We start from the raw sequence: 230,744 nt of genomic DNA, 5'->3' as shown, positions 1-230,744 counted from the left end.
TCTGTGTAAAGAATGACAATAACCTATGAACATGCGTAAGAGAGGCAAACCTACAATATCTACTCTGAGGTAATTTTATAGATGTAAATGTTTGTAAATTTGCTATTTGTCTATTGAAAACTGCCATTGAATGAAGCAAATCAGTATTTTCCAGATATTGTCTGTTTGGATCCACAAGGACGGCAACACAGTGTAATGAGCCAATGCATATGTGCCTTTGGTTGCTATGTCTCTATCTAACTTGTTATGCTCTGGTCTGTGTTTAAACTTTATATGTGTTTACTTTTTATTTTTTTCCATTACTGAAACTTGTAGTATTATTGGTCAAAAAGACTAGAAACCTGTGTCTTCCATACATGTATTACCAGTACCTGACACCGCAATTTGTTTTCCTCCATCAAAACGTCTGCTGAGAGCCAAAAGGGCATTATTTCATTTTATTGCTCTCGGCAGAATAAATATATCATTACATATGTAACGTTATCTTGTGACCTGTATAGAAGGTCCACCTGTCCTTGAGAGGCAGGTGATAGTCAATCCACAATCACTTATCATGCAGTTGGCTCTGTGTAGTGAGGCCTTCAGTATGTTTCTTTATTTTCATTTTTTTCATGAACAATTTAAATATATGTGTATATATATATATATATATATATCTATCCTTCTTTTATTCATATGATGAAAGATTACTACCAAACTGGGCTGCACTAACTTTTGGTACCTTTTGCCTATTCTGTATTTCTTTTTTTTTATATTTGTTTTCCAACAGTTGAAATGTAGAAATGCGATTATAGACAGTAGAGCTATAATTATCTTAGGAGTCGGAGAGAGAGAGAAGACGCTTATATATCAGGAAGTTAGATATCATCAGGGTGTTGACTTCTATACCTTAAACACCTGGAGGGTGTTTCACAAAGATCCTAAGTTGAACTTATCTCTAAGTTGGACTTAAAAATTATGGAAAGCCGTTAGCATCTTTGAAATTATTTTGTAAAAGCTTTTTTAAGAGGCATAAAATGTTGATTCAAATCATTCATAATTTTCTATTATCAAGGAGAATTCATGTTCTTGATGTGGAATTTATAAGAAGTGTAAAATACTTGAATTTTCGCTTTGAACATATTTTATTTTAAGGCTACAAATGGCTCTCCATAATATTTAAGTCTAACTTAGAGTTAAGTTTGATTTAGGATCTTTGTGAAACACCCCCTGTAGAATTAAAACCCTTTTGGTTCTGAACAGATATGTCTACTTAGAGCCAGGGGTGATAACTGATACCAACATATACATAGCTACTTCCAGAGATCTTGCAACTTTTTTAAAAGTCATGTCATATAGACTAAAGGCATCACCATTAGCACCGGCATACAAACTGTATTTGGAACCCAGGACCTTCTAGTTTGGAGACCACTCATGGTCCATCCTCTGAGCCATTAGACCCACTAACACCATCCTCTAGCTAAGATGCTGATAATGATTTAAGTGATATAATATTATTCACTTTATTATCTCTCCTTTTTTTCTTCGATTGGCTACCATCTTACATTCAATATTGCATAATTATTTTTTGTACTATACTATGTCATGAGTTTATACCTGAAGATTTTGATATGGATGATGTTGATATGAAGACAAATATGATCTTGGTGATGATGATGAAAAGTAATGATATACAAGGTCATAGAACATTATGAAGAGATTGTACTGAGGAAGAATTGGTTTAGATATTTGAAGTTTAATCTGCATTTCCAACAGCCTCCTTATGTACTTTCAGTACTAGTGAATGTGTGTTATTAACAAATGTCTTTAATTCTGCTCTTTAAGAAGAGGACAATTATTAGAATAAATGCTCTAATTCTGCGGCTGAAACTCCTTTCTTCAGCAGTTTGGCAAAAGGGTTAAACAAAGATTGTTTGTGCTATTTGATATTGGTACTTTTTAAAAGCAATGCATGATTTTGTCCGACATTTTGTAAGACCGTCGAAGGAAACTCGATTTAGCCAAGATGTAAATATGTTTGCTAAATGAGAAGCCTTTGTGTTTATCAAGCGAGTTTTGTTTTTGCACTGTTTGTAAATATGTTACAATTTTCAAATGAATTGATTATTTTGATCTTTTTGAATAAAGGACAATCGACCCTTTTCAAACTATTAGTTGGTTGTTGCCTTCTCGCTGTTATTTCATTTATTTCTGTGGCTGCGAACTTCTGTAAAGATTAGTCGTACGTGGAGGCTGGTTGAAGACAATCTACTGTATCAAGTTATTTTAAAGTGATACTTATTTTTATTCCACTATATTCATGGTCAACTTGCCAACAGTGCGTAACACAATACCTAATTTCGACTTCGCACACAGAAGACTCGATGCGAGAATCAACAGCGCAGCGAGTTACGGGACCATACTGCTACAGCTGACCTTAGATCCCGGCCCACACTCAGTGTTATTTAGGGTACGCATATGCGTGTTCCCTCCTTTTGAAAACACCCCCTATGTCCGGGGTGTAAAGTCAATTTTGTGTATGTACGAACCGGACTTTGGTGCGTGAAAAGTACCCCTTTACCGGACATTTTGGTAACACGCATGCGGTCATTCCGACCCCAGAGTGGGGGGGGGGGGGGGGGGGGGGGGGGGGGGGGGGCTTAGATCGCGCTAATTTTAAAACAATTACAAAATAAGGGGTTTTGAGCCATAAAAAGTTTTTTTTTTTTGGGGGGGGGGGGGGGGGGAGGAGGATATTCCCGCCACCCCGGTTCCTACGCCAGTGTTGTGGACGAAAAACTGTAAGGCAGTATAGAGAAAGACGTAATTTAGACGGGTATTTAAAACACAATGGTATAATTAGGAAATTTGTATACATATACATTAGCACCAATACATAGATTCACCTGGTTAAAATGCGTATTTGTCAAATTAGTGAGCAAGGCACCGTAGAAAAAAAAACATCAAGTGTATGGATATAGCCAGAAAAGAAATGAGATTGACAATCTGAGAGAGAATAACGGGCAAGTTTAGGCGACTTTACTGCATTGTTAAAAATATTGTGGAAATTGTTACTGCTTCAGATGGATTATAAAAAGTTCATCAGTAGAATGGTATAGTAAATATTCGTTTAGCTTAGCTTTAAACACGTTAACTAGCCCTTCGAATACTCCATGATAACCGCCTTAAGACTACTACTCCATGATGATATCCCGGGATGAAATTATTTGCAAACTGCGACGTGTGGTTCTCGTGTGGTTCTCGTTGTCTATTGGCTCATTTCATGTCACATGATCAAAACTTTTAACCAACCGTTCGAACGGCGGGAATTCTATATTTTTATTAACCAAGGGCACCAAACCACGGCATTTTGCGCGTTTGTATGTGTGTGTGTGTGTGTGACTTTTTGAGTTTAGATGAAATTAAAGATTTAGAATGGCGAGATATAGGTTGACAGGTAGTTCTTATAGAATACAAATCTGTATTACTTTAATTTTCATGGTGAAGTATGTTATATTTATGTCAAGATCGGGGGGGGGGGGGCAGGTACCAACTTTAGAAAAGGTGAAGAAACTATTTCACTTATAAGGATGAGGAAAAGAAAATAGCCATTAGAATGGGAAAGCTGGATTACGTTTTTTAAATTGGGAGCAGCTTAGTATTAATTCAGATTTGTTTTCCTCTCCATCATGAGCTTGTTAGAATGTAACTGTGTTTTGCAGCCCGGTTAATTACTTACTTATTTAGTATATTTTTCTTGAGTTGAGAATGTTAGCAGACATCCACTGAGTGAGTAGTATGTGTGTGTGTGCGTGTGTGTGTGTGTGTGTATTTGTGTGAGGAAAGGGGGAGCTTGGGGTACCAGTAAAATAACCTTCAGTTTTGTCATATTTTTGTTTATATAAGTGATTAATATGTAAAATTTATTTATAAGTTATGTTTATGTACTTTTAGTTTACTTCAATTATTGTTACTCAGTTTTATATACTGAAAATGAGTTTGTTTTTGATTATGTTTACGTATGAGCAATTTAAATTGAAAACGTTTATTTATTTCATTCAATTGTATGTTTGTACATGTATTACACATTTGGAGGAATAAAACAAAATTACTATAAAAAAAAAACTTTTAAAAAAAGTGACTGACCCAGAGTGACTCTGCGTGTGCTTTGATACATGTGGCATGATTAATTTTGTTAAGGATATTATTTGGATCTGCAAAGCAGGCACGTAGCCAGAGTTTGACGTGTTTTTTTTTTGGGGGGGGCACATACATGTAATCGATCGAGGTAAAAAAAAAAGGGGTCTAAAAAAGTTCAACCGATCTTGGAATTTTTTTTTTATTTTTTTTTAATTTTTTTTAATTTTTTTTTTTGGGGGGGGGGGGGCACGTGCCCCCGTGCCCCCCCCCCGTGGCTACGTGCCTGCAGTGCAAAGACCGAATTAATACCAAAATCCCAAATGTATTGTTCAAACATCACACAGGCATTACGATTTTTGCACTCTCTTAAACACTAGTGTCTCCCGTTCATCCAAGCGTGGCCACAAACCACACTAAATTTTACGAAATGATACGGGATAAAACACTCTTTCGAAAGATGTATAATAATTTACTTTTCATAAATGATTTTAGAATAATTAGCAATTTTCTAGGTGTAAACTTTCTTTGGACTCACACATGTATACCACTGAGACTATAGGCACCTAGCGGAGCGGGTAGCTAGCTACATGTATAGTAGTTCAGATTCTGCCCTATCTTTTTTTACAAATTTGTTATTCTTCAATCATCTATGTCCTCCTCCCTTACACACATCCCACACAGGGGGGTAGTGAGTACTAATTTTTTTGGCCCTCGAAAATTTGAAAAATCGCACCCCCCCTGTTGTCAAACACGTTAATTTTACCTCGAAAATTTAAAAAATCGCACCCCTCCCCCCCTTGACAACAGGGGGGGGGGGGGGGTGCGATTTTTTTCAAATTTTCGAGGTAAAATTAACGTGTTTTTCCACATTTTTTCCCCAGCGCGGAGCCCTCAGAAGCTCAGGGGTTTTATACATCAAATTATTGTCGGATGAGCATAATTTTATACCTTATTTGTGACACAGGCAGGTCACGAATCGGTGTGGGGTGAAGGGGGCAGAGCCCCAGGAAGATCAGGGGTTTTGGGCAATAAATAACGGTCAGATGAGCATATTTTTATACCTTATCTGTACTGGCAGGTCACGAATCGGCGTTGGATCGAGGGGGCGGAGCCCCCAAAAGCTCAGGGATTTTATACATTAAATTATCGTCATATGAGCAAAATTTCATACCTTATCTGTACTGGCAGGTCATGAAATGGCGTGGGGTCCAGGGGGCGGCGCCCCGAAAGCTCAGGGGTTTTGGGCAATTAAGAGTCAAATTAGCATATTCTATATCGTATTTGTGACACTGGCAGGTCACGAATTGGCGTGGGGTTCCAGGGGGCGGAGCCCCCGGAGTCTTATGGGTTATGGGCAATATATAACGGGGTGTCATACATTAAATTATCTGTGATACTGGCAGGGCACAAAAGGTGTTCGGTCCAGGGGGCGGAGCCCTCAGAAGCTCAGGATCTTTATACATTAAATTATCGTCATATGAGCATATTTTATACCCTATTTGTGACACTGGCAGGTCACGAATTGGCGTGGGGTTCCAGGGGGCGGAGCCCCCGGAGGCTCAGGGGTTATGGGCAATATATAACGGGGTGTCATACATTAAATTATCGTCAGATGATTTTGATACCTTATTTGTGACACTGGCAGGACACAAATTGGTGTTGGGTCCAGGGGGCCGAGACCCCAGAAGCTCAGGGGTTTTAAGCATTACATTACGGTCAGATTAGCACCCAGCCGTCCGCCTTAAGGCCCTAGGTGGGGTCCAGGGGGCAGAGCCACTGGAAGGCAACGGGTTTTAGGCATTTAATTTCGATCAGATGAGCATATTTTGATACCTTCGATATCTTTCCCCTTTTTATTTCCTTTTTTTTCCCCCTTTTTTTTCCTTCTTTTTTTCCCTTCTTTTTTCCCTTCTTTCTCCCCTGCTTTTTTTCCTTTTTTTTAGGCCAGGAGGGGGGGGGGTCGGACCCCCAGGCACCCCCCCCCTCTGTATCCGCCACTGGCACTACCCCCGAGAATACACCCGCCGTAGAAAGGGCGAGAATGAAGGTAGCCTCTAACTTGGCACATTTTAGCTTCCTAAGATTCACACATATCAATTCAACTTCTTTTCAGTCATTTTCTTTGGAGTATACGTGTTTTCCGTGTTTTACGTGTTCAAAACATCACCTCCCTTTATACTCCAAAGAAAATTCACCGAAAAGAAGTTGAATTGATATGTGTGAATCTTAGGAAGCTAAAATGTGCCAAGTTAGAGGCTACCTTCATTCTCGCCCTTTCTACGGCGGGTGTATTCTCGGGGGTAGTGCCATATTTGTGAAACTAAGTTGTATATTATGAAACTTTATTTCATCTTTTACATCTAGGATATTCAATATACAAACACTAGCCGTGTGGCTAATTGCACTCCTTTCTCCTCGGGCACATGTATAAGTCCCGTATAAGTACATGTACCAGTGGCGGATCCAGGGGGGGGGGGGGGTTGGGGGGGTTGCAACCCCCCCCTTGGGCGACCCCAAAAAAAAAAAAAAAAAAAAAAAAAGGAAAAAAAAATAAAAAAAAAAATAAAAAAAAGAAAGAAAAAAGAACGCACGCCGGAGAGAAACCCTTTCAAGTGCAAATATTGTGAGAAGATATTCAACTCATCTGGTAACTTAACCAAACACATGATAACTCTGGATATAACTATGTATTAAACTGTTACTTGATTTAAAAAGACGTTATCATGCACTGCTTTTTATGGTCTCCATTGTGTTAATAGATGCCAGGAAAACATCACTTACGGGGTTCAAATAAACACCCCCCAAAAAATCGGATCGCCGCTTTGCGGCTCGTGGACGATGCTCCGCATCGTCATTATTTTGGTCAACCCCCCCCTTAGCAAAAAGCTAGATCCGCCCCTGCATGTACGTGGGCATGCATATTCACGACTTCCTCGTAGATGTGCCGAGAAAGGCAAGGGCAGTCTCTGATTTAGCGTTGAGGGTGTGTTATTTTCTCAGCTGAATGGGCGCGCGACACGAAAACAGTCAAGGCATGCAGTGGACTAGTATATAGAGAGAGCGAGAGATCAAGATCGCTTAATATTAATATTATATCGCTATACAATTTGCAAAGAACAACTTCGCGACGACCATGGCGAGCTCATCGCCAACTGTGTACGTTTTCGACCGTCGCAAAGGCTCTGATCCAGCACGGGAAATCACTCTTGATGATGTCTGCAGTTTTGCTGATTTCAAAGAGTTAATCAAGAAAGTAAGCACGTCAATAAGTAGCATGTATTTAAACATTTATGTGCGTACGTATAATGATATTCAGTGGGTGTTTTATAAAGCCTTTAAATTGATATGACGAAACGGCTCACAAGTATCAATTGTAGGCTAAAACTGATTCGGCCTTAACACTTTTTTTTTTTTTTTTTTTAAATCGAAATCAATTTTAGTTCATGAAACACCCCCTGGAAATGTTTGGTCGATGTGTGTTTGTTGTGTGCAGGCGCGTACACAGGGGGGGGGGGGGGGTGGGGGGTTAACCCCCTTTGGTATTTTTCTGTGTGTAAACCCCCGTCAAAACCCCCTAAACCCCCCCCCCCCCCTTTGGATTTTTTTTTTTTTTTTAATTTATTTCAAAATGTCAAATTTTCAAATTTCGAGACCAAAAAAAAAAAAAAAGTGTCCTCTTACCCCCCCTCCCGCTTATCCAGCGGCTGGCTGAGTCGTTGCGAAATTTTCGGCCCGATTTATAAATGTTAACCCCCCCCCCCCTTGAAAAAATCCTGCGTACGCGCCTGGTTGTGTGTACGTGTGCATGTTCACGTTAGCTGCGCTGATTTCTACTCTCATATTCAAATGCAAGAGCAAATTAAATAATAAATATCTCTTTAATATCTAAATACTAACTACTCGGAATCATAAGTTCTGTACAAATATTTTCAAATATTTACGATAAAGTAGAAGTCAGTCGTATGGGTTTAATCAAAGCTAATTCAAATAAAAGGTTTATCGAAATGCTCCATATTTTTGAATGAATCCTAATATTGTCTCCTTTTATTTGGAAGATCATACTGCCGTCTCTGTAATTTATGTAATTCCTTTTTTTTCTGTATCCACTTTTTTGGGGGTCAGAGATAGAGAAAATATAGAAGTAATGCATATTTCTCAGCATTTCCAATGCAGTCTGATATGCCTACAATAATAATTTATCACGGGTGGCCAACCCACGGCCCGCGGGCCGCATGCGGCCCGCGAGCTCTTCTGGTGCGGCCCGCGGAGCAGTGAAAAAATACTTCATAAATGAAATGCAGCCACATATAGCAGCGATGAAGTAGGGTGAAACATTTACACGCAGCTATCTCTAATATTTCCATAATTTGATTTCATCTTTCACAACGCATTGACTCGTTACTTGGTGATACACTGACTCCTCAAATTCCCTCTCATTACATTATATTAACGACATTAATACCCGCATTAATATCACTCGCCGTGTAAATTTCAGTTTGTAATTTCCGCACGCAGTAACAACTGTTGTGATACACTGACTCCTCAAATTCCCTCTCATTATATTATATTAATGACATTTATACCCGCATTAATATCACTCACCGTGTAAATTTCAGTTTGTAATTTCCGCACGCAGTAACAACTGTTGTGAATCGAGAAATAATGTTTGAAATGCCATACTTGTTTTCAAACTTACAACTCTTTTCTCCCGCCGTACAATTTTCTCATGAATCTTAATCGTAAACTTTATAGTCAGTCCCCTTCCCTCTACACCGCGTTCAATTAGATGTACAGTGTACAAGTAATACATTTAGGATATTCTTTCTGCTGTGTCCTTGATTTTGATTGAAATAACAACCAACATGGCAACGACCTCGAGACCTGCGAAGAAAAGGAGAGTTTCTGATGAAGGCAGAAACTTTAAATCAGATTGGTCTCTAAAGTATTTCTTCATAGAAGAGAAAGGTGGAACACTTTACCTCATTTTCACCAGAGTATGTAATGGAGGTTAACAACATAGTAGAAAAGTGCAAGCCACAGAAATCACACTAAATATAAGCCTGATTTGTTTTTCTCACTGATCTTGTTGTTTGCTTGTTTGTTTTTGCAGAATTTCAGGTGTGTACACGTATTGCATGAGTGTGTGTGTGGGGGAGGGGGGAGACTAGCTACGGCCCGCCAAGTTATGCCAATCGTTAGCTGTGGCCCGCGAGCTTTAAAAGGTTGGCCATCCGTGGCCTACATGACAACATGACACGGGAGAGAAGAGTGCAATGAGAAAAAAGCAAAGGAGGGGGGGGGGGGGGGGGGGGGGGGGAGAGAAGAGAAAAAAAGTAGATGTAGTCATAATAAAGTATTTTAGATATTCCCCTTTATCGCAGTACTCGAATTTTCACCATTGATTTTGTGATACAAAGTAATGACTATCTTTTCTTTAACATTATATAATCATAAATAATACATGTAAAGCTCTCGTTAACATGGTGAAAATCTAGAACTACCCCACGTAATGAGCTTGGATGGCACTGTTGCTAATAAATATAGTCTGCTTAATCTTACAACCGCATAACAGTTCATTTGCCTGTTTATGGATAGGTAATTACTTGAAGTAAAACACTATTTTTTTTAAACATGAAGCGAATGTTCATTTGTAAGCAAGCGTCGGCATTTTAAGTGAGAAATTGGGCTGGGACAAACAACTGATTGTGGTTGACATGCATCAAGACGTAAATCCCTAACAAGTGTAATGAGAAAACAATTGTTTGAAACAGTAAGGAAACTAATTGAGAAAAAAAAGAATATATATCCTTAAAGTTTATATGTACGACGTGTGTGTTTATGAGTACACATGTTGATTTATATGCATAGGCCTATATATATATATATATATATATATATATATATATATATATAAACATTTGTGTGTGTGAGATATATACACTGTTGGTCATAATGGTGGAATAATTATTTCCCCCCAATTTATGGAATGATTTTGACAATGATTTATTCCTAATAGATCTAGATAATAGTATACATTCTCAGATTTTACTGAATAATAATTTTGATTGTTTGTTTTGGGTGACTGCTAAAGCATGTGTGTGCTACTATGCTCATCCACTAGGGGACCTACGTCCTTAAATCATAATTGACAGTGATAAGGATTAATGCCTCATAAAAGGGCACTAATATAGCACATCGACACGGTTTTGATCCTGGGGGGGGGGGGGCTCAAATTAACGAGGCCATTGCTTAGCCAATGAATCATGACTGTACGCAAAGGGGGCTAGAGTACGTCGCCTTCCCCACAAATACAAAAAAAGCAAAGAAAGTGCAATAAATTATTAATAATTCATTGCGTTTCGCCCCGATCCCCAAAATTAAAAAAAAATCTTCTACGTGGGCCTGCCTTTACCAATATTGCATGGCCCTAAAGAGGAATTTTTCCTTTGGGGGACCGGGGGATTATGCAATGAATTATTGACAATTTATTGCATTTTCTTTGTCTTTTTTTATTTGTGGGGGCGGCGACGTACCCTAGCCCCCGCGGTGTACAGCCATGATTCGGTGGCTTAGCAATGGCCTCGTTACTGTGAGCCCCCAGGATCAAAACCGTGTCGATGTGCTATATTAGTGCCCTTTTATGAGGCATAAATCCTCATTACTAATAGCTTACTTGATGACAAGCCCTCCTAACTCCGAGCCCCCCCCCCGACAGGCACATAGCCAGGGTTTGATGTTGGGGGGGGGGGGGGGCACATACATGTAAACGATCGAGGTAAAAAAAAGGGGTCTAAAAAGTTCAACCGATCTTGGAAATTTGTTTGGGGCACGTGCCCCCCTCCCCCCATGCCCACCCGTGGCTACGTGCATGATTAAGAGTCGAGAACGGTACGACGAATCGTCTTCTTTCCCTAATAATTAAAATAAACGTCTGAGCTTCCGCGCTTCGCGCGGGAGGGTGGAGGAATTGAATTTAGATAAGGATTAAGAGTCGAGAACACTACAACGAATCGTCTGCTTTCTCTCATAATTTAATGAAACTTCAAAGCTTCCGCGCTTCTTGCGGGAGGGGGAAACTAAATTTAGACAATTAGGGTTAAGAGTCGAGAACAGTACAACAAATCATCTTTTTTCTATAATAATTTAATTAAACGTCAAAGCTGTCGCGCTTCGCGCGGGAGTGGGGTGGGGGGAGGGGGCTGAATGCAGACAGTTAGGGCTAAGAGTCAAGAACGGAATACGACGAATCGTCTTCTTTCCTCATTTTAAGGTCTAAGCTTCGCGCGGGAAGCCCTTCGCGCGCTCTTTAGGTGATTCGCTCCTCATTACCGCCCCCCTAGAATAGGATCCTAGCTACACGCTTGCATTTAAATATATAGCTATGATACTGACGAAGTTGACGAAATAATTCTTATATTTATGTCATCGAGGAAAATGACCATTTGCACATACGCAAGTACAATAGATAGTTCATAGGAAAAACAATTTAGCCTTCGGGGTTTATAGGGTTACATTTGTAGACACTGGGACATTAAATTTTGTCGGTAATTGGTGGCTAGTTTTGTCGATAATCGGTGGCCTCTACACCCCACTGAAAAAGGTCTAGCGACGCCCCTGCTTGACAGCCCAACAATCGGACATAAAAGAGCCTGTGAGGTATACAACACTTGTGGAAATCCCCAGTTTTTTGAAATAAGCGAGTTTTCGCAACCGACGACGCGGCCTTCTACAACGCTAATCTTAGCCGGAGGTCGCACTAAGAGCGAAAATTTCCGCGTAGCGTCCAAACCCACCACGGTATTCAGCCGTATTGTCGTCGGAGTCGAGCTAGTACGGGGTGGCGAGCTCATTTAAATATCCCGTAGTCAACACTTGCGTCGCCGTGCGAAAACTAGCTTATGATGCACGTCATCTGAAATATTACAAACAAGGATCCAAATGTGTGTATATAGTGGTGTATATGTATGTGTGTGGGTGTGCGTACACAACCATGTCTATTTGTATTTTTTCCGGCTGATATGCCTAATAGATAACATGACACGAGCGTGTGAGAGAGAAAGGGGCAGAGAGAGAGAGATTGTTTTACACATCTTCACGTGGAAATCCCCAGTTTTCTTGAAATGCATACCCGTCGTCTGAAATAGAACAATCAAGGTGCCCAAATCATTGTTCACCTATCGAGTTTCAAGATCACCTAAGGTGAAACATGTAACCGTACTTTGCACCGAGACCATATTAGGATGGCAACGGATTACGTTTTGTAGTTTGAAGAAGAAAAAAAATCAATTCATTCAAAGACTGTGATTTCAAACTTGAACTTCCTAGATAGTGGTGTATATATGAAGAGCTTGATTCCAGAAGGAGCTAAATCCAATTTTGATGAAAATTGAGTCATTGATATCAGAACATTGTTCACCTTAGTACCCGACTTTCAACAAAATTATTTAACTAAATTTTGTGAGCAATTATGAAAAAATGCACCTTCTAATATCACTTTTCCGTAGACGCCTGTACAAAATCTGGTAAATAATTTGTTTTTCTCTGAAGTTACAAAAATGGATTTAGCTCCTTTTGGAATCAAACTCTTCATAGTGTGTTTTTGTGAGTACACATGTCTGTTTGTATTTTTTCCCGGCTGATATGCCTAAAAGATAACATCACACGAGGGGGGAGTGTGTTCGAGAGAAAAGGATAGAGAGAGATATAATATTATTTCACACATTTTCTAACTTCCTGCTGCGAGGTACACTACGCCGCCTACGCATGTGGGAATTCCCAGTTTTCTTGAAATACATAGCATACACGTCGTCTGAAATAGAACAATCAAGGTGCCCAAATCATTGTTGACGTAGCGAGTTTCATTATCATTTAAAGTGAACTTGTAACCGTACTTTGCCCCAAGACCATAAGGCCGTTAAAAAAAAATCATGTTTAGCGTCCGCGCCCGCTCCCTTTAAATTAAAAAAAAAAAATTAAATTAAAAAAAAAAAAAAAAAAAAAAAAAATCTTTTTTTAGTTGTATTTTTTGTAAAGAAATAACACATGAAAAACAGACTGCTAAAAATAATGATCTATTTCTGATTCGGAAAAAATTCCGGCGGCCATCTTAAAAAATAGCCCGACTACCAGGGAAAATGTACCGAGCGGCCATTTTGAAGAAAAAAAGAAGAAGAAAAAAGGGCCCCCTCCTTCCTATTTTTCAAAAAGGCAAGACGCTAAACATGTTTTTTTTATTTGCCTAGAGATGGCAACGGTTTACGTTTTGTAGTTTGAAAAAAAAAATCAATTAATTCAGAGACTGTGATTTCAAACTTGAACTCGCTACATAGTGGTGTATATATATATATATATTTTGTGAGTACACATGTCTGTTCGAATTTTCCCGGCTGATATGCCTAAAAGATAACATGACACGAAGGGGGAGTGTGTGAGAGAGAAAAGGACATGGGGAGAGAGAGAGAGAGAGAGAGAGAAAGGGGGGGGGGGGGAATAATATATGTTATTTTACACATCTTCTAACTCCACAACGCCTACGCATGTGGAAATTCCCAGTTTTCTTGAAATACATAACCGTCGTCTGAAATAGAACAATCAAGGTGCCCAAATCATTGTTGACGTAGCGAGTTTCATTATCATCCACAGTGAACTTGTAACTGTACTTTGCCCCGAAACCATATATTTGGATGGCAACGGATTAGGTTTTGTAGTTTGAAGAAACAAAATCAATTAATTCAGAGACTGTGATTTCAAACTTGAACTTGCTATATAGTGTGTATATGTATGTGTGTGTTTGTGAGTACGCATGTCTATTTGTATTTTCCCGGCTGATATGCCTGAAAGATAACATGACACGAGGGTGAGTGAGAGAGAGAGAGAGAGAAAGAGACAGAGAGATAATATATATTATTTTACACATCTTCTAACTCCCTGCTGCGAGGTAGACTACAACGTCTACATATGTGGAAATCCCCAGTTTTTCTTGAAATACATAAACGCTAGAAAAAGCTAGTGTCAACGTACGTCGGGATGGATGTGCTTTTCGTTTAAACAAAACAAAATGAGTATTTAACGATTTTTTGGGGTAAAAGTCAGAAGGCTAACATGTTAGGCTGCTGGACTCTGACGATAGGGGGCGTTGTCCAATGAGACTATTCGGAGCCATATGTGATTTTCTGTCTGATCTAAATAAAATAATTTGTTCTGTATTTAGTCAAGAATATTCCTTGATAATTGGAGGAGACTTCAATGTTATTATGAATCATAATTTGGATTACATGGGTGCAAGTAATATTTCGAAAAGCAAATATAGGGACTCATTATTAGACTTTCTTGATAAGCTTGATTTAATTGATGTGTGGCGTAAGCGTCATCCTAATCAGAAAGAATTCACTTTCAGACAGAAGCAGCCATTAGTTCAGAGTAGATTGGATTATATCTTCATTTCTTCGAAAGTAGACAAGTTGATAAGAAAGTCTGAAATTTTGCCTTCTATTACACCTGACCATGCTGGAGTTAGAATAGAATTTAACAATTTAGTCGATAGTTTTGTTTATGGGAAATCCTATTGGAAGTTTAATAGTAGTCTATGTAATGAAAAAGATTTTGTAGATGGGGTAAAAAAGAAGATTTCTGAAATAGAGGAAACTTGGCGGAATCAAATAACGAGCAAAATTAAATTTTGGGATTTTATGAAAATGAAATTAAGAGAATATATAATGAAATTCTCCCGTGAAAGAGCAAAACTCAGAAGAGTCCACATTGCAAAATTGGAAAAAGAAATTAAAGACCTGGAATATCGATTGACGATCAATATTGATTGTCATAAAAGTATTCAGGATGAAATTGACATGAAAAAAATGGAATTAGAGAAGCTTTTCGACTATTCACGTCAAGGGTTAAAAGTCCGTTCAAGGACAGAATGGTCTGAAGAAGGAGAAAAAAATTCAACGTTTTTTGAACAATTACTAAAGTCAAATAAAAGGAAAAGTGTGATTATGGAGATATATAATGAAAATAAGGAAACTGTGAGGGATGGCAAAGGGATTTTGAAGATTATCAGGGAGTTTTACGAGAATTTATATGCATGTAAAAATGGTGAAATTACAGAGGATATTGAAAATATGTTCTTAAATGAATTACCCAAATTAAGTAAAGAAAATAAAGAGTATTGTGAAGGCAAGATAACATTGGCAGAATGCTATCAGGCAGTAAAGGAAATGAAATGGAACAAATCACCAGGCAATGACGGCTTCTCGACAGAGTTTTATTTCACGTTCTGGCCCACTTTAGGGAAAACAATAGTGGAGGCTTTTAATGAAAGTTTTGAAACAAAAATGTTATCAAACTCACAGAGACAGGGGGTAATTACACTAATTGAGAAAGAAGGCAAAGACCCTTTGTACATGAAAAACTATAGGCCAATTACTCTCTTAAATGTAGATTATAAAATATTGTCGAAAGTATTAGCTACAAGGGTAAAGGAGGTATTGGAGGATATTATTCATTACGATCAGGTGGGCTATGTTAAAGATCGGAATATTGGGGAAGCGGTTCGGTTAATTGATGATACATTCTTTCAGTCCTTGTATCAGCCTGTAGGCTTTTTAATTGCCGTAGATTTTGAAAAGGCTTTCGATTGCATTTCCCATAAACTTTTATTTAAAGCTTTGGAACAGTTCGGGTTTGGTAAAGTTTTGTGTTCTTGGGTTAAAACCCTCTACACTAATGTTAGCAGTTGCGTGATGAACGGGGGACACTCAACAGGATATTTTGGAATTAATAGAGGGGTAAGACAAGGTGACCCCCTATCTCCATATTTATTTGTAATAGTTATCGAATTACTAGCTCGTTATATTAGGAAAGATGAGAGCATTAAAGGGGTAGGATTCGGGAATAAAGAAATAAAGCAAGTTTTGTATGCCGATGATATTACATTGTTTTTAAAAGATATGGATTCAATTAATAAAGTGAAGAAAGTTTTCAAAAACTTTGAAAAATTAAGTGGGTTGAAGATAAATATGGATAAGACAAATTTTATGTGGTTAGGAGAGGAAAGTGATAGGCCGGGTTTACCTTTTTTTGGACATAGGGTACAACATATAAAGATCCTAGGGGTATATTTCGCACGTCATTCCAAAATAAAAGATGATTTGAACTATAAGGAAATTTTGAGCAAAATCAAAAGACTAATCGGTTGGTGGAAGCAACGAGATTTAACGATGTTTGGCAAAATTAAATTGTTGAAGATATATGTATTTTCAAAACTAAATTATGTTTCGTCTCTTATGACAGTCCCACAAAACATTTTTGAAGAAATCGAAAAGATTTCTTTTAATTTTATTTGGGGAGGGAGAGACAGAATAAAACGGAAAATATTATATCAAGATTATTGCGCTGGGGGACTCAGAGTAACGAATTTTAAGATATTTATCAAGACTCAGAGAATAATGTGGATCAAACGGTTGCTCTATGGAGAAAAGTATTCAGGTTGGAAAGTAACCTTTGACCACTTTTTCAGATCACTGGGGGGTCGAATTATATTTCTTTGTAATTATGATATAAATAAAATGGACTTGAAGGGTATACCATCTTTTTATAAAGACATGTTGAAGGCATGGCAAGAATTAGATAAATGCAGACACTTTGGAGAAAATAAGAATAATCCGATTATATTTAGCAACAAGTTTATTTGTCTCAGCAATAAAACATTTTTGATGTCGAACTATTTCAGAAAGGTATACTTCAAGCATCAGATATAATTGTCAGAGGTCATTTAAAACCGATCTTACATTTTTTAAATTTGGGTTTTGAAACTAAAAGCTTGCTTAGAATTCAAAAGATCTTTTCAGCAATTAGAAACGATTGGATACAAAGTGATTTTATGGAAGTGGACACTGAAAATTTTGAAATAGAATTGATGATATTTGGACGTTTACAGAAACTATGTGATATAAAATCCAGGCGGTTATATGATTACTTCATTGAAGACCTTCAAAAAGAGTATACATTACATGTTACAGATGGCAACTGTCAATTTGATCTTGGAATGACGGAGTTGAAAGAAACATTCACAAGGATGAAATGTGCAATGCTTTGTAATAAACATAGAGAGTTTCAATACAAACAATTACAAGGGGCTGTATATACGAAAAGAGAGCTCTTTAAATTTGGTTTTGAGTCAGACCATTTTTGTTCCTTTTGTAGACTAGAAGTAGAGACATACCAACATTTATTTTTAGATTGTCTTAAAGTTAAAAGATTATGGCAGGAGGTAATTCAAAAGTTACATTTAATCGAAATTGACATTGATGATTGGAAACCCATTTTTATGGGAATATCCGGCAATACTGCGAGAATATTTGTAATAAATTGTATCATATTTTTAGTAAAGTATATCATTTTATTTCTAGAAAAGTAGGAACTTTGCCATCTGTACAGAAAACAGTACATATGCTTAAAAATTACAGAGACGAGGAATACAAAATAGCCTTCAAAAAGGGGAAACTGGGGATGCACTTACAGAAATGGGAACAAATCGATGCATTTTTACTTTAATGGATGTGGGTATTATTATTATTATTAGTATTATTAATTCTCTCTCGTGTACAGGTGGACAAACCGGAACAGGTTGCATGCAGTGTGTGTGTCGGCGTGAAGGGGGTATGATGAGATGGGTGGGCTAGGGGGGGGGGGGGGGGGGTTAAGAGTTTGTGTGGTGTGAGTTGAGGGAACAGGTTGCATGCAGTGTGTGTTTGTGTTTGTATGTGTGTTTATGTGTGTGAAAGGTGGTGTGGGTGGGCTAGAGGGGAGGGGGGGGGGGGAGTGTGAGAGTGTTGTGATAGGATGGTAATATGTAATTTTAAACCTTCCTCTACTGTTATTTTGATTATTCACTGTTACATGCAAGACTTTTTTTTTCCTTTTTTTTTCTCTATGTTCATTGATTGATGTAACTTATGAAATGTCTTGTATCAAAGATCTTGTTTTATATTGCTTATCTTGATAATTTCTTGTTATGTGAATTTCTTGTTATGTGAAATTGTGAGGAAGGAAATAAAATATCATTTAAAAAAAAAAAAAAAAAAAAATATGAGGGCATCGCTCGGTCGCCGCTAAAGTTTTAGCCAGGAGTTAAAATTCGGGAGGCGCCTGCTCACTTTTCACTCGCCGCCCCAAATACACTGGGTGCCCGGGCGGTCACCACCCGGGCACCGACCTGATCGAGCGTTCGCCGTCGAGCGATTTAGGTCGAAAATCGGAACCGCTTAGTCAAAGGCTGCCGAGCGGTCACCGCCCGGTCGCCGCTGGGAGATCAGGTGGTCACTGGGCGGGAGTTCAAAATCGGTCGACGTCTGGGCAACGCCAGCTCGGCAGCCTTTGAACTAACGGCTTTGATTTTTGACCTAAATCGCTCGACGGCGAACGTTTGATTAGGTCGGTGCCCGGGCGGCGATCGTCCGGGCTCTGAGCGTTTTTTGGCCTACGAGACACCCGCAGATGCCCCGCCGATCACCGGCCGGCCGCCGGGCAATTTCTTTAAAATTAGTCGGTGGCCGGTGGGAGACTGCCGGGAATCGGTGGGTCATCAGTAATTGGTCACTGCCGGGACGCCGCGCGGAGAAACTCCCCGATGTTGCCTATTTTTGAACTAAAATCGACCGGCGACCGACGGGAAATCGACAGGGCACAGCCCAGGCATCGCTGGGGCTCTACAGCCTGCTCGACTTCTCAAAAAATCATTGGGCGATGCGTAAATTCCAGCGGCGACCGAGCAGGCTACAAATCGGTCGATCGCCGCTCTGAGTTATGACCATAGCTTTACTGTACTCTGACCCAAGACCATAACGATGGCCAGGCGCGGATCCAGGATTTCTTACGGGTGGGGGCCCGAATTTAAAATCAATTTGAAATTTAGTGTGCTGAATTTGAAAATCGTGCAGCTCAGGGGTTTTGGGCAATAAATTACTATCAGATGAGCATATTTTGATACTTTATTTGTGAAACTGGCAGGACACAAATTGGTGTTGGGTCCAGGGGGCGGAGCCCCAAGAAGCTCAGGGGTTTTATACATTAAATTATCGTCAGATGAGCATATTTTTATACTTTATTTGTGACACTGGCAGGACACAAATTGGCGTTGGGTCCAGGGGGCGGAGCCTTTAGAAACTCAGAAGTTTATACATCAATTTATCGTCAGATGAGCATCATTTTATACCTTATTTGTGACACTTGCAGGTCACGAATTTGCGTGGGGTCCAGGGGCGGAGCTCCCGGAAGCTCAGGGGTTTGGGGCAATAAATTACGGTCAGATGAGCATCCAGGGCCCCGCCTTAGGGCCATCGTTTGGGTTCGGGGGCAGAGCCCCGGGAGCGTAGGGCTTTAGGCATTTAATTATGTCAGATGAGCATAATTATACATTATTTGTAACACTGGCAGGTAACTAATTGACGTGGCGTCCAGGGGGCGGAGCCCCCAGAAGTTTAGGGGTTTTAGGAATTTTATAACGGTCAGACAAGCATGCAGGAGCCCGCCTTGGCTGGTTCGAGGGGGTGGAGCCCCGGAAACTTAGGGGTTTTAGGCATTTAATTACGGTCAGATAAACATATTTTGATACCGTATTTGCGCCACTGGCAGGACACTAATTGGCGTGAGGTCAAGGGGGCCGAGACCCCAGAAGCTCAGGGGTTTTAAGCATTAAATTACCGTCAAATTAGCATCCAGCCGTCCGCCTTAGGGCCCTAGGTGGGGTCCAGGGGGCAGAGCCAACGGAAGTAAAGGGATTTTAAGCATTTGGTTACGGTCAGATGAGCATATTTTGATACCTTTGATATCTTTCTCCTTTTATTTCCTTCTTTTTTTCCCTTCTTTTTTTTCTCATTTTTTTCATTTTTTTCTAGGGTGGGGGGGGGGGGGGGCGGGCCCCCCGGCTCTCTCCCCCTGGATCTGCCACTGACGATGGCAACGGTTAACGTTTTGTAGTTTGAAAAAAAAAATCAATTAACTCATCAGAGACTGTGATTTCAACATCCAATTCTGAATTCCCAGCTATACAGTGGTCAGTGCTAATTTTGGGAGCTTCTAATTAAAAAGTTAAAACTTATGTGAACTTGAATCATTCACCATGGTAAAGAGTAGCTTACAGGTACTTATATGCCATTAAGTTACCTCTTTACTCGTCTACTTTGTATAACTTTGCCGAACTGATTTGTACAGTCATAATGGGAAGCCAATGCCTTTGTATGATGTGTATTAATATTTAAATTAGGTCTATAAGTTGTGATTATTTTCTTTTATCATGTGTTTTTTCTTCACCCTCTACTCTTTTTGGTCTTGAAACTTTATTATAAATGATTGGTCAATATCCAAGTGTATTATGTAAAAATAAAGGTGTTATAGAACAAATCAATAAGTATTTTGTGCACGTCATGTAATAATTGGGTTCAAACATATTGTGCTAGTGTACCATTATAATTATACAATGATGTATCCTACCTAGGGGCGGCGATCCCGGGGGACGGGGGGGGGGGGGGGGACACGTCCCCCCTCAATTCATTGTCCCCCCTGAAAATTTGAAAAAGTGTAAACAAAAAATTCATAGGAAATACTAAAGGCTGCAACTTTTAAGCTCTGGAGGGCCCAAGAGTGCAGCGTTTAGACAAATAAAAACGCAAAAATTTTCTCACCCGGTAGCTACGCTGCCTCGCATAATATCCTTCAAAATTCAAACGTACTTTATATCTAATTCGATACCAGTGAATGATTTACATATATTGCTGAAATGGCATGATATTTCCTTGAGCATCCGGGGGTTTTGCCCCCTGGCTGCTCATCTGACCGTTATTAAATGCCTAAAACCTCTGAGCTTTTCGTCCGGGACACTCTACTTTTACGGCATTGATTAAAGTCACGGCTGAATTGTTGAAGGCTATTGATGAGGGAAATTAACCGATGCAGTTTCTGACAAACTAACAAGAATCGGGATCAACGGGACCTTTCTCACATGGTTCATAAACTACCTTTCAGATCGGAGAATTGTAACTTGTATAGGCACCTGTATTTCCGAAGAATTATTTATTGAGCTTGGGGCACCCAAATTATTTATTTTGGTTCCATTGTTATTCATAATTTTCATCAACGATTTAACCTCAGTTTTTCATTCATGCAAACTTCATTTGTACGCAGATGGCACCGTGACTTACTTTCCCCATGGTTCTGTACGGATTCAGGGCACTTTAATCTTGAATCATCTTTTCATTCCATTTGTAATTATAGGAGTTTGGAATCCCATATGATGGAGAGTTTGTCATTGCTACCACCAACAGAGATGAGATCAATACAGATGAGACTTATGGTAAGCTATTTCACGCAACCTACAATTCTTCAATACCCCCCTTTTAGTTAGGTACACTGACGGCTCCAACATGGAAGAGCCTGGAATGTGATGCTAAAACGATACCAACGTCTATTTTTTATAAAATTGGTGTCCAAATTGCCCACATTTTATGTTTTAGGGGCCCACCAGTGTTTTGATGTATTTCAGAACAAATATTTCAGCTGAAAATGTTCCTTGGTGTAAAAAAAAACAAAACTCTATCAACAATGCAGTGCAATATGTTATGGGTACAGAAGACTACATGGGCACTGGAGTTGCTCCAAAAATGGCCCAAAGGACCATCAACTCTAGACAGTCAAGTAAATTGCTTTAAACTGCCTTGGGGGGGGGGGGGGGGGGGGTAATTGGGTCACATTAAATTTTCTTTTTCGGTATCAAAATACAATGTTGGGTTCACAGATCTAATTTTATGAACCAAAATGGAACATTAGTGATTTAAGAACATCAAATTATAGTTAGATGAATTTTCTATTTACATACATCTTTAACTGTGTTATGATAAAGGTACTTGTTAATTTAAGTAATATATTATTATTTTCGGGGCACCTGAGCGGGCCCCGGGAGACCTGAAGCTATTCATCGCAACCCAATTGGAAATGCGAGAAAACTCATATATTAGTTTACTGACTAGATAATTAAACATATGTTATATGACTGGGTCGGTAGAATGTCGTTTTAACTTAATCGTGGCAAGTTGGTCCGAGTAAGAGTGTATGGACATCTAATGGTGTAACTCTTTTTAAGGTAAAAAGGGGCGTGCGCCTCCACGCCACCCGGATCCGCCCCTGAAATAGATGACGCCCGCACTAGTTCATGTCAACCTACACTGTAAAAAAGAGTTTGTTCATTGGTAATTTTTACGTATTTTTTCCATGTAGAATTTACTTGAAAACATTAGTTTTGCCACTTACGCACTAAATTTAAGTCTTGCTAACTCAAACTTTCAATTTAGTAGAACATACGTGGAATATTTAAGTAAAATCAAATACATAAGAACTTTAAGTAATTTCAGCTTGTATTAATTTAGTAATTTTAGCTCAAAATCAGAAATTATACGTATTACTCAAACAATTTATGTTGATTATTCTTATCTTTTTAAAGTAAGGACCGATGCAGTGCGTAATAGAAATATTTACATAATTTATGAATATTCATTAAGACCAAATTAAACTCTTTTTTTAATTAAAACAATTCTTTTTTGTGGTTGAATGAAAATTTAAGGACTTTAAAACATTTACTAATTCATTTAACATGGCTAAGCAAAGACAAGACAATTTTTAATTGTTACCCAGTTCAAAACAAATCAAAACTTGATATTTCAGGAAATTGTCAACCAACTTTCCTTTTAAGATGCTACGATCAAGTATATATAAAATTTGGAGCCTTTCAATATGTGTCGAATTGAAGCGTATGTAATAGTTTGTGATGGTGGTAGATATAAATATATATATATATACGGTTAAATCTTAAATGGAAGTAGTGTTAGGGATTAGTGATTAATCTTAAATAGAAGTAGTGAATGATTAGTGGATGTACTTGTTAGATTAGATGGGTACCAAATCGTGCAATATGTAATCCTACCATAGTTTTTTTTTAATTATCTAAAATGATTACAATACTTAAATTATTTACGTTAATGTAACTCGATTTAACTGAGTACAAATTTATTCAGCAAAATAAGTAAATTCTACTTAATATGCAGTAGGTAATATTTACTTAATAAAAATAAGGCAATTCTTTTCCTCAATTTTATTGAGTTATTTCGACTATTATTTTTTTTACAGTGTACCTTCTGCATCTTAACTCCGCGAAATTTAATTTTTATATTATAGTGTAAACAAACAACCTTACGCTGACCGAAATTGCATCGTGTAGACACGGCTACTGAAAATACACATGTGGTATACTTTTTTAAATTTCTTTTGTTCTTGCTGTTTTTTTTCCTATTTTCATGCATAAAGGATTGCCGTCCTTCAAGAAGCTCAAGCAACAATGGATTCCTACACAGCTGGGTGTTTTTGATGGAAAAGATATCAATGACTATTCAATTTTGATCGAAATGTGGGGATAAACAAAAATATGTACCCATTTTTGTAAGCGACACTTAATACAAAAGTGGTTTGATTTGTTATTATTTCTATTTTCTTGCTGTGTTTTTTTTCCCATGTTTATGAACAAAGGATACCCACCCAGATGGGTGTTTTCCACTATTTAACGTGTGAAGATGGGCGTGGTTATTAAATTGGTTCCATATAGTGATATGACGCAAACCCTCAGATAGTCTTTAACCCTAGTTTGACCGATGGGAATTTTTAACCCCCCTTACCCCGCACTGTAAAAAAAACCCACAACTGCCGCGAACTTGCTTCAGATCGTGACTTGCCTTTTCGTGACGTTTTCCTTTCAAGTATCTCGCAACTTTTGAGACCAAGTTTGCAAAATTGGACAATCCTTTGCGAGGTCACCGTCAATTCATAGTCACATGTCGGCCTAAGAATTGAATAGAATTGAACCTGGCAAATGGGCTAACTATACTTTGCAGCCACGCCCTATGCAGGTACATATATCAGTGCCGATCATACTCCCCTCTCATTGTAAACATATACTCATTACTATGAATCTTTCCGACTATGAAAATTTGCTTGTGGTATCGATGCCATGTATGCTGCAAAGTAGGTTTAATTGAGCTTACAGTAAGCTCACAAATGCCATTCCCATTCACCAGAGAGGTGATTTTAGCATTTGGAATTTGTCCTTTATTTCTTCCACATCTAGGGAAATTTTCTTTGATCAACATTCTTTTTCTGTTTACAAATAATCTCGCCATTTTAGTATTTTGGTTTTGAATCAGCATTAATGTTTTGTAATCGAAAAATGTCCACATTATTCAGAAGAAACCAAATCAAAGGCTTTATTTTCTTAGACAACGTAGGAAACTACACAAAGACTAGACACTTCTCGTTCTGTTCTATAAATTAATCATTCAGTCTATCTTGACATTCAATCTTATTTGTTACTTTGGTAATGGAACACGTGCTAGCAAAAAGAAAACTGATAGAAAAAGGAAAATTGCTCAGCGCACCATCGGTTTGGAATTGCCCAGTTTAGAAAATATATATGTTGACCGTACATTGCTGAAGGTAACACGTATTAATATTGGAGACCCAACACATCATTTGTTCCATGATTATAATTTAAACGAGCAGGAATTCGCCTCTGCGTTCCCCGCACTAGGCGGGAGCGCTTCAGACGTTAATTTGTGCCGGATTCGATTCATGTTTACAACAGAAGGGTAAAACGAGGGCAAGTATTGTACTATTGTATTGCTTTGCTCCATTTCCTAGGCAAGCAATCACATTGTACATATCATGCTTACCCAGGGGCGTACGCAGGATTTTTTCAAGGGGGGGGGGGGGGGGGGTAAGCGGACACTTTTTTTTCTTCTTTTTGGTAGTCCAAAAAACAATCGCAAACGACTCAGCCAACCAAAGAGTCGCTCAGTGGGGGGGGGGGGGGGGGGGGGGGGGGGGGGGGGGGGGGGGGGGGGGGTAAGCGGACACTTTTTTTTTTTTTTTTGGTCTCGAAATTTGAAAATTTGACATTTTTTTTCGTTGGGGGGGGGGGGGGTAAGGTCACTTTAAAAAAAAGGCGGGGGGGGGGGGTTTTAGTTTTTTTTTAGGGGGGTTTACACACATAAAAATACCAAAGGGGGGGTTTGAACCCCCAACCCCCCCCCCCTGCGTACGCCCCTGTGCTTACCTGATACAGACTACTTCCGTGTTCCCTATTTACGTTTGAATTTTGAGGTGCCTGGATGTGGGACGTCGCTCGTATTGTTGGATGTAACGCCATTGATGTTATTAGGTGGTCTGTTGTCAACAGACCACCTATTGTTTTCGTCAGAATTTTCTTTCTTTATTTATTTATTTATTTATTTATTTATTCTTTATTAGGTGGTCTGTCGTTTTCGACAGATCACCTATTGTTTTCGTCAGAATTTCTTTCTTTATTTATTTATTATTATTATTTATTTTTATTTCTTCCCGTTTTTTGTTTATCGGTTAACTCAAGATCGGTTGTTTTAATTTCTTTCAATTTTGACACAGTCATAGGTCATTGTCATGAGACGTGACAGGAACATTTTCAAGGTCATCAGGTTATCGTGACGTCATCCAGGCGCCATTTTGTGAAATCACGTTATCCATCATATCTTCGTGATGCATAAGCAAAGGTCATTCATATTCATATCACATATACTTCAGGTCAAGGGTCAACAGGTCATGTCATCAAAGGTCACATAAAGGTCACGACGCGCGCGTACGCGTGCGTCAAAATATCAAAATGCTCAAAATCACTTAACTATCAAAGGAGAGTACGAATCAAGTCATTTTAAGCATTTCAACATTTTCCGTCCGTAAGTGTCCCCGCGCGCGTTGCGCGCGCTCACAACGCGCGGAAAAGGTCAAATTCATTTGTTTTACATGATTTATATTCCTCTTACCGTAAATGACAATTTACATTAATTTCAGTCACTCTTGACCTTTCATAAGGCCGTGAGCGCGCGTCAAAGTTCAAAATCCGCGCGTGCTGCTATGGGCACTATAATGCAAATTTGATCAAAAACATCCCATTTTATAAAACAAAATAGCTCTTCAGATAGTCAATTGACCCCAACTTTATATCATGGTTGGAAAAAACATGAGTTGGAGATATGATTTCATGTGTCATTTGACCCTCAATTAACTCATGACGCCATCATAATGGCCTCCGAACTCAAAATTTCAATTTGCATATTATGACGTCAACATATTTTTATAAAATTGATTGTATCTCTGTAAATATTAATTCATTTTCTTTCAAATTTTGATATGTTCTACCTGAGAATATTGTCTACAAATGCAGTCCCCACGATATTTCATTTTGACAAGGGCATCATGGCGTATTTTTTGCGATTAAAGCAGGCATGTCAATTTTTCACATTTTGCGTGTATTCTCTATGAGACATGACTTTTTCTCAAAACTGGATTCTACATTCTCGTCTTTCGCGAGCAATATCTCCATCGTTTTATCTTTGTTTATGCTGAGCTTTGAGTATGATGTAGCTGAGAGAATGAGCTATCACGAGTGTGCCCTTTATTTTTCGATTAGATGCCGGGATCATGCTCATATTTCACTTATAAAGTGGGATTTGTGAATTCTATTTTCCGTTTACGTGTAATCTCTATGGGAAATGTTTTGGCATATCGGTAACGCACTTGACTTCCGACCTCGAGGTCCCTGGTTCGAGTCCGGGAGTCTCCAACAATTTTTTTCTTTTCTTTTTTTTCTTCTTTTTGACTTTTCAATGATCATAAAATTGAAAACAGACCACCTAATTCGTCCCCATGACGAATTAAATTTCTAGTTATTATTATTATTATTTATTTTTATTTATTTTCACACTTTTTTGTTAACAGGATAACTCAAGATCAGTTTAGTCAATTTCGTTCAGTTTTGGCACAGTCATAGGTCATTGTCATGAGACGTTAGAGTAACATTTTCAAGGTCATCAAGTTTTCATGACGTCATCCAGGCGCCATTTTGTGTTTTTGTTGGTACTTTTTACTCATGATCATATCTTCATAACGGAAAGGCATTTCTCATTCATATTTATCACGATTAAGGTCAATATCCGTCCGGTCAATTTCAGGTCAGAAAACGCGCGCGCATGCGTACGTCCGCGCGTCACCGCGCGCGCAAAAAATAAAAATGCTCCAAATCGTCTCAAATTAATTTGCATACGTTTTAGGCCATTTCAAGCATTTTGCAAAAAAACGCGCACACGCGGATGGGCGCGCGTTTTCGCGCGTACTGATATTTTGCAACATAGAATCGCTGAATTTTTTCTGTCATCATGTTTGACACATTTTTCCAAGCATTTTGATACCTTGTTCACCTTTTTCTGACCAGTAATAACGGAATGAGCGTCCGTTTAAGATAATGTCCGTGCGTGCGAGCTCTTGTAATACATAGCATACATGGGCAAAAACATGCCTATACAAAATCCATTGTAGCGCTTTAGGATGCAAAGTGAACCCAATTTTTTTCTCCATATTTTGATAGAGTATGAATTGGAAATATGATTTCATGTCTCATTTGACCCTCAATTAACTCATGACGTCATCATAATGGCCTCCCAACTCAAAATTTAAATTTGCATATTATGACGTCAGTATTTTTCTGGAAAATTGACTGTATCTCTGTAAATATTGATTGATTTTCTTCCAAATTTTGATATGATCTAGCTGAGACAATTTTCTACAAATGCAGTTGCCACAATATTTCATTTTGACAAAGGCATCACGGCGTATTTTTGCGATTAAAGGAGGCATGTCAATTTTTCACATTTTGCGTGTATTCTCTATGGGACATGACTTTTTCTCAAAACTGGATTCTACATCCTGTCTTTTGCGAGCAATATCTCCGTCGTTTTAGCTTTGTTTACGCTGAACTTTGAGTATGTTGTAGCTGAGACAATAAGCTATCACAAGTGTGCCCTTTATTTTTCGATCAGATGCCGGGATCATGCTCATATTTCAATTACAAAGTGGGATTTGTGCATTCCATTTTCCGTTTACGTGTAATCTCTATGGGAAATGTTTTGGTATATCGGTAACGCACTTGACTTCCGACCTCGAGGTCCCTGGTTCGAGTCCGGGCGTCTCCAACAATTTTTTTTTCTTCACTTTTTTTTCTTTTTGACCATTCACTCTACCATCTCCTTTGAATATTAAAACAAGTACAATCGCAAATAATGTAATAAACAACCATATTTACTTTATTATTACCCTATTATCACTAGATCCATTACTTTTTGCGTGTAATCCTTATGGGAGATGACTTTTCTCAAATCTGGATTCTACATTCTTGTCTTTTGCGAGCAATATCGCCGTTATTTCGGCTTGATTTTTGTTGATTTTTTAGTATGTTGTAGCTGAGACTATATACTATCTAAATGTTCTCTCATTTTTTTCAGTCTGATGTCATCGTGGTCTGTTAATGATAATCATCAACATCATCATGATCATCATCATCATCATCGTCATCCCCATTACTATCAAGATCATCATCATCATCATCATAATCATCATTGTTTACATGTCTATATAACTTCTCCCTTTCTCAATATAGTAAATATTATAATACATCATAAGACTTGAAGACAGACCACCTAATTCGTCCCCATGACGAATTAAATTTCTAGTTTTTATTTCTTCCCGTTTTTTGTTTATCGATTAACTCAAGATCGGTTGTGTTAATTTCTTTCAATTTTGACACAGTCATAGGTCATTGTCATGATACGTGACAGGAACATTTTCAAGGTCATCAGGTCATCGTGACGTCATCCAGGCGCCATTTTGTGAAATCACGTTATCCATCATATCTTCGTGATGCATAAGCAAAGGTCATTCATATTCATATCACATATACTTCAGGTCAAGGGTCAACAGGTCATGTCATCAAAGGTCACATAAAGGTCACGACGCGCACGTACGCGTGCGTCAAAATTTACAAATGCTCAAAATCACTTAACTATTAAAGGAGAGTACGAATCAGGTCATTTAAGCATTTCAAAATTTTCCGTCCGTAAGTGTCCCCGCGCGCGTTGCGCGCGCTCATAGCGCGCGGAAAAGGTCAAATTCAAAATTTTTACATGATTTAGATTCCTCTTACCGTAAATGACAATTTACATTTTTTTTCAGTCACCCTTGACCTTTCATAAGGCCGTGAGCGCGCGTCAAAGTTCAAAATCCGCGCGTGCTGCTATGGGCAATATAATGCAAATTTGATCAAAAACATGCCATTTTAAAAATCATAATAGCTCTTCAGATAGTCCATTGACCCCAACTTTTATATCATGGTTAGAAAAAGCATGAGTTGGAGATATGATTCCATGTCTCATTTGACCCTCAATTGACTCATGACGTCATCATAATGGCCTCCGAACTCAAAATTTCAATTTGCATATTATGACGTCATCATATTTTGGAAAATTGATTGTATCTTTGTAAATATTGATTAATTTTCTTCCAAATTTTGATATGTTCTACCTGAGAATATTGTCTACAAATGCAGTCACCACGATATTTCATTTTGACAAGGGCATCATGGCGTATTTTCGCGATTAAAGGAGGCATGTCAATTTTTCACATTTTGCGTGTATTCTCTATGGGACATGACTTTTTCTCAAAACTGGATTCTACATTCTCGTCTGTCGCGAGCAATATCTCTGTCGTTTTATCTTTGTTTACGCTGAGCTTTGAGTATGTTGTAGCTGAGACAATAAGCTATCACAAGTGTGCCATTTATTTCTCGATTAGATGACGGGATCATGCTCATATTTCACTTGCAAAGTGGGATTTGAGAATTTCATTTTCCGTTTACGTGTATTCTCTATGGGAAATGTTTTGGTATATCGGTAACGCGCTTGATTTCCGACCTCGAGGTCCCTGGTTCGAGTCCGGGCGTCTCCAACAATTTTTTTTTTTTTTTTTTTTTTGACTTTTCAATGATCATAAAATTGAAAACAGACCACCTAATTCGTCACCATGACGAATTCAATTTCTAGTGTTGTTATTATGTTTTATAATTTGTATAATTGTGTACATTGTTTGTAATACACCTGTACCAATGAGGAATGAATTTCAATTTTTTTGGACAAATAAATCAATTTAATTAAGATGCAGTGCATGCAGAAAACACATGAGCGTAGTTGTAGCATTTTTATCAAACTTATTTAATACCAAAGTTTCTTTTCATAGTGCCTACTGAAAAGTATGGATGGAGATTAAAGCTTCAAGATAAATAATTTCAATGCAACCAGCCATTAATGGTAAAGGCGGTATATTTCTCCTTTGCTATTATGGAAATACATTCAAAATATTGTCAATAATTACAGCAAAAAGTACAATTTTATTACAACTGTGTTTCATTATTTTTTAAAAATTGTCATTTTGAAGCTTTCATCTAAATAGCTTTCATTCATATTCAGATAAAGGAAATGCCAATTAACCATGAGAAAAAGAATTTAAAAAATACAGTGTTCAATTTTTTTGTATGTTTAATCAATGGATTCACCATTTATTTACTGACAAAAGCTTACTAAAAGTCATGTGACTCCACAAATAAGGTGTAAACTTTCAAGAAGGCTGAACATTCTCTTGAGGCAGATAGTTATTGAAAGTAATTTTTTGTAATTGTTTTACCCTGTACATGAATACCTGTCCTTTAGGACTTTAATACTATTTCATTTTTTTTTACCGTTTCAGAGGAGCTTGTGGAGGATGGAGACACTCTCTTACTGCTTGTGCACCTTAAACAGGACTTGCTGGCCCCTACCCAGGAGAGGGTGGATTACCAACCCCACTATGACACCATCATCAGGAGTGGCATGTATGAGTACTATGCCAGCGAAGGACAGAATCCACTACGTAAGCTTTGCAATCTTTCATTATGTGATCAGTGGTACTAGTATTTAATTCTTTACTTTTATCTATTAAGCTTCATCACTACTACTTCCAAACAACTTGCTCAGATTCACCGTTCTTACACTTACAGAGCCATGTTTTTCCTTCTGTTTAGCTTTAGGTGTCAGTAATGAATACATTATTATTTATTATATATCAAAATACAGACGCAGTGTTAAGGCCAATAAAGGTTTCTGTGTGATACTGACATAACGTGATGGCATTAACGATATTGTTAATGGTATTCTATTTCATATCTAAACATATCATTGGAAATTTCAATTTATAATTAACATAATTTCTACAAGAATAAATGTTTAACGTCGTCTCATGATGACACCAGTTAGTAATATTTGTTACTATACCCAACAGCATTTGCAATTGCAGAACTGATAGACAACTCACTTTCAGCCACGGTGAAAAACGTTGGACCAAGAAACATAGAAATCAGATTGGTATGTGCCTAAAGTTATCCAAATATCTTCAAAAATGCTAAGTGTTAATTTCTGATTGGAATTTGGGTGGTAAATGAAAATAGTCTTGGAAGTTATTGATACTGTCATGTCTCTATTATGACAAATGTGACAGGCACATAACTTTTGTTAGAAACTCAAATGTACACGGTTTGTATCCTGATGTAATGCTTGTACAGGTGCTGGGAAAGACTACACTTTTGATGGAATACTGAAAAGTCAATATCTTGTAGTCTAAAGTGGTTCTTAAGTTCTTTAACATCATGTCTTTAATTCATATTTCTTTTCAGTTATATCTTGTATTAAAAAAGAACAATATTGCTTCACCTGATAGTATTATCCAGTGGCGGATCCAGTGCTCACTACCCCCCCCCACTGAGCAAAATATTGGCCGGCATGATTTTCATATTTCAGCACACTAAATTTCAAATTGATTTCAAATTTGAGCCCCCACCCTAAGAAATCCTGGATCCGCGCCTGGTATTATCAGTGGTTAGACTTAATGACTGTTATTTGTAACATTCAGGTCTAACAGTTCCATTCATTTTTGGCAGCGATGAGTTTCTAACTGATGAGGTGGCCTTCTGCATGCAGCCTTGTTCACACTTGATTCATTTAGACTGGTCACTATTACATGTATATCCGTCCTCCATTTATTACCACAAATACTTTACTGGGGCCTACAGCTTGCTTGCTTTCATGTAGGTCCCATCATATTTCTCTTAGTTAAATCAGTAATTCATATTGACCACTTATCTTTGTTATTATTATGTATTATTGAAGAAAAAAAATTATACTTTATTTGAAATGTATATGTATATGTATGTTTATGAGAAATATGAAAATAAATGAAATGAAATCAAATCAAATCAACAGCTATGCTGACAAAACCATGTCGCATTTGCTTTACGGCAGCGGATTTTTACTTTACTTTAGGAAGTCAATAGCTTTATAATTATGGCAGTGTAATTTTCATAATAATATCTATAATGTTCTTTCGGTAACTGTGTAAATTTATTATGGGCGTTCCCAACTCAAGCTACGCTTTCCGGGTTTGCTTCCTTCCGTATCTGAATTAATTACTGTATACTCTATGTTGAAATAATTGTTACATATATCATGTATATATACATTGTGTTTTATATTGTGCTGTTGAGAAGGAAATAAATGTTAATAAATACAATAATAAATACAAATATGGCTGAACAGCCCATTAAGTATCCTGCTTTTTGTTTCACTTTCAAACAGTACCTGGAAGAAACAGGAGATAAGAACATGGTCTGTATTCTTGACAATGGCAAAGGCATGACCACCAGGGAACTCAACAACTGGGCCATCTTTCGACTCTCTAAATTCAATCGCAAGAGACAGAGACTAGAACAAGGGAACAATAGGTAACATCACTTTATTTAAAACAAAATGATTCACAAGGAAAACCAAATATGTATAGAGTAGTCATCTTAAAACTGCATTTAGCTGTATGAAACCAAGTCAAGGATCTTTGCACAAAGCCCCTGACATAGACCTTAAAGTTAGATGTCTACTGGGTGTATATCCACCTGAATTTTGAAGTCCTTTAAACGGTAAATCCATGATGCCGTCTCAGGCGGTAGATTCAGTGTCAGACCAATTTAGTAGCACTGAAAAAGAAACTGAATAGGATGAAAAGACAAAACAATATAAACAGTTTAGAACATTGTAATATCAGTTGCCAGAAAGGGGAAGAGATTATAAACTTGGGCAATGATTTAGTTCTTCATTAATTGCGTTTAAAAGACCATCCAAGTAAGAGCAATTGCATGATAATAACATACACTTCTATGGTATACTAACACAGCAGATGACTATGAATTCATGAACTTTTAAGCCCCCATCACACCAAACTAGTTCTCACTACGTTTTGGTACCGTCCTATAAAATAGTAAAACGGGTTATGGTGGGAGTAGAATGTGTAAATAATGTCTATTATACGACCCTTGTTCGTTCATAAACAGTCCTCAATACGTCCATCTTGTCTGTACCCCGTCCACAGTAAGTTCATATCAAGTTTAGATCGGGTAAATTTGCCATGTCCAGGCAGTTCAAGCCAGTCCGTAGTCAGATTATACCCATTATTAACTAGTTCTACCTCGTTCCCAATACGACCAAACCCATTCTAACAAGTCCAGAGACAGTTCAGCTTGTCCTCATCTCGTTTTTAGTGCGTTCGAACGAGCTCCTAGAGCGTGTGGAATTACATCCTGGCTCATGGGTTATAAAACCCCAGTGCGTTCGTGCTATTCCTTATTCCCGTTCATCTTCAACGATTAAAGCTGAGCTAATCAAGACATTCAATTGAAGCCCCCATCACAAAAACTAGTTCTCACTACGTTTTGTAAAATATTGCCAAACGTGCTCAAACTGTGTGCGAACGAAGTGAACGTAGAAGAAACTGTTTACGATCTGTTTAATAACTTTATGAACGGGCTAGGATTGGCTTGGACGGGAAGGGTGCTCTGAAACTTTGAGCCTGTTCAAAATTATCCCCGTCCTGCAATTAGACGGACTGACAACGTACTTAAAACGAGATGGACGTGCTACGAACGGAATTGCCGTACTTCGGTTCTACTAGGAACGTGTAACGAAAGTGTTACGAACTAGTTAGAATGCTTTGGACGTATTGGGAACGAGGTAGAACTAGTTAAAAAGTCTGATCACGGACGGGCTTGGACTACCTGGAAATGGCAAATTAACCCGATCTGAACTTTATATAAACTGACTGTGGACGGGGTACAGACGATATGGACGTCTTGAGTACTGTTTATAAACGATCTGGGATCGTATTATAGACATTATTTACACATTCTACCCCAACCATTACCCGTTTTTAACGAATTTCTAGGACAGTTCCGGAACGTAGTGAGAACTAGTTTGATGTGATGGGGGCTTAGCTGCTGCTAATTGATGTTTTACCATAGTACGTTGTAACACTTTCTAGTAGGTTCGGAGTAGGGCGATCCCGTTCATAGTACAGCAATCATTCCGTTTGTAGTACGTCCTCCTCGTTTTAAGTACGTTGTCACTCCGTGTAATTGCAGGACGGGGACAATTTTGAGCAGGCTCAAAGTTCTAGAGCACTCTCCCGTATAGCCAGTCCGAGCCCGTCCATGAAGTTCTTAAACAGATCGTAAACAGTTGCTACTACATTCAACTTCGTTCACAGTTTCAGCCCGCTTGGCAACATTTTCCAGAATGTATTGAGAACTAGTTCGGTGTGTTGGGGGCTTACAAAAACAAAAATTAGGTGTTGTAAACTAAATTTTTCATTCTTTTTTTTTGGATCAACTATTGTTCTGACAGTGATGGAGACAGAGACATTCCCAAATCGTTAAACAGTGACATCTCATTCTTTGGAGTAGGAGGAAAGCAAGCAGTGTTTTTCATTGGTGATTCAGCCAGGGTGAGTTATAAACTTTTTGCCTGTATCCTTGGACATTGCCTAATAACACTTCGATTGCTTTCTTCGCATCTCTGCACGGTCGGTTGTTTGCCACAAGTGCAATTTCGCCCACCACAGTAGGCACCCATCGACAGAATAATTGCTTTGTGTAACATAATGGCCGTGCAAGATTACCCATTTCTAGTCATCATTAACTTCATGCCAACTTCTGTATCACTTTTACAGATGAATCTTACTATTGAATAAGCTAAATACTCTTGAACCCTTGATAAATCTTTCCCATGATGAATACACTCATGGTACAGAGAGATTACTTGTTTGGCGTATAAAGAGTTAATCGGCAGAAGTTAAATGTGGTGCAAGATAATAGTGTAATGTAACGGGTCTTTCATTGTAGAAGTTATTTCAAAACGAGTGAGGTGAGTTACAATTTACTATCTATCAGATGTCATGCGATCTTCTAAAGATGTTCTAGATCAACTTTGTAAGCTTTTGGTAAGAGTTCCATGAACACAATGAGTCTATAGAATACTAAAACTCTGCATGATTGACTGATAAATAAGATCAAGATCATTAAGTCATCATTAATTTTATTTATCCTTTGTCCTCTACCATTCAATATACAAATACAAACTGGCTTGAAGAATCAATCATGAACGTATTTATTTAGTATATTGATTTTTCGAAAAGTTTTCTATGTCATAATCTGTGGCAGTATAAGGATGTAACAGGCAGATTAACCCGTTCTTTGCAATGTATTTCATACCCAGTGCATAGTGTTAGACTCGGTGCAAATTGCCCATGTTATACATGTTTTCTGACAGATGATCAGTAAACCCAAAGGTTCTAGGGATGTTCATGAGATGACGGTATCAAAGGAAGAGTTTGAAAGGAGAGAGAAGAACAAAGAAGACATCTACGGAGGCATCATCCAAAACAGACAGGTGGGTGTTTAATTACACAATATAACGCTCGTTTCTTTCATTATTAACATGCCTCTTCGCTCTTCGCGAGGACAGTTATCTATCGATATACAGTGCGTATAAAAACTCTGGTAGCCCTTAGATAAACGTCATTACCAATATGACTTAGAAAGCGATTTCATGATGAAGAGTAACTTATTTCTGTCTAATGATAAACCATTCATAATATTTCTGCCACGGGTGAATGAGCAGCAGGGTCTTTAAAAAGACTATTTAAGACTGTTCAGATGAGAGAAAATGGTGATAAGGTATTAACCTCAATGCTTGACGAAAATTAAATATACTACTGAAAGTTTGTGTAGAAACGAACCATTATTAATGATAATAATTTGGAAAACTGATCTGATCGATTCCTTAATTCTCCCAACTATATTATTATGATTAAATGACATTTTAGGTGAATGTAAATCGTCACAAAGTAATTAATTTGCTCTTTAAACCATTCCAAACATTTTATTGTTGAAAGATTTGTAAAAGCCTGTTTTATATTTTATTTTCATGGGAAAACGGTTGGGAAAATTCAAAAATTGGTTGGGAGAATTTACTGTTAGAAGATGTTGCACAGTAGCGCCCTCAATGAAAACAATAAATATCTTTGTGGTTTGATAATTTTTTCAGGATTGTTTGCATGTTAGAGGGTTGGTACAGTAGAAGCAATTATAATAAGTAACATTTCTTACACAAATCACACATTTTTTCATCTACCTTCAACAATGTTACCGGTTCACTTTAAAAAGTATTGTCAAATTGGCCTTGTTCCAAGTTTGAGCTTAAGGAACCAATGTGGGTCAGGCCATATGTATATGCTTCTTCGGTATTAAATTATTTTTAAAGTTGAATTATGCCACGTGATTCAATGTTTTGAATGATGCAATGGATCTATAGGCTTTCATAGAACCTTGTTACGATCCACAGGATAAACTTCGACTATTTTAAAAGCCTACTAAATTCTTGTCTCATGATATCTACGTTCTTTCTGCTCACTTGTCCACTGTACAATTTCACACGCATAAGGTTACTAAAACCAAGTGCAAGAAAGATCACATATAATGTTAAATATCAAACTGACAGCAGAATTTCATTAAAAAAATCTATTTTGTATCACTCAATGAGTAGGTTATTTTGAACAAGGGATGCGAATGAACTCTAGATTGCAATCATCATAACGGAGAGAACGTCTTGAATTTTGCTTGTTAATAAACATTTCGTTGAGTATGAGATGATATTCACACCTTTCTTTTCAACTTAATTGCCTAATAGTCAATATAAATAAATGAGCAATTGTGCTTTTTTTTAATGAAATGAAATACATAATGGCTTTTGACCCACATTCGTTACTTAGGCCCAAACTTGGTACAAGAGGATTTTGACAATATTTTTTGAAAGGCCTGTTGTTAAGTCATGCGTGGCAGCACAATTATGAAAATGGTATCATAGACAGGGTATAATTTTTTATGTACAAACGAATATTCAAGGTCAACTTTTAACTAGAAGCTACCAAAGTTGGGTACACTTTTTTGGTTACGCAATGTTTATGAAGTATCAACAGAAGATGAGAGGTGTTGTGGTCGAGTGGATACGTCACCGGACTGTCGATCACAAGGTCCGCGGTTCGAGTCTCGCCGCCGCACTAATGTCCTTTGGCAAGACATTGATCTACATTTGCCACACTCCACCCAGGTGAAGTGAATGAATACCTGGTAGGAATTTATTCCTTGAAACGCAGCGCGCGTAACAGTTGCACTGCTAAAGCCAGGGTAATTATGCTTCATTATTGTAGAGCGCTTAGAAACTTCTGACAAAGTAAGTGTTAGGCGCTATATAAGCAAGGATAATTATTATTATTATCATGAGATATGAGATAAAGCAGTGGTACTAATTTCAGTAACGTTTCTTTTCTCTTTCTTTTTTGATTTAATTCACACTTAAAGCCTGGCGAGGGCAGCCACGTATCACCAGGAAATGAGAACCTGCAAAAACTGATCGAAGAAGAAAAAGGCCAGGAGAACTTCACCCACGTTGTCATCACCAGTATCAAGTCACAACACATCAAGTTCATCAAAGCAGACTTCAACAGATGGAGCAGACAGCTGGCGTAAGTCTCTCACGTATTGTGTTCTTGATTCCAATGTCGGTACCAACCCCAAATTTCATTTTAAAACCCCAGCCCCTCCCGCCATTCCCTTCAATTCTTTGTTAAAGTGTTAAGAGGGAGTGAGTGTTTCCAAACAGACATTGGAAATTTTATAAACCTGGGATTAGATGTCTGTGAAAAATTACTTTGGAGCCCTTTTGTACATTTTCTATTTACACGTAAAAGGGTACAGAACACTATGTTTTAGTAAAGAAATTCCAGCTATAGGTTGTGGTATAAAATCGTGGCTAAGTAAAGGTTCATATAAGGGGCATTTGACTCCATTTCATATAGCTCTTTAATATGTCTTCGGTATGTCTTCCCTGATTGTCATTACAGACACATCTACCACTACTACATCCATGGACCACAAGGCAACCAGTCCCACCTATCCAACTCCATGTACCGTACGCCAAGCCCCTACGAGAACCTTAACATCAGCATTACAATGTACAAGAAGGGCCAACTGCATCAGCAGCTCAACCTCAGAGACATTAATGACGACCTCCAATCCAACTTCATCAGGTCTGCCAAGGACACGTTTGATTTCCGTGTTTTGGTAGAAGGAACTGGATTGGTAGAGGGCGTGCTTCGATATCATCCATTCCTCTTCGACAAGGAGTCATATCCAGTTGACGATGGCTCAGGTGGGGGACAGTTTTTAATATTTTGTTGGTTTGTGATGTTCAATTTGACTCAATGATTTTTAAAGGAATTGGAGATCTAAGAAAAAAAAACTTTTCAAAGAGTTATAAAAAAACCGGATTATTATTATTATCATAACATTTCAACTTAACACTGAAAACGACTCCAATTTGTGTTTGTTGACATTTGCATTGTCCTTGGCATCATTTTTATAAAGCACATGTTAAATTCTGGTATACTAGTGAGAAGGAGAGAGAGAGAAAGAAAGAAAGAGAGAGAGAAAGAGAAAGAGAGAGAGAGAGAGAAAGAGAGAGAGAAAGAGGAGGGGAGAGAGAGAAAGAAAGAAAAAACATTTTCAATCATTGGTCGAAATAGTGATTTCTGGAAAGTTATCAGATTACTATATCAAAGCTGGACATTGACTTCTATATGATATTTTTATGCTTTATTTATGCAGTACCTGAGGAAGTCGATGACGAAAGTGATTACAACAAAGATAGACCTGCGAGGGGTAGCAAAGCCATATTTGAGTGCTACTGGAATGGAAGGCTTATTCCCTATACTCTGGTCCAAGAGTGAGTAGTAGTTTCAAGTTTCAAGTTTATTTATTTATTTCCACGTATCTCAAACAATCTTAATACAATACGGTAAGTGCAAAACAAAATAAAATTGAAAACACAACTTTAAATGTCACAGATTATAACATCTTAATAACTATTACACAATACAGCCTGTATCATCAAGTGATAAAAGAGAACAAAAATATTCTTGTTTGTTTCAAGCTGAAGAGAGAGTGTGGGGGTAGGGCATAAGAGAATCGAAGTGTGCAATACTATATGCCCCCTTAAATAACTTAGATACAAATATACAAGAAAATGTGACGTAAAAAGAAAGAGAGGAGGAAAGAGTGAGATGAAGATAATGTGCTGTTAGAAAAAAAGGGGGTCTAACTAAGATTATAGTTGGAAAAAGAGATAGGAGAAAAAAATGGAGAGGGTACTAAGAGAGAAGAATAGTAAAGAAGGGAAAGAGAGAGCAGCAGAAACTATTACTTCAATGAAAACCATTTCGGGTTAAATAAGCTACATCATATTATGTGAATGTCACAAAAAATACTGAAGCAACATAAAAATAGCATTTTCAACGTTAGGTCACTTGATATTGTAATAAAAGAAACTTTTTCAAGTGAAGTCTATATGAATACAATGTAGAAGCATTTTTCAGAGTAGGTTCAGGTGAATTAAAATGTTAAGGTCCATTATGCATAAAGGTATCTATTGCCGATACTGTTCTTACAAGCGGTAAATGAAAGAGGTTTGACTGTGTTGTAGGACATGTATGATATCGTTCAATTTTGGAAAACATAGTATAGAGATATCGACTGCTTTGAGAGGTCTGGCTGTTTAAAGTGGAGGCGCGATAGCTCAGTCGGTAGAGCAGTGGTCTCGTAATCCGGTGACCCGGGATCGAAACCAAGTCGATGCGCTAGTGCCTTTTTGGTAAGGCATTAATACTCATTACCAGGTCCCTCGGAGAGGACCTAAAGCCATCGACCGTCCGGTTTCTTACTTACAAGCATTTATGCTTTCTTAGCAGTCAGGTAAAATAACCACCACCACAAAAGAGAACACGCGCACATCTTGCCATGACCCAGAGGCGCGCCTGGGTGGGCGGCGCCCCGAGGGGTCATGGCAAGATGTGCAATTAGTTCTCGAGAGCCTATATATCAGCCAGACCTGGAATATTAAAGCAGTCGATATCTCTTTTATATGCCGAACTGAAACAAAATTCTACCAAGAATTCTTACCTTATCCTTTTATTGAGTAAACATTGGTTAAAACATCACGGAAAATCTGACGAAACTCTCTGTTTATTTTCACTTGAGAAATGACTGAAACTTCAATCATTTTGGGTATTGCAGACAAAAAGCACTGTATGGTATCCGCGCCCTCAAAAATATTTGTTTAACACGTAAACCAATGGGGATCTGAGCACAATTGATTTATGCGGCATGTTACCCGGGACAACGGATATCACTCATGAACTATTGACTATGTGTTCGTCGTTTTGCGGGAATATCCAAAATCACGACTGCAATTCTGACCAATCAGATGGCTAGATTTCTAAAGAGAGGTATATAATACTAAATATTCGTGGTAATTCTTTTGTATCAAGTTGAAACATAAATTGACCAAGTTGAAGTAAATATGAATAAAAAAAACCTTCAGAATATTATTTTCATTAACAAATTTGTCGCTATGAGCAATCCAGCGTTGTTTATAATTCAAAGTGCCCTTTTTTGGCAATAAAAGAATGCAATAATTCCTGACTTCATATAAGGGAGTACAAGTGTATAGAGTAAAGCATTTTCAGAACGTTCGATGGAAATAATATACCATTTTATTGATTATTCCAATATTTCTAGAGAAATCAATTTACTCAAATTGTAAATATGAAAAATAAACAGTTGCAAGTCTAATTTGAATGTTTGTGGGAGTCATTTTCTTTTGAGTGTTAATTTGTTAAAGAAAAGCACTTGAGGCACATTTCCAGATAACATTTTATTTTATTTGAAAACATTTTGTTAAAGTTTTCCCCTTGAACTGATCCATTGTGTTTTGTCCATCAGATTTGACTGGTGTGCCGTGCCAAAGAAACTGGTCGACATTCCTGTCGAGTGCTACAACAGGGTATCTGGTACCCTCTTTGCTAACAGGAAGTTTGAGGTCAGCACGAACAAACTTACTTTTATTGACCTTGAGATGAAGCTGAAGGATAGATCGAACGCAGTCTTTGAGAGAGTTGTTGGGGGTAAGGTAAGAAACAATTAAAAAAAAAAAAATATGTTTCTTATCTAGAGACTGCATGCTCAAATATATGAACCTAATTGGTTGTACTGCCTACGTTCAAAATGTAAAAAGTCGTAATTTCAATACATTGTGCTTCCAAGGAATGTCCAGTATCCATGGGGTAGAAAACAAAGAGGATTTCAGCTGTTTCAATTATTCAGATTGGAAAATTAATGTTTTGTTTCCTAGTCATATTTTTTTAAAGTGATTATTGAGGAGAATGTTTCTATGTTTAGGGTCATATCATTCCAAAATTTATTCAATCGTATTACAAGCCTAAATTTGAGGAACTTACTCCAGAATCCAACAGTATCTTTTACATGTTTTAAAAGAAAATTGGTATAATTTTTGGCCTTTATAATTGTATAATGAAACCAAGAAAAACACTTTCTCAGATAACTTATGACGTCACTCAATACATGAGAAATGATGATAGACAAGGGACATTGAAAGCTCAGCATTGAGTTATGCCTTACATGAGGATCCGTGGTTTGAGTCCTGGCGTGGGACCCATTGTAACATGGAGAAGATAAATCAAGGTCAAAATGATATTATAATAATGTATGAATAATAGTGGTAACATCTTTGTCTCGTTTTCAGTCTCTCAGAGTGAATATTGACGAAGCGTTCTACGGTTGGCTGGACCACTGTCACGAGACCCATGACAAACAGGTCTGGTTCCGAGACTACGTGGGTAACATCACGAGGCAAGGTCTACCCAAGACAAAACAAGGACCCTGGGCTGTGTTTAAGACTGTGGTATGGGATGGGAAGGTGTATACCACAGGTCAACAGGTATGATATCACAAGTGATATTGTGATGAAGAGAACACTATGAATGAAAAAGTGGACACTATCCATCTTTTGAACTGATGGATAATGATTATTTTCTATACATTGCGTCCTAGGAAAACGAAACCGAGAATTATCGATGTTTTATCATTACTTAATCACAATTATAATCAATAAATGTCACATATTTGTAAAGCTTAAATCCTCCTATTTAATTTAATGCAACTAATATGGTGCATATTTCACACATGAGTGATTCAAAACAATTTGAAGAAAGGGTACCAAAAATCATTTGGCGGACGGTATCTGAAATTCAAAGAGAAAATCACATTTCTAGAAAGTTCATTTTCTGCCTCTTGATATGACACCTCAATCAGGAAAAAAAGGTTGTTACCGTCAGTGAAAATGATGCAACTGTTGTGGAAGAAAAATTAACTGTTGCATTAAACAAAGTCATGGCATGGATTAAGGAAAATCGTCTTGTTCTTAACACTGAAAAAACTTGTGTCATGTTAATAGGCTCTCCTGCTAATCTCAAGAAAATTGAATCTTTCACCATTTCATTAAACGGCAATTTGATCAAAAGAGTTCAATTCACCAAATGCTTAGGACTTTTGATAGATGAAGAATTGAAATGGTCTAAACAAATCGAAAACGTAAGTAAACTTGCCCAGAAAAACATTAGCATGATAAAGAGAGCAAAGAGTTTTTTGCCTCAAAAATCCTTAAAGTTACTTTATAACAGTCTAGTGTTGCCACGATTAGATTACTGCTCTGTTGTATGGTCGAACAGATTTCAATCTCATACAACTAAGCTGCAAAAAATTCAAAAGAGGGCCGCAAGAATAATATTGAACAAGACATATGACACACCGTCCGCTGATTTGTTCACAAGTCTGAAATGGATGACACTAGACAAGCGGTTTGAGTTAAGTCGCGTTATGATGATATATAAATGCGTTCATAACTTAGCACCTTCTTACCTTCAGGTAGGCTTAATCAATCCTAATGATGTGCATGAGCATCATACAAGGCAAATAGACAGTGGATGTTTACGTGTGCCTAGACTTCACACTGATTGTTATAAGTGTAGCCCAATTGTTTCTTCCATATTTGAATGGAATAAGCTAGATAATTCGTTGAGAACGGCTTCCTCTGTCAATTCATTTAAGAGATTGTTTAAACAAAGTTGTAATTTGTGAATGGCTCAGCCGAACATACACTACGTGCATGTTCTGTAATATTAACATGACTTATTCGCATAACTGCGACTTAATCAATATTTTCCTATTGACATTACTGTTTACTAGGTTAATGATATATGTTTATTTTGCAAACGAGTATTTCTTTTGTAACTGTTCTGTATAAATGTTATGAACGATATAAATATGTTCATTCAGGGCCCCATGGAAGACCACTACTTGTTGGTGAATGGGCTACCCTGTCAAAAGATTAGAAATAAAAAAAATAAATAAAAAAAAGGAATGCTTGCATTTCCATAATTTTAATGAATGGATACGTTTTCCTGCCGTAGCAACAAATAGAGTTGACAATAGACTTAATTCCGTTTCGTTAACGATCAGCCATAGCCGAAAGACTCCATGTATGGCTGATTTTGCACTGTATAAATGAGATGAGAAGTAAAAAAAAAAAAAAAAAAAACATAGCCATACAAATTTAATTGTTTTCTCAAAAAAGGAGTGAGATAAGAAGTTAGAGAAAAGCCAGTGGGAAGGGGGTGGATGGAAGTCACTACAAGAATTTTACATAATCACAGTTTCTTATGAGGAGTAACGTAACATGAAAAGATAAACATATATATATATATATATAGAAAGAGAAGAAAATCAAGAGAAAGAGATTTGTTCATGTCAGAAATATTCCGTTTACGATGTAAGATGTCATATGGGATAAAAGTGAGTTCATGAGTAATATGTGTTATTCATTCATTTACTTTATAATTTTCATTGAACATGAATGTACATAGTAGGTTATATACCAATAATATGTATAACAAAGTAATAATTTGGTGCCAGACAATACCTTACTCGATATATTCTTATCTTATTCCTTGTTAGGTTCGAATCTTGCGGACAAATCCAGTTGTTTATGGGTCAGTAAAACGGTTCTTGTTGTTCGGAGACTTTGGGAATGAGATTCAGAATAGGTCGCTGTTTGCAACGGGAGGAGAGTTCGAAATTGAGCAGGTATGACAAACTCAGTTACATCATTTATACATTTTCTCTGCATTCATCGTGCCATAACTAAAGCTATGGTCATAAATCAGAGCAGCGACCGACCGATCAGTAGCATGCTCGGTCGCTGCTGGAATTTAGGCATCGCCTAGCGATTAGGTCGGTGCCCGGGCGGCGACTGCCCAGGCACCGAGCGTATTTTGGGCGGCGAGTGAAAAGTGAGCAGGCGCCGCCCAAATTTTAACTCCGCGCTAAAACTTCAGCGGCGACCGAGCGATGCCCTAAAAACGAGCGGTGCCTTGGCGGCCGCCGCTCGGTGGTCGGACAGCTGCCGGGCAGAATTGGTTAAAAACTCGCCGCTCGGCCGCCGAGCAGGCTACTTTTGGGTAATGTGACCATAGCATTAGGGAACAAAATAATTGGTCTACTAAAGATTGGCATCTGTGCTGCAGGAATGTTCGGTACGATATGATTTTGATGTAACCTTCAATTTTCCATAGACCTCAACTTGACTCATGTGAGGCTTAGTATTTGGTGGGTCAATTTAAGATTATTTGTAGTCAGTCGTTAGATAACCAATACCTCAATATCTGTGAGATGCATTTAAGCAGCACTAAATGCGCATAGTGATCTAAATCTGCCCTAACGGGTTACTTCTGCAGTAAGTACATTGGCATTAAATGTAGACAGGTCAGCAAACCGTGTAACTATTCAAAACCATTGGTGACATTGGACCAGTTGATGTTATCTGCTGCGTAAATCTATCTAGATCCAAATGTTAAACAGTGCCAAAATGATCAGATACAACTTTGCCCTTATTTTCGAAAGCATTCAAAGCTAAGCCTGGTACTATTTTGCTGATTGATGGGAAGTCAAGTGTCAACCTCTCAATTTTTTTATAAATTACTATAACTATTTAACAAAATACAGGATCATTTCTTTCTTCAGGAAATGATAGAGAGAAATCAATTTCATAAAGAAAAGTTTTTGTTATACTTTATTTTAGTTACAGCATGATGGTGAGTTGTACAGGACGGAGAAGTTGCTGTTTTGCACTCTATAATCAGCAAACTAACTCTCAAGCACTAAACAATTGAGGATAAGGACCTTTGCTTCTTTGAACTTATTTTCATTTCTCCTCTCTACTTGGTAGGAGCCTAGATTGTTGTACAACGAGACAAAGAGCTACCATCTCAGGAGGCTGGACAGGTTAGCTGATGAGGGCCAGATAAAGAAGGCCATCGATGATGAAGAAGGAAAGTAAGTACTAATGACTTGATGAGGACCATTCACGTTTCCATCTTTCTATTTGCTTAATGTATTTCAAGGTATTCTCTATGTTTATTCAGTTATAATGGAGATAAAATATTTCTCTTCTCTTGCACAAATAATTTAAGTCTTTCATTTAACTTCTTAGTCGGATTTAAATACAAAAACAAATAACCTAACCCCAAAAACATTGCAACAAAAGGTTTTTCAACGGTCTACGTAAGATAGTGTTTGACATCAGAAACAACATAATAAAATTCTAAGAAAATCGGACACCCGGAAAGAGGTGATTCTCAAAATGACGTCCAAGATGACCACCAATACGTTAAAGGGATACTTAACTTCTGTTTTCAGACCTTCAAAGTGCATAGTTATTGCTCTTATTCTTATCTATGACATTTCTAGTGCCCTTTGAGGACCTACAATTGCTATGAAGGTAATTTTAGACCCCAAAATGTGTGAAATTTAGCCCATATAGCTCAGTTTAGTCTCATTTGACAACGCCCCCTATGTCAGCAGCCTAACATGTTAGCCTATGGACTTTTACCCCAAAATCGTTAAAAATTCTTTTTTTTTTGTTTAAACGAAAAGCACATCCACCTCGACGTACGTTATTACTAGCTCTTTCATTGGAACCCTCATGTCTCATTGACTTTTGAAAGTTCACCCACCGTAATTTCATCAAAATAGGTCGCAAGCTCGCCATTGCCTAAATAACACATGTACAACAGGTCGAACTTTGGACTCAATTAACCACGCGATTGTAAGGTTATAAGTCAAACACACGAAGGATAAGATGCATGAATTATCATAGATCAGTTCTGATTTGTTCATTGTGTCCATTTCATCCAACCCCCACCGTAATTTTTCCATTTAGTAGAGGCAAGCATTTTGCCGACGGGGGGGGGGGGGGGGGGGCTGGGTAGTAGTATCTTGGTTTGTATAATTTCATTTTTCTTTGTATATTTATGTTCTTGTTTTTGATTTTTTGTTTTTTTAATATTTCATATGTTATGATAATATGTGTTATCTTATAATTGTACATGTAATTTTTATATTGCGCACGGACCAACAGAAGAACAGCCTTTGGCTGAAGTTGGTGCCGTGCAAAAATAAAATAAACTGAACTGAACTGAACTGATATTCTACTGCGCTGCAATAGCTCGTAAATGCTGTGCTATACATACTTTATGAACAAGTGAGTTTTCAGTTTTGATTTAAAATTATCTAGTGATGGGGCTTTCCTTATTTCTAGTGATAATTTATTCCATAATCTAGGGGCAGCACAAAGAAATGTCCGGTCCCCGAGGGTTACTTTGGTTTTACATGGGGGTATTTGCAACATAATGTGTCTTGTGTACTACGAAGGTTACGACCATGAGTTTGAGACTTGATATGCAAGAATTTAGTAACGAAACTAGGAGTTTGACCATTTAGAGCTTTGTAGACTATCATTAATATTTTAAATGTAATTCCAAATTCTCATCCAAAAAATGGAATATAGGTGTTTAACAGGTGTTAAATATGACCAGATGCTAAATATTTATCCCTTTCTTTGCTATTCTATTTAAGGATCAGTATAATGCTATGTTCTTTCATTGTTCTCAAAATCGAGGGTATACTTAATATGGTTATCTCCATCTCGTTTGAAAGAAAAAAAGTCTGGTTATGGAGATGTTTATGATGATGAAAATGTAAATGTACTACACGAGTTTGTTTTTAACAGAATGGGATCCATGATGGTAAATTGACCAGTGACCCAAACAGAAGATCTACTAGGACCCAAAACTTCTTCTTCTAGTCACCTATTTAGGAAAACGAAAGCCATCTTGAATGCTAACATAATTTACCAAAGTTATAAATTGCATTTATATATATATATATATATATATATACTAAACTCACATTTTCAAGAAATAACGTAAGACATTTGTTATGTGATTATATGGAAACTTTTTTTGGAGATTTTAGGGATTATACTTTTATTTTTGACGCCATCTTGGATTTGAATGATTCTTGTCTGCTGCGAGACAACGAAACTTGTATCTGCCCCCAAAGGGGGGATATACACCAATGACATATACTGCGGCTGATATAATGATTCGATACTGTTTTCAAATGCCGCAGGCCATCTTGGACGGCAAAGTGGTGGAAAATGTAAATCACTTTTCATCTAAGTTACCATGTCCTATGTTTTGTATTCATACAGTGCCAGCAACCAAATTAGTGAGCACAGTAGCAACGATATCACAAAACTTTTCTGCATAAAGCTACAAGATTTTTTTGTATAGGTCTGTCAATGAAAATCCATACCTGTATGTACCGGTTATTTTGGACACCTTCATGGAATTTTCATCACCCCAAAAACTGGTATCGAGGCCGAAATTACACTTCTTAGATAGATTTATCACAATAATCGATTTATGGCTACTTTTAGTTTCGATTTTTGGATTACATAATGGTGGCCCTCATAAGGCTACTCTAAACTTTAATGAACATCCTGACCTCTACAACCCATTTTAATCTTGCTAATCATAGCTTGAGGCCATATAGTGGACGACATCTTGGATTTCTCGGTTTCCTGGTGGCCATAACCCATTAAAAGTAGTACGAATGGAGTCTACAACCCTCTAAACCTAGATTAAGACACCAACATTATAGCCCTAAGATGGATATATCATGATGTATGCCCAATTTAAGGTATTGGCGGCCATCTTGGACGCCATTTGGAAAATCACCACTTTTCGGGGGCCGGTTTTCTTACATTTTCAGTATGTTGTTTCTGATATCACACACTACCGGAAACCATTGAAAAACCTTAGTTTCTGTTAACCTGATTTTATTTTCTTTCAGCAAGATTTTGTACAGCACTTCAAAGCAGCAATACAGTAAACAAATGTTACAGTAAACTGTGGGCACTAACATAGACAGAAAAGTAGAGATTATGAAAGCGTATTCTTAAGCGAGTCTGTCATAGGAATTGAAAAAAACATTTTGTGTGCTCTTCTCCTTACCAGACTTCCAGAGGTTCTTGTCATATCTTGGCCTAAGGCAAATGAGGTCCATGCAGGAGAGAAACGACCAGCTGGGAAACTCATAGGTCAGTGCATAATGTCATGGCATTGCCAGAGACTGCCAAGAATTGCAAGATGTATTTTGTGCAAAATCACTTAATGGTGGACAAAAATGATGATAACAGTATTCCATTCTTAATTGGTGCTGACATGCACGTTTTTTCTTTCAATGATGCATGACAAGTTATATAGAGAGGAAATAATCAAATTTCTCAGGACTTAAACATTTAAAGCAGGATACGAAGATTTAGGACATTTAGAACAGTTTTTCTAAATTTTCTTTAAAATGTGCTTTTATAGAATTAATACATTCTTCAGGGGATGGCCTTGAAATCATGGAATTAACACATATGTTTTACGGGGATGTTTTCAGAACCATACCCAGTTACAGGAACGAGGTTCATAAGAGGCTCAACAATAAAAATCAGCCATGGCTTTATCAGTCTTTGGTCAGTTTGGAGTTGTTACTTGGTTTGGCCGTGAGACTGGGATATAAGACTCCTGGAAACTGGCCCCTGGTTCGTTTGTACCTTTCATACCATATTGCCCATTTTGTTTGTGTACAGGTGAAATCAAAGCTGAGATCCACAACAGGAAAGGTCAGTCCATGTCAAGGCTTCCTGGAGTTCAGCATAACTCTAAGAAACTCATGGTGGAGTTGAAGATCATTTGGCATTGTGAGTAAACACAATCAAAAATGCAATCGACATCCAATAAATTACCTTTATTCTACATATGATTGCAGGGCCCTTAGTGAGAACAATATCAATACACTCTACATCTCCTGCCATCACCGAGTTTATACCTAAGGTTACAAATGCCTGTGATAATAAAGAAACAATTATTAGCCTGTTTTCAGATCTTAGCAAAGCAATTGATTATCTTGATCACACAGTGTTATTAAACAAATTGGAATCTTATGGTTATAGAGAAATTACATTGAAGGTCTAAAAACTTTGTTAGTAATCGGAAAATATATTTACTGGGTGTAAGCCACAAATATGTTTAAATAATTAAAATTTCTCCCAGGAAGCATTACATTTATTAAAACAATTGTTGTACTCGAAAAATATGAGTCACAGACAATGGAAGTAAGAAGTGGAGTGCCCCAAGGCTCAATTATAGGACCATTATGATTTCTTTTATATGTAAATGATATTTGCAATGTTTCAAAAGTGCTAGAACTGATTTTAATTGCAGATGTGGTTTTGTCTCATCAAGATATTGTATTCCTTCAAGATATGGTAAATGCAGAATTTGATAAACTGGTTGAGTGGTTATATATATATTTAAATTTGCAATCAATATTTCTTTTTAAAAAATGCACCCCCAAAATCAATTGTTACTCAAATAAAAGTTAAAGGTGAGTTCTGGTAATGCGATTGCATTGTGAAAGAAAAGGTATGAAATGGATAAAAAAAATGTTGATCATGTAGCATGTAAGTATTGGTGTGCACTGCAAGCTTCTGGAGTTATCAAAATCATAATAAATTTGGCCCAGTCTTGGTAAAGTAACAAGCACATGTATATGGGACTACACAAATGGTGTCGGGGCTACCTACCTTGATTTCCTTATCTTTCTATGCTCATTACTCAGCCATTATACATTTTCTTCCAAAATTGTTTGGCACATGACATTTATTTGTAATCTTGAAAATTCAGTGTAAGTTTCGTTGATTCTATGACAATTTATTTTCATTTTTTTTACCAGAACTTAAGTTTATCTTTAAGGAATCTTTTATTGTACAAGTCAAACATTTAATATTTTTAGGAGTCACAATTGGTGATAATTAGATTGGAAAGAACACACTGTAGTAATCTGCAATATATGAGCTGAACATGTTGGTGTATTTTATAAATTGATTTTTTTCCCTAAAGAAATATTGATGATTTTATATAACATATTGATATCGCACCACTTGTATGGACAATTATAATAATTACATCGCACAGCCAATACCTTGTCCCTCTTTTTTTACAACCTTAAACTTTTAAGAGTATGCGATATCTATATATATCTATGTGCAATTTGTATGTATTTATGCTTTAAATTTGTTTTACCACATACTACTTTTAAACTATTTTGAACTCAATACAAATATTCATGGCTGCCAGACCAGGTATTTAAATAATTGTCATATTCCAGGGGTAAGGACATTAGTTTCCCAAAATACAATTTTCTTAAGGGGCCCAAACATTTGGAATGATATACCTGTAGAAATTAGACTGAGCCCATCGCTGAATAGTTTTAACAGATTATGTAAATTATATTTATAACAACAAAACTCAAAATTGCATTAACCTATAACTTTAATTTTTCATCAGAAAGATCAATAAGTGCGTGTTTGTGTGTATGGGAAAGAGTGCATGTGTGGACATAATGTCCCTTTTTCCCTTTCTATTAAAGAAATAATTATTTAAATAATGTACATAGTTATTTTGATACAAAGCATGGCTTTCCTGCCTTGTCTCCAAATACCGTCAGAAATGTACATAACCCCCTTGTTCTTCTCCACTAAGTGTTATTAGACACGCCGGCCGAGACATCTGGAACTCTCTGCCCATTGAAATAAGAAATAAGTATTGATCCTGTCGTGTGTAATTCTACTGTATTAAAGATAAACTCCAGTTCTGGTAAAAAAAAAAAATAATAATAATTCTCACAGAATCAAACGAAACTTACACTGAATGTTCAAGATTACAAATAAATGACATGTGTTACATAATTTTCGAAGAAAATGTATACTGGCTGAGTAATGAGCATAGAAAGACAAGGAAATCAAGGTAGTAATAGCCCCGACACCATGTGTGTTGTCCCATATAAAGCTCTCTGTGTACAGTGCTTGTTACTTTACCAAGACTCGGTCAAATTTATTATGATTTTGATGACTCCAGAACCTTGCAGCGCACACCAATACTTACATGCTACATGATCAACTGTTTCTGATCCTTTCCACACCTTTTCTTTTACAATGCAATCGCATTACCAGTACTAAAGTTTATCTTTAATGTTCGTGTGTACAGTGACTGTACATTCAACAATGATGTGTAATCGTCCATGACCTAGCATCGTTTATCCATCCATGAATGAACCTGCATTGAATCAGCAGATGAATTAGATTTATTGTATTATTACCAACGCTCCTTCTCTCCCCTTTCCTTTTCTTCTTTGCAAGTCATTTTTTAAAAATTGTTATTGTTGTATCTAAGTTGAGGGCAGCGGGCACGTCAAGCTACTTTGCTTATTTCTGTAGCCCTCCTGCATCAAATGTATGTTAATTATGTATTCAATACATTTGTTTAATTTCTTTTATTATCTGTATAAAATTATATACACTTAAAAAATTGAATCAACCAATATTATGTTTATGAAAATGTATGATGAAAAAAAAGAAAAATGATGTAGACACAAATAAATCAAATCAAATCAAATCAAAGTATAGAATAAATCTTTTGAGGCTCCCCTACGTAAACAAGACTTATTATTATTATCATTAATATCATATTTTGTTTTATCAATTCTCTGAAAGGGATCAGTAAGGTTTTGGTTATTCATTTTGAGTGACAGTGTGCATATATATTACACTTTATGGCAGATTTATTTCTCATATAATAAAAACTGAAAAATTAAAGTTTAATAGCAAAATTATACTAATTTATTAAGAAATTCTTTATCATTGTTTTCATCCTTGCAGCCGATTGCGGTGACAAGGTGATAGTAACCCACATGGGTCAACATCACAAGACATGGGCATACTCCTTCAAACAGATGGGTAAGAAAGTCATATAGATACATACCTGCAGAGGAACAGTGATAACAGATAACAAACATAATGTTAGATAACAAACATAATTCTCATCCTCCAATGAGATGACTGGTTTCACAGTCCAAGTTTATAATTATACAATAACTTTCATACCTCAGTTCCACCACCAAACTGACTCCACACCGACCCACCGATCTTTGGCCTTTCAGGGTGACATAATTTCTGTTTGGCAGGTGTCAGTCTTTAATCGGTCTCATTGATTTGACTGCGATATTACAAAGTTTATATTATACAATAAATTTCATACCTCAGTTCCACCACCAAACTGACTCCACACCGACCCACCGATTTTGGGCCTTTCAGGGTGACATCATTTCTGTTTGGCAGGTGTCAGTCTTTTATCGGTCTCATTGATTTGACTGGGATATTACAAAGAGGGTCACGGGCCCGTTTCATAAAACTTGTTATTAATAGCAAATTACAATAACTGTTATTAGCTACTGAAATTGTGGCATCTCGTTGGCTGAGAGTTAATGTGTCAGAGTATTTTAGCATTTCTTATTGATAACATTAAGTTTTATGAAACAGGACCCAGGTTGAAAATGTTAAGAGTCTATAGGCAAATGGGTTTTTGGGGGGTCTTGACTTAAAATTGTGGGGCTCATATACACAGGGACCTTACATTTTTAACCTTGAACACATATACCCTTCTTTACATTGAAGCAAATGAGTGAAGTTTCAAAGATTAAACTGCACCTCTGTTTTTATTGGATTAGACATTGTCGGGAACATAGGTCCCCATACCCTGATCCTGCAGGCAGTACTCAGGGATGAAGGAGCTACTGACCTCGGAGGACGCCCTCTGCCATGTCACAAGATCAAGTTCACAAGTACAGGTGAGTCTGAAGTTGTTTTTTTGTCCTATTATACTTTCATTTCATGTGCTGACTTCCAGGAAGGGTGTTAAGTCCAAGCTATTCTGTCACATACGTTACCTTCCACATCTAAGATTTTGGTATAACCTATGTCTGTATCAAGCCGATAGCTTTACGAGAGCTTGAATCAGACAACACATCAAATAAAGATGCTTATTTTTGTGTCAATTAGTGTTCACGATTCCATAATATATTTCAATAATACTTGGTTATGTTTTCGGACAAACCTTTCACTTGCCCTTATACAGACCTAGCATAACACCCTTTTCACTTTCAGTAGGTGATTTTTTTTCTTAGATCAAAATTTGAAGCACCCTTAATTCTTGAAAATACTATCCATTTTTCATGAAACTGAAGATGCTGTAAACAATAGAAGGTGCTTCAATTTTGTTCAGTAATATTCTAATCCGGACCTCAAATGTCATATTTTGTGAGGAAAATGTCGGAAATGCATCCAAAGTGACAGAGGATGGAAACAAAGGACAAGTCTGTGGGGGGGGGGGGGGGGAGTAAATATTGGCCTGAAATATCTGGAACTTGCTATTCTATGATATCAAGAATCTTGATGGTAATCATTTTTTGAATTAAATCAGTATTGGTACACAAAACAAATCAAATTATAGTATACTGTATTTGCAACAGGTTAGGCATCAAGTATTTGGATTGATATCAATGCTTGTTCATTGTGCTTTTTTTTTTATAGAGGGCCCATCAAGCAAGTTTAGCATTGATATCCTGGATCCGCCGTTCAGGGTAGACGTCCCATTCAACATCCCTCTTCTGCTACAAGACGAGTTCAATAATCCCACCAAGCCAACGCCTAACCTCAAACCAGTACTCGAAGCGAGGTATACAATTTTAGATAGATTTCTTCGTCAGCATTTAGGATTTAGTATTGTAATTATCTAATCTAATTATTATTCACAATGTCATCACCCGATCTCAAAGCAATGTAAACTGATCAGGTTTGTCTACCAAAATTTTAAAAATCTGAATTGTCATTATGCAATCAAATACGCTGTCAGATTCTCAAACAAAATTTAAGTACATGCGCTAGCCTTATGAGTGAAATCTATTTTGGGGGAATTGCCATTGTTTAATTAACTCTAGTACTTAATAATCAACAGTTCATAATTTAGAGAAACAAGATTAAGATACAGGGGTTAAGAATATGCCACATGAAAATGGTGGAATATAGAATAAAGAGGAAATTGGGAAGATAATAAGGGGAGGAAAAGAAGGAAGGGCAGCATAAAAATTGAAAGAGTAATGAAATGCTAATAGATTCGGACATTACATATGTAGTAGGCAAACAGAGAAGAAATGGAGGCTATTTAAGAATCGTAAGAAGACCTATTTGTAGAAGTTTTAAAAGGAAGTGTAGTATCAGATTATGAAGAAATACGGAGGGAAGCTAAAAGATTTCTCTTTTCTTTCTGTAGTGGCCTTGTCATGAGCTATGAGAAGGTGGAAATCGAGGGCAACTCTCTTATAGTGAAAGAAGTGAAGGCATCCGGGGTCGTTGGATCGGCTCAAGGAAAGAAGTTCAACATGACCGTGACGATACCTGGACTGGAGATCCCCACTCAACAACTAAAGATCAGAATCTTGCCCGGTAAGCAATGGCAGGTCACTTGTTCAGGTGTGAACTTGTTAGGAGAGAGAGTTTAGCTGGCAGACGATAGACTGCTGGTGATGTTTGATTCGGGTGATGACGCAATTAGAATGATAATGATGATGATGTTGAGGATGGTGATGATGATGATGATGATGTTGAGGATGGTGATGATGATGATGATGATGATGCTGGTGATGATGATGATGACGGTGATGCCAATTATGTTGTTCATGATGAGGATGATACAGATGAGAATTATGATGGTACTGAATCCGATGTTCTTTGGCAAGATATTGAACTTAATTTGCTAAATATATAATAAATGAGATGATAATGAAAATAATAGTCACATTTGTATAGCGCTTAAAGTAGCTGTGCGAAGATATATCACAACATGGGCAAATTACACAGGCAAGGAAAGCTTATATCATTGAGAACACGAACCATTTGTTTCAAAGTTGTGCAAAGTTCAATTAAACACTTCAATTGCTTTTTCCAAGACCCTTCTCACAACTTCAAATCATGGCCTGAAATTGAAATATACGGTTACTGAATCATGACTTCACAATTGGGTCAGGGAGCCGGAGCCTGCGCTATCAAGTACACATACATAGATTTTACACGTGCAAGGTTGCATAGTGAAACTGGACTAACAGTCTTTCAAATTCAAGTAATTAAACTTAAAAATTGCCTATTTAATATGCCATACGTATAATGTAAGAATGAGTAATGCATTCCGATTTTTCGAAATATCTTTTTATTTTTTATGTTATTTGTTGAGACGTCATCGTAAAATGCGGATGATTATGAAGATGATATTCTATGCAGTTCAATCTCTGCTATCAATCCTGAGACTGAAAATCATTATTGATTGATTGATTGATACATTTTATTTCAAAATCAGTAAAAAAACACTAAAAAACAGGTTATAAACATTTACAATGTACATATAAAATTAACTTAAATATGTGAAACAGAGTAATTACATTTAAATACAAATAGTTGGAAAATGAAATAGGGTGTATCAGTAAAAGCCTATGTGGCTTGACAAGTTGATACACCCATTACAAAGAATGAAAAACATTTATATAAATTTCAGGTAGCTGACGGTTACATACTAAATTACATTTAACTTAAACATACTGAGACAGTAAATAGCGCTTGTACTTATTTTTAAAAGAATTTCCAAATTGAGTATTACGTATTAAGGGGGATAATATATTCCATATAATGGGACCAACGAACCGAATAGACTTAAAAAGAGAGTGAGATGTGACCTTTGATTGATGGAATAACTAGTTGTGTCTAGTATTATAATTGTGGACATGGACATTTAAAGAAAACATATTCATCAAGTATTCCGGTAATGTATCTAAAAAGTAACGATGCATAAGTATACCCATTTTTAATCTATTAATATCAAAAACGTTCAACGTTTTAAATTTGTAAAAAAATGGTTGTGATGGGGCCAGATAATCTGCATTTCAGCAAATGCGTATTATGCCTTTTTTTTTTAAGACGGTGTAATATAATTAATTTTGAAGGATAAGGATTAGCCCGGACAATAATACAATACATAACATGGGGTAAAATAAAGGCATTATACATCAAAAATAAAATTCGTAAAGGAATAAAGTGTCTCATGTGACAAAGTAAACCAATATTGCGAGAAATTTTCGAACAAGTATAATTAATGTGAGGATCCCATGATAAATGTTCGTCTAACACTATTCCTAAATATGTAATTGTTGAACAATTCTCTATTTTAGTAGTATTAATAAAAATGGATATATCATTATAAACGTCTGACTTATTTTGGGGATTACGGAACATAACATATTTAGTTTTCAGAACATTCAATGATAATTTATTACATAAAAGCCAAGAATGCACAAATTTTAAATGAATATTAATTGCATTAATCAAGAAAGAAAAGTCTGAGTGTGAAGCTACAAGAGTAGTATCGTCTGCAAATAATACATAATGAAAGAAAGGTGTACATTTTATTATATCATTAATATAGATTAAGAACAGAAGGGGGCCGAGTATCGTCAGGATCTAATTGTTCTTTTACCAACTCTGGCACACAAATTATAGGGAGGGCGGAGTACCAGATTTGAAAAATTGTTTGATGCACTATTCCGAATACAATCCCCATATTAAGTTTATAATTTACACTGACATTTTGCCGGAAATTTAATATTTTTTTAATAAATGTGAAACTGGTGCCTGGCCTCCGAAATTCCCCGCAGTAGAAGGGCGGCTCGGAGCATGGAACTTCAAAGCCAAGTGGAATGTTACAAATCCCATCGTTACGCTTTAGCACTCACGAATGTATTTGAATAAATTACAAGAGTTTCCACTCCTTTCTTACACCTCCCTGGTTTGGTCTCCCCTTTGCATTGTTACAAGAATGTTTGAGTTTGGAAAGAGTTTAAATCCTTCGCACAGCTACTTCAATACTAGTTTTCTAAGAAATTTACATTATAATTATTAATACCCGTATTCAATTGCTAATCTGCACCTGATAGTGTACATGTTCCGAGTAGTACTTTACTCTTTGGAGGCGCCTTTAGCATGATATGTGCACTTTATTAAGCTAGAGCTCTCTTATGTCTGTGCTGTTGTTGATGTTGTTGGGAGTGGTCGATAATGATGCTGTTGCTGCTTTTGTTGGCAATGTTATTATTATTTACATTTTAGAGCAATACATTTTTTGTCTACAGGTGAGCCACACAAGATCATTGTGCCAACGTTTGAAGGAACTGGTGACCTCTGCATAGAGAATGGCAAAGAGTTTCCTATATCTGTGGAGATCAGAGACAGAGCAGGGAACTTCTCTGTGCACCAAAATATTGAAGTCCAGTGCGAGGTATGAGATATTATTTATTTCCATCACAATCTAGCAGGTGCGGTTGCACAGGGAGGGGTGACACTCCCCTCTTAAAACAGCTAAGCAAGGAAAGGAAAGTAAAATGAGTAGAAAGAAGGGCTAAAAACAGAAGTTAGAAGTGGACCCAGGGCATTCGCTTATCCGTATATCCGGTCCAGGCCATGCTCCGAGATTTGGTTTGTTTTCAGGTCAGAATTAGCCCTAATTCGTTTTGATTTAAACAAAAGGCCGATGATCGCTTTACACTAGGATATACAAGTTGCAACGTTCAAAAGTACGTCAGAACTCAGCTTCAGGTCCATCTGTTAAATCATCATGCTGGCCGTTGCACAATATAAAGTGTTTAAAGCTGTTGATTTAAACTGAAGCCCGACGCCAGTGATTGCTGTCGCCTGTCGGCCCATCCCAACTACTGTACTAGTCTTGTATTGACTGATTGTGACAATCAAGTGTTACCTGAGGTACTAGGAATGACATACCAGAATCCGGGACCCTTCTTCAAGAATAGCCACCGGGTCTTTACCTGAGCCATCGAGGGTTTTCATGTGGCGTCAGTACCCCAGAGGCGCCCCCCAAATGATACAATACATAAGTTAAAAAACAAAGAAAAAAAAAATTATCAAAAGTTCAAAACATAAGATAACATAAGGACTAACCTGGCTCTTTCAATTGTTGATGTTGTATGATTATCCCAAATGGTCTAAAGAATATATGTAGTGAAAACTAATGTTTTAATATGAAGAATATATGATTTATGGGTAAAAATCTCAATTTGATTTTCTTTTTTGCATAAATTACTATAAATATGCAAATGAGTGGACTAAAAAAAAAAAACTTCACTTGACATGCATGCGAATTTTCGCGGCGATCGGCCTTTTCACGGCCGAGATCATAGGTGCAGGGTTCTTTAGAAGCCCACCCCCCCCCCCCCCAAGCAATGCAGTTTCAAAATAGCCGAGGCTAGATAGGGTTAAGTGGCAATTATAAAACCTGTACAAATCCATAATCGTCCAACCCTTATTTCTTATTTCATTAGTTTCATGGTGCGGATGGGTTGCCTTCATACAGAGCAGACTGCAGTAACTCAGGAAAGGTTACTCTTACTGGAAACCCTATCTTCATCAAGAACATCTCCAAGAAATCTCACGAGATCACTGCCAAAATTGAACTACCGGTAAGTTGGAAACTTCATAACCGATACTTTGAATGCAACAACTTTTTTCAAAATGATTTCAACCTCATTATTCTCCAATGCATTACAGTTAAGAATTCCTGTCCATGAATGGATTCATTCCTCCTAACATGTGTTATAAGATAGTGATTATTAAAAATATTGAGATTGATTAAAATAATTGATTGATGAAAAAGCAAGTTATCCTTTTAAGGAGTTTCAGTGGACATATAGCTGTACCTCACATTTGAAGGACTACTTGCAGGTCATTTAAAATGTATGTTTGTTGAAGAGTGTTGTTCACCTATATTTTGTTAGAATCGTAGTTATCCTGCCCTGTTATCTGAGCCATTTTACCTCTTATTAATGCATATCAAAACATATATGAACAGAGTTTTTGCTTAATCGAAAAAAGAGCCAAACTGTACTACCGTAGTCAATTTCAATATGGATGAAACATTTACAATGCACATTTCAACATAAAGTCAGAAACTCTTGCGATTTTTTTTTTGCAAATTGTTGATAAGGGCAGACTGAACGTCAATATATTGCAACACCAACAACAAATGGTGTTTTGATTCATTTAGTTAGCGGCATGAACCTATCGCAAATCTGGACCACTTCCAATCTCTGACAAAGTCTCTTGACACGTGGAAATGGTCATCTCTGATTTGATCTTCCCTTAGCACATGAAAGGAGTCAGCTCTGTAGAGAAAGTCATTACCGTCAAACCCAGCTCCAGCGCCTGTAAGATCAAGGTATTCTTCTGTAAAGATGACCCAGTCGAGATAAAACCCCAAGAAGACATTGAGTGGACGGCCGGACAGAATACATCACACATGCGTGAGTAGAGAACAGTTATATTTCAAGGGATATATTATATAGATTATATTATCAATTAGAAACGCTGTTAAAACGATTGATATAGAGCTGATAATATTTAAACATTATATCTGAACAAATTGTAATGATATTGTTTCCAAAGATACGATTTACAAAGAAGATTTCGTTTGTGTTGATTAAAGGGATTGGGTAACTTTGTCTCAGATTTTGAAACAAAATCCTGGATTTAGCTCATGCTGCAACGATAATTATAATCCTTTAGGTCAGACAGGAACCTCAAGACTTTTACAAGCCGATCGCCTGTCTGATCATCAAGATAAATATGATTGGAAATCGAAATTTCATTTTTCGTTTTCCTAACGGTTTTTATGCCACTACAGCCTATTAAGGAAATGGGTATGGTAAAACTGGTCATTCAAAGATTTTTACTTTTTTGAGGCACTTTATGATCATTTTGAAGCGCAATTCGTTTAGGGCTTCAATATAAAACGTATCCGACAGACACTGATAACACGTAGGGCCATGCATCGCAGACTCAAGTTTGTTAAACGATGCCTTTAAAGGGCAATTAAACCCTTGTAATAAGTCGATTTGTACATGTATGTACGCAGAAAAATGACAGAAAAAGAATGACAACATTTTGAAATTAATTGGACCAATAATAATGAAGTTATGAATAAGTCTATGCGAATCTCAAATTGGTAGTTCGGTCAGTTGATTGTGACGTAGGACGTGGATTTACTCTCCCATTTGCCGTGTATACAAATATCATTAATTTCCGTTTTTCTCGTACCCATGGGGCACTACTCAAAATATATTGTATAGCATATTAGTATAGGTCCTCTTAAAAGAATAGACCTCTTGAGCAATGCACTTTTGAAAAAATTAAATTTTAGTAATTTGGTGTGTTGGAACAGATGGGAAAGAACTAGTCCGGCACATAACATCCCATTGACATTACTGCTTCAGCAAATTTGAAGTGCTAATTGCAACTTTCAAAAATCATAATTTTTCTAATCTAATCGGATTAAATTGAAACTTTCATCAGTTTGCTTCTCTGATTTTCTGCTTTCTTTAAGAGTAGTCTATTTGTGTTGGATTTCCCTTCAATCCCAATTTATTCAAAAATCAGGAATTGCCAAATGAAGACAGTATACCGACAGGGAAACGCAGATTTTCCTAGTTCGACCGATTACCCAATCCTATGTTGTAGTTCTCAAAGCTAAATTAAGATAATACGTTACTGATCCGCTATTGTACATCGAGTTGATGGATGCATTAAAAAGATATGTTTACAAACTCGTCCTCGACTATTGAACACTTTAACACAGATAATCATCAAGTATACTAATTAGATAATGTGACGTTATGTGTTTAAAAGTGGCAAATGGGAGGTGGAAAAAAGGGTATCTGTGTAACTAACGCCTCTATTAAAGCATACTCACGTATCTGTGTATGAGACTTGTAAAGTATCCCCATCAGAAATGTGAGACTTGCTGTGGTGGATTTAAAAAAGGTAGTTTACCACATGTTGATTCAAGGCTATACCGTTATCTAATGAGAGCCTTCTGCAGAAACTTGATTAGTTTGGGTAATCCACCAGCAGTTTATGGATTCTTTTCTTTGTTATCTTATATTTTAGTTGTCCTCTTTTGTATGTATTCTTTGTTATTGTTATACTCCTTTTGGAAAGGTTATACAATTTTAAAAAGAATAAAATTAAAAAGTACATTTTATTCTTTGTCTGTTAGGTTTTACTCTGTATGACGAGGGTGAAAACCAGATGAAGATCACCAAGGAACAGGCAAGCAAATTCAAGTTCACCTGGTTACGCACCTTCGACACCTCCACCGTCATGGAGGGGAACTTGCCCCCTATCAAGGTCCCAAAATCGGTGGGAGATATCAAGTTCTGTCAGCTGAGACTCACAGATGGATCGGGCCTGGAGTTTTCCTTCAACATCAAGTGAGTATTGAGTAAAACAGATGCATTTACTTCAACGACGTGAAGATATGACAATCAGGATTGCACTCTGTATTACAAAAGCTTTAAGTGATGACCTACATTAACAAAATACTATTATTTCAGCTGCTTATAGAATATTTATGTGGGCAATCAACAACAAAAGACCTAAAGCCACTGCTATAACTACCCTGTATTTTTTTTAACACATCCTAAGTGAATAAAACTCCACCTAACTAAATTAACAATACAATCAAAACAAGTTTGTATAATATCCGGGAACATTGTTGGTGGGTTTTTAATGGTTAGCAAGGACGCATGATGAGTCAACGGAAGAACATTGACCAAGAAACCAGGAAGTCTAGGGTTCGAAGCCAAGTCGATTCTCTAGTGCCCTTTTTATGCCTCCGCAACGAAGTAGTCAGAGTCATTGTGTTTTGGGGGTTGTCCGTCCGTCCCGTTCTCGAGATAGTCTTCAATTACCAACTCCCTCTGAGAAGACTTAAATTCGTTGTTCCACTGGTTGCTTACCTTCAAGCATGTACGTGCTCTTAGTAGTCGGGTCAAACAAACCAAAAATGAATGTTTAAAATCTTAACAACTGTTATATTTGCGCTTAGTGCCTAGTACCCTTTGGTAGGGCATAAATCCTCGAAACCGAGTCAATCGGAGAAGACCGTCGGTCCCCTGTTTGCTTCCTTACAATCATGCAAATGCTTTCCAAGCAGTCAGGTAAAACAAACAACCATAAATGTTTGAAATCCTTACAATTGTTATTTTTTCAGGCCAATCCCTGGCGAGGCCAAGCACATCAAGTGTCAAAGCAAAAAAAGTGTAAAGGTGAAGCTTGGAGAGATCTTGGATGGTGATATTGTCGTCCATGTCACTGATGAACATGGGAACATTATAAAGAAGGTAAGAGAATAAAGACGAATAAGTCCTAAGAACATGTTCAATTCATAAAGTTTGTACCATATTGCATTATACATAAGCTGTAGAGCCACTTGAAACATGGATGCTATGCCCGGCTCCAAAGTCAAAGGTACCTTTTTTCAAAGAAATTCTGTAGCATCGTCACTTTACTCATCAAAATTATGTGCCCCATAATTTATTTTGCCGGATAGCTTTTTTTTTTCTTTCAAAAGTTATTTTCAAAATTGAGATAATGCCTTCGATGACAATCAACAGTTCTAAATCGACATGCAGCAATATCATATCACTAAGAATCTCATGTTCCTTCTACAGCTCCCTCATGATTCCCTGAGCAACCTCAGTGTGAAGGCAGAAGATCTAGACACCAAAGTCCTGCAGAAAACCCTTCTACCTAATGTGGGCTTCAGTCTTGGGGATATCAAGTTTGACGGTTCAATAGTAGGGGACAGGCCGGTCTTGGTGAAATACAACGACTTCACAGATCTCATCAGTTTAGAGGTGCTTCCTGGCCAACCGGCGCAGCTGCTTGTGATGGGCTGGATGCCAGAGGAGGTATGGTGGCTAGGGGTTAGATAACACATGCTCCAGTCAGTATTACGACACTTGCTCCAGCCACAATTGCTTTGTGTCAATGTTGTGCAATAACAAAAAATCAACCTAAACCCTAACCCTAAATCTTTGATGAAATAAGTCCAGAAGCAATTGTCACTAGAGAATATGTCGGAGCACCACGCCTCTGGTGACAACTGCTCAGTAGGCCATATCCTACACTTACCTAATTTCTAACGTCATCCCTGGACTAAGCACTATACCTAAGCCTAAACCTAAACCTTACCTAAAACCAAATTGTAACTCTTACCATACATCTTTGATGAAATAAAGCCTGGAACAATGTCTGTCAGATCACCTGGTAGGGGAAGGTTTGGCTGCTGCCTTGGAACTTGGGTATGAGTAATTGTTTGTACGGGGAGTTGAAGGCGCTAAGAAATATGTTTTGGACAATGGAAGGGATGTAGATATTTGTACGCGGTGATTGTAGTGGATGCAGAGACGAATGATTGTTAGATGGTGGTGGCGGAGTAGATGATTACGTTAATAATGTTTGTCATGGTGATCATGTAGTCTGAGGTCATTGAGAATGCTGAGAAAGATAACAATGATGACAAAGAATCCATAAAGTATCAAATATATATATTTGTTCATCTTCCCTTTCAAGACACTGATAGCATATGACGGCGCCAAGATCAACAATCCATTGGGCTTTCAAGTTTGTGATAAATCTGGCAATCCTATCTCCGATGTCACCACACCTATCTCACTGCAGTATGACAAGGCATTAAAGGTAAATGTTGTATTTCACCATTTTATTAAATGTCTTCTCACATTTTTAAAGAAGAATGTGAAATTTTCAATGAATCAGTGGTTCCTAATCTTGTTGCTGTAAAGGCCCAGTCCCATATAGGGGACGCATGGGGTACGCAGTACCCCACCATACTACTACATACATTAAAATAAATATACGGCGGATAGCCCATTTCAGGCCTATTAACAAAATACGCCTGTTCTTACATGGGGTCTGGATAAAAAAGCTATTACATAAAAATCCAATATTTTATACAATCACGGGGAAGTAAAAATTTAAATACAAATACCAAGGCAGCCGCATTGCAAACGCAAGGCCATCGTACGCCCGACGTATGGTCACTGTGGAATCGCTTTACGGCATGGCTACGGCGTGTCTAATTGCTACGGCGAACCTTGAAATGAAAAAAAGTTATAACTCCGCGTTATAATCCCACGGCGACCCGTTCGGCCCGTGGAGATAGGGATACGCCCTAAGGTGACCCTGAGGCCACTGCAGAATATCTGCGGCCGCTGCAGATATCTCTCGATTTCGGGGGCGTGTGGCTGCCGTATTTAGCCGTAGAGCAAATGTGACTTAGGTATTACCGGCCCCAACCCCCAATTAACTCACTGACATGCGCCCGCTACGGTGATTCAACTCCGTTACATTATTTTGTGTTTGTTTTTTCTTTTCATGATTGTAACAAGTCTCGTCATCAAATTTTTCTGCATGCAGGTATTGTCAACCGCGTCACTGACAGCAATGCCATTCGAAGGTGGTCAAGTGACTTTCGGGAAACTTACCTTATCCGGTCCCTAGTGAGTAGATTTATGTTATCTATGAAGTAGGGTGGTACATTTCAGCAATGTGAAGTGTCATTATTTGATGATTAACCCTGATGGCAGTTGTGCTAAAAAAAAAGAGTTATACACAATGTTTGCAGACCACTCAAAAAGCAAAACACAATTCTGCTTCTTAAGGAAGCTTAACAAATGTGTGTACTGTAACTGCTAGTGTTTGAGATTGTTTGCATGACCATGTGTGAATGAAAAATGAGTCAGAAATAAATCTTTAAAAACAAGAGGAATTTGCCCTTTCATAATCTACTGCTATGCCATCAGTGACTATACCACCGGGCTACTTTTTTTGTCCAAAGCTCAGCCATTTTACAATATATACTTCCACGAGAGGACGTGACATGACCTTTGGCTAATTTCATGAGGGGCATAACCCTGAAGGAAAATGATCGCCTCCACATCACTAAAGGTACCATAGTTTAACAAGAATTTCGAATAAAGGCAGTATATACATGTATGTGATTTATAATAATAATAATAATCTTTTAAAGTCCATTCCAAATTTTATTAAGTGAAACCGAAAAATAAAAATTCTTTTTGCCCAATTGAGCGCGAGCCCGGCAGCCAGTGAGCGGCGCCAGATCGACGTTGCTCTATCCCTTATTGGTGAACGCCAAACAAGGTAGCAGCAACTCCCGTCTTTTGGTATGACGCGGTCGGGTTCGAACCCACGACCTCCATGTTGTGAGTCGGACGATCTACTGACTGAGCCAACATCTTTGACAGAAGCCGATATCTATTTATCTACTGATGATCATCTGCATCTCACTGTACCGCAAACAATGATGAAGAAGTGATCAATTTGCATGCATATCAAACACGTAATGATGGCATCATCACATGCTGGTGCCTTAAATCGTAGATACACGCAAATTTATAACGACACAATACAGTATGCACTTTACCAAGACACCAAATGTTAGACCTGATGGGAATTGTATATGATCACCTGATGCACAAAGTCAATGGATCAATCACGCAGATTCTTTGTACGACAGATATCAGATAATTTTAGAAACAAACATCTCATCTTTCTCAATTATCTTGTTTCCTGACAGTGGGAAGTACATGCTACATGCAAAGATGTCCATGGAAAGGTCATCCCTAATGAGTTCTGGTCTCGCTGTCCAACTCAAGCCAGATCCCAATAAGGCACAAAAACTTCAGTTGGACTACAAAGAGGGGAGTGTCTACATTGCTGGGGATCATTTTCCAGGTTAGTAATATAAAGGGGGTGAAGCATGATGTCAACGACACGATGAAGATGGTGTTTGTGACAGTGGTGGTGTAACTACATTAAACTCTGACATTGTCTGTGGTAGTGGGGATGAAAGTATTGAACCCCCCCCAAGGGCGTTTCACCTTTTAACTTTACGATCTCCCGAGAAAAACCACACTTTCACACAATAAGGTTGTACAATTAAATATCAGCGATTTAATATGGGTAATCAAAACCAATAATCAGGGTTTAAATAATCATTTGGGCAAACAAAAAATACACACAACATACAAATGTCAAGGGGAGCGGACAGCTTTCCTATACGTCAATAATCAACACATAAATAGCAGTGATTACTGGATCAAACGGGAACAATCAATCTCCAGTATATTACAAAAAGCGATAAATAATAAACATGATTAAAGCGTCACAAGAGAACAAGAAACTCACCTCGCGGTTAATCACTGTCACGATCAAATGAATACACAAATATACAATCATATAAAAGCAACAAAAAGGATCATCAAATAATTCAGCAAAGCGTTCACACCAAATCAGCATCCACGGCGAGGTCAGGAATAATGATGCTGACAATGGAGACGGTGATGGTGATGTTGATGACGCAGACAATGTTGAAGTCAATGGCGGCGTTGAAGACGGTGATGACGTCGATGATGAGGACCATGATGACGGTGATGTGATGACGACGACTATGTCGGGATGATGGGGATGAAACAGTCAATAGACGAATTAGTGATGATGTCGATGACGATGAAGATGACAATGATGCTGGGATAACGATGACGATAATCAAAGAGTCAGCACGACTCAACGGACTACAACGAAGAGACAGATGTGAAAAAAATAAAACAAGACAAAGTGTTCATATTTGGTTCTTTAACTTCAGATTTAAACAAATCTGAGAATAAACATTATTCGGAGTTTCTGTTTCACAAAAAATAATGTTTTACTGATAATCGTTAAGATTCTGAGGACGACGGTGCGGTCTTCCAGGACGAATTGGTTGAGATGACGTAGCGAGATTGTGCTTCCTGAAATGACGCGTGACGCGAACCAAATAACCAACCTTGAATTGCGGTTGATGAGCGCGACGGCATTGAACCGTATACACTTTTGCTTTTTCTTGGCATTTTTGCGATTCCTGACGCTCTCGCTTTCATGCTGGCACTGTATAGGAGGTTTGAGAACATTCAACCCCAATTGAAGATTGTGCTTGATCATGAGTTCTGTTGGTGTCTTCCCTGTGAGCGCGTGTCAGTTAGAGCGAATGTACGAATATTCCATACAATCAGCTTCGTCAAACGTCCTTCCTTCCGCTAGAATTGCTTTCAGACTTTGCTTGATCACGCAATTTAGCCGCTCAACCCCACCATTTGCTTGGAGGTTGTAACGATGTCAGGTTGTAATGGATGCCGTATCCTGCGAGGAATTTCTCAAACTGATCGGACACGAATTGCGGAACGTTACCTGTTGTGTTTGTTTCTGGAAATCACTGTTTCACGACAGTTCAGCTTCGTGCGAACAACGCCGGGATGCCCTTCGTGCGCTACTTGCAACACTCCAGGTTGGAGCGTTTTGTGAATGACTTGAAAGTACGGAACCAATTATTTGATCATCCGAAATTTCTCGAGGCCATGTCGTTTTCAGCTAATGGCTGACCTTTTTCAAGACAGCATCCTCGTTGGATTCTGCATCCATGTCGTCTTACGTCACCAAATTTGCAATCGCGTTTGCGATTACTGCCCGTAACGAACTCTTCAGTGCCATGCGTCACGATACAATCGCTGTCGATTGGCTCTGTGTAATCACTATCGCTTCACTTCTTGTGATCGCGATTGCTTTCGCACGCTGTGGTGGATGAGCGACTCAACATGTCTACAACCGAGTTACGCGGACCGGAATTGTACTCGACATCAAAGTACTGGTGAAGGCGGTCCGACCAACGATATATGCGTAAGGGTCGAGGGCATGATCAAGATGAGCTAACAGGTTTTTTCAGCGCTTGATGGTCCATGCCCAATGATTCCATCAGACTCGGATGTGTTTAAGTTCGTGTAAAACTTCCTCCCGGTTGTACTGACAACGGAAGTCTGCTCAGTCCTTGATAAAAAGGGAAACTGACTTCACTGCTGTCTCCATCATGTAGGGGTTGAAGGTTCGTACATGTTACATTTCTTATCCTAGGCAGGGCGTTCCGCGAAAAGGTGGCACACAATTCTGAACACAATTTCTTGCGTGTTTGTTGCTGTCTTGGATTGTGTATTTTATTGACACCCGCTGTACAGGTTTTGCTCTGCCAACACCAATACTCGCTGGTTGTTATCAATCTAGACATCTGGTATCTTACATGGCAATCTCAATCTGGACTGTTATTTGACTGCTTTTTCTAATTTAAGAGTATCATCGTCCACCAGCAATTACCCAACCTGTGGTGGACTTTTTATTTTTTCTCGAAAAGCTGGTCTCTCACCAACTTCTCTCTTTTCTACAGTCAACGACAATACTCTATAGTATTGCAACATACTGTGTTACAAGCTCTCCTTGTCCATGTGAGCATTAATTGTCTGAAGTTAAATCACTTCGGGAGAACACCTGTCTTTGGACCAAAGTAGTCTTTGAGTGCTTGTAATGCGAGCTCGTGTGTGTACAGGTCATTAGATACTATGCATATTCCTCTGCCCTTCCGTACCCAGGCAATGCCATTGGACTAATATTGCCTAGCGGCGGTCGTCACGGACGCTGTCCCTGTCAAACTCACTGGCTACCAGTACCAGGTAGGTTTTAAAACCGAAATCCACCTCGACAAGCTCACTGGCAGCTCACTGGAGGTTCTCCTGGCGTTACAAAAAATGCAGAAGGTGCAGATATGTTTGAGGTTGCCATCCTCGTTGCCAAATTTTTTGTTTGACCAGTTGGAGAGAACTCAAATAAACGAAATTATACCAGAAATTACCATGTGTATTGTTTCTTTATTCCAGGTGCATGCGTGATGAAATTGTACAAACGAAGAATCATAATAATGCCCTCAAGAGTGCAATACCATTTAGTTGAATATGCAACGAAGCTGATGTTATTGGAGATGATGAAGAATTTGATTATGATGATAACGATCATGATATTAAGGGTGCATGATAATGACACTAATAAAAGGGTTGAACAAAGAGTGAGAACATCAAGATGGCAAGGGTAGCAATCATAATGATGAACTTATTTGTTGTACAGAAATAGCAGGTTGTAATTTGTGTTTTACTCAACTAGTTGCCTCAACATTTTTTAACTGTAACAAATAAAAACTTGATCTCCCAGATTTTGACATCTCTGTAATTGCTGCTGATGAAAGCACCATGACCAACATCCCTCACAAGATCTCCATGAGGTTGTGGGAGTCTGCTACCAACGATCAACACTTGGGACCGCCACCAACGAGGGCACAAATTATAGACATGGACAAGCCAAGTGAGGAGGATAGGGAAGGACATTTCTACTGCAGGTGAGAAACAAAAAACGAAATCTCTAAAGATTACTTCTACAAACTCATATTCTTGCTTACCTAGGGCAGGCCTTCACATTACCTATTTGGTAGGTGGTCTGGATTGAGATTTTAGGGTCCGTTTTGATGAGCTATTTCTTAATTTGAAAAAAAATTGGTCTGGACTGATCTTAATTTTGTGTTAAAGCTGCCTGTTGGTGTCAAGCCGTGCCTAGTGGATATGAAAACATGTTGTCAAGCTTGCAAAGTAAGATTGGGTTTGTTAAATCCTGAGGCAAAGGACAAACCATTACATTATTACAAAATACGCTTTTAGAATTTCAGCCAATCAAATTAGTGTTACTGTGTAGTTGACTGAAACAGACTCTTGCCTCTTGACCATCCAGTCATGTCAGAACAAATTTGAATCATTCACATCAAATTTTGTAGTATGTACCTTTGTATCATCTACAAATCACGTTTCATCAATTATTATCTCTATATCACTATATATTAAAACATTTTGGACCACAATTTGACTGTAAATTTTAGTGAAAGACTTGATTAAAAGTTATCTATGAATTATCTCCTTAATTAACAAAAAAAGATGTGATAAATGATGTGAAGGTAATGAGAAGTACACATCTTTTTCCTAAACAATAACCAAAAACTAAAGAGCTCTAGATAGATAATATAATACCTCCATCAATTATTGTTTTTACGTTGTAGAAAACACAAGCTACCCCAAGAGGCCCGCATGCATTGGATCATCTTTCAAGCTTCCCTAAATCAAAAGATGCTCTACTCTGAACCGGTGAGTAGGAAAATAGTTGGGATGGGGAGGGGAGGGGGGGGGGGGTGGTAATAGAAGGTAACCCTACAAAGGTACTAGGGTACTACCTTGTTTCACTGGGAATGTCCTACACCAACCGAATTCCTCATGGCGGTCATGCGGCAGTCATAGATTTCGTACAGTGGGAGTCAAACTCCCCCACCCCCTTCCCAGTAATAATAGTGATTAAGGTTGTTATGACAAATGGATACAGTCTGTAATACACACAATTTCAAGACATTGTGCAAGATGTTATCAATCCTCAATTCCAGCATAGTTATGTGTGTTTTGTATGGCTTTCATATTAACTGGCCTCGGTCTACAATCCAATAGATTGTAGAGATCACATAAGATGTTTCCCGTCCTCAATACCTCTGCTCGTATTTGTAACTGTGTTTTTTCTTGAACCCATTAAGATTGGGTTTGACATCCAGCCTGGTCCACCAGTGAAACTGAACCCAGAGGTAACCCCGCCCACTCCCACGGTATCCGATACACCGCGAGCACACAGCAGGATTATCATCAAAGCTCTCAAGCTACAGCTCGTGGTAAGTTTTTTCTTTTCTCTGACCACGTTGCCCCATATTCGGGTAAACATTGAAAATTGAGCCAGGGTAACTTGGGCTCGAGTCTATTGAAATGGGTTGAATAGGGATGTCATATAAAAAATATAAAAACGTCAGATTTCAAGCTCTGGTATCTGTCTGTTTCAGGCTTTTGGTTTGTTAGCCTATTTGGTCTTTAACACATGAGGAAATGCAATTGCTCAGTGGTAGAGCAGTGGTCTCATAATTTGTAGGTCCCGGGTTCAAAACTAAGTCAATGTGCTTGTGCCCTTTGGAAATTACATCAATCCTCACTACCAAATCCCTCGGAAAGGACTGGAAGCGATCAGTCCCCGGGTTGCTTATTTACAAACCTACACATGCCTTCTTAGCAGTCTGGTATACCTACGTCAAACGTGGGGTTCAAAGCTAGTTGAGTAAAACTAAGGGACATCCTTAGTTAATCTTCACCTTCTTTGATATCTGGACTGCCCTCTTGCAAATTGCTACCGATCATCCAACTTACAAAAACATGTTAGCCAGCTTATGCATTTCAATTTTTTCGTGGTGCTTGTAGGATGAATTTGGGAATGTGACTGGCAAAGGTTTGACAGGTAACATTGAAGTTCATATGAAGGGAAAAGATGGAGCGGAACTGCCTAAATTCCAGGGCAATAGGAGTATGATGCAGTTCCCGCTGGATAACGGCATTGGCTCCATACAGGTGAGTCTCGTACAACTCCTTCCTCTCACCCTTCCTCCACCCAATCCCTTCCTCATTCCCCTCCCTCTCCTAGCCCTTCCTTCTACTCTTCCTTTTCTCTCTCCCTCTCACCTTGTCTTTCTTCCTCCTCTCCTTCTACTCCGCCCCTAGAAGGTTGCCAACCAATGACAATTACAAACAAAGCAACTGTGTGTTCGCTGAATAATTCCTATTAGGTTTGAAATGTTTTAGTCAGGACATACATGTAGTTGAGCTTTCTCCATTTCATATAAATATACTTCAAACAAAACATTGTTGTGTTAACTATAATTAAACTAATATTTTATTTCAGGATATTCTAATCCAAGAGAACACGCCAGGACATGATGGAAGTGAGTACAAATTACACTTCATACTGAAGAGCAAGGGACTTGTAGTGATGCCGTACATTCAGCCATTTCTGTTTTATAAAGGTAAGCACAATATGAATATGAAAACACCTGCCTTCTTTAATAAAGCGCGTCTCCATTACCTGACCAAAGTGCTTTCAGTGTTATGAATACCCCGGTCATTGGTGATTTATGATTTTGAAATTGTACTCCTCTTGGGATGAAAATGAATCTACTATAACTCTTTAGAATGGCTGGTTACCCGCAATTTTATTTTCATTTTCTGATAGGGTATGAATTTAAGATGCGATTTCATGTATCACATTTGCTGTTAGAATGCTTTGACGTTTAACAAAGTGCTACTTAAAGGAAAAATATTGAATTTGTTTTGATTAGGTAATATTTACCATTGTTATTTTTGTATATATCTCGTCTATCCCTAATCTGGTGACTCCCATATTTTATTATTTTGAAGCTGAGACTTTACAAGTTTACTACGATTCAAGTTTTGATCACAAGACGAGATCGCGGTCAAAATTCCGATTTCAAATGAAGAAATCTGCCATTATGGTTTCTACTTGTACATGCCATCAGTGGCAAAAACGTAAGGGGGACAGAAAAACCCCCGCATCACCACCACTTTCATATGTAACATGCAGGCCCCGCTGAATGTTTTACAAAGTGGGGGAGGGGCTAAAGTATTTAGTAGAGCGTAGCGAGCAAGGCGAATTGGGGCAGACCCGGCTGGGTCAAGTGATGGAGCCCCGGAGCTCACAGGTTTTAGGCATTCAATTACGGTCAGATGAGCATATTTTGATACCTTATTTGTCAAACTGGCAGGTCACTAATTGACAAAGGGTCGAGGGGTGGAGCTCCATGAAACTCAGCGATTTTAGGCATGAAATTACGGTCAGATGAGCATCCAGACCCCTGGTGGGGTCCAACGGGCAAAGCCCCCGCAAGCTAAGGAGTTTCAAGGATTAAGTTATGGTCAGATGAGCATATTCCGTACCTTATTTGTGACACAAGCAGGTCACTATTTGACGTGGAGTCCAGGGGCGGAGCTCCCAGAAGCTCAGGGGTTTTAGGCATTAAATAATGGTCAAATGAGCAAACAGGGGCCAGCCTCAGGGCTCTTGGTGGAGTCCAATAGGGGCAGAGCCCCGGAAGATCAGGGTTTTTGTAGGCATTTAATTATTCTCAGATGACCATCGAGGGACCCACCTTAGGGCCCCCGATGTGGTCTAGGGAGCAGAGTCCCTACAAGCTCAGGACTTTTAGGCATTAAATTACGGTCAGGGGGCCCGCCACAGGGCTCTTGGTGGAGTCCAATGGGGGCAGAGCCCCCGAAAGCTTGTTTTTTTTAGGCATTTAATTATGCTCAGGTGAACATCGAGGGGCCCGCTTTAGGGCTCTTGGTGGAGTCCAATAGGGGCAGAGCCCCGGAAGATCAGGGTTTTTGTAGGCATTTAATTATTCTCAGATGACCATCGAGGGACCCACCTTAGGGCCCCCGATGTGGTTAAGGGTGCAGAGCCCCCGCAAGCTCAGGGGTTTTAGGCAATTAATTACGGTCAGGTGAGCATATTTTAAAGACTGAATCTCCCATGCATTGAGTTTCTACATGTGTTATGTCTCAATCAAAGCGGCAGATCACCTAATTCGTCTCCTTGACGAATTCAATGTCTAGTTATTATTATAATTAATCCATGAGATTCAATTTCTATTCCTGTACCCAGATTCCGAGAAGCAGCAACGGATGTCTCAGCTGTTCAAGGAGAGAGACACACTCAGTGCTTCTATCAAGGCGTACAAAGGGCAGTTTGAAAAGGAACAACAGCATCTACAGATGTTGAAAGGTAATGGCTCACAGGAGCACGTCTAGGATATTTTCAGGAGATGGAGGGAGTAAGTTGTGATTCTGTGGAAAGAGAAAAAAAAGGGAATAACAAGGACAAGGAATAAAAAGCTCCATCCAGACCATTTGCTTACAAGAGCCCATTTCCCCGAACACACACACACACACACAAACTAGATTCTAGGACAACCATCCCCTCCCCAAAACTATCACCTCTGAATAACCACCACAGGAAAGAGCTACCCCCCCCAAAAAAAATGTAACTAAATGAATACCCCCCCCGTTGTATATGTGTATTAATTCAATAATAAAAAGTTAAGAAATGTGTTATTCTGTTATTCTATAATGGGACCAATGTTTGCAAAACTTGAATAGAATTTTCCATTAACAATTTCTTAGTTTTTATGCGTGCATCAAAAGTGGGACCGGAGTTATTTTGTTTACATGTTAGTCATACTTATCTACAATAAGAATTCAAAGACCCAATATGAAATATGGGTTATTTTTTTAATGTACCCGTAGGGAATTGCATATTTATCGTTCCATTCATATTTTGTGCGCTTTTTTGGACAGAATCTGCTGAGGATGCTGCTAAGGATGAGCTCAAGTTAGGAAAAGAGTTGAGACTACTGGGAGTGATATTCTTGGATGCACAGATAGCAACGGTGAGAACACAATTTACCTTAAAGGCAGGAACTATCATTAGAGAATTTACAACATTTTCTTTCCACAACTGTTGTATCGTAAGACTGAATTATTGCAATTGGCTATTAAAAGTATCTTGCTGCAGAGATGGCTGCCATTGATAAAATAGTGAAAGCCCGTGTCGCAGAAGTTGCTGGGGAATGCTTGCTAAACCTAATCTTGAGGTCCGGTGATGAAATAGCATTTCTAGAGTCTTTCGAATTAATCATCAAAATATGTCCAAACAATCATGTGTTGGAAATCAGCTTCCCTGGAGAGCAAAACTCAAATTTGCACTTTTTAAATATAGCAAATTATAAGATGTGCAGGGGGAAGAATCGAAATAATAATTGAAGTGGTACATGTAATTCCACGCAAAAATAGTTGGAAGGGGATTAAAAGCATAGATATATGTAAATGGCCACTTGAATAAAGCAAATTTTCGTCATACAACAGAAAACTTTATAAAATGAGTAGTTTATGTCAGATTTTTAGGGTGAGTTCAAGCGACAGTTTTTCACCGGAGAAACACGGTTTTCAAAGACGTTTAGTTTAAAGTTCTATTGTGATAAACACATGCCTCTAAAAGAAAGATCTTTAATTAACAACAATATAAAAAAAAGCCTTGGATAACACGGGCTCTTTTAAAATCTATTAAGAAAAACAAAAATCTTTTATAAACGATTTCGTTTTAAGCCAACGTGTGTGAATGGAGCAATATATAAGAAATATCGTAATAAGTTAAATACGCTTCTACGTTCTGCTAAAAGAAAATATTTTCATGAAAAATTTGACAAATTCAAAGGAAATTTAAAGAAAACGTGGCAATTTTTAAACGAAATTCTAGGTAGAAACAAAACATCAAAAGCCAATGGAATTATTCACCAAGATATCAAGGTAGAAGATCCGTTTGATGTGGCAAATATATTTAATGATTTCTTTTGTGAGTGTAGAAGATAACCTTACACGATCTTTACCAAATTCAAGTGCAAAATTCTCTGACTATATGCCTTAAATGTCTGAAAAATCTTTGTTTTTTAACCCTATTACCGAACATGAAGTTGTTGATGTTATAAAGAATATTAGTTCCGGAAAGAGCCCTGGATACGATAACATATCTCCCGATATTCTTAAACCTAGTGTATATTTCATTATTAAACCCTAGACTTACATATGTAATATATCTATACAAACCGGCGTCTTTCCTGATTAGATGAAAAAAGCAAAAGCTATTCCTATTTATAAGAAGGGTGGTAAATTTGACTGTAATAATTACAGACCAATATCTGTTTTGCCATTGTTTTCTAAAGTTCTCGAAAGACTCGTATATAATAGATTGTATAATTCTTTTATCATTAATAATTTGTTTAGTCCTAACCAATATGGTTTTAGGAAGAACTGTTCAACTGAATTTGCATTGATTGAACTTTATGACCATATTCTTAAATGCATTAATACAAACAAACATGCAATCACTATTTTCATGGATCTATCGAAGGCGTTCGATACTTTCTCACACCCAATACTGTTATCTAAGTTATCATTTTATGGAATAAGAGGCTTACCACATTCTTGGTTTTGTAGTTATTTAAGAAATAGGAAACAGTTTACTGTATATGATGGTCAATCATCAAATTCTAAAATGATTTCATCCAGTGTTCCTCAGGGGAGTATACTCGGCCCACTTTTATTTTTAATATATATTAATGACATAGTAAACTGTTCAGATTTCTTTAAATTTGTCTTATTTGCAGATGATACGTCACTGATAGCCTCTGATGTAAATTTTAATTCATTAGTCCGTAAGATTAATATAAACCTGGACCATGTGTATAATTGGCTTGTTTGTAATAAATTGTCATTAAATATTTTGAAAACTAAATTTGTAATTTTCAGGAATAAACAAAATAACAGACCTGACTACTCTGACGTAAAACTGTCACTAAACGGGTCAAAGTTGAAACAATGTTCTACTTTTACATACTTAGGCGTACAGTTAGATGAATTTTTAACATGGGACTCTCACATTAATGTAACTTATAGTAAGATATCAAAAATTACTGGGATAATGAATAATGGGAAATGTATATTAACACCTAAACTGCTATTTACCATGTATAATACTTTTATTTTACCTCATTTTATGTATTGCAATGTGGTATGGGCTTCATTAAATTCATCTAAATTATCACGAATACATCGTCTTCAAAATAGAGCACTTCGAATTTGTGCCAATGCTCATTATCTAGCCCCTTCTTTACCTTTATTCCGCCGTTTTTCAACATTAAATGTGTATGACACAAGTTTTTTACGAAACGCCTCCCTCCTTATCTTATTCAAATGTTTTGTTTAAAAGAAAATGTCCATGCTTACTCTACTCGACAGTCAGCCAAATTCCATCTCTGGAAAACAGAAACTAATATACTTTCAAAATCAGTTCGTTACCTTGGCCCCCATTATCTGGAATTCCTTGTCTTCTGACATTCAACACACACAATTCAATGCACTCTTAAAAAAACGAATGAAAAGATTCCTTCTCTCTAAATGATCAAATTAACCAATGTCAATTTACCTTGCTACTCAGCTTTGTAGAGTGCTGGAGTGTGGCGTCGCAACGGTCACACCCCTCATTATTCATAATTCATTTGTAAACAACTATTTTTATGCCTCCGCCACCGAAGGTGGTGCCGGAGGCATCATGTTTTCGGGTTGTCCGTCCGTAAGTCCGTCCGTACGTCCGTCCCGTTTGACCGTTATCACAATATCTCAAGAGCCATTTAAGATTTAATCTTAAGACTCGGGAATAGTATTTATCACCATAGGAAGACGATCTGATTAGATTTTGGAGTACGTAGGTCAAAGGTCACAGGTCACAGAGGTCAACTTATGAAATTCCTTGTATTGAGTTTGTTAGCGCGATATCTCAAGAACCATTTGAGATTTAAACTTCAAACTTAAGGATAGTATGTATCACCATAGGAAGACGATCTGATTAGATTTTGGAGCACGTATGTCAAAGGTCAAGGGTCACAGAGGTCAACTTATGAAATTCCATACATTGAGATTGTTATCATGATATCTCAAGAACCACTGGAGATTTAAACTTCAAACTTAGTGATAGTGTGTATCACTATAGGAAAACAATCTGATTACATTTTGGAGCACGTAGGTCAAAGGTCAAGGGTCATAGAGGTCAACTTATGAAATTCCATACATTGAGATTGTTATCATGATATCTCAAGAACCACTGGAGATGTAAAAACTTCAAACTTAAGGATAGTATGTATCACCATAGGAAGACGATCTGATTAGATTTTGGAGCACGTAGGTCAAAGGTCAAGGGTCACAGAGGTCAACTTATGAAATTCCATACATTGAGATTGTTATCATAATATCTCAAGAACCACTGGAGATTTAAACTTCAAACTTAATGATAGTGTGTATCACCATAGGAAGACAATCTGATTAGATTTTGGAGCACGTAGGTCAAAGGTCAAGGGTCACAGAGGTCAACTTATGAAATTCCATACATTGAGATCGTTATCGCGATATCTCAAGAACCACTGGAGAGTTTTCACTTCAAACTTAATGATAGTATGTATCACCATATCATAATATCTCAAGAACCACTGGAGATTTAAACTTCAAACTTAATGATAGTGTGTATCACCATAGGAAGACAATCTGATTAGATTTTGGAGCACGTAGGTCAAAGGTCAAGGGTCACAGAGGTCAACTTATGAAATTCCATACATTGAGATTGTTATCATGATATCTCAAGAACCACTGGAGATTTAAACTCCAAACTTGTTTAAATTGCTCTATGGCGGAGGCATCATTTTCGACTGCGCGCAGTCAAAATTCAATCTAGTTTTTTTTTTTTTTTTTTCTCTGGTGATCCCCTCCTTACAAGCCCTTGAGGCTTTTTTCGGGACACCCTTTTCTTTCATTTATTTGTATTACTAGCTCTTATGTATGTATTACTCTGTTATTTTGATGTAAACATGAAATTATGCATGACATACTGTAAACTTGTTTGATTTTTAATTGTACATATAGGAAGAAATAAATGAGAGCTATTTGCTCTCTCAATCAATCAATCAATCAGATGCGATCCTACAATATTCAATGATCGTTGTCGCGGTTTAAATCGAGTCTAAAGTGATGACATTGTAAATAATAAACTGTTTATGTTGTATATAGCTCCTTCTCAAGGTCAATATCTCAATTTAGCTATAAAACAACGTTTCTTGACTAAAATCGATCGATTGGCTATTCCCGTTTAAAAATTATATATCACAACTAAAAAATTCTGAGATTTTCATGGTCGCAGCTACCATTGTATGGCCGTAAGCGCTATTTGAAATTCATCAAAATTTACCGGGAGCACCGGTCAATTTTTATAATCAATTTTTCTCCAAAGCGGAAGGGCTTTAGAGGCTAAAATTTCTAATGCTTATAATACATCCACAGGGGCATCAAAATATTACAAAATTGTAAAGAATCATCTCCAAACAATTTTCTAAATTTCCCCAAACTTTGTAATACCTTTAAAGCACGATTTTGTTCAAGCAATTTTGAGCGGTTTTTCGTCGGTCGTAAAAGTAGCGTGTTTCAAAACGCAAACATGAAACGCTGAAAAAGATGCGTTTTGTAACGTGATTCTGCAGAATCACGGTTGCTAAAAATCGCTTGACCGTAACGGCAATTTCAATCATAATTTTATGACGTCATTGTCGTGGGCTCCTTCCGGTTTGGCCGACAGTTGACCGTTAACAAATTTAGAAATTCATGGGTCAAACTGCGTAGTGTGATGTCCAGAAGCTGGGCTTGAAGTGAGAATCAGCGTTGATGGAAAATCGCATGAACGATCTCCCGCAGTAACCATGTTTTGTAGCGGCGTTTTGATTTGTGATTTAGAATATTGCAATATAAGGTTTTATATATCTAAATCTTTGGATGTATTATGGTACATTATATTATTTACTGTATGCATCATATGTCATGTTATTACAACAAAAAAGATTATTTTTGCTTTATAAATTTTCCTTCTGTTTTGCTATATACAATACATTGTAAGTTGATTTATATGATATATATGTTGACAAACAGAATACTGACTTGTTACGTTACATGGTAAACTGATTTATATTACGTTTACAAACATGATACTGATATGTTACATTGCATTGTAAATTGATTTATATGTTTATAAACAGAATATTGAAGTACATCAATAAAGTTTCATAAATTCAATAAAATACATGTTTGTGATTCTAGCTTAAAAAAATCGCTTGAACAAACCTTTAGAGGAATAAGCAATTTATGTTTACAATTTGCTTCTGTTTCCCTTGGTAGAGAAACGGAGCAGAAGAGTTAATGACTTCTACTAAAAAGAAAATTGAAGAGCAACCAAGAAGGAAATGCGGGATGCCGCGATATGAAACACAGGATGGTGAAATACTTGGAAAGGTAAGCAGTTGTCACCAATGTCAAGTTTCTGATTTTTGTCCTGTACGTGTTTTTATTTATATTGTATACTTGTATTATCAATGTTCAATAACTATATATACGGTAGTAAAATCGAAAAGTGATAACTTGCATTTTTTGAAGGATGAAATTGTATGAAAAATCATTATTCATGTCTTGGTAGCGAGAAGAAATTTTGATCAAAATAAAGTTAGATGATACATGTTTCTAATTATCAGTATATAGTCCCACATTTTTTTTAAAATCTGTTATCTGAATTCCTCATGCTCCACAGGTAGCACACCTAGTTGAGGTAGAAGATGAGAATGTTGCCTATGTGTTATCGTGGCATATGGCCCCAGATATGGACTGCGTCCTCACCACCACAGTCGCTAAAGCTAAGGAAGTCTTTGCAAACACAAGAGAGTGTCAACAGGTTCTACCCATTGAGTCAATCTACAAGAAAGGCCTGACTGAGTGGGACAAGTGAGTGTGCAAACCAGCCTTCAATTCTCATCTTTCAGTTTCTCCAATATTGCGGAAATGAAGAACTTTTCTTACAATTTGTCAGTAATGTCAGACCAATGCAAAACAACACTTTTTTTATACATGGAAGTCAAGAGTAACAACACACGACAATGTCCTATACGTTATTCACCTAGTTCTGTTTTATCATGTACAGGAAAATAAAGAGTATAACCCTTAATAACATCATTTTTAAAAAAACCACCGTAACTGTCTCATATCTGAGCGAGGTTTAATAATAACAATACAATAATATCCCAACTTTAGCAATAAGACTTAATGTAAATCTATCACTTTACTGAAGTGTTACAATTAAGTTTCTTGATGGGAAGAAATCCATTGGAAAGGTGTTTTGTTTTAGGTGCTTTAGTATTGCAGCTTGCCTAATATGCCAAGGTTGTAATTCAATTTTGAACATCCCTTCCCGAGCTCATGCGCCAAATCCTCTGCAGTTTTTGTTATGATGATGTAAAGTTTAATATTCGTCACTTTTATTTATCTTATCACACGGCTAAGTGGATTCGCATATTACCTTTGTTGCGCGTAGTTATCGTTCATATACACGTTACAAAAATATGGCCGTTTTTTGCGTTGGTTTTCAGTTTCATGTGAACAAGCTTTGAAATCCAAAAGACATCCTTTTGAATTTTTTTTTTCGACAGGCCTCTACCACACATGGGAGTTCCCATCAAGCAGGGTCAAACCCCATCAGGAAACCCTGTATATGCAAGGCACCTTTTAAGGTTTACAGGTCATGAAGAGCATTGTAAGATAGGTGAGTAGAGATCACATGAGATTTATCTTAGTAAAAACAAGGGAAACGCACTCGGCGGTCTCGCCTGCATTACGCAATTCGATATGATGAAAAATTGAAGTTGGAACATTATTAATAGGCAGGATGGCCCATTAGCAGGCCCCCCAAAATGAAATCCTCTGAATATAATCAGCATTTTGAAGTGAATATTGATTAAGAATCATGAACAAATAAGAAAAATTAATTATTTATTCTTATATTAAGTTGTGAAAACATAATTTAAGTCTACTGACCTAAAATAACCTTTGACCTTGTGACCTGGAATTTGTGCCATATGACTTGTGATACTTGATAACCATTGGATACAAGTTTCATGGAAGTTGAACAAACACTTTTGAAAATATGCTAAAAATTCAAAATCTTGATGTTGATCCCACAAAAAATTCTAAGTTTGTTGACCTGAAATGACCTTTGACCTTGACTTTGTGACCTGAAATTCAACTCACATGGTTGGGGATACTTGATAACCCTATAGTCCAAGTTTCAATGACTAAGGACTTATACATTTCAAAGTATATCAAAAATTCAAAAACTTAAACTTAGGTTAAGTTTTCGATAATGATGCCACAACATAGTCTAAGTCTGTTGACCTGAAATGACCTTTGACCTTGATTTTGTGACCTGACATTCAACTCACATGATTAGGGATACTTGATAACCCTATAGTTTAAGTTTCATTGACTAAGAATTTATACTTTCAAAATTATATCAAAAATTCAAAAACTTAACCTTAGGTTAATATTTTGATGTTGACGCCGCCGCCGCCGTCGCCGTCACCGGAAAAGCGGCGCCTATGTCTCGCTTTTTTGCTACGCAGGCGAGACAAAAACCTCTCTTCAAAAAAATAATATAGATATATCGACTGCTTTGAGAGGCCTGGCTGTTTTATAGGCTCAAGGGGACTTGTACATCCTGCCATGACCCCGAGGCGCGCCTGGGTCTTTTATATACCGAATTGACACAAAAATCTACTAAGATTTTTTACATTATCCTTTTCTTGAGTAAAGATTGGTTAGAGCATCACGGAAAATCTGAGACACTGTCTTTTAATCTTGGCTGGAAAGATGACTGAATGTAACAATCATTTAGGATTCGCAGACAAAAAGCACTGTATGCTCGCACAAATTAAATCATGACAATTTTACTAATTTCCCGGTACCCGGAATCTTTAGGGAATCTCACTCATGAACTATTGACCGTTACTGGCATTGTTCGTTTCTCTACGGGAATAGCTACAATCACGACTCCAATTTCGACCAATCAGATGGCTAGATTTCAAAAGAGAGATATATAAATAATAATAGTTTTTATAGCAGGGGAATCGCAATAATGAAAACATTAATTGTGCATACAACATAGTATACTACTTTGACTATTGCGTTTTTCTCCCCCTCCACCTACCCAGTCCTAAAGATGGATGGATGCTGGTTGTACTTAGTGACGTTAACCTGTGCTTAGAATGATTGAGAGGTTTAGTGATTCTTGGTTAAAGTTGGGAATTTGACAAATTTTAGAAATTGCCTGCAGAGTAATTGTCACCCAAGCATGTGTCATGGAAGTCAAATTCTCTGAAGCTTTAAAATGGAGTGAGTTTAGAGTAACTGGGTCTACTTTATATACCATGACAATTGTTTAATCATTGTTTTCAACAACATAATTTATATGATATTCCCTATTTTGTTTGTACAGCCTTCAGTCTCTTGCTACAAGATACCGTACTCTTAGATACTCTGAATGACGCAACCGCATACAGACAGTCAGTAAGTTTATATAGAGATGGTTTGATTTTCATTATATTTGTTATCGTGTTTAGGGTGGCATTTTTAGGTAAAGGAATCTCATCGCTTTGCAAGAAAAAAAAAACAGTAAATGCCTCTGTTATTTCTGAAGATATCACTGTTAGTAAAAATGTCCAATGTCACTTTATTCCAGTGCTGAAAAAAGGTACTCACTTTGCTTGAAATGCTAAGAGTATTATGGTAATTACATTTTCTGTAAATCATAGCTCCATCAAACATGCAAGCAAAACAAGAAAGATTGTAACTAAATAAATGTTCATTTGAAATGGAAAAAATATGAAAACCTATGTTTCATACCGGTATGTTGGCTCAGTCAGTAGAGCGTCCGCCTCACAACCGGGAGGTCGTGGGTTCGAACCCCGGCCGCGTCATACCAAAAGACGTTAAAAGACGGGAGATGCTGCTACCTTGTTTGGCGTTCAACAATAAGGGATAGAGAAACGTCGAACTGGCGCTGCTCAGTGGCTGCCGGGCTCACGATCAATTGAGCAAAAAGAATTTCCATTTTCGGTTTAACTTAATAAAATTTGGAGTGGACTTTAAAAAATTATTATTATTATTATTATTATTAAGTGTCCTCTGTCTTCTCCCTTTTGCAGATTGTGAAGCACATTCCCTGCCCCACGCTCCTCACCCGCGATGGCAAACGTATCCGTGGCAACGGAAAGTTTGGAGGACGTGAGAACCAATGTCCATCGGACCTTCTGAAAATGGGTCGTGTCTTTGGGGAACCTCCTCCCAAACAGTTAGAATCACTGAAGGAGCAGATGGGTGAGTCCTCATAGAGAAAGAGGTTACAGTTAATGCCTGGACTACATTGGGTCTATGAGATATCCGTACGGGTTCACGGGCTCCGCGACCTCTACGATTTTGTTTCGGAAGATAAATTAGTCTACGATTTTTCGTGCGACTTTGGAGCATCATAGGAGGCTATGGGCTACGATGTTAGTGTTTACATTATCTACGAGCATCGTGTTATTTCTTGTATTTGCCCTCGCGGGCAGGGGGCAAATCCGTACAGAGGCTGCTTGGAGAGTGTACGGAAATCGTGCAATCTCAGTGCAATCTCAGTGCAGTAGCCGTCCAGTCTCCGCAACCTCCGCATGGAAATTGTACTGAGCCCGTGCAGCTTCCGGGCAGAGGTTGCGCGAAGAAGGTGCGGTTACTGTGCAGCCGCCATGCCGTTTTGAGCGTATTTTTGCCCCATGTTCACTGAAAATCATGCGTTTGCTGCACGATCAGAACGAGGCTTCCGCTCGTACAGGCTACGGGCTCACGATTTTCAAATGTGTATAACTGCGAAGCAAAATCATAGAGGCCGCGGAGCCCTTGAATCCGTGAGGACGCACGGAAAAGGGGATACGGGCAGGGTACGGGCTCCGTAGACGAATCGCCCCCGAAATCAAAAGATACTTGCGGCGGCCTCAGGGTCAACCTAGGGCGTATCCCTAACTTTACAGGCCGTACAGGTCCCCTTGGGATTATAACGCGGAGTTATAACTTTTTTTTATTTCAAGGTTCGCCGAAGCAATTAGAAACGCCATAGCCATGTCGAAAAGCGGTTACACGGCGACCATACGTCGGGCGTACGGTTGCTTTGCGTTTGCAATGCGGCTGCCTTTGGGTTTTTTAAATTGAAATTGACTTTTGCAGAATACAGACAATTGCGGTGGCCGCAGGAATTCCACGGGCGCCATAGGGCAGTCTTAAGGCGACTGTGCGTCATCACTTTAAAGGCCGTACGGCAGCCGCAGGTTTTCTGTCTCCACAAATTCAAAATACACCATGGGGCTACCCTAACATATGTGAACGCTACCGTATGTGACCGTGGGAATACTGCCATGGCCCTATAATTGCTATTAGCCGTAGATAGTTTAGACCGCACGGTCGCCGTGGCAAATGTGACCTAGGCATTAGGCCACTGCCTTTGAGAGACGGGATTTATCCAAAAAATTTTGCAAACTAAATTTGGGTTCGAAATCAATTGCAACACTGTAGATTAGACAGGCCATTTCAACTTTGTGATTAATTGGAGGATTTGCAACTCTTTAATAGGACGGGCCGAGACATGCTTACTTGCAAAATCCTTTTCCTAAACAGTTAGAAAAGGGGATAAGACTGATACTAGTTATAGCGTTAAACCATTCCCAAAATATTGTTTATCTGCATGTATGTTTTCTTTTACCTTTTTTACGGGACTGATAACGCAACTCTAGTATGTGTTATGTGACCTATTATTCATAGCTCTTGAAGTTTTTATTACAAATAAATTCACAATTTCAATCAGATTCAGATACAGTACCAACCTCATTAAGTATCTTTGGGGAATTTTGAATCATAAGCAAATTTTTACAATTTTGCTCTTAATTATAATACAGCAATCCTCGAGAAGATCATGAATGCCATAATGAGTCGTGAGCAGGCTGAGGTAAAGTACAAGGACCAGGAGGCAGCCCTAAGATCAGGGGATATAGTTGCCAAGCAACGTGCTTGCCAGGAGGATGAAGAACAGCTTGCCCTTATCAACCAGAAACTCAGTAAGTCCGTATATGCCTTTCAGAGTTAAATTCATTAGACCAGCTCGTAGCTAGTGCAGGTCTTCTGGAATTTCTAAGCATGCGAGGTAGAAGTGTCGTGGTGTAGCGGATTCGTCATCGAACTGTGGATCACATGGTCCGCGATTCGCGTTCCGCAGTAGCACTGGCGTCCTTTGGCAGTATGTTAATTAACATTTGGCACTCTCCACCCAGTTGTTAGATGGGTACCGGTAGGAAATTTTTCCTAGAATGCTGTGAGCACCCAAAACGGTAATCTAGCAGAGCCGGGGTATTATTAGAACGCCTTGAGCACCATGTGTGGTGGATATGTGTGCTATAAAAATATCCAATATTGTTAATATCATTATTTCATAAGTGACCAACAATTTTTATAGATTAAATTTTTCAATAGATCCAAATTGGCACTTTTTGAATAATCACATTGAAACTGATGGAGGCGATACATTACTACTGCACATGCTTGGAAATTCATGAACTGAGCGCACTAAGTATTTAGTTTACACTTAACTTTGGAAGTGGCAACAGTCAGTCGTCATTTTTTATCACATTGACGTAATTTACTGGAACCGAATTTCTCACCATTTAATGGGAAATTTTATTGGAAGTGTGTTAGCCGTGCATGTTTTGAGGAAGGTTTGTGGTCACACAGGTGAAACTTCAGGAATCAAGTTCCCAGATCTTTTTCCCAGCATGACCGCACCATCTCAAAGTATTTAAAACCCAATTTTGTCAATTTATGATCAATTTAGAACATGTAACTAAAACATTCAGTGAGCATTTTGCTGATCAGGGAATATACCTCGCTTTGCCAAGTGATTGTGTTGATCAGTTTACGTGGCTTATCCTTGGTTTAAAAACTTTGTGCTTATTGTTATAATATCTGTGTCTCTACCCCTTCTTCCTCGATCATAGATGAAGCTTCGGATGAAGCTTCAAGCACAGATCATTCTCCGATTCCAATGTCCATCGCATCTTCCAACTCAACAGGGCAGTCTAGTGCCAGAGGAATGAAGAGACAGGCAGCACCCTCTGTGCATGAGAGTCTTCCAACCAAACGAAGGAAACCCTAATGGCATGACCCCTCATTCAGCTGTGATGTGTGTGCTGCCTACACCCCCCCCCTCCACCATTCCACACTGCCAATATACGTCAATACCTATATGAAGAACACTAAATGTCATTTGTGTGCTCTCATATTATCTATAAGATTTTTGTACTGGAAACCCAAATCCTTGTAAGAATTTTGAGCATACCACTTAATTATAATAATGGCCATTTATAACTCGCCATATCTGTCAACTTGACACTCCTGGCGCAGGATATGAGAAAATGATGTTGTTACTACAGTACAGTCTTGGCATAAATTAAAAAAGAAGTACATTACAGTAACCCAAACAGAGTTAAGCGTTGAAAAAAAAAGGTTTTCAGTTGTGATTTGAAGTTGGTGAGGGAGCTTTCCTGCCAACGGCTAGGAAGGAGCGTGTTCTAAAGGTATGGCCCTGAAACAGAAAATGATTGGTGTCCCCAGGAACGCTGTGTTCGTGAAATGTGCGAGAGCCTGGTGTTGGTGGAGCGAAGTTGTCGTGCAGGTTGTTACGATGAGTGAATTTTTGGATGTATGTAACAATAACCTATGAACATGGTAAGAGAGGCAAACTTACAATATATACCCTGAGATCATTTCATAGATGTATCTGTTTGTAAATTTGATATTAATGTTTGTATATTGATAACTGCCATTAAAATGAATCGAATCGATATTTTTTAGATGTTGTCTGTATGGATCCACAAGGACGTTAACACAGTGTAAAGTGTATGCTCAAGTATATGAGCCATTGCCTTTGTGCATTTAAACAGTTGCTTTGTTTATATCTAACTTGTTATTCTTTGATATGTGTTTAAACTTTCTATATGTTTGCTTTTTAAAAATTATTATTGGTACTTGAGGGCCTCGTCGGTCAGATAGACTGAAATCCTGTTTTCCATATTACTTTCCATGCATGTATAAACTGGTCATTGTGTCTGCTGAGAGCTGGGAGGGCGTAATTTTATTTATTGCTCTCAGCAGAAGAAATATATCATGACAATTGACAAATGTATCATTATCTTGTGACCTGTATAGAAGGTTCACCTATCCACAAAGGCCGGTGATACTGAATCCTCAATCACTTGTGCAGTTGGCCACGTGTAAAGAGGCCTTCCGTTTGTTCCTTTCTTTCATAAATCGTAGTAATGTTGAGATGTACATGTAGCTGTCATTATTTACAATCTTTTCACCAGCAATATAATTATTTGTGTTTATATATACCTATCCTTTTTATGTTTAATGAAAGAATACTACCATACTGGGTTGCACTAACTTCTGGTACCTTCTGCAAACTTTGTATTTCTTTTTATTCATATTTCTTTTGGCAACATCTTTTTTTGTTGACATGTAGGAATGTTTTGATAGGCTGTAGAGCTATAATTCTCTTAGGAGTGGTAAAGAGATAAGGGCCTTTATGTCAGTAAGATAGTATTCGGCTGGAGCCAAAAGCGCATTAACTCGTATATTTAAAAAACCAGGCCTGTAGGATTGTCGGGAATTCCTTCATGATAGTATTATTATAGGTCTTCATCAACCCGGGAAAGGGTCATGTTAGGACTGATGGGATTTTAGTTCACAAAAATATGGGCATGGTTAACAGATGCTCGTCTTTTGTAATGAGCCTCAAACATTTTATTTGGATAGGCGCACTAATTTGGTCCGAATGTAGGATGCGATGCGGTCTTGGGCGGGGCACGTGTTGTGTACTGGTAGTATTTTTGGTGTGTAGGGCGTGTCACGTCACTTTGCAACTTTAAGTCGAGGTGCCTGCAACGTCAACGCTGGGCTCCACACCATATTCGTTGCTCATCATGTTGATGGTGTACTCTTGTTTCTGGTCACTGACCTGAGGTAAGCATCTTGTATATGTATATTGTATTAAATGATCCAGTAATTTTGTCGAGAAATGTTCTGTGTGATTGTATACATGTTTTTTTTATTTAGATATAACTCGATCATTCATAGTGATGTTACATTTTAGAGTTTGCTGGCATAAACTGAGGATATTTCTAGACCAAGTTGTTTCTGTTTGATAAAAGATTCGTGAGGTTTAAAGGTAAGACAAAGTGATTCTTTACAATTTTGATATATTTAGAAGCCCTTGTGCATGTATTTTCGCCACTAATTTTTTTTGTAGTCAAACGGGAACAGCCAATCGGTTGATTTTAGTCAAGAAACATTGTTTTATAGCTAAATTAATATCTTGACCTTGAGAGGAAGCTATACAACATAAAGAGTTTATTATTTTCAATTTCATCACTTTAGACTCGATTTTAACCGCGACAACGATCACTGAATATTGTAGGATCGCATATACTCCCAGTATAGTCATTAGAACCAAATTAATGACCACATACCAAAACTTTCTTTTGCAGTGTAAATGTATATTATTATGATGTTTAACACAGTAGTAAAAATGTATACCATGTTTATAATTTACTCGAGTTCAAAACTACTCAGAGCCTTGGTGTAATTATTTTGAGTACAAGAAATTACTCAGTCTTTAAGATGTGCACCTTGCTTGTAAAATTGCTTTCTTTTGTATAAAGCTTAGATAACATGAAATGCTTCAACATTTCAGAGTGCACTTATGAGATTACTTCAGTTCATAGCCAGAACTTTAGTACAACAAATTGTATTTTATTCGTGATCAAATGCTATTTAGATAATTGATTCTTGTTCAGATTTTTATTCAGATTAATTTTCATTCGGAACTTAAAAGATAATATATCTCTTTTGCAGCCAACATCAAATTCAATAGAACTTTGTAGGAATTATGAATATGTCAAGTTTGTCCTATCTGTGAAACATAAGCAGTGTCCTAGTATTCAAGTTATGCAAGGAAACCCGTTTACCTTCTAGACTTTACTATCAGACACTATTGAGTGACCGACTAAAAGCCATTTTCAAGCCCTTTTCTTTTGAGGGAAGTTCTAAATTAGTATTGTCTTTCAAATGCCGTTGGAATTTAACCTGTTAATTTTTTGGCCTGCAAATGGGGCATCTTTAAGGAATAGTATATATCCAGAGGGTAATGAGTGAATTTTAGTTAGAATAGGGATATAGATAATGACTGTTTATAGTCATGTAGAGATTGCCAGTGTTTTCATGAGCCCTGACAGTTGGAGGCATTTGATGGAATATATGCAAAGATGATGTATATTGAGTATTGTAAACTTGTCAGCAATTCTATACTGAATTAATTTACCTTCATTAAACATCCTAATTTCATAGTGGTATATCTTGTTATTCTGATATAACATATGTTTACACTGAACTATTATAAGCAACTGTCTTTTGCAGATATTGTATATGTGATTGACTTTTGTGAACATGTACTTAGTGATGTTTTATTCTTCATCCTTTGCAGGGTTTTGGGGTTTTGATTTTGTTTACGAATGGTGAATAAACTACTCTACAACGCACTACACCTTGTACGATTCCTTTATTGTGTCAGTCTAACTGCGACCTTCGTTCTTGCTCTCAGCTGGTGATATGAACAAGCAGAGCCAAAGACAGACAAATCAAGGAAGACGGTCTGTGCATGAACTTCATATATTGATTGATTCATTGATGTATATGTTTTATTGAGAACTAAGAAATCATATGCAGCCAAGCCTGTGTACTGAGGTCACCCAAGGCAAACAGAGGATGTGAATAGAATGTATTGAGGAAAAAATTGTTTTAATGTTTGAAGTTTCTGCATTTCCCAACATCCTCCTACCAATGAAATTAAAATACTAGTGAATGTGTGGTATTAAAAATTGTGTTCTTCTTTTTATTTAAAAAGAGTGCAATAATCTAAAGAATTGCTCTAATTCTGCGGCTGAAACTCCTTTCTTCAGCAGTTGGGATAAAGGTGTAAACAAATATTTGATTTGATTTGATTTGATTTTATTGGTTCCTCCATCTTTTTTTTTCTTTTTACATCATACATTTTCATGAACATAATATGGTTTGATACAATATTTTAAGTGTATATAATTTTATACAGATAATGAACAAATTTAAACAATTATATTGAATGCATAGTTAACATACATTAGATGCAGGAGGGCTACAGAAATAAGCAAAGTAGCTTGACGTGCCCGCAGCCCTCAACTTTAACAAAAATAACAAATACAAATAGAAAAGACTGACTTGCAGAGAAGAAAAGGAAAGGGGATAGAAGGAATTGTTTGTGCTATTTGATATCGGTACTTTTTGTAAGCAATGCATGATTTTGTCGAACATTTTTTTTTCGCATATCCCTCTAAGCCAGGTTGGTCCTTCAGCGAAATTCTTCACAAGGACGTTATCCTTTGCTTTGAACTATAGGGTTTGAAGGCCATCCCTCATCCCTGTACGCCTTTACGCGTGAGAGTGCAGAGTCTTTATTGGCGCACCTTCTTACTTCTTCAGTTTCCACTGGTGTCTACTTCCAGAATCTTAATTTTAACTTCGGGCTGCTCATCAAGTTCTGCAAGACTTGGGTGCAACCAAGTAGATGCATCCTCCTTCATAGGTAGGCGCGACAGAGCATCTGCATTCTGATGTTTTTTTCCTTTCTTTTGGAAGATGTTGTAATTGTAAATAGAAAGAAACATATGCCATCATGCTAATCGTGATGAGGCCATTGGGCTTGCCTGCTCCACAATAAATATTTCTACCGATGGCTTAATATGGTCCGTGAATATGGCGAATGACCTTCCAGAGAAGTACTTGTGGATCTGTTTAGGCCAAATATGATTGACAGTCTTTTTTTCATACTGGGCATAGTTGCGTTCTGTTTTAAAATTCTGACAGGAGCGATTTCATGGCAAAGTAATTTTCAAAAATGTAATGTGTTTTTGATTTGTTACTGAAACAAACTTTATTTTAGACTCTGTAATACCTCAATAATACGATATATTTATTACTTTGTCATGGAAAGATGTACGCGTCTAGCACAGCCTCATGCAGTCTGGTCATGAATACAATAAAACAGCCTCTAAACGGTCAAAATTTCCTCGTTATTATATATATTTATTTCAATGTACATTTGTGTGCGTATGTTTTCTTGTGTGGATGTTTCCACAAACCCGTGTTAGTATGTGTACACAGAAGGGATCCAGGGGGGCCGAGCGTGCCTTGCCCCCCCCCCCCCCCCGCAAAAAAGAGAGAGAGTGAGAGAGAAGGAAAAGAAGGGAAAGAAGAGAGCAGGGAAAGAAGAGGAAGAAGAAAAGAAAAGGGGAAAAGGGAGATCGGGGGGGGGGGGGGCGAAAGGGCCTTGCCTCCCAGCTGTTACCCCCCCCCCCCCATCAAAAAATAAGAGAGTAGGAAGGGAAGAGAAAGAAAAAATGAAAAGAGGAGAGAAAGGGAAGGAAAAAAAACGGAAGAAGAAGGGGGATATCAGTTACGATTTTCCCGCGAACAAGGTGTAGAACGGGGAGGGGGGGTGGGCTTGGGGGTGACAAATGCCCCATAAATATCATCCAAACGTGGTTTATTTCTAATTCGATACCCGTTATTTACAAATGTTGTTGAAATGACATAATTTTCCGAGATTTTTCATCAATGTTTAATTAATTATACTTTTTTAAAGTATTTGTTGGAAAGTGGCAAATTATTAAAGGAAAGAAAGAATAGTAACCTAAAAGTGCGACAAACGGAAAGTTCTGCTTCTCCATCTTTTAAAATATTTTTAACACACCCTTTTGGCCATACCGGTGGGGGGGGGGGGGGGGGCTTTGGACGAACGGTAGCGTTCAAGTTAACGCGACGCGACGCGACACTCCCAACGCACCCTTTCGGCCAAACCGGGGGGGGGGGGGGGAGCTTTGGACGAATGGTCGCGTTCAAGTCAACCCGACGCGACGCTACCCTATCCATCCTTTTGGCATAAGCCGGGTAATTCTTACTAATGGCAATGCCCTCACTGCTGTTTATTATTTGTATATTACTACACTTGAATACGGTCTATTTCTAGACCTGGTTTAAACTTCTGTAGGCCTACATGGGTGGTAACACAATATACTAGTTTTAAAGCAAAGACAAGTCTTTACACACCAATACTACTATGCAACTGTAGGCCTATCAACCAGACTACTACACTAAATAATCATTGGTCTATCAACATCTAGATCTAGATCTACAGCTTCAATAAAATCATACATTTTCTAATAACAACTTGATCACGGTATTCACTTGTCAATATCAAACAGTACAGTAACTGTTCCTTGGAAATATCGATCTAGACCAAATGCATTAGTTGGTTCCTGGTCCTAATTAATGTGGACTAATTGTTTAATAGGTCCTGGTCCTAATGTAAGTGGACTAATTTTTCAAACAGTTCCTGGTCCTAATAACGGTAGACCAAATTGCTACAATAATAAGTCTAGGCCTAATTAATTGCAACGGGTTATAAGTATAGCCTGAGGCTGAGATCTATTCGGATCACGAGCGATAAAGTTAAAGGTTTGAAACTCAATTTGGTAATAAAAACATTGACCAAATTTGGATGAGCGCGCAATGCACGTAGACTGCACAGGGATGCATTTAATCTCTACAAGTGTATGGGAAGGATTTTAGCACATAAAACCGAGTGCGCCATCAGACACCTCGAAACTACACACTATCTGGCTACAAAGTCTCGATTTCTCTAATGAATAACGGCAAAATCTCATAATCATATTCACGTAAAGATTTACTTACCAGTTGAACTTGAAGTTCCACAAAGGTTGTTTTTAATACCTGTGAGACTTTCACCTAGATCTACTCGTTGCCAGGCGTCATCAGACTGACGTTTTTTCACAGTCCGAGAGAATCGGGATGTTCACTGACTGCACTGGCCCTAGTCCAACCTCTGTACAGTACCCTTTCCGTGTCGCGCGCCCAATTTCAATCACCCGATAAAATGACACACCCTTGAAAGTGGGGCGCTTGTTCAGTAAGCAGTAAGGAGACCCTACTAAAACATACCAAAAATTAAGTAAATATTCATTAAATATCCAAATAAAGATCATGAGTTAAAAGTCGTTATGTTTATTACCTGTTTCGTGTCAATTTTCTTGTTATTTTTGAGTATTTTTCAAATATATCGATGGTGGGTTGCGGGCGGGCGCGCGCCTGTGGGAAGTTATTTACCGTCATGTCTCGGATCCTCATTTAATACGGTAGATAACTTCAGACTGGCGCGCGCGCGCGCCCGCTGCGCAACCCACCATCGACATGCACATGTATTGTGCAGCGGTTTGCCGTGAAACCTGTGAAAAGTGTATACTAATATCATCGTTTTTTCGAAAAATACTAAAAAAAAAAAAAAAAATTTGACACGAAACAGGTAATAAACAACGACTTTTAACTCATGGTCTTTATTTGGACATTAAATGAATATTTACCTTATTTTGGGTATGTTTTAGTATGGTATCTCCACGCCGGAGTTACGGGTCATATTTTGGATACCTTATTGAACAAGCGCCGAAAGTAGACCCGACCATTCATTCCTCATATGCCACCCTGCCAAACTTGCACGAATTTTTGTTCCCGCATTGCCCCACATTGAGGCGTGCCAGTGCGTGACATTAGGGATTTTTAGATTTGCACGTCGACAGCTTTGACTGCAACGTGTGACGTCATTTTAAGGCACTGCGCATGCGTCACGTCGTCTCAGTCGGCGATCGAGAATGCGTCAACCTTGATTTTGCTAAATCTAGTACGGTACTAGTATGTGCCGCGTGCGCATAAAATATACAGTTCCTCAGGTAGACAAAGTCACAAAGGAACATCCTTTCCCTGCTATTATGTAAAAATGTGTAGACATCCCAGTTTAGCTGTATGATAGCTGCCATCGGGATTATCTCTACAAGTAACAAGTAACAGGTGTCACATGCATATTCGCCTGTTCTAAACATTTTTACATAATAGCAGTGAAGGGATGTTCTACCACAGCAATAGACCATTTTCGTAATGTAACCAAATTTGATGCATAAGTCTTTGTAAAGTGCCTCAATTCAAATTATTTTAGTCCGTCATGTTCAAAGTGTTACTTCCTGCATGCATGTATATCGCCCAGTGCAATCTAAAAGATTTCTAATTGTAGTCAACATGGGCAGTTGAGTACGTTGACACGCATGATCAGTCGGCGTTCGTCGTGTTCTCGTCCACTCAATCTAAAAGTCCCTATTTAGTTGCACGAAGACCGTGTATCGTTCGTGCAATGCTTAACAACATGCCATGCATTGTCCCGTCACATTTACGACATACGTACGTCTTACTAACGCCATATTTACGTATTGTTCATGCATTGTCACGAGATTTTTTTCCCTCTATATTTTTCCCTCCACAGGGTTTTTATTAATTTTCATTTGCAACAAATTAACAAATATATATTCAAGGTAATTAACATGTATAACATAAATAAAATTGGCTTCTCAAGATACAAGTATTGTTAAACTGTTGAGTCAACAGAAAAATAACAAATTTTCAATAATTCTTTTCTGACACTCATGGAAAAAAAAAATACAGAGAAATATCATTTTATGTAAACAAATTCCTGAACTGAAACCATAAGCCCACATCAAGGGTAAAATTAAATCCAATAGGACAATTATGTTTCCCAACTCTTTTCATTCAGGTCGAAAATGCATTTCCATTTAAGAAAACTTTTACATACTCCTTTCCTTCTCTTTAGTAAAGTTACATAGATATGTGCACGTCCTTTAATATGTTTCATAACAAATGTCATCGTATCTGGGAAAAGGGGTTGGGGCACCTTGTTAAAAATAGTACAATTGTTAAACCATTGTGTAATTGCATCGCGTAATCCACGATAAAAAGGAAGAATTATTTGAATAATATACTTTTCTTGGAAAGGGTCCACCAAAGTGTATGATAGAGGCATAAGGCATAATCTTTTTACTACAATAACAAGAAGGCAAATTGCATAACTAAGTTAGTGCTCTTCTCAGTCTTCAGGGGTGAAGATTTCTAAAAGATCAAATAGATTTGTCAACTGCTTTATTTCAGTATTTTTTAACGAATTAGCAACAATTGTTCCCCTGTTATACATTTTTCACCAATCATAATTTCTATCATTCTCACATATTTTTTTTTTTTTAAATTGAAAAGTAAAGATTTTGTCATTGATTTTGAAAGTCTTTCCAACTAAAGATTTGTGCATGATACGGTGAAAAATAATAAAATGCCGAAATACATTAAGGATATCGTGTGCTATCGAACGATTAACGTTCATGCTAGGTATGCGACTACCTCTCCTCTGTACATTGAAAACCCCAGAGCCGAGTACTTCAAATGAAAAGATCTTTCTGTTACCAAGGCTCCGTTATATGGAATGCATTACCCCCTTCTTTATGTTTATTAGACTCACTGGATTCATTAAAAAACACCACAAACTCCTTTTCCTCACATAGTTTATAATTTATTTCATAAATATTTTTTTAATTTATGTGCTCATTATAAGTTATGTATGTTTATGTTTATATGTTATGTAAATATGTTTTTGATCATGTTGATACAGGGCCCCTTGGTAGACCATTTTATTTTATAACTGAAAGGGCTACCCTGTCAAAAGAAAACGACACATTAATAAAATAAATGAATACATGTACAACTTCACCTGATACGTCACATTTTCCAGAAAATGGCTTCGCAAGGTCATGCTAATATGCATCACGTCATGCCAAGAATATTTTTATTTTTTATATATCTTGTACATTTTCGTAGGAAATATTGTTTATCAAAGGGCAGGAATACATCTCATTTTTCAGAATACCTACACTTATACCTCGAGGTGAGGTTTCCTTTAACACCAAGTCTCTAGCTCAAATCGCGCATACGTGCAAGCAATACTCATTACAATGATGTCATAACACGTCTCGATCGACACATAACACTCATATACTTCAAGTACATTTAGAATTAACACCCTTCTTGCTCTGAAACGATGATATGTCTGCTTGGAGCCAGAAGTTTGATAGCTGATACCATCTTATACATAGCCCTTCTTGCTCTGAGCTGGTGATATGAACAAGCAGAGTCAAAGAGCCAATTACCCCCTAGAACAACTACTCCAGACAACTACCCGCTAGGACACTTCCCCCGTACATTAACCCCTAGGATAGTTGTCCGGGGGTAGTTGTCCTAGCGGATGGTTGTCGTAGGGGGTAGTTGTTTTGGGGAAGTTGTCCGGGTGGTAGTTGTCCGAGGGTAGTTGTCCTAGTGGGTAGTTGTCCGGGGGATATTGTCCTAGGGCGTAGTTTATTGGGGGTAGTTGTCCCAGGGGGTAGTCGTCCTAGAGGGTAGTTGACTTGAGGTGGTTATCCGGGGGAGGATGTCAAGGGGGCAGATCACAGATGCCTGCGTTTAGATCCAAAAGGTAAAGTACACTGTCGCTCATATAGTTGGAATATTTTTGTTTTACCCCAATTTATGGAATTATTTAAAAAATAATTAAAAAATAGTAGATCTAGACAATAGTATACATTCTCAGATTTTATTGAATAATAATTTGCCAATGTATGTTTTGCGTGACTACTAAAGCATATGTATGCTACTATGCTTATCAACTAGGGGACCTACGCCCTTAGGTCATAAATGACAGTAATGAGGATTAATGCCCCACAAAAGGGCACTAATATAGCACATCGACACGGTTTGATCCTGGGGCCTCACAGTGGCGAGGCCATTGCTTTGTCACTGAACCATGACTGTACGCAGCGGGGGCTAGGGTAGGGTACAGTTTCCATAAATTAAAAAGAAAACAGAAAATGCAATAAATTTTCAATAATTTATTGCATTTTACCCCGGTTCCCAACATAAAAAAATCCTCTGTGTGCCCATGCCTTAAGCCATAATGCACGGCCGTCCAGAGGTATAGTTTGAAGAAATGGGACTTTTCTCGATAATTTCAAAAAAATATATTTGCCGCCGCATGCAGTATAGTGTCATTGACAACTGATTGGCTAGTTTGGTAGTGACGTCAGCAGATCCAGCGATTGAAAATGAGACTACCGGAGCTATATGAAACATCTCCGGACAATTACAGCCGAGGACAAATACGGCCAGGAATGTTGCCACGTGGTCTCCTCCCACGGGCAACTAACCTCGGTCACTGTTACCACCAAGAACAACTACCCTCAGAACAATTACCCCAAAGACAATCACACAATATTCCCACTGGGAAAAATGTTCCCTAGTAGAGCTGGTAGCTAGCTACATGTATCATCCCCGTAAAGACTAGGGGTTCGGGGGTTCGCGCGATAAAGTGGATTTTTTTTTTGCTCAAGAGGGGGGGGGGGGGGGGGGAGTGTTGATTAAAAATAAAATGGTCCTTCATAACCCCCCCCCCCCCCCCCCCCCCCCCCGTTGAGCAAAAACAAAATGGTGCTCACTAAGATTCAAAAATATTAATTCAACTTCTTTTCAGTGATTTCTTTGAAGTACACGTGATTTTCTCCAAAGAAAATTCACCGAAAAGAAGTTGACTTGATATTTGTGAAAATAAGTTTATTTCATCTTTTACACCTAGGATATTCAATATACAACACTAGCCTATTACACTCCCTTCTCCTCGGGCATATGTAGAAGTAGGCGGGCATCATGCATATTCATGACCTCCTTGTAGATGTGCCCAATTAGAGGCTACCGAGAAAGACAAGGGCTGTCTCCGGTTTAGCGTTGAGGGTGTGTTATTTTCTCAGCTAACAACCGAGTTCGTAAATAGCACTGGAACGCATGACCCCTAAATATCCACAAATCTTTTACACTATGGATCCGTCCCACTTGTGCATTTTAGAATTATTACTGCCAAAGTGATGGAGGTGCTTCATGAATACCTTTTTGTTTGCCTCTTGAGAAGAATACTTCCACCTGTGTATCAGATAAATGTACTGTTAATGCATAAATGAATACTGATAACATAACTTTCATGAGCGCGATCCGAGTATTACAATTTGGGTACGAATGACCTTTATCTGCCCATGCGCAAATCTAATTACGAACTCGCATAATACTGTTTTCACACTGGCACTATTTTGCTTAACCCCGTATTGGGCGCGCGACACGAAAACAGTCCAGACATGCAGTGGAGTAGTATATATAGAGAGAGCGAGAGATCAATATTGCTTAATATTATATCGCTATAATTTGCGAAGAACAACTTGACGACGACCATGGCAGGCTCAACGGTGTACGTTTTCGACCGTCGCAAAGGCTCTAAACCAGAAAAGGAAATCACTCTCGATGATGTCTTCAGTTTTGCTGATTTTAAAGAGCTAATCAAGAAAGTAAGCACGTCAACAAGTAACATGTATTTAAACCTTTATGTGTATACGTATAATGATATTCAGTGGTTGTTTTTTAAAGCCTATAAATTGATATGACGAAACAGCTCACAAATATCAATTGTAGGCTAAAACTGATTCGGCCTTAAAACTTTTTTTGTTATCGAAATCAATTTTAGGTCATGAAACACCCTTTGGAAATGTTTGGTCGATGTGTGTTTGTTGTGTGTTTGTGTGTGTGTGTTTGTGGATGTTCACGTTCGCTGCGCTGATTTCTACTCTCATATTCAACTGCAAGAGCAAAATAAATAACAATATATCCGTTTAATATCCGTTCGGAACTAACTACTCGGAATCATAAGTTCTGTACAAATATTTTCAAATATTTACGATAAAGTAGAAGTCAGTCGTATGGGTTTAATCAAAGCTAATTCAAATAAAAGGTTTATCGAAATGCTACATATTTTTGAATGAATCATAATATTGTCTCCTTTTATTTGGAAGATCATACGGCCGTCTCTAATTTATGTAATTCCTTTCTTTTCTGTATCCACTTTTTCGGGGTCAGAGATAGAGAAATATTTGAGAAGTAATCCATATTTCTCAGCATTTCCAATGCAGTCTGATATGCCTACATGACAACATGATACGGGGGAGAAGATTGAGTGAGAAAAAGGCAAAGGTGGGAGGGGGGGGGGAGAAGAGAAAAAAAAGTAGATGCAGTCATAATAAAGTATTTTAGATATTCCCCTTTATCGCAGTACTCGAATTTTCACCATTGATTTTTTGATACAAAGTAATGACTATCTTTTCTTAAACATTATATAATCATAAATAATACATGTATAGCTCTCGTTAACATGGTGAAAATCTAGAACTACCCCACGTAATAAGCTTGGATGGCACTGTTGCTAATAAATATAGTCTGCTTAATCTTACAACCGCACAACAGTTCATTTCCCCGTTTATTTGATTTGATTTTATTTGATTTTATTTGATTTTATTTGATTAGATTTATTGGTTTCTGCATCTTTTTTCTTTTTTGTTTCATCATACATTTTCATGAACATAATATGGTTTGATACAATATTTTAAGTTTATATAATTTTATACAGATAATAAACGAAATTAAACAAATATATTGAATGCATAATTAACATACATTAGATGCAGGAGGGCTACATAAATAACCAAAGTAGCTTGACGTGCCCGCAGCCCTCAACTTAGATACAACATGGATAGGAAATTACTTCAAATATTATAGTATTAATGACTGCTTTGAGAGAAATAGTTGTTTTTATACGCTCAAGGGAAGGTTACAATTGTGCTATTGCCCGAGGCGTGCCGAGGGCACTAGCCCAATTGTAACCTTCCCGAGAGCGTATAAAAACAATTATTTCTCGAATATTAAAGCAGTCTTTAATACTTTTATATGCCGAAAGAAAAGTCAACTTATGACACCACCTTGGCCTTTCTCTAGTTTATCTGCACGGTTGTTTTTTTATGAGTGTATCTTTGAGAGTATAGACTAGATCTAGATACTAGTCTCAGGAAGATATTTTTACAATTTTGGGGGTGGGCCGGCCCTGTGGGGAATATGGAGAAAAAACTGCGCTTTCATATGACACCTCACTTATTGAGTATCACCTTCAGGATCACAACAGATAAAGGTTTGAATCTCGAATTGAAAAAAAAAACTTGACTTTTTTTGCATGGTCGCGCAATGCACGTAGACTGCATAGAGACTGCATTGCGTGCAATCTCTATGGGAAGAATTTTAGCACACAACATCGGGTGAGCGATCAGACACCCTAGACTACTACTATATCTATTTTCGTCTACGTCTATGCTGGTACTCGTCATAAGCATTTTCAGCAACTAAACGAACATGTACTTTATGGATAATTTCACGTACCCTTTTTGTTGTTCTTGCTGTCAGCGAGTCTGGCATTTGATAAATTGAAATCTTGGGAGAGTTTCTTCAGCCATTTTTGTCTTGTTTGGAATTGTCTTGTCTTGTATGAAAATACCGACCAATTCTTCGCACACGTACGGTATCCTCGATCGCTCAAACCATTTTTTAACATGTGAACCTATGGGTATTTCACCAAGACTGAACTATTTTCCCAGTAACCATGGTAACTGGGATTTTAGAACTATTTTTTTGAACTATTACATGGGTTTGGAATTTTACCGGGAATTTTACAGGAGTAGTTAAAGTTTATGAATGCAATTTCGACCAATCAGATGGCTCGATTTCTTAAGGGAGGTATATAAAACAGTACATTTTTTAAAATATAAATCGATTATTCATTTGTAAGCAAGCGTCGGCATTTTAAGTGAGAAATAGGGCTGGGACAAACAACCGATCGTGATTCACATCAAGAGGTAGATCCCTAACTAATGTAATGAGAAAACAATTGTTTGAAAAAATTGTTTGAAACAGTAATGAAGCAAATTGAAAAAAAGAATATATATCCTTAAAGTTTATATGTAAGACGTGTGTGTTTATGAGTACACATGTAGATTTATATGCATATATATATAAACATTTGTGTGTGTGAGATATAGGCCTATTATAGAGAGAGAGAGAGAAAATATTGTATATTGTTTTACACATTTCTAAAACTCGAAAAACTTCAAAAACTCGCTCATGATGCACGTCGTCTGAAATATTACAAACAAGTATCCAAATGTGTGTATATAGTTGTGTATGTTATGTGTGTGTGTGTGTTAGTGCGTACGCATGTGTATTTTATTTAATTGTATGTTATGGTTTGTATTGCACATTTGGAGAAATAAAACAAAATTGTTAAAAAAAAAAAAGTATTTGTATTTTCCCCGGCTGATATGCCTGAAAGATAACATGACACGAGCGGGGCAGTGTGTGGGAGAGAAAGGGAAAGAGAGAGAGATAGAGAGAGAGAGAGAGAGATAATATATATTATTTTTACCCATCTTCTATCTCACTGCTGCAAGGTAGACTACGACGCCTACGCATGTGGAAATCCCCAGTTTTCTTGAAATACATACACGTCGTCTGAAATAGGACAATCAAGGTGCCCAAATCATTGTTGAGGTAGCGAGTTTCATTATCACCCAAAATGAACATGTAACCGTACTGTGCCCCAAGACCATAAAAATGGTTTACGTTTTGTAGTTTGAAAACAAAAATCAATTAATTCATAGAGATAGAGAGAGAGAGAGAGATAATATATATTATTTTTACCCATCTTCTATCTCACTGCTGCAAGGTAGACTACGACGCCTACGCATGTGGAAATCCCCAGTTTTCTTGAAATACATACACGTCGTCTGAAATAGGACAATCAAGGTGCCCAAATCATTGTTGAGGTAGCGAGTTTCATTATCACCCAAAATGAACATGTAACCATACTGTGTCCCAAGACCATAAGACCGTTAAAAAAAAAAATCATGTTTAGCGTCCGCGCCTGATTTCTTAAAAAAAAAATTAAATTAATTTGTTTTTTTGTAAAGAAATAACACATGAAAAACATACTGCTAAAATGATCTATTTCTGATTTTGAAAAAAAATTCCGGCGGCCATCTTAACAAATAGCCCGACTGTCAGGGAAAATGTACCGAGCGGCCATTTTGAAGAAAGAAAAAGAAGAAGGAAAAAAAGGCCTCCTCCTTCCTATTTTTCAAAAAGGCAGGACGCTAAACGTGTTTTTTTAATTTCCTGAAGATGGCAACGGTTTACGTTTTGTAGTTTGAAGAAGAAAAAAATCAATTACTTCAGAGACTGTGATTTCAAACTTGAACTCGCTAGATAGTGGTGTATATATATTTATATATATATATATACGTATGTGATTGTGAGTACGCATGTCTATTTGTATTTTCCCCGGTTGATATGCCTGAAAGATAACATCACACGAGGGGGAAGTGTGTGAGAGATAAGGGGACGGAGAGCGAGAGAGAGAGAGAATGAGAGAGAGAGAGAGAGAGAGATAATATCATTTTACACATCTTCTAATTCCACAACGCCTATGCATGTAGAAATCCCCAGTTTTTCTTGAAATACATACACGTCGTTTGAAATAGAACAATCAAGGTGCCCAAATCATTGTTGTCGACGAAGCGAGTTTCAATATCACCCAAAGTAAACATGTAACCGTACTGTGCCCCAAGACCATAAAAATGGTTTACGTTTTGTAGTTTGAAAACAAAAATCAATCAATTCATAGACTGTGATTTCGAACTTGATCTTGCTATACAGTAATGTGTGTATGTATGTGTGTGTTTGTGAGTACACATGTCTATTTGTATTTTTCCAGGCGAATATGCCTGAAAGATTACATCACACGAGGGGGTGTGTGAAAGAGAAAGGGACAGAGTGAGAGAGAGAGAGAAAGAGAGAGAAAGAGAAAGAGAGAGAGATATAATATATATTATTTAACACATCTTCTAACTCCCTGCTGCGAGGTAGACTACGACATCTACGAGGGGGGAGTGTGTGAGAGAGAAAGGGACACAGAGAGAGAGAGAGATAATATCAGTTTACACATCTTCTAATTCCACAACGCCTATGCATGTGGAAATCCCCAGTTTTCTTGAAATACATACACGTCGTTTGAAATAGAACAATCAAGGTGCCCAAATCATTGTTCACGTATCGAGTTTCAATATCACCCAAAGTGAGCATGTAACCGTACTTTGCCCCGAGACCATATTAGGATGGCAACGGATAACGTTTTATAGTTTGAAAAAAAAAATCAATTAATTTAGAGACTGTGATTTCAAACTCGAACTTGCTAGATAGTGGTGTATATAAATATATATATATACGTATGTGATTGTGAGTACGCATGTCTATTTGTATTTTCCCCGGTTGATATGCCTGAAAGATAACATCACACGAGGGGGGAGTGTGTGAGAGAGAAAGTGACAGAGAGAGAGACAGAGAGAGATAGAGAGAATGAGAGAGAGAGAGAGAGAGAGAGATAATATCAGTTTACACATCTTCTAATTCCACAACGCCTTTGCATGTGGAAATCCCCAGTTTTCTTGAAATACATACACGTCGTTTGAAATAGAACAATCAAGGTGCCCAAATCATTGTTGTCGACGTAGCGAGTTTCAATATCACCCAAAGTAAACATGTAACCGTACTGTGCCCCAAGACCATAACTATTGCAACGGTTTACGTTTTGTAGTTTGAAAACAAAAATCAATTAATTCAGAGACTGTGATTTCGAACTTGATCTTGCTATACAGTAATGTGTGTATGTATGTGTGTGTGTTAGTGCGTACACATGTCTATTTGTATTTTTCCCGGCTGATATGCCTATAGATAACATTACACGAGCGGGGAGTGTGCGGGAGAGAAAGGGAAAGAGAGAGAGAGAGAAATAGAGAGAGAGAGATAATATATATTATTTTACACATCTTCTATCTCACTGCTGCAAGGTAGACTACGACGCATGTGGAAATTCCCAGTTTTCTTATACCCGTCGTCTGAAATAGAACAATCAAGGTGTCCAAATCATTGTTGAGGTAGCGAGTTTCATTATCACCCAAAGTGAACTTGTAACCATACTGTGCCCAAAGACCACATGGCCGTTAAAAAAATGATGTTTAGCGTCCGCGCCCGCTTCCTTTAAAAAAAAAAAAAAATTAAATTAAAATTTTAAAAAAATCTGTTTTTTGGTTGTATTTTTGAGAAAAAAAATAACACATGAAAAACATACTGCTAAAATGATCTAGGCCTATTTCTCATTTGGGAAAAAAAAAATTCCGGTGGCCATTTAAAAAAATAGCCCGACTGTCAGGGAAAATGTACCGAGCGGCCATTTTTGAAAGAAAAAAAGAAAAAAAAGGGCCTCCTCTTTCCTATTTTTCAAAAAGGCAGGACGCTAAACATCTTATTTTTTAATGACCTAAAGGTAGCGTTTTTTTACGTTTTTTAGTTTGAAAACAAAATCAATTAATTCAGAGACTCTGATTTCGAACTTGAACTTGCTATAAAGTAATGTGTGTGTGTGTGTGTGTGTTTGTGAGTACACATGTCTGTTTGTATTTTTCCCGGCTGATATGCCTATAAGATAACGTAACACGAACGGGGAGTGTGTGAGAGGGTTGACTACGACGCCTACGCATGTGGAAATCCCCAGTTTTCTTGAAATACATAGGTCTACACGTCGTCTGAAATAGAACAATCAAGGTGCCAAAATCATTGTTAAGGTAGCGAGTTTCAATATCACCTAAGGTGAACATGTAACCGTACTGTGCCCGAAGACCATAAGGATGGCAAAGGTTTACGCTTTGTAGTTTGAAAAAAAAAAATCAATTTATTTAGAGACTGTGATTTCAAACTTGAACTTGCTATATAGTGGCGGATATGTATGTGTGTTTTTGTGAGTACAAATGTTTGTTTGTATTTTTTCCCGGCTGATATGCCTAAAAGATAACATGACACGAGGGGGGAGTGTGTGAGAGAGAAAGGGACTGAGAGAGTGAGAGAGAGAAAGAGAGAGAGACAGAGATAATATTTTTTTACACAACTTCTAACTCCCTGCTGCAAGGTTGACTACGACGCCTACGTAGTCTGCAAGCACAGACCCTAATTTGACACTTCATCAAAAAATCATTGTGCCTTGAGAGAAGCCTAGCCCAGTTACCTACTGGTTGTGTCAGGAGCAGCTACAGTACATGGCCTATGGTAGTCTTATAGTACAGACTCTCTTTTACGATTGACCAGGGTTTGTGCTTGCAGACTCACGCCTACGCATGTGGAAATCCCCAGTTTTCTTGAAATACATACACGTCGTCTAAAGTAGAACAATTAAGGTGCCCAAATCATTGTTGACGTAGCGAGTTTTAATAAAGACTTTTAGATTAAGAGGACGAGAACGGCAGGAACGTCCACTGATCATGCGTGTTTATGGCAAGCCGTTTTTACATTTACTCGTATTTCTAGATATCAAGAATTAACTTCTTCATATCCAGAAATAGGAATAAATGTTGAAACGGCTTGCCATAGACACGCATGATCAGTGGACGTTCCGCCGTTCTCGTCCACTCAATCTAAAAGGCCCTTCTATCACCCAAAGTGAATATGTAACCGTACTGAGCCCGAAGACCATAAAGATGGCAACGGTTTACGTTTTGTGATATGAAAAAAATCAATTAATTCAGAGACTGTGATTTCAAAGTTGAACTTGCTATAGTGGTGTATATGTATGTGTGTGTTTGTGAGTACAAATGTATATTTTTATTTTTCCCGGCTGATATGCCTGAAAGATAACATGACACGAGAGAGAGAGAGAAGAAGAGAGAGAGAGAGAGAGAGATAATATATATTATTTTATACATCTTCTGACTCCCTGCTGCGAGGTAGACTACGACACCTACGCATGTGGAAATACCCAGTTTACTTGAAATACAAAGTCATACACGTCGTCTGAAATAGAACTATAGCGAGTTTCAGTAGAGCGATTTCGCAAAGACGACGGGAGAATTACAGCGATACAGCTCTTCCGTCGCGTTTAGGGAACGAACGCTATCATGGCCACGTACAATCGTGAACATGAACAGGCTGAGAAAATTCTGGTTCGCGCATGCACAGAATGTTTTTTCGCTCGCGTTACCGTCGTCTTTGCCTTCCGCCGTGTTTGCAAAAGCGCTCTAATATCACCCAAAGTGAACATGTAAAGCTATGGTCACATTAACCCCAAAAAGTAGCGTTCTCGGCGGCCGGGCGGCGAGGTTTTAGCAAATTTGACGGGCGTCAACCGGCGGCCGCCCGGGCACCGCTTTTTCTTAGGGAATCGCTCGGTCGTCGCTAAAGTTTTAGCGAGGAGTTAAAATTCGGGAGGCACCTGCTTACTTTTCATTCGCCGCCCAAGATTTTTGACCTAAATCGCTCGATGAAAACGCACATGAACGCGTAGAATTTGAATTTTTTTGTCTGGCCTTGAAGCTATTCCTATTCTCATACGTCTCAAAAAGACGAAATCAATATTACTTCTTAATTGGTATCTGCCTCCAAACTCAAAATCTGATCTTTTATATTATTATGAAAAGTTTTTGGAATTCACAAAAATTCTTGACTGTCAACGTTTTATCATGGGGGACATTAATAATAATAATAATAATAGTGGCTACTTGTATAGCGCACAGGTCCACCTTTCGGTGCTCATGGCGCTTAGAAAAGAGTACATGTAACAGGCATAAGAAAGAAAAAACAATAAACCGAAAAACAAATTCGGAATTCTCCTAGACATAGTAAATTAAAATATTGCAATAATTACAACGAAAGAAACAAATAGGTTTTTAGTTGTAATTTGAATGTTTCTGTCGATGACAGTTGACGTAATTTTAGGGGGAGCTTATTCCACAGTTTTGGACCCATGGCTGAGAAAGCCCGTTCACCCCAAGCATGTTTTATTCTGGGTGTATTAAGTAATAGTGTGTCTGATGAGGAGCGAAGACTTCGTGTGGGGTTGTATTTTGAAACAGAGTTGCTCAGGTATGCAGGGGAAGAAAGAGAGTAAACTGAATGATGTACAAGTAACATAATTTTAAAAATAATCCTTTTTTCAACTGGCAACCAATGGAGAGAACGGAGAATTGGTGATATGGAATCAGATTTCTTAGTGAATGTTAATAGGCGGGCTGCAGAATTTTGAAGTCGTTGCAGTTTTGTGACATCTTTTTTTGGAAGGTTACAGAACAATGAATTTGCAAAATCTAAACGAGAAGAAATTAAAGCATGAATTAAGATCTCAGCCGCAGGTTTAGATAAACACTTTCTTATGAAACTTAGATTACGTAATTGGTACCTTACACTCTGTTGAATATGTGTTATGTGACTACGAAAGGACATTTCCTGATCAAATATTACACCCAAATTACGAGCTGTTTTTGATGGAGTGATACACGTTTTTCCAATATGGAGATGACACGATTGATAGTCAACCTTCCCTAACATGTGCTTGGAACCTAATAATAAAAACACAGATTTATCATCATTTAGCTTAAGGCCATTAGATACTAACCAGGATTTCAGTTCTTCTAGACATTTTGCAAGTTTTGAAACGGCTGAGGACAGTGAAGACATTGTAGGTTTAAAAGAAAGATAAATTTGGATGTCATCTGCGTAGCAATGGTAACTAATACAATGTTTGTGAAATATCTTGCTGATTGGTTGCATATAGAGAGAAAAGAGCAGTGGTCCTCCTACCGAACCTTGGGGTACACCATACTTCATAGTAGTTTTACTAGAGGTAGAATTATCAATTTTTACATACTGAGATCGTTCAGAGAGATATGATATAAACCAATTAAGGGCGGTACCCTTGATACCTAATGATTTCAGCCTTCGAGTCAGGATAGAGTAATCTACTGTATCGAAAGCTGAGCTCATATCTAACATAACAAGAGCAGTAATATTACCGCAATCCAGTTCTCTAAAAATAGTATCAGTTAAGTTGACAAGTAATGTTTCCACACTATGACCAGGCCTGTAGGCAGATTGACATGGGTCAAACAATTCATTATCTGACATTCCATTTTTTATTCCATTGTTATACATAGTTTTCATCAAAGATTTAACCTCAGTTTTTCATTCATGCAAACTTCATTATTTTGTACGCAGATGACACCGTTATTTCCTTTCCCTATGGTGTTGTACGGATTCAGGGCATTTTAATCTTGAATTATCTTTTCATTCCATTTGTAATTATAGGAGTTTGGAATTCCATATGATGGAGAGTTTGTCATTGCTACCACCAACAGAGATGAGATTAATACAGATGAGACTTATGGTAAGCTGTTTCACACAATCTAAAATTCTTCAATACCCCCTTTTAGTTAGGTACACCGACAGCTCCAACAGGGAAATGGTGTTCAACTGAGCTTTTTGAAACATTTTTTAAAATTGGTGCCCAAAGTGCCCACATCTTATGTTTTAGGGGCCCACCAGTCTTTTAATGTATTTCAAAACATATATTTTAGATGAGAATGTTCCTTGGTGTAGAAAAAAAAACGCTATCATCAATGCAGTGACATGGTATAGGTACAGAAAACCACAAGGCCACGGAGTTGCTCCAGCAACTCTAGACAGTCAAGTGAATTGCTTTAAACTACTTTGGGGGTAATTGGGTCACATGAAAATTTCTTTTTCGGTACAAAAATACAATGATACATTGGGGGTATGAGGCTTTGATAGCCAAAATGTCTCAGGTTCACATATCCAATTTTAAAAGCCCAAATGTAACAAGTGATTCAAGAACATCGAATTAAAGTTAAGTGAATTTTTTTTCTACATACATGTGTAACTGCGTTATACTAAAATTACTAGTTAATTAAAGTAATATGACCTCATTTTCGGGGCACCTGAGCGGGCCTCGAGGGCCCTGAAGCTATTCATCGCAACCCAATAGGAAATGCTTGAAAAATCGTGTATCTTACTGACTATAATATTAAACATATCGCGGGCACCAACACCTCCTAACACATTGCTTAATGTTCGTATTATTTTGTGAATAAATCAAAAATATGGGCTGAAGTGCTCATTGCCTTGCTAAAAATAATGTAGTGATCATTGAAAATATTGCTTGTTTTATTGATTATTCATTATTAAGAAGTGCGTATAAACTACCTAATTTAGAAATTTCAGCTTCCCAGGAGAAACTTTGAATCTAAAATCAATTTTTGAAAACACCTCTTTGGTGAATGTGACAGGCTTTGTAAAGTAGCCCCATGCATAGCCTTTTGAGTACCACCACACAGCCATAATCAAGGCGAAAGGGGTAATTATGAATTTATGTTCAACATGTAATGTCATGTACACTTATACGTTTTTTCTTCTGATGGAGCTCACTCATCGCATGCAGAATTGGCTGTGATGAAGAAAAACAGTTCATTATGATTTAATTAGTAATATCATTCAGTACAGTGACACTATTTTTGGGGTGTACTGTATTCAATGTGCGGCTAGCATTCAGATGTATAAACAGTTAATGTGCTGTTTATCATGAATTATGACCTAATATAGTAATTATAATAGTCTAACCAGACAGGGAGAACCTTATTAGCGCCTAATTATCGAGTCATGAATGACTCAGGAATGAATCATGAATGAATCCTTTCGACTAATTAGCATTTATCAAAAGCTCCTTTGACTGTTTCCCTCTTGTTCCCCTTCGATTGTCAGAAAAAAGGAAGTTTTTAAGGGCTGCAATTTGATGATTTTAATTAACCGTCTTGCTTGTGATTGGTTCAACAAGAATTTGCTTGGTGTTGATTCGTCGACTTATTAAAAGAGTGTGTTGCGATTATTCTATGGGTGTGGTGAATGGGAAGTGTAGTGAAGAGAATACATATTGGTGTCGAGGGAAGGCAGCACATTTAGCACTGGGACTCCAAACCGGTCCTTGAATTGCGCCTACAACATACCACGCGTACCACCTGCTCACCGAAGAAGTACACCACTTCAGCCACCACCAACGACAATGCTAAACACGCCTAAGATCACGATGATAACAGAGATTCACGCCACCAATGTCTTGCGCCGGGCCAGTTTTTCACTTTTTCCCGTGGAGCAGAAGATGCTAAAATCAATAACCCCCACGTGCGCTTGTGAAACCCAATTAATTGATTTTGTTTACAATCAAATAATCCAGTCATTTGGTGGGATAAGAAGTTGGAATTATTATTATTATTATTTGTTTGGTTATGTTTCCCCTATTTTTGTAAGGTGTACTCTTTACCTAACAGACACGTCAAAATTAATTTCTTTCTCGTAAAGTCCAATAAATGAAAATACAATGTTTGATTTGATTTTCTTTGAATGTCTTTACTAACAGCAACACAGTAATACATTCATACAATGTGTTTACATATACAGGAAGAGAAATTATTGGTTGGTAAAAGGGGCCAGATAATAGCACATGTGCTTGTCGAGCCTAACCCTTTAAACAGCTTAACAAAGTATTTTGTTCAAACCGGTTCAGAAAACGTAGCAAAACAAAAATAATGAATTTACAAATACAACCGATACTAAAAAAAAATAAGACTACTTAAAGATGTCTTGCAATATACAAACTGTTAATGTAAAAATGTAATTTGTGTACATTTGCAGGTTTTTACACTTGATATTTCTTTCACGATTTGTTCAACAAATCACTTTTAAGAGAATTTCGATACGTATTTCTAGACCTTGTTAATCTGACATTAGTAGGTAATCCATTCCACAATTCACTAGCCACAAAAGACAATTTAAATTGACCTTGTGTCATTCTATATTTTGGACGTAATTGTCCACCCTCTTTTTGTCTTGTAGAATATGCTCTATAATGTCACAGTACTATATATCAAAATATGAGGCAAAGTGTCATTGACTAAATCAAACAAATTAGAAATCGATAGATCATGTTAATTATACACATTTAGGATTCGCAATCTTTTAAACATTGGAGCTGTAAGAGTTCTTCATTCAGTAAATGTTAATTGCACGAACTGCCATTTTCTGTGAATACAAAATACTTCTTAGGCTAGCCTTATAAGTGCTTCCCACACCTCTATTCCGTAATAAATGTGTGGTAGTATAAATGCTTTATATAATATCAGAGTACTGCTATATACAAAATGTCGCAATCTAGATAGCACATATTTTCTTTCTAATACACTGTTTACAAAACGAATTTGACAATTCGAACAAAAAACAATCAATGTGAACCCCAACGAAAATGGCAACGTCAATCTCTTAAATATTCTCACCAGCAATTTTCAGTTCACCATTCATACCTATTTTTTTCCTCCTACTACCCATTAACACGAAATTAGTTTTCATTGAATTAATTGTTTTTTAGTTTTTAGCAAAGTTTTTTTTAGCAATGTAATACTTATGTATCTTCTGTATGTTGTTATTTACTTCATTGGGATATAGGTGAGGGCGGTCTGCGGACTATAGTTAATTGGTTAACTTTGCGCAAGGCCTGGCAGCACAGCCGGGTGCACCCAATATTCATATATTTTGTGTGTGATTTGCTATTAATTGATTATTTCAATGCTGTATTTTGTTATCATGTGTTTTTTGCTAAATAAAATAATATTTTAATATATATGATCTAGTAAAGTAGCGGATTCTTTTGTCACCCTGGTTGGTGATTGAATAAATTGACCCAAGCCTATGCATTGTAATGATGTCAAAAACTCTTCTACTGTGTTTTCTTCACTCATAGAATTAATATTGAATTCACCTAAAAATACACATTTATGATTATCTACTCTAAGTTCTTTAACCCACTCAACAGATCATCTTACATTTGTATTCGGTTTTCTATAGATTATCTTAACCGTAAATTTTATATTATCTGTAATATTAATTTGCAACCAAAGGGATTCCGCCCGAATGACGCGATATTCAAGACGCATGTACTTAAAGATGTATTGATATATGCTCCAACTCCTCCGCTTGAATCACCTGGGCGGCAGTATACTTCTAATGAATATCCTTCCAAACTGAGCATTGATATGTTGGATAATTGTTCTTGCTGGGTTTCTTCCCATGTTCACATATAAAGGATTTCTGGCCTCCGAGAAGCAGAGGATTCCAACCCAGATGAGTGTTTTTTTGTTGGGAAATACATTAGCCGTTTTCACACGATGGCAATTTTGGTCGGCGCAAAGATCGTGTTTAGAGCTAGTCTGTGTAAGTAGGGTAAGGTCAGCGTAAATGTCGACGTAATATTCAATATTATGTTTTGTTTTGTTTTCTATGCATTGCACAATTATTTTTAGACATTTCTTTGACGTTATATTTAATATTATGTTTTGTTTTGTTTTCTATACATTGCACAATTATTTTTAGTCATTTTTTTTAACAAAGTGAACTTTAGAATTAATAAATATCGGTAAATGGTCAGAAATATCGTAATACAACAGGCCATTTGTAAAATTGTTATGAGCTACATTCGAAAAAATATTGTCAATGAGAGTTTGAGAAATACATGAAATTCTTGTTGGTTTATCAATATGTGAGTTAAATGCGTAAGATTGCAGTGCACTACTAAATTTCACAATGTGGTTATCATCAGAATTTAAAAGATTATTGTTAAAATCGCCCATTATATAAACTTCTTTATTTTTTCGAGAAACAGTATCAAGACATCTATCAAAATTGTCCAAGAAAATATCTACATTATGATTAGGGGGTCTATGGTCTATACATTATGCCAACTATTGTGTTTTTGGTTTTCTCATTTAATATTTCAATATATAAATCTTCAGCACCTTCAGTGTGTAAGTCAGAACTAACTTTATTTTTTAAAATGATTATGTATGTATAGCGCTACTCCGCCCCTTCTATCATTGTCACGATCAGAACGAAATTTATGATAGTTTGGTATATTAAATAGAGGTGGGGAATTTTTATGGAGCCAAGTTTCAGACATGTTATTATGGAAATCTGGAAGTCAGGATTGGCTTGAAGATGCATGGAGTTTGAGTCATCGTACATTTGACCGTTATTATTAGATGAATTAAAACTAGAATTAAATTCTTCTACTGTATAATACTTACTTTCAACATTTCTCAAACCTTGGTCAAAATTTGCGTTAGGAAAAATCATTGAGAATTCTAGAATATCTAAAATATACAAGAAAATCCACAGAGAACACGCTATGTGAGTTTGTGTCCATGTTTGAATTTAATTTTTATTTTCGAATGTAAACAAACAACCTTACGCTGACCAAAATTGCCATCGTGTAAACACGGCTACTGAAAAAACACCTGTGGTATGCTTTTTTTTATATTTCTTTTGTTCTTGCTGTGTGTATTTTCCTATTTTCATGCACAAACGATTGCTGTCCTTCAAGCAACAATGGATTCCTACACAGCTGGGTGTTTTTGATGGAAAAAAAAAATCAGTGCCTATTAAATTTTGATCGAAATGTGGGGATGAACAAATATGTGTACCCACATTTGTAAGCGACACTTAATAAAATGAAGTGGTTTGATTTGTTATTATGTCTGTATTTCTTGCTGTTTCCCCATTTTCATGAACAAAGGATATCTACCCAGATGGGTGTTTCCACTATTCAACGTGTGAAGATGGGCGAGGTTATTATATTGGTTCCATATAGTGATATGACTCAAAACCCTCAGATAGTCTTTAACCCTAGTTTGACTAATGGGCATTTTGACCCCCCACCCCGCACTGTAAAAAAAAAATCCACAACTGCCGCGAACTTGCTTCAGATCGTGACTTGCCTTTTCGTGACGTTTTCTTTTCAAGTATCTCGCAACTTTTGAGACCAAGTTTGCAAAATTGGACAATCCTTTGCGAGGTCACCGTCAATTAGTAGTCACATGCCGGGCCAAGAATTGAACGAAAGTTCACATTTTGCATACATTTGTGTACAAAATATTTATTTTCCTAAATTGCTCTACACTGCCAATCGTGTCTTGTATTGCTTTTTCTTGATCTTGTATGTCTTCAAATTTATCAATATAAATTTTTGAAAAACAACTTTTCTAAAAAAGAATGAGGTAAACAGAACAATAAAATAAAAAGTAATTCCAATGCTAATCTCATGTAACGAGAGTGTTCCTCTTTTCTGGCAATCAAAGAGGAACAGTCTAATTAATTAGTTATGGATGGTGGGCTGATTAGCTCTCCCTATTTATAGTATTACTACTTAAGTTATTCTGTCTTATAATAAGATGATGAAGTGTATCCTGATCAAATGATTGGTCGAGAGCGTACACGTGCCAGGCATTTATTTTGCCTAATACGTAATTTTGATAATGACCGGTCATTATCAAATGCTAATGACCGGTCATTAGTAAAATCATGACAAAAAACAAAAACAAATAATATATTGTGGTGGTTGTTATTTTACCTGACTGCTAAGAAAGCATAAATGCTTGTAAGTAAGCAACCAGACGGCTTCAGGTCCTCTCCGAGGGACCTGGTAATGAGGATTAATGCCTTACCAAAGGACACTAGCGCATCGACTTGGTTTCGAACCCGGGTCACCGGAATACGAGACCACTGCTCTACCGACTGATCATCTTATAACACAAATAGTAAACACCATTTTGTTCGGGTGTTAGTAAAATTACTGCTACCGCCTCGGACGTGATAAACTTTAAAAAAAATAAAGTTCCAAAGGTACCTTGTGTGGGTAATTCTTACTGATGCCCTCACTGCTGAATATTATTTGTATAATTATGCATGAGAACATTGGATTAGTGAGTAAATGTTAGGTAAATTTCAAATATTTCAAATAGCGCCTAAGACCATTCCTTGATAGCTGCGACCATGAAAATCTCAGAGTATGCAGTTCTGATATATCATTTCCAAAGGAGAATAGCAAATCGGTCGATTGTATTCAAGAAACATTGTTTCAGAGCTAAAGTAATATCAGTCTTGGGAGGGCGCTATACAACATAAAGAGTTTATTCTTTACAATTCCATCACTTTAGACTCGATTTCAACCGCGACAACGATCATTGAATATTGTAAAATCGCATATGCTTCCAATATGTTAATTTGAACCAAATTCAAGACCCTACACACAAAACGTTGTAATACCTTTAATAAACTGATAAACCTTCAGTTGCAATTCTTGAAAATAATATGTTTAAACATTACAAATTCGATTGCAGCTTTTTATAGGCCTATTGTCTACGATAACATACAAAACATGTATATGTTGATTTTAAAAAAAAAGTATGAACATCATTATACCTGGCAAATGGGCTAACTATATTTTGCAGCCACGCCCTATGCAAGTACATATATCAGTGCCGATCACAATCCCTTTTCATTGTAATCATATTCATAACTATAAATCTTTCCTTCTCTGAAAATTTGCTTGGTTTGGTATTGATGGAAAATTTACCAAACGATAGATATCTCATTTGGGATACCATGCATGCTGCACAGTAGGTTTAATCTCACAAAGGCCATTCTCATTCACCAGAGAGGTATTGATTTCAGCATTTGGAAATTGTCCTTCATTTCTTCCACATCTAGGTGAAATTTTCTTTGATCAACATTTCTTTTTCTGTTTCAAATAATCTCGCCATTTTAGTATTTTGGTTGTGAAATCAGCATTAATGTTTTGTAATCGAAAAGTGTCCACATCATTCAGAAGAAAGCAAATCACAGGCTTTATTTCCTTAGACAACGTAGGAAACTATACAAAGACTAGACACTTTATGTTCTGTTCTATAAATCAATCATTCAGTCTATCTTGACATTCAATCTTATTTGTTACTTTGGTATTGGAACACGTGCTAGCAAAAAGAAAACTGATAGAATAAGGAAAATTGCTCAGCGCACCAACAGTTTGGAATTGCCCAGTTTAGAAAATATATATGTTGACCGTACATTGCTGAAGGTAACACGTTTTATGAAGGACCCAACACATCATTTGTTCCAAGATTATAATTCAAAAGAGCAGGGATTCGCCTCTGCGTTCCCCGCACTAGGCGGGAGTGCTTCAGACGTTTATTTGGGCCGGATTCGATTCATGTTTACAACAGAAGGGTAAAACGAGGGCAATTATTGTACTATTGCAATGCTTTGCTCCATTTCCTAGGCAAGCAATCACATTGTACTTAACATGCTTACCTGATACAGACTATTTCAGTGTTCCCTATTTACGTTTGAATTGTGAGGTGCCTGGATGTGGGACGTCGCTCGTATTGTTGGATGTAACGCCATTGATGTTATGTTGTTATTATAATTTGTATAATTGTGTACATTATTTGTAATACACCTGTACCAGTGAGGAACGAATTTCAATTTTTTGGACAATAAATCAAAGCAGTGCATGCAGGAAACACATGAGCGTAGCTGTAGCATTTTTATCAAACTTATTTAATACCAAAGTTTCTTTTCATAGTGCCTACTGAAAAGTATGGATGGAGATTAAAGCTTCAAGATGAATCATTTCAATGCAACCAGCCATTAATGGTAAAGGCGGTATATTCCTCCTTTGCTATTATGGAAATACATTCAAAATATCGTCAATAATTACTGCAAATAGTACAATTTTATTACAACTTGTGTTTCATCATTTTACAAAAAAATTGTCATTTTGGAGCTTTCATCTGAATAGCTTTCATTCATATTCAGATAAAGCAAATGCCAATAAATCATGAGAAAAAGAATTGAAAAAATACAGTGTTTCATTTGTTTGTATGTTAAATCAATGGATTCACCATTTATTTACTGACAAAAACTTACTAAAATTCACGTGACTCCACAAATAAGGTGTGAACTTTAATTTTTGTGTAAAAAATTGTGTGTAATTGTTTTTACCCTGTATACATTAATCCCTGTCCTTTAGAAATGTAATACTTTTTCATTTTTACCGTTTCAGAGGAGCTTGTGGAGGATGGAGACACTCTCTTACTGCTTGTGCACCTTAAGCAGGACTTGTCGGCCCCTATCCAGGAGAGGGTGGATTACCAACCCCACTATGACACCATCATCAGGAGTGGCATGTATGAGTACTATGCCAGCGAAGGACAGAATCCATTACGTAAGCCTTGAAATCTTTCATCATATGATCAGTGGTATTGGTAGTTAATTCTTTACTTTCATCTATTAAGCTTCATCACTACTATTTCCAAACAACCTGTTCAAATTCACTGTTCTTACACTTTAAGAGCCATGCTTTTCTTTCTGTTTGGCTGTAGGTTTCATTTATGAATTTGTAGAATTTGTAGAATTTTTTTGTAGAATTTTATTGACTGTTTGACCCCCTCTCGGGATTCCATGACATTTGCTCCGGCGACAATTGCTCCGCTGTAAATTTCATACACTAATCGAATGGCTAACTTCAACCCTGGATTCAACACTATACCCTACCCTAAACCTAACCCTAAACCTAACATAAAACCCTATTGAAACCCTAACCCTAACCCTACATCTTAGACGAAATAAAGCCCGGAGCAATTGTCGCAGGAGCAAATGTCGTGTCACCCCTCTCGGGGTATGAGAGTACAAACAAACATAAAGTATAAATAGCAATGCATGACTTATTAATACAATTCACATACATTATACATAGATAATGACACAAAGATACAAACGATGATAGGTATATAGTGTATGAAAGTACAAACATGAACAATGAACCAACTAGTAAACACAAAGTATATATACATGTACAATGTAGATAGTGACAATAATAAAAGGATAAGTATAATGCAGTTTATTTACAAGCTAAATAGTAAACAAAAAAGGCCGTTTCACTATCCTACCGCTACGAGTACGTGTAGGTTCAGCTCTAATTGTACTTCTTGAAATGCTTGAACGATCTTCTTTCTCTGTTTTTTTAATTAAATTTCAACATAATAAGGCGAGTAAATCTTGCTAAATTCTTCAACTGAGAAGTGCTTTTAGTATTAAAAAGTTTTGTCATGTGCATAGCACTTGGAAGCTTAGACTTACAAAACTTGTTTGATAAATATAAACATCCCTCCCTTTGAAAATATGGACAAACAAAAATATAGTGAAATACATCTCCTATATCAGTGGACAGCCAGAGTGTGCACTGCATATCACAATATGGTGTGTTCGCATCAAACCGACCTTTGTTTACAGGTAATTTATGTGATTCATGTCATCTCACCATAACACCAGTCAGTTCTATTTCTTCCTATACCTAACAGCTTTTGCAATTGCAGAACTGATAGACAACTCAGTTACAGCCACGGTTAATAACGTTGGACCCAGAAATATAGAAATCAGATTGGTATGTGCCTAAAGTTATTTATTTTCTTTTAAATGTGCAAAGTGTTTATTTTTCATTGGAATTTGGATGGTAAATGAAATTAGTCTTTGAAGTTACTGATACTGTCATGACTTTTGTGACAGGCATATAACCTTTGTTAGAGACTCAAATATACACAGTTTGTATCCTGATGGTAATGCCTGTGCAGGTGCTGAAAAACTCACACTTTTGGGGGAATATTGGAAAGTCAGCATCTTGTAGTCTAAAGTGGTTACATCATGTCTTTTGTAAATATTTCTTTTCAGTTATGTCTTGTATTCAAATAGAAAAATATTGCTTCACCTTGTAGTTTTATCAGTGGTTAGACTTCTTTTCCAATACTATGACAATCTTGGCTTATGTTAAGTACAGTATTTAAGGTAATTCATTTCAAGTTTATAATCAATGTTTCTCGTAATGGCTGTTATTTTTAACATACAGGACTAACATTTTCATTAATTTTTGGCAGAAATGGGGTTCTGGCTGAGGATGTGGCTTTCTGCAGGAAGCCTTGTTCACAACCTTGTTGATGTAAATTGCCCCCCCCCCAAAAAAAAAAAAAACAAAAAACAAAAAAATCAACTGCTATGCCAAAATAAAACCATGTCACATTTAGATGAAAGGCTAGTAAGGATGGGGGGGGGGGGAGCTGCATGCAACAAAGGCCTGTAAGAGTACTCACTAACATGTGCGGTATAAGGGTTTTGCTCTAGTTTTTGCTTTATATCGTCTGTTTAGAGCCAGAAGGATGTTATCAATGTGTTTAAGTATTTGAGTATATGCCCTTCTTGCTCCAAATAGATGATATGGGCTTAAGAGCCCATTAATTATCCTGCTTTTTATAATTCACTTTCAATCAGTACCTAGATGAAACAGGAGATAAGAGTATGGTTTGTGTCCTTGACAATGGCAAGGGTATGACCACCAGGGAACTCAACAACTGGGCCATCTTTCGACTCTCTAAATTCAATCGCAAGAGACAAAGACTAAATCAAGAGAACAACAGGTAACATCACTTCATTAAAAAAATTGATTCACAAGGAAAGGAGAGAAATGTTCATTATAAAATTTGATTAGGTTATTTGATTTGGTTAAGCGGTAGATTAGTCATCTGGGAACTGCATGTTAGCTGTATGACACCAAGTCAAGGATCTGTGCACAAAGCCCCTGACTCCCAGATATAGACCTTAAACCCAGATGTCCATGGGTTGTATATCTACCTATATTCTATCTGTTTAACAGTAAATCCATGTTGTTGTCTCAGGCGGTAGATTCAGTGCTAAATTTATTTGAACGAAGTCTCAGACCAATTTATAAGGCTCATTTAGTAGCATTGAAAAAGAAATATAGTAGGATTAAAAGAGAAAACAATATCAAAAATTGAATACATTGTTATATCAATTGTCAGAAAGCGGCGAATATTATAAACTTGGGCAATAATTTAGTTCTTTATTCATCATGTTTGAAAGAGTGACAATAATATACACCTCTATGATGTACTAACACAGGCAGATTACTATGAATTCATGAGCTTTTAGAAAACAAAAATTAGGTGTTGTAAACTTAATTTTTGTTCTCCATTCTTGTATTTAATCGACTATTGATTTTATGACAGTGATGAAGAGAGAGTCATTCCCAGATCGTTAAACAGTGACATCTCGTACTTTGGAGTAGGAGGAAAGCAAGCAGCGTTTTACATTGGTGATTCAGCCAGGGTGAGTTGCTTTTGCTTTTTGCCTGTATCCTCGGACATAGTCTATTAACACTTTGATTGCTTTCTTCCATAGAGTGCACGGTCGCCCGTTTGCCACACGTGCAATTTGCCCCAATCGACAGAGGAGGGTTGCTTTGTGCAACTTACTGGCCGTGCAAGATAACTCATTTCTGGTCATGATTAACTCCATGACAACTGCTGTATCACTTTAATAGATTAATCTTACGATTAAAACAGATAAATATTCTTAAAGCCTTGATACATTCATCCCATGATTAAAGGAAACCGAACCCCAAGTAATAACTTTACCTATACTAAGAGATTTATTATATTATTGCCCATAAATCTACAATATTCCCCACCAAAGTTTATGAAAGAGGAATAAATCAAAAATAAAGTACAGTTTCTCAACACGACATGGGCATCGCCATTTTCTTGATAATGTGACGTACTATGCGAAGTCGTTTATCAAGTAATGTATTCAAATTTATGGATGTTTCTTTCCCAGACGTGTGTTGTGATGAAGCATTTCATTCACCTGCTATTATCCTTTATACTATAATTGCCAGAACGCAAATTGCATAAATAAGTTAGTGCTCTTCTGGGGTGAAGGTTTCTCATAAATGAAATATATTTGTCAACTGCTATAGTGTAGTATTTATAAATGAATTTTGTTACAATTGTGCCCCTATTATTTATTTTTCACCTAATATAATTTCTATCATCTCAGTTATTATTATTTTTTATTGAAAAGTAAAGGTTTCGTTATTGATTTAAAAATTCTTTTCAACTAAAGCTTGGTGCATGATACATGTACAACTTCAACAGGTACGTCACATTTTCAAGAAAATGGCTGCGCCCATATCATGCTGAAAGGCATCACATCATGCCAGGAAAATCTTCATTTATATATATCTTGTACATTTTCGTAAGGAATATTGTACATCAAAGGGCAGGAATACATCTCATTTTTCAGAATACCTACACTTATTCTTTGGGTTTAGGTTTCCTTTAATACAATATGGTACAGGGATATTATTTGGGTGGTGGTCGTGGTTGAGTGGATATGTCACCGGAATGTCGATCACAAGGTCCACGGTTCGAGTCCCGCCGCGGCACTAATGTCCTTTGGCAAGACATCGATCTACATTTGCCACACTCAACCCAGGTGAAGTAAATGGGTATCTATTTATTATTTCCTTGAAATGCTAGAGCGCCGTAATGGCCGCATTGCTAAAGGCAGGGTAATAATCGGGGCAGCCACCATTATTATTATTAAAGAGCTAATCGACAGCAGTTAAATGTGGTGCAAGATAATAGTGTAATGTAATGGGTCCTTCATGGTAGTTATTTCAAAACAATGTTTGATTTTCAAGCAACAGTGGTGTAAGTTACAATTTACTATCTATCAGATGTCATGCAAACTTCTAAGTATGTTCTAGATTAGTTTGGTAAGCTTTTGTAAGAGTTCCATGAACACAATGAGTTTATAGAATAAAAAACTCTAAATGATTGACTGGTAAAGATAACTAAAGATTGTTAAGTCAACAGTGATTTCTTGTCCTTTACAATTCACTATTCTGATACAGACTTGAAGAATCAATCATGAACCTATTTATTTAGTGTAGCTTTTTCAAAAAGTCTGCTGGGTAATAATTTACATCTGATATCTCAGATGTACCCCTATATGTGCAATGGATTCTATACCCAATGCAAATTGCCCATGTTATACATCTTTTCTTATAGATGATCAGTAAACCCAAAGATTCTAAGGATGTTCATGAGATGTTGGTATCAAAGGAAGAGTTTGAAAGGAGAGAGAAGAACAAAGAAGACATCTACAGCGACGTCATCACAAGCAGGCAGGTGGGTGGTTGATTAAATATGAAAATGTTTGTTTCCTTTCTTGCTCTTATAAAGCCTAGCAAGGACAGTTATCTATCGATAGAGGAATATATGAAGTATCTGCAGAAGCTGAGATAACGAAGCTGTAATACTTTCAGTAACATTTCTTTTCTTCATCTCTTTCATGCAATTCACACCTAAAGCCTGGCGAGGGCAGTCACGTATCACAAAAATATGAGACCCTGCACAAACTGATCAAGGAAGAGGAAGGGAAGGAGAACTTTACCCACGTCGTCATCACCAGTATCAAGTCACAGCACATCAAGTTCCTCAAAGATGACTTCAGCAGATGGAGCAGAATACTGGCGTAAGTTTCTCACGTATAGTGTTCTTGATTACATTTACATACGAGAGACAGGTGTTGGGTCAGGGCACAGGTAAATGTTTGGTATCAACCCCAGATATCCATTCAAAACCCTCAGCCCCCCCCCCCACCCCCTTCAGGTTTTGTAAGTGAGTGAGTGTATATAAACAGACCTTGGATTACAAACCTGGACTCTCTATGAAAATAAAATATTTTGAAGCCGTTCTCCATTTCCGTATCAGGACAATTACCCCCTGGGCAATCACCCCCCGGAAAATTACCCCCCCCCCGAGGACAATTACCCCCCAAGGACAATTACCCCGGAAAATTACCGCCCGGAGAATTACCCCCGAGGACAACTACCCCCCGGGGACAATTCCCCCCCGAGGACAACTACCCCGAGGACAATTACCCCCCGAGGACAACTACCCCGAGGACAATTACCCCCCGAGGACAATTACCCCCAAGGACAACTACCCCCGAGGACAACTACCCCCGAGGACAATTACCCCTCATGGACACTACTGGGTATGGTGGCTCAGTGGTTAGAGCGCCCGCCTCATAAACGGGAGGTCGTGGGTTTGAACCCCGGCCGAGTCATACCAAAGACTTATAACAATGGGACCTTCTGCCTTCTAGCTAGGCGCTCACCATATTAGATTGGAGAAGGGTAGTAATAACATATTATGTTATGCAGGGCCCGCTGGAAGAGCAGTTTCATAACTGAAGTGGCTACCCTGGGTAAATAAAACGTTATTATATATTATTATTATTATTACCCTCGAGGGCAACTACCCCCGAGGACAATTACCCCCGAGGATAATAGCCACCAGAGGACAACTACCCCCAATGACATTCACCCTGAGGAATTTAAAACACTGTGACGTATAACGCAAGCTTATCTCCAAATTGCTATTTACAGAAAATTGTATAAACGTTCATTTTCATTTCCAATTATTTAATTCGATATGGGGGGGGGGGGGTTGGAGGTTGCCCAATTCCCCTGTAGTTTTGCTACCGAGTTAAGAACATAAATTACATTCTTAGAAATTGAACAATACATTGCGCGCAGATGAGTACGCGTTACAGCCTCTCTCACCATCAATGGCACAGCAAAGAAATTAGGTTGTAAGATTTGCTTTATGCATCCTCTTTAACTTTTTAATCAGCTGATCGTGTATTTGTCTTTGTATGTATAATGGGCCCTCATCCATGCCATGATCCATGATTAAGGTTTTCTTCACGTTATCTATTTATTTCTGTTGTCATGCTGAACTTGCTGAAGTATAATATGTTTTCGTTTACGTTAAGTTATTTTGAAATAGAAATTGCCTTCAAGTTATATGTACGGTGCCAAGTCAAAAGAAAATAAATATCCGCTATCTGGTAATTCATCTCATATGATTTTTTAACTCCAGCACAGCGTTTTTCAACCGGGGTGCCGCAAAAGAACGATTTGGAAAACGTTTATTTTGTAAAAAAAATCTAATACCAGAAACGGTTAAAATATGTCATTACATGAGAGGATATACATTTTTGAAGATACTAAAGAGTCTTCCTTCCTCGCTCGTTGACAATATTTTGACAGCAAGGCAAATAAGGGCAACAAGAGGCCCGAATATCCTCATATTCGTGTATCAAGGTCATGACCGAATATATCACTATTTATTTATGTACATTCGGCGGCAAGGTGCCCGCATACAGTACTTTAAATAGTTTCTAGTGTGTGGATTACAAACTAATTGTTTACCAGTTTAAAAATGTCTTCTCCTTTTTTATTCTTAAATGTGCCCATAAGTGTGTGCATAGTACTTGACGAGAGCCAGAGCAAAATTAATAGTCTGTAAAGACTTTGGGATCTGGGAGAAAATTTTCATTTCTTAAGAGGGTACCGTGACTAACAAAAAGTTAAAATGACGCTGCTCCAGAGAAATGTATTTCTATGCATTTTGAAAAGGGCTGGATAATTACCTAAAACTTACATCCTTCGTGGAAATTAGCAACCGCACTGGCGTTGCATAAATTATAACAAAAGGGAAATGTGTAGTAATGAGGAAGACAACGTGCTATAGTATTTGAAAGAATATGGGTTCATGCAGGGGATCTTATGGGCTCGTAGCCATCTCTCAATGTGTCAGATCGTCTTTTGCTATTGAATCCTGATTGTCCACGGTGGTAGTTGTCCTCGGGGCGTAATTGTCATCGGGGGGAATTGACCTCGGGGGGGGGGGGGGGGGTAATTATCATCGGGGGTAGTTGTCCTCGGGGCGTAATTGTCATCGGGGGAATTGTCCTCGGGGGGTAATTATCATCGGGGGTAGTTGTCCTCGGGGGGTTATTGCCCTCGGAGGTAATTGTCATCGGGGGTATGTGTCCTCGGGGGGTAATTGTCCTCGGGGGGTAATTCTCCGGGGGGTAATTTTCCGGTGGGGAATTGTCCTTGGGGGGTAGTTGTCCTCGGGGGGTGATTCTCCGGGGGGTTATATTCCAGGGGGTAATTGTCCTTTGGGGGTAGTTTTCCGGGGGGTAATTTTCCGGGGGGTGATTGCCCAGGGGGTAATTGTCCTAGAACCGTATTGCTTGAAAGATAACGTAGAAATGTTCAGCCCACTGATTTTAGAGAACAATACGTGTTTCTCTGTCCTAAAAAAGATGATTCGTAGAAAGATTTGTCAATATCAAGATCATACAGCTCCGTTTAGTCTCATTTCACAACGCCCCCTATCGTCAGAGTCAGCAGCCTAACATGTTAGCCCTGGTTAGCCTATGGAATTTAACCCCCCCCCCCCAAATCGTTAAAAACTCATTTTTTGTCTAAACGACAAGCACATCCACCCCGAAGTACGTTATCACTAGCTCTTTCATTGGAACCCTCATGTCTTATTGACTTTTGAAAGTTCACCCACCGCAATTTGATCAAAATAGGTTGCAAGCTCGTCATTGCCTATAATACACATGTGAAACAAGTCGAATTTTAGACTCAGTTTGCCAAGCGATTTTAAGATTATAGTTTAAGCACACGAAGGATAAGAAGCATGAATTATTATAGACCACTTCTGCTTGGTTCATTATGTCCATTTCATCCAACCCCCACCGTCATTTTTCAATTTAGTGAAAGCAAACATTTTGACGAGGTAAGCAAAAACATGAATATTCATGAACGATCAGACAATACAGCCTTTTAGTACGTAACGTATAGTGAATGGGAATGGGCGATGATCCGTCCAGGAGGAAGAGGTCAGTGGTTTGTGCTGGCAATGTTCCAGCGAGCTAAAATGAGACAACCGGAGCAATATGTTTAACCAATAATCAACTAATAAAGGAGATTAAATCAAATACAAACCGTTAAAAATGATTAGGTATTATGTGATAAAGGAGACTGAAGAATAGTCAGAATTCAATGAAATCGTGGCTTGGTGAAGGTTGCAAAGTTATAGGGGGTCATTTGCCTTCCATTTCATTTAGCTCTTTAATATGTCTTCAGTATGTCTTCCCTGATTGTCATTATAGAAACGTCTACCACTACTACATCCATGGTCCCCAAGGCAACCAGTCCCACCTATCTAACGCCATGTACCGTACGTCAAACCCCTACAAGAACATTGACATCAGCATCACCACGTACAAGAAGGGCCAACAGCACCAGCAGCTCAACCTCAGAGACATTGTAGACGACCTCCAATCCAAATATATCAGGTCTGCCAAGGACACGTTTGAATTCAAAGTTTCGTTAGGAACTGGACTGGTAGACGGCGTGCTTCGATATCATCCATTCCTCTTCGACAAGGAGTCGTATCCAATTGATAATGAATCAGGTTGGCGTGATTTTGTTGTTGTTGTTGGTTTGTTATGTGTAATTTGACTCCATTATTTTTAAAGGAACAGGAGATCTACATTATGCTGAACTTTACAAAGGAATATAACATTTAAAATTAACACTGCCAACAACTCCAATTTGTTTTTGTTGACGTTTGCATTGTCCTTAGCATGTTTTTAAGGACACGTTAAGTTTTGATATACCACAGAGAAAGAGAGAGAGAGAGAGAGCGACAGAGAAAGAAAGAAAGAAAAAAAAAAGAGAGATAGAAAAAAAAGAAAGATGAGAGAGAGAGAGAGAGAGAGATGGAGAGAGAGAGCATAGGAGAGAGGGAGGGAGATAGGGAGGGTGGGAGAGCGAGAAAGACAAAAACATTTTCATTTTTTGATCGGAATAGTAGTTCCTGAAAAGTGATCAGATTACTTTATCAAAGCCTGAAATTTACTTGTATAAGATGTTTTTATGCTTAATTTCTCCAGTACTTGAGGATGTCGATGACGAGACTGATGACAACAAAGATAAACATGCGAGGGGTAGCAAAGCCATATTTAAGTGCTACTGGAATGGAAGGCTTATTCCATATACACTGGTCCAAGAGTGAGTTGTCGAGAGTAACCGTCCTAATTTGAATGATTGTGGAATTCATTTTCCTTTGAATGTAATTTGGTTAAAAATTCATTCTTCATGAATTATTGGGTAAGTATCATGCAGTTTAAAAAGTTGAGACATGGAGGCACATAACATTTTATTTTGAAGTATTTCTGTTTGCTTCATGGATATGGTATCATACAGCATGACAGTATCATTCTTTCATCTTGTATACAACGAAGTTGATGTGAGTGATTGAAGGTGTGACAGATTGGATGAATGTATGATTGAAGGAATTACGAATATATTGATGGAATGAGTCGAAAAATACAATATTGTATGAGGAATGGATGAGTGATGGCATAAAAGTCTGAGATCAGCCGACCCAGCTCTTCCGACAGAAACTCTCAGTCGCACAATTTGGGGTGACAGAGCCTTTTACTTCTCTGGACCCAAGCCGTGGAATAATCTTCCACAATATAATTATCAGGAGCGCTGAGTCTATGTCAACCTTCATGTCAGCCCTCACGACTTTCCTGTTCCCAGCTACGACATCATCTCATAAATAATACTAATGCCAACAAAGACTATTAATGGATAATAATCTGAATTTATAACACTGACCAAGAACGTTGAATTTGTGAGACATTGTAGAGCAAGCGCCGTAAGTCATATACTTTTGTATAAATCAGTAGATATACAGTATAAGTGAAATAATGAAAATAAGTGGGCATTCCAATATATTTGCTACAATCAGATTTTAACCTCTTGAGCCTATCCATTTGTTTTGACCATCAGCTTTGCCTGGTGTGCCAAGCCAACGAAACGAGGCAACATTCCTGTCGAGTGCTACAACAGGGTATCTGGCGCCCTCTTTGCCAACGATCAGTTTGAGGTCAGCACAAACAAACTGACCTTCATGGACTTTGAGATTAAACTGAGTGATAGGAATGCTGCCTTTCAGAGAGTTGTTGGGGATCACGTAAGAAAACAAAACAGTTACAAAAATGTTTCTAGTTTAGAGAGAATGCATGCTCAAGGGACATTAAAGCTTATCAGTACTAGTTAACAGGAGGGATTAGACCGCCCTGCAAGGTCACTGGACAGGTGGTTATCTCATCAACTCAGCTCTCAGTTAACATAAGAAAAAGAGGATCATGGGGGACCAATGGTCACCGATTAGGCATTGTTTAATATAGAGAGGGCGCAAGTAGCTACAAGTAGTGCAGTGGGCCTTTAAAAGCTCAGCATTTAGTTATGTCGTACATGAAGATCCGTGGTTTGAATCCTGGATTGGGACCCATTGTAGCATGGAGAAGATAAAAGAAGATAATAGAAGATCAGGTCAAAATAATAATATATAAAATTGTATAAATAACAGTTGGAACGTTGTTTTCTTGTTTTCAGCCCCAGAGATTGAAGATCGACAAACAGTTCACTGATTGGCTGCACAAGTGTCACGAAACCCATGACAAGCAGATCTGCTTCATCAGAGATTACGTGGAGAACATCACGAGGCCAGATCTACCCAAGAAACAACAAGAACCCTGGGCTGTGTTTAAGTCTGTGGAATTGGATGGGAAAGTGTATACCACAGGGCAACAGGTATGATGTCACAAATGATATTGTGATGTAGAGAAAACTTTGAATGAAAAGGTGGATAGCTTACCATCTGTTCAACAGATGGATAATGATTATTTTCTTCTAATATATAAATGAGATGAGAAAAAAAAGAGGAGCATAGCCATACGAATTTAATTATTTTCTCATACGAGGAGGAGTGAGATGATAATTTAGAGAAAATCCAGTGGGAAGGGGAGAATGGGGGTCCCGCACTACAATAACTTTACATAATCCCAGCTTAATCCTAAGAAGTTAAGTAATATGAAAAAGATAATAAAGAGAAGAAAATCAAAAGAGAAATATTCAGTTTACATTGTAAGATGTCATAAAGAAGAAAAATGAGTTCATGAGTAATAGCTATTCATTCATTCATCCATTTACTTTGTAATTTTAGGCTAAATCAAACATTTGGTAATTTATATTGACCATGCATGTACGAAGTAGATTATATACATATCATTTTCATAACAAAATAATAATTTGCTGCAAGACAATACTATAATTGATTATTCTTATCTTAATCTTTGTTAGGTTCGAACCTTGCGCTTGCGGACAGGTCGAATTATTCATGGGGCAGTAAAAAGGTTCTTGTTGTTTGGAGACTTTGAGAATGAGATCCAGAATGGGAGGCTGTTTGCGACAGGGGGAGAGTTCGAAATTGAGCAGGTATGACAAACTCAGTGACATCATTCATATTTCTCTGTATTTATCGTGCCATAACTAAAGGAACAAAATAATTGATTTACTAAAGATTTGCATCTGTGCTGTAGGAATGTTCGGTATGAAAATAATGATTTTGATAGAACATTCAATTTCCCATAGACCTCATCTTGACTCATCTGAGGTTTAGTCTTTGATGGGTCAATTGACGATTATTTGTAATCAGTCGTTAGATAACCAATACCTCAATATCTGTGAGATGCATTTAAGCAGCACTAAATGCGCATAATGACGTAAATCTGCCCTTCAGTGAGTACATTGGCATTCCATGTAGTCAGGTCAGCAAACCATGTAACTATCAAAAACCATTGGTAACATTGGACTTTATAAGATGGGTTCTAGAATCTAAGCAATCTTATTGGTCAATTAACATCACGTGGGCGTGCATTAGTTTTTCCCACCGTGCAAAAAAGCTCCCATCAAAAATTGATAACACACGCTCGATACCTGCCGATATCTTTTTCGCGTAATTTAGCCAAATTTAATTTGTGCATAATTGTCAATATCTAGATCTAGATCTAGAATATTCTAGGCCTAGATGCCAAAACCATCAGATACAACTTATTTTCGAAAGCGTTCAAAACTAAACCTGGTACTATTATATATATATATATATATATATATATATATATATCTACTATATATATCATAGAGAAATTGTTTGTATTTTCTTTTAGTTACAGCATGATGGTGATTTGTACAGAGAGAGAATATAGACGGAGAACTTGCTTTTTGGCAATCCATAACCTGGTGTTAAGTTAAGACGGCTTTTGAGATTCATGGACCTTTGCTTCTTTGTACTTATTTTCATCTCTCCTCTCTTCTTCCATTTGGTAGGAGCCTAGATTGTACAATGAGAGGAAGATCTACCCTCTCAGGAAGCTGGACAGGTCAGCTGATGAGAGACAGATAAAGAAGGCCATCGATGATGAAGAAGGAAAGTAAGTACTGATGACTTGATGAGGACCATTCACGTTTTCATCTTTCTATTTGCTTAATGCATTTCAATATATTCTCTATGTTTCTTCAGTTATAATTGAGATGAAACATTTATCTTTCCTTGCACAAATAACTTGATTCTTTGATTGTACTTCGTAGTCCGGTCAAAATACGGAAGAAATACCACACCTCCCCCCCAAAAAAGAATCATTCATACAACTTTCAATAGGTAATGGCCGCCAGGACACCTGAAAATCAAAAAATGGCTGAGAGTCTCCTAAATATATACAGTAATCTATGATTAGCAAGATTAAATATGTTTTAGATGTCAGGATATTCACTGGTAAGTTATGAATTATCTTAGAGGTGCAGAGTAGCCTAATACTCATAACCATACAAACTATGGCTATCATTGTATCATAGAGCTGTAATTTTGGTGTCTTTAGCGATATAGGTTTCAGAGGTAACAAATATCGATTGATACTATTTACCAGGCGCGTACGCAGGAGGGGGGGGGGGGGTTGGGGTTAAACCCACCTTCATTTTGTTTAATGTGTGTGTTTTGGAGGACCCCCCCTTTGTTTTTAATGGTAACAGTACTTCCTCCCTTAAAATTGAAAATTTGTCGATCGATATTTCGTTTCGTTTCGTTGAGGGGGGAGAGGGGGGGGGGAGGGGTAAGGTTACCTTTTTTGGTCACCCATTACCACAATTTTTTGTTTTTTTAATCAAAAACTATATCGAAGGGGGGGGGGGTTTCTTCCAAAACACACATACAAAAAAAACTTGAGAGGGGTGGGGTTCGACCTCCAACCCAACCCCCCCCCCCTGCGTACGCGCTTGGATGCACGACATATTATCAAGTATAAGTGAAGCATTTTATGGAACATTGTATCCAAGATGGCTGTCATTATGCCATTCAAAAGTGCTGCCAACACCTAATACTGGCCATAAATCATTATGTTTCCCGCCTATAAATGTAATATTAGTGTCTTGGTTTCAGGATTAAAAAATAGATTCAAACAAGATCTAGTTGATGTTCGTTCTGGTACGCAGAAAAGCTGGACAAATTAAACCGATTTAATTTAAAAATCGCCGACAAATTTAAATGATTGGAAGTGAGTAACTTTTTTTATTTACAAAGGGGCTTTATTTGTAAGATGTATTATAATTTTGGCGGTAAAGGTTTACATTTTTAGGGTTTTCTTAAGACATTTGGTAAATAGCATTGTCGCTATTTGATATGCTGAAACATACGGTATTAATGCTGGGGAGTATTTCACAAAGATCCTAAGTTGAACTTATCTCTAAGTTGGACTTAAAAATTATGGAAAGCCATTAGCATCCTTGAAAAATATTTTGTAAAAGGCATAAAATGTTGATTCAAATCATTCATATTTTCTATTATCATCGGAGATTTCATGTTCTTGACATGGAATTTATGAACAGTCTAAAATACTTGAATTTTTGCTTTTGAATATATTTTAAAATAAGGCTACAAATGGCTCTCCATAATATTTAAGTCCAACTTAGAGATAAGTTCAACTTAGGATCTTTGTGAAACACCCCCAGGTCAGTTAATTGGTTTTCATGTGATTTTTTTTTAGATTAAAGTTAAATTTTATATTAATATATTCATATTTTGCATATACACAACACAGAGCATAACAAATCTGAAATGAACTCGAACCGATTTTTGTTAAGGACCTTTTTTTTAAAGTATCTCTTGACTAGCTAAATCAAGAAAAATAGATAAATCAATTTACATTACACTGTCCATGAACCTGACAGTTACATAACACTTTCCTGTACATGTTTTACTAAACTATTTCTGGTATTACAGGACAGGATTTTTGTCACAAATTTACCATCCCATCACCAACGCTCTGTGCAAATTTTGTGCTGATTTTTTTTGAATACATCTTAAAGCCCTGCTGCACTACTTATAGCTACTTGGGCCCTCTATGTAGCCAACAATGCCTGCAATGACCATGCAGGGAGGTCTAATCCCTCCTGGCCAAACTAGTGCAGAGGGGCATTAATGAATAACATTAATATCCAGTAATTGCGTAGAATGGAAACTATTATATAATGCTATTTGCCTATACATTATTAATGTTTGTTATGTATATACACCAAGATTCTTGAAGTACCATAAGGTGGCAAATTTAAATCTACGCAGCATTTGTATTTGTTGGGATCAATATCATCAACACCTACTTTCGCAGTATTAGGTGTACATGGCTTAATAGTTTACATGAACTTTTTTTCTTCTTTAGTATAGATGTCGCAAGTTTGATTGTACCAACTACATGTATATCATAATAGTGTAGAAGTAGTGATGCGGCTTTGGCTATCCCATCCATAATGGCTTATACAATCACAGTATAAGAAATGTGTTAACCAGCAGATAGTCAAACGCGTATCTGGATACCTACCCCCTGGACATCCACCCCGGATAACCAACCCCAGTCAACTACCCCCTAGGGCAGCCACCCTCTAGGACGACTACCCCAGGACAACCGGGAGACCGGTGCTACAAAGTGTTTGTTTTTATTCTATAGCTTTATCCATCTGTATCTGTAGGTAAATCCAAGTAATGTAAGGTCCCTGTGCACATGAGCCCCGACAACCAGCCCTATTACATGCTGAATATTCCACTGGCTATGTTTTTTCTAAGGAGAAATTTCCATTCATTGTCACATTGCCATAAAACTTCTCCAATATAAATAGAGTTATAACAGGTGTTAAATATGACCTGGTGCTAAATATTTATCCCTTTCTATGCCATCCTATTCAAGGATCGGTTTTTCATCATCGGGAAACTAGGTATAGACACCAACCTTACAGCTCTTAAAAGATACATATATATCATAATAAGCGATTTAAGGCTACTTTTAGTGTTTTTGGCAGCCTTTTTGGATTGCAAAATGGTGGCCATCAAAGGTTACTCTACACCTTTATGAATAACTTGACCTCTAAAACCTATTTCACCTATCTTGATCATCATAACTTTCCTGTAAATAGTTAGGAGACTGGAGGCCATATAAATCAGACGCCATCTTGAATTTCTGGGTTTCCTGGTGGCCATTACATATTGTTAGTGGTATGAATAAAATGGCGACCAAAATCACATTATCTCGAAGATAGATACATCAGTGCGAGTCATAAAAAGTTTGCACCTAGAAAATTGCTAATTATTTTTAAAAGTCATCTGCGAACAGTAAATTATCACACATCCTATAAAAGAGTATCTTATCCCAAATCATTTGGTATCATGTGTGTGTGGTATGTGTTAACGCTTGAATGAGCAAGAGACATTGTTTAAAGTAGATATTCATTGATTTTAAAAACTAACTTTATTTTCATTATTGCAAAGTTGAAACTTTGATTAAACAAGGTTATCAAAATTCAATGCTTGGAAACATTCGAAGTACTGATTATTATAAATTACAAAACGCTTAAATACAGCCCCGGCATAGCACCTGAAGAGCTCTTCGAACGCTGCTGAGATGTGTGAGATCACAGTATGGACATGATTCGCACAAGCAGATGATGTCCCATGACATCTCATACATTTTTAGTGCCTGTGTTTTCATCTTCTCTCGAGTTCTTTCGCTTACTTCACTACCGTCAGGCTAAATGTATAATCTATTGCCTCACTCTAAACCCCGCGCATGGTTTTATTTTGATGAAAAATGCAGCGATACAAAAATAAAGGAATTTGTCGCTTGTAAACAAAATAAGACGCCATTGTATATTCAGCTGCACACACCGGGGTATGTTCGGCGTTTCAAGAGGGAACAAATGCCGTCCTTAATATCATTCCGGGGGGGTTTCAATTTGACGGTCTGGTTTCTTTGATTGTTAATTAAACCCAATCCTGTGTATTTACAGGCAAAAGATTTTAGTTATCAGAATCAGGACATATCCCCTTTTGAATGGTTTGCCATGCCATTACATTATATACACTAAACTCATTATAATTTGAGAAATAATAGCTTTGCAATTATGTTCATTCTCTATGGGATGTCGTCTGCTTGGGCAGTGTTGGTCCATATAGTGACGTCATTCAGTGGCGGATCCAGGGGGGGCCCCCGGGCCCCCCCCCCTAGGAAAAAAAAGGAAAAAAAAAGGAAGGAAAAAAAAGGGAAAAAGAAAGGGAAATAAAAAGGGGGAAAAAAAAGGAGGAAAAAAAAAAGGAGGAAAAAAAAAAGAAGTAAAAAAAAAGTGGGAAAAAAGGGAGAGAGAGAGAGAGAGAAGGAAAAGAAGGGAAAGAGGAGAGAAAGGGAAAGAAAGAAGACGAAGAAGAAAAGAAAAGGGGAAGAAGGAGATCGGGGGGGGGGGGCCTCGCCTCCTAGGCTGTTGCTTCCCCCCCCCCCCAATTAAAAAAATAAGAGAGAAAGAAGGAAATAGAAAGAAAAAAGGAAAAGAGGAGATAAAGGGAAGAAGAAAGGAAAAGAAGGGGGTATTAGTTGCAATTTTCCCGCCAACAAGTTGTGGATCGGTTTGGGGTGGGGCAAAAGGCCCTTGCCTCCCCCGCCCCCGCTAAAAAAAAGAGAGAAGGAAGGAAAAGGAAAAAAGGAGAGCTAAAAGGGACCGAAAAAGAGGAAGAAAAAAAAAAGGGTGAAAAGAAGGGGAAATAGATCATTCATATTGCTCCGATTGTCTCATTTTCGCTCGCTGGATCACTGCAGCTCAATCATAGCTCGTTCGACGTCACTACCAAACTAGCCAATCAGCTGTCAATGACATATTGAATGCGGCGGCAAATATATTTTGTGAAATTATCCAGAAATGGACTATTTCTAATTGCAAACTAGTTTTATTTTTGGATGGAAACGCAGTCATTGTAATCTTGACATCCATTGAAGTCATCAGAATAGGGTAAGTTACGTCTCAGATGATTCATGAGGTCTATTTTGTAGATACATTTTCAATTTCTTAGAATGTTCCACTGTGTTGTAGGGTACCGGGTGTATGCCATTGGGTGTGATGTGTTAGCGCGCAATGGCGCGAATTATACATCCTTCTTCTTCTTCGCTATAAGTACAGGCCACCGCGCCGTCGGGTGTGAACATTCCTTTCCTTCTCAATACAATAACTTTCACCTGCCTAAGTTATTCAAACCATACGGAATCGTGGCGTCTCGCCACTTCCATTACGTAATCATTAAAAGGATCCGCATAATTATACAACATTTTCTTGCTATACGTTGTACCGCAGGAAAATACAAATCTCCCTGGTATACCTTACAGTCCAAACGATAAATATGTGCCTTAAACGAAGCAGGCGACAATCGGCGTGGCTGACGACACTTGACAGTAATTTTGTATGTGAGATTGCTTTGCTAAATATAAATTACTTTGTTAATAAATATCAACTAAAATTTCTTTTACATATCTCTAAACGATCATTGATATTTAATAATTCATGAGTGAGTAAAAGAAACATACCAAACTATATAATGATATGAAAGACTTGGTGGCAATTAGGGGAGTTTGACGTGATGACCGATTGCACCCCTCTGTTAATAACCGAATAGTCCATGGTGTGTCATGAATATTCATGTTTTTGCTCACCTCGGCTAAATGTTTGCTTTTACTAAATGGAAAAGTTACGGTGGGGGGTTGAATGAAATGGATATAATGAACCAAGCAGAAGTGGTCTATGATAATTCATGCTTATTATCCTTCGTGTGCTTGACCTATAATCTTACAATCGCTTGGCAGACTGAGTCCAAAGTTCGACTTGTTTCACATGTGTATTATAGGCAATTGCGAGCTTGCGGCCTATTTTGAAAAATTACGGTGGGTGAACTTTCAAAAGTCAATGAGACATGAGGGCTCAAATGAAAGAACTAGTGATAACGTACGTCGGGGTGGATGTGCTTTTCGTTTAAACATTTTTTTGTTGTTTTTTAACGATTTAAAAAAAAAAAACGTCCATAGGCTAACATGTTAGGCTGCTGACTCTGACGATAGGGGGCGTTGTGAAATGAGACTAAACGGAGCAACATGTGCGGTTAATCCCGCCAACAACGTGTGTAAAAGGGTGGGGGGGCCGAAAGGACGTACCTTGCCTGCCTCCCCCCCCCCCCCAGCAAACCTAAAAGAGAGAGAAGGAAGGGAGGGGAAGGGAAAGGGAAAGAGGAGAGAAAGGGAAAGAAAAAAAGAGAAAGAAAGGTAGGGGAGATCAGTTGCGATTTTTCCGCCAACAAAGTGTAGATCGGGGGAGGGGGGGGGGGAGGGGGGTTCGGGGGAAATACAATTTAATCTTGGTTTATTTCTTATTCCATAACGGTGGTTTACACATAATGCTACTTTAAATTATACTTTTTTATGCGTTTGTTGTAAAATGACAAATTCCTAAATTTACAGCCAGGCAAGAAATATGCCTCTTGAGATGCCTACATGTCAGGGCCCGCGGAACGGCGGGGATCAGGAGCTTCCAGCTCCCTTCCCCCGACTTTTATGAAAAAGAATATTAAAGAGAAACAGAAAGAAAGAGAGCAAGAGAGAAAAAATATTAACTGCCAGTGTCACAACAAAATAACGTATCAAAAAAGCTCATCTAACCGTAATTAAACGCCTAAAACCCCTGAGCTTACAGGGGCTCTGCCCCCGGGACCCAACGAAGGGCTCTAAGGCGGGCCCCTTGATACTCATCTGACCGTTATTTAGTGCCTAAAACCCTTGAGCTTCTGGGGGCTCCGCCCCCTGGACCTCACGCCAATCAGTGTCCTGTCAGTGTCACAAATAAGGTATAAAAATATGTTTATCTGACCGTAATCAAACGCCTAAAACCCCTGAGATTCCGGGGTTTCCGCACCCTCAACCCCACCAGGGGCCCTAAGGCGGGACCCTGAATGCTTATCTGACCGTAATTTATTGCCTTAAACCCCTTAGTTTCCGGGGCGGACAAGGTATCAAAATATGTTCATCTAACCGCAGGCGCGTAGCTAGGGGGCGGTGGGGGCGGCCCCCCAAAAAAAAGCCGGCCAAAAAAAGAGAGGATAGAAAAGGAAAAGGACGTAGGAAGATAAAGGAGAAAACATTTTTGAAATTCAGACAAGGATTAAGAGTCGAAAACGGTACAATGATTGTCTTCTTTCTCTAATAATTTAATGAAATATCAAAGCCTTCGCGCAGGAGGGGGGGGGGGGGAATGAACTGAGACAAAGATTAAGAGACGAGAACGTTACAGCGAATCGTCTTCTTTCTTAAATAATTTTAATGAAACGTCAAAGCTTTCGCGCGGGAGGGGGGGGGGAACTGAATTGAGACAAGGGTTAAGAGTCGAGAATGGTAATACGAATCGTCTACTTTCTCTAATAATTTAATGAAACGTAGAAGCTTCCGCGCTTCGCGCGAGAGATGGAAACTGAATTCACACGAGGAATAAGAGTCGAGAACGGTACAAAGAATCGTCTTCTTTCTCTAATGATTTAATGAAACGTAATAGCTTCGGCGCTTTGCGCGGGAGGGGGGGGGGTTAACTGAATTCAGACGAGGATTATTTTCGAGAACTGTTCAACGAATCGTCTTGTTTCTCTAATAATTAAATAAAACGTCAAAGCTTGGGGAACTAAATTTAGACAAGGATTAAGAGTCGAGTACGGTACAACGAATCGTCTTTTTTCTCTAATGATTTAATTAAACGTAAAAGCTTCCGCGCTTCGCGCGCGCAGAAGGGGGGGAAGTGAATTCAGACGATGATTAAGAGTTGAGAATGGTACAACGAATCGTCTTCTTTCTCTAATGATTTTAATGAAACGTAAAAGCTTCCGCGCTTCGCGCGGGAGTGGGGGGGGGGGGGGGGGGGGGAGGGGAAAACTGAATTCAGACGAGGATTTAGAGTCGAGAACGGTGGAAAATCGCCCCTTCCTGCACATTTGGCTCGCACAGGCGCGTACGTAGGGGGGGGGGGGGGTGGGGTTAAACCCCCTCTTGAGTTTTTGTATGTGTATGTTTTTTGGAAAAACCCCCCCCCCCCTTTTTTTTTTTTTTTTTTTTATAAAAAACAAACAAACTTATAGATGACCTAAAAAATATGTCCTCTTACCCACCCCCCTTATTCAGCGGCTGGCCGAGTCGTTGCGATTTTTTGGGACCCCCCCCCCCAAAAAAAAAGTGTCCTCTTACCCCCCCCCCCCCGCTTATCCAGCAGCTGGCTGAGTCGTTGCGATTTTTTTTTGGGACCCATAATTTGGCCCCCCCCCTTAGAAATCCTGGATCCGCGCCTGACGTCATGAATAAGGGGGGTGGGTAAGAGGACATATTTTTTTAAGGTCATCTATAAGTTTGTTTTTGTTTTATTAAAAAAAAAAAAAAAAAAAGGGGGGGGGGGTTTCCAAAAAAACATACACATACAAAAACTCAAGAGGGGGTTTAACCCCACCCCCCCCCCCTCGTTATTTTTCCGGCGAATCTCTCGTAGATCCCAGCTGCTATGGAGGTAGTTGTATTTGTATTTTTATAAATCACCCGATATGTAGTTGACCTAAAAGTTGTACGATGGCCATCTGTTAGCTTACCAGTTTCTAGTGATACTTAGTTGAAATATTTGTGATCTTCTTTGAATTTCACCTTTAAGAGAGTCCAAAAATCGACTTGCGCCAGTAATGCTTATGGGATGTTTGAATAAAACAATTTTGATTTGGGTATAAACGCGGCCTTTGTCGTTCCAAATAACATCCCAACAAAACTTATCAAATGTCAAAAAACATTTATGCGCGTGTGTGTGTGTGTGTGACTTTGCTTCTGCAAAAAGCATATGCAATCCATCTCATTTGATACATTCAATTCATTCTCTCACTTCAATACTTTTGCGCAAGTCGATTTTTGCACTATCGCAAACAATGCCTCCTGTTTATCAAAGCGTGAAAACATACCACACAAAAATGATATCAGGAGATTCGGGATATAACGCTCTTAAAAAACATGTATAACCTTTCGTTCATAGCTGACTTTTGAAATAAATTTTCTGAGTGTAAACTTTTTTTGGACTCACACGGTATGGAAATTTTATAAGGAATTGGCGGCCATCTTGGACGCCCTTTTTGTTGTAAATAACCACTTTCCGGGGTTCGGATTTTCTTAGACTTTAGTAAGTTGTTTCTGATATCAAACACTATCGGAAAACGTTGAAAAAACTTTTTTTGCAAGTTTTTTGGGTCAAACCCGTTTGACCTTACTATCTGTTAACCTGATTTTATGTTGTTTCAGCAAAATTGTTTATGGCACTTCAAAGCAGCAATACAGTAAAGAAGGTAGCAATAAATTATTGCACTATATAGAAAGAAAGGTAGAAAATATGATAATGTACTTTAAGTGAGTCTGTAAAAGGGATTGAATACAAAATATTTCTTTGTACCTTCTCCTTACCAGACTTCCAGGGAAACTTGTCATCTCATGGCCTGATTCGCCTGAATCAAACGAGGTTCATGAAGGAGAGAAACGACCAGCTGGGAAACGAATAGGTCAGTGCATAATGTCATGGCATCACCAGAGACTGCCAAGAATCGCAACATGGATTTGGTGCAAATTCACTTGATGGTGGACAAATATGATAATGATATTTCATTCTTGTGTGGTGCTCACATGCACATTAAAAAACAAATTGCATAAGAAGTTATATAATAGAGGAAATACCTGAACTTCTCATGGATTGAAAATTAATTAGAGATTTTGGGATATAGGACTAGTTTTCGAAATTGTCTTCGCAATGTGCTTCACAGAATAAGTGCATGTTAGAGGAGATAACCTTGAAATCATAGAATTAATGCATGTTTTAACATAATGTTTTCAAAACTATACCTAGTTACACGAAATAGATGAAAAAGAGGCTGAACAAAAAAATTCAGTCATGATTTCATCGGCTGGAAACTGACCCCCGGTTTGTTTGTACCTCTCATAATATATTGCCCATACTGTTTGTATTTTGTACAGGTGCAATCAAAGCTGAGATCTACGACAGGAAAGATCAGTATATGTCAAAGCTTCCTGGAGCTCAGCATAACTCTAATAAACTCACGGTGGAGATGAAGATCATTTGGCATTGTCGTGAGTAAACACAATCAGAAACGCAAACCACATCCAATAAGTTACCTTTTTCTATATATGATTGCAGGGCCTTTAGCAGGCCTTAGTGAGAACAGTATTAATACACTCTACATCTCCCGCCATCACCGAGCTAATAGTACATAAGGTTACAAATGCCTTTGATAATAAAGAAACAGTGATTGGCCTGTTTTAGATCCTAGCAAGGCTTATAATTCTCTTGATCACACAATTGGTTATAGAGGAATTACACAGGAATGGTTTAGGTTTTAAAAATAATTGAAAGCAATATGTTAATTGTACTAGAAACATGTGAATCACAGACAATGGAATTAAGATGTGGAGTGCCCCAAGGCTCAATTCTAGGACCAATATTATTTCCTTTACATGTAAATGATATTTGCAATGCTTCGAAAGTGCTAGAAATGATATCATTTGCAGATGGCACTTGTGTATTTATGTCTCATCAAGATACTGTATTCCTTCAGATTATGATTATTGCAGAATTTGATAAAGGGGTTGATTGGTTATATACAATTAATCTTGTCATCAATATTTAAGATAAAACACATCGCTGTTACTCAAATAAAAAGTTAAGGTTAAGGAATCTTTAATTGAACAAGTCACACTTTTAACATTTTAGGAGTCACAATTGATGATGATTGAATTGGAATGAACACACTGGTGTCATCTGCAATAGATAAGCTGAACATGTTGGTAAATCTTTTTTAAATAAATGTTCCTAAAGAAATATCGCTTATTTTATATAAACCAACATACAAATAGGCTTCCACTGATACAGAAGAAAATTATAAGAGTAATATAACAATACTTTGCACATACTACACCATGTTTAGGGTTTATCTTTGTTCAATTTTGTATGTATTTATGCTTTTAAAAAATGTTCCCAAGTAATCTTTTGCACTTTTTTTCAACTCAATAAGAATATTCATGGCCACCAGACCAGGTATTCCAATAAGTTTCATATTCTAGGGTCAAGGACACTATTTTCCCAAAATACAATTATCTTCAGGGGTCCCAAAATTTAGAATAAAATATCAATAGAAATTAGACTGAGCCCATAACTTAATAGTTTTTAAAAACATTTAAATTGTATTTATATTAACAACAAGACTCAAAAGTGCATACCTATATTAACTGTAATGTCTCCAAATACTTTCATTAATGTACATATTTAGATTTTGTTTTCATTGTTCTTCTTGTCTTCTCCGCTTGTGTTATTATCATGTTATATATTTCTATTAACTGAATCGGGCTACCCTCCACTGTTTTATCAATTGTAATAAATAAAACATGAATAAATAAGTTAATAAAAATTGATATTATTTTTTGAAACTTTTATGTTTGCTTACCTTTGTATATTTTTAATAAAAGTATTGGCTTAATAGTTATGAGGCTACCCTAGGTAAACAAGACTAGTTATTATTATTATAGTTATTATTATCTTATTAATATTATTATTATTATTATTATATTAATATTATTATTATTACTATTACTATTGTTAATATTATTATTATTATTATTATTATTATTATTATTATTATTATTATTATTATTATTATTATTATATTACGGTTTTATCGATGATCTAAAAGTGATCAGTAAGGTTTTGATGATAAATTTAGAGTGAAAATGTGAATGCATTATACTTAATGGCAGATTTGTTCCTCAAAAAATAAAAACATGAAAATTGATGTTTACTCTGAAAAGAACATTAATTTATTAGGCAATTGTTCCTTATTGTTGTTTCCATCCCTACAGCCAAAAGCGGTGACAAGGAAATAGTAAACTTCACGGGTAAACATTCGAAGACATGGTCGTTCTGGTTCAAACCGATAGGTAAGAAAATCAGAATACACACCTGCAGAGGAACAGTGATTGGTTGTTAGATAACAAACATAATTCTCATCCTCCAATGAGAGGATTGAGTTCAGAGTCCAAGCTACCTTAATACAGGGCTATACAATAACTTTCATACCTCAGTTCCATCACCAAACCGATTCCACACCGACCCGAAACTGACCGATTTTTTGGCCATTCAAGGTGTCAGTCTATTATCGGTCTCGTTGATTTGACTGGGATATTACAAATAGGGTCCAGGGCCTTGTATCATAAAACTTTTTATCAATGCGGCATCTGATTGGCTGGGAATTTATTTGTCAGAGTATTTTAGCATTTGTTATTGAAAACAATTTTGATGAAACAGAGCACAGGTTGAAAATGTTAAGAGTCTTTAGGGCTACAAGTTTTGGGGGTCTAAATTTAAAAATTGTCAGGGCTCATGTGCACAGGGACCTTACATTATTTGGACTTGCATACAGATACACCTACCTACCTTGATTGAAATTTCAAAGATTAAACTGCAACTCTGTTTTTAATTGGTTTAGAAATGGTCAGGGACATTGGTCCCCATACCTTGGTCCTGCAGACAGTACTCGGGGAGGACGGAGCAACTAACTTGGGAGGACTCGATCTACCGAGTCACAAGATCAAGTTCACAAGTACAGGTAAGTTTGAATGTTTTTTCCTATCATACTTTCATTTCATCTGCTGACTTCCGGAAGGGGTGTTAAGTCACATCAAACTATGGGTAAGTCCAAGCCATTTTGTCACATACATTACCATCATATGGTGGCCCTAAAGGGACATCGCGAACAGACCAAATCGCGAATTATTCACGACAAAATTGGCGACGAAATTCACGATATCGTCAATTTTGTCGTGAATAATTGGCGATAAAACTCACGACGTCGTCAATATACGAAATCGCGAATTATTCACGACGAGATTCCCGCCTGGCTGGTTTCGTCGCCAATGACGTCGTTAATTTTATTTGTCCTTGCTTACGCGGCCTGCCTAGTCTAGCGTTAAACAATCCAGCCCCTTGAAGACGATTATGTCGAGACATTTTTACCATGATTTCTGGGCGCTAGTGTACTCCGGTTTAATATCCATTCTAAATAAGGGAATTTTAGCCCTATTGTTTACTAATTTTAATCATAATCATATGTTGCATTTTCCACCTGAATTTGGATCACATCCGACATCGGGAAGGGCTTCGATGTCGACGTCGTCGCTCAGTACCGTCTTTACGCTATCAGTCCAAAATTATGCAGACAAAGAGCTAAAATCTTCGTTCACACAAAGTGATATAACTTATATGCCAAATATTATTCATTATTGTTTTGTTTTTGTTGTTTTTGATGATGGTGGTGGTATTCAGGGGCAACGAGCCCGGGGGTCAGTGGGGGGGGGGGTGTCGATAAAAATCGAAATTTATTTGTCCTTACTTTTTGTAAATTATACTCTTTTCCGTTTGTTGGACAATAAAAAAATCCCTAAATTTACAGTCAGGCAAAACATGCTTATTAAGCCTTGCCCCCCCCCCCCCGCAAGAGAGAGAGAGAGAGAGAAGGAAAAGAAGGGAAATGGAAAGAAAGAAGAAAAGAAGGAGATCGGGGAAGGCCGAAAGGCCCTCGCCTCCCCCTGCAAACCTCTCTCTCTCTTTGCGGGGGGGGGGGAAGACCCTTTTGCCCTCCCCCTGATCTCCTTCTTTCCCCCTTTTCTTTTCTTTTCCTTTCCCTTCCCTTCCCTTTCCCTTCCTTCTTTCTCTTTTAGGTTTGCAGGGGGGATCCAGGAAAGGGCTTTTCGGCCTCCCCCGATCTCCTTCTATTCGTTTTCCTCTTCTTTCTTTCTTTCCCTTTCTCTCCTCTTTCCATTTCCCTTCTTTTTCCTTCTCCCTCTCTCTCTCTTTTTGCGGGGGGGGGGGGGGGACAAGGCCCCCTCGCCCCCGATCTCCTTCTTTCCCCCTTTTCTTTTCTTCTTCCTCTTCTTTCTTTCCCATTCTCTCCTCTTTCCATTTCCCTTATTTTCCTCCTCTCTCTCTCTCTCTCTTTTCTGCTGTACAATTACCCTTAGTGCTTTACCCTTATCTTGTCAAAGATAAAATACAAATAGAGCATAATATAAAGTTAAAACCTACCATATTCACAGAAATCATGATAAAAATGTATGGTCATAATCGTCTACAAGGGACTGGATTGTTTACCGCTAGACTAGGCAGGCCGCGTAAGCAAGGACAAATAAAATTGACGACGTAATTGGCGACGAAACCAGCCAGGCGTGAATCTCGTCGTGAATTTTATCGCCAATTATTCACGACGAAATTGACGATATCTTGAATTTTATCGCCAATTTCGTCGTGAATAATTCGCGATTTGGTCTATTCGCGATGTCCCTTCAGGGCCACCATACCATCCACATCATAGATTGCAGTATATCTGATGTCTGTATCAAGCTGATAGCCCACGAGAGCTTGAATCAGACAACACATCAAATGAAATGCTAAAACAAAACAAAAAAAAGTTGTTCACAATTCCATGACATATTTCATTAATACTTGGCTTAATTTTAGGGCATACCTTTTGCTTGCCATTATACAGACTTAATTTTACACCCTTCTAGCCTTCAGTAGATGATTTGTTCTTAGATCAAGCTGTGAAACACCCTTGATTCTTGGAAATGCTATCTATTCTTCATGAAACTGAAGATGTTGTAAAACATAGAAGATGCTTCATTTTAGTTCAGTGATATTCAAATCTTTAAATGTCATTTTTTCTGTGGAAAATGTTGGAAATGCATCCAAAGTGACAGAGGATGGAGACAAAGACAAGTTAATATTACAAAGCAAAAACTACAAGACCAGCTTTGCACATGATTTTGTTCCCCTTTGTTGTGGTTGTTTGGGGGTATTGTCATCGAACATCTGGTAAATTGCTCTCCTATGATATAACAAATCCTGATGGTAATCATTTTCTGAATGAAATTAGGTTTGGTACACAAAGTAAATCAAAAATTATACTATATAGGCATCGAGTTTTTAGATTAATATCAATGCTTGTCGATTGTGCCTTATTTTATAGCGGGCCCACCAAGCAAATTTATCTTTGACACCATGGATCCTTCGTTCAGGGTAGACGTCCCATTCAACATCCCTCTTGAGCTACGAGACGAGTTTAATAATCCCACCAAGCCAACGCCTAACATCAAACCAGTACTCGAAGCAAGGTATACCGATCAAATTTTAGATAGATTTCTTACTCAGTAATTAGGCTTTAGTATTGTAGTTATTCAATCTAATTATCTATCCACCAAGCCACCAACCAACCTCAAACCAATCCACAAAGCAATGTAAACTGATTAGGTTTGTTTCCCAAGAATTTAAAAATCTGAGTTTTCATTATGCAATCAAATACACTGTCAGATTCTCAAACAAAATTCTGTACATGCACTAGGGGAATTGCCATTTATTATTTAACTCTAGTACTTAAAAATCAACATTTTATAATATAGAGAAACAAGATTAAGAAAACGGTGGAATGTAGAATAAAAGTGGAAGTTGGTAAGATAATAAGGGAATGAAAAGAAGGAAAGGCAGCAGGAAAAAACTGAAAGATCGAGCAATGAAATTCTAATAGAGAAATGAATAGATGTAGTAGGCAAACAAGGAAGAAATGGAGGACGTTTAAGAAAAATAAGAAGACCTATTTGTAAAATATGTAAAAGGAAGGATAACATCGTTTTATGAATGGTCATGGTTAGCAGATAAAGAAGAAATAAGAATGGAAGCTGAAATATTTTTCTTTTTCTTCAGTGGCCTTGAAATGGGCTATGAGAAGGTGGAAATCAATGACACCTCACTTATAGTGAAAGGAGTAAAGGCATCCGGGGACGTTGGATCGGCTCAAGGAAAGATCTTCAACATGACTGTGACGATACCTGGACTGGAGATCCCCACTCAACAACTAAAGATCAGAATCTTGCCTGGTAAGCAAGGGCACGTCACATCTTCAGGTGTGAACTAACTTGTTCGGAGAGAAAGTTTAGCTGGTAGACGATAGACTACTGGTGATGTTTGATTCGGTGAAGATGCAATTGGAATGATGATGATGATGATAATGATCTTGTTCATGATCATGACAATGATAACCTTTGATAATAATACAAACTAGATTTGTAATACTTGATGGAACAAGTATAGGTGGGCTGATCCAACTAAAATTTGAGACAAAATCAAGGGCACATTTAAGATATCTCATTAATACTCGAAGTTCAGCGTAAACGAAGCTAAAACGATGGAGATATTGCTCGCGAAAGACGGGAATGTAGAATCGAGTTTTGAGAAAAAATCATGTCCCATAGAGAATACACGCAAAATGTGAACATTGACATGCCTCCTTTAATCGCAAATATACGCCATGATGCTTTTGTCAAAATGAACAATTGTGATGACTTCATTTGTAGAAAATTGTCTCAGCTAGAACATTTCAAAATTTGGAAGAAAATCAATCAACATTTACAGAGATACCATCAATTTTCTATAAATATGCTGACGTCATAATATGCGAATTGGTATTTTGAGTTCGGAGGCCATCATGATGACGTCATGAGTTACTTGAAGGTCAAATGAGACATGAAACAATATCTCCGAATCATACTCTTTTAAAATATGAAAACAAATTGGGGTCACCTTGCATCTAAAGAGCTACAATGGATTTTGTATAGGCGTGTTTTTGCCCATATATGCTATGTATTACAAGAGCTCGCGCGCATGGAGATTTATGTTAAACGGTCGATCATTCCGTTATTAATAGTCATAAAGAGACAAACATGGTATCAATATGTTTGTAAATATATGTGGTATATTATGAAAGAAAAAAAAAAGGCAATTCAATGTTGTGCAAAAGTTTTACGCGCGAAAACGCGCGCGCATGCTCGTACGCGCGATTTTTTATCAAATGCTTAGAATGGCCTAAAACGTATGCAAAATGATTTTCAGACGATTTTGAGCATTTCAAAATTTTGCGTGCGCATTGACGCGCGGACGTACGCGCACGCGCGCGTTATTTGACCTTTTATTGACCGGACGGATATTGACCTTTATCATGATAAATATGAACGAGAAATACCTTTTGGTTATGAAGATATGATCATGAGTTGATTTTCGTAAAATTTTACAAAATGGCGCCTAGATGACGTCATCAGTGAAGGTCAATGTTGAAAACGTTATTGTGCTTTGTACATATGTCTATACATATGTGTGCCAAATTTCTAGGCATTTGATAGAGCCATTTCCAAGTTATCTTGTTCACAAAAAAGTGGTTAGAAATAAGAACTAGATTTGTAATACTTGTTTGGTACAAGTATAGGTGGGCTGGTCCAGCTAACATTTTAGACAAAATGAAGGGCACATTTGAGATAGCTAATTGTCTCAGCTACATCATACTCGAAGTTCAGCGTAAATGAAGCTAAAATGACGTAGATGTTGCCCGCGAAAGACGGGAATGTAGAATCGAGTTTTGAGAAAAAGTCATGTCCCATAGAGAATACACGCAAAATGTGAAAAATTGACATGCCTCCTTTAATCGCAAAAATACGCCATGATACCTTTGTCAAAATGAAGAATAGTACTGACTGCATTTGTAGAAATTTGTCTCAGCTAGAACATATTAAAATTTGGAAGAAAATTGATCAATATTTACAGAGATACAATAAATTTTCCATAAATATGCTGACGTCATAATATGCAAATTGGAATTTTGAGTTCGGAGGCCATTATGATGACGTCATGAGTTAATTGAGTGTCAAATGAGACATGAAACAATATTTCCGAATCATACTCTTTTAAAATATGAAAACAAATTGGGGTCACCTTGCATCCTAAAGAGCTACAATGGATTTTGTATAGGCGTGTTTTTGCCCATATATGCTATGTATTACAAGAGCTCGCGCGCATGGAGATTTATGTTAAACGGTCGATCATTCCGTTATTAATAGTCATAAAGAGACAAACATGGTATCAATATGTTTGTAAATATATGTGGTATATTATGAAAGAAAAAAAAAGGCAATTCAATGTTGTGCAAAAGTTTTACGCGCGAAAACGCGCGCGCATGCTCGTACGCGCGATTTTTTATAAAATGCTTAGAATGGCCTAAAACGTATGCAAAATGATTTTCAGACGATTTTGAGCATCTCAAAATTTTGCGCGCGCATTGACGCGCGGACGTACGCGCACGCGCTCGTTATTTGACCTTTTATTGACCGGACGGATATTGACCTTGATCATGATAAATATGAACGAGAAATACCTTTTGGTTATGAAGATATGATCATGAGTTGATTTTCGTAAAATTTTACAAAATGGCGCCTAGATGACGTCATCAGTGAAGGTCAATGTTGAAAACGTTATTGTGCTTTGTACATATGTCTATACATATGTGTGCCAAATTTCTAGGCATTTGATTGAGCCATTTCCAAGTTATCTTGTTCACAAAAAAGTGGTTAGAAATAAGAAAAATATACTAGATTTGTAATACTTGTTTGGAACAAGTATAGGTGGGCTGATCCAACAAAAAATTGAGACAAAATAAAGGGTACATTTGAGATAGCTTTTTGTCTCATCTACAACAAACTCGAAGTTCAGCGTAAACGAAGCTAAAACGACGTAGATATTGCTCGCGAAAGACGGGAATGTAGAATAGAGTTTTGAGAAAAAGTCATATCCCATAGAGAATACACGCAAAATGTAAAAAATTTACATGCCTCCTTTAATCGCAAAAATACGCCATGCCTTTGTCAAAATGAAAAATAATAGCAATTGCCTTTGTAGAGAATTGTCTCAGCTAGAACATATCAAAATTTGGAAGAAAATCAATCAATATTTACAGAGATACAATCAATTTTCCATAAATATGCTGACGTCATAATATGCAAATTGGAATTTTGAGTTCGGAGGCCATTGTGATGACGTCATGAGTTAATTGAGGGTCGAATGAGACATGAAACAATATCTCCGAATCATACTCTATTAAAATATGAAAACAAATTGGGGTCACCTTGCATCCTAAAGAGCTACAATGGATTTTGTATAGGCATGTTTTTGCCCATATTTGCTATGTATTACAAGAGCTCGCGCGCACGGAAATTTTTGTTAAACGGTCGATCAATCCGTTATTAATAGTCATAAAGAGACAAACGTGGTATCAATTTGTTTGTAAATATATGTGGTATATTATGAAAGAAAAAAAAAAGCAATTCAATGTTGTGCAAAAGTTTTACGCGCGAAAACGCGCGCGCATGCTCGTACGCGCGATTTTTTATAAAATGCTTAAAATGACCTAAAACGTATGCAAAATGATTTTCAGACGATTTTGAGCATTTCAAAATTTTGCGCGCGCATTGACGCGCGGACGTACGCGCAGGCGCGCGTTATTTGACCTTTTATTGACCGGACGGATATTGACCTTGATCATGATAAATATGAACGAGAAATACCTTTTGGTTATGAAGATATGATCATGAGTTGATTTTCGTAAAATTTTACAAAATGGCGCCTAGATGACGTCATCAGTGAAGGTCAATGTTGAAAACGTTATTGTGCTTTGTACATATGTCTATACATATGTGTGCCAAATTTCTACGCATTTGATTGAGCCATTTCCAAGTTATCTTGTTCACAAAAAAGTGGTTAGAAATAAGAAAAATATATAAATAAAGGCAATTCTAACGAAATTATAAGGTGGTCTGTACGTTATACAGCCCACCTGATAATAAAGGCAATTCTAACGAAATTATAAGGTGGTCTGTACGTTATACAGCCCACCTGAAAATATACTAGATTTGTAATACTTGTTTGGTACAAGTATAGGTGGGCTGGTCCAGCTAACATTTTAGACAAAATGAAGGGCACATTTGAGATAGCTAATTGTCTCAGCTACATCATACTCGAAGTTCAGCGTAAATGAAGCTAAAATGACGTAGATGTTGCCCGCGAAAGACGGGAATGTAGAATCGAGTTTTGAGAAAAAGTCATGTCCCATAGAGAATACACGCAAAATGTGAAAAATTGACATGCCTCCTTTAATCGCAAAAATACGCCATGATACCTTTGTCAAAATGAAGAATAGTACTAACTGCATTTGTAGAAATTTGTCTCAGCTAGAACATATTAAAATTTGGAAGAAAATTGATCAATATTTACAGAGATACAATCAATTTTCCATAAATATGCTGACGTCATAATATGCAAATTGGAATTTTGAGTTCGGAGGCCATTATGATGACGTCATGAGTTAATTGAGGGTCAAATGAGACATGAAACAATATTTCCGAATCATACTCTTTTAAAATATGAAAACAAATTGGGGTCACCTTGCATCCTAAAGAGCTACAATGGATTTTGTATAGGCGTGTTTTTGCCCATATATGCTATGTATTACAAGAGCTCGCGCGCATGGAGATTTATGTTAAACGGTCGATCATTCCGTTATTAATAGTCATAAAGAGACAAACATGGTATCAATATGTTTGTAAATATATGTGGTATATTATGAAAGAAAAAAAAAAGGCAATTCATTGTTGTGCAAAAGTTTTACGCGCGAAAACGCGCGCGCATGCTCGTACGCGCGATTTTTTATAAAATGCTTAGAATGGCCTAAAACGTATGCAAAATGATTTTCAGACGATTTTGAGCATTTCAAAATTTTGCGCGCGCATTGACGCGCGGACGTACGCGCACGCGCGCGTTATTTGACCTTTTATTGACCGGACGGATATTGACTTTGATCATGATAAATATGAACGAGAAATACCTTTTGGTTATGAAGATATGATCATGAGTTGATTTTCGTAAAATTTTACAAAATGGCGCCTAGATGACGTCATCAGTGAAGGTCAATGTTGAAAACGTTATTGTGCTTTGTACATATGTCTATACATATGTGTGCCAAATTTCTAGGCATTTGATTGAGCCATTTCCAAGTTATCTTGTTCACAAAAAAGTGGTTAGAAATAAGAAAAATATATAATAACTAGATTTGTAATACTTGTTTGGAACAAGTATAGGTGGGCTGATCCAACAAAAAATTGAGACAAAATAAAGGGTACATTTGAGATAGCTTTTTGTCTCATCTACAACATACTCGAAGTTCAGCGTAAACGAAGCTAAAACGACGTAGATATTGCTCGCGAAAGACGGGAATGTAGAATAGAGTTTTGAGAAAAAGTCATATCCCATAGAGAATACACGCAAAATGTAAAAAATTTACATGCCTCCTTTAATCGCAAAAATACGCCATGCCTTTGTCAAAATGAAAAATAATAGCAATTGCCTTTGTAGAGAATTGTCTCAGCTAGAACATATCAAAATTTGGAAGAAAATCAATCAATATTTACAGAGATACAATCAATTTTCCATAAATATGCTGACGTCATAATATGCAAATTGGAATTTTGAGTTCGGAGGCCATTGTGATGACGTCATGAGTTAATTGAGGGTCGAATGAGACATGAAACAATATCTCCGAATCATACTCTATTAAAATATGAAAACAAATTGGGGTCACCTTGCATCCTAAAGAGCTACAATGGATTTTGTATAGGCATGTTTTTGCCCATATTTGCTATGTATTACAAGAGCTCGCGCGCACGGAAATTTTTGTTAAACGGTCGATCAATCCGTTATTAATAGTCATAAAGAGACAAACGTGGTATCAATTTGTTTGTAAATATATGTGGTATATTATGAAAGAAAAAAAAAAGCAATTCAATGTTGTGCAAAAGTTTTACGCGCGAAAACGCGCGCGCATGCTCGTACGCGCGATTTTTTATAAAATGCTTAGAATGGCCTAAAACGTATGCAAAATGATTTTCAGACGATTTTGAGCATTTCAAAATTTTGTGCGCGCATTGACGCGCGGACGTACGCGCAGGCGCGCGTTATTTGACCTTTTATTGACCGGACGGATATTGACCTTGATCATGATAAATATGAACGAGAAATACCTTTTGGTTATGAAGATATGATCATGAGTTGATTTTCGTAAAATTTTACAAAATGGCGCCTAGATGACGTCATCAGTGAAGGTCAATGTTGAAAACGTTATTGTGCTTTGTACATATGTCTATACATATGTGTGCCAAATTTCTAGGCATTTGATTGAGCCATTTCCAAGTTATCTTGTTCACAAAAAAGTGGTTAGAAATAAGAAAAATATACTAGGAATTTAATTCGTCATGGGGACGAATTAGGTGGTCTGTTTTCAATTTTCATGATCATGCTCATCTTTAATTCAATGATCCAATATAATGATGTTAATTTTAAATGATGTATTAAGATATGAATTGATGAATGAAGTATCGATGACCTGATGAACTGATAGATTGAACTGATGTGAAATGAACTGAATTGATGAGCTAAACTGATGAACTGATGAACTGTGACCTGAACTGAAGTTAATAACTTCACCGATAAACAAAATATTGAGAAATGATTATGATCAAAATCATGATCATAATGAAATTTAATCAAACAAGACCGGAATGTAGAATGCATATTTCAGAAAAAGTCACCATAGATATGCCACGCAAATTAAGAAAATTCTGACACGTCGCATTTAAACGAAGTTTTCTCTATGATGACGTCATCAAAATGAAAAATGGTGAGATATATATATAAGAGAAGGAGAGCAGGAGACGGGTTATAGTCATGTAAACATACATGAGCTGGACAGAGGGATGAAAGAGGAATCAGAATGCATTCGGAAGGAGAGAGTATAGTATAAGAAAACATGGTAGGGGTGAAATAATAATACTAAGGGCAAAGGAAAGAGCTAGAGAAAATTAAGGAATATCACAAGACATATTAGAGGGAGAACAGGAGCCAGAGCCAGATAAGGGAGAGGGCGATAGGGATGAGAGACTAGAGAAAGAGAGAGGCAGAGACAGATGGAAACAGAGCAAGTGAAGAAGAGGGAGGCAGAGCAAGAGAGGGAGAAGGTGAATGAGTAGAGAGAAAGAGAGATAGTAGTCGAAGAAGATGATAACATCAAATAAGAAACGAAAGCAAAAATATATATATTTTTTAAATTGACCCACCGGGAATCGAACCTTGGTCACCGGAATGGAAGTAAAGTGCGTTACTGATATACCAAAACATTTCTATTCAATCTTTCATTATTGCAAGGAGTTTTTTCCAGATCGGCTAAAGAAAGCTTAAACACCAGTCTTTAAATGTGGTGACAAGTGTGAATTTACAAACTATAGACCAATTTCTGTACTGTCAGTCTTCTCTAAATTATTCGAGCGCATTGTTTATAAAAGAACTATTGAATTACTTGACAAACATTCTATTGTCAATAAACATCAATATGGTTTTCGTAGGGATTATTCAACATGTATGGCTCTAACCGGTCTTTCTAGTAAAGTCATAGATGCATTTGAAGCAAATGAATTTGCAATTTGAGTTTTAATAGATCTGTCAAAGGCCTTTGACACAATTAATCACAATATTTTACTATCTATATTCGTTATGGAATACGCGGTGTAGCTCATAAATGGTTCACCAGCTTTCTTAACAATCGATTACAATGTACTAAGCATCAATCCCCTAATTTTGGAGTTTAGGACAGTAACATGCGGAATTCCACAGGGTAGCCTGCTTGGGCTACTGTTATTTATATTATATGTGAATGATATTTATAAATCTGCTAATGTATTTTCTTTTATACTGTATGCAGAAGACACAAACATATTTGAAAGAGATTCAAACTTGAAGTCTCTTATGGATACAGTAAATCCAGGTCTTATATATATATATATATATATGTAAATGGTTCAAATCTAATAAATTATCTGTAAATGTAAATAAATGTAATTATATGATTTTTCACAATGGAACAAATGCAGATTTAAATGATCTCAACATTGTTCTTGATAATGTCATATTGCCAAGGGAAGATAAAGTCAAATTTCTTGGCGTTTATTTAGATAGTTCCTTGTAATGGAAATACCATATTTACGAAGTTGAAAGTAAGGTGTCCATGGACCTTGTGGCAGATTAGCCCTGTGCTAAATAAGTTATCCAATAAAGTCTTCTACTACTACTACTACTACTACTACATTGGCATTATATCCAGACTCAAACATTTATTCCCAATCACATTCTACGTATGTTAAATTGTGCTCTTATACTGTAATCTTGTTTGGGCGAATTCCTGCAAGTACATAATTTAAGACCTTACATTATTGCAGAAGAAGATTATTCGTATAATATCCGGAATGCACTATCGCTCCCATATTGGTCCCGTGTTTAAACAAATTATTTTCTTGAGATTCAGTGATATCAACTTGGATCAACAGGGTATTTTCATGTATAAAAGCATGAACAACATCTTCCCATCACAATTTAGTGATCTTATCAATTTTCAATGCAACTCGGAAACTCATACGTATAATACGAGAAGCGCTGCCAACACTCATGTCCCTAAACATAGAGCCCGAAGATTTCAATTTGATATTCGATACTCTGGGCAAAAATTGTGGAACACCTAACCATCTATCCTACAGAAGTCGCTCTCCTCGCAGACCTTTCCCCGTAAGGCAAGAATGTATTTAATTGCTCGATATTAATAACCTCTCTTGTATTTATGTGTGAAAATGACTTCTTTTCGAAATCAATAACAAGTTGTATGACCAATGATTTATTTATTTTCATCACTTACGTAAATGCATCAGCTGTTGCTAGGTACCATCTGTATATATTCCCCAGGACAGTGCTGTCGGATGAAGCTGCTGTTTGTTTGTTGAGTTTGCTCATTTGTAATGCTATGTACCCGCTATCTATTTTAGAATTGTAGTACTTTGTTATTGTTATGATGTAATCGCAGACACATGCACACCCCGATTGAGTTAACTTTCTCTCTTTAAGTGAACATGCCTTCCTTTACTTAATTCTCTTCTAATTTGTTTTCCTTTCCTTTTTTTTTAAATATTTCATACCAAAGTTCTGTTATACAAGCTATGCTTTTCGGGTTTTCGCCTCCTTCCGTATCTGAATTATTTACTGTATACTCTGTTTAAATCATTGTCACATATACAATTTATATATACATTATGTTTTATATTGTAATGTTGAGTAGGAAATAAATGTTAATAAATACAATAATACAAGCTACAAAGTTTAAACTGTGTAGCATATTGACCATTATGGAAGATAGATTCAGACAATATGACTATTGACCTCGTACAATGAGCAGTTGCATCTTTGACCCTAATTGATATAATGAAAATTGCATTTTTACAATTTTATCTTATTCCATGAAATGCTCTATCCGTCATGTTCTACCAATATTGTGCTGCGCAGAGATTAAATTGGTTTATTTTGGGTTATTACAATAAGTGGGTTATTGATGTAGACCAAAGCTCATGTTCCCTAGCAAGCTCATTTTATGTACTTAATTACCAGAGAAAAAAAAATCACTCGGTGAGAGTCTGACAGTAAAGTTTAGACAGTAAATGGGTTTCACACAATTGAAGATTTGCTCATGATCCCATCATCCGATTAAAAAACTAAAAGCACCGGTTTTGTAGCCCATGGTCTCAGCTATAACATACCAAAATGTGGGATAGAATAGAGCACGAATAAGCGAGATAGTGCCCAAAGATTAAGGCCATGTAGATTCACGATGTGAACGAAATTCACCTTCCATAGACAATACACGCAAATGAAGAAAATTCTGACATGTCGCCTTTAATTGAAATTTTCACCATGATGACGTCATCAAAATGGAAAACAATGAACACTGATCTCGTAGAGAATTGTCTCAGCTACAACATATCTAAGTTTGGAAGTAAATCAATCAATATTTACAGAGATACAATCAATGTGCCATACATATGATGACGTCATAATATGCAAATTCGTTTTTTGAGTTCCAAGGCCATCATGATGATGTCACGATATATATAATGGCCAAATGAGACCTAAAATCATATTTCCAACTCATATTCTATCCAAATATGAGAAAAAATTGGGGGTTTTGTGGACTTCCTAAAGAGCTATAATGGATTTTGTATAGGCATGTTTTTGCCCATATATGCTATGTATTACAAGATCACGCGCGTACGGACATGTATTTTAAACGGACGCTAATTCCGTCAATAATGGTCATGAAAAGCTAAACATGGTATCAAATTGTTCGGAAAAAGATAAGGAATACCCTCGTCAAAAAGACGTACTAGAAAATTATTCTTCGTTTGGCCGCTACGAACGAAAACGCGCAAAAATGCGTGTTTTGCGTGATTTTTATGAAATGCGTAAAATGGCCTGAAACGTATCCAAAATGAATTTGAGGCGATTTGGAGCATTTTGAAATTTGCGCGCGCACTGACGCGCGGACGTACGCGCACGCGCGCGTTTTTTGACCTGAAATTGACCGGACTGATATTGACCTTGATCATGGTAAATATGAATGAGAAATGACTTTCAGTTATGAAGTTATGATCATTTGAGATTTTCCAAAAAAAACACAAAATGGCGCCTGGATGACGTCATGAAGACTTGATGACCTTGAAAAGGTTCCTGTCACGTCTTATGGCAATGACCTATGACTGTGCCAAAATTGAAAGAAATTGGACGGTTCAATATGGAGTTATCGTGCACACAAAAAAGTGGAAGAAATAAAAATAAAGAAATAAAGAAAGAAAATTCTGACGAAAACAATAGGTAGTCTGTCGAAGACAGACCACCTAATAAATAAAGAAAGAAAATTCTGACGAAAACAATAGGTGATCTGTCGAAAACGACAGACCACCTAACTAGATTTGTAATACTTGTTTGGTACAAGTATAGGTGGGCTGGTCCAGCTAAAATTTTAGACAAAATGAAGGGCACATTTGAGATAGCTAATTGTCTCAGCTACATCATACTCAAAGTTCAGCGTAAACGAAGCTAAAACGACGGAGATATTGCTCGCGAAAGACGGGAATGTAGAATCCAGTTTTGAGAAAAAGTCATGTCCCATAGAGAATACACGCAAAATGTGAAAAATTGACATGCCTCCTTTAATCGTAAAAAATACGCCATGATGCCTATGCCAAAATGAAGGATCGTAGCCACTTTATTTGTAGAGAATTGTCTCGGCTAAAACATATACAAATTTTAAAGAAAATCGATCAATATCTACAGAGAAACAATCAATTTTCCGTAAATATGCTGACGTCATAATATGCAAATTGGAATGTTGAGTTCGGAGGCCATTATGATGACGTCATGAGTTAATTGAGGGTCAAATGAGACATGAAAAAATATCTCCGAATCATACTCTATCAAAATATGAAAAAAAATTGGGGTCACCTTGCATCCTAAAGAGCTACAATGGATTTTGTATGGGCATGTTTTTGCCCATATATGCTATGTATTACAAGAGCTCGCGCGCACGGAAATTTATGTTAAACGGTCGATCATTCCGTTATTAATAGTCATAAAGAGACAAACATGGTATCAATTTGTTCTTAAAAATATGTGGAATATTATGAAAGAAAAATAAGGAGATTCTATGTTGTGTAATAGTCTTACGCGCGAAAACGCGCGCGCAACGCGCGCGCATGCGCGTGTGCGCGATTTTTTATCAAATGCTTAGAATGGCCGAAAACGTATGCAAAATGATTTTGAGACGATTTTGAGCATTTAAAAATTTTGCGCGCGCATTGACGCGCGGACGTGCGCGCACGCGCGCGTTCTTTGACCTGAAATTGACCGGACGGATATTGACCTTGATCATGATAAATATGAATGAGAAATAGCTTTCGGTTATGAAGATATGATCATGAGTTGATTTTCGTAAAATTTTACAAAATGGCGCCTAGATGACGTCATCAGTGAAAGTCAATGTTGAAAACGTTATTGTGCTTTGTACATATGCCTATACATATGTGTGCCAAATTTGAAGGCATTTGATTGAGCCATTTTCATGTTATCTTGTCCACAAAAAAGTGGTTAGAAATAAGTAAAATAAATAATAATAACTAGAAATTTAATTCGTCACGAAGACGAATAAGGTGGTCTGTCTATGTCTTATGATAGATTTGAGAATGGGAGAAGTAATATATAGACATGTAAACAATGATGATCATGATGAACATGATGATGATCATGATAGTAAAGGTGATGATGATCATGATAATGATAATGATGTTTCCTTCATTTCTAAGCGCATAGGGACTTTCTTTGTGTGAGTGATATGCGCTATACAAATAACGTTCATTATTATTATTATATGATGATAAAAACGATAATGTTACTGATGATGATGATAATGATCATGATCATGGTGATGTTGATGATCATCATCTTCAGACCATGATGATGATGATGATGGTGACATTGATGATGATGATGATGATGATGATAATATTGATGATGATGATGACGATGATGAGTATGAGCATGATTCTGACATCTGATTGAAAAAATGAGGAAATATTTAGATAGCATATAGTCTCAGCTACAACTTACTAAGATTTGGTTGAAAACTGTTTTGAATAACAACTGAGACACTGGTCAAAACAGAATCCAGATTTGGAAAAAAGTCATCTTCCATAAGGATAACACGCAAAAAGTAATGGATGTAGTGATAATAGGGTAATAATAAAGTAAATATGGTTGTTTATTACATTATTTGCGATTGTACGTGTTTTAATATTCAAAGGAGATGGTAGAGTGAAAGGTCAAAAAGAAAAAAAAGTGAAGAAAAAAAATTGTTGGAGACGCCCGGACTCGAACCAGGGACCTCTAGGTCGGAAGTCAAGTGCGTTACCGATATACCAAAACATTTCCCTTAGAGATTACACGTAAACGGATAATGGAATTATCAAATCCCACTTTGTAAGTGAAATATGAGCATGATCCCGGCATCTGATCGAAAAATAAAGGGCACACTAGTGATAGCTTATTTTCTCAGCTACAACATACTCAAAACTCAGCGTAAACAAAGATAAAACGACGGAGATATGGGTTTGATTGTGACGTCACAATAGAGTTCGTGTATGGTGCGCATTTTGTTATACGCGTAATATACATTGTCATTGTCACCAGCAGCTGGTGCGCGATGTTATTTACAACTGGCTCGATTATTTCTCACGAGTTTGACACGCAAACAATTGTGGGGTCAACTTGCATCCTAAAGAGCTATAATGTATTTTGTATAGGCATGTTTTTGACCATATATGCTATGTATTACAAGAGCTCGCACGCACAGACATTTACCTTAAACGGACGATCATTTCCTTATTAATGGTCATAAAGAGATAAACATGGTATCAAATTGTTCGGAAAAAAATGGGAAATACTATGATAGACAAAAAATGACGATTTAAGGTTGCGTTCGACCATTACGAACAAAAACGTGCGCGCAAATTTATGCGCGCGGAAAGGTGTGCGCACGCAAAATTCTCGAAATGCTTGAAATGGCCTAAAACGTACTCTAATTTGATCAAAAAGTGATTATGAGCATTTTTATTTTTGCGCGCACCGACGCGCGGACGGACGCGTACGCGCGCGTTAATTGACCTTAAGTTGACCGGACGGATATTGACCATAATCGTTATAAATATGAATGAGAAATGATTTACGGTTATGAAGATATGATCATGAGTTGATTCTCAGAGCACTTCACAAAATGGCGCCTAGATGACGTCATGATATTTTGATGAACTTGAAAATGTTCCTGTCACGTCTTAAGATGATGACCTATAACTGTGTTAAATTTGAAAGAAATTGGACGGTTCAATTTTGAGTAATCGTGCACACAAAAAAGTGGTCACAAATTTATTTTAATTGAATTGTGTTTTTGTACAAATTCAATTAAAATACTAGAAATTTAATTCGTCATGGGGACGAATTAGGTGGTCTGTCTTCAATTTTCATGATCATTGACACGTCAAAAATTAAAAAAATTGATGAAAAAAAAATTGTTGGAGACGCCCGGACTCGATCCAGGGACCTCGAGGTCGGAAGTCAAGTGCGTTACCGATATACCAAAATATTTCCCATAGAGATTACACGGAAACGGAAAATACAATTCTCAAATCCCACTTTGTAAGTGAAATATGAGCATGATACCGGCATCTGATCGAAAAATAAATGACACACTTATTATAGCTCATTGTCTCAGCTACAACATACTCAAAGCTCAGCGTAAACGAAGATAAAACGACGGAGATGTTGCTCGCGAAAGACAACAATGTAGAATCCAGTTTTGAGAAAAAGTCATGTCCCGTAGAGAATACACGCAAAATGTGAAAATTGACATGCCTCCTTCAATCACAAAAATACGCCATGATGCCATTGTCAAAATGAAAAATACGTCGTAACTTTATTTGTAGAGATTTGTCTCAGCTAGAACATATCAAAATTTGGATGAAAATTGATCAATATTTACAGAGATACAATCAATTTTCCAAAAATATGCTGACGTCATAATATGCAAATTGAAATTTTGAGTTCGGAGGCCATTATGATGACGTCATGAGTTAATTGAGTGTCAAATGAGACATGAAATCATATCTCCGACTCATAATCTATCCAAATATGAAAAAGAATTGGGAGTATCTATCCATTCTGAAGAGCTACAATGGATTTTGTATAGGCATGTTTTTGCCCATATATGCTATGTATTACAAGAGCTCGCACGCACGGACATTTACCTTGAACGGAGGCAATCATGACGTCATGAGTTAATTGAGGGTTCGAACGGACTTTACCTTGAACGGACGCTCATTTCGTTATTAATGGTTATAAAGAGATAAACATGGTATCAAATCGTTTGGAATAAATTGGGCAATACTATGATAGACAAAAAAAAAGGCGATTCTCGGTTGCGTACGACCATTACGAACACAAACATGCGCGCAAATTTATGCTTGCGAAAATTTTCGAAATTTTCGAAATGCTTGAAATGGCCTAAAACGTACTCTAATTTGATCAAAAAGTGATTATGAGCATTTTTTATTTTTGCGCGCACCGACGCGCGGACGGACGCGTACGCGCGCGTTAATTGACCTTAAGTTGACCGGACGGATATTGACCATAATCGTTATAAATATGAATGAGAAATGATTTACGGTTATGAAGATATGATCATGAGTTGATTCTCAGAGCACTTCACAAAATGGCGCCTGGATGACGTCACGATATGTTGATGAACTTGAAAATCTTCCTGTCACGTCTTAAGATGATGACCTATGACTGTCTTAAATTTGAAAGAAATTGGACGGTTCAATTTTGAGTAATCGTGCACACAAAGGAGTGGTCCCAAATTTATTTTAATTGAATTGTGTTTTTGTACAAATTCAATTAAAATACTAGAATTTAATTCGTCATGAAGACGAATAAGGTGGTCTGTCTAAGTTTTATGATAGATTTGAGAATGGGAGAAGTTATATAGACATGTAAACAATGATGATCATGATGAACATGGTGATGATCATGATAGTAAAGGTGATGATGATGATGATAATGATAATGTTATATGACGATAAAAACGACAAAGTTAATGATGATGATGAGCAAAAGCATAATCCTGACAACTGATTAAAAAAATTGAGGAAATATTTAGATAGCAAATAGTCTCAGCTACAACATACTAAAATTTGGGAGAAAACTATTGAATAACAATCGAGATCCTGGTTAAAACACCTTGTCATGCAGATTCATGTTTTGAAAAAAGTGACCTCCCATAGACATAACACGTAAATATGACAAATTATGCATTGTCACCTTTAATCGAATATTTAACTATGATGACGTCATCTAAATGAAAAATAAATGACATATTTCTGATAGAGAATTATCTCAGCTACAACAAAACAAAATCTGGGAGAAGATCGATCACCGATAAGTGAGATAATCTCAAATAAACAAAGACAAGAATGACGTCATCAACAAAATACATTTGTTTGAGTTTAGATGCCAATATGATGACTTTATTTCACTTTGTACGAGTCAGGGTGGTATGAAATCATATCTCCAACTCATGCTTTCTCCAACCATGATATAAAAATTGGGGGTCAATGGACTATCTGAAGAGCTATTTCGATTTTTAAAATGGCATGTTTTTGATCAAATTTGCACTATATTGCCCATAGCAGTACGCGCGGATTTTGAACTTTGACGCACGCTCACGGCCTTATGAAATATGAAGAGTGACTGAAATTAATGTAAATTGTCAATTACGTTAAGAGGAATCAAAATCATGTAAACATTTTGAATTTCACCTTTTCCGCGCGCTGTGAGCGCGCACACCGCGCGCGGGGACACTTACGGTCGGAAAATTTTGAAATGCTTAAAATGACCTGATTCGTACTCTCGTTTAATAGTTTAGTAATTTTGAGCAATTTTAAATTTTGACGCGCACATACGCGCGCGTCATGACCTTTATGTGACCTTTGATGACATGACCTGTTGACCCTTGACCTAAAGTATATGTGATATGAATATGAATGACCTTTGCTGATGCATCATGAAGATATGATGGATAACGTGATTTCACAAAATGGCGCCTGGATGACGTCACGATAACCTAATGACCTTAAAAATGTTTCTGTCACGTCTCATGATAATGACCTATGACTGTGCCAAAATTGAATCAAATTGACATAACCAATCTTACGTTATCCGACACACAAAAAAGTGAAGAAATAAATAAAAATAAATAAATAATAATAATAATAATAATAAAGAAGAAAGAAAATTCTGACGAAATCAATAGGTGGTCTGTTGATAACAGACCACCTAACTAGAAATTTAATTCGTCATGGGGACGAATTAGGTGGTCTGTCTTCAAGTCTTATGAGAGATTATAATATTTACTATATTGAGAAAGGGAGAAGTTATATAGACATGTAAACAATGATGATCATCATGATGATCATGATGATGATGATCTTGATAGTAATGGTGATGACGATGATGATGATGATGTTGATGATTATCATCAACAGACCACGATGACATCAGACTGAACAAAATTAGAGAAGATTTAGATAGCGTATAGTCTCAGCTATAACATACTCAAAAATCGACAAAAACCAAGCCGAAATAACGGCGATATTGCTCGCAAAAGACAAGAATGTAGAATCCAGATTTGAGAAAAAGTCATCTCCCAAAAGGATTACACGTCAAAAGTAATGGATCTAGTGATAATAGGGTAATAATAAAGTAAATATGGTTATTTATTACATTATTTGCGATTCTACGTGTTTTAATATTCAAAGGAGATGGTACAGTGAAAGGTCAAAAAGAAAAAAAAGTGAAGAAAAAAAATTGTTGGAGACTCCCGGAATCGAACCAGGGATCTCGAGGTCCGAAGTCAAGTGCGTTTAATACCGATATACCAAAACATTTCCCATAGCGATTACACGTAAACGAGAAATGGAATTCTCAAATCCCACGTTGCAAGTGAAATATGAGCATGATCTCGGCATCTGATCGAAAAATAAAGGGCACACTTGTGATAGCTTATTGTGTCAGCTACAACATACTCAAAGCTCAGCGTAAACAAAGATAAAACAAGGGAGATATTGCTCGCGAAAGACGAGAATGTAGAATCCAGTTTTGAGAAAAAGTCATGTCCCATAGAGAATACACGCAAAATGTGAAAAATTGACATGCCTCCTTTAATCTTAAAAATACGCCATGATGCCTTTGTCAAAATGAAATATCGTGGCGACTGCATTTGTAGAGAATATTCTCAGGTAGAACATATCAAAATTTAAAAGAAAATTGATCAATATTTACAGAGATACAATCAATTTTCCAAAAATCTGCTGACGTCATAATATGAAAATTGAAATTTTGAGTTTGGAGGCCATTATGATGACGTCATGAGTTAATTGAGGGTCAAATGAGACATGAAATCATATCTCCAACTCATGCTTTTTCTAACCATGATATAAAAGTTGGGGTCAATTGACTATCTGAAGAACTATTTTGATTTTTAAAATGGGATGTTTTTGATCAAATTTGCATTATATTGCCCATAGCAGTACGCGCGGATTTTGAACTTTGACGCGCGCTCACGGCCTTATAAAAGGTCAAGAGTGACTGACATGAATGTAAATTGTCATTTACGGTAAGAGGAATCTAAATCATGTAAAAAAATTGAATTTGACCATTTCCGCGCGTTGTGAGCGCGCGCAACGCGCGCGGGGACACTTACGGACGGAAAATTTTGAAATGCTTAAAATGACCTGATTCGTACTCTCGTTTAATAACTAAGTGATTTTGAGCATTTCTAAATTTTGACGCACGCGTACGCGCGCGTCATGACCTTTATGTGACCTTTGATGACATGACCTGTTGACCCTTGACCTGAAGTATATGTGATATGAATATGAATGACCTTTGCTGATGCATCATGAAGATATGATGGATAATGTGATTTCACAAAATGGCGCCTGGATGACGTCACGATAACTTGATGACCTTGAAAATGTTACTGGAACGTCTTATGGCAATGACTTATGACTCTGCCAAAATTGAAGGAAATTGACTAAACTGATCTTGAGTTATCCTGTTCACAAAAAACGGGAAGAAATAAAAATAAATAATAAATAAATAAATAAATAAAGAAAATTCTGACGAAAACAATAGGTGATCTGTTTTCAACAGACCACCTAATAAATAAATAAACTAGATTTGTAATACTTGTTTGGTACAAGTATAGGTGGGCTGGTCCAGCTAACATTTTAGACAAAATGAAGGGCACATTTGAGAAAGCTTTTTGTCTCAGCTACATCATACTCGAAGTTCAGCGTAAATGAAGCTAAAATGACGTAGATGTTGCCCGCGAAAGACGGGAATGTAGAATCGAGTTTTGAGAAAAAGTCATGTCCCATAGAGAATACACGCAAAATGTAAAAAATTGACATGCCTCCTTTAATCGCAAAAATACGCCATGATACCTTTGTCAAAATGAAGAATAGTACTGACTGCATTTGTAGAAATTTGTCTCAGCTAGAACATATTAAAATTTGGAAGAAAATTGATCAATATTTACAGAGATACAATCAATTTTCCATAAATATGCTGACGTCATAATATGCAAATTGGAATTTTGAGTTCGGAGGCCATTATGATGACGTCATGAGTTAATTGAGGGTCAAATGAGACATGAAACAATATTTCCGAATCATACTCTTTTAAAATATGAAAACAAATTGGGGTCACCTTGCATCCTAAAGAGCTACAATGGATTTTGTATAGGCGTGTTTTTGCCCATATATGCTATGTATTACAAGAGCTCGCGCGCATGGAGATTTATGTTAAACGGTCGATCATTCCGTTATTAATAGTCATAAAGAGACAAACATGGTATCAATATGTTTGTAAATATAGGTGGTATATTATGAAAGAAAAAAAAAAGGCAATTCAATGTTGTGCAAAAGTTTTACGCGCGAAAACGCGCGCGCATGCTCGTACGCGCGATTTTTTATAAAATGCTTAGAATGGGCTAAAACGTATGCAAAATGATTTTCAGACGATTTTGAGCATTTCAAAATTTTGCGCGCGCATTGACGCGCGGACGTACGCGCACGCGCGCGTTATTTGACCTTTTATTGACCGGACGGATATTGACCTTGATCATGATAAATATGAACGAGAAATACCTTTTGGTTATGAAGATATGATCATGAGTTGATTTTCGTAAAATTTTACAAAATGGCGCCTAGATGACGTCATCAGTGAAGGTCAATGTTGAAAACGTTATTGTGCTTTGTACATATGTCTATACATATGTGTGCCAAATTTCTAGGCATTTGATTAAGCCATTTCCAAGTTATCTTGTTCACAAAAAAGTGGTTAGAAATAAGAAAAATATACTAGATTTGTAATACTTGTTTGGTACAAGTATAGGTGGGCTGGTCCAGCTAACATTTTAGACAAAATGAAGGGCACATTTGAGATAGCTAATTGTCTCAGCTACATCATACTCGAAGTTCAGCGTAAATGAAGCTAAAATGACGTAGATGTTGCCCGCGAAAGACGGGAATGTAGAATCGAGTTTTGAGAAAAAGTCATGTCCCATAGAGAATACACGCAAAATGTGAAAAATTGACATGCCTCCTTTAATCGCAAAAATACGCCATGATACCTTAGTCAAAATGAAGAATAGTACTGACTGCATTTGTAGAAATTTGTCTCAGCTAGAACATATTAAAATTTGGAAGAAAATTGATCAATATTTACAGAGATACAATAAATTTTCCATAAATATGCTGACGTCATAATATGCAAATTGGAATTTTGAGTTCGGAGGCCATTATGATGACGTCATGAGTTAATTGAGGGTCAAATGAGACATGAAACAATATTTCCGAATCATACTCTTTAAAAATATGAAAACAAATTGGGGTCACCTTGCATCCTAAAGAGCTACAATGGATTTTGTATAGGCGTGTTTTTGCCCATATATGCTATGTATTACAAGAGCTCGCGCGCATGGAGATTTATGTTAAACGGTCGATCATTCCGTTATTAATAGTCATAAAGAGACAAACATGGTATCAATATGTTTGTAAATATATGTGGTATATTATGAAAGAAAAAAAAAAGGCAATTCAATGTTGTGCAAAAGTTTTACGCGCGAAAACGCGCGCGCATGCTCGTACGCGCGATTTTTTATAAAATGCTTAGAATGGCCTAAAACGTATGCAAAATGATTTTGAGACGATTTTGAGCATTTCAAAATTTTGCGCGCGCATTGACGCGCGGACGTACGCGCACGCGCGCGTTATTTGACCTTTTATTGACCGGACGGATATTGACCTTGATCATGATAAATATGAACGAGAAATACCTTTTGGTTATGAAGATATGATCATGAGTTGATTTTCGTAAAATTTTACAAAATGGCGCCTAGATGACGTCATCAGTGAAGGTCAATGTTGAAAACGTTATTGTGCTTTGTACATATGTCTATACATATGTGTGCCAAATTTCTAGGCATTTGATTGAGCCATTTCCAAGTTATCTTGTTCACAAAAAAGTGGTTAGAAATAAGAAAAATATATAACTAGAAATTTAATTCGTCAAGGGGACGAATTAGGTGGTCTGTCTTCAATTCCTATGTTCATGCTCATCTTTAATTCAATATTTACTATATTGAAAAAAGGGAGAAGTTATATAGACATGTAAACAATGATGATCATGATGATCATGATGATGATCTTGATAGTAATGATGATGACGATGATGATCATGGTGATGTTGATGATCATCATCATATCTGATTGAAAAATGAGGGAACATTTAGATAGTATATAGTCTCAGCTACAACATACTCAAAAATCAACAAAAATCAAGCCGAAATAACGGCGATATTGCTCGCAAAAGACAAGAATGTAGAATCCAGATTTGAGAAAAAGTCATCTCCCATAAGGATTACACACAAAAAGTAATGGATCAAGTGATAATAGGGTAATGATAAAGTAAATATGGTTGTTTATTACATTATTTGCGATTGTACGTGTTTTAATATTCAAAGGAAATGGTAGAGTGAAAGGTCAAAAAGAAAAAAAAGTGAAGAAAAAAAAATTGTTGGAGACGCCTGGACTCGAACCAGGGACCTCGAGGTCGGAAGTCAAGTGCGTTACCGATATACCAAAACATTTCCCATAGAGATTACACGTAAACGGAAAATAGAATTCACAAATTCCACTTTGTAAGTGAAATATGAGCATGATCCCGGCATCTGACCAAAAAATAAGGGGCACACTTATGATAGCTTATTGTCTCAGCTACAACATACTCAAAGCTCAGCGAAAATAAAGCTAAAAAAATGGAGATATTGCTCGCAAAAGACAGGATGTAGAATCCAGTTTTGAGAAAAAGTCAGGGGAATACCCCTCGTATTAGATAAAATAAAGGAAATCAAAGAAATGGTTTATGAGCCAAATAGTCAAGGTATCGAAAGCGCAGTGAATGACTTTACAAACTGTATTTTAACAATTGCCGATAAAGCTAGAATAAGGCAAAAAATACACAGAGTAAGAAAGAAACGGAAGAAAAGAAGAAGAATACTAAGTGCCGAATGTTACGCCCTAGGGCGTCGTGTAAAGACGCTGTGCAAACAAGTGTGTAGAAACCCTTTTGATCGAGGCCTCAGACAACTGTATTACGCTAAGAAAAAAATGTTAAAACAGAAGTTGAGAGATATAGTACGCAAAGAGAGAAATCAGATCATAGACAAATTGGATACTCTGTATAGTGAAAACCCTAAGGAATATTGGAATCTGATAAAGGATCTAGAAAATGTACACACTGAAAAGAAAAGACCTGGAAACAGTATACAACCAAACATGTGGTTTGACTATTTCAAGAACCTTATGAACAAGAATCCAAAACTGTCAAAAGAACAAAAAGAAATTAAAAACTTTACGGACGACGCAATACTGCAAAAAAACTTCTCATCTTTAGATTTTAGGATAACTCCAAATGAAGTTCTAGGATGTATTGAAAAATTGAAAAGAAATAAGGCCCCAGGAAATGATTCAATTTTAAACGAAATGCTAAAGGCAAGCCGATTTGTTTTGACACCGATTTTAGCAAAGATATTTAACTTAATCTTAATTAGTGGTTGTTTCCCTGAAAATTGGTCAGTGAGCCTTCTAAAACCGCTTTATAAAAGTGGGTCTGTATGTGACCCCTCAAACTATCGAGGAATATGCCTATCCAGCTGTCTTGGCAAATTATTTTGTTCGGTTTTAAACCGACGTTTAGTACAGTTCCTTGAAGACAATGAACTGTATAAACCCAATCAAATTGCGTTCAGAGCGGGCTACAGAACGTCTGACCACATGTTTGTTCTAAAAACAATAATAGATAAATATGTAAGAGGCCGGGCAAAGAATGATAAGAAAGGTTTATATATATGTTTTATAGATTTAAGGAAAGCCTTTGACAATGTTTGGAGGGATGGTCTTTGGTATAAAATGTTAAAACAAGGTATTGGTGGTAATTTTCTGAGAGTGCTACATGACATGTATTTAAAATGTAAAGTATCCATAAAACTAGACGAGGGCGTCACCTCGTGTTTCAATACGAATACCGGAGTAAAACAAGGGTGTGTCATTAGCCCGACATTATTCAATATGTTTTTAAATGATGTTGTAGATATTTTTGATACCTCAGTTAGTGAACCAGTAACGCTACTTGACAAGGACTTGAACTGCATAATGTATGCAGACGATCTAGCAATTATTTCTAGATCCCCTCAAGGAATGCAATACTGTTTAGATAAATTCACTCAATATTGTAACTCTTGGATGTTGAATGTTAATGTCACCAAAACTAAAATAATGATATGTAATAAGTCAGGCAGGTTGAATGATAAGAGTGATTTTGAAATAAACGGGGAAAAACTTACCTCGGTAAAGGAAATGAAATATTTAGGCATTGTTTTTAGTAATAATGGATCGTTCAAAATGGCGACAAGGGACTTAGCGGATAAGGCCAGGAGAGCATTATTTAAACTTTATAAATCTTTCGGCAATTATACGCCCAGTATTAAAACCTTATTACACCTGTTTGATGCAACTGTACAACCAATTTTGCTTTATGGATCCGAAATTTGGGGTGCTAGTGCAATAGACATGAAGAAAATTCTTCAAATAGAAACAGGGAAAACAGGACTGTATTATAAAAACGATTTTGAGAAAGTACACATTCAGTGTTGTAAAAATATCTTAGGGGTAAACCGCAAATGCAGCAATTTAGCAGTTTCAGCTGAAATTGGAAGGCATCCTCAACTTATTCAAATTGCAATAAACATGCTCAAATATTGGATACGAATACGGAGTTTGGATGAAAATGGCCTTGTCTATAAATCTTTTGAAGAAAACAAAAAATTAGTAAATAACGAACAAAGCTGTTGGTTAATGTCAATTCGGGATATCTTTAGTTCACTAAATATTTGTAATAATGGAAATGAGACCGTATTGGACCCTGAAAATATACAAATTTCTCATAAAGATTTTGTCGAGTTATGTAAACTTTGTTTGGAAAGGAGATTTGATGAACAATTAAAACTAGACTTATTTGATGATAGGGATACCCGTAAAGGAAATAAACTCAGAACCCTCAGACAATTTAAAAACTCAATCAAGCAAGAAAAGTATTTATCTCATATACCAAATATAAATTTAAGAAAAAATATCACCAAACTACGTCTAAGCGCGCACAACTTACCCATAGAAACAGGAAGGTATAAAAGACCAGAAAAAACTCCCCCGAATCTACGATTCTGTGAAGACTGTAATATGAATCTTGTAGGAGATGAATTCCATATAATTATGAAATGTGACAAGTATAAAGATTTACGAGTAGATTTTATAGAAACAATTAGTAATCTGGAAGAAAATTTTTGTAATTTGGATAGTCAAGAAAAATTCATATTTATAATGAGATTAGATAATGAAGTTGTAATAGATAGTTTTTCTTTGTTCACCAAAAAAATAATTGCAATGAGGGGTAATTTTTAGATACTATATGTTATAACAAAGTAGTCGTGTACAATCTTATGCTTTTGTTTTAGTTCTCATTTACATATTTCGTATTGCATGACTTATTGTTTATTTAGAAAGGTGTTGTAAATGTTTTATATTATGTTTTATATATCGATTGTTGCATTACATTGTAAAGTGATTATAACTATGTCTATAAACAGAATATTGATGTAGGCCTACATCAATGATGTTTAATAAATACAATACAATACATGTCCCATAGAGAATACACGCAAAATGTGAAAAATTGACATGCCACCTTTAATCGCAAAAATACGCCATGATACCTTTGTCAAAATGAAATATTGTGGCTACTGCATTTGTAGAAAATTGTCTCAGCTAGATCATATCAAAATTTGGAAGAAAATCAATCAATATTTACAGAGATACAGTCAATTTTCCAGAAAAATACTGACGTCATAATATGCAAATTGAAATTTTGAGTTGGGAGGCCATTATGATGACGTCATGAGTTAATTGAGGGTCAAATGAGACATTAAATCATATTTCCAATTCATACTCTATCAAAATATGGAGAAAAAAATTGGGTTCACTTTGCATCCTAAAGCGCTACAATGGATTTTGTATAGGCATGTTTTTGCCCATGTATGCTATGTATTACAAGAGCTCGCACGCACGGAAATTATCTTAAACGGACGCTCATTCCGTTATTAATGGTCAGAAAAAGGTGAACAAGGTATCAAAATGCTTGGAAAAATGTGTCAAATATGATGACAGAAAAAAATTGGCGATTCTATGTAGGAAAAAGCAATTACGCGCGAAAACGCGCGCGCATGTGCGTGCGCGCGTTTTTTGCAAAATGCTTAAAATGGCCTGAAACGTATGCAAAAAAAATTTGAGACGATTTTGAGCATTTTTATTTTTTGCGCGCGCGGTGACGCGCGGACGTACGCATGCGCGCGCGTTTTCTGACCTGAAATTGACCGGACAAATATTGACCTTAATCGTGATAAATATGAATGAGAAATGCCTTTCCGTTATGAAGATATGATCATGAGTAAAAAGTACCAAAAAAAACACAAAATGGCGCCTGGATGACGTCATGAAAACTTGATGACCTTGAAAATGTTACTCTAACGTCTCATGACAATGACCTATGACTGTGCCAAAATTGAACGAAATTGACTAAACTGATCTTGAGTTATCCTGTTAACAAAAAAGTGTGAAAATAAATAAAAATAAATAATAATAATAATAATAATAATAAAGAAAGAAAATTCTGACGAAAACAATAGGTGATCTGTCGTTGACAGACCACCTAATAAAGGCAATTCTAACGAAATTATAAGGTGGTCTGTACGTTATACAGCCCACCTGATAATAAAGGCAATTCTAACGAAATTATAAGGTGGTCTGTACGTTATACAGCCCACCTGATAATAAACTAGATTTGTAATACTTGTTTCGAACAAGTATAGGTGGGCTGGTCCAACTAAAATTGAGACAAAATCAAAGGCACATTTAAGATAACTTATTGTCTCAGCTACAACATACTCGAAGTTCAGCGTAAAAGAATCTAAAACGACGGAGATATTGCTCGCGAAAGACGGAAATGTAGAACCCAGTTTTGAGAAAGAGTAATGTCCCGTAGAGAATACAGGCAAAATGTGAAAAATTGACATGCCACCTTTAATCGCAAATATACGCCATGATGCCTTTGTCAAAATGAAAAATCGTGACTTTATTATTTGTTGAAAATTGTCTCAGCTAGAACATACTAAAATTTGGAAGAAAATCAATCAACATTTACAGAGATACAATCAATTTTCCATAAATATGCTGACGTCATAATATGCAAATTGGAATTTTGAGTTCGGAGGCCATTATGATGACGTCATGAGTTAATTGAGGGTCAAATGAGACATGAAACAATATCTCCGAATCATACTCTTTTAAAATATGAAAACAAATTGGGGTCACCTCGCATCCTAAAGAGCTACAATGGATTTTGTATGGGCATGTTTTTGCCCATATATGCTATGTATTACAAGAGCTCGCGCGCACGGAAATTTATGTTAAACGGTCGATCATTCCGTTATTAATAGTCATAAAGAGACAAACATGGTATCAATTTGTTTGTAAAAATATGTGAAATATTATGAAAGAAAAAAAAATGGCGATTCTATGTTGTGTAATAGTTTTACGCGCGAAAACGCGCGCGCATGCGCATGTGCGCGATTTTTTATAAAATGCTTAGAATGGCCTAAAACGTATGCAAAATGATTTTGAGACGATTTTGAGCATTTTTAAATTTTGCGCGCGCATTGACGCGCGGACGTACGCGCACGTGCGCGTTATTTGACCTGAAATTGACCAAACGGATATTGACCTTGATCATGATAAATATGAATGAGAAATAGCTTTTGGTTATGAAGATATGATCATGAGTTGATTTTCGTAAAATTTTACAAAATGGCGCCTAGATGACGTCATCAGTGAAGGTCAATGTTGAAAACGTTATTGTGCTTCGTACATATGCCTATACATATGTGTGCCAAATTTCAAGGCATTTGATTGAGCCATTTTTGTGTTATTTTGTTCACAAAAAAGTGGTTAGAAATAAGAAAAATATTTAATAATAATAATAAACTAGAAATTTAATTCGTCATGGGGACGAATTAGGTGGTCTGTCTTCAATTCTTATGATCATGCTCATCTTCAATTCAATTACCCCATGAAATAATGTTAATGTAAAATGATGTATTAAGATATAAATTGGTGAATGAAGTACTGATGAACTGATGAACTGATAAATTGAACTGATGTAAAATGAACTGAATTGGTGAGCTAAACGGATGAACTGATGAACTGAACTAAACTGATGAACGAAATATTGAGAAATTATCATGATGATGCATAATTAAGTAATATTGACTGCCTTCTGGGCAATACGACGTATATCACCCGAACCGAAGGTGAGGATGATATATGGCAAGTCGTATTGCCCTGAATTAGGCAGTAAATATTACTAATATTAACCACATCAGACATCTAGAGCAAACAAGAAACTCTTACTATCTTATACTATCTCATGAATTATAAATTATAAATTATGTAGCCTACACTGCACAGGATATCCTAGCATTAGAAGTTGCAAAAACATCGTCAAACAAGCACTGTGCATCAAGTGCTTGACGAATTTTCGATAAACTGCAAACAGTGTGCCAAGGGTCTGATTGTTACGTCACAATGGAGTTCGTGCATGGTGCGCATGTTGTTATACGCGTAATATACATTGTCATTGTTACCAGCACCTGGTGCGCGATGTTATTTACAACTGGCTCGATTATTTCTCACGAGTTTGACACGCAAAAAATTGTGTGGTCAACTTGCATCCTAAAGAGCTTAATGTATTTCGTATAGGCATGTTTTTTTTACCATATATGCTATGTATTACAAGAGCTCGCACGCACAGACATTTACCTTGAACGGGCGCTCATTTCGTTATTAATGGTCATAAAGAGATAAACATGGTTTCAAATTGTTCGGGAAAAAATGGGCAATACTATGATAGACAAAAAAGGCGATTCTAGGTTGCGTACGACCATTACGAACACAAACGTGCGCGCAAATTTATGCGCGCGCAAAGGTGTGCGCACGCAAAATTCTCGAAATGCTTGAAATGGCCTAAAACGTACTGTAATTTGATCAAAAAGTGATTATGAGCATTTTTTATTTTAGCGCGCACCGACGCGCGGACGGACGCGTACGCGCGCGTTAATAGACCTCAAGTTGACCGGACGGATATTGACCATAATCGTTATAAATATGAATGAGAAATGATTTACGGTTATGAAGATATGATCATGAGTTGATTCTCAGAGCACTTCACAAAATGGCGCCTGGATGACGTCACGATATCTTGATGAACTTGAAAATGTTCCTGTCACGTCTTAAGATGATGACCTATGACTTTGTTGAATTTGAAAGAAATTGGACGGTTCAATTTTGAGTAATCGTGCACACAAAAAAGTGGTCACAAATTTATTTTAATTGAATTGTGTTTTTGTACAAATTCAATTAAAATACTAGAAATTTAATTCGTCACGAAGACGAATAAGGTGGTCTGTCTTCAAGTCTTATGATAGATTAAAATAGTTACTGTATTGAGAAAGGGAGAAGTTATAAAGACATGTAAACAATGATCATGATGATGATGATGATCTTGATAGTAATGGTGATGACGATAATGATGATGATGATGATCATGATGATGTTGATGATTATCATCAACAGACCATGATGACATCAGACTGAACAAAATGAGAGAACATTTAGATAGTATAAAGTCTCAGCTACAACACACTCAAAAATCAACAAAAATCAAGCTGAAATAACGGCGATATTGCTCGCAAAAGACAAGAATGTAGAATCCAGATTTGAGAAAAAGTCATCTCCCATAAGGATTACACGCAAAAAGTAATGGATCAAGTGATAATAGGGTAATAATAAAGTAAATATGGTTGTTTATTACATTATTTGCGATTGTACGTGTTTTAATATTCAAAGGAGATGGTACAGTGAAAGGTCAAAAAGAAAAAAAAGTTTAAAAAAAAAATTGTTGGAGACGCCCGGACTCGAACCAGGGACCTCGAGGTCGGAAGTCAAGTGCGTTACCGATATACCAAAACATTTCCCATAGAGATTACACGTAAACGGAAAATGGAATTATCAAATCCCACTTTGTAAGTGAAATATGAGCATGATCCCGGCATCTGATCGAAAAATAAAGGGCACACTTGTGATAGCTTATTGTCTCAGCTACAACATACTCAAAGCTCAGCGTAAACAAAGATAAAACAACGGAGATATGGCTCGCGAAAGACCAGAATGTAGAATTAGTCCGGCAGCCAAATGCAGATTATTGGCCTAACCTTGTTTTAGGGTCTATAGTTTTTTTTTCAATGGATTTTGATTGCCTAGACCTTCTATTTCAAGAATCCGATTGCTGACACTCTGTCAGCCTTGAGCAATTTAAGATATATGACGTCATACAAAATGGCCGCCAAAGTACATGATTTTCCTTTAAAAATGAATAATAAATATATAATAAGGATTTTTTTCTACAATTTTTGGCAGCCAAATGTCTGTATCACTCTAGGACCATCACTAACAAAATGTTTTGTGATGTTGCATGGCCATAGATGACCAGCTTATTTGCATATTTTGAAATAGCGCCCTCTATAAACATATTAATTTGAATGAAATATATGTGCCAGCCAAATGCCAATTTCTTAAATCTATGTCACGTTGAAATCATATTAAATGCTTTTTGGGGGCAACAATTGCAGTTGTGCTGCATAATCTTTCATCGTGTTTGGTACAAATTTAGATAGGGTAGGTGTGGGGAATGGAAGACCCTTAAGGCGAGGCGTCAAAAATAAATATACCAGCCAGCGGCAGCTAACTGCACTTGTGCGTCCTGGCTGCATTTTTTAAATTAGCTCAGCCGGCTACCGCTGGCGGTAGGACCCTCAATTAACTCATGATGTCATCATAATGGTCTCCGAACAAAAGCATGCGCCGGCTGCCGCCTTTCGAATGGAAACCGAGCCTCAGATCCCAGCCTGGCGCAAGCCGGCTGGGCTAATAATTGAAAAATAATTGCCCCAGCCAGGCTTCGGCCGTAATTGCAGCCTCGATGCGCCAATACGTGAGGCGGCAGCCTGCTGGTATCGATATTTTTGACGCCTCGCCTAAGCACATTTGCATAATTTACATAAACATGAACAATGTTACACATACAGACATTTTTGTATTCCCTTTAGTATTTTTTCTCTTTATTTTGTAACGAAATTGTTGTCATGATGTAACTGATTAATAAGATAACAATGATTAATGACGTCATCACCAAAGGTCTCTCATTACCTACATGTGTAGGTAATAAGGGACAGTTACAAATCAAGACATTTTAAATACAATTTGAATGAAAATGGGATTGTTATAGTTAGTTCAAACATTTTTTGAAAGAGATATATGGAGCCAATGAACTTACTGAAATTTTGAAACGATTTTAAAACAATGTGGCCCAAAATATTTCTGTAGTTTTTGTTTACAGTAATAAAGGTGTTCTCAATTATGTTAAAATACTTTCAGAATAATGTTCTGGCAATATGACTTTTACATTGATCAAACTCACAGCAAAGAAACAACTTCTTAAAATTAAATGCATTCAAATTAGAATGGTGACACGTACGACCAAATATGTTTCATGATAGTGCCTTTCAACATGAAATGGACAACTGGGGAGAAGTAGGCCCCCATCTTGGACCTGGTGTCCCCAATTACCTACACACATTTCTGATCAGACACCATTCATTATGTGAATTGCAACACCCATTCACAACATACAATGGCCATAAGCTTTCTGTGATGGTTGGCACATTTCATAAACTTCCTTTTAAAACTAATTTTTAAGAGCCACCCCTAAATATCTGCATACACCACAAAATTCAGTGAAAATTGTGTTTTTATATCAGAGCAAATTTTTACGATCAAAATTGCTAATATCTTGGTCAATTTTGCCAATTTTCTCGGAGAGAGAACGCATTGTAGTCTTCGAAATTAATTGGATATATGCAGAAGTGTTGTTTAAGGCCACATATGTCGCTATATCAATATTGGAGCCAACACGGACAGACAGTGATGGGTTCAAGCTTGGTGGTCTCCAATTCCCTACACCTACCCTACATATGTCAAGAAAAAAAATGGCTAAGAAAGAATTCATTTTTCATCAAATCGGTGAGAAGTGGTTTTACGGCACACATTATTATTCAATTGATAGGCTTTATTTAGACCAGCATTGCTCCAACGTCAGTGAATGTGGATAAAGCAGTTGACATCTATACTAGACAGATGCATGAATTTCAAAAGATATTACCTGGTGGATTCTATGACACAATTTCCAAGAAAGTTCAAACCATGGCTGCCATGAAGAAGTCAATGTTGGGATACGAAAATCTATGAAAAGTTGATCTACTCCAGAGTAATAGGACTGCAGACAAGTTCAAGAGAGGTGAATATCAAGGACATTTTGTCATAAGAGCTTTCACCAGTCCCAACAGCACTTTTTGATGATTCTGGAAACGAGCACTCCCATGTCAAAGACGGACTTATAGAATTTGACAAAAGTTGAGATGTCAGCCAGGCATGAGACACTGGAACAACCTTGTACAGTCATTGATGGTTGTGCTCTGCTGTGGATGAAAATCTGATGATTTTTGCTTGGTGTTTGACAGATCCGAGAGTATCTAGAGGTCATAACGGGTCGAGAGTCTTCCAACTGAGTCCCGCGTCACTGCTGCCCTCCAAGAAACTATCTCTTACTATTCGTCGTCGTCGTCGTTGTCATATAGATCATGGCTCACCATTGTGACCCGTTTGATGAGACCTTTTGATCGGCATCTGTCTCCTGCAATCCGGTAGAGTGTCTTTAGTATTTAGAGGGTGGCTAGTGATTTCCCGAAGGTCGTCAGTCCATCTGAGCTTGAGTCTTCCTTTGTTACGTGTTCCTTCAAAGGTACCTTGAATGATAATTTGTCAAGGTTGTCTTCTGATCTTCTGCTAACGTGACCAAACTATTGTAGCTTGTACCGTCAATCCTGGTAGCAAGTGGCGGTTGATCTCTGATGATGGACATTAATTGTGTCCATTGGTGTTGTAATCTCTTCATGATATCCCAAGTAGCTTCCTCCAACACCACATTTCAAAGGCAGATATTGCCGAGCTTCCACCCTCCTTGACAATCATTGACCCAAGAACATTATATAAACTTGTCCACTTGATCAACTTCTTCTCCATCAACCACCATGCTCTGTTGCATGTAGTTAATTTCCACCAATCATGATCTAGGTCTTTTTCCCATTGAGGTAGGGTCCAAATTATTCACTTGCATCCTTCACTCTTTTTTAAAGAGTTCTAGTACTTCTTCTGATGTTCTTGTTATAAGTGTTGTCAGTGGCATACTGAGCAAAAACACTTAGAGGGGCAGAAAAACAATCTGCATCACCACCACTCATACATGTTACATGCAGGCCCCGCAGAACTTTTTTAAAATCGGGGTGGGGGGGGTGAAGTATTTACGATCAGGAAGAGAGGAGCGCAAATTGGCGTGGTGTTCAAGGGGCACAGCCCCTGGAAGCTCAAGGGTTTCAGGCATTTATTAACTGTAAGATGAACATATTTTGATACCTCATTTCACCTCGGGTCACTTTCTTTCTTTCTTTCTAGTTCTCTTCAACATACCTTATACAAAAAGTGAGGGGGCTCGAGTCCCCTGAGCCCCGCTGTTCTGCGGACCCTGACATGTAGGCTTTTAAATAAGCATATTTTTTGCTTGACTGTGAATTTAGGATTTGTCATTTTCCAACATACGCTTAACAAATAATAATTTACTAAAAAGTGAGAAAAAACCCAGGAAAATCATGTCATTTCAGCAACATTTGTAAATTACTGGTATCGAATATATAGAAAAAACAGTTTGAATTTTGTTTGGGGGTTTAACTGTCCCCCCCCCCCCCCCAACCCTTCCCCATCAATTCGCTAGAGAGTGTTGTATTGTCGGCGTATCTTAGGTTGGTGATCGTTCGTCCACCAACAGAAACTTGACCATAAAATGCCTTTCTCATAATGAATACAGCATAGATGGTGATAGGATGCAGCCTTGACGGACAAGTTGACCAATAGTGAACCTTTCGGTGTAGCCATTCTCTGTTCTTACTGTTGCTTCTAGGTATTGGTAGAGCGACTGGATGAGTTGAATTATATATGCTGGAAAGCCCATCCAGCTCATAATCTTCCATAGGCGTTTATGTTGTACGCAGTCAAAAGCTTTGGAAAGATCAATAAAGCTAGGGAGAGAAGTTGTTGAAACGTGTCTCTAGTGTTGCTAACTTCACTATCTTTTCATGACAACAAACTACAGTTGATCGACATCGTAATTATATGCGCGAGTCTGCAGGATGATTGGGTGCTCAGAAATAGGCAAAAGCACAAGCAGGCCTTTACCGTCAAGATGAGGTTCCTGTTGAAGTGATTCCAGGCAGTGATGTCATGGCAAGGAAAGGTCTGTCCACAACATAGTTATGATGAAGCAGGCAACATCGAAGTACAGCAAGCGATTTGAATTGATGCTAATGAGAAGATGTATGTTAGGGTCCTAGTGGATGACACAGACGTCTACGTACTACTTTTGCATCGATCATTATCTACATGACGGACTTATAAAACGCCAATGACCATGGAGACGCCCCTTCACAAATTGAACTGTTATTGATGTTCCTGCTAATGTAGACAAGTTAGGAGATATCATTCCATCGATGTTGGCAGGACATGCGTTGACGGGATGCGACACTCTTGGGGCATACTTTGGCATTGGATAGGGTACAATGCTGAAAGTGATGAAGCAGAAGATTCGACTCCCTTAGGACTCAGTTGGCAATGTTGATGCAGCATGGTCATATGTCATCACTCAACCTACTCAATGCTTTGCTTCATGTTATGGACAGTCAACAACCAACTGAATGTCAGAGGCTCGTATCAACGTGTGGCTATCAAGGGTCCGAAGACTAGGAGCTCCAAATACCCCCAAACCTTGCCTCACTACCTCAAACTACCTCAAGCGTTTGTAGAAAATGTTATTAAAAGAGAGCTCATTTGCAAACATGCGTGTGGAAGCACGCATTACAGTCACGACCTCACTTTGCAGAATTAAGTGTTAAATGACACCCTCTTCCGCATGGAATATTTTAGGGCTCCCAACACTTTAGAGGGCTTTTAAACAAATTTCAAGATTTTGAAGCAAACTTATAAACGGATATAGTCCTGTATCGTATCGGTAGTTCGTAATTTGTAGGTTAATTTAAAAGAATCTAGTACCTTAGAATACAAATCTAGTTTCTTAATGCTGTCACTAAAAATGGGCATTTATAACCATATGCCACCTCATATCTATGGGACAGAGAACATAAAATTCAACCATGTTTTCTTCGAGTATAAAATTACAAAATAAAAATAAATGTGCAGCACAATTTTTACTCACTGTATCCAGTGCATCTGACTCATGACATATGATAATCTCATGTTAGAAATTGGTATTTGGCCATCATTTTGAACTATTCAAGTTAATGTGTCTATAGAGGGCGCCATTCCGAATTATGCAAATTTGCATATCATTTGTGATCATACAGCATCGCAATTTTTATTTAGTGACGATTCTAGAAAAAAATTAAGATACCGTATTTGACTGCCATTTAATGTAGTAAAATGCTGTTAAAACTTTTTATATCATTAATTTTGGTTAAAAAGGGGATTTTGGCGGCCATTTTGTATGACGTCACATATCTCAAATTGCTCAATGCTGACAGAGTATCAGCAATCGAATTCTTCAAATTGATGGTCTAAGGAACTATAATCCGAAGAAAAAAAAACTATAGACCCTAAAACAAGGTATATCGAGATGGCTGCCGGACTAAATCCAGTTTTGAGAAAAAGTCATGTCCCATAGAGAATACACGCAAAATGTGAAAAATTGACATGCCTCCTTTAATCGCAAAAATACGCCATGATACCATTGTCAAAATGAAATAGCGTGTTGACTGCATTTGTAGAAAATATTCTCAGGTAGAACATATCCAAATTTGAAAGAAAATTGATCAATATTTACAGAGATACAATCAATTTTCCAAAAATCTGCTGACGTCATAATATGCAAATTGAAATTTTGAGTTTGGAGGCCATTATGATGACGTCATGAGTTAATTGAGGGTCAAATGACACATGAAATCATATCTCCAACTCATGCTTCTTCCAACCATGATATAAAAAATGGGAACAATTGATTATCTGAAGAGCTATTTTGATTTTTAAAATGTCATGTTTTTGATCAAATTTGCATTATATTGCCCATAGCAGCACGCGCGGATTTTGAACTTTGACGCGCGATCACGGCCTTTTGAAAGGTCAAGGGTGACTGAAATTAATGTAAATTGTCATTTACGGTAAGAGGAATCTAAATCATGTAAACAATTTGAATTTGACCTTTTCCGCGCGTTGTGAGCGCGCGCAACGCGCGCGGTGACACTTACGGACGGAAAATTTTGAAATGCTTAAAATGACCTGATTCGTACTCTCCTTTAATAGTTAAGTGATTTTGAGCATTTTAAAATTTTGACGCGCACGTACGCGCGCGTCATGACCTTTATGTGACCTTTGATGACATGACCTTTTGACCCTTGACCTGAAATATATGTGATATGGATATGAATGACCTTTGCTGATGCATCATGAAGATATGATGGATAACGTGATTTCACAAAATGGCGCCTGGATGACGTCACGATGACGTGATGACCTTGAAAAGGTTCCTGCCACGTCTCATGACAATGACCTATGACTGTGCCAAAATTGAATGAAATTGACGAAACCGAACTTGAGTTATCCTAGGCACAAAAAAGTGTAGGAAATAAATAAAAATAAAGAATAATAACTAGAAATTTAATTCGTCATGGGGACGAATTAGGTGGTCTGTCTTCAATTCTTATGATCATGCTCATCTTCATTTCAATTACCCCATGAAATAATGTTAATGTAAAATGATGTATTAAGAAATAAATTGATGAATGAAGTACTGATAAACTGATGAACTGATAAATTGAACTGATGTCAAATGAACTGAATTGGTGAGCTAAACGGATGAACTGATGAACTGAACTAAACTGATCAACGAAATATTGAGAAATTATCATGATGATGCATAATTAAGTAATATTGACTGCCTTCTGGGCAATACGACGTATATCGCCCGAACCTAAGGTGAGGATGATATATGGCAAGTCGTATTGCCCTGAATTAGGCAGTAAATATTACTATTATTAACCACATCAGATATCTAGAGCAAACAAGAAACTCTTACTATATTATACTATCTTATCAATTATAAATTACTATCTTATAAATTATGTAGCCTACACTCCACAGGATTTCCTAGCATTAGAAGTTGCAAAAACATCGTCAAACAAGCACTGTGCATCCAGTGCTTGACGAATTTTCGATACACTGCAAACAGTGTGCCAAGGGTCTGATTGTGACATCACAATAGAGTTCGTGCATGGTTCGCATTTTGTTATACGCGTAATATACATTGCCATTGTCACCAGCAGCTGGTGCGCGATGTTATTTACTACTGGCTCGATTATTTCTCACGAGTTTGACACGCAAAAAATGTGGGGTCAACTTGCATCCTAAAGAGCTATAATGTATTTCGTATAGGCATGTTTTTGACCATATATGCTATGTATTACAAGAGCTCGCACGCACAGACATTTACCTTAAACGGACGCTCATTTCCTTATTAATGGTCATAAAGAGATAAACATGGTATCAAATTGTTCGGAAAAAAATGGGAAATACTATGATAGACACAAAATGATGATTTAAGGTTGCGTTCGACCATTACGAACAAAAACGTGCGCGCAAATTTATGCGCGCGGAAAGGTGTGCGCACGCAAAATTCTCGAATGCTTGAAATGGCCTAAAACGTACTCTAATTTGATCAAAAAGTGATTATGAGCATTTTTTATTTTTGCGCGCACCGACGCGCGGACGGACGCGTACGCGCGCGTTAATTGACCTTAAGTTGACCGGACGGATATTGACCATAATCGTTATAAATATGAATGAGAAATGATTTACGGTTATGAAGATATGATCATGAGTTGATTATCAGAGCACTTCACAAAATGGCGCCTGGATGACGTCACGATATATTGATGAACTTGAAAATGTTCCTGTCACGTCTTAAGATGATGACCTATGACTGTGTTAAAGTTGAAAGAAATTGGACGGTTCAATTTTGAGTAATCGTGCACACAAAATAGTGGTCACAAATTTATTTTAATTGAATTGTGTTTTTGTACAAATTCAATTAAAATACTAGAAATTTAATTCGTCATGGGGACGAATTAGGTGGTCTGTCTTCAAGTCTTATGAGAGATTATAATATTTACTATATTGAGAAAGGGAGAAGTTATATAGACATGTAAACAATGATGATCATCAAGATGATCTTGATAGTAATGGTGATGACGATGATGATGATGATGATGTTGATGATTATCATCAACAGACCACGATGACATCAGACTGAACAAAATTAGAAAACATTTAGATAGCGTATAGTCTCAGCTACAACATACTCAAAAATCAACAAAAACCAAGCCGAAATAACGGCGATATTGCTCGCAAAAGACAAGAATGTAGAATCCAGATTTGAGAAAAAGTCATCTCCCATAAGGATTACACGCCAAAAGTAATGGATCTAGTGATAATAGGGTAATAATAAAGTAAATATGGTTGTTTATTACATTATTTGCGATTGTACGTGTTTTAATATTCAAAGGAGATGGTAGAGTGAAAGGTCAAAAAGAAAAAAAAGTGAAGAAAAAAAATTGTTGGAGACGCCCGGACTCGAACCCGGGACCTCGAGGTCGGAAGTCAAGTGCGTTACCGATATACCAAAACATTTCCCATAGAGATTACACGTAAACGGAAAATGGAATTATCAAATCCCACTTTGTAAGTGAAATATGAGCATGATCCCGGCATCTGATCGAAAAATAAAGGACACACTTGTGATAGATTATTGTCTCAGCTACAACATACTCAAAGCTCAGCGTAAACAAAGATAAAACGGCGGAGATATTGCTCGCGAAAGACGAGAATGTAGATCCAGTTTTGAGAAAAAGTCATGTCCCATAGAGAATACACGCAAAATGTGAAAAATTGACATGCCTCCTTTAATCGCAAAAATACGCCATAATACCATTGTCAAAATGAAATATCATGGTGACCGCATTTGTAGAGAATATACTCAGGTAGAACATATCAAAATTTGGAAGAAAATTAATCAATATTTACAAAGATACAATCAATTTTCCAAAAATATGATGACGTCATAATATGCAAATTGAAATTTTGAGTTCGGAGGCCATTATGATGACGTCATGAGTCAATTGAGGGTCAAATGAGACATGGAATCATATCTCAAACTCATGCTTTTTCTAACCATGATATAAAAGTTGGGGTCAATGGACTATCTGAAGAGCTATTATGATTTTTAAAATGGCATGTTTTTGATCAAATTTGCATTATATTGCCCATAGCAGCACGCGCGGATTTTGAACTTTGACGCGCGCTCACGGCCTTATGAAAGGTCAAGGGTGACTGAAAAAAAATGTAAATTGTCATTTACGGTAAGAGCAATCTAAATCATGTAAAAATTTTGAATTTGACCTTTTCTGCGCGCTATGAGCGCGCGCAACGCGCGCGGGGACACTTACGGACGGAAAATTTTGAAATGCTTAAAATGACCTGATTCGTACTCTCCTTTAATAGTTAAGTGATTTTGAGCATTTGTAAATTTTGACGCACGCGTACGTGCGCGTCATGACCTTTATGTGACCTTTGATGACATGACTTGTTGACCCTTGACCTGAAGTATATGTGATATGAATATGAATGACCTTTGCTTATGGATCACGAAGATATGATGGATAACGTGATTTCACAAAATGGCGCCTGGATGACGTCACGATAATCTGATGACCTTGAAAATGTTCCTGTCACGTCTCATGACAATGACCTATGACTGTGTCAAAATTGAAAGAAATTAACACAACCGATCTTGAGTTAACCGATAAACAAAAAACGGGAAGAAATAAAAATAAATAATAATAAATAAATAAATAAATAAATAAAGAAAGAAAATTCTGACGAAAACAATAGGTGATCTGTCGAAAACGACAGACCACCTAACTAGAATTTAAATCGTCACGAAGACGATTAAGGTGGTCTGTCTAAGTCTTATGGTAGATTTGAGAATGGGAGAAGTTATATAGACATGTAAACAATGATGATCATGATAAACATGATGATGATCATGATAGTAAAGGTGATGATGATGATGATAATGATCATGATCATGATGATGTTGATGATGGTGACATTGATGATGATGATGATGATGATGATATTGATGATGATGATGATGATGATGATGATGAGCATGAGCATGATCCTGACATCTGATTGAAAAAATAATTATTGGAAATATTTAGATAGCAAATAGTCTCAGCTACAACATACTAAAATTTGGGAGAAAACTGTTGTATAATAACTGAGATACTGGTCAAAACACATTGTCATGCAGATTCATGTTTTGAAAAAAGTGACCTCCCATAGACATAACACGCAAATATAACAAATTATGCATTGTCGCCTTTAATCGAATATTTAACTATGATGACGTCATTAAAATGAAAAATAAATGGCATAATTCTGATAGAGAATTATCTCAGCTACAACATATCAAAATGTGGGAGAAAATCGATCACCGATAAGTGAGATAATCTCAATTAAACAAAGACAAAAATGACGTCATCAACAAAATACATTTGTTTGAGTTTAGATGCAAATATGATGACTTTGTTTCACTTTGTACGAGTCAGGGTGGTATGAAATCATATCTCCAACTCATGCTTTCTCCAACCATGATATAAAAATTGGGGGTCGATGGACTATCTGAAGAGCTATTTCGATTTTTAAAATGGCATGTTTTTGATCAAATTTGCATTATATTACCCATAGCAGCACGCGCGGATTTTGAACTTTGACGCACGCTCACGGCCTTATGAAATATGAAGAGTGACTGAAATTAATGTAAATTGTCAATTACGTTGAGAGGAATCTAAATCATGTAAACATTTTGAATTTGACCTTTTCCGCGCGCTGTGAGCGCGCACACCGCGCGCGGGGACACAAACGGACGGAAAATTTTGAAATGCTTAAAATGACCTGATTCGTACTCTCGTTTAATAGTTAAGTGATTTTGAGCAATTTTAAATTTTGACGCGCACATACGCGCGCGTCATGACCTTTATGTGACCTTTGATGACATGACCTGTTGACCCTTGACCTGAAGTATATGTTATATTAATATGAATGACCTTTGATGACGCGTCATGAAGATATGATGGATAATGTGATTTCACAAAATGGCGCCTGGATGACGTCACGATAATTTGATGACCTTGAAAATGTTCCTGTCACGTTTCATAATGATGACCTATAACTGTGTCAAAATTGAGAGAAATTGGGCGGATGGATATTGAGAAATCGGATACACAAAAAAGTGGAGAAATAAATAAAAATAAATAAATAATAAATAAAGAAAGAAAATTCTGACGAAATCAATAGGTGGTCTGTTGATAACAGACCACCTAACTAGAAATTTAATTCGTCATGGGGACGAATTAGGTGGTCTGTCTTCAATTTTTTTGATCATTGACACGTCAAAAAGTAAAAAAATTGATAAAAAAAAATTGTTGGAGACGCCCGGACTCGATCCAGGGACCTCGAGGTCGGAAGTCAAGTGCGTTACCGATATACCAAAATATTTCCCATAGAGATTACACGGAAACGGAAAATACAATTCTCAAATCCCACTTTGTAAGTGAAATATTAGCATGATACCGGCATCTGATCGAAAAATAAATTACATACTTATTATAGCTCATTGTCTCAGCTACAACATACTCAAAGCTCAGCGTAAACGAAGATAAAACGACGGAGATGTTGCTCGCAAAAGACAACAATGTAGAATCCAGTTTTGAGAAAAAGTCATGTCCCGTAGAGAATACACGCAAAATGTGAAAATTGACATGCCTCCTTTAATCACAAAAATACGCCATGATACCATTGTCAAAATGAAAAATACGTCGTGACTTTATTTGTAGAGATTTGTCTCAGCTAGAACATATCAAAATTTGGATGAAAATTGATCAATATTTACAGAGATACAATCAATTTTCCAAAAATATGCTGACGTCATAATATGCAAATTGAAATTTTGAGTTCGGAGGCTATTATGATGACGTCATGAGTTAATTGAGTGTCAAATGAGACATGAAATCATATCTCCGACTCATAATCTATCCAAATATGAAAAAGAATTGGGAGTATCTATCCATTCTGAAGAGCTACAATGGATTTTGTATAGGCATGTTTTTGCCCTTATATGCTATGTATTACAAGAGCTCGCACGCACGGACATTTACCTTGAACGGAGGCAATCATGATGACGTCATGAGTTAATTGAGGGTTCGAGCGGACTTTACCTTGAACGGACGCTCATTTCGTTATTAATGGTCATAAAGAGATAAACATGGTATCAAATCGTTTGGAATAAATTGGGCAATACTATGATAGACAAAAAAAGGCGATTCTCGGTTGCGTACGACCATTACGAACACAAACATGCGCGCAAATTTATGCTTGCGAAAATTTTCGAAATTTTCGAAATGCTTGAAATGGCCTAAAACGTACTCTAATTTGATCAAAAAGTGATTATGAGCATTTTTTATTTTTGCGCGCACCGACGCGCGGACGGACGCGTACGCGCGCGTTAATTGACCTTAAGTTGACCGGACGGATATTGACCATAATCTTTATAAATATGAATGAGAAATGATTTACGGTTATGAAGATATGATCATGAGTTGATTCTCAGAGCACTTCACAAAATGGCGCCTGGATGACGTGACGATATTTTGATGAACTTGAAAATGTTCCTGTCACGTCTTAAGATGATGACCTATGACTGTCTTAAATTTGAAAGAAATTGGACGGTTCAATTTTGAGTAATCGTGCACACAAAAGAGTGGTCACAAATTTATTTTAATTGAATTGTGTTTTTGTACAAATTCAATTAAAATACTAGACTTTAATTCGTCACAAAGACGAATAAGGTGGTCTGTCTAAGTCTTATGATAGATTTGAGAATGGGAGAAGTTATATAGACATGTAAACAATGATGATGATGATGATGATGATGATGATCTTGATAGTAATGGTGATGACGATGATGACGATGATAATGATAATGTTGATGATGACGATGATGATGTTGATAATCATGATCATGATCATGATGATATTGATGATGATGATGATCATGCTGACATCTGATTGAAAAAATGAGGGAGATGTAGATAGCATATAGTTTCAGCTACATTATACTAAAAAATCAACAAAAAACAAGCGGAAACTAGACATAATACTTGTTTAGAACAAGTATAGGTGGGCTGGTCAACTTAAATTTGAAAACAAAATAGAGCAAAGTTAAGCGAGATACTGCTTGAAAATTCTTAAAAAATACTATCATGTAGATTCATTACGTGAACGAAATTCACCTTCTATAGTCATAACACGCAAATTATGAAATTTCTGACATGAGGCCTTTAATCAAAATTTTCACTCTGATGACGTCATCAAAATGAAAAAGGGTTATTATTGAACTTGTAGAAAATTATCTTAGCTACAACATATTGAAATTTTGAATAAAATCAATCAATATATACAGAGATACAATCATTTTTCCATAAATATGCTGACGTCATAATATGCAAATTCGTATTTTGAGTTCCAAGGCCATTAAGATGATGTCACGATACACTTAATGGCCAAATGAGACATGAAATCATATCTCTGACTCATACTCTTTTCAAATATTAAAACAGAATTGGGGTCCAGGTGCATCCCAAAGAGCTATAATAGATTTTGTATAGGCATGTTTTTGCCCATGTATGTTATGTATTACAAGAGCTCGCGCGCACGGAAATTTATGTTTAACGGTCGATCATACCGTCATTAATAGTCATAAAGAGATAAAAATGGTATCAATTTGTTTGTAAAAATATGGGAAATATCATAAAAGAAAAAAAATGGCGATTCTATGTTTTGTAATGGTGTTACGCGCGAAAACGCGCGCGCATGCGCGTGTGCGCGATTTTTTATAAAATGCTTAAAATGGCCTTAAACGTATGCAAAAAAAATTTGAGAAGATTTTCAGCATTATAAAATTTTGCGCGCGCACTGACGCGCGGACGTACGCGCACGCGCGCGTTTTTTGACATGAAATTGACCGGACTGATATTGACCTTGATCATGATAAATATGAATGAGAAATGATTTACCGTTATGAAAATATGACCATGAGTAAATCTTCAGAAAATTTCACAAAATGGCGCCTAGATGACGTCATCAGTCAAGGTCAAGGTTGAAAACCTTTACGTGTTTTCTTTATATGCCTATACATATGTGTACTAAATTTCAAGGCATTTGATTCAGCCATTTTCAACTTAACTTGCTAACAAAAAAGTGGGTCGAAATAAGAAAAATAAATAATAAATAAATAAATAATAAAGGCGATTTTAACAAAAATATAAGGTGGTCTGTATTAGATACAGCCCACCTGATAACGGCGATATTGCTCGCAAAAGACAGGAATGTAGAATCCAGATTTGAGAAAAAGTCATCTCCCACAAGGATAACATGCAAAAAGTAATGGATCAAGTGATAATAGGGTAATAATAAAGTAAATATGGTTGTTTATTACATTATTTGCGATTCTACGTGTTTTAATATTCAAAGGAGATGGTACAGTGAAAGGTCAAAAAGAAAAAAAAAGTGAAGAAAAAAAATTGTTGGAGACGCCCGGACTCGAACCAGGGACCTCGAGGTCGGAAGTCAAGTACGTTACCGATATACCAAAACATTTCCCATAGAGATTACACGTAAAGGGAAATAAGAATTCTCAAATCCCACCTCGCAAGTGAAATATGAGCATGATCCCGGCATCTGATCAAAAAATAAAGGGCACATTTGTGATAGCTTACTGTCTCAGCTACAACATACTCAAAGCTCAGCGTAAACAAAGATAAAACGACGGAGATATTGCTCGCAAAAGACGAGAATGTAGAATTCAGTTTTGAGAAAAAGTCATGTCCCATAGAGAATACACGCAAAATGTAAAAAATTGACATGCCTCCTTTAATCGCAAAAATACGCCATGATGCTTTCGTCAAAATGAAAATTTGTGTCTAATTTATCAGTAGAGAATTGTCTCAGCTAAAACATATCAAAATTTGGATGAAAATTGATCAATATTTACAGAGATACAATCAATTTTCAAAAAATATGATGACGTCATAATATGCAAATTAAAATTTTGAGTTCGGAGGCCATTATGATGACGTCATGAGTTAATTGAGGGTCAAATGAGACATGAAATCATATCTCCAATTCATACTCTATCAAAATATGAAAACAAAATTGGGTTCATCTTGCATCCTAAAGCGCTACAATGGATTTTGTATAGGCATGTTTTTGCCCATGTATGCTATGTATTACAAGAGCTCGTACGCACGGACATTATCTTAAACGGACGCTTATTCCGTTATTACTGGGCAGAAAAAGGTGAACAAGGTATCAAAATGCTTGGAAAAATGTGCCAAATATGATGACAGAGAAAATTTGGCGATTTTATGTTGAAAAATACCGTTACGCGCGAAAACGCGCGCGCATGCGCGTGTGCGCGTTTTTTTAAGAAACGCTTTATATGGCCTGAAACGTATGCAAAATTAATTTAAGACGATTTTGAGCATTTTTATTTTTTGCGCGCGCGCTGACGGGCGGACGTACGCATGCGCGCGCGTTTTTTGACCTGAAATTGACCGGACGGATATTGACCTTAATCATGATAAATATGAATGACAAATGCCTTTCCGTTATGAAGATATGATCATGAGTAAAAAGTACCAAAAAAAACACAAAATGGCGCCTGGATGACGTCATGAAGACTTGATGACCTTGAAAATGTTGCTGTCACGTCTCATGACAATGACCTATGACCGTCCCAAAATTGAAAGAAATTGACTAAACCGATCTTGAGTTATCCTTTACACAAAAAAGTGGGGAGAAATAAATAAAAATAAAGAATAACTAGAATTTAAATCGTCACGAGGACGATTAAGGTGGTCTGTCTTCAAGTCTTATGATAGATTATAATACTTACTATATTGAGAAAGGGAGAAGTTATATAGACATGTAAACAATGATGATCATCATGATGATCATGATGATGATGATCCTGATAGTAATGGTGATGACGATGTTGATGATGATGATGATCATCATGATGATGTTGATGATGATCATCAACAGACCATGATGACATCTGATTGAAAAAAATGAGGGAACATTTAGATAGCATATAGTCTCAGCTACAACATACTCCAAAATCAACAAAAACCAAACGGAAATAACGGCGATATTGCTCGCAAAAGACAGGAATGTAGAATCCAGATTTGAGAAAAAGTCATCTCCCATAGGGACTACACTCAAAAAGTAATGGATCAAGTGATAATAGGGGAATAATAAAGTAAACATGGTTGTTTATAACATTATTTGTGATTCTACGTGTTTTAATAAGCAAAGGAAAAGGTACAGTGAAAGGTCAAAAAGAAAAAAAAAGTGAAGAAAAAAATTGTTGGAGACGCCCGGACTCGAACCAGGGACTTCGAGGTCGGAAGTCAAGTGCGTTACCGATGTACCAAAATATTTCCCATAGAGATTACACGTAAACGGAAAATGGAATTATCAAATCCCACTTTGTAAGTGAAATATGAGCATGATCCCGGCATCTGATCGAAAATTAAAGGGCACACTTACGATAGCATATTGACTCAGCTACAACATACTCAAAGCTCAGCGTAAACGAAGATAAAACGACGGAGATATTGCTCGCGAAAGACAAGAATGTAGAAACCAGTTTTGAGAAAAAGTCATGTCCCATAGAGAATACACGCAAAATGTGAAAAATTGACATGCCTCCTTTAATCGCAAAAATACGCCATGATGCCATTGTTCAAATGAAATATCGTGTGAAATACATTCGTAGAAAATATTCTCAGCTAAAACATATCAAAATTTGAAAGAAAATTGATCAACATTTACAGAGATACAATCAATTTTCCAAAAATCTGCTAACGTCATAATATGCAAATTGAAATTTTAAGTTCGGAGGCCATTATGATGACGTCATGAGTTAATTGAGGGTCAAATGAGACATGAAATCATATCTCCGACTCATGATCTATCTAAATATGAAAAAAATTGGGGTATCTATCCATTCTGAAGAGTTAAAATGAATTTTGTATAGGCTTGTTTTTGCACATGTAATGTGGATAGGGATAATGCAGATCCGCGTGTGCTGTAAACTTTGACGGACGCTCATTGCGTTATCACTGGTCAGAAAAAGGTGAACAAGGTATCAAAATGCTTGGAAAAATGTGGTTGATATGATAGAGAAAATTTGGCGTTTCCATGTTGTAAAATGTCAGTACGCGCACTTACGCGCGGAAACGCGCGCAAAAAAGTGCTCTCGCGCAAAATCTTGAAAATGCTTACAATTGCCTGAAACGTGTGCAAAAAAAATTTGGAACGAATTTGAGCATTTTAAAATTTTAATGCGCGCGTACGTGCGCGTCGAGGTGCGCGCGCAAATTTTGTTGACATTTTTAGTTGAACTTTGACCTGAAGTTGATGTATACCAAATATGGTTTATTTTTGAAGACTCGTTATCGAGATATGATAATGACTTGATTTTTACAAAATGGCGCCTGGATGACGTCACGATGACCCCATGAACTTGAAAAAGGTTTCGGGAACTTGATATTATAGGGCCTAATGACTATCAGAAATTTGAAGGAATTTGACCAAGTCGATTTCGAGTAAACGTATACACAAAAAAAGTGTACGGAAGAAATAAAAATAAATAAAGAATAAAGAATAAAGAAAGAAAATTCTAACGAAATCAATAGGTGATCTGTCATCGACAGACCACCTAATAATAATAAAGAAAGAAAATTCTGACGAAAACAATAGGTGATCTGTCATTGACAGACCACCTAACTAGAAATTTAATTCGTCATGGGGACGAATTAGGTGGTCTGTCTTCAAGTCTTATGAGAGATTATAATATTTACTATATTGAGAAAGGGAGAAGTTATATAGACATGTAAACAATGATGATCATCATGATGATCATCATGATGATCTTGATAGTAATGGTGATGACGATGATGATGATGATCATGATCATGATGATGTTGATGATTATCATCAACAGACCACGATGACATCAGACTGAACAAAATTAGAGAACATTTAGATAGCGTATAGTCTCAGCTACAACATACTCAAAACTCAACAAAAACCAAGCCGAAATAACGGCGATTTTGCTCGCAAAAGACAAGAATGTAGAATCCAGATTTGAGAAAAAGTCATCTTCCATAAGGATTACACGCCAAAAGTAATGGATCTAGTGATAATAGGGCAATAATAAAGTAAAAATGGTTGTTTATTACATTATTTGCGATTGTACGTGTTTTAATATTCAAAGGAGATGGTAGAGTGAAAGGTCAAAAAGAAAAAAAGTGAAGAAAAAAAAATTGTTGGAGACGCCCGGACTCGAACCAGGGACCTCGAGGTCGGAAGTCAAGTGCGTTACCGATATACCAAAACATTTCCCATAGAGATTACACGTAAACGGAAAATGGAATTATCAAATCCCACTTTGTAAGTGAAATATGAACATGATCCTGGCATCTGATCGAAAAATAAAGGGCACACTTGTGATAGCTTATTGTCTCAGCTACAACATACTCAAAGCTCAGCATAAACAAAGATAGAACGACGGAGATATTGCTCGCGAAAGACGAGAATGTAGAATCCAGTTTGAGAAAAAGTCATGTCCCATAGAGAATACACGCAAAATGTGAAAAATTGACATGCCTCCTTTAATCGCAAAAAACGCCATGATATCTTTGTCAAAATGAAATTTTGTGAAGACTGCATTTGTAGAGAATATTCACAGGTAGAACATATCAAAATTTGAAAGAAAATTGATCAATATTTACAGAGATACAATCAATTTTCCAAAAATCTGCTGACGTCATAATATGCAAATTGAAATTTTGAGTTCGGAGGCCATTATGATGACGTCATGAGTCAATTGAGGGTCAAATGAGACATGAAATCATATCTCCAATTCATACTCTATCAAAATATGAAAACAAAATTGGGTTCATCTTGCATCCTAAAGCGCTACAATGGATTTTGTATAGGCATGTTTTTGCCCATGTATGCTATGTATTACAAGAGCTCGCACGCACGGACATTATCTTAAACAGACGCTCATTCCGTTATTAATGGGCAGAAAAAGGTGAACAAGGTATCAAAATGCTTGGAAAAATGTGCCAAATATGATGACAGAGAAAATTTTGCGATTTTACGATGGCAAATACCAGTACGCGCAAAAACGCGCGCGCACGAGTGTGCGAGCTTTTTTTTGCGAAACGCTTAAAATGGCCTAAAACGTATGCAAAATTAATTTGAAACGATTTGGAGCATTTTAATTTTTTGCGCGCGCGCTGACGCGCGGACGTACGCATGCGCGCGCGTACTTTGACCTGAAATTTACCGGACGGATATTGACCTTAATCATGATAAATATTAATAAGAAATTCCTCTCCGTTATGAAGATATGATCATGAATTGAAAGTACCAAAAAAAATACAAAATGGCGCCTGGATGACGTCATGAAAATTTGATGACCTTGAAAATGTTCCTGTCACGTCTTATGGCAATGACCTATGACTGTGCCAAAATTTAACAAAATTGACTGAACTGATCTTGAGTTATCCTGTACACAAAAAAGTGGGGAGAAATAAAAATAAATAACTAGATTTGTAATACTTGTTTGGTACAAGTATAGGTGGGCTGGTCCAGCTAACATTTTAGACAAAATGAAGGGCACATTTGAGATAGCTAATTGTCTCAGCTACATCATACTCGAAGTTCAGCGTAAATGAAGCTAAAATGACGTAGATGTTGCCCGCGAAAGACGGGAATGTAGAATCGAGTTTTGAGAAAAAGTCATGTCCCATAGAGAATACACGCAAAATGTGAAAAATTGACATGCCTCCTTTAATCGCAAAAATACGCCATGATACCTTTGTCAAAATGAAGAATAGTACTGACTGCATTTGTAGAAATTTGTCTCAGCTAGAACATATTAAAATTTGGAAGAAAATTGATCAATATTTACAGAGATACAATCAATTTTCCACAAATATGCTGACGTCATAATATGCAAATTGGAATTTTGAGTTCGGAGGCCATTATGATGACGTCATGAGTTAATTGAGGGTCAAATGAGACATGAAACAATATTTCCGAATCATACTCTTTTAAAATATAAAAACAAATTGGGGTCACCTTGCATCCTAAAGAGCTACAATGGATTTTGTATAGGCGTGTTTTTGCCCATATATGCTATGTATTACAAGAGCTCGCGCGCATGGAGATTTATGTTAAACGGTCGATCATTCCGTTATTAATAGTCATAAAGAGACAAACATGGTATCAATATGTTTGTAAATATATGTGGTATATTATGAAAGAAAAAAAAAGGCAATTCAATGTTGTGCAAAAGTTTTACGCGCGAAAACGCGCGCGCATGCTCGTACGCGCGATTTTTTATAAAATGCTTAGAATGGCCTAAAACGTATGCAAAATGATTTTCAGACGATTTTGAGCATTTCAAAATTTTGCGCGCGCATTGACGCGCGGACGTACGCGCAGGCGCGCGTTATTTGACCTTTTATTGACCGGACGGATATTGACCTTGATCATGATAAATATGAACGAGAAATACCTTTTGGTTATGAAGATATGATCATGAGTTGATTTTCGTAAAATTTTACAAAATGGCGCCTAGATGACGTCATCAGTCAAGGTCAATGTTGAAAACGTTATTGTGCTTTGTACATATGTCTATACATATGTGTGCCAAATTTCTAGGCATTTGATTGAGCCATTTCCAAGTTATCTTGTTCACAAAAAAGTGGTTAGAAATAAGAAAAATATATAAATAAAGGCAATTCTAACGAAATTATAAGGTGGTCTGTACGTTATACAGCCCACCTGATAAAGGCAATTCTAACGAAATTATAAGGTGGTCTGTACTATATACAGCCCACCTGATAAAGGCAATTCTAACGAAATTATAAGGTGGTCTGTACGTTATACAGCCCACCTGATAAATAAAGGCAATTCTAACGAAATTATAAGGTGGTCTGTACGTTATACAGCCCACCTGATAATAATAAATAAAGGCAATTCTAACGAAATTATAAGGTGGTCTGTACGTTATACAGCCCACCTGATAATAGTCACGTTTGTATAGCCCTCATACTAGGTTATTAAGAGCTTTACATTGTTGGATTCAATTGCTAATCTGCACATGTTCCGCTCCACGGAGAGTATTTCTCAATGCTCTTAGCACTCTCAGTCAGCTTGGCTAAAGCAAGGATTAGATTAGTACTTTAGAGGTGCCTTGAGCATGAAAATGCACTTTATTATGCTAGAGGTATCTAATCCTTGGGCTGTTGTTGCTGTTCTTGTTGATGCTGTTGGAATGGTTGCTGTTGTTATTGCTGCTGTTCTTGTCGATATAATTATTATTATTTTAGAGCGATACAATTTTTCTTTTTTCTACAGGTGAGCCACACAAGATCACTGTGCCAACATTTGAAGAAACTGATAACCTCTGCATAGAGAACGGCAAAGCGCTTTCTATATCTGTGGATATCAGAGACAGAGCAGGGAACTTCTCAGTGCACCCAAAACTTGTAGTCCAGTGCAAGGTATGGGAAATTATTTCTTCCATCAAAATTTAGTATGGTGAAAGGTGTTCTTAAGTTCTACTCGGAAGGAATTTGACATGGCAAATGTCTTGATCAGTACATGTTTTTATGTGCCGGGAATTTTAGGGACTAGGTCATATACAGGTTAATTTGGGCTTGGGTTTGATAAAGATTGGTGATTGTTCCTTTCATACCCCCTTCACATACACGGATTTTTCTTACGAGTCCTTACAAATTAGGGCCTTCGTGATACAAGCATCAAGGGCAATTGCAAAACTTGTACAAATCCATAATCCTACGCCCAACCCTCTGTCTTTTATTTCATTAGTTTCATGGTGCGACTGGGTTGCCTTCATACAGAGCAGACTGCAGTCATTCAGGAACGGCTACTCTTACCGGTAAACCTATCTTCATCAGGAATATCTCTAAGAACTCTCAGAAGATCACTGCCAGAATTGAACTACTGGTAAGATGGAAATTCCGTATTAAACTGATCCTTTGAATGCAACGCCTTTCCTTTAAATTATTTTAACCTTATTATTCTCCAATGCATTACAGTTTGGTCAAGTATTATGTGTTAAAAGATTGTGATAATTAAAAAGATCGTAATGGATTAAAATGAATTGATTGATCAAGGAGCAAATTATCTTTTTAAGGAGTTTCAGTAGAAAAATAACTTAACATCACATTTGAAGGACTACGTGTGGGTCTTTCAGAATGTTTGTTCGTTGAAGAGTATTGTACACCTATATTTGGTAAGAATCTTACTTATCCTGCTCTCTTCTCCAAGCCATTGTACCTCCTAATAATGCATATTAAAATATCCATGTACAAAGTTTGTGCTTATTTTAAACAAGAAACCAAACTGTACTACTGTCAATTTCAATATATGAAACATTTACAATGCACATTTCAACATTAAGTCAGAAACTCTTGCGAAATCATTTTTTGCAAATTGTTAATAAGAGCAAACTGCACGGCAAGAAACTATCATAAATTGAAACAACAACAGCAAATGGTGTTTTTTTAAATTTATTTTGTGGCATGAACCTATCTCAAATCTGGACCACTCCCAATCTCTGACAAAATTTCTTGACACGTGAAAATAGTCACCTCTGATTTGATCTTCCCTTAGCACATCAAAGGAGTCAGCTCTGTAGAGAAAGCCATCACTGTCAAACCCAGCACCAGAGCCTGTAAGATCAAGGTATTCTTCTGCCAACACCAGTACCTTGATGACCCAAAGAAAAAACCTGTCGAGGTGGAACACAAAGGAGATATTGAGTGGACGGCCGGAGAGAATACATCACAGATCAGTGAGTAGAGAACAGTCATATATTTCAAGAGATTCTATTATTAATTAGAAACGCTGTTAAATCGAGTAATTAAAAAAAAGGCGTGTTCACAATAAACATGATTTTATGTGTTTAAAAAAGGCAAATGGGGGATTGAGAAAAAGAAAGTGCGTGTGTGTAGCAATTAACACCCCCAATTAAAGCATACTCACTGATCTGTGCATGAGACATGTAGTGTGTCAGATATGTGAGGCTTGCTGTAATGTTTAAAGGTAGCTTACCACATCATGTGGATTCAAGGATTTAATGATCCCTCTCTTACGATCTGTACAACGTATAATTGTTTTATATTTATTATCTCATGGTTTGTCTTATGCTTCTTATTGATATTGGTCCGTGTATAATATCTTATTTAAGTATGTATATTTATGTACTAGCCTATACCTTCAGGCTTCAGCTAATATAATAAGAGCCTTCTGCAGAAACCTGATTTTTTTTTTGGTGGTAATTCACAGGCATTAGTTGATGGTTTCTTTTCTTTTCTTATTGTGATTATTATTGTACTTTGTTTTCATGTATACTCTTTTATTGACATACTCCTTTATGATCTTGGAAATGAAATGAAATAGAAAACAGAATAACATGAAACTGTTTTATTCTTTTTCTGTCAGGCTTTGCTCTGTTTGATGAGGGTGACAACCGCATGGAGATTACTAAGGAGCAGGCAAACAAGTTCAAGTTCAACTGGTTACTCAGGTTCGACCCCTCCACCATCATGGAGGGGTACTTGCCCGCTATCAAGGTCCCCAAATCGGTGGGAGATATCAAGTTCTGTCAGCTGAGACTCACAGATGGATCGGGCCTGGAGTTTTCCTTCAACATCAAGTGAGTGTTGTATTAAAAGCAGATGCACATACGACGTGAAGATCGATATGTAGAGCAGGATTGCACTCTGTATTACAAAAGTTTTAGGCCAAATCTATAAAAAATTAAAAAAATGAATAGCGTCCTGCCTTTTTGAAAAATAGGGAGGAGGCCCTTTAAACAAAAACAAAAACAAAAAAAAGGAAAACGAAAAAAGGAAAACAAATTGAAAGAAAAAAAAGCAGGCGCCCCCCCCCCCCAAAAAAAAGAAAGCAGGTGGGGACGCTAAACATGATTTTTGTTTAAATGGCCTTATGTGATAACCTACTTGTTGTTACATTTGGCTAAATTAAAAGAAATACTGTTATTTCAGCTGCCTATAGTAGATTTATGTAGGCACTCCAAAATTATCCCTGAAACCACTGCCTTGTAACTACCATGTAAATAACAATTGTGTAAACATCCTAATTAAGTGAATGAAAATACCAAACTAAACTAATAATTATATTGACACAAGTGTTAAAAAACCCAGCACCAAGACTGTTTCGACAGGCAAGGAGGCTCGACGAGTCAATAGTAGAGCAGTGGTCTAGAAACAGGAGGTCCATGGTTCGATACCAAGTCGATGCTCTAGTGCCCTTTTAATTTAGGAGATAGTCCTCAATAATTGCCTCTGAGAGGAGTTACAGTCATTGGTCCACTGGTTGCTTACCTTCAAGCATGTACTTACTTTTTAGTAGTCATGTCAAACAAAAGAAACACAAAAACAAACATGAATGTTTTAAATCTTTACAATCGTTATTTTTGCGCTATTACCCTTTGGTAGGGCATTGATCCTCATTACCGAGTCCCTCGGAGAGGTCGTAAAGGTGTCGGTCCCCTGATTGTTCACTTACAGTCAGGTAAAATTAACACACAAACATAAATGTTAAAATCCTTACAATTGTAAACAAATTTCAGGCCAATCCCTGGCAAGGCCACGAAGATCAAGTGTCAAAGCAAAAAAAGTGTAAAGGTGAAGCTTGGAGAGATCTTAGATGGTGATATTGTCGTCCATGTCACTGATGCCTATGGGAACACTATACATGAGGTAAGAGAATAATGACGTATAAGTCCCAAGGAAAATGTTCAATTCATAAAGTTTGTACCATAGGCCTACTGCCTTATACATGAGCTGTAGAGCCACTTGAAACATGGATGCTGTGCCCTGCTTAAAGTCAAAGAAATTATGTAAGCAGCATCACTATTTACAACAAATTATGTGTCCCATAACTTATTTTGACTGCTTTTTTCGTTTCAAAATTAATATTCAAAGTTGAGGTAATGCCCCTTCGAACGCAATCAACAGTTCTAAATCGACATGCAACAAAGTCATATCACTAAGGATATATTGTTTCTTTTACAGCTCCCTCATGGTTCCTTGAGCAACCTCAGTGTGAAGGCAGACGATCTAGACATCAAAGTCCTGCAGAAAACCCTTCTACCTAACGTGGGATTTTGCCTTCAGAACATCAAGTTTGACGGTTCAACGCTAGGGGTCAGGGAGATCGTAGTGGAGTACAACACCTTAACGGATAAAATCAAATTAGAGGTGCTTCCCGGCCGACCGGCGAAGCTGAATGTGATGGGCTGGGGGCAAAATGAGGTATGGCTGCTAGGGGGGGGGGGGGGGGTTAAATAACACATGCTCCGGTGGTTGTACGACACTTGCTCCAGCCACGCTTTGTGTCAGTTTTGTCCACTGACCAAATTCAAAATGTCAACCCTGGACCGAATACCTAGTAAACCTATCCCAACTCCTCGACCTAATCCAAACCCAAAACCCAATTACAATCTTAACCCCTGTAACCTAAAACTTAACCCTATATCTTTGATGAAATAAAGCCAGGAGCAAGTGTCACTGCAGCATATATCAGAGAACCACTCCAATGAAGACTGCCCAGGAGGACATATCCTACAATTACTTGAATTACTAACTTCATCCCCGACTAAATACTATACCTAACCCTATTCATAGTCCTAGCTCTTACATGTATCCTAAACCTGACCTTAAACCCAATTATAATCCTTACCCAGGGCTCAAATTATTTGTTTGTCCACGGGGGCTCTTCCAAAAAAAGAGGCTCACGGGTGCTCTTTTAGTATGAGAATAATATGTTGAGAATGATAACAATGATGATAATCATGCTCCTCTTCTCTATAGACACTGATAGCATATGACGGCGTCCAGATCAGCAATCCATTGGATTTTCAAGTTTGTGATGAATCTGGCAATCTAATCTCCGATGTTAACGCAACTATCTCACTGCAATATGACAAGACATTAAAGGCGAGTGTTGCATTTCACCATATTTTAACATCTTCTCAATTTTCTTAGATGTGAAATATACAATGAATGAGTGGTTCCCTAATCTTTTTGGCCGTAGGATCTACGTCAGACATTGTAGATCACCTTTGTAATAATAACTTGTAACAATTGGGGCGTCTTATATAGCTCACATGCCCGCCATGATGCTCCTGACGCTTTCACATTATTACATCAGTCATATCTGACGGCTAATTATGGAGCGCTCTAGTATACTATCTATTTATCTATCTGAGTATCTTCTCCCGGTTCGGAGGTTGATTGCAACATCTCTCCATTTCACTCTATCTTCTGCCATTTTGGTGCACTCTTGCAGTTTTAGTCCACTCCAGTTCTTGACATTCTCTTCCCAGTTGATTCTGGGTCTCCCTCTAGGTCTACTTCCTTCCAATACATCCTTTAAGAGGCTTTGTTGCCTTTTAACATGACCAAAGTATTTGATTTTTCTCTCCTTAACTAATCCTACTAGTGGAATTTGTTTACGCCCTGCAATGTACAATATCTCTTTGTTGGTTTTCATTCGTTTCCAGGATATTTTCATCATTTCCACATTTCAAAAGATGTTATTCTATTTTCCATGGCCTTGTTTATTGTCCATGTTTCTGCTCCATACAATAGGACAGACCATACATAACAGTTTACTAGTCTCAACCTAAGCGCAAATGTCACCTTTTCATTTTGTGAATAATCCTTTCATTGCCAGAAATGTATTCCGAGCAATTTCTATTCTTCTTTTTTATTTCTGTTTCGCATCTGGCATTATCTGTGATATTTTGTCCTAAGTGGATGTAATTACTGACTTGCTCAATGATATGTCCATCGAGTATCAAACATATTCTAGCTTATTCTCTGTTCTACTAAAAAATCATTGACCTAGTTTTCTCGACATTCATGCTTAGACCAAACTCTTCACATTTGACTTTTACAATATCAAAAATTGAATTTCCAGATATGAAAGGTGTTAGTAGTGATAACGCATGTAAAAGAGCAAAAGAATACCAGGTAACAAATTACACCTGGTTAGAGTGTGGAAGGAAAATATTGATTAATGCCTGCCATAGGATGTTAGCTCGTGCCGGGCAGGGAACCCTTGGATTGAGAGTCAAGTGAATGAGCCACTATACCGCACCATTTCTATACGACTCTGAAAATACAAAACTTGAAGGGCGCTGGGCTGCTTTTCATTTATGAAACATTCTTTTCAGTTCTTGATCATTATGATGAGTGAGAACATTTGATTCAACTGCCTAACTTTAGTTATATTAAATAATTGATTTCTGTTGTTGTTCTTTCTTTTCATGAGTGTATCAAGTCACGTCACCATGCGTTATTTTTGTTTGCTGCATGCAGGTATCTTCAATTGTACCTCTGACAGCAAAGCCAGACAGTAAAGGTCAAGTTACCTTTGGGAAGCTGACCTTATCCGGTCCCTGGTGAGTAGATTCATGTTATCTTTCAAGTAGAGTTGAGGATTTCATACTTCAATTTGATGATTAACTTTGATTAAAGTTATGCTAAAAAGGGAATTATACACAATGCTTGCAGACCACTCATTTAAAAAAAAAGATTATTACTGAAACTGCTGTTTAGGATCGTTTGCATGATCTTCATGTGAATGAAAGATGGAGTTAAAAATAAATCTTTAAAATAGGAGGGACCTTTAACTAAAGCTTAGATCTACTGATCTACTAATGATCATTTGCAACTTACACTACGGCACAAACAATGTTGAAGAACTGATCAATATGTGCGCATATCAAATACATAGTGATGACATCATCGCATGCAGTTGCCTACAGTGGATAAATGCAGATTTATGACATCATGATACAGTATGCATTTGTTTTGTGTGATATCATATGCCATGCACAGTATTTATGAATAGTACATTTAATACTAATCATGGCTCGTGACAACTGCTGTCAGCTTATGGTAACTTGCTCATGTACATGAAGCCCTTGTGAATTGTATTTCATCACATGATGCACAATGGACCGATTACGCAGATTCTTTGTATGGCGGATATAAGATGAATTTAGAAACAAACATTTCAGCTGTCTCCGCTGTCTTGTAACCTAACAGTGGGAAGTACATGCTACAAGCGAAAATGTCCATGGAGTGGTCATCCCTCTTGAGTTCTGATCTTGCTGTTGAACTCAAGCCAGATCCCAAGAAGGCACATAAACTTCAGGTGGACTACAGAGAAGGGTGTGTCTACATTGCTGGGGATCTTTCTCCAGGTTAGTGTAGGGGTGAAGCACGATGGCAACGCTGATGTTGATGGTGATAGTTATGATGATGTTGATGATGGTGATGATGACGACGATGGTGATGATACTTATGGAAAGGATTGAAAGATAATTGGGAACAGCAAGATGGTAGGGATAGCAATTATCATAATGAGGAAACTATTTTCTGTATAGAAATAGGAAGTTGTCATTTGTGTGTTACTTAATTTGGTTTGCCTTTAAAAAATTCCGATTATAGCAAAGCAAGTGCTCTCTTTCAATCTCCTAGATTTTGACATCTCTTTAATTGCTGCTGATGAGAGCACCATGACTAAAATCCCTCAGGAGAAGATTTCCATGAGTCTATGGGAGTCCACTACCAACGATCAACACTCTGGTCCGCCACCACAGAGGGCGCAAATTACAGGCATGGACAAGCCCAGTGAGGAGGATAGGGAAGGACATTTCTACTGCAGGTGAGAAACACAAAACGAAATCTCTAAAGATTACTTCTACAAACTCAACTTCTTTCTAAACTAGGGCAGGCCTCCACATTAACGTTTTTGTAGGTGGTCTGGCTTGAGATTTTAAGGGGCTGTTTTTTGTTGAACTATTTCTTTTAAAATTCATGGTCTGGACTGACTTTAAATGTTGTATGCCCATGTGTCCAAGCTGCCTGATGGTGTCAATCCGTGCCTAGGGGGAATGTAAATGTGTTATCAAGCTTACAAGGTAAGACTTTTTTGTTTTTTAAGGAGGCAAAGAACAAATTATTACATTATTGGATATTCGCTTTTAGAATTTCAGCCAATTAAATACTTGTGTACTGTGAAGTTGACTAAAAGAGACTCTTGCCTCTTGCCCAGTCAGGGATGTCAGAACAGATAATTTTGAATCATACATCAAATGTTGTAGTATATACCTTTGTATTTATACATATATATATATTTTTTATCAATTATTATACTTAACATCAATATATTAAAACATTTTGGACCATAATTTGACTGTAAATCTGAGGGAAAGACTTGATTAAAAGCTCAATTATCCCCTTAAACAAGAATATGTGATAAATGATGTGAAGGTAACGAAAGGTAGCCTTAGAGGAGTATCATCTCTTCTCCACCACTATACAATAACTGAAAATTAAGAATTTCTATAGATAATGATAAGGTTCAGTAGCTTCATCTATTGTTTTTACTTTTTAGAAAACGAAAACTACCCCCAAAGGCACGCATGCATTGGATAATGTTTCAAGCTTCCCTGGATCAACAGATGCTCTACTCTGAACCGGTGAGTAGGAACAAGGATAGGGAGGAAGGGGTGTATTGGAGGGTAACCCCACCAAGGTAGGTTACTACGACACATGCACAGGCAACAATTGTTCCACAGTGAATTTCCTACACTAACCAGGGTTGTTGTGCGGCAGCCATCGGTTTTGCTTGTACAGAGTATGTCAAATTAGACCCACCCCCCCCCCCCTCTCTTCGCCCCTCGTGCAAGTTGTTATAAATCCTCAATTCCAGACAAGTTATGTGTCTTTTGTATAAACCCCTATAATGGGGCTTTCGAGTAAAGTGGCATGTCGGTCTACAATGCAATAGACTTGTAGAGATCACACAAGATTTTTCCCGTCCTCAGTACCTCTGTTCGTATTTGTGAATGTGTTTTTTCCGTGTTTCTTCCTGAACCCATTCAGATTGGGTTTGACATCCAGCCTGGTCCACCAGTAAAACTGATCCCAGAGATAGCCCCGCCAACTCCCATTGTATGCAATACACCTCAAGCACATAGCAGGACTCTCAGCGAAGCGCTCAGGCTACAGCTTGTGGTAAGTCTTTTCTTTTTTGTGACCACGCTGCCCCATATATGGGGTACCCCATTGAAAATGGACTGGAGTCTATTGAAACTGTGTGTTATATCAAAATTAAATCGATTGGGTTAAACATGGATGTAATTTAAAAAAAGGATTTTGTCAGATTTCAAGCCCTTGGCCCGTATTCAATTCCGCACTTAAGCTTGAAATATGAGTACTTTAGTTAGAATTCGACTTAGAAAAAATACTTAGCCAATTTTGGTATTCAGTTCAAACTTTTGGTCAAGTATTTTCCCCTAAATTTAAGACAGCTCTTTACCAGACTTAAGCCAATTATGTGAAGGCCTCGATAACAATGAATCATAACACTTATATTAGCGTGCATTATTTTATTGCGACGTATTGATTGCGCATTACTTTTGATTGACTGTTTGATGTAGCAATGCTTATCAGAAAGTATTCTACTTAGATTTTGTCTTACGTATGTAAAAATCTAAAATGTGATTTGAATACGAGATAAGTAAAGTTCTTAAGTAAAGCTATTAAAGCAATTTACTTAGTAAATTTCTTACTTATTCTAAGTATCGAAGTGAATACTGGCTCAGGTACGTGTCTGTTTCAGGCTTTTTGCTGTTTTTGTTTGTTAGCCTATTTGGCTTTTTTAACACATGAGGAGGTGCAATGGCTCATCAGTAGTATATATAGCAGTTGTCTCACAACCGGGAGGGCCCGGGTTCAAAATTAAGTCAATGTACGTGTGCTTCAGCCCTTTGGTAATACATCCTCACTACCAAGTTCCTTGGAGAGGGGTCGTTCCCCTGGTTGCAGTACAACAATTGTCAAACATAGGATAACAAGCTAGTTGAGTGAAACTAATTTATATCATTATAAATATTTAACCTTCACCTTCTTTGATCTCTAGACTGCCTTTGTCAATAAGTTTATTAAATGTGAAATTGGCAAGCAAATCATCCAAAGAACAATTGGATGTTAACCACCTTTTTTTGGTGGTACTTGTAGGATGACTTTGGGAATGTGACCGGCAAAGATTTGACGGATAACATTGAAGTTCATGTGAAAGGCAACAATGGAGCTGAGCTGCCTAAACTCCAGGGCAATAAGAGTATGATGCAGTTCCCGTTGAATAAAGGCATTTGCTTCATTCAGGCGAGTCTCGTACAATTTGTTTCTCTCCCTAATTCCTCCACCGCTCCCCTTCCCCATTCCCCTCCCTCTCCTCCCCCTCTCTGTCTTTCTCTCTCTCCCTTCCCTTCCTCCCCTCCTTCTGCTCCTTTATCTTGCCAACCAATGATAATTACAAACAAGAAACCAGTATTTTTGATGAATTTAGTTTTAGAGGTTTGGTCATGGAATAGTTTAACTTTCCCCATCTGATAGAAATATACGTGAAGGAAAAAATAAATATTTTATTGACAAGATGTATTTGATTTCATTTCAGAACATCTCAATTCAAGAGAATACGCCAGGACATGATGGAAGTGAGTACAATTTACACTTCTCACTAAAGAGCAAGGGACCTGAAGTGAAACCGTACATCCAGCCATTTCTCTTCTATAATAGTAAGAACAATGTTGGAATTTAAGGCATTTCAGTCATAATTGACCATTTCTGCATTAATAATGATGATACCGGTTTCTTTAATAGCATTTTCCAATTTCCTGACCAAAGTGCTATTAACAGTATTATTATTATCCCGGTCACTGGATTAAATTACTATTCTGGACATCACTCAGGCTAGTCACCTTCTCGCAAATGCTAGTTAAAAGACAATGACAGTGGCATCCTACCAGGTACCCATTTAATCCCTGGGTAGAGAGAAGCAATGTAGATAAAATGCTTTGCTAAGGGACATAAAAGCCGTGCTGGGGCTCAAACCCACGACCTTTGCTTTTCCAGGCAAGGGATTAATCCAAGTCAAGTGCACCAGAATGGCAGAAGATGGATTGAAATGGAGAGAGATATTGCAATCAACCTCCGAACCGGGAGAAGATACTTAAGATAGATAGATAGATTAATCCACATTATGAAACGGGTTCTATAATCTAAGCAATCCGATTGATCAATTGACTTCACGTGGATAACCCATGCTCGATATCTACCAATATCGCTTTCGCTTAATTCAGCCAAATTGAATTTGTGCATAAGTTTCAATATCTAGATCTAGGATATTCTAGGCCTAGATCTATTTATTTAGATCTAACTTAGATCTAGATCTAGACTATATTGTAAGAATTTATGACTGACCCGTGTTCAGGCGCGGATCCAGGATTTCTTAGGGGAGGGGGCCCAACTTTTTTTTTTTTTTGCTCCCGATAATTTGAAAATCGCGCCGGCCGAAAAGTCGCTCAGTGGGGGGGGGGGGGGGGGGGGGGGGGGGGGGGGGGGGGGGGGTACAGAGCACAATTTTTTTTTTTTTTTTTTGCTCCCGAAAATTTGAAAAACGCGCCGGCAAAAAATTCGCTCGGTGGGGGGGGGGGGGGGGGGGGGTAGTGAGCACATTTTTTTTTTTTTTTTTTTTTTTTTTTTTTGCTCCCGAAAATTTGAAAAACGCGCCGGCAAAAAATTCGCTCAGTGGGGGGGGGGGGGGGGGGGGGGGGGGGGGGGGGGGGGTAGTGAGCACATTTTTTTTTTTTGTGATCCTCAAAAAAAATTCAATTTGCACCCCCCCCCTTGAGCGCCAGGGGGGGGGGGGCCCAACCCCAAAAAATCGTAAAAATCACGTGATTTTACATGATTTTTTTCCCCCGGGCCCCCCCCCCCCCTGGCTCCGCCACTGCCGTGTTATTAAACAAATAATGCACTGTTTCGTTCGTGTTTTAGGGCAGGGCCAGTGCACCAAGTTTAGTCAGTGCCCATAATGATAATGCACGCGCCCGCATGGCAAGTGCATTATCGATATCGCACTGACTTACACTAACATACCTGCAACAGTGCATTATTTGTATATTGACTACGACACCTCTAATTATGAGTAACTATACATCTTTCCTGTGTGTATAATTAAATGTATCATTCAATTGTATTAGTTTCTATACCAAATAATACTACTACTTTTATTTTTCCAAAAAAGAAGTGGTAATAATAATAATAATAATAATAATGTAACTTATATCGCGCCAAATCCACTCTGTGGAGTGCTCAAGGCGCGTGTAAACAGGAAAAAAGATCAAGACTTGAAAAGAAATGTTTTGAGATGAGTTTTGAAAGAATCAGAGGATAAACATTTTTTGATGTCTTCAGGAAGGCCATTCCATAATTTAGGACTAGAGTATGCAAAAGATCTTTCCCCCACGTTTTGGTAATTTTGGGGGTTACAAGAAAATTGGAAGTGGATGAGCGTAGAGGTCTTGCAGGAGTGTAGTTTTGGATTAGAGAGATAAGGTATTGAGGAGCAGAGCCGTGAACGCAATGAAAGGTGAGCAACAAAATTTTGAAAACAATGCGATCTTTTACTGGGAGCCAGTGTAGCGACTGCAAAACTGGGGAAATGTGGGTACGCTTGGTGGTCAGAGAAACAATACGAGCTGCAGCGTTTTGAAGCTTCTGAAGCTTGGACACTAGATTCTGGGGTAGATTGATTAGGAGGGCATTGGCAAAATCAAGACGGGAGGAAATCAGAGCATGAACTAATTTTTCGGTGGCAGACTTGGACAAATATTTACGAATAAAACCGATATTACGCAAGTGGTACCTTACAGATCTACAAATATTAAGAACTTGGTTAGACATTGTCATATGTGAGTCAAACATAACACCAAGATTGCGACACGTTTGTGACAAGTGAATTATGTGGCCAGAAAATGAAATGCAATTGATATTAACTTTACTAAGCTGTACTTTGGAACCAAATATAAGGAATTCACATTTGTCTAAATTTAATTTCAAGGAATGTGCGAGCAACCAATCAAGAACATCAGCCATGCAAGATTCAAGGCGATGAACGGCTCGTTCTGCAGCAGCTTGATCTGAATTGAAGGAAATCATAAGTTGAATATCGTCTGCATAAATATGATAATCTATGCCATGTTGTAACAAAACTTGTCGCAATCCAATTAAATAAATTGAGAAAAGAGTGGGCCCGCCCACAGAACCTTGTGGTACTCCACAAGAGAGAGGCAAAGCAACTGATTTGCAACCATTAATACAAACGATCTGAGAGTGGTATGACAGATAAGACTCGAACCATTTGTATGCCTCACCCTTGACACCAAGTGAACTAAGTGTGTTCAAAAGGATAGTGTGATTAACGGTGTCGAAGGCGGAGGACAAGTCTAGCAGCAGGAGAGCAGTTGAGTTTTGTGGTAGTAGTTTTGTGTACAGATGCAGTGGGACTGAACAAATTTCAATTTTCTTTGTGGTTCAGTATTTTCACATGTTTTTACACAACCTTAGATAACTTAAGCACACATCCAAAAATAATTATTTAGACTGTCGGCTCCTAGAGTGGTTACATGTTCAAGTTACCAGTGAAGATCCCAAATATAGTTTCCATTTGAAGAATAGTTAAATGTAGTCGGTGAATGATTCAATCTAAGGATGGAAGTATGAAACCAGTTCTTCAACTATTCATGTGTTTTGATTTTAAGAATATGAAATTGCGCTCACGAAAAAGGGCAAGATCATTTTACAGAGTTTGTTAGGATTTGTGATTTTTTTTATAGCTTGGATGTCTAATCCATGACACTAAATTTCTGTTTTTGTACATAGATGCCAAGAAGCTGCAGCGGATGTCTCAGCTATCGAAGGAGAGAGACACACTCACTGCTTCTATCAAGGCATCCAAAGAACTGTTTGAAGGGATACAACAGCGTCTACAGATGTCCAAAAGTAATGGCTCAAAGGGGCATGTATGGAATATTTTCAGGAGATGGAGGGAATTAAATGTGATTCTGCGGAGAGAGAAGAAAGGGAATGAGAAGGAAAAGAGTTCAAGAAAAAGCCCCATCCACATCATTTGCTTACAAGAGCCATTTTCTCTCCATATACACAGAATAACGACCCCCTCCCCAGACAGAACTATCACCTCTGAATAACCACAGGATTATTACCCTGGCTTTAGCACGGCTGCCATACGGCGCTCTAGCATTTCAAGGAATAAATTTTGACCAGGTACCCATTTACTTCACCTGGGTGGAGTGTGGCAAATGTAGATCAATGTCTTGCCAAAGGACATTAGTGCATTAGATATGAATCAAGCAGAACTCCCTCTCCCATTAAATTTGTATTCATTCGATATCAAAAAGTTAAGAAATGTGTTAATCTGTTTTTTTTATAATGGGACCAATGTTCGAAAAACTGGAACTTTCCATTGACAATGTCTTAGTTTGTATGCGCGCACCAAAAGGGACCGGAGTTTATTTTTTTCTTTACATGTTAGTCATACTTTATCTTACAATAGAAACGTTAGAATATTTGAAGAATAATATTGTGTGTACCCAATTTGGAATATGAGTTTTTTTTTTAATGTACCCCGTAAGGAATTGCATATTTTGCGTTCCATTTACTTTTTGCGGCTTATTTTTTGTGACAGAATCTGCTGAGGATGCTGCTAAGAATGAGCTCGAGTTACGAGAAAAGTTGAGACAATTGGGAGTCCGGGATGCACATATAGCAACGGTGAGAACACAATGTACCCCAAAGCAGGTGCGGATCCAGGATTTCTTAGTGGAGGGGGCCCAATTTATTTATTTTTGCTCCCGAAAATTTGAAAATCGCGCCGACCAAAAAGTCGTAGTAAGCACATTTTTTTTTTTGGTCCTCGAAATTTTTTAAATTTGCAACCCCCAAAAAGGTAAAAATCACGTGTTTTTACATGATTTTTTTTTTGCCCCCCCCCCCCCCCCCCCCGCTGGATCCGCCACTGCCCCAACGGCAGGAACTATCCTTAGAGAATTCACAACATTTTCTTTCCATAACTGTGGTATCGTAAGACTAAACTATTGCAGTTGGCTAAAGTCTCTAGCTGTAGGGATGGCTGTCATTGATAAAATAGTGATAAACCATGATAAACCATGATAAAACCATGTCGCAGAAGCTGCTTGTGAATGCTTGTAATATTGAGGTCTGGTGATAAGGAGCATTTCCAGAGTCTTTTGGATCAACAAAATATGTATAAACTAACAAATATGTGTTGTAAATCAGCTTTCCTGGAGAGCACAACTCATATGTGTACATAGGAGACTGCATGTTCTGCTTATTATTCTTATAAATAATAGCTTATGTTATGTGCCTGCTACTCAGCTACATTTTATGTATTATACATTTTCTAAACAAAAATTTTGGCACATTTTTAATAAAGCAAATTTAAAGATGAGCAGGCGAAAGAATTGAAATAACAATTTAAGTGGTACATAATTATAATATAATGCTAAGAAAGTTGGAAGGGGATTAAAATCATAGATATATGTAGATGGCCACTTGAATAAAACAAATATTCATCATAACAGAAAACTCTATAAAATTAGTAGTTATGTCAGATTTAGAGGAATAAGCACCTTATGTAAACAATTTGCTTTTATTTCATGTTGTAATGTAAACAATTTGCTTTTATTTCATGTTGTAGAGAAAAGAAGTCCAAGAATTAATGACATCTACTAACGAAACAATTGAAGAGCTGAGGAACAAACCTAGAAGGATTTGCAGGATAAAGAGATATGAGACCCGGGATGGTGAAATACTCGGAAAGGTAAGCAATTCTTACCAATGTCTAGTTTGTTATTGTTGTCTTATACTTTTTTTCATTTATAGTGTATACTTCCATTATGAATGTTCAGTGAAATGGAAAAGTGGTAACTTGCGTTTTCTGAAGGATAAAATCGTTTTAAAAAGTCATCATTCATGTTTTGGTAGCAAGAAGAAAAGAAAAAAAAACAGCATTTAAAAAAAAAAAAAAATAAAGTTTGATGTTACATGGCTCTATTTATCAGTATGCAGTCCCACATATTTATTTAACCGTTCTCTAACTCAACCATACTCCACAGGTAGCACACCTGGTTGAGGTAGAAGATGAGAATGTTGCTTATGTGTTATCGTGGCATATGGCCTCAGATATTGACTGCGTCCTCACCACCACACTCGCTAAGGCCAATGAGGTCTTTGAGAACACAAATATGCGTCAACAGGTTCTACCCATCGAGTCGATCTACAAAAACGGCCTGACCGAGTGGGACAAGTGAGTGTGCAAACCAACCTTCAACTCTCATCTTAGTTTCTACAATAGTGCAGGAATGAAGAATTTTTCTAAAAATTTGTCAGTAATGCGCCCTGTTAAATCAAGAAAGGTTAAATTGTCATGTCTATAGAAATGATGGTTTTTATTTGTGAAGTCATCTCATTGGTAAGTTAAAAAAAGTAAAACACACCCTCATTCCTTACCATTGATGCCATTTTTGTTTTGTTTTAAAGTCACCCTGTGTTATTATGCATGCTTACTTATATAGCAAATTATGCTATCGTAGATATACCCTCCCTGAATTGTGTATGAACTCATTTGTAATAGGATCTGAATTGTAAAGGCTTGTACAGATATGACGCAGTAGACCACTGCAAAAAAAACACTTGTTTCACATGGAAGTGCATAGTTACAGCACACAACAAGGTACTATCACTTATTATAGCTCTGCGCTATAAGGTACAGAAATATAAAGAGTATGACACTTACATCATTTAACAAAAAGCCACCGTTAGCCGTTCCATATCTGAGCGAGACTTAATAATAACATAAAAACTGTTGCAATAAAACATAAATCTTTTTCTTTCACTTTACTGCATTATGGTGTCAAGTGCAAGGCCTTTGATATACAAATATTTACAAATATACTATTACCCCGGTCATGGGATTCAGTGCTTGCCCGCACACACTGTGTGCACAATGACGGTCGCATCCTACCGGGTACCCATTTAACACCTGGGTGGAGAGTGGCAAGTGCAGGTTAATATCTTGCCAATGATATTAGTCCCGCGTCGGGATTCGAACCCTCGACCTTCGCATCTCCAGTCAAGCGCCTTAAACCACTCGACATATACTACTCATATTGAGAATAAACTACATTGTACTATTGTTTCATTTGTAGGTACTTGGGAGTATTGGTTCATGTATCCCTGTATTCTCCCTTTCCATTTGTCAGCGTATATTTGTATTTTATAAACCTAACTTTAGTTACGTATGTCAAATTCTAGTTTAAGGAGCCTATCCACAACAAGCTCTGCTTTTCCATAGGCTCCGCTACTATATCTTTTAAATTCAAGTGAAGGATAATTTTCTGAATAGTGTGTACCGGTATTGTATTCATAGTCATTTTGTTGTTACACTCTTTGTATGAGATATTGTGGAAACCAAAGGATGTTGTAAAAAGTAGTTGGATCTCTTCGTGTTCGGTTGACCTTCCTGCACAATTTCTAGGTGGACTACCTTGACAATATGCTGCTGTGAAAAAATGGAGGCCATGCATAAATAATGTACAATATTGAAGATTATTTTTAACAATACCTCATTTTACCATGTGTAAAATAAAAAGAAATATATATTTTCTACAATATGTTACCACATTCAAAAGGTTTGAGGATGATTTGCATAACAATTCTGAGCCAAAATAAGCTTTTCTACTTTTTTTTCCAAGAATATGAATTAAACCAAAATACCCTTTTGTCCATATTCAATAGATCGGATGACTTCTGACTTGAAGTTGCGGAAAAACACTCCGGAAACCCGGTTAATATCATGTATAAATTCCAATGGTTTTATAACAAAGACGCTAAAGCGCTCTAAAATTGACACTTTGATATGAGCTATAATGGTAAATTTGTTCAACTACAAATTTATTTGTTCCACATTTTACAAAAAATATAGATATATGTCTATGTCCTCTTAACGTTTTTTACGTTTTATTTCTCATAGAAGGCCCAATTTTGTTATATATCTCTCTCTATAATGTGTAAAAGGCGTCATTGGAGGGACATTTGGAGTGAAAAAATGAGTCATTAAGTAGACATTAGAGTTAGGGTTAGGTTTAGGCTTGGGTTTAGGCTTGGGTTTTAGGGTTAGGATTTTTATGATGTCCACCTAATGTTCCATGTAGGGATGGAACATGAAGTGGACATCATAAAAATCCTAACACTAACCCTAATATAAGTTGGTATATATATATATATATATACCAACTTATTGTATTAACAAGACATCTATACAGTGTTTATAACCCTACATGGTAAATTAACCGTACATCATCAAAACTGGTATATTAACCCTATCCCTAACCCTAAATTCAAAACAATATAACTAATTAAACTAATGACTAGTGCCCCCCCTCTCCTAGAACAAAATTAGACAAATCTACAGATTTGTGACAGAAACCGATTATCAGAACACCAGCGAATCATACGAGACTTGGAATAAAACTAGATGGAATTTTGACTGCGCGCAGTCGAAAATGATGCCTCCGCCATAGAGCAATTTAAAAAATTCAAGTTTGATTGTAATCCATCTGTCGGTTTTAATGATAATGCACTCACAAGCTATTCATAGGCATACATAATTAGCCCCAATGACCTTGACCTGATGACCCTAAAATATAATCAGTTCATTGGCTCTGCAAGATACATGTACATGTCTTGAGTTTGATAGTATTCTGTCTATTGGTTCTCATGATAATGCGATCACAAGCTATCTGTACATACATAATGAGCCCTGTGACCTTTGACCTAGTGACCCCAAAATCTAATCAGTTCATTGGCTCTGTTATTTAAATACATGACCCAAGTTTGGCAGGAATCCATTGATAGGTTCTTGAAATAATGCGATCACAGCTATTTTTGAAAACATGAGCCCTGTGACCTTTGACCTTCAACCTCGTGACCCCAAAATCCAATCAGCTCATTGGCTCTGTAAGATACATACATGACGTGAGTTTGGCAGGAATCCATCAACCGGTACTTGAGATAACGCGATCACAAGCTATTTTTGCATATATAATAAGCGATGTGACCTTTGACCTTCAACCTTGTGACCCCAAAATCTAATCAGTTCATTGGCTCTGTTAGATACATACATGACCCAAGTTTGGCAGGAATCTATCGACCGGTACTTGAGATAATGCGATCACAAGCTATTTGTGCATACATATAATGAGCCCTGTGACCTTCAACGTTGTGACGCCAAAATCTAATCAGTTCATTGGCTCTGTAAGATACAATACATGATCCAAGTTTGGAGGGAATCCATCAATTGGGTCTTGAGATAACGCGATCACGAGAACGGGACGTACGTACGGACAGACGGACGGACAACCAGAAAACATAATGCCTCCGGCTACTTTGTAGCGGAGGCATACAAAAAATTGAAAGGATTTAAACTGAAACATTCAAATGTACATACTTGGTAATGGGGTTCATGACCTGTCCCCCCCCCCTTCCATGTGACCTGCCAATCCACCCTCCCCTAATTAAAAACAATAGAAGATGGTGCCAAGTACAATAGCATTTAGACAAATCAGTGTATATCATTTATGCCTAGATTGTTAATGGCAAGCATGTATGCCAACACCATATCCTTTTTGCTTACTTCCCCTCTTTCTCTAAAGTTTAACAAAAGTCGATTTCTATAACTGTTCTTTCTTTGTCACGTTTGATCGATTGATTTGTTGGGGGACAAGAAACCATTTAAAGTCATTAGTGAAATAAAATGATATTTCGATTCATAAGACAAATAGGTTCTAAACGAATTAAAAGATTTGTGATAAGTCAGGGGCTTATAAGGGAAAGTGTACAAGCTTTGCACACATAAAAAATAGTTTTAACAAATCGAATGAGGAAAAAGCGAGCAATTAAGCAAAGAAGGCATTTTGATTTGAATTATTTGGTAACATTATGGTTTGTAATGATGTATAACATATATACCTTTGCGAACTGAAAATATTTGAGCATTCCTTCTGATTTGTTTAAAGGCATCGTTTAACAATGTTAATCTGAGATGCATGGCCCTATGTGTTAAAAGTGTCTGTGATATGGCTTAATATTAAAGTGTTTCAAAAAAGTAAAAATCTTTGAGTGATCGGTTGTACCAAGAAGTTCTTGGTTGTACCATACTCATTTCCCCAATAGACTGCAGTGTTATAAAAACCGTTAGGAAAACAAATTCTGAAATTTCTAATTCCAATCATAGATATGTTGATAATCAGACAGGTGATTGGCTTGTAAATGTCATGGGATTCATGTATGACTTACAGGTTTATAACAATAATTGCAGCATGAGCTAAATCCAAAATTTTATTTTTAAATCTGAGACAATGTTACCCGATGAAGAAAAAAGAGGGGGGGGGGGTTCAAATTCTGAACACAAACCGTCCAGTATCTACCAATTTGGTATTGCGTTTAAATCACATCTATCTTTTGAATTCTTGGCCCCATCTTAGTTGAGATTTATCCAAACTAAGGAGCCTAATGCACCTTGTTCAATTCAACTTTATATTTGTTATTAGATTTGTTCTCGAAAGTCGAAGTTTTTTGAAAAGGTTGAAAATAATTTTCTATTGAAAAAGTTGTATCCCTTTTAAAACATTCAAGTTTTTAGGGTGCAATATTCAACAAGATAAGAGGCTGGAGAAACTTACAATAGGGGGCAAAGCAATGGGAATTACATTTTGATGTCAAATTTTGAGCCATTAAAAAGTGCTAATTATAAACAACATCTATATTAAAGCTCAAAATTACGAGATCTAATGCAACCTATTTATGCGAGACGCGATCAAGCTTTAAAAAACTTCTTCTTATGCATTTAGCCTTGCATATTGGGGACCATGTATTCGTGTGGTTCAATTTTGTTTTCCTTTCCCCCATTTCCTCTTCTCTCTTTTACATTTATTGTGCGCCCCCCTTTTTTTTTGCTCTCTTCAAATACACATGCCCCTACCCCCATAGAGATGTCACTATGTACCGAATAAATAGGAACCTGTAGATTTGTGATTGGTTGAAGGACTTTCGATCAAGTTAAGGCTCATTTAGATATGATACGGCAAAACCTCTCCAGACTTTTTAACGATGATGTAAAGTGTAATATGCTTCACGTCTATTTATCTGATAACACAGCTAATTAAGTGAATACACGTTGGACCTTTGATGCGCGCAGTTACCATACGTGTACACGTTTTAAAAGTTACGGTAGATTTTGTGTGTGCTGTAGAATACAGCATCATGTGAACGAGCTATTTCTCCCAAAATTCATCCTTTTGAACTTGGTTCATTTCATTTTTGTGTTTTTTGACAGGCCTCTACCACACACGAGAGTACCCATGAACCATGGTCAAACCCCATCAGGCAACCCTGTGTATGCAAGGCACCTTTTAAGGTTCACTGGTCATGAAGAGAATTGCAAGATAGGTGTGTAGAGAGTTTTTTTTTTTTTAAATCTCTCTCGAAAAAAAAAACAGGGACATTGCTATAATGTAAACATTAACAGTGCATGCAACAGAGTATATTATTTTGATTAATGGATTTGCCTCCCCCTCCACCAACCCGGTTCTAGAGATGGATGGTTGCTGCTTGTACTGAGTGTAGTGTTTTTGAAAAAGAAGTTATAGTAGTACTGTTGGTTGCAGTGATTATAGTGGGTCAATGTCGCTATTCATAAGGACCGCTATTCATAAGGTCCGCTATTCATAAGGTCAACTATTCATAAGGACCGCTATTCATAAGGTCCGCTTTTCATAATTGGAGAAAAGGGTCATTATTCATGAGGGTCATTATTCAGAAGGACCGCTATTCATAATCAAAGAAGAGGGTCGGTATTCATAATAGGAGAAGAGGGTCGCTATTCATAAAACGACGTGAGGGTCGCTATTCATAAGGGTCCCTATTCATAATATTACAAAAGGGTCGGTATTCATAACACAGAAAGAGGGTCGCTATTCATAATACGAAATGAGGGTCGCTATTCATAATACGAAATGAGGGTCGCTATTCATAATGGAAAATGAGGGTCGCTATTCATAAGGGTCATTATTCATAAGGGTCATTATTCATAATCAATGAAAAGGGTCGCTATTCATAATAGGAGAAGAAGGTCGCTATTCATAATACAACATGAGGGTCGCTATTCATAATAGGAGAAGAGGGTCGCTATTCATAATAGGAGTAGGGGTCGCTATTCATAACAGGAGAAGAGGGTCGCTATTCATAATAGGAGTAGAGGGTTGCTATTCATAATACAAAATGAGGGTCGCTATTCATAATAAGGAATGAGGGTCGCTATTCATAATAGGAGAAGAGGGTCGCTATTAATAAAAGAGTAGAGGGTTGCTATTCATAATACAAAATGAGGGTCGCTATTCATAATACGAAATGAGGTTCGCTATTCATAATAGGAGTAGGGGGTCGCTATTCATAAAAGGAGTAGAGGTTCGCTATTCATAATACGAAATGAGGGTCGCTATTCATAATAGGAGAAGAGGGTCGCTATTCATAATAGAAGTAGGGGTCGCTATTCATAATAGGAGAAGAGGGTCGCTATTCATAATAGGAGTAGAGGGTTGCTATTCATAATACAAAATGAGGGTCGCTATTCATAATAAGAAATGAGGGTCGCTATTCATAATAGGAGAAGAGGGTCGCTATTAATAAAAGAGTAGAGGGTTGCTATTCATAATACAAAAGCGACCCTCTTCTCCTTTTATGAATAGCGAACCTCATTTCGTATTATGAATAGCGACCCTCATTTCGTATTATGAATAGCGACCCTCTTCTCCTATTATGAATAGCGACCCTCTTCTCCTATTATGAATAGCAACCCTCTTCTCCTATTATGAATAGCGACCCTCATTTCGTATTATGAATAGCAACCCTCATTTCGTATTATGAATAGCGACCCTCATTTCGTATTATGAATAGCGACCCTCTTCTCCTATTATGAATAGCGACCCTCTTCTCCTATTATGAATAGCGACCCTCTTCTCCTATTATGAATAGCGACCCTCTTCTCCTATTATGAATAGCGACCCTCATTTCTTATTATGAATAGCGACCCTCATTTCGTATTATGAATAGCGACCCTCTTCTCCTATTATGAATAGCGACCCTCTTCTCCTATTATGAATAGCGACCCTCATTTCTTATTATGAATAGCGACCCTCATTTCGTATTATGAATAGCGACCCTCTTCCCGTGTTATGAATAGCGACCCTTATAAGTAATGAACCTTATTTCGTATTATGAATAGCGACCCTCTCGTCGTATTATGAATAGTGACCCTGATTTCATATTATGAATAGCGGTCCTTATGATTAATGACCCTTTATATGAATTATGAATAGCGACCCTCATCTCACGTTATGAATAGCGGTCCTTATGATTAACGAACCTTATTTCTTTATGAATAGCGACCCTCTTTTGCCATTATGAATAGCGGACCAGGAAGTACGGGAATTTGCACGTTATGAATAACGGTCCTTATGAATAGCGGACCTTATGAATAGCGGTCCTTATGAATAGCGAATAGACCCCGCAGTCAGAGCCTATTTCGTACTACATGTGTTAGGATTACGGAGTGTACCTCACATGGCTCAGAGTTTTAGTGGTTTTGGGTTTAAGTTGGGAATTTGATAAAAGTTAATAATTGCATGCAGAGCAATTGTCACCCAAGCATATGTCATGCGAGTCAAATTCTCCGGAGCTTAAATATGTGGGTGGTTTCAGAACAGCTGGGTCTACATATATATACCCTGACAATTGTTTAAAAAAAAAAAAATATAATTGTCAAATGATATTTCCTGTTTTGTTTGTACAGCCTTCAGGCTCTTGCTACAAGATAACATACTCTTGGATACTTTGGATGACGCAAGAGCATACAGACAGTCAGTAAGTTCATAGAGATGCTTTTTGTCTACATTATAATATTTTTGATCGTGTTTAGGGTAATGCTTATAGGCAAAGGAATCTAATTGCTTTGCAAAAAAAAAGAAGGTAAATACCTCTGTTATTTCTGAAGATATCACTGTGAAATTCTGCCATGTCTCCTTATTCCAGTGCTGAAAACGGTACTCACTTTACTTTAAAATGCTTATGAGTATATGGTAATGAAACTTTCTGTAAATCCTACATGTAGCTCCATCAAGCAAGTAGGCAATACAAGAAAGATTGTTGCTGACTATATTTTCATTTGAATTGATTGTAGCTGACTATATTTTCATTTGAATCGAGAAAAAAAAGTATTGTAGATTTCAAAGTGGAAACCATGTTTCATTCCTTGTCCTCTGTCTTCTCCCTTCTTCAGATTGTGAAACACATGCACTGCCCCACTCTCCTCACCCGCGACGGCAACTGTATCCGTGGCAGCGGAAAATTTGGAGGATTTCGGAACCGATGTCCGAAAGACCTTCAGGGATGCGTCTTTGGGGAACCTCCTCCCAAACAGTTACAATCACTGGAGAAGCAGATGGGTAAGTCCTCATAGCCAGAGTATAGTCTTAACTGGTTGATTAATTGTCTTTTGGGCAAGATTACCTGTCTAACGCAATCAATTGCGACACTATAGATAAGAGACAGGCAATTTCAACTTTGTGATTGATTAGAGAATTTGCAATCATTGTGGATCACTTGCAACTTATTGATAATAAGGAGCTAGACATGCTGGCTTGCAAAATCCTTGTCTTAGTAAACAGTTAGAAAAGAGGATAAGGATAAGATTTTAGCGTAAAACCATTCACAAAATTGTTGATCTGCTTGTACGTTTTGCTATATTTTTTTACAGGACTCATAATGTAACTCAGCTTGTATTTGTTATGTGACCAATTCCTTATAGCTCTTGAAGTTTTTATCTAAAATTGATTCACAATTTCAATCAAATTCAAATAGAGAAACAAACTGCATTATTTATCCTTTGGGAATTTTAAATCATGAGCAAATTTACATTTTTGTTCTCTTAATGTAATGCAGTGATCCTGGAGCAGATCATGCATGCCATCGAGAGTCGTGAGCAGGCTGAGGTAGAGTACAAGGATCAGGAGGTAGCCCTAAGATCAGATAATATGGTTACCAAGCAACGGAATTGCCAGGAGGACGAGGAACAGCTTGCCCTCATCAACCAGAAACTCAGTAAGTCTGTTTCTTTCAGAATTGAAATCGGTAGACCGGAAAGCTCGTAGTTGGTGAATGTCTGCTGGAATTTCTAAGCATGTGCAGTAGAAGTGGCATGGTCCAGCAGATACGTCGTCGAACTGTCGATCACCATTTAATGGAAAAGTTTATTGAAAGTTTGCTAATCGTGGATGTTTTGAGGAAGGTTTGTGGTCACAAAGATGAAACTACAGGAATCAAATTCCCAGATCTTTCTCCCAGCATGACCGCACGATCTCAAAGTATTTAAAAACCAAATTTTGTAAATTCATGAATTTAGAACATTTAGAACAATTCAATTTAGAACATGCAAGTAAAACATTCAGTGAGCATTTTATTTTGTCAATACATTTGCTCTAGTCAATGCTGAGCAGGGAATATAGCTAACCATGCTAAGTGATTGTGTTGATCAGTTAACGTGGCTTATCCTAAATATTGTTATTATTTCTGTCTCTCTACCTCCGTCTTCCTCGATCACAGAATTGGCTGTAGCTTCAAGCAAAGATCGTTCTTCGATTCCAATTTCCATCACATCTTCCAACTCAAGTGGGCAGTCCACTTCCCGAGGAACGATGAGACGGTCAGCACCCTCTGTGCCAGGGGCTCCTCAAACCAAAAGAAGGAAACCATAATGGTATGACCCCTCCTTCAGCTGTGATTTGTTTGCTTCAGACACCCCCTCCCCACCATTCCACACTGTCAATGTTTAAACAATACCTATATGAAGCACAGTAAATGTCATTTGTGTGTTCAAGATTGTATATAATATTTGTATTGGAAACTCAAATCCTTGTACAAATTGTGAGCATATATACCACATCTATGTAGACTGATATAAAGTAACACTGTTCTGGCTCTGAGCAGACACTGCCTTTTAGTGACCTCTCCAGATATCTGCAAATGGTCGACACTTATGCTACGTTTACACTATATTCCCCGCGGCCACGGCAGACCGTTTGCCCGAAACGTAGTGCGCCGTGGGATTTGGGCCATTTTCTTCTCTGTATTCAAGTTTTGTTACGTCTTGCCAAGTTTTCTCACGGTCTATCACGGTTTCCGTGACGGGCCGTGGGAGGCAAAGGGGATGCTGTCCTGGAGGCCCCAAGGCACACTTCGTTCGGCCTGCGCTCTATCACGGATGCCAGTAAGTTCCCTGCCGGCCCGTCGCGTTCTGATGGGGACCCTCACGGTCTTTTCACGCTCTGTCAAGGCTTCTACAGATACAAAAAATGACATCGGGCAGCTTTGAAGCACGTTTGTTCCCACGGTATAAAAAAGGGCCTCCCAAGCAAAGCAATCATTGCATCCTGCGACCAGCGCGTCGTGTCACACCGAAGTAGAACGCAACGCGCCTTAGCTAGCCGTGCCCGTACACCGTCCCTACGGACGTTTTGTTATGGCCAATTACGTACTGTCAAGCTTTGTTGTGTCCACCCCGTTTTACTTCGGCCTACTAGGTTCGTCATCCGTACCGTGCCTGCCGTGGCAATTTTGTTGACAGTTTAAAAGTCTGGCCCGGCATCCACGGCAATCACGGCCTGTCACGTTGTCCATTCAGTCCTCCTGCGTTGTCTCACGTCCATCCCGTTTTATCCATCGTGGCCTGAAACGTGACTGCCGTAGCCGCCGGGAACATAGTGGAAACGTAGCATAACCCTTGAGTACGAACAAACTCATGGCAGCCCTCTTGTGCTGAATGTTGTTTTGATGTTTGATGATGTATTCTGAAATGTGGAAAAATAAATAGAATAATGCTATTCCTACCTCATTTCCTTCATCCTTTCTAACTTATTTCTCTCTCTCTCTCTCTCTCTTGCTCTCTTATTTTATTTGTTGTTTGTTTTGTTTTGTTCTTTAAAATCTATCTTTTTATTAAAGATAGACTTTATGTGTGTGCGCGATGTACATACCATTTATATCAAGAACCTCCATACGTGCTTCTGTTATATGTACTTTGACTGGGGAATAGGGTCATGGGGAGAATATGATAGTGCCTTATCTGTGTACATATCAAACATGTAGTTAAAGATATTTATAGGAATATTTTGTCTCTCTGTTTTAGTTGTAACATAGATTTTAGTAGTCAAATCCAATCAAAATATTTTAAATTGTAGAAGGAAAAAGACAAATTTCCTCATGGATGTATTTGTTAGGAAAAACATTAATTTGTTGTTTAAAAAAAAGATGTGTAAATTGTATGGTATTATTTTTTTGTCACTTGTAAATATATGCATAGTCGGAGAGCCTCCCTGAAGATCAGGAGGGTTGGCATCTCCATATTTTAGTGTTACAAATTATAGATGCATATCCTTAATAGATTTTACCTATATTTCAACATTTGACGGATTTTGTTTTGATGTATATATAATTCTAATCAACACGGTCTGGCTTTTAACTGAACCATTGTTAAACTTACAAGCTAGAGAATGACGCATGTTTATGAAATTGTAATTTAAACAAAAGTCATAATTGAGCTGACAATATGAGGTATCTTGTCATTTTGAACCAATCAATTAAATTTAGACTTTCATTCCTTGGATATAAACTTAATAATGCATATTGCCAATCTTTGTAATTTGTCATCATTACTAACACAAGTGATGCATTTGTAGATGTATTACTATCATTCCTTTAAAGGAATCACTTATATGTACATCCTAATGAATAATCAGCATCCCTTGAACGAAAACTATGTTTGATATTAGCACGCTCTCGGACAAATCGGCTATAAAACTCATTTGTACCGTACCTAGCTCTATACGAATATTAAATGATGCAGGTAATATATAGAGCAATAAAACAATAATAGTAATATTAATTCAATAATCAGGGTGATAGTGAGCATTAAAAGAAAAGAGGGGGGGGGGGGAATCCTCAACCACCGGCACCCGTCCCCCTCCACTCTTGATAAAATAAAACAAAAGACGAAACCGATTTAAATCGGGTAATTATCAGGCCTGAATAATAATAATAATAATAATATAATGGTGATGATATTACTGACAATAATAACAATAATGATAATAATAACAATTATAATAATGATAATGACAATAGTAAGACTATGAAGAAATTATAATAATGCAATACATTATTGATAATTGTAAAAACTTATCCTTATTCCACCTCACGTGGTATACATGTATATTATTTTCGATGCATGACTATATCTTTGATTGTTAATTGCGATCTTATCGTTTTCTGTTAACTCAAAAATTATTTCATTGAATTTTTGTATGAGTGTTTATGTTATATAAATATGTGTATCGTAATACCATGTAACACGACGAATTTCCATTGTAAAATGGACAATAAACACGAACCTTATAAACCTATACGGATTTATAATGATGATAAAGTCAATAAACTACACATGTATGCAACAAAGCAAAAAACTTACAAATCTCTGTGTCTTTATTCTTAACATTTATCTGTACACAATAAAATCAGGAAATGTCTGTGTTTGTCTGTTCGAAACTCCCCTTCCCGACATGATCAGGGTCTGGCAATCCCAGGGCAACACCACTTCTAGAGCTACTGAGTGGCTCTGTTTGAACAGGGTCGGTAAGTGTTTCAGTATCAAAGTTAAGAGTGTTCAGCATGAAGGCAAAGGGTCTCCATTGTACAAGATTCAATTGCTGGGTGCGTTTCTTTTTGGCTTAAATGCTGTGCTTGATCTGGCTGAACCTCCATTTGTGGACTATAGGCAGTTGATGAATTACTTTTTCTTGAGTAACGAGTGTAACTAGGCTTCTCTTGCTAGAGTATAGTGTCTCATATGGTCCACGTAGCAACGTACTTGTCTACCATATTCCAACTCTATGGTATAAATTTACTGTAAGCGCAGTCCATTCTTCTCAAAACACTCCCATGCTGCTTCCAAGTTGGCTAGGTGCTCCTCATCTGTGGTTCCACTCACGATTATGTCGTCCAAGTATTGGCTACAGATCGGCACTTCTGCTAACAGCATCTTCATCGTTCGCTGAAAGAAGGTAGGTGCGCTTGCTATGCCAAAAGGCAATCTGTGAGCGTTAGTACACTTTCTGATGTACAATCTGATGGTAGCCATGAGACGAGTATAGTTCGCTGGATTTCTCTCCGCCTTCCAGATCTTGCAACATATTCTCTAGACTCGGTATTGGGTACTGTTCAACACGAAGCATCTTATTGGCTGTGAGTGTTTAGTTCCCACAAACACGTACTTTACCATCGGGTTTCCTTACAGCAACGATCGGGCAGGCAGGCTCCGAGAACTTGACTGGCTCGGTGACCCCTTCTTTTAGGAGCTAGGGGGGGGGGGGGTTTTAGGGATTTTTTAGGGGGGTTTACACACATAAAAATACCAAAGGGGGGGTTTAACCCCCCAAACACCCCCCCCCCCCCTGCGTACGCGCCTGCATTCATGTCTCCTGTATTTTTCCATCACGGTACTTATTTATATTCATTATTCGGACCACGTGTGTTTTTCCTTCCAATCGAGCACCATGGTTCCGCGCATTCCTTCACCCGCGTATTTTCATCACCACGAGGTTTTCTCCACTCCCGCTTACACCTCGGTCGAGTCAACAACTCCTGCTTACATCTCAGTTGAGTCAACACGTCTCTGCATGATTTCTTCTCCGGGCTTGTTTCTACTGTGCCTATCACTTCTATCGGCACATCTTCACTTTCTCTGCCGTGTTCATCGGGCTGCAGTCTTCCAGTGGAACAGTTAAATCTAGTTCCGACATATATGGTGCTTGGTTATCCGCTGGGAGCTGCCAGTTTCTTCACCGGTAGTCTTTCACTCACATGAGCTCGACTCACCGCAGCTCATCTAAACATTCACCATCAAAGTTCGGCTCATCAATCGAGCGACTCACCGTCTCAGCACCACTACCGGCTTTGATGTCTGCATTTTCCACTTTGGCCTCCGACATCAAGCGACTCACTGCTTTCGTCATCGAGCGCCACACATCTCTTCTCTTCTCTTCTATTCTCGCCCGAGAGCTCCATCTACATTCATCATCATCACGAGCGTCGGCGACGACATCGCGTCCTTCACGGTTCTTCAACCACGTCAACGAAGTCGCGTTTCCGCCATCAAGCCTCCGCACATTTCATCGCGTGAGCCCCTTCCTTCGTTCTCAACTCTCTTCTTCTTCATTGGACTTTCAACCTCATTTCCACTCTGTCGTAAGCGCTATTCATTTCATTATGTACATCGCATTTATTCATGTTCATTATCATCATTGATCATTATGTAATCTCCGTGCAATATTCACATTTACCATTTATGCATTTTCATTCCGATTCATCGACTTGTGCTTGACTACACTTTGCAAGTGTACGTCAGCCTCATCAGTACCCAATAAACATAACGAAAAGGGAATACTTTCTTTTATGTATTTTATTGTCAGTGCAACCTTGTATCCTCGTAGCTAAAATAAAAATAAGAGTTATGTTGTGTGACGAGTGAACACGCTTTCAAATATCCATTCACATTACCTCACACTCATATCTCTAAAGTGGTGACCCCGACGTTTACTTGGAAGCTTGGTTGTACGATTTTATTATTCCCTGACTTTTTGGACCTAGCAATGTTTTATAAAATGTATTCATTCTGGATTATGTATCGAATGTTTTTTATGCTCTTGCATTTATTCACGTTTATTCGATGCATACCATGTGCACTGTTCAATTTTTGGCAACTAAACAGCCGTTCGCATACCATGCTTGTTGTATTACTTTCTTTCAACATGCCATGCTTGTACATTTCTTAGGCTGTTGTAAATTACTGCATACGCTATACAATACATGCACTTTTACATATTTATCAGCCATTGATTCTTGTGATATTTTGTACTTCGCTCCTTTATATCTTTTTCGCCTCTCATCTGTGTATTGCATACACAGCTTCAATTCTGGCAGGGGAGTAATGTAGCGGCTCTTACATTCGCCCTACTTTCACCATACATTCATGTCTCCTGTATTTTTCCATCACGGTACTTATTTATATTCATTATTCGGACCACGTGTGTTTTTCCTTCCAATCGAGCACCGTGGTTCCGCGCATTCCTTCACCCGCGTATTTTCATCACCACGAGGTTTTCTCCACTCCCGCTTACACCTCGGTCGAGTCAACAACTCCTGCTTACATCTCAGTTGAGTCAACACGTCTCTGCATGATTTCTTCTCCGGGCTATGTTGTGTGACGAGTGAACACGCTTTCAAATATCCATTCACATTACCTCACACTCATATCTCTAAACTATAAAAAAAAAATTCTATAGAATTTCTATACGCAATTCTATAGAATTTTTTTTATAGAATTCTATAGAACTTTTTTTGTAAGGGCAGAGTCGTGAAGCATGGGCTTATACCGAAAGGGTGCGTTGGGAGTGTCGCGTCGCGTCAAACGCGACCATTCGTCCAAAGCCCCCCCCCCCCCCCGGTTTGGCCGAAAGGGTGCGTTGACTAGTCTTCCACATCAGTCGTTTATAATAAGTCGTTTTAATTCAAATAATCAAAATAGAAACAGATTAAAATTAATCAAACTAGTTCTTACGTAGTCTTGCAGATCAGGCGTTTATGTGTTTACCTAGTCTTGAATATCAGTCGTTTGTTTATTAAAATAACAAAAAATAATATCCTTTTCTTTCTATGTATGGAATTCAGACAGCCCCCCCCCCCCCCCGCCGCCCGCTTATCCCGAAAGGGTGCATTAAGGTGGTAGGCCTACTCGATCCGTTATTCATTTATTTATTTGTTATTTCATTTGTGGTAAAGACTGTTAAGCATGACTAGTTTACATCAAAAAAGAATTCTATGGAATACATTGAAAGAAATGGATATTATTTTTATTTGGCGTTTTTAAAATACACTATTTATTGAATTCATTAATTGATGTAATTCTTATAAACGCCTGATCTGCACCCCTTCGGCATAAGCCTGATACATGTTGCTCTTAAGCAGTGGTTTGTGTACAACTTTGAGCATCCAGCTTTCTGGGAAATTTGTTTCATCGTATTTCCCATTGTGTTTTTTGCCAACTGGAGCATTGCAGTACCAGTTGTCACCATCTTCTAGCTTCTTTGCTTTTGGTTTCTGCCATATAGAAAAGGGCAATCTTTGTTCAGTTTCGATACGAACCGCATGAATTTCTCAACTGGACACTTTGAACTTCCAGGTATTTCGTACATCACTCCGTTGTTCGACACCTCATCATCCTCACGATTGTTCTTTGTCAATTGATTTCTTTTACTGATGTATCGAAGTGAAAGTATGAAATCTCAATGGTTACGATAGCAACAACAAGATGTGGTAATGAACAGTCATTACCATGGGCGTCGATCCTGGGGAGGGGGGGGGGGGGGGGGGGGGGGACACGTCCCCACCACGAATTTTCAGGTGGTGAAATGTCCCCTCATGATTTGGGGTTAAAATCTTCTTTGTTTTCTTCTTCTTTCTTTCTCTCTTTCTCTCAAGCCAATTCAGGTGATCAGATTTTATGAATAGAAGCGTCATTAATATTACATTCACATCACCTGAAGTTTAAACATTGGTTTACGATGAAAATCCTTTCACCAACTGAATAAAAATCAAATTAATCCCTTGTATCTTCCAAACCTTATGGCTGATTGTTCAATGGAAACGACAAATTCATCTATCTCCCCCCCCCCCCCCTTTGCGTTCTTGTTCCTGTTAGTTGAACTTAAGACTGTTTTTTCTTTAATTTGGCAAAAATTATGCCCCAAATCAAGCCATCTATCCATCAATCTAAAAAAAAATTCAACTTCTGAGGGGGCACATCCCCTGCGTACTACTGTTTTCTTTTTAATTTGACAAAAATTATGCAACCAAATCAAGCCATCTATCCATCAATTTTTTTTAAAATCTTCAACTTCTGAGGGGGGCACACCGCCCTCCCCCGCCCCCTCAGACACCCCCTGCGTTCTACTGTTTTCTTTTTAATTTGGCAAAAAATATGCACCAAATTAAGCCATTTATACATCAATTTAAAACAAAATCTTCAACCTCTGAGGGGCGCACATCCCCCTCAGACACCCCCTGCCTTCCTGTTCCTTGTTAATTGAACTTAAGACTGTTTTCTTTTTAATTTGGCGAAAAAGTATGGCCCAAATCAAGGCATCTATCCATCAATT

General features: G+C 37.4%; 3 protein-coding genes across 3 annotated transcripts; all 3 read left to right on the top strand.

Moving 5' to 3' along the window:
- The first annotated feature begins 7,209 nt into the window (after positions 1 to 7,209).
- On the top strand, positions 7,210 to 89,372 carry LOC100890804 (structural maintenance of chromosomes flexible hinge domain-containing protein 1). Its single transcript, XM_003727686.3, has 43 exons — positions 7,210 to 7,372; positions 21,391 to 21,469; positions 30,820 to 30,981; positions 31,390 to 31,472; positions 32,739 to 32,884; positions 34,830 to 34,929; positions 35,754 to 35,873; positions 37,844 to 38,007; positions 38,386 to 38,693; positions 39,149 to 39,266; positions 41,321 to 41,507; positions 42,141 to 42,335; positions 44,411 to 44,539; positions 45,681 to 45,787; positions 48,814 to 48,896; positions 49,437 to 49,547; positions 52,566 to 52,643; positions 53,414 to 53,533; positions 54,276 to 54,420; positions 55,015 to 55,187; positions 57,917 to 58,062; positions 59,120 to 59,257; positions 59,941 to 60,097; positions 61,849 to 62,062; positions 62,845 to 62,974; positions 63,305 to 63,544; positions 64,209 to 64,334; positions 65,073 to 65,155; positions 66,253 to 66,410; positions 69,741 to 69,924; positions 70,633 to 70,717; positions 71,152 to 71,283; positions 71,858 to 72,004; positions 72,336 to 72,456; positions 74,112 to 74,231; positions 74,804 to 74,895; positions 80,273 to 80,386; positions 80,679 to 80,869; positions 81,571 to 81,683; positions 83,412 to 83,482; positions 84,121 to 84,292; positions 85,900 to 86,058; positions 86,992 to 89,372. The coding sequence occupies exons 1-43, from the start codon at positions 7,253 to 7,255 to the stop codon at positions 87,147 to 87,149; spliced, it is 5,979 nt and encodes a 1,992-aa protein (XP_003727734.2). The 5' UTR covers positions 7,210 to 7,252; the 3' UTR covers positions 87,150 to 89,372.
- Positions 89,373 to 99,315: 9,943 nt separating this feature from the next.
- On the top strand, positions 99,316 to 199,234 carry LOC100891020 (structural maintenance of chromosomes flexible hinge domain-containing protein 1-like). Its single transcript, XM_030973989.1, has 23 exons — positions 99,316 to 99,429; positions 109,139 to 109,217; positions 117,792 to 117,953; positions 119,089 to 119,171; positions 120,050 to 120,195; positions 120,805 to 120,904; positions 122,650 to 122,769; positions 122,952 to 123,115; positions 126,623 to 126,927; positions 127,409 to 127,526; positions 128,316 to 128,499; positions 128,925 to 129,122; positions 129,672 to 129,806; positions 130,698 to 130,801; positions 140,189 to 140,280; positions 140,750 to 140,863; positions 142,646 to 142,723; positions 143,272 to 143,391; positions 145,807 to 145,951; positions 146,538 to 146,710; positions 197,765 to 197,910; positions 198,239 to 198,376; positions 199,046 to 199,234. The coding sequence occupies exons 1-23, from the start codon at positions 99,316 to 99,318 to the stop codon at positions 199,232 to 199,234; spliced, it is 3,207 nt and encodes a 1,068-aa protein (XP_030829849.1).
- On the top strand, positions 199,169 to 223,232 carry LOC105447417 (structural maintenance of chromosomes flexible hinge domain-containing protein 1-like). The gene is made up of 20 exons (XM_030973988.1): positions 199,169 to 199,226; positions 199,877 to 200,090; positions 201,030 to 201,159; positions 201,475 to 201,714; positions 202,273 to 202,398; positions 203,785 to 203,867; positions 204,517 to 204,674; positions 204,952 to 205,138; positions 205,871 to 205,955; positions 206,362 to 206,493; positions 207,499 to 207,601; positions 211,207 to 211,326; positions 212,030 to 212,115; positions 213,062 to 213,184; positions 213,480 to 213,670; positions 218,759 to 218,871; positions 221,273 to 221,343; positions 221,759 to 221,924; positions 222,421 to 222,579; positions 223,081 to 223,232. The coding sequence occupies exons 2-20, from the start codon at positions 199,909 to 199,911 to the stop codon at positions 223,230 to 223,232; spliced, it is 2,607 nt and encodes an 868-aa protein (XP_030829848.1). The 5' UTR covers positions 199,169 to 199,226; positions 199,877 to 199,908.
- The last annotated feature ends 7,512 nt before the right edge of the window (positions 223,233 to 230,744 follow it).

The sequence above is a fragment of the Strongylocentrotus purpuratus genome, unplaced genomic scaffold (genome assembly GCF_000002235.5).
Source record: "Strongylocentrotus purpuratus isolate Spur 01 unplaced genomic scaffold, Spur_5.0 spur5_scaffold_7, whole genome shotgun sequence".
NCBI lineage: Eukaryota > Metazoa > Echinodermata > Echinoidea > Camarodonta > Strongylocentrotidae > Strongylocentrotus > Strongylocentrotus purpuratus.
Note: the sequence above shows the minus strand (reverse complement) of the source record. Positions and strands in the feature narration are given on the sequence as shown.

Coding starts and splice junctions, on each gene's coding strand:
- LOC100890804 (XM_003727686.3), top strand. CDS start 7,253: ATGGCGAGCTCATCGCCAACTGTGTACGTTTTCGACCGTCGCAAAGGC. Junction 39,267..41,320: donor CCCTATACTCTGGTCCAAGA/GTGAGTAGTAGT, acceptor TTTGTCCATCAG/ATTTGACTGGTGTGCCGTGC. Junction 72,457..74,111: donor GCCATTTCTGTTTTATAAAG/GTAAGCACAATA, acceptor TCCTGTACCCAG/ATTCCGAGAAGCAGCAACGG.
- LOC100891020 (XM_030973989.1), top strand. CDS start 99,316: ATGGCAGGCTCAACGGTGTACGTTTTCGACCGTCGCAAAGGCTCTAAA. Junction 126,928..127,408: donor TCCAATTGATAATGAATCAG/GTTGGCGTGATT, acceptor TAATTTCTCCAG/TACTTGAGGATGTCGATGAC. Junction 140,864..142,645: donor GAAGATCATTTGGCATTGTC/GTGAGTAAACAC, acceptor CCATCCCTACAG/CCAAAAGCGGTGACAAGGAA.
- LOC105447417 (XM_030973988.1), top strand. CDS start 199,909: ATGGAGATTACTAAGGAGCAGGCAAACAAGTTCAAGTTCAACTGGTTA. Junction 213,185..213,479: donor ATGGTGAAATACTCGGAAAG/GTAAGCAATTCT, acceptor CATACTCCACAG/GTAGCACACCTGGTTGAGGT. Junction 218,872..221,272: donor TGAAGAGAATTGCAAGATAG/GTGTGTAGAGAG, acceptor TTGTTTGTACAG/CCTTCAGGCTCTTGCTACAA.